Source organism: Rhyacophila brunnea, unplaced genomic scaffold (assembly GCF_057557595.1).
Source record: "Rhyacophila brunnea isolate RB1 unplaced genomic scaffold, BYU_Rbru_1.0 scaffold_18, whole genome shotgun sequence".
In the NCBI taxonomy this organism is placed as follows: domain Eukaryota; kingdom Metazoa; phylum Arthropoda; class Insecta; order Trichoptera; family Rhyacophilidae; genus Rhyacophila; species Rhyacophila brunnea.
Genome location: NW_028232837.1, coordinates 24,862,916 through 25,151,273, shown reverse-complemented (window position 1 = coordinate 25,151,273; position 288,358 = coordinate 24,862,916). Strand labels below are relative to the sequence as shown.

The 288,358-nt window shown below is 34.3% G+C and overlaps 8 protein-coding genes and 2 non-coding genes across 19 annotated transcripts; 3 read left to right on the top strand and 7 right to left on the bottom strand.

The window, feature by feature from the left end:
• Positions 1 to 47,802: 47,802 nt before the first annotated feature.
• Positions 47,803 to 68,367, bottom strand: LOC147073382 (synaptic vesicle glycoprotein 2C-like). 4 transcript variants are annotated; one of them, XM_085945180.1, is made up of 12 exons: positions 68,243 to 68,367; positions 67,932 to 68,093; positions 65,104 to 65,265; positions 61,711 to 61,873; positions 60,366 to 60,487; positions 57,913 to 58,157; positions 56,246 to 56,394; positions 53,388 to 53,526; positions 52,594 to 52,741; positions 51,043 to 51,199; positions 49,037 to 49,164; positions 47,803 to 48,593 (listed from the first exon to the last, which is right to left on the bottom strand). In XM_085945180.1, the coding sequence occupies exons 2-12, from the start codon at positions 68,041 to 68,043 to the stop codon at positions 48,511 to 48,513; spliced, it is 1,608 nt and encodes a 535-aa protein (XP_085801306.1). In that variant the 5' UTR covers positions 68,044 to 68,093; positions 68,243 to 68,367; the 3' UTR covers positions 47,803 to 48,510. The 4 variants fall into 4 exon arrangements, with proteins under 4 accessions (XP_085801306.1, XP_085801308.1, XP_085801307.1 ...); XM_085945182.1 differs by having other exon boundaries at positions 67,932 to 68,090; positions 68,243 to 68,340; XM_085945181.1 differs by having other exon boundaries at positions 67,932 to 68,115; positions 68,243 to 68,327.
• Positions 68,368 to 72,762: 4,395 nt separating this feature from the next.
• Positions 72,763 to 98,449, bottom strand: LOC147073381 (synaptic vesicle glycoprotein 2A-like). Of its 5 annotated transcripts, none has more exons than XM_085945471.1 (12): positions 98,036 to 98,449; positions 94,552 to 94,748; positions 91,821 to 91,982; positions 86,472 to 86,634; positions 85,711 to 85,832; positions 81,652 to 81,896; positions 80,131 to 80,276; positions 78,234 to 78,375; positions 77,591 to 77,735; positions 76,119 to 76,275; positions 74,833 to 74,960; positions 72,763 to 73,582 (listed from the first exon to the last, which is right to left on the bottom strand). In XM_085945471.1, exons 2-12 carry the CDS (start codon positions 94,664 to 94,666, stop codon positions 73,500 to 73,502), a joined length of 1,608 nt encoding a protein of 535 aa, XP_085801597.1. In that variant the 5' UTR covers positions 94,667 to 94,748; positions 98,036 to 98,449; the 3' UTR covers positions 72,763 to 73,499. The 5 variants fall into 5 exon arrangements, with proteins under 5 accessions (XP_085801597.1, XP_085801593.1, XP_085801595.1 ...); XM_085945467.1 differs by lacking the exon at positions 98,036 to 98,449 and adding an exon at positions 96,798 to 96,906; XM_085945469.1 differs by lacking the exon at positions 98,036 to 98,449 and adding an exon at positions 96,798 to 96,881 and having other exon boundaries at positions 94,552 to 94,744.
• A 2,394-nt stretch (positions 98,450 to 100,843) lies between these two features.
• Positions 100,844 to 105,733, top strand: LOC147073380 (uncharacterized). Its single transcript, XM_085945472.1, has one exon. It carries the CDS (start codon positions 100,883 to 100,885, stop codon positions 102,164 to 102,166), a length of 1,284 nt encoding a protein of 427 aa, XP_085801598.1. The 5' UTR covers positions 100,844 to 100,882; the 3' UTR covers positions 102,167 to 105,733.
• Positions 105,734 to 106,601: 868 nt separating this feature from the next.
• On the top strand, positions 106,602 to 133,283 carry LOC147073379 (uncharacterized). Of its 2 annotated transcripts, none has more exons than XM_085945466.1 (6): positions 106,602 to 107,286; positions 125,693 to 125,778; positions 128,397 to 128,759; positions 129,073 to 129,217; positions 129,897 to 130,756; positions 131,903 to 133,283. In XM_085945466.1, exons 3-6 carry the CDS (start codon positions 128,745 to 128,747, stop codon positions 132,428 to 132,430), a joined length of 1,548 nt encoding a protein of 515 aa, XP_085801592.1. In that variant the 5' UTR covers positions 106,602 to 107,286; positions 125,693 to 125,778; positions 128,397 to 128,744; the 3' UTR covers positions 132,431 to 133,283. The 2 variants fall into 2 exon arrangements, with proteins under 2 accessions (XP_085801592.1, XP_085801591.1); XM_085945465.1 differs by lacking the exon at positions 106,602 to 107,286 and adding an exon at positions 121,211 to 121,463.
• A 7,839-nt stretch (positions 133,284 to 141,122) lies between these two features.
• On the bottom strand, positions 141,123 to 174,200 carry LOC147073376 (uncharacterized). 2 transcript variants are annotated; one of them, XM_085945462.1, is made up of 13 exons: positions 174,169 to 174,200; positions 173,506 to 173,610; positions 171,950 to 172,131; positions 171,370 to 171,480; positions 165,772 to 165,860; positions 165,472 to 165,647; positions 157,107 to 157,308; positions 149,188 to 149,309; positions 148,514 to 148,784; positions 147,345 to 147,462; positions 145,376 to 145,427; positions 143,763 to 144,274; positions 141,123 to 143,320 (listed from the first exon to the last, which is right to left on the bottom strand). In XM_085945462.1, exons 1-13 carry the CDS (start codon positions 174,179 to 174,181, stop codon positions 143,258 to 143,260), a joined length of 2,016 nt encoding a protein of 671 aa, XP_085801588.1. In that variant the 5' UTR covers positions 174,182 to 174,200; the 3' UTR covers positions 141,123 to 143,257. The 2 variants fall into 2 exon arrangements, with proteins under 2 accessions (XP_085801588.1, XP_085801589.1); XM_085945463.1 differs by having other exon boundaries at positions 148,514 to 148,769.
• On the bottom strand, positions 164,464 to 164,904 carry LOC147073378 (Nuclear RNase P). Its single transcript, XR_015070492.1, has one exon.
• On the bottom strand, positions 172,383 to 172,687 carry LOC147073377 (Nuclear RNase P). The gene has a single exon (XR_015070491.1).
• Positions 174,201 to 176,736: 2,536 nt separating the features above from the next.
• On the bottom strand, positions 176,737 to 189,758 carry LOC147073375 (protein CREG1-like). Its single transcript, XM_085945464.1, has 6 exons — positions 189,684 to 189,758; positions 184,385 to 184,632; positions 181,785 to 181,939; positions 180,744 to 180,863; positions 178,388 to 178,469; positions 176,737 to 176,956 (listed from the first exon to the last, which is right to left on the bottom strand). Coding segments are annotated over exons 1-6 (756 nt in total). The 5' UTR covers positions 189,686 to 189,758; the 3' UTR covers positions 176,737 to 176,807.
• Positions 189,759 to 201,757: 11,999 nt separating this feature from the next.
• On the bottom strand, positions 201,758 to 204,155 carry Sur-8 (leucine-rich repeat protein shoc-2). The gene has a single exon (XM_085945461.1). It carries the CDS (start codon positions 203,741 to 203,743, stop codon positions 202,031 to 202,033), a length of 1,713 nt encoding a protein of 570 aa, XP_085801587.1. The 5' UTR covers positions 203,744 to 204,155; the 3' UTR covers positions 201,758 to 202,030.
• Positions 204,156 to 204,763: 608 nt separating this feature from the next.
• Mtl (Rac family small GTPase Mtl) lies at positions 204,764 to 222,866 on the top strand. Its single transcript, XM_085945458.1, has 6 exons — positions 204,764 to 204,888; positions 207,021 to 207,136; positions 212,798 to 212,947; positions 218,013 to 218,095; positions 219,681 to 219,841; positions 221,299 to 222,866. Exons 2-6 carry the CDS (start codon positions 207,021 to 207,023, stop codon positions 221,374 to 221,376), a joined length of 588 nt encoding a protein of 195 aa, XP_085801584.1. The 5' UTR covers positions 204,764 to 204,888; the 3' UTR covers positions 221,377 to 222,866.
• Positions 222,867 to 288,358: the final 65,492 nt, after the last annotated feature.

Genomic DNA, 288,358 nt, shown 5'->3' with positions numbered 1-288,358 from the left:
GTTTCAGGATGTGGGGGCCATGCATTGGATAGCACACAATGTGATGATAATGTATTTGAACTATAAACAAGTGGAGATACATGACGCGATGAGTACTTCGCAACAGTCCGTTATTTTTGCCAAAGAGTCAGGGGTCGACCGTGACGATGGTAGAAGAGTATAGAGCAGTGGTTCTTAACCGGTGCATCGCGGAGCGCTGATGCACCTCTAGCTTGTTTCAAGTGCACCGCGAAAAAATGATAAAAGCAGAAAATTCCACGAAATAATGAAAACCAAAAAGTCTATCGTAAAATTATGAAAGCCTTGTTGTTTTTATTTAATAAAACGCATTTTTTTTGTACTTATTCCACTTTAATTAATATATTAGGACCGGTTTCGTCCGCCTCAGTGGGACATTTTCAACTTAGAGTTGAAAATGTCCCACATTTAAATGTCCCAGTAATTAAAGTGGAATAGGTTCTATAACAAAATTGCGTTTTATTAAATAAAAATAACAATACAATGCAGTTCCACCATGAATTGACAGTTAACAAAATAAAAGAAATCATGAAAGCCGACGAAAGATCTAATATGATTGTGAATTTTCGTACCAAGAAGAATTGGTCACCTTGTCAACGGATCGTACTCTAAAAGTTAAATTTTCTGAAATAACTATGGAGAAATTTTGGATTTCTCTCCAAGACGAATATTCAGCTCTCTACATGAGATCACTGAAAATCTTGTAACAGTTTTCAACGTCATATTTGTGTGAGCTTGGTTTTACAATAATAACTAATATCATCATCAGCCAGGGTCAATCCACTGCTGGATGAAGGCCTCCCCAAGCTTCTTCCAACTCTCTCGGTCCTGTGTCGTTCGCTGCCACGTATTTCCGCCGAACTTTATCAGTTCGTCAATCCAGCGGCTTTTAGGGTGACCCTGTGGCCGTTTCATGCCCCTTGGGTACCATTGGATGACGGCATTTGTCCAACGGCTGTCCTTTCGGCGAGCAATGTGCCCCACCCGTCTCCATTTCAGCTGTTTGGCACAAAGTCACAAGACCCGAAGGATCTCCAAGGTAGAATGCAAGAACTCGCAGATGTCAGTCAAACGGTCGGCCTAAAGATAAATGTCTCAAAGACAAAAGTGATGAGGAACTGCTTTTCGGACCCTGCGATTATCTATATTAATGGCACCCAATAACTAATATAAAAACTAAAAAATGAGAAAAACATACGAATTTAAACGAAGAATAAAATTGAGGATAGCTACGACCTAATATTTCTGAAATTTGCGCAAAATCTGACAATCTCAGGTATCACATTAATTGATTTTTACATCAAATAGATTCCATTTTGTTAAGGGTGATTTTAGTTACAGTATACCATATATATCTTTTCTTTAATATTTTTTTCTTTGACTGTTATGTAATCTGTATAATTTGTAATAAAAGTTATGTCCGCATATTTTTCTTTGTTTTCTGACCGTTTGATTTTGGTGCACCGCAAATTTTTCTTATGAACAAAAGTGCACCGTGAGTTCGAAAAGATTAAGAAGCACTGTTATAGAGAGTACTTACAGCATCGTTGCTTATGCTGAATGCGACACAAGACTTTATCGTTGAAATGATGATAATGAACATTGATATTGTAGCACATAATACCTAAAAACAAAAATTATATGTAAATTCAAATTTATTTTAGATAATACAGTTAACATTACAAATTATAAAAAAATATGTATGCTAAGTAGCATACACACAACATTCCTTCAAGCAATAATGGGCTTTTTTGTTATTTTGACATATAAATTTGTTATGCAATTTCAATATCTATTCATATTCGACCTATCGACTTCCAGTGTTCCTGTGGAACAAATATTTTTTTATTATACGAGGGTGGGTCAATAATTCCTTAGAAAAAAGCATTAAAACAGTTTTTATTTTTGTATTTTTTTTTTATTTCTCAACATAATCTCCTTGGAGCTCAATACACTTGGTTAGACGTTTCTCAATTTCTTTTAAACCGTCAGAAAAATAAGTTTTCGGAAGGTCCTCAAAATAAGCATTTGTCCGATCGATGACTTCTTCATTTGAAAAAAAACGTTGTCCACTTAGCCATTTTTTTAAGTTTGGGAAAAGGAAAAAGTCACTGGGGGCTAAATCTGGCGAATACGGTGGGTGGTCGACCAATTCAAACTTCAATTCTTCAATTTTAGACATTGATCGTAAACATGTGTGAACACGGGCATTGTCCTGATGAAAGAGGATTTTTTTCCTGTTTAAATGAGGCCGTTTTTCTTCAATTTTGTTTTTTAGCTGGTCCAATAAAGATGCATAATAATCCCTTGTTATTGTTTTTCTTTTTTCCAAATAGTCAACGAAAATAATTCCACGTGCATCCCAAAATACAGTAACCATAACTTTACCAGCTGATTTTACGGTTTTCGCCTTCTTTGGACATGGTTCGTCTTTGTCTTCGTCTCGGGAGTATAGTGGTGTATCCATGTTTCATCTACAGTCACAAAGCGACGAAAAAATTCATCCGGATTGCGTTGAATGAGCGACAACAGGACTTTAGAGGCCACCACCCTATTGCGTTTATTGTCGACTGTGAGCAAACGCGGCACCCATCTTGCAGAAATTTTTTTCATGCCCAATTTGTCATGTAAAATAGAAATGACGCTACCTTTTGAGATCCCTGTAACGTCAATTATCTCACTCAACTTTAATCTTCGGTCACTTAACACCATATCGTGGATTTTATTGATCATTTCTGGTGTAGTCACCTCTACAGGACGTCCTGAGCGTGGTTCATCCTTTGTTGATGTACGACCACGTTTAAATTCATTTAACCAGTTATAAATAGTTGCAAGTGAAGGAGCAGATATGCCGTGAACTAAATCCAACTCATTTTTTATTTCCTTTGCTGTTAACCCTTTTATATTAAAATGTTTAATAACAGCTCTAAACTCAATTTTCTCCATTTTCCATTTTCCACAAGCAATTTTTTTTTTTAAATGTACGAGAAACACACAACAACCCGACCAATCTGATTGAAACTTCGCAGCATACTGAATCGGTAGTGCCGCTGCATGAAAACAAACCGCTTACAGTACTAGTCGCGCCACCTGTCGGCATTTCTAAGGACTTATTGACCCACCCTCGTATCTTGCTTTATTCAAAATAACATTAAATTGGTATTGAAAATAATCTAGTTTTTGTTTTCTCTTTTAGTAAAATTGTTAAAAAATAATTACAAGATAAAAAGAACTTTTTATATACCACGTTTTTAAATTTTCTGTGGAATCATAATAAACTTGACAATTCTATGTATTAATAAATACTTTTCTTATACTTGATAGAAATACTGAAGAAATATAGAATACTGAAATGTCATTTTGACATTTTATATTGATTTCCATAGTATCGCACGTATATATTAATAATTTAGTTGCTAGGACCCCCTTAGCAACCAATAACAGTGTTTTACATTTTACGATTTTTTTCCGTAACATACAAAACAGAATTAACTGAAAATGAATTCAATTCTACTTAAAGATGGCAAAAAGTATTAAAAGAATGCATTGTCGTCGTGTTCTGATATATTCTGAAAGTTTCAAATGTCGAGCTAGTCAGGAAGTTAGTTAAAAAATCTTCAATCGTCCAATACAAATCTTGGACAAACAAGAAAAAATTTGTACTGGACAAACAAGAATACGAGCTAATAAAAACGTGGTAAAATAGGAATACCTTATTATCAAAACTTATGATCACGCTAGATACCTACTGGTAGTTTTTGCATATACATTTATATTAATGTACTTACATATATATACATACTTTGAAGAAATATAGGCGTAGAATTGTGAAATAAGTATAGTCTGTCTCTAAGAATTATGGCCGGGAAGATTTGTGAGCAAAGAATGTGAAAGACAGTGGAAGTTCCGTCACAAATAAAGTGTTTACTCAAAAACAAAAATAATACTTATTACACAACATCACACTTACCGGTATTCCAAAGACATAGTTGATTATATTCGCGTTATCCGCTAGTCTGTCATAAACACTCATTAACCTCACTAAGTTATCATGTCCAGATTCTGTTTTTTGATTCTTTCCTTCTTTATTGGACAGTTTTTTCAAAATGGCGTCGCTATTGTTGTACATAATGCTCATTTCTGTTTCAATTATAATAGAAACTTCAAATTTTATCGCATCCAACTGGTTATTCATCTCATTAATACGCGCCGATATTATATAAATATATAATGACAGTTCTATTAAAGTTATTTCTCTTATAGATACAATAATAGTCATGAGAGAAACCCGCCATAGACCGAGCAACATCACGTACTCTAACAAATACATCAATAACACAAAAACAATCAAACAACTCATGAATATTATTACTTCTCTTCTTAATTTTTTATTAAATTCAACTAAAAACTTTGGATTTAACTGTTCGTCGACTGTTTGAAAATTCGTCAACACTCTTAGAATCTTTTTTCTGCTATAATATGCTGACATTAACAGCGAAGCTATTGAACCCACTGTTGAAGGAACTAAATATAATAGATCTGTTATTACATCTGCTAATCCTTCATTTACATGCGTATATATACATCTTTGGTAAAGTATTTGAATTTGGCCACTTAGAATGACAATACTTATTAAAAATGTGTATATTTTTGGAAATACACCAGCTGTAGAAATCTGACTGCTATTCAATGTAACTTTTTGTAAAGCAAACATCTTCAGAATCATACAATACGGTTTTATAGAGTATACAAAATCATACTCTTCATTTTGCCCTTGTATAACAATTGTATTATTATCTGAACCCTTTGGCAAAACTTCAATTAATCTTGGTAATTTATTTATTAACTCAACGTTAAACTCTTTTTCTTTCATTTTGATAATAAAATATAAGCGTATTTTATACACAAAATATTATTTAATCGATTAGATAAACGAAACTATTCAATTTAATTATTTACGTTCGCTTATAATAATGCCACACATCTAATAATCAAACATCACTATGACAATTATAATAAAACGGCCAAGTGTAGTATCTATTATAATCGTCATATTGAAAATTAGGCTTTTAAATTGATTAAAATATTCATATACGTCTAAAGCCGGTTACACATACTCCGCTTCAGTTGTCACTTATCAGGATTGACGGAGTGCAGTGTAAAACTATCGGAGTATTATAATATTATGTAGACTGTAGGTCAGAGGTTCTTAATCATGGCCCCCACAAAGGGGGGGCTGACAGGGCTCTAGCCTGGGGGCCCGGCGTGGCGAGTCGACCAGATAAAGTGATATAAATACACAACACAAATCCTCTCTAATAGTAAAAATAGGGCGCTATTTTCCTTCAATAATGTTAATATTTTAAATTATGTGTTTGTGCAATACAATTTTTATTTGTATATACTCGACAATTCCATATTTTAAATGGGTGTATTAAAATATTAAAAAAAAAAAAAAACACTAAAAATATACACATTAATTTTACCGCGTACATCATTTGGAAAAAGCTACTGTGGAGTGTCACACTGCTTTTATCCTTAGCGATAGGTAGGGGGGCGCCAAAGATCCTAGCCTGGAGGGGCCGCTTCAGGATATGGGGGCCATGTTCTTAATATATGGGCTGCTTGGCATATTGAGGAGGTCAAGGAATATTTTCAACAATAATATAATAAATTCTTAGATCGGCATTATATATTCGCTGCCTCAGTACAAAGGACTATTTGACAAAAAATCTATAAAAAGTCAATGTTTTTGAATACCAATATGAGAGCAATTAGATATTTTTATAAAGTACTTATATATTATTATTATGTAAATATCTTAAAAAAAGAATTGTATCTAAAATTATAAAGAACCACCTTATATTCCCTCTCATATTTAAATTAAATCAATTTACGTAATAAAGTGTAGTATTGCACTAAAACAATTATACTCCTTTGATATCCATATTGATATCATAAAAATGTATCTGAAATATTATTATGGCAAAATAAATTTCTACAAAAATAGTGCAGCCTTGCCCAGAAACTTCAACTGATTATATTTTGTAGTTCAATGTCAAAGCTGACATTTTTTCAATTAGTGTACCCTTGTACTGATGTAGCAATAGTATTCTAACGTGCATATAATATTATAGTGAGGTCCCGGGCTCGAATCCCGTGTCTATCAAATGTATATGCTATTTGTTAATGTGTGTCTGGGCCCATAGTATGCCCCTAATAGGTTGGGCAATTGGCTAACATCTGTTTCTCGTAATAATAAAAAACCGTTAATACTAGTGGCGAGAGGTGGAGATATGCCGTTAAGATCCGACATAAGTACACGCTAAACATTGTCAGTCATACTTATTTGTTTTCATTGAACTTAGAATACAAATTGCAGATGGTGCTGGTTAGTTTTAAAAATCATTTAAAACCCTGCCCAAACCAAATCATAATAGTTTGGGTATGCAATGGGCGATCCGACAAAAATAGTTCACACTTTTTCAGTCATACTAATTAATTGTTTTTATTGATTAATACAAATGGTAATAGATAAAAAATACTCTAAATAATTATGTTTGATTTAATGGGATAACTTTATTTATTTTATAGATAGACGAATATTTTTTGACATCTATTATGGCATGATTTTACAGAGTATAATGGAATTTTAAAACTAACCAATATCATCCGCAATTTGTATAATAAATGAAAACAAATAGGTAAGTATGACTGACAAAGTTTAGTGTGCACTATTTATGTCGGACCTTAATAGCCTACCTCCACTCTCAGCCACTGGTTAATACAACCATTATTCTGTGGAGGTCCATATTATTATCGTCTTCTTAGGATCGACTTGGTATTAATAGACCTGCACAGTCAAACCTGTCAGGTCAACCTGAGCGTGTGTAGCCAGCTTAATACAAATGAATTGCACAGGTACTTAAAATTATTATGTCATAATCGATTTTACTTTGAAATTAGTATAATATAGAATCTATATATAGATAAATATAAAAAGGAGAATTTTACTATTGAAACACTTTTTTTAATTTGATGAAACATATAAATTCTATATTATTCCATGATGATGAAAAATAGTTTATTCAGTCAAAGAATACACTTAAATAAATTAAATATGATAATTATAGGCTTATACATCTTTCTCGCTTCAATAATAGATTATCGATTTCAAACACAAAGGTATAATATACTGTTTATTGATTAAGGGTGAATATATACATAATTTTTTTAACTTTACACCTTTTAGTTATTGCCCATTTCATTTTTAAGTTAACTAGACTATTGTAATATTAAAATATCAACATGACGTGAAATATGAGGAAAGATATGAATCAGAAAATTTATATGAATACAACTTTTAAAAAAACCTCATTAAGAAAATAAATACTAATATTAATTAGGCACATATTGATGGGAAAAAAATATTTTCTTAACGTGTTGGCTTAACCTTCCCTATCCGATACTAACAAATTTCGTCCATTCCGGTGATGTCACTCTGGGTTACCATAAGATATTGACAATATTGCAGTAAGTAAAAGAGAAATGCACATTTTAGCATGATATATGATAAGTCTAATAATTTCATCATAATTGTTTGCTATTTGTTTTATCTATAAAATTATCAAAAAGCATCCAAATGTAATTATTATAATCGTACAAGTATTCATATACATTTTTACAGCCTCCAAAGAGCCGGTATACTACTTGATCGCACCGCTCTCTCTTTGCTGCATATGTTGTACTTTTTAAATCTATCTGTTTTGATTGTATTTTTTTTCTAGATGCCTTTATGGATATCTGGTATTTACTATCAAGGTTTATTTAAGGACTTTAGCATGCGCAAACTACTCTACTTGATGCTAGTAAAATGAAAATTGTGTCGGCTGAGAAAGATGCCTTATTAAGAACCAAATGGAATGCGATGCTCTATTTACAATGTACATTTATTATTGTATTGTATATATTTACTGGATAATGCTATCAATTTTGAAAATAATACCATTTTAAATAGATATGAATATGAAAAACTAAATTAATGTTTGTATTTTAATAAGCTCGATAACCTAAGGTGACATTACAGTAACGGGAGAGTTAAATAATACCTATTACTCCTTCTAGATGGATCATAGATGATGTGATGCTCAGGGGTCTTTCATTATTGGATATGAGTGAAGAGTGGTTTTGGTATACTTGGTTTACATAATTATTTTGCAGTTAAGTATAGAAAACACAGGTTGTGATATTTTATCATCTCCACAAGGAGCTAAATATATTATTATTTGATAGTTTTAACACAAAACATTTGCGTACATTTATAAACAAAAAACTGTTAATTATTAGATATACTACCCACGTGATATATAATTATTACGGATTCCTGAATCTTTCGGGGTCGTGTAGGGTCGTCAGGTAGGGTATATTTTTTCTGGGCCCAAGAGACGTGGAGAAAAACGGCGTGTTATTCTAAGCGAAGTCGGAATAGTTATTGGCTAATAAAGTTAATGGCAGTTTATGGAATAGATAATGACCAATAATTGGCTTTTTAAGTACTTTCAATTTGGTTCTGATTATGTTTAGGTTTTTAAATTCAGATATTAATTTCAGGTTATATTATAGATTTAGTATCATAGTATATTCAACTTACAGGAAATATTATTATTAGTTTTTTAAAAAATCTACTTATTAGATTAAGAGATTCGGCGTTTACTTAGTGTTTAACTTGAATTTATAAAACGCATTATGTAAAATGCATGCAACGACTGTGATCACTGATCAGTAATACATTGGACAGACGCAGTGATACTTAAATATTAGAATTAATGAACATCTAATAGTAATCTAACCATAAATTTAAAAAGAAACAACATAAACATACCCACGATAATTATTGTAAAATAATATTATCGCAAAACACATTTCGTCAGCTAGACGACGCGTAGTCGAGGGCAGGGTATTATACCTGATACGGCGGATACCTAAGTAAACGTAAAGGTCCTAAGTAAGAGTCCCGTTAGTTAGCCAAATCCTCCCCTTGCCCCGCCCCCGCATGTTTCGCACATTCGCAAGAAGGGATGCATTTTCAAAAATAAGAGATAAGAGGATAGTACGAAAACGAAAACGACCACCAAGTCGATATAAACAAACAGTTTCTGGCCCGGCAGATGTGATGCCGCGGACAATGGATTTTATAAATCCTAGCATCTCGTCCGCGGTTCGCATCGCAGTGCAAATAAAACCTCTTAATTAATAAATAACAAGTGCCCGTGAAATTTAATAAATAGTGAATATCACAAGGTACCTACCTAATTAAATCAGCCCAAAAAAATAACATCAGTGTAGTGCCTAATCTAAGATCCCTTTAAATGAAAACATTGTAATATTACCAATGCTTTTCTATGTTTTAGTGTAAATAAATCCAGCTCTGCGCGGCGCTTTCAAATAAAAAGCTGTGTTAATCCTTTTTATACTATATGTGCCTGTTATGATGTCACTCACTTCCCAAACATGAATAATGCTCCATGAAGGATTCCACCAGCCTACTCGTGAGTCCTTTTTGCGGTATTAGTACATAAAACGTAACATTTTAAAAAAAATACAAACTACGTAGATACTTAATTAAAACTTACATAATATCATACATTTATTATCATATTTTACATACCTCTTTGTCTACCACATGACATTTTAAATAACAATACTTAAAACCCAAACTACTCGCCTTACTCATAATATGTAACTTGAAAATTTTATCAGCTGTCTTGTTCTCATATTACATATCTCTTTGTCTACCCCAAAATATTATAAATAATAATATTTAAAACCAAAATTACTCGTCTTTAGCTTTACAATTGTCGACTGAAGTAGAAAGCCGATACATTCACAACGACTGATCCTACTTTTTCCGCCCCTCCCGTTGTTGTCTATGGATGACCTGTCATTGTTCTGTAGCGTGCCATACTGACGCGCAATGACATATTAAATGGACAACTCACTTCATACCCGGCGCGCACGAGAAATTGTGCATGAAAGTCATTCACAGATGTATAGGTAGGTGTCACGTGACCATACGACGTTCCGTTTCCATTGTGCGATACAAGCTTCGAGAATTTATAGTAATATCACCTTTATTGTAATGGCGTATTAGTGTCATGACTCATTGCGTTAGAAACAGATTCTCGGTTACTTACGACTTCTCGGAGATTAGACGCAAGTGAGCCCAGCGCATCACAGGCGACTGTCCAATGGTTTCTGTCATTCAATTGCATTGAATAAACATTATCTTAAAATGGCATTTTATAAATAATAAGTAATACTAACACATGAAAAGTGATATCCCATCTTTTTTGGAGTGTTTAGTAGACAATTTTTAACTAGGCACATTGGCATTTTGTAACACAATAATAACGGTGGAGTCGAAACCCGGCAGTCAGAAATTTTGTATGGGCAGACCCAGCGGTGTCGCCAGACCGCTTGCAAGCAGAATGTTCATTTGAGCGTAGGACACCGATATTAAAATATGAATTTCGCCATCCGGCAGACCCGACACAAAGTGAGTGTCATTTTATTTTCTAGATGCTTCGTCCATATTAATGTCATTGCTGACGCGTCTGTCGTGTTCACACAGGGAATAGTTTGATTTGAATAGATGAGTTACATGATAAATAATACACTAGCATTCACATACCTTTTTCAAATGTAATGCATAGATCAATGCTACATATTTTTTGGAAATCGATATTACCACCGATTTTTGTTTGAAGGACTAGTCTGACTTTAACAGTTGTTGAATAACAGGAATTAATATTATTTATAAATAACACTGATAGTTAATATGTTTGATTTGAGAATTTTATATAATTCAAATTGAAACGAGAAAGGGCGAATAAATATGTGCAAGCTGGGATCTGATTTTGACAGCTAAACAGTGGACCACTCATTGCTTGTGCAAAAAAATATGCTTAGGCTTTATTAATCTAAAGATGGCGCTGGCTCTACTCATTTTATGTAACTAGGAAATTTTTGCATCTATCTCTTTCTCAAATTACCTACATACCGCTTTTTCCACCCTAAAAACACTTAATTAATAACATTTCAAATCCCAAATTTACCCACTTCATCTACTCATTTGTAACTTGATAAAATTCTTCATATAAGTGGTACATATCATAAAATAACTTCTATAGGTGGTGAATATAGAGAGGTAAAATTTGATTTATTATACTTTTAGGTGCATTTCAATTACCTAAGCGTTCATGCCTTTGGTCTATTCTACAAAGTGCCCACTTAAATATTGAAGAATTATGTTAGGGTGTATTCTGGACAAATCGATTATCTAATGATGTATTCTAAACATTATAGTATTGATTTACTACAAAGACAATGTTATCATAGCATATATAATATTTACACGCCCATTTGCATTAATATTATTACATATGTGATTATAGTGCCAGCCATGTTGTACATATAAGTGAAATCAAGAGTGAAAAATCCACAAGCTGAGAAGAATGGCGTTCTCCGTGCCACTAAATGAGACCAACGATCCAGAATTGCCTGTTCTCCTGAAAAACAAAACAAAAGTACACTCTTACACTGAAAAACTCGTCATTAATCATACATGTTTTTCAAGATGGCGGCGTTTACGAACAGCTGATTTGAGAAGCTGTCATACTACGTTGTAAAAATATATGTTTTCAATGGCAAGTAATGTTTAAGCCGGCTCGCACATCACAACTCGCCACGTGTGCCTGACCGCCATAAATCAAAACTTCCGAGAACGGGCAGCCGGTGTTCCATGATACAACCTCGCACATCTGCCTAGCGATATCGACATTCGCCGCATCGCGGCTGCTCCGAACGCGGCGATAGTCTGAAGAGAAATGGCCGATTATGCGGTTGTGCGCATGCGCGGCGTCGATATTGGCCAGACATCGACATGCAGGCTTTGGCCAATGCAACTCGACGCATGTCGCAGCGTCGCAGAGTCGCAGTTGCATCGGCCAATTTGCGAAGCTCCATTTGATAACGTTTGTTTCTTGGTTAACGATGACGTCACATCGACGAATTCTTCGTAAGACGCATGCGGCGAGTTCTGATGTGCGAGCCCACTAAGGGCTAACTGCTACATTGTCGACGTTATGTAAACGTAACTAATAATTGTAAACCAGCGCATGATTGACACTTAAAACAATAAATATTATGACAACATCGCTTTTAGGTGATTTTCGTTTTTAAGAACGACGCCATCAGTGCAGTGAAAAAATCAAAACTTAATAATTGCGCACCCAATGGGGAGGGGTTCTCGAATCCGGACCATCATTTTTTGTTCTAAAATGTTTGTAATCTGGCGAACACTCTATTAATTGTTTATATTTTGTGTCAAATAAACAAATTATTATGAATTTACCTCCAGGGTTGTTGCAGACAATAGAGTCCATTATGAGAGACGTTCTTTTTGCTTCACTTATGACCTTTACGCAATTAAGAGTTATGCCATATAATGTTAATATATTGTAGATTGCAAATCCAATATATCCCAGAACAATGCTCAGGCTTACATCAATTTCCTAGAAGAAATAATACATTCAATACTTACAATTACATTAACAAAATATTTTGATAAAGAAGCTTGTATATTTGATGTAATTGATAATCCTGATAGATTAAGATGAAATTTATGGAAACTGCAAAGCTATTCTATACATAAGGCGGCTATCAACGGTAGTTTATCATATTTATGTATTGAGACGGTTAATTGTTACAATAAGTTGACCGTATATGCTATCAAAAAGTGCTATGTTTTAACAGCCTCTCTCTTGACTGTGTTAATTTTTGGAGCGAGATAGACAGTTTAGACGGCTTACTTAATGTAACAATTACAATACATCATACTTACATAAAAATGATAAAGTAATAATATTTATTACTTAAGCCGTCGATAGCCGCCCTGTACCTAGAGTTGGATATTTCCCGAGAAAATCTGAATCTCGAGATTCGGGATTTCCAGAAGATTTTTCTCGAGAATTCTCGAGATATCGGAGAATTTAAAAAAACCTGTAAAAATCCTAAAATCAGTGTAAAACAGACAAATTCCAAAAAATATATTTTTTTTGTTTATGTAAGAAAACAAACAAAATAGAAGTAGGAAAAAAATAATTTAAAACATTATTTATTAACGTATAATTTCAAAATACACAGACTGTCTGTCAATGGCTGCGCCTGACAATCGCGTACTCTTTTGAGACACGAAATTCCCTGATGTTGCAAAAATTGCGCTCATTTTGAGTCGACGTTGGCTTAATTATGTTTAATGCCCCGATCAGACTTTGAACGTTTTGTGTTTTCTGTCACTTTCATATATAAAATCGTTTTTTAAATTAACATTTGATAATAAAGAAATCCCGAATCCCGAGAAAAGATTCTCGAGATCCGGGATTTCCCGAAATATTAAAAATTTCAATTCTCGAGATTCGGGATGGAATATCTCGAAAATTTCTCGAGAATTCCCGTCGGGAAATTCCCGAAACCCAACTCTACTTATACCTATATAGAAAAAGACCCACTGGGCCGTTAAAAATAATTAGATTATAATGTCGCTAAAGTAAACAAAAAACTCCAAACCAAACCACCCCGTCCTACAATCGGTCTTAATGTCGGTGGCTATCACGAAGACCAACGTTTGGTGTAAAGTGTAAAGCATACTTTTAAAAAACTGAGATAATTGACTGTACGATTTCAGTGCAGTCTTATTAGATTATTATGTTCGTAATAAAAAATGATTAAATGCACTTTTTTTGTTAAAACTTACTTCGTGTGTATGACCTAACAGGATTCGAGTATTTATTTATTCAGAATCATGTTGCATATTAGAACGTTGGAAGTGACGAAGAGACAATTTTTTGACGCAGCGATACTGTCTAAGTTTGCGAATACTGCTCAAAAAACAACAAAGTGGCGTTTAGCCAATATATACATGCGATGTCATAAATCTCTTACGATAATAATAATGTATTGAGGTTATTACAACAGGATAAAGAAAGTTAGAATTTGATACTTACTCCCATTGAAAACCAATAATTCATGGCGAAATGAATCGATCGTACGATTGATAAAATTCCGTTGAACGCTAAAAGGAAATTCTGCAAAAAACATCAACATCAGATGACTTTCTTACAATTATTATTAGAGTGGCTGACATTTAGTCCTGACTAGGGAATCCAATCCCGAGCCAAAATTCTGATCCCAGGGTTTCGGGATTACAATTTGACAATCACGGGATTGACATTTTTTCCATTGTTAATATAAAATTTTTATATTTACAAATAACATTGATAAAATCGGTCAAAAATAAATCGTGTATAATTTATACTATTAATGGCATTTATTGTTAATATTGTATACGTTCAATCTTGGAAATACATAAGTTTAATGGAGTAAATAATATTGTAATATAAATAATATTGTGAATTTAATCTTTCTCATTTTTATTAATTTATGTGAAAAAATAAAATGAATCGGCAACTTACACATGGGTATAAATCAAACTTCATTCAAACTCAGTTTATTTCTAATGTAGTTATTTGTTATTAAAAGTATTTTTTTCTGTTTTATTTTCGTTTTTATTTTATTTTCCATAAAAATTGATAAAAAAATCAATCTCGAAAGTTTCGGGATTATATTTATCAATCCCGGGATTTATAGGTATCGAAAATAGCTCGGGATCCCGGGATTGGAATCCCTAGTCCTGGCTCCTGGTGTCGGGGAATTTAAGGAAAAGGCGAGTGTTCAGCAATATTCAGCTTCAGCGGGTGGGCAGGCCGTGAAAACATAATATTATGTTATTATATAATATGAATATTATTCAAATCTCTCTCACATACCCGCACTACAATTTATCTTAAAACAATAATAGTTCTGATAAAACGAATGATTAGTGGCCGAAAGCTTCTCTGTTTCCGAAAACGTACAAACACCAAGACTAATCGTACGAAATTACTATATTTTGAAAAAATGGACGGTGTAATTCACTCAAGGCATTCTATACCGCCCTGCTAAGTAAAAAGACAGTGTTTTTGGTTTTGGTGAAACAAGAACCCAAATTTAAAACAACCTACCTTTACACTATATTACCTATGTAAAATTATTGGATTGTTTTGACATAATATTTAAATAGACAGTATTTTTACTTAGCAGGGCAGTATAATAGTCAGGCCGTGACACGAAACTGTATACTTCAATAGTAGTTATAGTTATTGCTTATACTTTGAATGCAATATTGTATACTGTTTGTAGAAAATGGTCGCAAATTTCAATAAATAGTAATAATTTAAGCAATATATGCCATCGAAAATCTTTATTTATTGCGGACAGGTAGGTTACCGGATCGCATTCGAAGGAAATCAATATTTAGCTGTAAAATCATAATTCAAAATTCAGTGCCAGGGCCTGAATATAATTGGTATTGCTTTCATTGTACAAAGTATGTAATGGTAATGTGATCTACAAATTGTAATAATATTACATGATTATTAGGCGAACCCAAACACTAGATAAGGCACTTTGGACAAAAATTAATGTTATGCCATTTTTAGATATATTTTACAATTAGGGATTAGATTTTAGATGTATTATATACAAGAAATTGATATTATTCATAGATTTTGAAAAAAACCCTTCTTCAGTTACATGGAAATCACAGTTTCCATTTTGAAATCATTAAAGTAAATAGTCTTCAAAATTGGTGTAGGTGTCAATTGTCTATGCAGCATTACCCATAAACTTTTTCGGTATCAATGTTAATGTACGATATTATAAAACACTAAATGGCTTCAAATTTTTTACTTAATAATTAACTTAATAATGATGTTTATACGATATGCTAATGTATTAATTTTATATCATCGTCATTATCAACATAAGTGGCGCTACAACCCAGGGCGGGTCCTAGACTCCTTCAAGAACTTCAACCCCCCCCCCCCTCCAGTGTCCCAACCGTCCAACCACCAAATTAATTTGATAACAATATATAATACAAGTATATTTTTTGTCAGTTATCATTTTCTACTGGTGAGCTTGCATCTGCGGAAGCTTTACTTTTGGACATTCCCCGAGCGATCGACATTTCCGATTGCCCGCCCACGCACACCGAGATAAAATCGGCTGTGAAAAGGCTCAAGAACGGAAAGGCACCGGGGGGAGACGGGATTCATCCTGAGTTCCTCAAGTACAGCTTGAGCGCAATCCTGCACCCTATGTTTCATCTGATGACAAAGGTGTGGGAAGAAGAGCGCTGCCCAAGGGACTGGGTGAACGGTGAAATCATCACACTTCTTAAAAAATGTGACCCTCTAAGCTGCGACAATTACCGAGGCATTACGCTACTCAGTGTTCCGGGAAAGATTTTGGCAAACATCATTTTGATGAGAATAAGGGACCCAATAATGCACGTCTTCAGGAAAAACCAAGCCGGGTTTCTACCTGGTCGAGCGTGTGCAGACCAAATCCACAACCTTCGATGTCTTCTCCAGCAGAGCCATGAGCTGAATAGTCCGATGGCCTGCTGCTTTGTGGATTATGAGAAGGCTTTCGACAGTCCGCACCGCCCCTCCCTCTGGATGATACTGGGAGCATACGGGATCCCTCCCAAGATCATTGCCATAATCAAAAGCCTGCACGAGAACAGCGAATGCTGTGTCAGAATTGGAGATACTGTCACGGAATGGTTCGGGGTCACGACCGGAGTCAGACAGGGTTGTGTCCTTGCACCGTTTCTCTTTATCATTCTCTTCGACTTTATACTACGGAAGTCAATACCACCCGACCGAGGCATACCTGTTACCCCCACGGTGAAGCTATGCGACCTGGAATACGCCGATGATGCTCTCCTGTTCGACAACTCAATCGAGGGCATTGAAGAGACAATCGACAGGTTGCATAACAACTCCTCTCGCGTTGGTTTGAAAATCAACGCGAAGAAAACCAACGTCTTGTGCAATAGTACCTGTCCTGATCCAGATTTCCCTCTGATTAGCGATGGACAAAACATCGAGAGCGTCGACAGCTTCAAGTACACATCACGGGAGATGGTATTTTGCAGAAAGAGCTCGCTATCCGAATGGGAATGGCTGGAGCAACATTCAACTCGATGCGAAATGTCTGGGACTCACGATTGTACTCGATCAAAACTAAATGCCGCCTATTCGACGCTTGCATTCTGACAGTGCTGCTTTACGGTAGCGAATCATGGCACCTTACGAAGGCTCAGAGCAACCGTATACTGAGCTTCGAAAACGGATGTTTGCGACGAATACTGGGTATGCGGTGGTATGACTTTAGGAGCAATGAGGAGATAAGAGAACGTACGAAGCAGCCTCTCATCACGCTGAAAGTGAAGAGGCGACGTTGGACCTGGCTCGGCCACGTGCTGCGGATGCCAGAAGAGAACTTTAACCTGGCTTGCCTGTTCTTCAAGCCGACCGGATTCCGGCGTCCTGGAAGGCCGCTAAATACAATCTACAGAATGTATACGGTGGAGCTACGGGATGCTGGTTTAACCTGGAACGAAGCAAGAAGACTGGCGAGCGACAGGGATTCTTGGAGGCGCCGCGTGGTGTCCATATGCTCCAGCTAAGTGGCGGATATGGGCAAAGAAGAAGAAAGAGCTTGCATAGTGTTTGAAGATGTCGAAAGGCTAAACCCGAGAAGCAAAAATATTCAAACCTAGGAATAGTACAAGACTTCAATTCGTTCAATCAATTAGAATACACTTTCATATTAATATGTTTAGGCTCCATCTTCTTTCTATAGAACAAGGTTTTCTTCGATGGAATCTTTCATACAAAGTTATCATAAGTTATTTTCAAATATCAAAAGATAATATAATACTCGTAGTATAATAATTATAATATCGTCACCTCAATACTACAACTAGATAACTTGATATGGATATTGTTGGAAAAATGAAATTTAAACTTTACTTAAGGGGGGACATGCTCAGCGTAGGTCAAAATGGAGCTTTTGTTCTATTTTCAAAGCATGATCCTGGACATACCTTAAACGTTGTAGATAATCTATTTGTATAATTTTGAAGCCTTATTATCCTTTATATTTATTTTAAACATTTGACGTGCGTGTTTGAACATGTACCTAACCGAAAAAAAAATCTTTTTTTTTAAACGGTACATGTTCAAACACGCGCGTCAATATCATTTTACTCCCTACTTCAATTATAGTTTGTCAATTTATAGCTACGGTCGTATGTTGTAGCTTAACCACTGGGGAATGCCAAAAGAAATGGCGTATTTCAAAAAATCACTACCTTATTCTTAGGTCAATAATTATTATAAAGCAATCATTATTCGTAGGATCTTTATCACACTTGAATGGTCAAAGACATAGCTTATAATTAGTCTCTTTAAAATTACCTTCAAATGCGTTAATCTTGCCCATTTTTTGAGTAATAAAATGCCTAATTCTTGTCAAATTTGGGATCACAGAGATTATCAATATAATTTTTTATCGTAAATATTTTACTAAAATTATCTCGTCATAAATTATACTAATGGTTTTATAAATGCATTTAAAAATTAGTAAATGTTAAAAATCTTAACACCACTGCACAGTTATGTACCGAAATATGACTATATTCTAAAACATTAGAGCGAGAGGTTTAAAAGAATACTATTTTATGTAATAAAAATACTTTATGCAGTCATCAAATGTTTAAAATAAATATAAAGGATAATAAGGCTTCAAAATTATATAAATAGATTATATACAACGTTTAAGGTATGTCCAGGATCATGCTTTGAAAATATAAAAAAGGCTCCATTTTGACCCACGCTGAGCACATCCGCCCTTAAACATAAATCTAGGCTACAATAATTATTATTTAAAATACAAATGGGAAATTATGCCTGTCTAATTGGAAACACAGAACTAATACAGTTCCCATTAACTACTAATTCTGTTTTTATATTAAGTATATATTTTGATACAGAAGAAATATACAAGAAGAACTCAAATACATATTCTAATGGATTCAAGATCTGTACTATTCCATTTAAGTCGTCTTTTGCGACCCGGGTTTCGCCTTTAGGCATCTTCAGGCGCCGTGTCTCACTAAAGGTAAACACTCACTGACAACGAACACTCTTTACTCTAGCTTATATAATAAATCAATACAATAAAGTAGGTAAAAACTCCATTACCTACCTATCAAGTCAAAGGTCACAAAAAACACAATAAACAAATCATGAATAGTTGAAGTCTCAGTAAAAAACCTAATTAGTAAAAACCCTATCTTATTAATAACAATACACTCGATAGCATATTTTAATAAATCGTCAAAACATAATAATAGATCATTATTCTATATAAATACATATACCTGAAAACTGTAATACGAATTCATCAAGTCGCACAGGTCGCAAATGGTCATGTATGCCTCCATTAATTCGTTGATATCAGGTCTGTTTTCTTTAGCAGAATTTATCGCATCATCAATTTTTGCCTTCCAATCAAACATAAAATTTTCAAGCGCATTATACTTATGGTATTTCTTATGATTAAAGTCAATCCAAAGTCTTATGGAATTGTCTCCATGCGTTTTGTATTTTACTTGAAGCTGGATATTCAAAATAATAAAAAAGTAATTGAATAAAATCATTGCAGAGTAAAATTCAATCATAACTAAAGAGTTCATTAAGTAGAATAGGTAGTTTATCGAATATAAGCAAGCGCCCTCTAAGTTATAGAGAATTTTCACGGAGTAAAAATCAAAACAGCAAAGTATCACTAAAGGAATTGTCAGTATAAAAATCATCATTATAATCCAGCGTCTGCCTTCTATATAAACTTCTGGTCGGTCAGTTCCCAAAAGTTTTGCCGTTGATTTAGTCATAGTAAAAAATGCATCACTTGTCTCCGTGCAAAATAAAGTTACTATTATGTTAGACACGCTTGTACTGACCAGAGTTAAAATACACAAGATATCAACTGCAACAAATAATATATTCATTTTTGGGTGTATCTGTTCGTGTTGGTTTTTAATCATGAATACGCAAAATACACCAAGGACGGCTAATGTGACAAAACAGTGGATTTTCTTCTTCCACATATCCTTGGGAGGATATCTGCTCATTGCGAACAATTGCAGTAATTGCTCCAACGGCTTCAAGCAATATTTAATTGAACATATCTCCTCGTTGTATTTGTGTTTCCTGTTTGCAGTGGTCGTGTCGATCATTGTATGGAATTTGAAGACCGCAGGCAGATTGTTGTTGACTATTTGATTTCTTTTGTAAAAATCTCCCATTGTCAAATTAATGTGTTCAGCTCGAGTAGGTTTTTCACTATAATCGTTTTTCTTATTGTAAACATAAATAATAACCTTGGAAAATTATAATAACTTTATCTATGTATAATTGTTTGCTTTTCCTTTTTTATGATTTCCACCCAAAGTAAGTAATTATTTTAATTATATATTATGAAAGTCGATAATGGAATTCCTTAATATTTATATTTTTTTAATTTAGATATTAATCTAAAATATTAATCTACATAATTATTAATTAACTAAATTGAAATCCATTACTGATTAATTGTATAAGCTTTGTGAAAAGTAAGCATTTTATATAGGTACTTATTCAATTATGTATGAAATAACCTGTGTCATTTATGTGCGACTCTCATAATTTAGGGACAAATCTCACAGTAGGTGAAGATGGGCGCATCATTTTTTTGAACGACGCGACCACTCAACCAAAATGCAAAGTCATCTAAAACTGCAGAGTCTAAGCCCGAACACACATGCCTCGTCATAAGAATTAACTCCCAAAGATATTTCAAATTATTCATGTTCAGGGCTCAAAATGGACCAGAGCGCACGGGAGCGACGTTCCGGGTCGTAAAATCGACAGCATTGTCGTTCCGTCATTTCAGCTAGAATGGGCACATAACAAAAAATCAAATACACTTATTTTTATAAAACACACATAAAATCAGATAACTATGTTAATATTTACACGATACGTCACCTCTTAAAAATAATACTTAACAATTTCGGAGCAAATGCAGCATATGAGTGGAGATTATAGTAACACATTTTTATGATGATTATTTGTAGACACTCATCTAACTAACATATTGGATCCTTAAACTAGATCAATACATTGAAAAAACATCATGTTTTTTTCCCAACCACACAATTGAAACAGCTGCTTTGCCAACACGTGGGTATTGATGCACAGGATGGTTAAACTTTGTACAGTAATATTCTAGATATGGGATACCTAGCGATCGGTCATTTAAAAAAAATAACAAACTTGTACAATACTGGTTGGTAATTGTTTATTTCATAATGTTTTTTTTATTCATAAATATAATGCCACGTACACACTTGCGACCATCAGGCGAGTCGAACAAGGAACGAGTGCGACAACCTCAAATATTTTCTTGGCAAGCCTCTCTCTCATTTGTCGGTATTTCAAAGAATCCAAAGTGATTTGAGGCTCGTTTGATTCTCGCAGGTGTGTGCGTATTGGCGCGCACGTATTTGAATCACCGTCCACACCAAATTATTTTACTTGTTACTTGGTCGGTTCGCATGATGCTCGCAGGTAGGGATCCCAAGCTATTTTCGATACATATGAATCCCGGGATTGATAAACATAATCCCGGGATTTCGGGATTGTTTTTTTTATCATTTTTTATGGAAAATAAAATAAAAGCGAAAATATAACAGAAAAAATACTTTTAATAAAAAATAACTACATTAGAAATAAACTGAGTTTGAATGAAGTTTGATTTATACCAATGTGTAAGTTGCCGATTCATTTTTTTTTTCACATGAATTATTAAAAATGAGAAAGGTTGGAAAAAAGCAATGCTTCGCACTTTTAACAAAGTAATTCTACCATGATATCATACGTTTTACGGCAGTTTCATATTTGGCTGACTAATTAGATTTATGATGCGAAAAGGCCATAAGTACGCCATGATTATTTGCTTTACTATTTTAAATCTCGCTAATCCATTCATTATGTCTTTACTATCAGAAACAGCAATCTCATATTAAATTCACATTATTATTTATATTACAATATTATTTACTCCATTAAACTTGTGTATTTCCAAGATTGAACGTATACAATATTAACAATAAATGTCTTATATAGTATAAATTATACTAGATTTATTTTTGACCGATTTTATCAATGTTATTTGTAAATATAAAAATTTTATATTAACAATGGAAAAAAATGCCAATCCCGGGACCAGTCCCGGAATCCCGGGATTGTCAAATTGTAATCCCAAAATCCCGGGATCAGAATTTTGGCTCGGGATTGGATTCCCTACTCGCAGGTGTGTACCCGGCGTAACTTCACAAAATATGCAGTTAATTTCAAAAGCTGCTTCTAAAAGTTTAAAATAAAGCAAATATTTCAATTTACCTAGTAATATCTATTATTCCAAAGTCATATTATTATTGTGGAATGGACACTTTAAAACAAACAATATTAATTATTATCAATTTACTACAAACTCATTTCATGCTCAGCTGCATTAATATTATTGCATAAGTCAATGTCGTGCCAGCCATGTTGTACATATAAGTGAAATCAAGGTTAAAAAATCCACAAGCTGAGAAGAATGGTGTTCTCCGAGCTACTAAATTAGACCAACGATCCAGAATTGCCTGTTCTCCTGAAAAACAAAACAAAAATACCAACACTATTGAGAAGCACAATAGATTTATTTCAAGATGGCGGCGTTTAAAAACAGCTGACTTGAGTAACTGTCATTGTAGATTGTAAAAAAGATTAATTCTCACTGCTAAATAGGGCTTACTATGGCTATGACCAGGGAACTCAGAAATAATGGGAACTGAAATACATAACGGGTAAGGCTGTACCAGGTAACCGACTCGAGTAAGGAAGAATCCGGGTTAAACTTACACACGTGTCAAGAATACGTTTTACGTCTAATACTGAAAACTGCTCTCGGTTTATGCATTTACGCTCATTTAATGTTGGTGTTAACATTAAATGAGCGTAAACAAACACACACACACACTATTGCACGTGAATAATGCGTGCTTCATTTTCGTAGGACACTCACACATTCAAAACCCTGCATCAAGATGCGGCGGATTGAATATAGCCTATCGGTATTCTATTTATTATCTGTTCTGTGGCTATGACTATCAAGTACAAGAAATTAACAAGATTTCTTCTCCATTTTACCACCATATTCCAGTTGAGAATTACTATTAGCTGACCTAATGACAATAATTATGTATTATTAAATCATTTTTAATATGAGTTCATAAATAATTATTAATAAAAACTTTGTTTCTTAACCTCAAAAACCTCAAAACAATAAAAATTATACCACATAAATACAAGTTTACTTATTAAGCCTGCCTACATTCGGGCTTTTTATCGTTTGCTAGCCGGATCACTGCCAAAGACGAGATAACTCGAATATCTCGTTAGTATTGAAGTACGAGGGTTGTCCAAGAAGACCTTTATTCATTTTTGGTGACGCGGATGGCCTTTCTCAAAAGATGGCACATATACGCATCGGCGTATAGCGTAGACTTCCCTCTCCAGAACGAGTGCTGAGCCGGCTCGGTAGCTGCTTCAGTATGACCTTTGCGTCCGTTTGACATAGACGCTTCGCTGTCGAATCCCACCACCTGCGAGCTGCGTTCAATCATTCGGTTTCTCAGTCAGGATGGAGTCCACCCTGTTGAAATCCATCGTCGTCTCACATCTAATTATGGTAATGTGCTGAACCAGCGGAATGTCAGGAAGTTGTGTGCTCAGTTTTCGAGTGGTAAAACGAGTGTTCATGATGAGTAGTGGAGAGGTAGGAGGTCAGACAATCTCAAGCCGGAAAATTATGGCAATCGTGTTTTGGAATCGAAAAGGCGTTATTTTTGTCGATTTTTTTCCAACAACGCCGATCATTGTTGCCAAATGTTAAAAATCCTCCGAAGGGCTATCCAAAACGACAAGGAAAGCTGACAAAGGGCGTGTGTTTGCTGCACGACAACGCTCGGCCCCTCACAGCCAATCACACAAACAGAACAAAACAGAACAGTGACAAAACAGAATATGACAAAACAGAACATGACAAAATAGAACATGACAAAACAGAACATGATAAAACAGAACAACTAGTGGCGCACCCAAGATTTAATATTGGGGGGGGGGCCAAGGAGGAAAATGTAAATTAGTCCCATAGGCTCTTTTTCTTCTTCACAGCCTAATTTCTCGTTTATCGGCCTTTTGTCTATTGCACTCGGTGTACCCTACACCATGGTCCCCACATCCTGAAACGGGCCCTCAGACTAGGATATTTGGCGGGCCCCCTACCTACCGCTAAGATTAAAGGCAGTGTGAAACACTACATTAACGTTTTTTCAAATTGTGTTGTAGTTCAAATTAAGGGTACTTATACAGTGAATTATTGGCGATTTTTAATACATCTACTTTAATAATGGAGCTCTCGAGTATCGACGCATAATAATAGCGCCGCAGGCGACTTTTTTATTATTAAAGCTAATTTATGATGTGTGTTTATCTCACTTATCTGGTCAACCCGACACGCCGGGCCCCCCACAGCCCGGGCCCCTAGGCTAGAGCCCTGTCAGACCTCCCCAGCCATGACCTACACCACTCCGGAATTCGGGTGGACACTGAGAATTTTTTGACAGTTCCATTATGGATAGGGTTTCTAAAAAAATCTGACATTAGTGTTTCGAAATTTTTGTGTTAGAAATTAAAATCTAAGAAATTTTTCGAGAAAGGGTGCTGAAGAATTATTACAAATCATTTTTTGCGTTGTTTTTATTTGACTAAGCCCAAAGGGCCAAAGGTATAGTTTATTGGCTTTCAATTTCAATGTTTAAAATCATTCTGATAATTTTCATGTTTGGGGGGTCCCAGGGCCCCTTGCCCCCCCCCCCCTGTATGCGCCACTGAGAACAACAATAAATATAGCTATGACCTTTCAGGGAAAATATAAATTGAATATTGAAATTGTTTTATCTCTATTATGTTGATAGATTTTTAATAACACAAATTTTCAATACGCCATAATAAATCAAATTATATACCTATTTTTTCTACATTCCTAATCGCTAGAAAGCCTCAAATAAACGGGACTTTGCCGGCAAGCTTAGGATATCTTATATTAATCAATATAATATGTTCAAAATGATTGGGTGATTAGGTACAACTAAATAATGACCTAACCTAACCTAACCTAAATAGATTCCACAAAAATTTATGTTTCATTTTTCCCCTGGCTGTTCTGTTTTGTCACTGTTCTGTTTTGTCATGTTCTGTTTTGTCCGGTTACCGTTATGTATATTATTTTTGTTTATAAATTGCGTGTCGTCTTGGGGTAATCTATAATTATTTCATATAGGCATCCAGTTTGTGTAAATTAAATAAACTATTAAGAATTATTAGTTAGGTACCTCTAGGATTGTTGCAAACAATGTAGTCTAATATTTGAGATGTCCTTTTTGCTTCTCTGGTGACCTTTACGCAATGAAGAGTTAAACCATACAATGACAAGATATCGTAGATTGCAAATCCAATATACCCCAGAACAATGCCCAGGCTTACATCAAATTCCTTGAAGAAAGAATACAATAATTATAATGGTTACATGTAAATTTTATGTATTATATTTCACCGTAGCACAGTTCACCGTGATCTTTCTTGTCGGGAAGAGATGACCGTATACTATACGGTCATCTCTATAGCACCGAGATGAAAAAATTAAGCGTTGTAGCATTGCAGACAATAATATTTAAATTTAAAGCTAGCCTAACTTAACGAAGAAGAAGAAGAAGAAGGAAAACATTGGAGAAATATTTAATAAGTGCAGTTTTTAACAAAACCCCATGCACATCATGTATTTATTTATATCAGGACTTCGAACCGGAACTGAACTGAAAACCGATAAAACCGCTATTTTATGTAACAAAAATACTGTATGCAGTCATCAAATGTTTAAAATAAATATAAAGGATAATAAGGCTTTAAAATTATATAAATAGATTATCTACAACGTTTAAGGAGTGTCCAGGATCATGGTTTTAAAATATAATAAAAACTCAATTTTGACCTACGCCGAGCATGTACCCCCTTAAGGGGGGACATGCTCGTCGAAGGTCAAAATTAAGTTTTTATTGTATTTTCAAACCATGATCCTGGACACTCCTTAAACGTTGTAGATAATCTATTTATACAATTTTGAAGCTTTATTATCCTTTATAGTTATTTTAAACATTTGATGACTGCATGAAGTATTTTTGTTACATAAAATAGTATTCTTTTAAACCTCTCGCTCTAATGTTTTAGAATATAGTCATATTTCGGTACATAACTGTGCAATGTTGTTAAGATTTTTTACATTTATTAATTTTTAAACGCATTTATAAAACCATTAGCATAATTTATTACGAGATAATTTTTGTAAAATATTCACGATAAAAAAATATATTGATAATCTCTGTGATCCCAAATTTGACAAGAATTAGGCATTTTATTATTCAAAAAATCGGCAAGATTAACACATTTGAAGATGATTTTAAAGATATTTATTAAAAGCTATGTCTTTGACCATTCAAGTGTGATAAACATCTTATGAATAATGATTGCTTTATAATAATTATTGACCTAAGAATAAGGTAGTGTTTTTTTGAAATACGCCATTTCTTTTGTCATTCCCCAGTGGTTAAGCTACAACATACGGCCGTAGCCATAAATTGACAAACTATAATTGAAGTAGGGAGTCAAATGATATTGACGCGCGTGTTTGAACATGTACCGTTTAAAGAAAAATTTAAAAAAATTCAGTTAGGTACATGTTCAAACACGCGCGTTAACATAATTTTGCTCCCTACTTTAATTAGAGTTTGTCAATTTATGGCTACGGCCGTATGTTGTAGCTTAACTACTAGGGAATGACAAAAGAAATGGCGTATTTCAAAAAAACACTACCTTATTCTTAGGTCAATAATTATTATAAAGCAATCATTATTCATAAGATGTTTATCACACTTGAATGGTCAAAGACATAGCTTATAATAAGTATCTTTAGAATCATCTTCAAATGTGTTAATATTGCCGATTTTTTGAATAATAAAATGTCTAATTCTTGTCAAATTTGGGATCACAGAGATTATCAATATATTTTTTTATCGTGAATATTTTACAAAAATTATCTCGTAATAAATTATGCTAATGGTTTTATAAATGCGTTTAAAAATTAATAAATGTAAAAAATCTTAACACCACTGCACAGTTATGTACTGAAATATGACTATATTCTAAAACATTAGAGCGAGAGGTTTAAAAGAATACTATTTTATGTAACAAAAATACTTCATGCAGTCATCAAATGTTTAAAATAACTATAAAGGATAATAAGGCTTCAAAATTATATAAATAGATTATCTACAACGTTTAAGGAGTGTCCAGGATCATGGTTTGAAAATACAATAAAAACTCAATTTTGACCTTCGACGAGCACGTCCCCCCTTAAACGAAACTGAGCTCGAATAATGAAACTATGAAAAGCTAAATTATATAGATGGAGATATTATATTGGTACTTACAATGATATAAGGTTATTTATGTACTTACTTCTTTTCCTAATCCATAACTAACGGTGAAATGAATGGACCGTACGATTGAAAGAACTCCACTGAAGGATAACATTAAATTCTGCAAGAACGAAGCAAAAACACATCAATATCATCAAATGATTTTTTTAATACTAAAAAAAAATATTTTTGACCCTTATAGGATATACCTTATACCGTATACCCTCATGTCGGTCGTTAATAACCATGTTTAGATTTGAGCAATTGGTAGATTTTATAAGAAATAAATGCACCTACATGTCTTTGTGATTAATTAATTCTGATTAATTTTACTGTTTTTTTGGTGATAAACTGCTTTGCTAAACCAAAATCGATACTCATCAATGGCACTCAAATCAGACGGCTCAACAACTACGTCAATCTCGGACAACATGTGTCAATTGACGGTGGTATGTATGACGATATTGCTTGGAGAGCCACACTGGCATGGAGTGCATACGCCTGAATAGTATCTTCAAAGGTAACCTCCCATTTTGTCTTAAGTGTAGTGTTTAAACCAGCGATTTCTAAACTGGGAGGCGCGGAGTGTTGCAAAGGGAGGCGCGAAAATTTTAACACAAATGTAGCCACAGGTTTGAAGTTTGCAAATGCAAAGTTTATAAAGAGCCTGGGGGTCCGGGCATGACAGACATCACAAATTTACTCTAATAGTTTAAAAAAAGTCGCCTGCGGTGCTACTTCGTTTCAAGACTATTAAATATGTTAAATATGTGGTTGTGCGTTGTAATTTGATGTGATACCTGTGAATCGAAGTGAAGAATAATATAATACTTTGTCAATAAAAGCAATGCAGGTTGCAAGTACTGCTACCATTCGTAACATCATATTTATGCGAAACAGGATTTTCTGCATTAGCTGCAATGCAAACCAAATATCGACCTCGTTTAGTAGAAAAAGAGCACTTTGTGCTAATAAACAACCACATCCATCGCATGAAAAACAAATTAATTTAAAAATGAATATAATAAAAGTAGTAAAATCTTGTTTATTTTTATAATTAAGTTTTGTTTCATTGTTCTATTAAGTAGTACATTTTTGGCTTTTTAAAAAGGTGCCTGTATTATTGAATGAAATAAACTAAATAAAGAGTGGGGAGGCACCAAGATTAGATTTTTTCAAAGGGAGGCATAATGACATAAAGTTTGGAAACCACTGATTTAAACTTTAAACATTGTGTGCTACAAACGCTCACGTATGAGTGTGAAACATGGACTCAAAATAATTACAACTGTATTTCCAAGTAATTCATAATCAAGCAATTCTATCCAGTATTCTTTTTTTTTAATGATATAGGTTATAGTGCTAAACAATTTAAATTCACCTGAAAACTGTAAACGGAATTCATCAGGTCGCACAGGTCGCAAATAGTGATATATGCCGTCATCAAATCGTTTATATCGGGTCTATTCTGCTTGGCAGTTTTTATTGCATCATCTATTTTCGCTTTCCATCCAAATATGAGATCCTCAAGAACGTTATACGTATGATACTTTCTATAATCAGCGTCCTTTCTAAGTATTGATTCATTGTTACCGTGCATCATATACTTTACTTGAAGTTGAATATTCAAATGAATGAATATGTAATTGAAAATAAGTACCGCGGAGTAAAATTCTATCATAACCAAAGTGTTGATCAAATTGAAAAGATAATTTATTGAATACCAACAGGCGCTCTCCAAGTCGTATAGCATGTTCAGGGAGTAGAATTCAAAACAGCTAAGTATGACTATAGGAATTGTCAGAATGAACATCAGTTTAATAATCCAACTCCTGCCGTCTATGTATATCTCTGGTCTGTCAGTTCCCAAAAGCAGTGCTGTTGATTTAGTCATGGTTAAGAAATCCTCACCTGCTTCCGCATAAAATAGTGTTTCTATGATATTCCAAACACTCGTACCGACAAGAGTTAAGATACACAAAATATCAACGACAATAAACGGTAATGTCATCTTTTGATGTATCTTTTCATGCTGATTTTTTATCATGAACACGCAAAACACTCCCAAGACAATCAATGTAGCAAAACATTGGACTCTCTTCTTCTTCCACGTGTCCTTGGGAGGGTGTCTGTTCATCGCGAACAATCGCAGCAATGACTCCAACGGCTCCAAGCAATATTTGATCGAACATATTTCCTCGTTATATTTCTCCTTCCTATTTGCTGTAGACGTGTCGATGATTGTTGTAAATTTAAAGTTCACAGGCAGATTGTAGTTTACAATGTCATTTCTTTTATATAAGTCTCCCATGTTCAAACGACTACGTCTATCTGGAGCTCCTGTTAGTTTTTAACTATGGTTACTTTTTTATTGTAAAATTAAAACAACTTAATTTATAATAATATAAAATAATTGTTTCTTTTTTCACTAATTCCACTCAAAATAGTTAATTTATTTATTATAATGGTAATGGATAATGGAAGTCATTAGTATATAATTTAATAACGTTATTAGGTACTATAAATATTACCGATTAATTATATAAGCTATATGGAAAGTAATAAGTATGTTAAATATTATAAAATATGTATTGTGCCATTAATTTGTTTTTATTTTAATATATAGGTACCATACCATACCCATGATTTTTGTTCAGTTATTGGAAAAAGAGAAGTTAATTACATATTTTCAATTTTGAAACGTACATTTACAATAAGTGGACAATATTATATAATACATAAATATATATCATGTGATTACTGCCAAAAGTTGGTAAGTCTCGAAATCATGTTTTGGAGAAATTGCAAATTGAAGTTTGATATGCCCTCTAAAATCAGGCATAATGTTAATTTCTTTGTGCGTTATGTGCATATTTTGTATAAAGGATTCACTTGATTTTTTTCTCTAGCATACATATTTATATAACAGAAACATAATCCATTGTTAACTCTAAATACCTAAATTATCAACTTACCAACTTTTGGGAGTAATTATTTTTTTTAATCTAAGAATTATATATTATATAATTAAGTGTAGTATTATAGTATTCACATTACTAGTTTTAGATAGAGTCTGTAGTGAGTACAAGTATAATTACGTTCCTCCATTTTAACAGCGAGAATTAGATATTATCTTGTGTAGTGCTCTTGTGTTATTTTATTGTTTAGTATTTTTAGGTTTCGGTTTTTGAATGTTAATTTTATATTTATGTTGTTTGCACAGATCTCCGATAGCCCATCGCTTCTTTTTCAGTGTTTGGTAGTCGTTAATTATGACACCCCGACAAAACCGCCAAGACATTGCCACCAAACCAAATGCGCCCGTAAAAAATACAAAAATATATAAAACGAGTGCTTTTTTGGTTTTTTGAATTGCGTATAGATAGAAATTTACGTACTTACTTACGTATGATTTGAGATTAAATCCGTTGCAGCTGTTAGTCAGAGGTCGAAATGGAATATTTTACAAACCGGAGCGCTCAATATTTTATGAAAATGTTAACATAATTATCTAATTGCTTGTGTATTTTATAAAAATAAGTGTGTTATGCCGTGTCCACATTGGCGACCTCATTAAATTTCGATTAAAATAATTTTTGGTCAAACAAATTTTGATAATTATTGTGAAATTTATTGAGGTTACCAGTGTGGGCAAACTTTTAGATTTTTACGTTAAATGGCAAATCTAGCTTACTGTCAAATTAATATGTCCACGAGACGGAGCGATAATTTTGGTGATTTTACGAACCGGAACGGCGCTCCGGTGCATTCCGGTCCATTTCGAACTCTGCTGTTAGTAGAGTAATAACTTAAAACCATCAAGTTTTAGCACTTAGTTAATGCTTTTGTATGGCAATAATTCTAATTTAGATTATCTAAGAAGGTAACAATATTAAAATTTATATTTTTTGTATCTTTATTCGTATGTTTGTTTTATTTGCGTAACTACCTATAATATAATATTATTAAAATAAAAATTGTCTCATTTCTTAATTGTTTTGGGAGCAATGTCTGGGCGGTAATGTCCGGGCCATTTTGGTTCGGGCGGTTTTGTCGGGACCCCTTCCGTTATAGTTCTAGTGTGTCTTCGTTTCTGTCATTTTTTTTATAAATGTAGAGGAAATCGAAGAAGTTAAAATGCGGAATTTTTTTGTGAAGAAGATAAACACTGATGTTTTTAAATCAATTTTATTGACACAACATAAATGAGAACAGTTTACAATGGTTAACATTAATAACGCAACCTAAGCAGTGGCGGCTCGACGACTTTCTACGTGTAGGGGTTTAGCCATTAATTATTAAATATACATACCTACATACTTTTTTTATAATATACATTATGTACGAAGCTAATTATTATAATAATATGTTTTTATTAATGAGGAAATGATTAATTTTTCAGAATAAATAATAATATGATTATCTAAGTCGTTACTTAATCACGTCTAATAGGCGTGCTTAAAAATGATAACTTAATTAATAATAATTATTATTATTGACTTACCATTATCAGTTTTAAACAACGACATACAGCGAGCGTTTTTACTCACCTAGGGGTTATTTAATTCGCTCCCTAGTATGTGTATACTAACGCTAATGCATTCACATCCTTTGTAGAACGAGATTTTTACCACGGAGACGGGATGGGACTGAGTAATCCCCGGTCAACGAAAAATAAACGCCATAACTTTCTTAATCTGTACATAGGTGTCACCGTGAAATAAGCCGTATTTAATTTAATTATTTATCATGTAATGTTATTACATAATAAATTACAATCATTGCATTATTTATTATTTGTAAAATCATAATAGATATCTCTTTAAAATTGCGATGGGTTTAGATGGATAAAATAAATTAAATAGTTAATTTTATTCATGTAATTAAGTTGGTATATTATGACAATGATAAAAATATCGTACGTGTATTTTTGACATGGTAACGATGTGGGGATGATCCCTACGAACCCTTAAGGTAAAGCCGCCCCTGAACCTAAGAATATAATGTTTTCACAACGCAACATTTTTTAGAGAAAAAATGCAATTTTTAAGTAAAGTACCACACTATCATATCCACACCTATCATCGACGTTTAGAAAGGGGATCCACCTGAAAATTTTATTATCATCACAACAAAACGGTGGCCATGTTTCCTAAATTTCCACTATAATATTTACAATATTTTTATATTTGCAAGCTAGGTGTAAAATTACGTGTTTTTTGTGGATACTAAATCCAAAAAAGGTTCCAAATTATTTGAATTCCATGGGATGAGATATCTATAATGGCCGCCATGTATGAATTAAAATGTGATAGTGTTTTTTAATAATTTTTCGGCTGACGTTTAACGAAAATTGGCCCCCCTCTTATTTACTACCCATTAATATATATAAAAAAAGAATACATGATATTCGAAAAATGATAATAACTATTTTATTGTCTAAGCCCAGGGCTCGAAATGGAACGGAACGCACCGGAGCGCCGTTCCGGCTCGTGAAATTTGTAAAATTATCGCTCCGTCTCGTGGAAAAAATATGTTGACCGTCTGAGCTAGATAGGCCATAGAATAGAAAATCTGACACATTTATTTTCATAAAATACACATACGATTTGATGATTATGTAAATATCTTCAGAAAATTTATCGAGCGCTCCGGTTCGTAAACTTTTCCATTTCGAGCGCTGTCTAAGCCTCATAATTTAAGATGTTTATCACAAAAACTACCTACTTTAAAAGTTTAAAAATGATTTTACTTATAAGAAAATAAATATTTAAATATTTTAGAATAAATTTTATTCCATTTAATATAATCATTTTATAAGCATAAAATTATTATTATCGACTTGATCGGATTCTTGATGGTATTTGAATTTTATATTTTATTCAAGTTTTTACTTTTCCATTTGAGTCTTTTTAAACCCGGGTTTCGCGTTTTGAATCTTCTGGGACTATGCACACAGCGCTCGAAATGAACCAGAGTGCACCGGAACATAGCTCCGATTCGTGAAATCCCCGAAATTATCGCTCCGTCCCGTGGAAAAATTAAATATCGCCTCCCGGTTCGTGAATTATTAAAAATTAATGTCATAAGTTTAAAGACTGTTATGCTATATTATGATCGCTGTATTAGGGAGGTATATAACGAAAGATTAATATTAGATAAATGTGTTAATATTTTTTAACTTTCCATTTCGAACGCTATATGTACATTTTCCAAAGTCAAATCTACAACTGACACACAATATACCATTTTTTAAGTGTTGGAAATATCTTACATTAAATTACCCACTATTATTATACATTCAACAAACATATTAAAGTATCATCACTATTAAGTATCGGAACTGCACGGGTAAACTATTGAAAAGTTTAAAATATGTAAATTAATTAGAATTTTAAACTTTCGTTGTGAAAATGAACACTAAAAGTCAAATCATAATTAGTATCAATTTACTACAAACTCATATTGAAATATATTACAAGCTCAGTTGCATTAATATTATTGCATAAGTCATTATAGTGCCAGCCATGTTGTACAGATAATTAAAATCGAGAGTGAAAAATCCACAAGCAGAGAAGAATGGCATTCTCCGTGCCACTAAATGAGACCAACGATCCAGAATTGCCTGTTCTCCTAAAAAACAAAACAAAACCATTAATACTATTAAAAAGTATAACATTAATCACACGTGTATTCCAAGATGGCGGTGTTTACAAACAGCTGATTTGGCAGATGTCATTTAAGTTTTAAATAAATTTACTTTTTAGTGCTTCATTACTGTAATAATATGTTGGTTTAATATTAGTTATGTATCCCGACAGCGAAAATGGGATGCCTCCAACAAGGGCAAGCACACATACTTGTTTTTTCCCTGACGTACTGGCGATTGAAAATAACCAAGCTGACTCCTGACCATTACACCAGTCAGTTCTTGACTAGCCATGGTAGATTTACTGCCAAACTCTTCGAGCTTGTACTTGTCACCCGACCAACATGCTCATGTGACGGAGAACAACAGGATGCAAGCTACATCCACTGGGAATGTGCTCCAAGAGGGAAGAGACACTCAAGTCGTCCAACCAGATATTGGGCCCATCGGGCTGTTCAACCTAAGGCCAATTTGATAGCATTTAAAATTTTGCGGCGTCTTATTGCGGGTGTGAAGACTTCACATAGTTTTTGTATGTCTGTATTGTTTTAGGTTTGTTTTTTGTAATATATATTAAGTATATTATAATATATACCATTACGTTAATTTTCCGTGTCTTTCTCTCCCATGGTATTTTTTTATTAAATTATGTCAATCAGTAAACCCAGTCAAAGCCCACTTGAGAGAGCGTGGTCACGTCAGTCTTGGGTATCTACTCCTGAGATATTACCAGGCATAAAAAACTACTGATGCTTTACATCCAAGTGTAGGTCTTCGTGATACGCTCGATTAAAACCGAGTATGGTGCGGCCGGGTTGATTTGGAGAGCCTCTGTGTTGTATACATGTTTATGTGGAATTTAATTGAAACGCCTTCACTCTCATATATCTGCCGCAAGCTCACTTCACTACCTTAGCCTCAGGGATGCTGTCTTTCGATTCTCATTTCAATTGTAGTCTATTGAAAATTAGCCTTTTGGCCTGTCGGGTGTCTTCTATTCTTGAGACATGGCCTGCCCAACAGAGTCGTGCGAGATGACCGAGGGATCATTTTACAACTAATATTATTCACGACACGATTATACTCGTACCTTCCACAATACGTGCCATCTTCAGCGCATACTGCGGCTCAAAACCCCTACTCAATTTCGATATCTTCCTTTAATTTTGAGTAGGTTATGTTATGTATGTGTGTATATATGATTAATATTTTTATCGTAAAATGTTTATCATCTTAAGGCCCTCCACCCACGGCGCAACTGAAATCTGACGGAACTGGTTTGCGAAGGAACTCATAAACTGGCCAATATGTACTTCGCACACGGCGCTACTGAAACTCACTTTAAATAATAATTACATAACCTCAAACTGGACCATCAGCTGTTTTGTACAAAAACTGACGTACGCTGCTGCGTTTCCTCGAATACAATAAGGTTATTTCAATTTTCCGATTAATATTTAATAAATAATGTCTTCGAGCGAGTCAAGTTACGCGAGTTACTTTCGGTTACGCAGAGCTACCAATTTTGATAAGAAAATATGATTTTTCACCGAATCTAATGATGTTGGTACCACTATTTTATGGTTACTCTAAGCTTGAGAGACCGCGCGACTGGCATGTCGCGTCTCTTCGCGACCGTTTTGAAACTGAGAGATTCCAGTCTCGCCGTCAGCCAGCCGCCATTGAAATACATTAGCTAGATACTGGTTGGAATTTTAGTTTCAGTTCCGTCGGACTTCAGTTGCTCCGTGGGAGGAGGGCCTAAGGGAAGCTTAATTTCGTGTAGTTTGCATAAAATCAATAAATCATTAAGAATTATTACCTATAGGCGTGTGGCAAACAATAGAGTCTATAATGAGAGATGTCCTTTTTGCTTCTCTGGTGACCTTTACGCAATTAAGAGTTATACAATATAACGACAAGATATCGTAGATTGCAAATCCAATATACCCCGAAACAATGCAAAGGGTTAAATCCATTTCCTTGAAGAAAGAATACATTATTTAATGGTTACATGTAAATTGTACGTATTACATTTCACCGTAGCACAGTTCGCCGTGAACTTTCTTATCGGTATAGTATACGGTCATCTCTATAGCACCTAGATGAAAACATTACGCGTTGCAGCAGACTATTGCAGATTGTAGATAATGTTCAAATGTTCATTCACTGCTGACCAGATAATTACTAATTAATCTTCGACCATGTCCGATCCTAATATGATCATATTGGCCTCCACAGAGCAGAGGTTTGTATTAACAGAGTTTTGTTTTTTTTTACGAGAAATGGATGTCAGCCACTTGCTCAACCTATTAGGTCCATACCAACTCACACACATTAAAAAACAATATGCGTACTTGCCAGACCCAGGAATCGAACCTGGGACCCACGGCGTGATAGTCCAACGCTTAAGCCGCGCGGCCACCGTGTGTGTAAGTACTTAGCTAAAAACAGGATAATCCAACTTAAAATTTTTAAAGTAAATAGTTCAACGCTTAACCCGCTCGGCCACCATGGGTGTCCAATTATTAACTAATTAATTACCACATTTAAATATCATGCTAATTGTATATCATGGCCAACTAGCACGGTCAGACTTAACTTAAACGAATCTAACCTAACAAATAATCCAGTATATCGGCTATTTTCAAAATGTGATTGCCGCTGGCTTTCTGTAAACCGATAAGAAGCGCGTTTTATTTAGATATGAATTTTATCTCAGTACTATACGACTCATAGAGGTTGGATGGTCTTTAATATACGATCATATATTTCCGATACAACATTTCATCGTGAAGTGTGATACGGCGAACTGCATACATACAAATTTCCGGACACGACATTTAACACGTCGATGAGTAAATTGAGAGATATAGAATAATATTATAATATAGTGTAGGTACGTCAAAATTTTAGTACATAATTAATTATAATATGTATTTACAAAATCCTCATCTCAATCAAAAAAATACTTTCATTTTCTCGATTTCCGTGCTATAAACTAATATGGTATAAACTAGAAAAATCATTGACAACTGTTGCTATCGAACTGAGGTTTAGAGCCCTTGTCCTGCTGAGCGCCAATGCTTTGCATACTATTGTGACTACGCCTCCGGTCAATCATTTATCATTGTTATCAGTGACGTCCCGTGGGGGTAGGCAGATTGAGCGTCGCTTGGAGTCAGCAGTTACTCGAAGGGCGGCAAATCGAGGAAAATCGTTTGGAATATAATATAGAAATACCTACCTAAACTAAGTATATAATAACGAAAATATCTTCACATTCAAAAATTGAATTTTGTTAGGTTCGCGATATCTAGTTTACTTCCGTTGCCCTTCGACGTCCTTGGTGACCAGAAACGACACGTGCAGAATTGCAAATAATTAGTCTGATATTTTGTTAGTAATGTAACCATACAACACATATCTTAGATATTGGACTCATGAAAGGATGATAAAAATAATTTATAATAAAATGAAGCGGAATTTTGGCGCTGCCTAGGGGCTGATTTGTATGCTATCAAAATAGTTTATAATAAATTCAAATATGCTAATAAGGAGAAGTGTTATACTACTGTGGATTTACTGGAGGCATCTATGAACAAAATAAAAAAAACACGGAATTCTACAAATTTTTCTGATAATTTAAATATATTATACTTACAATAATTTATAAAATGTGCTTCTATTTAAAATGACCATACCGAAGATCGATTCAATATAATATTATACTTATAAAAGATTTCAAGCCATACATTTTTTATTTTTTTAGAAAAAATCGATATTTTTTTTAATTACATTTAAATAGGGTACTATTCAATATAAGTATTCAATAGGGATGTATTCAAAAATATTTATGATATAAATATCGATTAAATTTATCAATTGAACTATATTTTAATGATGATAATAACCATGAAATGTGATGTACTATAATAGTTTATTCAACGAACGCACATTTTATTTTCTCACTTTGAATTTAAAAAAATTATTTTTAGATACCTACATAATTCATTAATTACAATATTTTTGTACTTAAATAATTAGAAACTATTATCAAATGGCTTGCTCTGTATTCATTTGCTAGACGCCGATAAAAGCATTTCGCCTCCCTTAATTTATAATCATAACTAGAATAGTAGCTTATTTCAATTTCCATCGAGTGCCATATAAAAAATAACAAAGATAATTAATCAAATAACCTCAGATATGTGCATATTATAAAAATTCTATAAAAGAATATTACCCAATGATAATATAGTATAATCTATCAACATAAAATAGAACTAACGATCTCAGTCGATAATTAAGTACTTACTCGTCACTCGAACTGATCATATTCTATAATATAGATATAATAAGTACCTAGTCGATATTAAACATTTCAATCAAGCAGCTCACAAATACTCTCTCAATTAAATAATCGTTTTCGCATACCTACTGTGTTTCTCCGCAATAGACATTAAAACTACAAAAATAAAAAGTCATAGTATCATGTAATATTAAAATAAATGTGAAACAATAAACAACCATTATAACAATTATGTGTCATTAATCAAATTTGTATCCTTATAAAAACAAACTACAAATTAAATGAATAAACAACTACAAATGGTGACCCCGACGTGAAGTTGTACTTTTTTTTCTAAAATACATAATATGTTTCTGAGATTATTCAAAATTGTGTATTTAAATAAAAAATGCTATATTCTAAAATATTGTGAAACGTTGAATAAATAAATATTTTTATAGAGTTGGTAGTTAGATCAAACCACTACACAATTATTTATTACCTATATTATCTTTTTTTTAAATATTCAGATGATTTTATAGTGAGAATTCAATAACTTGCAGAAGTGAGCTTTAATGGATGAGTGAAATAGACATAATATTATGCTAAACTGATTTTTGAATTCTAAAGTAATCTTTGTAATTAGTGTAACTAAATTCGATTAAGGAAATTAACAAGTATATCATCTTGGACAGGAAATATTTATGGATATAGTAGATTGGTATTTACACTAATATGAGTATAATATCTAAGTACTTACTTTTTTTCCAAATCCGTAACTCATGGTAAAATGAATTGCCCGTACGATAGAAAGAATTCCATTGAACGATAATAAGAAATTCTGCAAAAATACGTCAGTAGGTATCAGGTGAATTCATACAAATGAAAAATATTTGAACAGTTTACCTGCTCTGCGCTGCTATGTAAAAAGATAATGTTTTTTGTTTTAGTGAAATGAGAACCCAAGTTTTAAAGTACCTACTCGTTCTCTTTTTTTTTTTGTTTCGACCATGTCCGACAGTGTAGAAATTATGACAAAATAATCCATTAATTGTACTATAAATAAAAGGTACCTAGTTTAAAACTTGGGTTTTCATTTCATTAAAATCGAAAACACTGTCTTTTTACTTAGCAGGGCAGTACTGTGTGACCAAATATTGTTTTGGTAAAGTAAAACGTCTTCATTTCGGTACACATAATAAGGTGGTTTTTTTTCAGTGATCCGCGCTTACTTCGACTAGAGCAGTGATAATATCCCCATAAAACTCCAGCATCAGCGGTTCCAAGAGACATCCACGGAAACAAAGTCCACACCATTTTAAATACAAATTTAAATTAATATTTCCTCATCGACTAAGATTATTATCATGAATAATTCGTCACCCCATTCCTAACCAGCCGTGACAGGTAAATTATAGGTTTTCGGAGATCAACTTTGAAGTTTAATGTTTCTTCAAATTATTTATATCTATACAATGAACTTTATTTTGTGTATCAAAAATATCGTCTGTGTCGCAATTATATATATACAGATAATAAAATTAATCCGTTATATTTTGTTGTATCTACGTTCTGGCCATTGGCGCCCAAATAAAAAAGGTTTACTAGTGAAAATATGACAGATATCAAAGAAAAGTTGAAACAATTATTTCATTGCCATCAAAATACATAATAAACCATAATAATTTGTTATACTTTACATATTAAATAATAACATAAAATTCTGAATTATAATCCAAAGTGTCTCAAATCGATCGATATGTGTCGATGAAACTCGAAAGCACAATTTGTAAAATAATATTCAATGGTATGGAATATTTTTTTCATATCACTTATATAATGTATTTACTTATACACATATATATATATTCTTTTATTTTTTATGTCACTTTTTTATTTTTCTTTTTTTTTCTTTTGTATATCATTTAATTATTCATTATTCTTCCTCATTTTTTCTTTTGTATATCATTTAATTATTTATTATTCTTCCTCATTTTTCTCATGTAATGTAGTTTCTTTATATTGATGTTATTCGTACTCTTTATCTTGTTAGTCTTAACTATATTATAATGTATATATGGAGACTTTGTTGGTTGCAATAACTTTTTATTATTATATTTTAAATTTCTGTAATCAATATTTAACTGTTTGTTTTCCTTAATAAATAAAATAAAAATAAAAATAAAATATAATTAATTGAATAGATAAAATTAGATTATATATTATGTTTTAATAACGTTATTAAAAATCTTTTTTTCTGAATTTTGACGCCTGGGTGTTTCGCACCCTTAACACCCGCCGATTCTGAAAAATCTGCCGCAAAAAAAATAAAAAAATACCTGAATACTGTAAAAGGAGTTCATTCGGTCACACAGGTCGCAAGTGCCCATATATACAGTCATCAATTCATTTATATCGGGTCTGTTCTGCTTGGCAGTTTTTATTGCGTCATCTATTTTCCCTTTCCAATCTAATAGAAGATTTTCAATCTCGCTATAATGATGGTACTTCTTATGATCAAAGTCCTTCCCAAGTCTTGGATCATTGTCTTCGTGCACCCTGTATTTTACTTGAAGCTGTATGTTCAAATTAATGAACATGCAATGAAAGAAAAATGTTGAAGTGTAAAACTCTACTATCACTAGAGTGTTCATTAAGTGAAACAGATAGTTTATTGAATACCAGCACGCGCTCTCTAAGTTATAAAGTGTTTTCAGAGAGTAAAAATCAAAACAGCATAATAGGACCAAAGGAATTGTTAGAATACAAATCAATACTATAACACAACGCCTGCCTTCTGTGTATATCTCTGGCCTATCAGTTCCCAAAAGTTTTACCGTTGACTTAGTCGAGGCAAAAAAATCGTCACTTGATTCAGTACAAAATAACGTCACCAATATATTCCACATGCTAGTACCGGCTAAAGTTAATATGTACAAAATATCAACGGATACAAACGGTACTGTCATCTTTTGATGTATCTGTGCATGCTGGTTTTTAAACATGAAGACGCAAAATACACCAAGGACGACTAATGTGACAAAACACTGGACTCTCTTCATCCACATATTCTTGGGAGCATATCGACTCATCGCGAACAAAAGGAGCAGTCGTTGTAACGGTTTAAAGCAATATTTAACAGATAATAACTCCTCGTTGTATTGGTGTTTCTTGTTTTCAGTAGATGAATCGATCATTTTCGGAAATTTAAAATCCACTGGTGGATTAAAGTTTACGATTTGAATTGACTTGTAAAATTCCCCCATTGCTAAATAAAATTAATGTGTACTTATAGTTGCAGTTGATTTTCCAGAATAATATTATATTTCATGCTACATCTTTGTAAAATGAAAAAATATCTACATATATTTATAATTGTTGTTCATTTATTAGCTTTCCACTAATTCACATTAAAGTAATTATTTCAATTACGTGGATATGGATAAATCCGGTGGTACTCAAACTGAGCGCTGCTAACATTTCCCAGAGGCGCCGCATGCTGATTAAGATGGTACTTCAAGGGACATTTTCAACGTATTTCAATTATAGGTACAATGCATTTCCACCATGAATAATTGACAGTTAACACAATAAAAGAAATCTCCAGTTTCCTTAAGAAGGTACTTCAGTGAAACGGCAAATAATTTTCAACTATAGGTGCGACGAAATTTTTGACTCGCTGGCAATCGGAAAAGTGAACGTCGAGCTATAAACACGTCAATTTGTTTCATGATGGCGACGGGGGTGTTAATTCTTAAATCGTGTAAAGATGACTAAAAAACGGTACCCATTTCCTTGAAAAAGAAAACATGTCAATGAATATATTATTATTGTTACTAATAGAACAATAAACAGAACATTAAAAGGACGAATGTTGGATTTATATGACGAATTATATTTCGTTCGGCACGCGTCATTTGCACAATCCGCGCATCGCCTAGCCACGATCTTTTTAGACCATGCCTCAAGTGAGGTATAGCCTTAAGAATAATCCCGTCCGTTTACATCCTAATTACAGTGATAATATTCGGTAAAAAAATGTTTTATTTTTATTGTAGACATTACGTGTGGAGACAAAATTGGATAAAACTAGTTGGTAGATTTCCAATAAACCCCCATGTTTATCATTCTTTATTCTACCTTAGATTTACAAGAGTCGGCAACCTTTACAGACTTATGGGTAGCATTTAACCATAAATAATTGGTAACAAGTAAAAAATAATAATTATGATTTTTTATTGTTTCAATCATTAAGTGAACAAAACTACCAAATAGTCCCCTCCATACCAACCCGTACCGTACCACACTCAGTCTTAATCGAGCGTATCACGAGTCCATGGCCCTTACATCCTGAAGCGGGCCCCCAGGCGAGGATTTTTGGCGGGTCTCCCTACCTATCGTTACGGATAAAGGCAGTGTGACGCTTTACTACTACTTTGTACATTTTAGTACATCCATTTGAATTATGGAGTTGTCGAATATCAATACATAATTAAAAATTGTATCGTACACCTACGTAATTTAAAATAAAACTATTGGAGGAAAATAGCGACTTTTTTTTTTACTATTAAAGCAAATTTGTGATGTGTGTTTATCTTGCTTATCTGGTAGACTCGCCTCGCCGGGCTAGAGCGCTGTCAACCCCCCCCCCCGTTGTAGGGGCCATGCACGAGTCCCTGCGTTTGGATCTGAAGAATCAGCAATTTTTTACGTCTGGGAATGTCTCAGGAGCCTATGCCCAAGACTGAAGTCGCCACAAGTGTGCTTTGACTGAGTTTACAGATACTTGCCATCGAGCTGCAAATACAAACATATTTGCAACATATAAAGCAATGTTGATTTTCTCCAACTGTTTTATTAATATGGATACACAATTATATTATAGAAATAATTATTCAACATACGGTCCGTAAGTTATATTAGTTTTAGCTTTTATGGATCGCAAACAATGTACGTTTCCTGTCGGTTGCCAATCGCTGCCATAGACAAAACGTATATACTTGATTTTTCTCTTCACCACCCGCCACGTCTCCACACCCATTATGGAGGCACACCGTGGCGTAACGAACGTTAAACGAAAATATCCCAGGAGCAACTTCTCAATACTTTGGTTGGCGTGTACTCGAGTGTGCGTGATTCCTACTTCGATATCACGTAGGTATTACGGTCAATTTTCGGTGAGAAAAGGTCTTTTCGCACGCCGTAAAATGCTGCAAAATTTTTAAAGACAGAAATTTTCCCTCGTAGATACCAAGTCGCAATGACCGACCAGTCGACCAGGCTTCCTTTTCAACCGACACATGGGAACACTCCCAGAGGATGTGATCGGCATCCTGCAATTCGTCATATAAGCATGTTGGAGATTCTGTTAGGCCAAGCTGACAAAGCTTGGAGGCAAAACCACCTTGTCTGGTTAAGAACTGAGAAGTCTACTACGTATATTTTGTGCGAAATTACTATTCAGAGACCCGTGAAACAATCATTATATATTATGAAGGGCACCATGACACGAAAAATTTTCAAACTACTGGGATAATGACATTCATTATTATTTAATTTTGCAATTTAGGTAAGAAGGAATATAATATACTCCAAAATAATTAAATAAATAAATAATATTATTCAAAAATCATTAGTGATTCATATATAGGTATTGAATAAAGATTATGAGAAGTTGTACACCAATTAAATAATATACTATAATAGCCAATGTCATTCTAGTAATCTATTTTAAGTGTTGTAACATTTTCCGCGTCAATTATGTATTGTATTATTATAATTATTAAGACCATGTCCGATTCTAATAGGATCATATGGGCCTCCACAGAGTAGAGGTTTGTAGATTTTGTTTATTTACGAGAAATGGATATCAGCCACTTGCTCAACCTATTAGGTCCATACCCTGACTCACACATAAATTAAAAAACAATATGTGTACTTGCCAGACCCAGGATTCGAACCTGGGACCTACGGCGTGATAGTCCAACGCTTAAGCCGCGTGGCCACCGTGGGTGTATTATATTATACTATTGTATTGTATAGTATCATACCACGCATAATTCCTCTGGCCCAGTGCTCACTTTTAGCCCTTGAATTCAGCATGTCTTCAAAAATGGCAGTAAATACATTACTTACCTAACCTTACGACATATTTTACTAACACTTGTTCTGCATTTTTTTACATGGCGTCCATCGTAGACCGCATAATCTGGAGACACTGGTGATTTTAGGAAGTCTTGGAGACGATGATCATCAACGCCAGGCGCGCACACATAAAAATCATTTGGGGGATCCATTTAAAAAAAATATCTATAATATTTTTTTATAGATTTTAGGGATTAGATTTAGATATTACTACTTATAGTTTCTCGTCGCTTCAATCGTAGAATACGCACTTTCCCAGATACATCTCCATACTCAGATACTCCTCATTTTAAACCTAGCTCTAAACACCTGGTCTGCAGGTATAGCTACGGGTGATCATCTACTAGTTATTGTGAGCTGTCACATTCACAAGTGGTTATCCAATGCGAAAGACTTAAAAGTCATAACAATTAAGATCGTTAGTGTCCATTTGTGTTATCCACGCTGTCTTATCTTTTAGACACGCCACGTCGGAATATTAAAGTAAAAGATAATTGCACCAATGTATGAGTGCCATGGGTCATCCAATGGCCACAGGTCTTCCGTGGCCGTAAAGGTTGATACCAGATGGAAGTCTCCCACAGGAGACCACCTCAAAGGGCGGACCGAACCATCAACTTTCCCATTACACCACAGCCTACGTCCACTCTTCGCGGTTCTCGCAACCCACGGCCGATTAGAGCCCGCCTCAAAAAAAATTCGAATTCGTCTACGCTCCCGCCAAAACACAGGCGCGGTCTACCAAAAACAGCCGCTCGAAACAGCGCCGTCGGCAAAACAGGGAGGTTCGCAACTGACACGAAAACAGGACGCCGCGAATCTATCAGTTGGATGGGCGCGAAAAGCTCTCTCTTACATCGGACGCCGAACGAGAAGCATCTCCAGATTCTCCAGCCAAGCCGCAAGCCCCGATCCTCTATCGCATTGGACGCCGAACAGCAAGCATCGCCTCGGACGTGGAGCAACAAGCATCTGCAGCCCAGCTAGCATCTGCAATTCTCCAGCCAACAAGACCGCGTCGGCGCCAAGCAAGCATCAAGCATACCAAGCCACAAGATCTCAAGCTAACAGCCAGCGACGCCGCGTCTGCAGCTCGCCAAACCGACATTACCATTGCCATGACCAACCCACCGCCAACGACTACACTGTATCTACGATATAATAAACACCAGCCTCTTCAACAAACTACATGTGCGTTTCTCTCATTCCACCCCGCTTCTGGCCTGCTAGTGATACGGCCTTCACCATTCTCCTCGACGGAGAAAGGCCGGTATCAAGGTGACAACTGAGAAGAAAGATTCATGAATTGAATCACCTTTTATTGAATAACCAACATGATTCTTTGCTAAAATCAATCTTCCAATGGAACCATTAGTGTAGTCAGAGTAGGTTGTAGCAAGTACGAGGTGCTATTAAAGCTCCTACTCCTAGCAGCGTCAGTATTTTTTTCAGTGACCATAATCCGGTGAAGATCTAGGTGACATAACGAAAAGGTTTCGAAACAGATTAACACAAGTGTTTGGAAAAACAACATTTATTGTGAATTTTGCCAAACCAGAAATTCTGTGGCAAATAGCCAAAAGCTGATTTGTCCAAAATCTCTACTTTACAGGGCGAACAATTATCAAGTTATGGCCCATATATTTTTTTAAGTAATGTGACATATCATGTATGGTCACACTGAATTAGAGATAGCACTATGTATAGTAGACATGTCAGCTTTTGACAATTTAAGAATATAATAATATTAATATTATTAACCATAACATATCAATCAAAATCCAAAAAGGCATATTTTGGACATATCAGCTTTTGGCTATTTGCCACAGAATTTAAGCTCGAGACCCTCGACATACCAAGCGCATACATTACCACTTGACCACCAAAATTGGAGTGGTATCAGTGTAAAATAATATTGAAAAATATCATTTTATTTTAAATCTTCATTATTTTTATATTATGTAAAATTATTAATTTGCTAAACATTTTTATAATACATAATATAATACAAGTACTAATCTAACTAATAATTAAGTATATTATATTACCAACTAAAACTAAATAATTACAAGATAAAAAGAACTTTTTATATACGTTTTTATATTTTCTGTTGAATCATAATATAAACTTGACCTGACTAGCTTAAACGATCAAAAAAAATTGTACTTGTTAGAAATAAATAATACTGAAATGTCATTTTGACAATATGTCATTGATTTCCATAGTAACGCACGTATATATTAATAATTTAGTTGCTAAGACCCCAGACCCCTAGCAACCAATAATGGTGTCGAAATAACTTTTCATACACAACAGAATTAACTGAAAATGAATTCAATTCTACTTAAAGATGGCTAAAATTATTAAAAAAATGCATCTGCATCGTGTTCTGATATATTCTAAAAGTTTTAGATTTTCTAATGCAGTCAATACCTTAATTATTATTGTAACACCCGATCGTTTCCGAATCCGTGTAGTCTTAACTTTAAATGGTAATTAGGATGTTGAGTATAAAAATAAATAATTACAAGATAAAAAGAACTTTTTATATACAACGTTTCTAAATTTTCTGTTGAATCATATAGACTTGACTTGACTAGAAATGTCATTTAAGATAAACAAATATAGAATACTGAAATTTCATATTGATTTCCATAGTAACGAACGTACATATTAATAATTTAGTTGCTAGGACCCCAGACCCCTAGCAACAAATAATAGTGAATTGGATTACGGATTTCTTCGGAAATAACTTTTCATAGAAAACAGAATTAACTGAAAATGAATTCAATTCTACTTAAAGATGGTTGAAAGTATTAAAAAATGCATCTGCATCGTGTTCTGATATATTCTAAAAGTTTCAAATGTCTGGCTAGTCGGGAAGTGAGTTAAAAATCGATTGCAATATTTGTACTGGACAAAGAACCACCGGACAACAAAACCACCGAATAAAATAATAATGCGAGCGGTGGCCGCGCGGCATAAGCGTTTGACTATAAAGCCGTGGGTCCCAGGTTCGAATCCTGGGTCTGGCAAGTACACATATTGTTTTTCAATTTGTGTGTGTCAGGGTATGGACCTAATAGGTTGAGCAAATGGCTGACATCCATTTCTCGTAAAAAACAAAATCTGTCAATACAACCTCCACTCTGTGGAGGCCCATATGATCCTATCAGGATCGGACATGGTCGGAAAAAAAAAAAAAAAAAAAAAAACGTTGTAACGTTGTAAAATGAAACTCTGGGTTTCTAACATTAAATTTATTTTAGAAAAAAATCTTTCGTTACAACCACTGAGTCCTGAAGTGGGGAAAAACATATCAACTACTTAATCTTCGAACCAGCTAACTGCACTTTTGACCAAAAATGAGATTTGTTATAAAGTATGTTTTCTATGCTCACACAAAATTTTAAACTTCTAAACCTATAAATAAATGCGTTATCGTTCTTCAAACAAATCCCCCAACTGCAGGTGCCAACTTTCCAATTTCTTAAATGGAACAACTCCGCTTTTTATATGAAGTTTCTTTATTATAAAAGGGAAGCTAAAATAGTGTATTAATTCATAATGCAGCTTAGCTTATTTGTAATAAAAAATCCAATTTTTGGAGTTGTTAAATTTTGCGCGATAGTTAAATTATTAAGTTTTTTATCCTTCCTGGACAATTTTCCCAAATTTCCGGTTCAGAAGCCGGTATGTAGATTAAGCAGTCGATATTGAAAATAAAATAATGTGATTGTTGCCATACATGGGATATTATAGCGTATAAGCAGTTCATGAAAACACAATTCCCTTTTTGGCAAACTTTTCTTTTATAGTTGACGGCTTAGGCCAAAGCAGTATCGTTGCGAAGCAAACTGAAATTGTAAAAAAAAACATCACGTTAATGAAATCGGTTATATAAATATTTTGAATGGACAAATATAATAAATGAGTTACAATTTATATTTCAAGAGTTAAAGCGAAAGCTCTGCTCACTAGACGCATCTAGCGGAAGAAATACTAAACTTGCAAAAACATGAAGAATAATATATTTAAAATCAAAGATAAACTTATAATTTAAAGAAATATTATATATTAATGTGCTTTCATTAAGGATATAATCATATTAATATTTTATGATTTTGTTTACGAATAAAATCAAGTTTTCTTTGAAGTGTGAAAAAATATTTGAATAATTCGAAGTTTCAGTGTATTTCATAATTAATTTAAAAAACATCGATTTTTCTATAAAAAAATAATATGTAATAACTTGAGCTTCATATTTTTTGTAACCAAGCCGAATCTATGATTTACTTACTCAGGCCTTCTACTCCAAATACGATGAAAGTATTGGAACAGCTGTTCATCAGCATGATGCCAGCGACGTTCGACCCAATCACTGCTCCAAGGCGACCGCACATCAATGATATGCACATCGCCATTCCTCTGTGAAAGAAAGAATAAGAAACAAAAACTAGTTAGAAAGACTTCATAAACTCTACAATCTCCGTTGCTAACCGTTAAAAGCCGGTTTTGGCCTAATTCTCAGAGGGAGGTCAATTTAGTTGATATTATAGCGCCAGTACACGTGCATGGATTTACTGGCAGCAACAGTGTTTTAAACTATCGTGACATTAACTGTTTCCACGTAAAAGTGCTGACTGTCTTTCCAATTTGTTCTTTAGGAGTGAGCGAGACGCGATGTTGTCATTGTATGGTACTATTTTGTACTATTTGACAGGTAGTGACAATCGGTCAACCTGAAAAATGTATAAAAGGGACGCGCACCTCGCGCCCTTTGTCTAATATTTCTAAATCATTCTCACGCGTATATCTTGTTTGCTGTATATGTACTCGAATTTCCGTTGAATAAACTTTAATGTTTTAACTTCCCTGAAAGCATATTATTTCCTGATCATCTTCTCGCCATCTAGTCCAAATACATCCTTGAAGGTAAATCACCCGACAATTACCATCAAGACGACGGTCTTTAAACGTAACAGCTGTGAATACTACTCAGGAGATGTACAGAAGTCCAGTCTTTGGTATGGAGACGAAGGAAGGATAACACCATCAAACCACATCAGGTTCCTGTCAACACAATATACCTGTTTCCTTTGCCTTCATACCTGAGGGACATAACAGTACCTAGGTCGCACTTTCTGTCTCGTTTATTACCCTTTGACATGATATATTACTAGCTGAAATATCCGGCTTCGCACGATGTCACTTCATTGATTGTTATACATTCATCTTTCTAACAAAACAATTATAATTACAATCTGCATTATTAAAATACTTGTTATACAACATGTAAACAATAAAATAATTATTCTGACAGCCAAGGCAGTCAAACAAAAGAAATTAAAATCGAATCCAAAATATTCCAAATTTTGAATTGGAATTGGGAGGAAAAGTATTTTTTACAAACATCGTATTTTTTAATATGGTAATACCCACGATGGCCGAGTGGCTTAAATGCCGGCCTATAGAGTCGAGGGTCCCAGGTTCGAATCCTGGGTCTGGCTAGTACACATATTGTTTTTCAATTTGTGTATGAGTCAGAGTATGGACCTAATAGGTTGAGCAAGTGGCTGACATCCATTTCTCGTAAAAAAAAAAACAAAAATCTGTCAATACAAACCTCCACTCTGTGGAGGCCCATATGATCCTATTAGGATCGGACATGGCCGAAAGAAAAGATACCCCGTTTACACGTGCATGGATGTATTGTGCATAGGAAGAAAATGTATGGGGAAATATATTGTATTATCCTACAGTTGGCAAGATTGCGTGCATAAATCAAACAAGATTGGAAGATTCCAAATTGTGATGATTTATTGCGCGCAAGTAAGATTATTTTCGATCTGCGCCTGCGCAGTAGAGCGATAGAGAGCGAGATAGCGATGGAGACATGCCGGTAAAAAAACGAACTACTCATTTTGAGCTCCGATTTAATTAAACAGTAGTATAAAATGACAACCTTGCGTCTCGCATACTCTTGAAGAATGAGATTAAAGAGACAATCAGCACTTTTACGTCTAAACAGTTATTGATATGACAGTTTAAAATAAGCACAATTGCCGACAGTAATTCCATGCATGTGTACAGGCGCTATAAATGTCAGTTGAGGCCAATTATAAAAACGAAATTAAGCAACAGATTTTGACGATTGTATTATATTTTGTTGATTATTATAATTATAACTGATTGACTCTCCTTTTCATTGTTTGTAGGTCGAGCATTAAATTTAGAGCACTGATAGATCCATATTACAGTATTACTTAATTCATCTGGGTCATTTATCAACGTAGAACCATTCACCTGAGCTTTGTTGGAAACAAATCTACTGATACGGCCGTTATCACTGATCCTCCACTTCCTGAACACATCAGGAGCACCAGTAATATTATGATGAGATAGTCATTCGCCGCCCAATACAGCCCAAGTGTGCAAAATGCTGGCATACCCAGTAAAAAGGCTGAAAATCGAAACATAAATCAAATCATAACATAATCGAAACATAAAAGAAAAAAAAGTAAACATATTATTAGATTTATGTAACTAACACGTTTTTAAAAAGATAGGTAGACAAATAATTACAAGATAAAAAGAACTTTTTAAATACAATGTTTTTAATTTTTCTGTTGAATCATCATGTTCAATATGCTCAAACTTGTACTTAAATTAAATAAAAAACAAACAAATATAGAATACTGAAATGTCATTTTGATTTCCATAGTAACGCACGTATATATTATTAATTTAGTTGCTAGGACCACCCAGTTAGCAACCAGTAATAGTGGATTGGATTACGGATTTCTTCCGAAATAACTTTTCATACAAAACAGAATTAACTGAAAATGAATTCAATTCTACTTAAAGATGGCTAAAAGTTTTAAAATAATGCATTGGCATCGTGTTCTGATATATTCTAAAAGTTTCAAATGTCTAGCTAGTCGGGAATTTAGTTAAAAATCGATTGCAAGATTTGTACTGGACAAACAACCACCGGACAAACAAGAATACGAGCTAATAAAAACGTTGTAAAATGTACACGAAACTGCTTTGGACAAAACGTAAAACAATCCATAAAAATGCCATTATGAAAACAAAACAAACATTTAAGAAAAACATGTTTTTGATGTGGCGTGCAATCATCGCGTGTATGCTACCTCTGGTCATGTATCAGTGACGTCCCTTGGGGACAGGCAGGTCATACGTCGCGTATGGGCAACACATTATAAACAAAGGGAGACAAGGCAAGTTACCAAGGTCCACGACTTTTCAGCGTTGGGGATATGTCCGCCGAATCCAGGTTCAGTGGCGAAGAGGCGCTGTGTTCTTAGATATGTGTTCTGAATTCCACAATAGGGTGCAATAATTACGTACCCTTGTAGTATAGCAACACGGATTCAATCGCCGTAGACGCCCCCTTCTCATTCTGTAGTTTGTAGCAATTCTTCTTCTTCTTTCATCCCGTCAACCAGCATTGGTGCACAGGGCAAGCACAAGTCCACGCCACTTCCCTCGATCCATCACCAACTCGCTTTTTATCGCTTTTGTAGCACCGCTGCAGGGTGAGGGAGGACCGGCCACGACAACGAAGCCCTTGAGGCTGTGCTACAAGGGTAATAGGTAGTACAACAATGGTTTACGCGCTGCAGGTCCCAGGTCCACATGGCGGAAGGCGCAGGATGTTGTATCGAATAAAAGAAAGTAGCGCCATCCTGTATTCCGATACTGGAGAGTGATTGGATGAAGTAGTCATATAATGTAGGAAGAAACTGTGTGCATGTACAATAATTATGGACACCGTGTACCTACAATAATTAATTTAGGATCCGACAAAAAAATGATAGTCATAAAACTTACCAAGAATCACTTTCTTCCCAATTATATTTATAATTGTCCCAATAATGGCATAGCATGCGCAAAAAATGACACCCATTACTAAACCAATTTGGAATATTAGCACTGGAGTGTGCGATTGACATGTTTCACCGGAAATCATAGTTGAATTCTGCAAAATGTAAGAGTATTGGTACTTATTTAATTGGTTATATATCCATGTTGAGAGGAATTTGATTATATTGCCAAGATTGGCATTTACTATACTGAAAAGCATGGCCTCCACATCTTGAAGCGGGCCCTCAGGCCAGGACCTTTGGTGGGCCCCCTATCTATCACTAAAGTTAACGGCAGTTTGACGGTATGTAGGTATCGTGGTTAGGTGAGGTGGGCTGTCGAGATTCGATATAAATATAGCACACTACACTTTGTCAGTTATAGTTATCTGTTTTCATTGAACTAAGAAAACGAATTGAATTTGGAATTCGTTAGTTTTTTTAAATTCAATTATAAACTGCCGAGACCAAATCGGACAAAAATAATTCACACTTATATTGGATCTTCACAGCCTACCTCCACACTTCGCTAGCATTTTCCAAAAGGTGTTGAAGATACAATTCAGTGTATTTTTGTATATTTTAATACATAGGTAGGTACATCTTCTTGTTATGGTCGCGATAATACGTACTGTCAGCAGTAAATACATGCACGTATAAACAGGGTAAGTATTACGATAAATAATTACTGTTGTAATTTATTTTATATTACTTAGTGATGTTTTATTATACACAATCCAAATATAGTAAAAAATTCTTTACCATTTCTGAATCGGTATTTTCAGTTATCGCGGTGTTAAAACCATCAGCCATTATTTCACAAACAGTAGCAGGTTCGCCGCTTGCCCTGCTTTGTAGATTATTTAGCATGGCTGGAAACCATAAGTAAAAACTATTGGATCTGAAATATACACAATAATAATATTAACTACAAAAGTTAAAGAAATAGTTTTATCGAATGAATGTTTTTTACTATAAACATAGATATTTTTTTTATTTCTAAGAGTTTATCAGCTGATGCAAACGATCTTTGGTGCAGGTTAAGGCCTGAATAAAAACGATGCATAAGTGCGAGTGAGAAAGTATTCGGCACCCTTATAATCTCTGCGATACGCGCTAGAGCAGGGGGGGCAAACTTTTTGGATGGAGGGCCAAATTCAAGAATTCAAAATGAGCGGCGGGCCGCAAGTAAAAGACCATTTTTAGATATACACTATTTATTATGACGAAAAATAAACATTAATAAAAATAATGAGAAGAATGAAACTGTTGTACATTTTTTTTTAAATTCCGGTGTTAATTTTGTAGTTGATATTCTCAAAACTGCTTGTAAATGGGCATCGGAGATATTTGATCATAAAGAATTTTTATTGAGGTTCATGATCAAAAATGTTTGTTCACATATATAGGTTGATCCAAAAATAATGAACATTTTTCTTGCATAATCTTTAAGTTGGTCGAATTTGTCTGAATTAAGGGCATTGTAAAATTTGAAGATTTCTTCACGACGATGCAATTCTCTTAAATAAGTCACACTGCAGATCAATAATCTCAAGTTGTAGCTCTGTCGGCACACTATCAATATCTATTGAAATCAATGTTCAACGTAGAAAATAGTGGTTACATAATGTGAGACGAGACGCAAGAAGGCGTCCTGAGATAATACATTTACGAAACAACAAATTCTTCAAATTTTAATCTATTAATATTTTTTTAAAAATTACAAAAAAACTTATTCGTAATCAGAAGTACAATTAATAATGGCGGGCCGCAGTTTGCCCCCCCCCCTGCGCTAGAGTAAGATAAAAGATTTACAGATGTGTGAGATGATTTGCTATGGTGTCGCCGCCAAATCTTTGTTTGTTGCTTATTAAGCGTCGATCACCTGCGAGCGTGTGTTGCTAAAATTTATATTTTTGTGTTAAACATAAAGTCAGCGGTAAATATTTTTAGTTAATTAAATATAAAAGATGGTTATGTGTGTTGTATTAAAGTGGGTAGCCGTACTGATAAGCAAGAAGGTGGTATTACGTTTCATAGGTAAGTTGATACATGTTCGTGATAATTTATTTGTATATTATTATACTTTTTAATATCAGTGACCTAGTGTTTCTGTAAAATAACTTAAATTGTGGATATCTTTACCCAATGGTTGCATTTTGACAGCTTAAAAATAGATACTATATAACGTAAAAAAAAATCGAAAATTATATTTTAATTCTGAGCGTCTAGTGCGAGCAGTAGCGAAATGGTCTATGGTTTCAAACATTTGTATACGAATGCGTTCGCCCGCCCACAAACCAAACGCATGGCACGCAACTTCATTTAGCAATGCAAAAGGTGGCGTCTAGATATATCTATAGTCTAAGGTGCTGGTTTAAAATGTAGGTATACGTCAACGAACAGCATTTGAAACCAAATACATCCTAACGTATCTCTTGTGTCTTTTATGGCATGTGCCAAATCTACGATATCTAAGTATCTCGTTGGACCAGAGCCTAACCTTCAAATCCAATTTGAATAAGATACAAGAGAAATCATTATATTAAAAAAATTTTATTCAAAAACTAGCAGAGGTTATGTGATATACCTACATAATCCTCGCAAAGCTTTGCTTGCCCTATTTTACTGGGTAACCGAATACTTTACCCAATGACGTCCCGTAGGGGTAGGCAGATTGAGCGTCGCTTTGGGGGCTGCAGTTACTCGAAGGGCGGCAAATCGAGGAGAATCATTTGGGATACATAGAAATAGCTACCTAAACGTAGTCATAACGAAAACACCTTTCCATTAAAAAAATCAGATCACTGGTTTTGTCGGCTTCGCGATATCTAGTTTACTTCCGTTCCCCTTTGACATCCTTGGTGACTAGAAACGACACGTGCAGATTTGCGAATAATTACAGTTTGATATTTTGTTAATAATGTATCCATACAACACATTTCTTAGATATTGGACTCATGAAAGGATGATAAAAATATTGTATGAAAAATGGGGTGGCATTTTGGCGCTGCCTAGAGGCGGCATTTTATCTAGGGACGTCATTGACTGTACCCCAGTTTGGACCTGTAGTGCATATTATTATGTCATCAATATGCATACATAACTCTATACGAGTACATAATAGTAAGAAATATTCTCTTTTATCCCAATATCTCAGCTGCGGATACTATCAAATCGTGTCCAGAAACTTGTACGTGTGCAGTTCGCCGTATCACACTTCACCGTGAAATGTTGTATCGGAAACATATGGCCGTATATTAAAGACCGTCCAACCCCTTTGGGTCCTATTTATAGTACTGACATAAAATTCATGTCTAGACAAAACACGGTTTACACTTTACAGGAAGCCAACAGCAAACAAAATTTTAAAATAGCCGATATACTGGATTATTTGTTAGGTTAGGTTAGGTTTTCATTCTTGAATAATTATTTATGAATTTCGCCAAAATCGGCCATGAAAATTGAATTAGCGTTCATATTGAATCTAATAAAATTGGAAACCGTATGGTATACGGTCATCTCTTTCCGATAGAAAGCTCACGGTGAAATGTTTTACGTACAATTTACATGTAACCGATATGAAAACATATGTAAATTAAAAGAATAAAACTACTTACAAGGCAAATATGTTGAAAAGGTTCAAGGCTGCTAAAGCTAAGCATGGCAGCAAAGGCATTTGAAAAAGAGGTATTATTTGCTTTAAGATAGAACTGCAGACACTTTCATCATCAACAATTATTGATGGAAGACACTTCAACTCTTTCACCTGTGAAACAATTCAATCATTATAATATCTTCTTATTCCTTCTTCGAACATGTCCCCCCCCCCTCAGTTGGAGCTTATGGACAATACACGGCGCCTCCAAAAATCCGTATCGCTCAACAGTCTTCTCTCGTCTTCCCAGGTCATGCCAGCATCTCGTAGCTCATCCGTATACACTCTGTGGATAGTATTCAGCTGACTATCAGAACGTCGGAAGGTAATCATTTTATATTTAACATAGGTACATAATTTTGAAAACACTTCTTAGAAAATATATAACCAATAGAAAAATATTGAAAAAAAAATACAACACTCAGCTGGAATCGAACCAGTATGTCTCGAGTTTCGCGCCCATGCACATAAGCCACTATGCTATAGGTACCATACTTAATTGCGAAAAAATTTAACTAATAGCTACTTTTCAAAAAAAAAAAAATTCTATTGGTTACTTATAATATATTTTCAAAAAAATACAAGTACTTATGAATTTACTAATATAGCTCTTCAATAAAGTTTAAAATATTAATATTTTATAGCACGTGACATTGCTGGTCGCCAAGGGAGTTAAAGGGTAACGGAAGTAAACCAGACACGTAAACCAGTATTGCAATCTCTACTCATACGAAATCATTTCAGGATAGCCTGTTTTATTTTACAACGTTTTTATTAGGTCGTATTCTTATTTGTCCGGTGGTTGTTTATCCAGCACAAATCTTGCAATCGATTTTTAACTAACTTCCCGACTAGCTAGACATTTGAAACTTTTAGAATATATCAGAACACGATGCCAATGCATTTTTTAATACTTTTAGCCATCTTTAAGTAGAATTGAATTCATTTTCAGTTAATTCTGTTTTGTATGAAATGTTATTTCGGAAGAAATCCGTAATCCAATCCACTATTATTGGTTGCTAAGTGGATGGTCCTTGCAACTAAATTATTAATATATACGTGTGTTACTATGGAAATCAAAATGAAATTTCAGTATTCTATATTTGTTTATCTTTAAGTAGAATTGAATTCATTTTCAGTTAATTCTGTTTTGTATGAAAAGTTATTTCGGAAGAAATCCGTAATCCAATGCACTGTTATTGGTTGGTCTGGGGTCCTAGCAACAAAATTATTAATATACACGTGCGTTACTACGGTAATCAATATGAAATGTCAAAATGACATTTCAGTATTATTTCTATCAAGTACAAATTTTTTTTATCGTTTAAGCTAGTCAAGTCAAGTTTATATGATTCAACAGAAAATGTAGAAACGTTGTATATAAAAAATTCTTTTTATCTTGTAATTATTTATTTTTATGCCCAACATCCTAAATACAATTTAAAGTTAAAACTACACGGATTCGGAAACGATCAGGTGTTACAATAATAATTAGGGTATTGACTGCATTAGAAAATCTAAAATTGTATTGAAATTGGTTAAAATATTGTGGTATTGCGGTTTTCAGTCGTCTTCTGAAACTATTACCTGGTGATAAAATGAAAGGCATGATTAGTCATAAACTCCTACCGGAAATTCCTCCATGTTCTTCCGTGTATTTGTGGCGTAAATCTGTTTGAGAATAACCAGTGCTTCGTCTACTTTGTCTGTGGCATACAAGTATTTAGGGCTCTCCGGATATTGAAGCAAGGATAATAAGAATATCAAATTAGGCAGTGCACAAATCCCAATGTATAGACGCCATGGTGAATATTTTATTCCCAAGAACGGAATCTGGAATTCCCACTCCGCGCTGAGTATGATCCATGCTATTGCTGTAAACAGTGTAAACCAAAGAATATTTATTTATTTAAAATAAAAATAAAACATTGTAGACATAAAAAAATAGTTCAGGACGTTCACAACATGATATTTAAATTGAAAGAGAACTGGTTCGAAGCGAACGAATTAAATAAAAATGCATAACAATAATTTTACCCTCAGGGGGGAGAAAAAAACATAAATATGCAACACATCACGGAAAACGTAGAGTCTCTCATGAAACGTGGTAAGTTTTAATTGCACTCCCAATTTAACGAATTTCGGAAATTACCATCCGCCACTGCCATGGAGATTTTTTTCATAATATTTTAATTATCGCATATCTAAGCTTCCTACTTATAGCTTTTTATTATAATAACATGAATTTAATCAAATCGTGTAATTCCGAGTCAACCAATTATGTAGATACCTAAGTAGTTTGCAAACATCTTTACAATATTTATACTATATGTATTGTGTAAACTTATATATCGCTTGAGCAAATATTAATTTATTTTATAACTCCCAGATAAAGCGAACCATAATATTTATATCTTTCACATTATTAAAATTATCAATATAGAGTCTGGACTATTATTTGAGGGAGCCTTATGAACTTTTTCTATTCCAACATAAATGAGAAAGAATATCATCATCATTATTATCAACCGGGGTCGACCCACTGCTGTATAAAGGCCTCCTCTAGGTCCCTTCATTCTTCTCAGTCCCTAGTTGTTCGCTGCCTCAAGCATCCACCGAACTTTATGAATCCGTCTATCCAGAATACATCATGAGATAATAAGATATTATAAATTACAAAAGGCAAAATGTTGCATTTTTTCCAAAATTACGAGTCGTTTGCAAACTCCAATAGAAAGTTTATCGAATATATTTGTTTTTCTTTCACCATCTCCGTCCCTTATATGTTGTATATTATGGACATCACATGGCGTCTCCATAAATCCATTTTAATAGGCATACACATTTTTTAATAAAATAAAAGGCGCAATACACGTATTAATAAAATAATAATTTCATATGTTACTGCAACCATAGACATCTCGTGTAGGTACCAAAATATGGTATTTTAAAATAATTTTAAATTCAAACGCCCTCTTACCGCCCATGATGACCGAGTGATTACGCATCAGACCGATAATGTCGCGGATCACGGGTTCGAATCCCGGGTCTGGCAAATTCATATAATATTATTTATCAATGTGTTTTTGGACCCAGAGTATGGACCTAATGAAATCAAAGTGGTTAATATTCATTTCTCACTTTCCCACTTTGTGAAGACCATAAATCATATTATTCTTAGGATTTGACATGATTTTTAAAAAATTCTAACGACAATACATATTTTGCCTATATGATCATGAAATATTGATTTCTTGAATAAGAAAAAATTGTTCCTAATAATGACATACATCTTTCCTACAAAGTCTACAGATTATTCAGACTAAACTCCCAAAAATACGCCAAAACAATGTTTAACCTTTGCAAGTAGAGTTGGGTTTCGGGAATTTCCCGACGGGAATTCTCGAGAAATAATAGAGATTGTCCATCCCGAATCTCGAGAATTGAAATTTTTAACATTTCGGGAAATCCCGGATCTCGAGAATCTTTTCTCGGGATTCGAGATTTCTTTATTCTCAAATATTAATTGAAAAAAAAACGATTTTCTATATAAAAACAATTAAGCCAACGTCGACTCAAAATGAGCGCACTTTTTGCAACATCAGGGAATTTTGTGTTGCAAGAGCATACGCGATTGACGGTCTGTGGTTTTTGAAATTCTATTTTAATAAGTAGTGTTTTGAATTATTTTTGTTTTCCTACTTCGGTTTTGTTTGTCTTCTTACATAAATAAAAAAAAATCATATTTTTTTGGAATTTGTCTGTTTTAACACTGATTTTAGGATTTTAACAGGTTTTTTTTAATTTCCCGATATCTCGAGAATTCTCGAGAACTGTTTTCTGGAAATCCCGAATCTCGAGAATTCAAAATTTCATAATTTCGGGAAATCCCAAATCTCTAGATTGAGATTTTCTCGGGAAATACCCAACTCTATTTGAATGGCATGTGCGCTAAGTAGGTACTCGTCTAAGCTCTACCGATTTGAAGCAGTAATCGTCTTGATGAATCGAAGTACCAGCCTCCGATAGAGGACGGTACGATTGGAAGAAAAAGAAGAAGAAAGTAAAGTCAATCAACTTACCAGGTAAAAGTATCAAGCCCAAGGCGATGAAGAATGACACTCTTGCAATCGCTTGCGATCGTCTTTCCTTTATATTCAATTCACCGGTGTATGCATATATGCACGCGCACCAAGATGACACACTGTAAAATACATCGTTAAAATATATAATCCATCATAAAGTATATAAGGTACTATGCTCGATTCTGAGCGGAGCATTTGGGTCATGGCCCCCAAAAAGAGGGGGCTGATAGAGCAATCGCAAATTTACTCTAATAGTAAAAAAAGTCGCCTGTGACGCTACTTTACGTCAGGACTATTAAATATTTTAAATATGTGGTATTATTTTGAGGTACTTTTTCCGAATTTTCACTTTGCCACCTCGATTTTTGGCTAAAAAGTTGAAAAATGATAATGAATTTTCCAATTACAAATCTTTTCTGGTGTTATACCCCATTTACTCGTGCATGGATTTACTGTTGACAGTAAGTATTATCGCAGCCATAAATGTATGGGTAAACATGTATTATCCTGCAGTTGCAAGCTTGCATGCATGAATCAATAAATTTTGGAAGCTTCTGAATTTTCATGCATCAGTAGGGCTTTTTCGATCTGCGCCTACACAGTTGAACGATAGTGGCGAGTCTGTCGACAAAAAACCGAACTATACTCATTTTGAAGTTAACCGATTTTCACTGCCTGTCAAATATTACCATAAAATGACAACATCGCGTCTCGCTTACACTTGAAGAATGAGATTGGAGAGATAGTCAGCACTTTTACGTGTAAACAGTTATTGGTCACGATAGTTTAAAATACGCACTATTGCTGCCAGTAAATCCATGCACGTGTACAAGCGCTATTATGCCGTGTCCACATTGGAAAAAAGTTGCTGGCGACCTCATTAAATTTCACGATATTTATCATACTTACTTAATTTATATGACCATCAATTATTTTAATCGAAATTTAATGAGGTTGCCACCAACTTGTTGCCAATGTGGACACCGCTTTATAATAATAAAATATTCATTTACGGCAACATGCAACATAATAATATTATGACCGTATCCGGAAAATTGTACGTATGCAGTTCACCGTAACACGATTGACCATGAGCCATTATATCGAAAACAGCGGTGAACTGAGTAATAAGAGACCGTCCACATTGGCAACAAGTTGCTGGCAACCTCATTAAATTTCGATTAAAATATTTTTTGGTCAAACAAATTTTGATAAATATCGTGAAATTTAATGAGATTACCAGCAACTTGTTGCCAGTGTGGACACGGCATAATACGGCAAACTGGATACGTGCAATTTACATAGTAACCTATTATGATAAACTAGATAATGAGATTCTTACAAAAATCCGGTTAACACGCGTAGTAATATGAACATCCAACCGTACGGTGATATGCTGGATAGCAATGAACAAATTGTGGCCAGAAATGCTCCTGGTACCATAGTTCCTCGCCTACCTTTCGTGTCAGACAGATAGCCCCATAATAGAGAACTGGAAATGATCCCTTAAATTCGACGAATAACAAAATAAATTACAACAGATAGTCAAAATGTAGGTACTTACCTAATACAATTTGTTAGAGCAGGGGTTCACAAACTTTTTCGTCACAATTTTGAAATCAAAAATATTTGGCGGGCCGCCCTTTTTTTGTAAATATTTTCTGTTTTTAAAAAGTAGAAACATAGTTGTGGGGCTATATTTTTCAACAGAAACGGTAAAATTTGACAGCTAACAACACAACAACAATGACATATTAAATGGACGACTCACTTCATACCCGGCGCGCACGAGAAATTGTGCATGAAAGTCATTCACAGATGTATAGGTAGATGTCACGTGACCATTGACGTATCCGTTTCCATTATGCGATACAAGCTTCGAGAATTTATAGTAATATAACCTTTATTGTAATGGCGTATTAGTGTCATGACTCATTGCGTTAGAAACAGATTCTCGGTTACTTACGACTTCTCGGAGATTAGACGCAAGTGAGCGCAGCGAATCACAGGCGACTGACTGTCCAATGGTTCCTGCCATTCAATTGCATTGAATAAACATTCATCAATATCTTAAAATGGCATTTTATAAATAATAAATAATACTAACACATGCAAAGTGATATCCAATTTTTCTTGGAGTGTTTAGTAGATTTTTTTACAATTTTTAACTAGGCACATTGGCATTTTGTAACACAATAATAACGGTGGAGTCGAAACCTGACAGTCAGAAATTTTGTATGGGCAGACCCAGCGGTGTCGCCAGACCGCTTGCAAGCAGAATGTTCATTTGAGCGTAGGATACCGATATTAAAATATGAATTTCGCCATCCGGCAGACCCGACACAAAGTGAGTGTCATTTTATTTTCTAGATGCTTCGTCCATATTAATGTCATTGCACAACAACTATGCCAGCGGTGCGCCCGTAACTGCGCCTGTGCCGAACCCCCCTCACTTCAGTTTCTGACCATTCATTCTTGCCGGAGGATATTTAATTATAAATGTAATTTTTAATATTCGATATGAAGAGTAATAAATAATACAGATTTAACACGAATCTCGCGGGTGACATACTCCTGGACTTCCCGTCTTCAATGGAGAGCCGGAATAAAGTTTTGTAGGCCTAACCGTGCAGCTTGGTCACATAGTCAATTAACAGAATATGAAAGGCTTATGACGTATAACTTGGCTATCTGGATAAAAAGGAATAGTTTGTAATTTTATGTAAGATTTTGCTTTTTGAATTTAAAAGAGATGGAAGCAAGAGATGTAAGCGTGAAAGAGAGTTAGCATGTAAGTCTTTTGTAGCGACTGTATCACTCACTAACTTGTCACGTGAGAGTTTTTTCTTTTATTTAAAGGAAGTCGAAAAAATACGTAATCACGAACGGACGTGGAATTGAGTTCGCGAACTCGCGCGCCAAAAATAAAACTAATGTCGGCCATTAATAACTATAATATAAGTGATATTATGATATAGTTAATTAAGGAACTAAGTTTAAGGAACTATAGAAACGATAATAATAAATATCTATGTCACTGTTTAACATAAATTTCTTTCTTGTAAAAAAAAAAATAATCATAGAAAAATACAAAGCCACGTGCTTATCAAAAAAAACAAGGACTTTTATTTAATTAATTTTTGTGAATCCTGAGTTCGACACCGTTTTGAGCTAGCCCAGAACTCAAGATATCTCACGGGACACATAAAAAAGTCACGCTGGACATAATTGGCCGGCGGGACACATTTTGTGACACCTGGGTTAGGGTAAAAAATTATTGATGCAGGGTGAGGACAACGATTCCTTTTAATCAAGCTGATTTTAGATTCCCCATCTCCATCAGTCATGTAACTCTACTCTCTTCGACCATGTCTAGTAGGATCATATGGGCATCCACAGAGTAGAGGTTTGTATTAACAGATTCTGTTTTTTTACGAGAAATGGATGTCAGCCACTTGCTCAACCTATTAGGTCCATACCCTGACTCACACACAAATTGAAAATAATATGTGTACTTGCCAGACCCAGGATTCGAACCTGGGACCTACGGCGTGATAGTCCAACACTTAAGCCGCGCGGCCACCGTGGACCATGCAACAAGCTGAGTAAATTGACTAAGGCACATCGCCAACATGACCACCAGTCGTTGCGATTTGACCCTCCCCCCCACAAATGGAATAGTAAAAAACTCAAGCCAATTAGAATTCTAATTCAAATTCCAAGTACCGACCCTCGGTCGATAGTATTAATTTTTCTTTTTATTTATTTTTCAAAATATCAATGGGATTCGTTTTTTAAAAGCTGTGATTAATAGATATTATATAATATCAAAATATTTAACGTAGGTATAATAATATGTGTATTATAATTACATCTTCTGACGTAAAAATGACTTTACGCCAAGAATAAATTATTAAAATGTTCAACATACTACATCAGCTAGTAAGTAACACTTTATAATTCTAGCAGAAAGCCTCAGAATAATCCGTACTAACTGGAATCCAATCCCGAGCCAAAATTCTGATCCCGGGATTGGCATTTTTATCCATTGTTGATATAAAATTTTTATATTTACAAATAACATTGATAAAATCGGTCAAAAATAAATCTAGTATAATTTATACTATTTATGACATTTATTGCTAATATTGTATACGTACAATGTCAGAAACACATAAATTTAATGGAGTAAATAATATTGTAACATAAATAATATTGTGAATTAAATATGAGATTGCTGTTTTTGATAGTAAAGACTTAATGAATGGGTTAGCGAGATTTAAAATAGTAAAGCAAATCATGGTGTACTTATGGCCTTTCCGCTTCATAAATCTAATTAGTCAGCCAAATACTGCCGAAAAACGTATCAGATCATGGTGGAATTACTCTGTTAATAGTGCGAAGCATTGTTTTTTTCCAGTCTTTCTCATTTTTATTAATTTATGTGAAAAAATAAAATGAATCGGCAACTTTCACATAGGTATAAATAAATCAAACTTCATTCAAACTCAGTTTATTTCTAAGGTATTCGTATGTTATTAAAAGTATTTTTTCTGTTATATTTTCGTTTTTACTTTATTTTCCATAAAAATTGATAAAAAAATCAATCCCGAAAGTTTCAGGATTATGTTTATCAATCCCGGGATTCATAGGTATCGAAAATAGCTCGGGATCCCGGGATTGGAATCCCGAGTACTAACTAGATTAATAATATTATTTTAATAGAACTGTTAACCTATAAATATTGCTGAAGACAGGAGTGACATCCCAAACTGCGTCAGATCAAATTCACACTGTGCCGCTTGTAAAATGTACCCCGCTCCCAATGACTCCATGGAAACTGCCATTAGTGAAGTTCCACAGGCAAGTACCACGCCATTATTGAATCTCCCGTGACCTAAATGGGATTTGAAAACATAATTTTAATACATAAAAAACAACTGTGAAAGTCACAAACGTCTTGGTAAATGTGCCGCAGAGGTGGACATGAGATTTTACAACTTTCTTTTTAGACCAAACCAAACCTAACCTAACCTAACATAACCTAATCTAATCTAACCTACCCCAAGCTAATATTACCTCATATAATCTTAGTCTGTGATAATGGTGTATAAAAATTTATGAAAATTTCAAATTTTCAATTAACGATTATTGGATCGAAAAGCCGATGCGCCGACAGAAAAGGGTATTTATTATAATTGTCTACATGGAATAAACTGTTTTCGTAAAAAAAATATTAAACCTCGTGTCCACCTCTGCGGCACAATTACCAACGTTTTTTGTTAAGAGCATACTTCAGTGAAACGGCAAATAATTTTCAACTATAGGTGCGACGAAATTTTGGACTCGCTGGCAATCGGAGAGCGAAAGTCGAGCTGTAACCACGTCAATTTGTTTCGTGATGGCGACGGGGGTATTATTTCTTAAATCCTGTAAAGATGACTAAAAAACGTTACCCATTTACTTGAAAAAGAAAACATGTCAATGAATATATTATTATTGTTACTAATAGAACAATAAACCGAACATTAAATGGACGCATGTTTAATTTTTATGACAAATTATATTTCGTCCGGTCCGCGTCATTTACACAATCCGCGCATCGCCTAGTCACGATCCTTTTTAGACTGTGCCCCGGCTGAGGTTTAAGCCTTAAGTCCACGATATCTGAGTAATTTATGTTGACAGCTGTTTCAGGCTATTAACCCATCTTGAAACGGTCGACTATAATAAATTGGTATGGGAGATTCGGAATCATCGAATCCGTTATGGTTTGCTGCTTCGATGCGTGATTGCAATTAAATGCGACAGAAACTCGTTAGACAAGTACTCTAGTCGAAAATAAAAAAGGGGTTGTGTGTAAGTATTATCTTTGCGACTCAATGGGTAACTCTGAAATTCATTTTTACATACCAACCCAAGAAATTTCAAGTAATATACCTCCATTACAATCAAGTAGCTATGGAACATCTGATAACCAACCAACAGGATGTGATCGAGATTTCTCGTGTCAAGAATTCTCAAGAAAAAATGTCAAAAATTTCAAGATTCGTTTCAAAATTCGAGATAGTATTTATTACTAGGAAATAATATATCGAAGGAAAATACGAGCTCAGTAGAAGCTGCCGACTATAATTTGAAATGGTATAATTCTATTAAAAGTAGGTACCTACAAGAAAAATTAATTCAGCAATAAAATATTTTTTCGGGAAGAAAACCTTTAAAAAGACAACTTTGATTCGGCAGCAAAAAAAAAATTTATAAATGAATCGTTAATCAAATGTATTGAAATCATAAATATTTGTTTAGTGATATATCTATTGAAATGTTATGCGTCAATTACACTGAGCTCCTTTACGAGCTGTTTGTTGGCGAATTTAAAAGCGGGCGATTCAGCTACTGCGATTTGATGATTACACACAAAACTTTCTATTCGCTGAGAAGCCACAAGCCATTCTTGTCTACGTTTTGACAGAACGTAGTTCGTTTTTTTACCGGGAGGTTGGTACTGCGCTCTACTACGCAGACGCAGTAGGCCCACACGCCGGCGTGTAGCGTGTAAAGTTGACCGGCTTTCAACTTTTCTCGGTAGAGTGTTTACAACCTGCTTATTAGCTTATTCGATGATTACACTGGGCGACTTTACAGGCAGATTGTAAATTCGCCAATAAACAGCTCGTAAAGGCGTAATTAAGGCTTTAATGCTGTACTCATAGTATGAAATATTAATATCCAATTTCATTAATTTAAATTTAATTGTTATTGACAAAGTATTATCGGATGGATAATTCAACGTATTGGTAGATTATTTGTGTTGCATTTTGAATTTGTTTTGATAAATGCCTGTTTTGTAAAGATTATTCAGTTGAAAATGTCCCTCTGAGGCTGACGAAACCGGTCCAGATTTATTTATTAAAAGTGGAAAAAGTACTTACTAAAATAATTGCGTTTATAATAATATAATAATAATAATAGTACAATGCATTTCCACAATGAATTGATAAGGCTATACCTCGGTTGAGGCACGGTCTAAAAAGATCGTGGCTAGGCGATGCGCGGATTGCGGGTCGCGAGTGCAAATGACGCATGTCAAACGAAATATAATTTGTCATATAAATCCAACATGTGTCCATTTAATTTTCTGTTTATTGTTCTATCAGTAACAATAATAATATATTCATTGGCATGTTTTCTTTTCAAAGTAAATGGGGAAACGTTTTTAGTCATCTTTACACGATTTAAGAATAAATACGCCCGTCGCCATCACGAAGCAAATTGACGTGTTTCCAGCTCGACGTTCTCTCTCAGAATGGCAGCGAGTCCAAAATTTCGTCGCGCCTATAGTTGAAAATTATTTGCCGTTTCACTGATGAATCACCTTAACACAATAAAAGAAATTATAAATTAAGATATTTCTCGAGAAAAATCATTTTCAAAATCGAGAATTCTCGAATCTCGAGAAATGACAAAAATCGAAAAATCACAAGCTCCACTGATAATGTCATAACGTGCATATTGTTTTGTGGCAAATTAGGAAAATATCATTTTTCAATGTATACATACCAGTAAACTCAAACGCCTCCTCGAAGTCATAGGAATGGTTTGTTTTTTCACTATTTATATTTGTAATATTTTCTGGAATATCCATTCTAGTATTATTACGATCCATCTCCATTTTGATTATTAATAATTTTATCAAATAAATTGATTTTGCACTATTACCTACTACGAGGATACAAAATGAAAACTGATAAATTATAATAATTTTCATTCATAGTTACCATTGATATACTACAAGTAGTATATCAATGATAGTTACATACAAAATTTATTAACAATATATTTTTTTAGTTGTGGTAGGTTAGCACTACTACCTTTTTAAATTATATTAAAATCACATAAAATTAATAGCTTTAACGAAAAAGACACTAATATTATCATATTAATATAACACTATAGCATTTCCTAGCTACGAGTATCTTTCCACTATCATGGCAAAAACGTATTTTACTGTTCCAACATTTCTTTATTCGTTTTCTCGTTTTGGCTATATATCTGTTATTCGTATTATATTATTTACTTTGACTTATCTGTATTAAATTTTACAACCACTCTCGGGTATAATTGGTTACTTTTAAAACGTTATAAAATAATATTATTATAGTAGTTTCTGTTTTAGGTACTTATCTTATTCCGCCTAGTACTTACCGTGCCACGTCGTTTCCACCGCTAACTACTGGTGGGGTGTAACCAGGAAACTCATAAATAACGGGAACTGAAATACTTAACGGGTGTGGAGAAGCAGGCAACCGATCTCGAGTGTGGAAGAATACGAGATAAACTTAAACACGTGTCAAGAATACGTCATACGTCGAATACTGACAACTGCTCTCGGTTTATGCAATGACGCTCATTTAATATTAGTGTATCGAAGGTTGCAACACATAATATTGCACGTCTATAATGCGTGGTTCATTTTCGTAGGACACTCACACATTCAAAACTCTGCGTCAAAATGTTGTGGATATAGCCTATCGGAATTTTATTTATTAATCTGTTCTGTGAATGCGACCCACGACTTCCTGCAAACTGTCACACCAACTAATATATTTTTGCATATATGCGTGGCCTATTCGTCTTAATTATTAAAACCATGTCCGTTTGTGTCATCCACGTCGCGCTGTGTCATCGTTTAGACACGCTGTCTGGCAATGTACCTTGTGGTAAATACTATTCCATTCAACAGCATTCAACTAAACAATCTAGTTATTTTTGTTACTTAGGGAGAGGACTCATACCCACGGAACACTCCCCCTCCCCCCTTTTAGTGCACGCCTGAAAAAAAATGTTACATATCCTAAACAACACTAATAAAGTAACTGATTACCGAAAAATTGAGTTTCTATATAGAAAATAATAGGTAATTAAACATTGAAATTTAAATTACCATTTAAGATACCCAATATTGGGCAACATTACCTATCCAATATTAGGTATTAATAGATGCATCAGTATAAGTTGTCCACTGAGTGAGGGCGCCACATGCTAGCATTATTTGACATATCATTCAACACATTTTATACTGTGATGAACTTAGTTCGAAATTCGAACATCGAACGATTTGTGATGGTAGATCTATAGTAAGGTAAGCACAAGTGTTATTCGTAAAAATAAAAACAATTTCTTTTATTTTTAATTTCTTTTATTTTGTTAACTGTCAATTCATGGTGGAACTGCATTGTATTGTTGTTTTTATTTAATAAAACGTAATTTTTTTGTAGTACTTATTCCACTTTTAATCAAGAGATTAGGACCGGTTTCGTCCGCCTCAGAGGGACATTTTCAACGTTGGAAATAAAAACAAGTTACAATATATTATCGTCAGCTGAATGCAGAACTATTCTAACTCACATTTGAAATATTTTGCAGAAGAGTTTTTTGAAACAGCCTACTTCAGTTATTTATTATTTATGTGGACAAGTGTATGCACCATTTTTTTCATCAATAATCCTACTAAAATATGATGCATCCATTTATCCATAAAGATAATAAATAATTTCAGTAAGTTGTTGCAAAAATCTCTCTCCTCAAAAATTTCCAATGTAAGTTAGAATAGTTCTGCATTCAACTGACATTATGTTTTATTGAGGATGTATCTATACAGCCACATCTCAAAAGCTTCAAGTCTCCGTGACATCTCTTGGTTTAGCGTCCATACTTCCATACCATAGAAAAGAATTGAGAGAACATACCAATGTACCATACGCAGTCTCAGACCAATTCGATCCATATTTCTAGTTCCTATTGTTAGGTAGGTACTTGAATTCATATTTGCTTTCACAGTTGATTGTAACACACTCAAAGTAGATAACAATAATTATTATGTCAATGATCTTTATCTTTATATAGGGCAGTTACGTACTGAAAAAGATTCTGTTATCTTAATTATTGTCGAAAAACTTAGGCTTATATATTTTGCACAATCATTGTACATAACAAACATGCCAAAAAAGTCAAAGACATTCAACTAATGAAGAGTGACTACAAAGAGATTGACAAAGTACTAGAACGTGTGAACGGAAATTTGTACGTATGCAGTTCGCCGTTCGCCGTCCGCCGCACCATGAAATGTTTTATCGGAAATATATGGTCGTATATTAAATACATTGAAGTTAATCCCTCCAAACCAAAACCCATTATAAACCATTATAAACCCATCATAAAATATTAAATACAGTCCAAACTCTTTGGGTCATATAGTACTGAGATAAAATTCATGTCTAAATAAAACACGGTTCTTGTCGGTTTACTGGAAGCCAGCGGCCAACAAATTTTAGCCAATATACTGAATTATTTGTTAGGTTAGGTTAGGATATGTTAGGTTAGGTTACCTTACGTTAGGCTAGGTTTTCAGTCTTGAATTTATGAATTTTGCCAAAATCAGAGATGACCGTATAGTATACGGTCATCTCTTTTCGATAAGAAAGCTCACGGCGAACGGTACAGTAAAATGTAATACGTACAATTTACATGTAACGGTACTAGAAGAGTATTAGTGTGAGACTTGCTACAAAAAACAGATGCGCTGCGTCATATTATATTTACTCAAGGGCATTCAAGGGCCTTTAATAATCCGTACGGAAATTAATCATGTTTTTGTATAAAATATCTTGACATCTACCGGAAATAAAATTATTGTAATAGATCGGCATATTTTACTAAAATTATACGCTTTTAATTATCAGCCTTCAAGAAAATATTTTAAAATTAAATCAGTTATTTAATTTAATATATTGAAAAATGATATAGCTCTTATGGTTTTTTGTTAAGGATTTAATTACATTTTAAAACTATCTATGTTCCGAATTGTACGATATTATTCTACGTTGACATTCGTGTATCTATCAGTAACGAAGACTCCATCTTATGCTATTATTTAAACCATACTTTCTTAATAAAAATAGTTGGTACAGTTCGGTTATGAGGAATACAGCGGAAAACATATTTTGAAAATACCCGATATACTGGATTATTTGTTAGTTTGGGTTAGTTTAGGTTAGGTTAGGTTGGGTTAGGTTAGATTAGGTTAGGTTAGGTAGGGTTAGGTTAGTGATACACCCCTGTTACAGGCGGGCTTCTCCCGGTGTAAAATAATCATTTAGTAGTCATAAGTCGAAACGTAACCCTGACCTCAACTACGTAATTTTATTTTTTTTTTATTCATGAGTAAAGGCCTTCGTCCGGTGCGTGAAAATCACTTACTGGGCGGAGGTGTAATTAAGATAGATTTTAAAGTATAAATGATGATGGATGAAAGAGATAATTTTAAGATTAAATATAAGTACTTATTCATATATAATAAATTTTGCCGCGCTTGCCGGCAACGTTCAAATTTCCACGCGCCTGCGCCGGGGTGGTCCTCGTGATTCGTCAAATCAAAAACATCACGCGATAAAATTTGGCCAATCACAAGAGTCCTTTTTGCTAGACAGCGTGGGTACGCGAAATTTAAAAAAAAAAAAAGTTAGTGAGCGTCCCTTTTCCAACATGTACGGACCTGCGAAACTTATTGTTAAAACAAAATATGTAAACGTGTAAAGAAAATGTAAAATATAAGATAATACTAAGTTACGCACGAGACAGACGTGGTTTCATTTAATTTCTCCTCAATTTAAAATATCTTTTTTTGTGAATCCGGGGTTCGATGGACACCTGAGCTAGCCGCTGGAACCCCGGGTATCTCATTAGGTTAATCTAACAAATAATCCAGTATATCGGGTATTTTCAAAATGTGTTTGCTGCTGTATTCCTCATAACTGAACTGTACTAAATATTTTTTTATTGCCTATTAACGTATTTCAATAATTAATTTATATTCTACAAAAAACTATAATTTGCCAGCGACATCTGTCTCTAGGTGTGTATTATGATTGTCGACTTGGTCAACCAAGCGATTCCACAAATAGGTAACGAGCTATCTTAAAGTGGACCCTATCTTAAAAACTCATAAAACAACATCCACCTAGGATCTCCCTCATGTAAGTTAAATATATCGATATCCGAAGCGATTTTATTGAACATAATTATTACCCTTCCAATTGGCAGTACTAATGGCAGGTTAGTTCTGCACCTTGAGAGGACAAACAACGGATACTCCCAATCTCCAAGATAATAATCAAAGACACACAAGTCAGTACTACCAAAAATAGCAGGCGTATAAGTCAGAAAAATATGCAGCTAAATAAAGATCTCTTCTAAACTTAAGTAAATGTAAGCATACCTAAGAGAAAGTCAGTCGGATAGTCAACGGTATAAGGCCGTAGGTACTTCAAATGATGCGTAGCCCAGACACTACAGAGAAGGGGGAAAGGGAAGACAAAAAAACTCAAGAGTTAAGGCACACTTGTTTAATTTTAAAAATCCTTAAAAGTAGATACAATATTATGCTTAATAATATATTTTCCATTTTAAAAAAAGTGATAAAACTAATTTATGTGGAAAAATCACAATAGTATATCAATACAATAATTTTATGGAAATAACGTTTTGGTATAATAAACTATTTATAAGGATTATAATTGTATTTAATCACAGACTTTTTTTTTAAATTTGGTTACCTATTTATATGCTGAAGCGGCAGTATAGTAATAGTAGTAGATATATTTCATAAACATTAAGATATAAAATCATTAATAATATATTTAACGGTTACGTGTAAATTGTACGCAGTACATTTTACCGTAACACAGTTCACGGTGAGCAATCTTACTGGAAAATATGGCCGTATAGCAGTAGAGAAAGGTGAAGGTAATCTGTGCAGATCCGGTAAAATAGCACACACTTTGTCAGGCATACTAATTTGTTTTCATTAACTGTGAACTCAATTATACCCTGCCTAAACCAAACAATATTTTAGATATTTTATTTATGGTTTGGTTACCCAAAATATTATAAAATGCATATAGTTCATGGTTTAACGTTAATCGCCATGTGCATCTAACTCACACACGTCTCCAAAAGACCTATAATAGTGATAGTTAGTATTAAACTTTGGTATTTTGTGGTCTCCTATGTACAATGTTATTAAATGATTATGAAGACCTAATAATCAGAAGTGGTAACTCCAGATAATCATGAAAAGGCCATCCCTTTCTTTTCCAGTTTCGCTTTGATGGCTTCCGGCTTCGGCCAGAGTAGTGTCGATGCCACGCACACTGAAAACAAAATTATTCATTACAATCGAAACTTCATTCATATTCACTAGGAACCCAACAATCTGCGCCGGATTCTAATATAAAAATTTACTCCAACACATCTATTCTATACAAAAGGCTGCTATGAGGGTAGTTTATCACATTTATGTATTGAGGCGGTTGTTACACTGTCAAAAAGTGCTACGTTTTAACAGCAGCTCTCTTACCTGTATTAACTTTTAGAGTGAGATAGACAGTTTTGACAGTTTAGACGGCTAACTTATTGTAACAATTATAATACCTCAATATATAAATACCTATGATAAACTGCCCTCGATAGCCGCCAATAGCAGCCTTGTGGATAGAATAGATGCGCAATTCTTCCTATTCACAGTGATATTCTCAATTAGGTACTAAAGGCATACATCATCAAGTCATCGGTGTGAGCTGCCTCCAACACAATTCACAACTGGGCTTGAGATATAGTCCGACAACACTATAACTTGAGATACGGCGACTTGGAATGCACCGACAATACTCACATCGCAACATTAGCACCAAGGTCACACTTCAAGTTATAGTTGTTGATATCTAGTAAATATATAAAGAATATTAATTTTCTATGACTTGATATCAATCTTCTCAAAAAAAAATTAAGAGACTAGGAATTTATGTGTAGAAATCTGCTGATATTATTATAATACTTTCATGGTGTGTTCAAATATTATTTAAATTCAAATAAAAAATTGGAAATTGAAAATTTTAATCACAAATAAGAAATTAAAATGTCTTCATAAATTAAAAACAAAAAAAAGTTAAATATTAAATCTTATGTAGTTTAAAAAAAATAATTGAATAAGACTGGGATTTTGTATTCAATATTATATATCTACATTAATTTATACTTTAGTCTAATATATTATGTTATATTTAGTATATCTAGTATCGTTTGGTTTTGCAAATACACAGGTGTTGAACGCACGAGCAATACCACTGGTTTGTCATTGTTTTAATATAACCCGTAGGTATAGTATAATAGACATTTTCTCAGTACCTAAGTAACCATTCCACCTAACCTAACCTAACCAAACAGTGAAGGCGAAAATAACGAAATTAAATAACAGTAGATAATTAATTATTCAGTGTCATAAATATGCCAACCCTCATTCAGCCTAATCTTGTTATTTAAAGGTAATTTCCTGTAATTATAACAAGTATTAAATATTGATTATTAAATACATCAATATAAAATAAGATATTGCTATATTTACCTAATACTTCTATTCCAAATACAAGGAAAGTGTTGGCACAACTGTTTGCCAACATAATCCCTGCAAGGTTGGCGCCAACCACTGCCCCTATCCGGCCACACATTAGCGACAGACACATCGCCATGCCCCTGTAAAATAAATAATGTTTTAGATACCTACTTATATTATAACATAAAGACTTAACAATGACTATATTATTATAGTTCTATATTTTTGAAGATCTGTCCTATTTTATACTTCGATGAATAAACCCTTTCTAAGACACAGTGCATAAATATAAATGAAAGGCCTGAAAAAAACTTCCAAGACTAATGATTAAATTAGCTGCAAGGCATTTCGCACCAATTGCAGATTGTAGCTAACTTCATGCTGTCATCACCCGCATCTATCAAAAACCGCTAGCATTTCTACACAATTTTAGAAGTCAATTCTATAATAAATTATTAAAAATACAAATATTTCCAAGATTAACACTGAAACTTAAATGGATTGTATTGGTACATTGACCATTTTGGACACGAAACATGTTCAACTTGTACTGGAATTAAAGCATTCACAATATTGTAATACTATTGTTGTTTAATTTAATAAAATGCATTTTTTTTTCTCGTAGTGCTTATTCCACTTTTAATCAATAAATTAGGACCGGTTTCGTCCGCCTCAGAGGGATATTTTCAACTTCAGTTGAAAATGTCCCTCTGAGGCGGACGAAACTGGTCCTAATACTAAGTACTACAAAAAAAAAACAAAATTGTGTTTTATTAAATTAAACAACAAAACAATGCAGTTCCACCATGAATTGACAATTAACAAAATAAAAGAAATATTGTAATCCAATTAATAAATCTAGGTACAACTCCTCGTCTTCCATAGACTGCATCATAAGTACATAGATAGGAAGCCAAATATACAGAAGTACCATTATTTAGATAAACAATTGCATAATAACGAAACGTCCAAACAGGCTACTATTTTGTTTATAGCCTGTATTTTTCAATATTATGTGCTGAATACTAATTTGTCTATGATCATCCATTCAACCACATTAAAACATTGTGGAATTGCCATCAACAAAAAGTTCACAAGATTCTAATTAGGTACAATCAAAATTTTGGCGATACATACATTGTATATTATTAACTAAAATAGAAAATACATATGTTATAATAACAGGGTATAACAAAAGGCAGAAAGTATCATATTACAGTAGAAAAACCAAACCCTGGTACGCCAATAAAATGCTTGATAGCGGAATAATTGTAGTATTGAAGAAATAGACGGGTTACCTTAATTTGGTTGGAAATAGGTCTACCGCCACCGCCGTGACGACTCCACCTGCACTGCCGGAGCACAGCAATACCACCAACAAAAAAACTATCAGATAATTATTGGATGCCCAATATAGTCCCAAGGTACAACATCCAGGTAATCCTAGTACCAAAACTGTAAATGGAAAAACATAAAATCTTTAAGCTGAACATAATAGTTTGTCGGTACTGAGACTACGGCGTACACTTGGTAGAGAGTATATCATGGGAACATCACCAATTTACCCTTGGGAAGTCTGATTTTTCGATGAATGGTGGCACTACATTTTCCAGCCCATCTGACAGTACATATGACATTATTAATTTATAATATATTTTTACATGGAATCTAATAATACGTTTATTCTGTATGAAGGTTCAATGTATATGTTCATATTTAGTCTTTATCAATAAATTTGTAGACAACTTGTACCTACATTAATCTGACAATTTTTGGCCTAATACTGTCAACTACTACTGGTACATCTACTCTAATTTTAATATATATTTTTTGTGAACTGTATAATAGCGCCTGTACACACACATTCATGGATTTACTTGCACTAATAATGTGTTTTTTAAACTATCGCGATAATAACTGCTTACACATAAAAGTCCTGACCGTCTCTCCAATCTCATTCTTCAAGCGTAAGGTAAATGCGATGTTGTCATTGTATGGTGCTATTTGACAGGTTTGGACAGGTTTATAGATAATCGGTAAACGTCAAAGTATTCTGTGCGGTATAGTTCATATTTCTTGAACTTTTTTGATCCATGCATGCAATCTTGCAACTCGCAACAAAAAGAGGAATGAGTCGATATGGAAACAGATGAGAGTTCGCTATGTGATAGAGTTCGCTAAGAACCTCAAATGGAGATGGGCAGGATACATAGCTCGAAGAAGGGATTTCTTTATTTATTATTTGACAAATTATTGGACATATCTAGTCATCAAGTGGTACCCAACAGGTACAAAACGTCTGCAAGGTAGACCTAGAGGACGCTGGATCGATGAAATGATTGTGCGGAAGTATGTGGCAACACAATTCACAGGACCAAGATAAGTGGAATCAGCTTGGAGAGGCCTTCATCCAGCAGTGGAAAGATTCGGACTGATGATGATGATAATGACACGTGCATTTTCTTGTTATGGCCGCGATGATACGTACTGCCACCAATAAATCCATGCACGTGTAAACGGGGTATAATACTATAAAATAGAAGATTCATAAGTAACTATAAGAGTGAGATTTAATGCCTCTTGTTCGGCTGGGCACCAATGTCTTTATATACTCTTGCAATGAAGTAGCTACACCACTGCTATCAGACCGAGCTGACAGACCTTGAAGGCAAAACCACTGGATCCAGTTAAGAACCGAGAACTCCAACGGTCTGGAGTCAATCTCCATACACCACTTTATTTTATAAATATTATATTTTGTTGAACTCACCTAGCAATATCTTTTTGCCAACTTTTTCAATGAATATTCCAATAAGCATATAGCACCCGGCAAATATGGCACCCATTGCCACGCCAATTTGAAATACTAACGTAGAAACAGGGATCTGGCATGCTGTATCTTCAATTATTGCTGTCTGTAAATATTTTATTAAAAAAAGTGTATAAAAATACATTGAGGTTAGGTTTAACTGTTAGCTGGCTCTCACATCAAAACTAATCTGTCGCAAACTGCAACGTGTCGAATACGCCGATGTGACGTCATCGTTATTCACAAAACACACATTGCCAAATGGAGCTCCACAGATAGGTTGAATGCAACTTTTTAGTTTGTAAAAAACATCTGGAGGCACATGCAACTATTTTCACCCGCAAGCAATATGTATATTCTCAAAATGTCGCACTTTGTCATTCATTTTGGCTTGGCGAGTGACGTCATTGTCCTTGCAAGGTCTTGCTATACGCACATAAGATAGTTGCATGTTGCGCTCAGTTTTGATTTATGACTATTATCCCGGACGAGACGATTTTCAATGTGCGACTGGGCTTACACTAATTTATATCTTTGCTGACTTTACGATAATCTTCCAAAGACAAAATAGACCTAAAATGTAATATTATAAACAGATGTTTACCATGTTTGTGACGGCGTCATGTGCCTCAATGGGAGTGTGGAATTTGCCATTCATAATAACGCAAATGGTGGCCGCATCGTCGCTACTTCTGCTCTGTAGATTATTAAGCATCACGGGAAACCATAGATAAAAACTGCTTGAACTGTAAATGATCAGTAGGTAATAATATTATCACTTCAGTATTTCAGAAAACAGTTTAAAAAATAATATTACACATTTTCACTAGATGTCTCACAAATTATTAATTAAGTTAGAGACACTATTATAATCAATCAGTGTTTTAAATAATTATTGTCAGTGTTCTATTTTGTATAATATAAGTAAATTAATGTCTATAATAAAACTTTATGGTAAAGGGTGGTGCTATTGTTTCTACTAAGGACATCTAGCGGATGAAAAACAAAGCTTACAATTAACTGAAAAAATTTACGTTTTATGTAAGTTTTCCAACCATGTCCGATCCTAATAGGATCATATGGGCCTCCACAGAGTAGAGGTTTGTATTAACAGATTTTTGTTTTTTACGAGAAATGGATGTCAGCCACTTGCTCAACCTATTAGGTCCATACCCTGACTCACACACAAATTGAAAAACAATATGTGTACTTGCCAGACCCAGGATTCGAACCAGAGACCCATGGCGTGATAGTCCAACGCTTAAGGCGGCCACCGTGTGCGTAAGTACTTAACTAAAAACAGGATAAACCAACTTAAAATTTTTAAATGTTGGTTTTTAAAGACTTTAATCTTATTATTACATTTCCCCATTTGCCAATTCTTCAGAAAAAGGGAAAAACTGATATCTTATTATTCAGGTAGCATAAAAGAATTTATATATATTGATGCTATCCGGGAGTGTGTCTAACAAGAAGAGAATAAAACAAAAAGATGATTTTTTTGTTTATTTAGGAAATATTAATTAAATAAGTATGGACATAACTTGATTTGATGCAACCATGTGGACAAAATACTCCAATCTTTGCTTAAACATCATTCTTACTTGTCCTACTTCTTTATTATATCAGTATATTGTTGCAGATTGATGATATCGGAATGCTTTTGTATTTTTTTGTACAACACGTCCAAAAACACGGTCGGCTGGTTTCTTTGACAGAACGAAAGTGAGGTTAGAAAACCCCTAAATTATAGGCAAAAATGCTGACATGAACACAATATCTATGGACAAAATTCATTTTGATGTGGATAGAACTTTGAACATTGTTTTGTAGGGGTTAGAATACGAATTGTCGCGTATCTTTTATTGAATCAATGAGAGCTTGAAATAATTAACAGAAATCTGTTTCAAACTCAATTTTGTCCTGGGGTGGACAAAATACGATTGGATAAGTTGCTCCTGAAATTATTATAATGTTCAACTGATATTTTCCCTATTAATACATTCACTGCTGAGCTACTAATTACCCTTTAATTACCCCAATTCGATAACATGCTAATGACCTCTAATGCCCTTGGGCCAGGCGCGGTGTGTCGCACTCAACGAGTTAAAAGAAAAGTTAATTAGGTTGTCCGTACAGTATTTCCATGGTTAAGGTCTGCTGCCCATTACAATTGCTAGGTGCAACCTCAAATCACAGGAAGTAGCAGTCTAAGTGAATATTTCTGAGGCAGTTCAGACATGGAGTTATTCCACAGAAGAATGCGAAGGTATTAGTCTGTGGAGCATCGAAAAGATGCACCTTTTGTTAGCCTTATATCCAAATCATCCTTCGCTGTTGCTTCCTGTGATTTGTGGTTACGTCTAGCCGTGATTATGGATGGCAGGCCTAAGAGACCTTACTCATAGATATTTTGTATCTTCAGGGGAATTTTAAATAGTTACTTCTTAGCACTGACATGATTGAGAATATATAAATAGTTTGGCATTTTATAAACATACAGAAAGAATACCGTAAACTGGTTAAAGCATGCCATTGCTGTGCACGGTAGAAGAGGCAGCTTGAAGAGAGGTATAGTTTGTTTCCACATGGAAGTTAGGACACCATCGTCATTGTCGATGTTTGGTACATGATTGATCTGTTTTACCTGAAAGCGACATTAACCAAGTCAGTCAATAATAGTTAGTTGTACACAAAGGACACCATGAGGAGGTATCAACCTTTTTCGTGTTTTGACCCCATTTTGTAATAGTCAAGTAAATTGTGACCTCTCACTTAACAGATTTATGTTTTTACGAGAAATAGATGTTAGCCACTTGCTCAACTTATTAGGTCCAAAAACACATTGAAAAAAACATGAGAATTTGCCGGGGACTTGAACCTGGGATCCACGACACTATAAGCCTGACGCGTAGCCACTCAGCCATTATGGGCATTTAAATATCAGACATTTAGGTTATATTAACAGACTTTTTTTATGAGAAATGACTGTTAACCATTCGCCGAATAGTTTAAGTCCTTGCACTAGATCAAATACACATTGAAAATACTAGATGCATTTTTTGACCAGCCACGGGTTTGAACTTGCGACTCACGGCTTCATATGTAATCCTATGCAAAGATAGCTGCTCCACCAATTACATCAACTCTATACTACAATGTATGTGTAGCAAAATAAACTTTAAAACTAGACTTTTTGCATATAAATTTAGTCAGTAGGCAGCTAAGTATATGTGGTATGGAAGGCTGGTGGTTGTACCTCACTGCTCTAGTACGTTGATACCGCCTAAACCATGGCATCCTCAGAGGATCCAAGGCCATGAGGCCTGAACCATCATTGGAATCACCATGAATCATCATACAATGTACCTAGCACCTAGAATATCTGATTTGAGATTACCTACTTTAAAAAAATATGTATTTGTACCTAGTTCAAATAATTCAAAATATGTACCTACCTAGCAAAGAAATACAGCCTTTTCAAAGCAGGTACCTAAAAAAGGTCTAGCTGACTATTTCTGTAGTGAGCGAAATTCTCAGAAATAAGCCAGGTACATAATATGCAGTGTTTTTGTCATTTTTCAGAGATAGAATTGTGAATTGTTTGTTGGGTATTATTACTACCTACTCTGCCCTACCAACCCCTAATAGGGTCATTCGGGTTTTGGTCTCTGCAGACGTCGGCTGTGGCGCCGCGCTCCCGGCGTCACTGCCATTTTAAATTTAATTATTTTTTTTTAAATATTTTTTGTTAAATATTTTGTACGCTGTACTTTATTGTATTTATATTCCGAACAATAAACGCCCTGTTTTCGCCTGTACTTCCGCGTTGTCAATCAACATAAACATGTTCCCGAAAGAAGAAGCAGACGATATCACCGTGACATTCATCATCAGGGGGGTCCAGCGCATTTACCTACCCCCCCCCCCCTTTCGGAGGTGACAACGTGTAACATTATTTTTATTCTGTTTTAATCTATCTCTAGATAAGAAAAAAATACAAAATAGTTTCATTCTCTTACCACGAAGTCATCCATGCTTTTTTGATAATTGATGGAGTATATTTTTTTAAGAACATCCAACGCTGCGTCCACTTTTTCGTTTGCATACAAAAACTTAGGACTCTCCGGATACCGAAGCAGTGTTAGAAAAAACAAGAAGTTTGGCAGGCTGCAGATCATAATATAGAAGCGCCACGGTGAATAATTGATTCCCAAAAGTGGCATGGGGAATTCCCAATCGCTGTCCAGTATCAGCCATGCCATTGCTGGAAATTAAAAAATAACTGTAATACTTTTCTATCTATATAAAATTATTATAAACCGTAAGACATCAATAAACCTATAACCGAAGATGTTTTAGAATCTAGAACACGTAGGCGTAGCCAGCTAGCCCGTAATAACACAAGCGATGAGAAAAAGAAAGTAAATTTATTCTTACAATCAAATCAGTCGATATTAAACCTTTAATAATTATTAGTTTAAATAAAATACACGCACTGATTCCACTTTTATTAAATATAACTGGACCGATTTCGTCCGCCTCTGAGGAACTTTTTCAACAGGTAGTTATATTTAATTAAAGTGGATTCAGTATGATAAAATTTGCATTTTATTTAAAATAATAATACAATGTACTTCCACCATAAATTGACACTTAACACAATACAAGAAATCAAACCTTTCAATCAAGAAGCTCACAAAAATAATATCTCAATTGAATAATCGTTCCACGTTTACAGTGTATATCTGCAATATACATAAAACAACCAAAAATATTAAAGCCATACTATCAGGGGCTGCTCTACCTTAAGGGTGCGTAAGGACTATCCCCACATCGCTATCATGTGAAAAATATACGTCCAATATTTTTATCATTGTCATAACGTCGCTGCAGGCTTGGTTTGTCGAATAGACCAAATGTCAAATGTTCAGGAGACGAAAAACAAATGTCATTATCCATTATTTAAATACATGGAGGTATTTAAATTGTTGTTTTTATAGCATATTAATGCTTTATTCATTACAAAGTAATTTAATGAAAATGATGGTTCTGGTCCATTTAGATACAAAAAATCATTCTGCATTAAAAGGTTGATTTCGACAAAAACGGATATTCGACAAACCAATCCTATAGCGATGATAATATAATGATTAATGAACTATTCGATTTATTTTATCCATCTAAGTCCAATTTTACAGAGATATTTATTATTATTATACAAATAAATAAATCAATGATTGTAAATTTTGTAATCACGTAATGATGATTACGTGATATTAAATAATTAATTTAATTAAATATGCCCTATTTCACGCTGACACCTATGTACAAATTAAGAAAGCTGTGGTGTATATTTTATTTTATTACTGCACAAACGTACAAATCTCATTCTACAAAGGATGTGAATGCATTAGCGTTAGTATACGCATACTGGGGAGCGAATCAAATAATACCTAGGTGAGTAAAAATGCCCGCTGTATAGGTATCATTGTTCAAAAGTGATAATGGTAAGTCTATAATAATAATAATTATTAATTAAGTTAATATTTTTAAGCTCACTTTTAAGACGTGATTAACTAACGACTCAGATAATTATATTATTTATTCTGAAAAATTACTCATTTCTGCATTATCATTATAAATAGCTTAGTGCATAATGTATAATATGGGAAAGTATGTAGGTATGTATATTATTTAATAATTAATGGCTAAACCCCACCACCTAGAAAGTCGTCGAGTCGTCACCGCATACTATCATGGAATATTAAAGTTTAATCCGCGAAAAGCTGTAATGGTTTTATAAGCTACGATTGCAACAAATGCAAACATGTTTGACTTTATATTGACAGGTGAAGCAGGATTGACTTATTATGCCGCACTTTCAATTATTGTATCTGATATCAATAAAAAATGCAATTCAAGAACTCAATATCGTCGAAGTCATTAAGAATTTCATTCACTTACATTTTTATGTGTTGTTTTAAAAATAATTGATTATTAATATTTACCTACTCTACAAAATAAACATGGTGTTAACATGTTAAAATTTCAGGATTTACGAAGTGTAGGATTATTTTGGGAAACCCTGTTGTAGATGGTGGAGCTTGGTGTGATGTCAAAATAAGACCACTAAGACAAATAGTTAGCTACAAGTCAATCTCTCAATTTTTCCTACAGGACAGAACTCAGACATAAAGCGTCAATGACATTGAGCTACTTTACGAGCTGCTTGTAATAAAGTCGCCCAGTGTCATCATCTTACAAGCTAACAAGCAGATTGTAAACAATCTACCGAGAAAAGTTGAAAGCCGGTCAACTTTACACGCTACACGCCGGCGTGTGGGCCTACTGCGTCTGCGCAGTAGAGCGTAGTAGCGACCTCCCGGTAAAAAAACCAGCTACGTTCTGTCAAAATAGTCGCTAGCTTGTTGACTTCTCAGCGAATGGAAAGTTTTGTGTGTCATCATCACAATCGCAGCAGCTGAATTGCCCGCTTTTAAATTCGCCAACAAACAGCTTATAAAGTAGCTCAATGTCATAGACGCATTAAACGCACATGACTTCTCAAAATTCTGCAAAAGCAAGTGATTTCCATAGTACATAACATAATATTATAATATGTTTTTAAAAAAACTAACATTCCCTTCAGCAGTTTTCGACCTAAGAAAACCTCAGAAGGCTGCATCTGTCATATTAAATTATGCATCATTTTTGATTTGGACACTATTCTTGATGAAAAGTAATATAATGTAAATATTTAAGAATGCAGAGCAATAAAAATATGAGATTTGGAGAGTTGACTAAAATTGCCAAAACAAAAAACATTATCTGTTTAGAAAACAAAACATGTTTATCACTAGAAAGGTATGTGTTTTTTATTTATCTAGTATCACTTGCTTAATAATAATCCTTTCCAGTACCTAACAGAAGTGTTGATTCTGAGTTGTAAAAAATTAATATGGCAGAGAAAACTTTACAATACCTACACCTAAATCTAAATAAATTACAAGAAAAAAAGAACTTTTTATTTAGCACGTTCTTAAATTTTCTGTTGAATCATATAAACTTGACAATTTTATGTATTAAAGCGTCAATTACATTGAGCTTCTTTACGAGCTGTTTATTGGCTTTTCTGCTTAAGGCTATACTTCAGCTGAGGCATGGTCTATAAAGATTGTGACTAGGCGATGCGCGGATTGTGCAAATGATGCAAGCCGAACGAAATATAATTTGTCATAAAAATTCAACATGCGTCCTTTTAATGTTATGTTTATTATTATATTCTTAATAATAATAATATATTCATTGACATGTTTTCTTTTTCAAGTACATGCGGAATGTTTTTTAGTCATCTTTACACGATTTAAGAATATATTCCTCCGACGACATCACAAAACAAATTGACGTGCTCACACCTCGACTGTCAGTCTCCGATTGGCGACGACTGCGAAATTTCGTTCCACATACTGTTGAAAATTATTTGCCGTTTCATTTATGTACGCTCTTAAAGATGGCCAAAAGTATTAAAAGAATGCATTTTCATCGTGTTCTGATATATTCTAAAAGTTTCAAATGTCTAGCTAGTCGGGAAGTTAGTTAAAAATCTTCAATCGTCCAATACAAATCTTGGACAAACAAGAAAAAATTTGTACTGGACACACAAGAAAAAATCTGTACCAGACAAACAAGAATACGAGCTAATAAAAACGTGGTAAAATGATAGAAATGATCACCAATCTATTTCCATTGTACTTACATCTTTTTTTTATGATTTTACTGACACTTTGACTGCGACTCGCTGTCATATCGCCTCTTCTCTTCTAGAACGCGATCCACCGATCAGGTCCTCAATCCAATTCTGTTATACAACTTTACAATTTTGCCAAAGCTCTTCCGTCTTACCCACCGCCAGGGCACCTTTCAATTCGTCGACATTCTTAAAGATATCAACAATTCGCAGCCGTCAACAGCTTAGCAACACTGTTCATTAGTAAATAAGAAGACCTCTATATAAATGTGCTGAATCTGTATCGCACCACTAATAATTTTGACATAAGACAACACTTAAATTTATCTACCTGGTAAGATAAGCAATGCCATTGAAACAAAGAATGAAGCCCTCGCTATTGCTCTAGTTCGTCTCGAATCAATGTGAAACTCTCCAATGTATGCATACACGCAAGCCGATGTTGACGAAACACTGAAACAAAACAAAAGCAGTACTTTATTTAATGAGTACATAAAATAATATTTATTGGGCCTATTATAATTTGGTTATATTCTTAAATTGCACTGGTTTTTTTTAGATAAAAGTTCCTTCAATATGTTTCGATAAAGTCACAGAAAATTCACCACCACGAATGAACGCAAACGAAAAGCAAAGTTTTTTTTAAATTCCGTGATCTTTTTACCACTTCTTTGTTTACTTTATGATTGCTATATAACAGTGGCGAAGGGTGGAGGTAAGCTGTGAAATCTGACATAAATAGTGTACACTAAACTTTGTTAGTCATACTTATTTGTTTTCATTGAACTAAGAATACTCGCAGATGGTGCTAGTTAGTTTTTAAAATTCGATTAAACCCTGCCTATTATACCAAACCTTAACACAATAAAAAAAATCTTGCCATTAAGTCATAGATAATTAAATTTTAGATATTTTATAAATAGAAGAAAAAATTTTATCTTTTATCTATTATGGTTTGGTTTGGTAGGGTTTAATTGAATTTTAAAAAATAACCAACACCATCTTCAATTTGCATTCTTAATTCAAAATAAACATAAGGTTAGCCGCTCGGCCATCGTGAGCATCTCATGTGGTTGATAATACAATACTTACAAGAACCCAGTCATGATTCGTAAGGTGATGAATATCCAAGCCACAGGAGACAGGCTTGATAACATTGAGCACAGCGTGGCGAGGAGGGCTCCTGGCAACATAATGCCGCGTCTTCCTCGCGTATCCGCCAAGTATCCCCACATATGTGAACTGCATACTATTCCTGAAACAAAACCATACAGTTTCTTCAATGAAAGATCAGTAATCAAAGAATGATAAGTATAACATTTCAACCACCAAACACATTTCCGGACATGACAATCGTGCATTGCTTTGGAACCCAATGCATGTCCTGCAAACAACACTATCAAATTTAATTAAACGTAGCTTGGAGAATCTACAACATCATTCAAATTTGGATGCTTTAATCAAAACAACACTCTACATGATCATATTTCATTACTTCTGATGAAAAAAATAAAAAAATACTGTAAAGTTTTCCACACTTGCATGTTAATCAGTGCATTTGGACATCTTTGCCTTTTGTGGCGGTATCAGTGTTGTCAACCGTACTATAATGATATTAAAATGCTATAGTAATTCAATAAGCATTTCATGCACTACTAGTTAAAATCGTCGTAATTCAGTAAGATGCCTGTAGCTTAATTGGAAAAGCATACTAGCGCGAATCCAGCAGATACAGGTTCAAGTACCGTCGGGAGTCATATTTTTTTCTACAAAATGATTTTTTCTAGTGTGTATATGCATGAGATGTTTTCAAATTATGTATATTCTAACACCATTGTTCTATAATAAAGAGCATTAACTTAAAAACATTAGAAATATTTTTATATATAGGTTTGTAGATATTTTTTATACATTTGTTTTCTGGCAGATATAATAATATTATGTCAGTCTGTACTAGGCTTTATAGAACTGTATGTAGTGTGAAAGGAGGTAAGTAGAAGGTGGGGGGCATAGAGATGTGCATAAAAATTGGAGAGGAGGGGGGAATTCAATTAAATCAAGTAGAAAAATGTGCTGACACATCAAATAAATTCTATAGATAATAATATTTTCTACATAAAAATATATTATTTATTCGTTAAACATTCTATCTTCTTTGGGTATTTACTCTACGGTTTAATTTTAATGTCACCGACAATATTATTACAATGAAAAGACAAATATTTTTTTTTTCAATGTACGTCACATAGAGATAACAGAAAATTTCAATGTCTTGTGCTAGTTTTTCTTTTATCTTCAAATGAAACTTTTTTATGGAAGGAAAGTACATGAAAATTCTTGTGATATTAAATCTCGGTGATCTGTGATTGAAAGCTTTCAAAAAATATTTACTCGACAAACTAACTAAAAACCAAAGATAGCGGTGAAATCGATCCATAGACCTTTCGATTGGGAAGTCCATACCATGCTGATTATGCCATTCTAGACATTGGATGAGTGACATTTTTTTATCTATACATACGTAGAAGATAACTGTTATTGTAGATACAAACCAATATATTATCGGTTTTTATAAAAAGTATTTATAGGAATATGTATATATTATAGGAGCCAGAATGCTGGGCACTCAGCAAACAGGATGAGAGAATTATACATATCTTTGAGAGGAGAGTTTTGAGAAGAATCTTTGGGGCTGTTCAAGAAAGTGGCATTTTTAAGTCAATTTATAATGAGGAGCTGTACACTAGAGGTGGGAAAACTGGTCGATTTTGAAGACTAAGTATACTTACAACCAGTGTAAAAAAATACTTAGTATCAAAACTTGTTCCAAAATACTTTCTAGTATTTGGAATACTATATAGAGCGTTTCGTGTGTGTATACGACATAAGTTTCATACTCAACTGGAACTAAAACTAACTCCATAATAGTATTTAAAATATTATCAGCTTCAATAGAATCGCTGGTTTTTTGAAATGTTCCATTTATTATAAAATTTTAAACACATTTTAAATTTACGAGTTGTTTTTATCTTAGGTTATAAAATATAATATTCTTGAATGAATATACAATCATTTTTTATTTCTGACATGTTTTGAGCTGTCATCATTGTAAGCCTGTGCCGTCACCATATTCCCGAGGGAATATTTGGTCCAATAATTACATAAAATTTATCACCTATTGTACATAAGCGAGTAGCGGCGATGATGTTATACGTAGCAATAGTACCAACTAGCTAGCGGACGGCGAAATCTCATAGCATGCGTCGAACTTCTAAGTATTTTGTAACAAGTATATTGGGCCACACGTACTGAGTATGGATAGTATTTGCCGAAACTTGAGTACGCAAACTGGTGACAGTATTTCTAACTCACCTCTACTGTACACACTTTATGGGGGCGAAAAAATCACATGTCAGCTGAATGCAGAACTATTTTACATTTGAAATTTTTGAGGAGAGAGAGTTTTTTGAAACAACTTAAGGCCATGCATTAGTTGAGGCACGGTCTAAAAAGATCGTTGCTAGGCGATGTGCGGATTGCGGGTCGCGGGTGCAAAAGACGCCTGTCAAACGAAATATTATTTCTCATAAAAATCCAACATACGTCCATTTTATGTTCTGTTTATTATTCTATTAGTAACAATAATAATATGTTCATTGACATGTTTTCTTTTTAAAGTAAATGGGTAACGTTTTTAGTCATCTTTACATGATTTTAGAATTAATTGGCCCGTCGCCATCACGCAGCAAAGTGACGTATGTCTGACTCGCCGTTCTCTCAATGAATGCGAAGCGAGTACAAAATTTCGTCGCGCGTACAGTTGAAAATTATTTGGCGTTTCACTGATGCGTCACCTTAATGAAATTATTTATTGTTTTTATGGATAAATGTATGCATCATATTTTAGTAGGATTATTGATGAAAAAAATGGTGCATACACTTGTCTACATAAATAATAAATAACTGAAACAAAAAACTCTTCTGCAAAATATTTCAAATGTGAGTTAGAATAGTTCTGCATTCAACTGACATATTATGTCATATAAAACCATTATGGCATATAAAAATGCAGACTGCGCTGGATCGGCCACGTGCGTAGAATGCCGCATTATATACCAGCAAGGCGGGCTATGTAAGCAAACCCCGAGGGCATAAAAAGACCTGGATAGCCGAAATTGAGATGGCTGGACTATGCCATACGAGATTTAAGAATGCTCGGTTATAGCAACTGAAGAGTGTCGGCGCTGGATCACCCAGGATGGAAGAAGTTTTTGAAATAGGCCAAGACCTGCGAAGGGTTGTAGCATGATAAATGATGATGTTGATTAGAAGTATCAGTTTGTATTAGTATTAAAAGATGACAAATTTTTAGTTTTTTTTTATATATGTACTTAAATTTCTTATAAGTAATCATTGAATAAAACTTTTTACAAATATTTGTGTATTGAAATTTAAAATTCAGTGTAAATGCGCTGACAAATAAACAAATATGGCCATGTTTGAAGGACAAATTTTACTGATTCATTGGAAATAGTGACACGTGGTCTGGCAGCATGATGTTATGATTTAATTAAAACAACATGCTTAAAGTTGTGATTATATTGAGATGCACGTCGTGTACTGTCACGCTGCCACGGTGACAAATTTAGTCTATGGATTCGTCATTTTGCAGAACAAACACGATCTCTGTTAATTCAATGACGGAGTAACCTAGTAATGAATCTCTGTAAATTCAATAATATTTTGAACGGAACCCAACCCGCAGAAAACAGACAACATTCTTATAGAAAATACACAGTGCCAAACGCTAAAAACAAAAAACACGCAATTTTGACAAGATTTGAAAATGTGTAGGCATGTAGAAAATGATAAAAAATGTTCATTGAGTCATGCAGGTGTCGATGCAGTGCAGTACAACGTGAGGTGACCTCATTGTTGTTTTGGTGATTTCGGCAGATTTTGCTGATAATGTTCGCTTACATGTTCAAAATGTAAAATGGGAGCATCAGTCTGATAACATTTTAAACACCAAGAAAAACGACATTACACACTTTTTTCCATAGTGGCAGCTTACTGTGACGTCACGTGATAGTACGCGACATGCACCATAATATATTCACGCAAATCTGTATGATACCATTTGATTTGACTGCTAAAAATTTTTATGCATTTATGTAATAGTAATAATTGATAAACCATTGTATAATTTGTTTGTGTGCCTAGGCTTCAGAGTATTAAATATCCACACAGAATTATCATAATGGTAACCATGATCTGTCCACCGTTAAAAGACATACAGAAGCGTAAATGTTTAAGAATGTTTACACGGTTTTAAAAAGATTTTATTTAAACATAAATATTACACAAACAGTAGCGAGATGTTCAGCTAGACAAATATTTGTCGAATGAAAGAAACCTATACCAATCAGCTGTGATGTTTGATAAAAAAAGTCACATTTCTGTCATCGTATATTGTAATACTTAATTAAAGAAAATCTTGCTACAACCTTATGACCGGTTGCTATGTTACAAAAATAACTTTTGCCGGTGGAAACTAGAAAGTAATCCAGCATAGGTTATGCGCAAAAAAATTAATAACAACTTTTATATGATATCTGGCTTGTATGACATATTATTTACATCATTTTAATGCCTTCTGAAATGCAATGTAAATACAAATACCTTTCGCAGCGGATATCAATAAAAGTCGGGATGGATTGCTAATGACTGAATAAACAATATAGTTATTAATGAACCTAATTGTTTTTTTATATTCAATAAATATGATTTATAATATTATAATATCATGTGTAGGTACACCTAAAAAGGAATGGCACGCGCCACGAATTAAAAAAAAACAAACAGCTTATTTTGGCACGCAGATCAATTCCTATTTGGCATCCCTAAACTATAGGTACACATTTACTAAGATCCACATAATAAATGTAGGTAGCTAATTTAGGTTGCTTTAAAATAGTGTTTTAAATCTTCACTGTTCTGGCAGAAGACACTAATTCGAAAAAATTACATATTGAGTTAGTTATACCAAAATGTTCCTTATTTCAAACTTTACCATCTGGAAACCTTCTTAATAAATAAACAGTCTTTATTTTAAAGTCATCCTTTTTACGATTACTTAATAAACTCACATGATAGACCATTTCAAACATTTTAACAACTTCAAAGTCAAATTACTCAAAACTAGTATTCTCCAGTTAGTGTGTTCTGCCAGAACAGAGACGAAATATACTTTAATAGTTATATTTATCGATAGGTACTTCTTTTTTTCTATAATGTGTTGATGAATACCGGTATTCAAAAAGAAATACCGAAATACCGGTTTTCATATATTCATTTGGTACTGCAATCCCTAAGTGTGAGTTTTGAATGATTTATAAATATTTTGCTTTATAAATTTAGTCTCAATGTCTTTATACCGACCTATGAAAATAGCAGATGACAGCAAGGCTTTTCCTTTTTGCGACAAATCGAATTCGCATTGTGCGGCCTGCAATATAAACCCTGCTCCGAGAGACTCCATTATAACGCCAACCAAGCACAAACCGCAGGCAAATAAAAGTCCAATATTAAATCTGCCATGGCCTGAAATCAATAAAAAATAACTTGTAAAATAACACGTTTACAAATAGTCATTATATCACATGCGTGACAACATGTTTTAGCTAGATTACTTACGTGAAATATGAAAAAACACGTACGATTTACAGTAGGTATTTAATGTGAAGATATTATGATTGAAATGATAAATTATGCTTTTAATACTCGTGTAAATATTTGTACATATGCATCGCTTGTTTAACAGCCTTCATTATCTTGTTATTTTCATTTTTTCCTAAATTCATCATACAAAAAAATTATCAAGTTTCTCTTGACATTTGAAATATTTTAATTTTTGTACAGTAGAACCTCGCAGGTGAGAGGCTATTCGTCAAAGCCGAAAGTCTGTTACATAATAAAAACACATACAAAATCCTATTTATTTGTCTTCGGATCCAGACATATCCATTGTCGTGTGACGTTAATGTTCGATATTGACGCGCTTGCTTTCGGTAATCCTGCATTAAAAAAAGAATCAAGTTTTGTTAACACTTTTAAAGTCAGCTGTTTTTTTATAATAAACTTTCTAAAATTACGAAAATGCGTGTAATGTAGTTGAATTTCGTTATCCGACGAATAGTCTATAAATATTATTAGATCGTCGAAATACGATCTTATCACTAATAACTTTGTTTCTCGGTGTGTTGTTTCTTCTTCCTCCCTATCTTCACTTCCATCCTCATTTTTCAAGATCATAACTTCATCTGCTATTTCACTTTCAGTCATAATGTGATACCCAGGATCACCTTCATCTACTTCTAACCACTGTAAACTTTAAAGTAATAGATGCATCCATTCACTTTGAGTAAAAAAATTAAACTGCTGTGCAGCTGTGTGAATTAGCGGCCTGCGTTGTAAACGTCAATGATACGGTCAGTCTTCAAGCAGGACAGTATTATGACTCGAATTCGAATGTGAGAGATATTATGTGATTATCATGCATAGAACATTGTTTACAAGCAGTGATACTTGGATTTAAACATGTATAGCATTATTTTTCACATTTGACCAATTATTTTGTCCATTATATCCAAAGTCCGTTATATTGAGGTCCGTTATATCGAGGTTTTACTATCGACATTTTGGTGGTAAACGAATAACAATAAACCTATTCCACATTTATAAATTTCAATGACATGAAGATTTTAAAAATATTATGCTTTCTTCTAGTTTCTGTAAAACTGAGTATAAAATATTTGACTCAGTTTCCTTGAAGTAGTCCTGTGATATGGTCATATTTGAATACATATTATAACTTTATTTTTTTTCATCAACATGTTTTTTTATACTTAGGTATTAATAATATCATTCTCCTATTCCTGAACACAAAATAATATGCTTATGAAATTATTATTTTTTTATTCAATACTGAATATACACAAGATTCGAGAAAAACAAATTCTTATCATTGAAAATATTAGACATAGGAAGACCTATAGCTCAAGAGACAAGAGCAGTCACCGGTTAAGTGATAATTTGGTCTACTTTTTTCTATAATTATGTTTAATAATTAAAGAAATTTTAATTTTTTTTAAATTTTAATAATTATAGAAAATTTAAAAGTAAAATTACATTATTTTGAAAACCATGAATATCAATGGATATCAAGTGAGAATTCACGAGAAATAATCAGTAAAGGTCAATTTCATTATTTCCTGAAATTTTAAGAATTCTTATTCCTTGAGAAATCATCAATGAAATTCTCAAGAAATCGAGAAATTATCACTAGGGTAAGCAGCCCAATAAAATATTTATATTATATTGACCAAAAGAACTTAAAAAAGGTCTCGACATTGATTGTGAATGAAAATTTCCAAATTCCTGTGTTAAAAAATTTCTTAGCCGGAAAATGTACCGACTTTCATTATGAACGGAATTTGTTAAAATTCTCGAGAACCTCAAGAATTCTTGAAAAATCAAAACACCAATCTCGAATCCTTGAAAGCTCTATGTGGGAGGAATGAGTATCTACTACTCTGTCCTATATTACATAGTTTGAGATTAATAATATGTTTGCTTGATTTCATTTTCCTACTTGGCCCCAACTGAAATTTAGAGTCTGTATTCTATAAGGTGGCGTTCACGTCACGTTGTTTGCGGACGGAAAGCATTGTGCCATCGCCTTCGACTGTTGCAAGTTTTCAATGGAAGGGAACGAGAGGGAATGCAGTGCTGAATGCTGAAGCGGGGTGGAAACCGCACGCCAGCTTATAGAAGACAGACTCTACATGCCTATTATAATATTATGTGAAAAATACAAAATTTGGTTGTTCAAATAATCACAATTCCTGCTAATTCCAATTTTGACTTTTCACAACAGGTCAAGATAAAGTTTGTATATTTTGGATTCAATTTTAATTATCTAGATGTTCTTTTGTTTGACTTAACTGTCAGAATTTTTGACATGTTGTATGCCAGATATATTATATTTTTTAGATATTGAAGAATGTAATTATTATTATTGTTTTGTTAAAAAAGATAAATGTACCGTGCAAAATCGGTGGAAGCTAGTGGATACAGTCATAAAAAAAGTAATGTTAATTCAAACACTTACCAGTTTGTTCAAAGGCTTCTTGAAAATCATACACTCCATTTTCATTATTATCATTTTGTAAGCCACCATTTTTTTGCTTTTCACTATCTTTATCAGATTTATCATTCTCCATCATCACTTCTGTTATTATATTATTCAGTCGTCTTTTACTAATCCGGAACTTCAAAAGTCTCGCACGTTCAGTAATCCGGCACTATCTGAAGATATTTTGGTTATGCATAAATTACTGGAAAAAGTTTTTAAACGAGTTTGGAGTTTGACAATGCAATAATTGCTGTTGAAAAGAGATTATTTTGGTAAATATTTTTGTTTTTGTTTTAAAGACTTTCCAATCTTCCATACATCAGTGGCAAAGGGCAGAGATAGCCTTTGGAGATCCGACATAAATAGAGCACACAAAACTTTGTCAGACATACTTATTTGTTTTCATTGAAATAAAAATACGCATTGCTTTAGTTTTTAAAATTCAATTAAACTCTGCCTCAAGGCCTGAACAAAAACGAACCATAAGTGCGAATGAGTAAGCGTTCGACATGCTTATATCTCCGCACTATTGCCGAGGAAGATACAATTTTTACAGCTGAATGAAATCTTTTTGTAAACGACGCCGGTAAATATGGATTTCACTTATTTACATTTAAAAACTGCAAGCACGTGTTGCTGAAATATATTCTTTTTATGTTAAATATAAAATTAGTGTTAATTATGTTTAGTTATTTTAGTAGAACATAATAATATGGTTAACTATATTGTTTTTAATTTTATAGCCGTGCTGAGAATCAACACGATGGTATAACGTTTCATAAGTTGATAATAACAAAATCGAGCTTCTACTGTGCATTGTACGCAAGAAACACGGCTTCATTTTGACTAACAATAAGCGCTCTCTATATATCATTACTCTGAGCTCTGCCTAAACCAATTCTTTTCGTTCAATTCATAAAGCATTCAGAAACATTTATTCTTTGGCGTATTGGTATTAAAAAGTATGCAGCAGTTGACTGAATAGTATGAACTAATTTTTAGCCAATAAAATTGTGTATCGTTATGACGCAGGTTTGCCCAAACTGAATGTGGGCAATGTATGATTTTCGTTTGTAGGATTGTCTCTACGAGCACAGCGAAAAAATCAAACCTCATTGTCATATCACATTTAATCAACCCGGAAACTGAATGTCACAATGATTTATGATGAAACAAAATATCAGTTTAGTTTTTATAAAATATTTCATTTAATTACTTGTTTAATTATGATTTTATTTTTTTAATATACAGTGGAACCTCAATTTTACTTGTTAGGAATTCATGTTTTCCTTTTATTTGCGTGTAGTTTCTGCAGTCCTGTTTTAAGTTTTTATTTCCCGCAAATTACGTCTGATATACATATTACAAATTCAATTAAAAGTAATAATTAAATTTATATTAACAGATTCAATTACGTATGTATTTTAAGTTACAGAAGCTTAACCGTATTTCTTTTTATGAATATGCCTGCCGTCTAAGTGCTGACTCATATGCGCATTTCTTTTTTATAAATACGGCTGCAGTGTACAAGGCCAAATTTATACATTGCAGTCGGTGGGCGATCATTTACTTTATTTTTACTTCAGCCAGGGTGGGCACAGGGTATTTTTTACTATTCTCCGTTTCGGCCCAATTGTTAGCGTGTTCGCTCATTTAAAACCAATAAGGTAACGCACTCGGCTGGTCGTGATCGGCCGGAAGTCTGTCACTGGACACATTTAAAAATCAACAGGTTTTGTTCATATTGTTTACATCATTGTTACGTTTTTGATGATGAAGAAACCGAATCCTTCAATTCAATTTCGTCTCTGTTCTGGCAGAACACACTAACTGGAGAATACTAGTTTTGAGTAATTTGACTTTGAAGTTTTTAAAATGGTCTATCATGTGAGTTTATTATGTAATCGTAAAAAGGATGACTTTAAAATAAAGACTGTTTATTTATTAAGAAGGTTTCCAGACTGTAAAGTTTGAAATAAGTCACAATAAGTCACACATTTTTTTGAATTAGTGTCTTCTGCCAGAACAGTGACGATTTCTAATATTTATAAGCCAAAAATATGCACTATACTAATTTAAATGTTTCTTAATAAAAAAATAATTTAATATTTTTTCCTGTTATTTAGATTGTTTTTTGCCAGTCCCTTGAAAAACATTAAATCAAGATTTCACTGTATATAATATTAGCCTTTAATTTAGATTTTAGATGAATAATGTCTTACACTAGGCACTTATTTGTAACTTTCTTCAACTGCAGTTCACGTGCAAATGATAATAAAGTCACCTGTAATATTATCCACTGAGAAATGTTATCTCAACCATTACATAAAAGTATTTCCTACACGACACCAGATTTTTACTTCCTTATTTGCTTTATTTACTTAATTACGTTCAACATTATTTACTCAGTGGAGTTTTATTACTCGTTTTTAAATCTCTATATAATACTTTATACAGTAGTCATTGTCTAATTATTAGATCAGTGATTCCCAACCGGGTTCCGCGAGCAGTGTCAGGGGCTCTGCTATCATTCGCATAAACTTTTTGGTAAATGAGTAAAAGAAGGGTTAACATGACCTATGGTCAGTACAAAGATTGCAGTTGCAGTTTAATAAATTTGCATTGAGAGACGTCGCTTGAGAGGCAAGCAATCTAATAGGACACAGAAAAAGATACAGGTAAAAAATTCGCTGGCTAGTTGAAGCTGCCAATAACTGCCGTATTTACTCTGAGTACCGAACTGGAAAGCATCTACCACGTATCTACAACTCTGTCATTCTTGATAGTATTGACATGTGTGTCCCTGATAACTATCTTAGAAATCGGGAGCATCAGTTGTTTGTTCTCCCAAGGAGCAGAACTAACCTGCCATTGGTGATGCCAATTGAGAGGGCAATAACTCTGTTCATCCAAATCGCTTCAGATGTTGATATATTCCACCTACTGTTACACCCCCGAATGGTCCCCATTTGGGGATGTTTCCTCTGGGTATCTAGAGGCTTGAACCAAAATTCCTGCCATTTCCCATACATTAATCTTAGCATATTTTATTTAAAAATAAACTAGCATCAGTAATTGATTTAACCGCATTTATCATAAGCAGTATTTAGATAAAAGTATTAAAATCATTTTTCTTATATTTATAAGTCAATTTTTAAATTTGTCCGCATGTCATTGACTAAATAATTAAATGTCCTTCAGCCTGTTTTGCGAGCGGCCATTGCTTATTTGTGGGGGGGAAGGGCATTCTTGCCTAAAAAATTTATTTTAATTATTTTAAATTTGCCATTAAATTTACACGCGATGGTTGAAATTTGCACGATATCTGTGCATGCGCAGTAAGAATATAGTGGCAAACCCGGCGGAAAAAATATGAACTACACCGTGCAGAGCATTTTGATGTTTACCGATTTTTACAACCTCTCCGAACCGAAAATATCACCACACGCGTCTCACTTACGATTGAAGAATAAGATTGGCGAGACAGTCGGCACTTTTACGTGTAAACAGTTATCATCGCAATAGTTTAATTTATACACTATTGGTGCCAGTAAATCCATGCACATGTACAGGTGCTATAACAATATATTGGTTTATTGTTACAACATAATAATTTCTATGTGAAAGTTTTGCACTATTTCATAGGAATCGGTTTTAGGAACCTAGATTTCCCATTGTCATTTTTATAAATAGATAATTCTCAACTAAGAATGCTCTCATTTTTGTGAAATATTCATGTATTTCATGTTGTATCATTAACAACAATTTACAATTAGGCAGAGACAAATATTTTTAGTTTCACTATCTCGTGTGAACAGCAAGTTTTAAAAAAAAGTAAACAAAACTCGCATGCTTGAAAAGAAATCTTATCACTGGCAACTTGCCCACCATCATAATACCTATTCTAATTTTAAAATAGATTTACTCCTTGTGTGTTGCCATGTTATTGAAATAAAAGCTTTCCCTGTTCACACACGACAGACTTTTACATTACCTACCTATGTTATTTTAAGTGCCATTGTCAACGCTTCACGATGGTGTGGACTGATACATCTCCGCATGTCTCAGTCTAAGCTGCCCTCGTTATTGACTACAATATCCAGCCACCGCTGTGAACTTCTCAGAAGGGAAATAATAACTTACTTTTGGGTTTCTTATTCCACATGTGTAGCCCCATAATATATTCCGCTTAGTAGCGAAAATGTTAATTTAGGTACCTTTTTGTTATTAAATCTCAAAATTTGTTATCTGAATAATCTTTTCTATTTCTCCTTCCTCATAATACTTCTACATTCGAAATAATAATTCTGCTTCCTCATAGCTTTATGCATTTTAATGTTAATAAAACTCAATGGGCGCAAGAAATGTAAAGCGGAGAAAGTGAATATGGAGGAAGGGTTTTAGTTCCAGAATCGACCGTGGTGACATAGAAGACTTGATATAGAAGTCGCACTGTACGTATAAGTTTGTATTACGCAAGGGGCCAATTTTTTTTACTGCTCAGGGCGCTAAAAACTTTGATACACTCCTGCATTGGATCATAGTAGATATAGTTTGAAATTTATTATGCATGTGACCACATATTGGATTGTAGATATACAAAGAAATTGGTACTGTGCAGAGAGTAATACCTACCATTTTTTTGAATTTAGAATGTGCTTGATAGAAAATTCAGGATATTTTTAGTATAGTTCGTTGAATTTGGCAACTAAAAAAAACTTTAAATTATTATTCTCTGTGTGTGTTATTTATGGGTAGTAAGATACCCGGGGTTCCAGCGGCTAGCTCAGGTGTCCATCGAACCCCGGATTCACAAAAAATAAAAAGAGTTAAACGATTGGAGTGTAAATAAAACACGGCCTTTCGTGCTCGTAACATGGTCTTCTTATATTTTCTTAATTTTTAGTTTTACAAATTATATTTGGGATTTTTACAGTTGTAGTCGTCAGGTCCGTACGATTTGAAAACCAGATGATTACTAACTTTCTTTCTCTTTTTTAAATTTCGCGTACCCACGCCGTCCAGCAAAAAGGACTCTCGTGATTGGCCAAATTTCATCGCGTGATGCTTTTGATTTGACGAATCACGAGGACCACCCCGGCGCAGGCGCGTGGAAATTTTAACGTTGCCGGCAAGCGCGGCAAAATTTATTATATAAGAATACTTATATTTAGTCTTAAAATTATCTCTCTCATCCATCATCATTTATACTTTTTTAAGTCAAATTAAATTTATCTTAATTATCCTCCGCCCAGTATATGATTTTCACACACCGGACGAAGGCCTTTACTTATGAATAAAAAAAATTACGTAGTTGAACAAGGAATCAGATTAGATGTTTTATGAAGCCGTTTCTAGAGGTCAGGGGTACGTTTCGACTTATGACTACTAAATGATTATTTTACACCGGGAGAAGCCTGCCTGTAACAGGGGTGTATCAGTAGGTAGTGGAACTTTTTTTAATCATGCTTAATAATAATATGTGCACATGCCATTTCTTCTTGAATGCGTGAATTAAGCAGGGCTAATGTGATTATTGTTAGGATTGCTATTGTTGACTGAATTGAGCTCGCTTGCTCAGACTATGTCTTGTTTCATGCTAAAAACAAATGACCGTCATGGTACTTAATGTGATATGTTTATAGGTGCATTCAATGTACTGTTTGGGAATAAAAAAGAAAATAGCAGCCTACTAACTATTGATGTCATGCTTTAGTTACATACCATTTCTTATTTACAAAAAATGTAGGTACTTACTGTTTTCCGATCTTACGTGATTGTTCATTCAAATAAGTTTGTTTACTATATAAAAACTTGTTTGTGATAGGTACCAAGATGTTTTTATCTAAAATCGCCCCTGGTAAATAAATCTAAGATTACAAATTGGTGTTAATTTGGTTATGAACTAATCTACAATATAAAATGACTTCAATCATTTTTTTAGCTTTATTTTAGACCTACAAACTTATCTGGAGAATGGCCAAAAATGGAACTACGAATAACCATAGAACGCCATATTGAAAAACGTCATTCGAATGTCAGATTTTGTCCAGTTACTAGTCTTGTTTGGGTAGTTTTCGACATTGGCTCCCTCATTTCATTCTCCAGATAAGTTTGTAGGTCTGTAATATTAAAATTTGTATTATTATAAAATATGTAAAATAATAATTACCCACATAAATTGAAATTTAGTATATAAAATCATAATACTTGAACCATTGCAGTTCTGGCAATTTTTTGCAGCTGTCAAAATCAAATGTCAACATGTTTTTAGTAATCGAACGAATTTCAAAATATCTCTTATAAAATGTCTTACTTCTATCTAAAACCGTTACAAGGAACGGTTTCATTGCATTTATTAGAAGAATGTGTTTATCAAAGATGGGGATATTTTCAAAATAACAATGGCATTCCATCTGTAAACTTTTGCCAATATGTCTGTGAAGACAGCACCTACGATAACATTGGACATTTCATGTTGAGCCTTCTCGCGAGTTTATCTGGAGACAAAAATCTAATGGACGTCGTTATAAAAAGCGAAGAGGAATTGTTTATGCGCAGAATCAATTCAGCAAAAACAAATGACCTGAGATTGTTGTCTAAATCAATTTTAAAAGCTCTGAAACCGTTATGCGTTTCAAAAACGGACCAAAGAACTTACCTAGACGCTTTAAGTATATTATGTAAGAATCTATTGATAAAACACTTGGCTGAACACATAACTGACAAAGAACATAGAGATATTTGTGAATTTTATCACATATCGGTTCATTTTACTTTATGTTTTCCATTAGTCGCTAAAAGGCTCGTCAATATTGACAATGGCATCGCAAGGATTCCATGCGGTCTGTGGAAATACTTTTTAAGATTGATATATCGGTCGCATCTTAATTCCAGATATAATTCGAAAACTGATAACAGGACAAACATTGACCCGAGGTGGAAAGAAATTATTTTTAAACTGAGACAAGATCTTACGTTTGCAACAGGAAGTTCTACTATTAAACTATTGTCTTGTAAGGAGGTTGATAAACAATCAGCCCTGTTTCCCCTGTGCATGAAAACTTTACATACAACTCTACGTAACAAACACAGATTATCACACGACGAAAGGTTCAGATACAGCCTTTATTTGAAAGACATAGGGATGCCTGTTCAACAAGCGATTTACTTTTGGCAAAACGAGTACACCAGGACAAGTAACGGAAACTCAACTTGCACTCATATATGGCCGAAAGACGGGAACAAGTACATTTACGGAATACGACACATGTACGGACTGGAAGGATCCCGTAAAAATTACTGTATGTCTGGCTGTCAGACAATACAATCTAGGAGTTCTTCGGAAGGTGGATGTCCATTTAAACACTTTGATGTCGACATTTTAAAGAGTATGATCGATCCTGTTATCACCAATGATATGTGGAAAGAAATATTGTCTAAAAGAGACTCTGGGAAAAGTACCGATGCATGTTCATTGTATAAAAATTTTCTTATATCAAATATTAGAGATAATTTTGAATTCAGCAAAACTAATAACAAACCTCTTTCTCCTGTGAATTATTATGAGGAAATGAATTCTATTGTGTAATAATATTTTTGCATAATCAAAACAACTCATCGATGAGTCAATCAATCAGACACGGCAACAATTGGATGAATAGAAACCATGTTGACCCGTAGTCAATACTAGATGTTTATTTAACATTTACCTTGACTTTTTAAAAATAATTTGCTTAGTATGGGAATTTCGGGTGATACATGAATAGTACAAGTTAATTGATTATATGAAAATCTCCACTTCGAGGTGTTAAAACTTTGTATTATGTCAAATACTGTTATTTTGTCCCTAACCCATTTTTTCGGATTTATGCGAGTTATACCCAACATGTATCTCTACATTCCGAGTTGGTCTTTAGACTATATTAATTATGTCAATCAGTTTTGTTAACTTCCTTACTAATTTAATTCTTTTTTGATTCCCGCGCATTATACTCGACATGCATCTCTCCATACCGAGTTGTCTTACTCTTAGTTTTTGATCATCTTGAATTTTAAAGTCAATGTTTTGCACCCATACATTAGGTTAGATTCGGTGCTCTTGATATTGATTATACATGCATAATATTGAATATGTACCTGATTGTTATGTTCGATTTAATATTATGTGGCGTCTATCTTGAAAAGTATGTCTTTATAATGAATTTTTTTCCAAAGCATAATATTATTTTAAGAAATATAACCATATTATATTATGATTTACTCCAATGTTTATAAAATTGTAAAATAGCATTAAGTTATCAAATAAGTCATAATAATATATTTAATTGAATTCCATTTCACAATCGGACTCTTCTATCGGCTGTATACGATTGTCCGATTAATAAGAAAAACATAAAACTTTACAATATTAATTGTAGACTGTTAACAGTCTTGTGAAATATGTGAAAAAAAATCTAGTTTTTGTAATGATTGTAAAATAATAATAACATTACAATAATGTACTATGTAAGACATATCCCAAACATTGTGGCAATATATATCCTATCTGACATTTTGCGCGAATTAGTTGCTTATCAGTGTCATACATATTTTGCAATCAGCGGCGGCTGGTCTAACATCATGCAAGTGCACCGCACTGCTTGCATTGCTATGAAGCATCGTTCAACATCGTAAATCATATTTTTTCTTCATAGGTTTTTAATATTATCGCTCACTTATTGTAATGGAAACCACAAACCGATGTGCCCACATTCCCAATCGGCGATAATACAGGCACTATGCACCGTGTACGTCATCCTCGCTGAAATCGTTTGCGCTCCGCCAATAATTTTGTTTACTTAAAATGAACCCAAAGCTTAGTATTAACTAAAGCCATTATAAAACAACTTAAACCGTGCTAATCATTTACGCCATGCGTAACTTCCAGAATATCGAGCTTTGACCGGGTAAAATGACATCATATTGTTCTGAGTAGAGAGCAATTACAGATTTGAATTATGGTTTGTTATTATAGACTTCACGCTCAAATTATGTTTAGTATCATATTTAGCAATCTCGTATGTAAAATGCCTGTTAAACTAAATACAATAGAATTCATTATTTTATAAATTTAAAATGGATAAGAAATATAATAGAATGTCGGTAAGATATTTTGATTTATGTGTACTGCAAATTAAATCAATGAAGATAAAAATAATTTTGGTACCTACCGCATTTCTGGAAAATTAATATTTCATTATCATGTGTGTTGACTAAATGCGAAATGTTGTCGGTTATTTATAATAGGTATAGAAAATTATTAATTCATGAATTCTAGTGATAAGCTAATAAATCTTAATACTATTTCACAAAGTGCAGTTTCATAATAATCATTATTCATACAGTGTACAAATTGCTAAAAATAATTTACTTATATAGAATAAGATGGCTTACGTTAAAAGTAAGAGGTATTTATCTACTATAAGAGATGCAATCGTTTCTTAAAACAAATCCAATAAAGATTTAAGTAACTCGCAACATGTTTTATTAAAAATATAAAATATACAGGTAATTTCCCAAATGTCAATAACGTTTTGTCAAATCAAAAATAACGCCGAATTGATTTCATTTTTCAATAAGGTAGGTTTCCAGCGCACCCTCAAAAATTACAATCCAAAAAATCACCGGCCGACACTGATTGCAATTGGTCGTATTTGCCCAAAGAGTGTCTTATCGGGCTTATCTGTATTGTATAAGAATTAAGATCGAATAATACATTATTTCAAATTACAAAAATTATATTTGTATAAAATGAATTATTAAATCAGTTTTTGGTAGATAAGCCGTATTGCCAGAATGAAGAATTAATTTTATTCTATTATTATCTAGGACATATCGAGGGCTCAGTGTCAAACAACACTATCTACATAAGTGCAACTTTACAGGAGAGCCAAAAATCGTTATTTTAGATTCTTGTAACTCAACAAGGGAAATGTTGATTTAAAACCTAATGTTAATATTTTATAATTTATTGTGTATTGTACATTTATCTTGCTTATGACGATGTTAAAATTTATAGGGATAGTTTTTAAAAAATATGAAAACAAGGGTAACTTATGTAGTTAGCGTTAAACTTTACTGACGATTTAATAAGAAATTAGAAAAGATTGACATAACGTTGTTTGACTATCATGTAGCCATAAATGTAAAATAACGTTATCTCAAAAAAAAAAAAAAAAAACACTTTTTTGTAGATAACGTTGTCTGACTTTAAGCACTCGATATGTAATGAATACTTGATTATTGTACCTATATTAATTAATGAATTTACTAAGATGTGTAGGTATTGTTAAGCATTTATATTATTATCAAACAGAGGCTGCCATGATGCACTTTTGACCAGTGGATCATGGACTCAAATCACATTGGTATTTGTATTCAGAACCAGGGTGAGGGGCTGACAATGAACCTTTATAGGTATATTCTTCATTACAGAGTATGCTAGAACCATCATACCTTAGCTACGATTTTATAGCGCTGTATGCAGTGTTGAGCACTATTATAGGGGTCCGTAGTTTCCCCAGATCACCGTTATAATGTCCGTAGCCAAGATATAATGGTAAGGTTATAGACATCATCGCCAATTAGGCAACAGTGAAAAATTGTTTCGAGATCTTTACTTAATGAAATTCTTGTTGAAATATTGTCATTTATAAAAAGTATTTTCTTCTGAAATAATTAATTGAAAACTACCATTTCTGCTGATAATCAACCTTAGCTTTTTTTTGAATTGGGATTTGATGATCTCTAAATCTAAATAATGATTTAGGTCTTATGGGTAATTACATATTTTGGTTTATTGTTGTATGCATAATAAATACTTTTTACAATTAATTTTAATCTTTTATACAATAATAATATTATAATCCTCACTAATTTATTGTGATACTAATCTTTTAAATCCTCACAGAAATTTTGTAAGTGAGAATGGACCATTTTATTACATCCTAATAATTACTTCCATGTTAGGTAAATGTTTTCTTTCGCATAATAATTTGATGAGTTTAATAATCTTATTTATCTACGCAAAAAAGTGGTGAATATTAAATTTGGGACCATAACTTTTTTCATAAACTTTACTGCTCAGAACACAATAGAAAAATTAGAGGGAATGTTGCCTACCTGTTACATTATTTTTGTATACTTCTACGTTTTACATTATTATTAAAATAAACAGATTATTACTGACAAATAATAAATTGTTTTATTACCATCACAAAATATCCTTCCAATGTATACATACTTGCTATTTTCAAAGCCATTGGTTGTAATAAACTACATAATATTATATTTAAATATCTATACCTAAACGACTTGAAAAAACAATTATTTTTATTACATTTTTCACAATTGATTAATATTCTTCTAGCTTCAAAAGATTACCAAAAATATATTTTTAAAAATATCATTTTAGTCTGTCGTTCTAGATTTAAATTTCGCGCGACATTCGTAGCCGGCGAAATTCTAGAACATTCCATTTCAATAAAAAGAGCTTTTTAGACATTATTGTGCAATTTATTGAATAAAATTACATTTAGACCGATGTATTAATTTATTGGGAATAATTTTACAAATTCCCAGCTCTGACAGTGGAGGAAAATGCAGGAAAAACTTATGAAAATAAAAATATATATTTCTTGAAAAGTTTCGCTAATATTGTTTTTCTCACTCATGCTAATATAATCGGTATGTAGTTGTCTCCTTTCGGTTTTCATCTGGTGGTAACTCGAGGAACTAAAAGAACACTCTTATTCAATACAATAAAAAATTTCGTTTCTTTACATACTGTGTATCTTGAAACTGTAAGTTACTGTGTCTCGTTTATACTCGTGGTATTTAGTATTGTATTTCTCTTTTTACTCACAATATTCGGGTCTCGTGACCGGTCTTGACTAAACGGATGATGCAATTTTGACGGTCATTTTCAAATGATACCACTGCTCGGAGGCAACTTCATACTACATTTTCATATACTTTCAGACGTCATTCTTTCCCAGACATTCAAGTTATAAAGTGCGTTTGATAATAAATTTATTTCCTGAATTTTCAACTATATTGACAGCTGATTTCATTGTTAGATGAATAAAGAATTCATACGTTTTCTGAAAACGGAGATAATACTCGCACAATATAATATTGGGTGTTCGATAAAAATATAACGATATCGTTAGTAAACAATATTCTGACTTTCTTTTTGTTTAAAGAAAATAATTATTGTACAGTAACAAGTGCATATTAACCTATTACATTAACAGGCTTTCAAAATAATTATAACTGATAATAATTCTGTTATCAATAGATAAACAGTTGTTACACAGAAGTCGTGTTTGATTATATTAATAATAATAAAATACTTATAATTAAAACACTTAAAATTAATAACTATTGTGAAATATTATCGATAAGTGAGTTAAATATTCTTCATCTGAATATATTAATAACACCAGAGGCGTGCACACTGGCTTTCTCAAGGGGATCGGTTGTAGTTAACATGATTGGCCAATCGCAAGTTTCCCAAACAAACAATCAAAATATTTCAATTCAAAATCTCAAAGGAAAGCACTATCACTGTTGTAAGGTCACAAAAAAGTATAGTGGGATTTTTAAACAAAATTACTTTCTTTGTAATTCTACATTTTATATGCGAGGCCTGACAACAACCAGAAAAATGTAAGTTTTTTTTATTTATTTTATTATTAGGCATAACATATTATTTTAGGTAATTGTGCCGCAGAGGTGGACACGAGGTTATATATATTGTTTTTACGAAAACAGTTTATTCCATGTAGACAATTATAATAAATTCCTTTTTCTGTCGGCGCACCGGCTTTTCGATCCAATAATCGTTAATTGAAAATTTGAAATTTTCATACTTTTTGATGTACCATTATCATAAACTATGATTATATGAGGTAATATTAGGTTGGGGTAGGTTAGGTTAGGTTTGGTTTGGTCTAAAAAAAATGTTTAAAATCTCATGTCCACCTCTGCGGCACATCTACATTATTTTATAACACCATTTTTTCATACTTCCTGATTTATCATCCAATTTGGTTTCCGAGCGGCTTACGCATCTGCCTATATTCTATATTGTGGTACCTACCCAGGTTCATATATTGGGTCTGGCAAATGCACATGTTGTTTTTTCAATGTATGTTTAGGAGTCAGAGTATGAACTTGATAGGTTGAGCAAGTGGCTAACATCAATTAAGTAGGTATCTTATAAAAACAAAAATCTGTTTTGAAATTGAAACCTCGTTTAAAAAAATGCAGCATGTAGGCATGCCGAACGTTTTATCAATTTTAGCAGTGGTCGTTTTCATTACGTGGAACCCCACCCCCACCCCTCGAAAGGAGATTTTCATGTGCGATTAGCGCCATTGTATGTTTAAACTTACTATAGAAATAATAGTTATGTTGCCAAGTTTATTTAGGATAATATTTAGATACTATTGTTAAAATACGCATAATTTATAAGATGGTACCTACTTACTTCCTCAGGGGCGGATTTACCACATAACTAAAGGGGCTATAGTCCAGGCCCTCCGGAAAACGAAAAATATATGGCCGAAAAATACGTTGTTTTATTTTAGTAGTAGGTTCTAATATTTTATTATTCAATGCTGAATATACTAATGTATAATAATGTCTTATATAAAAATGGTAGATTATTTATTGAACTTAAATGCATAATTTTGAAAGCCCCTCTACAACATTCTAGAAAAAAATAGCTATTAAACTTCGATTAAATGATTTCACAAACAAATAAGCAAGAGGAGTAAAATCAAAAATTAAAACACGTTTTAATATATTGGGTTTAATGGGGGGAGGCGCATTAGCCCGGGGCCCCTTCAAGCTTAACTTAAATCCGTCCCTGTACTTCCTACAACACAACCGCCACAGCATTTTAGTATATTACTACCTAATTATTATTATTTATTAAATTGTAATATTTTACACAGGTAGAATAGTGTCACATTCTTATAGCAGTCAGTGACGTCCCGTGGCGGTAGGCAAATTGAGCGTCGCTTGGGGGCGGCAAATCGAGGAAATTCATCTGGAATATATATAAATAGCTACCAAAACTTAGTAATAACGAAAATATCTTTCGATTATAAAATTGAACTTACTGGTTTTGTCAGGTTCACGATATCTAGTTTACTTCCGTTGCCCTTCGACGTCCTTGGTGACCAGAAACGACACGTGCAGATTTACGAATAATTAGTCTGATATTTTGTTAGTAATGTAACAATACAACACATTTATTACATATTGGACTGATGAAAGGATGATAAAAATAATGTATAAAAAAAATGAGGCGGCATTTTGGCGTGGCCTAGGGGCGGCATTTTATCTGGGGACGTCACTGATAGCAGCACATGTGACATATTTAGGTTAGGTACCTACTTTCAAATAATAATTCAAAGAGATTTCGACGTGGCCCAATGCCAGAAGAATCAGCTGTCCTCCATATACCTACCTAGCTTTATTTTCACAACTGTTTTTTTGTAAAATAATGTACCTACTTATATACATACTTGGATATAGTTGTTATCTCTAATGACTTCCTGTATTTTTAGTTAATGACCATCCGAGTAAACCTTACTAATTTATATCGTATGTGTTTGTTTAATCTAGATTCTCGAATCTAGAATATCATCACTTAGATATAAAATTATATTAAATATTGTAGAATTCAATATATTTTCACATACATATTATATACATATCACTTCGTGTCCGGAAACTTGTACGTATGCAGTTCGCCGTATCACACTTCACCTTGAAATATCACAACACAATCACTGCTGACCTGTTAATTAGTATTTAATTACCACATTTAAATATCATGTTACTTATATCTAATGGCCAGTCGCGGTATCAGCACTAAACTAAAGCACCTCTTTGGGTAGTATATTACTGACATTAAATTCATATCTAAATAAAAACACGGTTCTTGTCGGTGTACAGTTTACAGGAAGCCAACAGCAAACAAATTTTGAAAATAGCCAATAGGTATACTGGATTATTTGTTAGGTTAGGTTAGGTTTTCATTCTTGAATTCATGAATTTTGCCAAAATCAGCTATGAAAATTAAATTAATTTTCGTATTGAATCTAATAAAATAATTTTCCGATTTTCTTTCCGATAAGAAAGCTCACGGTGAAATGTTTTGCGTACAATTTACATGTAACCATATCACTTACCCTTACGTTATAATACTTATAGAATTATCTTCATACATACATACCTATTACTTACCTACCCAGTAGGAAATTCCCAGCAAGTAGAAATGTATAATTACATCAAGAAAACCAGTATAATATTGCAGTAGATTTGCTGGTAATTTAACAATAACCGGGTCGTTCATAATATGAGGTTACACCCTAAGGGGGGGTCCCATAATATAGTGTGGTAATAATTTATGCGACAAAATATAATATCATCAACAAAATGTTATACTTATAGATTCGAATGATCTTTTTTATAATCTTGTAGGTTTATGTAAAAAAACTATAAGGAACAAAGCTAGGTATAATAATATTGTATTCTTGAAAACAATTGGGCGGGTAGCAGATTTTCCTCGTTTTTTTTTGTTTGGATCGCTCAGGCCACGTCATCCGAAAATTGCAGGTCCGTCGTCGTATAGGTACAAACACGTTGGCAGAAGCCAACATTTTTATTACGCGTGGCAATCGGTTTTCTGTGATGACGTGGACCAATGTGGATGTGTTTCCTGTTTCCTCGCACCGTTAACTTCATCGACATAATAATATTATAAAACTGACGAAACAGAATAATTATTACATCTGTATTTTTGGACATTCTTATCAATTTGTATTGTTCTAAATTACGTTTGGAGATAGGTAGGTACTAAATTTATCGGAACTATTCGAATCAGTAAAGATACAATATTCGTATGTACAAGAGGGTTAAAACGAAGTACCTACTTACATCTATATAATTAGATGAACAATATAATAATAAACATATTATAATTATTTCAAATAATATGTTGAAGAAAACCTTATTAGACGATGTGGAGCCCTAAATCACCCACCAAAAAGCGACCACTAATTTCATACAATCTCTTTACTTACTTCCTTTTACACACCGTGGGGTTGCTACCGAAAGTTTATAAGTCGATAATTTAGGTTTTTAGAGTTAATGGATTATGTATATTTATATAAATATGAAAATATGTATCCACGTAAAGCACAAAGAAATTAGCGTTATGCCTGATTTTAGAGGGTAGGTACCTATGTCAAACTTTCAAATTATAATTACTCGATAGTTCATAACATGATTTCAAAACTTATCGACTTTTAACAGCACGTCTTGTCGTCAGCCATATTGAAACTTGTTTCAGCGACCTATATAGGAAATCGCAAATGATTTAATCTAAAATAATGTTTAACATACCTATTCAATTTATTTAAAGAAAGAGAAACAATAAAAAGTCTTTATATCGAAAACATTCCATGATGGGGATGAAATAGATTTAATCTACTTTCGGGATCAAATATTCGAAGTAATCAGTCCGTTACAATGCCAACTACCTCCACTGGGTTTTATTAATATCTACTTATTATCATATTGTGTTAATATATTATTAACCATTAAATAAAACTCATTATACCTAATAGCAAAATTAGGGTAAATTCTGAAATTAGTTGCAAAGTCAGTAACATCAGCTGATATTGATAATATCTTATTAGACAGCAAAATATGTTTTTAGAATGAAAATTTATAATAATTTAATATGTTTATCGGCGCAAATACCTATCCTATTAATTACAATCATTGGTAGATATTATATTATCATAACACCCGCTTTTTTATAAATAAAAGCTTGCACATATTCCTATGTAAGTGACTTTGCAAAACTAGTCCCCTCAATTTTATTATCGTTGTTTCTTGTTATCTTTGGTGATATTCGTAATGTCACTGACTGTTCTATCTCATTTTTCCAAATATAATAAATTAAAAACCACGCAATATATTTTATGATCATACCTACATACAATATTATTTTTGACGCCACTGCAAAAAAAAAAATCTTTTTTTAAAAATAAAACTCGTTGGATCGTATTATTTGAAGTAATCTGTAATCAGTAATCACATTTTCCTGTCCAATACAGTAAGCATACGTTGTACATTAATCTGTTTTGTGGCTGTGTTAGAACCAGTAACTCACCGGTCAGAAGCATACGGCGATTTGGATTAATTAACTTGTTATCATCCATTACCATCTTACGATTAGTGGCACGCTTAGTGACGTAGAGGCCCGATGCACTGGCGGATTTAGAGGCCCCATACGATAAAAAAATGGTGAATGTTTTTTAAATTTTCCAAATAATAAATACTGAAATTTATGTATGCTTTGGGTATTGTTTTACCAGAGGTTTACTGAGGTCCCCTTTAAAATTTCCTTACAAATCAGTTGCGTCATTTGCGTCAAATAAACGCGCCGCTGTGTACGATCCTCTATTTCCATCAGTGCCACAGATTAAATTCCACGACCACAGAACAGATAGTAAATATAATTCCGATAGGCTATATACCAATACAGTAAATTTTGACGCAGGATTTTGAATATATGAGTGTCCTACGAAAATAAAACACGCATTTTACACGTGCAATAGTGTGTAATATACCAATATTAAATGAGCGACAATGCATAAACCGAGAGCAGTCGTCTGTATTCGACGTATGGCGTAGTCTTGACACGTGTTTAGATTTATCCCGTATTCTTCCTTAACTCGAGATCGGTTGGCTGATTCTCCTTACTTGTTAGGTATTTTAGTTCCCATTATTTCTGAGTTCACTGTCCGCAGCCTGCCACAAGAGACGATGCCTAAGGCGCCGATTGATTTTGAGCCCCCTCACGATAAAAATAAAATAAAAACCATAAATTCCAACCACCAATGTAGTTAGGTACCTAGTGAAAATAACGATGTATATATTCCCATATTATCCAATTATTGTTGAAGATAGCAGTGATGACAGTGTTGCCAACCGTACTATAATTATAGTATTTGTACTATAATTTTGGTCCGCGTACTATGTACGATATAAAATAGGTATAGTACGCCTAAAATACTATAATTTTGAAAATCGTACTATAATTTTATATAAAAGTACTATAATTCTGCATTTGCCATTTCGCAATCGAGTGGTCTTCGAAAATTTGGAAATCTGCGGCCCGCGGCGAAATTTTTCCCAAAAAAAACAAGCCGACCACGAAAAATCGGGAACCTGCGGCCCGCGGCGAAATATTTTTCCTAATAAAAACGAGCCGACTATGAAAAATTGGGAAAATTTTCATTTTCAACAGATGACAACGCGTACTATATTTTATCTCCAAATACTATAATTTTGGAGGCTCTATACTATAATTCCACTTTTAAAATATGGCAACACTGAGTGATGATGACACATAATAATATTAGTGTTTTTTTTGTGTAAAAGTAGATACGAGTACAATACAGAGGAAAGATTAACATTGTCAAAAAACTCTGTATGTATAGGTATAACAATGTCCAAATTGTACTGTTAATCAGCTAATTTATCAACGATTTCACTCATTATTTATTAATATTCACGGCGATTCTCGGAACTGCTCTCCAATACAACAGTAAACTATTATTAATGCCTCTCAAAACCTGTTTAATATTCACAACAGTTTTCCTCTTCACTTGGCTACTGAACAGAGGCAGCCTGAATTATTAATATAGCGATACCGGAAAATACTATGGCAACACTGATAATTCGGCATACTTTTAGATCCGTAATGAAATGTATTTTTTTTTTTGAATATCGAATTACCCAGTGGCATGTTTAGGTACAGAGGTACTAACTGATTCAGAGAGCCCACGATACATACAAGAAAAACCATAAATTCAAATTACTATCAACGTAGAGTAGGTAGGTACCTATACGTTTTATAACTTTGCACTTTTTTGCACTCTTTGCTATTTATACTGATAATATCCCTCTGCCTGATTACCTCGCATAAAATTATATCAAATGTGAAATGATATTCACTTGTATTAATATTTATGTAGTGATAAATTAAAAATATTTTTAGAATAAATTAAGTAAATACATCATTTTCATCCTAGAGCCGGAGTACAAAGTTATGAAGCATATTATATTCTAGACTCGGTACAGATTTATAAGACGGTTTTGTGTAGCTTTTTGTGCTCAAAAATAATCGTTTAAACTAAAAGATTATATACAATAAAATTTAATTAAAATATAATAATACCGGCCAATGGGTAGCCATATAAAGGAAATTCTATCGGATAACAAATATTATGTTGGTGTTATTGACCGTCTTAAATATTAAATTCACCTCTACCTGGTATAATTATACCTCTTTCATGGAATCAAATCCTGTATGTAACTAATAATAATCATTATTAAAGATGGCGCACAATAATACTAGTGCTCTATGACTAGTTTTAACTGTTACGAGGCCCCTTTTAAATATTCTGACGAATCGATTGCGTCATGTGCGTCAAAGAAAATCGCCCCTTTAAATTCTTACTATAGTGGAACAACTTACTATACTGCACACGAATTACATCCCAGGGTAAGTTTACTTATTGTTACCGTAATTATTTTCGACTGCTCTTACGTGAAGCCTACTGCATCGTTTTCTCTCCCTCGGCGTCGCTCTAACCGCGTCATGTTTTCTGTCAAAACTATCGAACTTCACGCTTATGTAGCATGTATACAAATGTGGTATCACTTTGATGTTATTATGTATATATTAATAAAGACAACAAAAACTCCTATTATCTATTTGTAGAACGTCACACATTATAGGTAGGCAGGTAAAACGGATTATGCCCCCCAAAAATCATTATGTAGTTAGCTACCTATTATGAAAGTGAAGTTGAAAAATTATAGATAATTAGTGATATTCCAAGATTTATTTGACAGGATTACACTGATATAAAATACCTATTAACCGTGAGTAGTTTTCTTTCAAGTCTGAAAAAAGTTATCTTGTACAATCTATAAAAATCACAGCTTTTATATTAATTTATCAAGTCAACCAAATCACTATCAAGCAGGTATTGTATTAAAAAGTTCGTACACATTATACCCTCTATTGTAGTCATGCCTCCCGGCCCCCACATCTTGAAGCTCGCCCCCAGGCCAGAATCTTTGACGGCCCCCCTACCCATCGCTAGGATTAAAGGCAGTGGGACTCTTTACAGAATCGTTTTCTAAATGTTGTTTCAGGTAAAATTAAGGATATTCGGTGTATTTTTAGTGATTTTCTTGTATTTATGAATAAATCCATTTGAATTATGGAGTCATCAAAAATTACATCACACAACTAGACATTTAAAAAATGTTAAGACTAGAAATAAAATAGCGCCGCAGGCTACTTTTTTCCGCGTTAAGGCAAAATTGTGATGTGTGTTGATAACACTTATCAGGTCGACCCGCCACACCGGGCCCCCCAGAGCCCTGTCAGCCCCACCTTGTTGGGGTCATGATTGTAGTAGTCGGATCTCTTTGACCACAGCAGTTTCGAGGTATCTAAACAGACTTTTGCGAGGATTGGTCGTTGGCAACTGTCTCAACGGGCCGGGTCCATTTTTTTGCATACAAATTTAATAAATACCTATAAAATAGGTATTTAACAAAATCAACATGTAAATATAATTCAATTATTGGGATATAAACCCACAATCAACCAATCAGGAACATAACGAGATGGCCTTTGCTACTCGCTGGGTGACACACAATCGTGACACACAGGTGAATAGAAAATTACTTCTTCTTCATCAGGACCTCCTGACTGAAGATCGGACGTCAATCATTATCATCGTTTTATAAAAAGTTTACATTATACTATCAGGGTTGTCATGTATGCGTACCCAAATCTTTATACTGTAGGAACCTACCAATTATATTCTATATCGAGTTGTCATTTAAATTCAATTAACCGAACTCATTTTATGATCGATATTATCTATCATACAATGCATAGCTACATACTTCCCGCATGTATATAATTTTAATTATATTAAAAACAATGATTCATAAAATAATATGTATGATTGTTTTTATGACGTAATTACAGTGTTTTGATAACGCGTTTGTGAGATATTTTAATAATTAGGTACATTATGGTATAATAAATCACCTCGTTTTTAATAGGCAATGGATAGTTTTTAAATTGCAATCATTGCAATCATTTTGTGTAGTTTTGGTAAAGAAATATCTCGATTTGTTGTGGACGAGAATTGTTTATTTTTATATAAAAAGGGACAAAAGCACAGAAGAAAAATTATAAGGAAAGGTATAGAATTAGGTTACTGTCAAAGAATTTTGAACTAGATTCAATTAGTAATTAATATTTTTCTCAGTAGGTACCTACTTCCCTAGTCTCCTGGCACTTAACCCAGTAACAAATGTATTTTTTATTACAAAGTTTTTCTTAGCTCGTATTCTTATTTGTCCGGTAAAAATCCTGTAATCGTTTTAATTAACTAACTTCCCGGCTAGCTAGACATTTGAAACTTTAAAATATATCAGAACACGATGCCAATGCATTTTTTAATATTTTTAGCCATCTTTAAGTAGAATTGAATTCATTTTCATTTAATTCTGTTTTGTATGAAAAGTTATTTTGACACCATTATTGGTTGCTAAGCGGATGGTCCTAGCAACTAAATTATTAATATATACGTGCGTTACTATGGAAATCAAAATGAAATGTCAATATGACATAGTCAATATGATATAGTCAAGTCAAGTTTATATGATTCAACAGAAAAATTAAAAACGTTGTAAGTATATAAAAAGTTCTTTTTATCTTGTAAAGAAACATTTAACAAGTAAAGATAAAGTTCGCCATCGCTGGTATAATCTATGTTTATCTTAGTAATAATGCGATTATTATCATAAAAATCCCCTTGGCCATAAAAATAATCAATATGAAGAGGCATCCGTGTACCTATTTACCGAGATACGAATAAGTAGGTAGTTATACTTAATATGTTTAGGTATATGGAATTCCATCTAAACAGTACACCTGTGATTTTATTATCAGTGAACATTATCATTGATTAATTACAATCTTTGGACTAAGCGGGAAGCCCCTACTGCAGTGTTTTAAGGGTCCCCAACCTTTTTTGTTTGGGGACACTTGAAACATTTTGTAAATTCATGCGGAATCGCTACCTAGCTAACACACAAATGACTGTCCGTAAAACGGACTCTAATTGTACGTTCTCCACAAGATTTTGCGGATTTTTTTATATTATTGGTGGAACCCCAGGGTTCCACGGAGCCCTGGTTAGGAATCACTACCCTAGTCCCAAGATAATAAAAATTACACCCGCCTAACCTAATCTATTTTCATGTTTTATGCTTTGTGAGAGTGAAAGATGTTTTTTTGTTGCTTATATAGAACTTACGAAAGGGTTAATAATAATTGTCAAACCGAGCTATGATACTGCGCTCACTTTTTGAGATTTACTATCAGTACCTATCTACATCTGGCAAATAATCATGGATAAGAGCAGTGGCGCACCCAGGATTTAATATTGGGGGGGGCCCAAGGAGGAGAAAGTAAATAAGTCCCATAGGCTCTTTTTCTTCTTCACACCCTAATTTCTCGTTGTCTATTGCACTCGGTGTACCTACACCATGGTCTCCACATCCTGAAACGGGCCCTCAGGCTAGGATATTTGGCGGGCCCCCTACCTACCGCTAAGATTAAAGGCAGTGTGAAACACTACATTAACGTTTTTCAAATTGTGTTTTAGTTGAAATTAAGGGTAGTTATACAGTGAATTATTGGCGATTTTCAATACATCCACATTAATAATGAAGCTGTCGAGTATCGACACATAATAATCAAAAAATATATTGCACAATTATATAAGTAATTGAAAATGTTCATGGCTATGAAGTATAATAGCGGCGCCGCAGGCGACTTTTTTTACTATTAAAGCTAATTTGTGATGTGTGTTTATCTCACTTATCTGGTCAACCCGACACGCCGGGCCCTCCACAGCCTGGGCCCCCAGGCTAGAGCCCTGTCAGCCCTCCCTATCCATGACCTACACCACTCCGGAATTCGAGTGGACACCGAGAATTTTTTTGACAGTTCCATTAGGGATTGGGTTTCTAAAAAAACTTGACATTAGTGTTTCGAAATTTTTGTGTTAGAAATTAAAATCTAAGAAATTGTTCTAAAAAGGGTGCTGGAGAATTACAAATCATTTTTTTGCCTGTGTTTTTATTTGTTTAAGCCCAAAGGTTTATTGGTTTTCAATTTCAATGGTTAAAATCATTCTGATAATTTTCATGTTTGGGTGGTGTCAGGGCCCCTTGCCCCCCCCCCCCCCTGGGTGCGCCACTTTAACCACCTCACTTCAGTGTGAAAAATCAAACATTCGTACTTAGCTTCCATAGAAAATAAATGCAAAGTTTTTTTTAAAAATGCCTGTTTTTAAAGGTCTGGATTTGATATATTGGTCTATTACAGGTTTTAGCACTGCGGTAATAAAACTATAGATTCCCTGTGTAAATAAAACAGTGCGTAGATATTATAATGTTAGGGTTTCTTGTCTTTGCGAGGGTAACAAATCATTTTAATGAGCCTAACATTGACGGAGCACCATCCATACAAATTCCTCCATGATATTTTAGATTTTTCTAAATATGAAGAAATATAATCAAAAACATCTTGTCATGTCGTACGCTCGGTGAGTTCTTTGCAGCATAGATATTGATCCACTATTTTGTTTTCATTTATGAAACGAAAACCTGTGAGGCCAACGGTAGACGCGTGCGATCTATTCGGCAACATCGAAATCACATTAGATCTTTCATCGGCTTTCATAATTTCATGAAGGACTTTTTCGGTTTTCGCTATTTCGCGGATTTTTCTGTTTTTATCATTATTTTCGCGGTGTACTTGCAACAAGCCAGCGGTGCACCGGTTAAGAACCACTGGTCTAGAGCCACAATATTTATGCTGAATTCCACCGAAATAATGTTTTTTTTTTAATTTACACCACCACCGACTGTGGTGGGCATGGCCCCCACATCATGAATGTTTGGCGGGCCCCCTTACCCATCACCAGGGTTAAGGGGAATGTGATGTTCTACAGTAGTGTTCCCAAATGGTATTCCGTGGATTTAACTATATTGTTAAATAATTCCCTTGAATTCTTGATTTGTCGGACCTCATATCATATTATCGATCGTTATCATACTATGAACCACTGGTCGCGACCCTCTCTTGTGGTAGCCAAGTAGCATTCGACCCTTCGATATTGGATGAATAACCATTTTTATTTTTATAGAAACACTAAAAATAATTGTAATATAAAAAGATACACGTGAATTATTATCATGTAGTTACGTATATCATATTTTCATCATACTTCATATTTTTTACGTTAATTTTGATGAAGTACTGAAGTAGTATAGCGCCACATGCGATTTTTTTTATAATATAACAAATTTCTGGTGTGTGTTTATCTCACAATTAGACGAGCCGCCACGCCGGGCCCTCTTAAGCCCGGGCCCCCAGGCTGTAGCCCTGTCAGCCCATGGTGGTGGGTGTAGTCGTACTTTTCGCCGAATTTGTATCGTCGATTTTGGGTTTTTTAATAGTGAAGTTCCAAAATATTAATTGAAAATGGAAAAAAAAGTATTATTGCATTTAACTTATAGGTACACAGCCTAATTTCTCGTTTATCGCACTTTTGTCTATTGCACTCGGTGTACACCACTCCGGAATTCGGATGGACACCGATAATTTTTTGACATTTCCATTAGAGATTGAGTTTCTAAAAAAACCCGACATTAGTGTTTCGAAATTTTTGTGTTAGAAATTAAAATCTAAGAAATTTTTCTAGAGGGTGCTGGAGAATTTAAAATCATTTTTTTGCCGTGTTTTTATTTGTCTAATCTATTGGCTTTCAATTTCAATGTTTTTGGGGTGGGCCAAGGCCCCTTGGCCCCCCCCCCGGGTGCGCTACTGGATAAGAGTCACGCTTGAACAATCAAATTATTCAAATTTACCAAACAAATGAAAATCAGTCGTTGATTCGCGCAGCTGATGGACGACTTCGTGATGTTTATGACGCATAATATAGGTAGATAATCGTCCACCTGAGCAAGCCATCCATCGAACCGTGAATTAATTTCGTACCACATTGTACTCTCTAACTCCTAAATGATGCCCCAACACTAAAACGTCGAATGAATAGGTACTGGACATAATATCGCCGCTGTAAACGAAACGCTGGTCAACCAGGTACAATTTATTATTGACTCCTTGGAAGCCAACACTAAGAATTATTATATTATATAGTGCTAGAAAGTGTCAAAAAATTGGACCTCCAGAATGCACTTCGTAGAACAACCATGGTGGCCATATTCCCGAAGTCATTTTCAAACTATAATGCCATGTATTGGATCTTTCGAATAAAAAAAAATGATTAAAATTTAATTTTTCTTTCTTTACAATAATTTCTGTCGGCCTTAAAAACTACCCTTCACAAGTTTTTTTTTTATTTAGACGATTTTAATTAATATAACTACCTACTTATATTAAAAATTAATTTATTGTCTTTAAAAAAATCACCAACATCAGTCGTGGTCGATCCTCTCCTGGTCAAAGATCTTCCCTAGCGCCTTCCATTTCGTCCGTTGATCCAACCATTGAGTTCACCTTAGGCATGGCCCCCACATCCTAAAGCGGCCCCCCAGGCCACAATGTTTGGCGGCCCCCCCAACCTATCGCTAAGGTTACGACTAGTGTAATGTTCTACAGCAGGAACTCCAGGGTTCCGTATATTTTCGACGACCCACCACCGCCGGGCCTCTCCTAAGCCCGGGCCTCCAGGCTAGAGCCCTGTCTAAATTACTTTCATAATTTGTCCAGCGACTGTCCACTCGGCGAGTGACACGTTCAGCCCATCACCCTTTCACCAGCATGGCGTCCTCTAATACCTACTATTTCTTGTCTGCCACATCATTCGTTTGTTTCTTGTATGTAATCCCAACATGCACCTTTCCATATTGTAATAATGATCTTACAATGATAATAATTAAAACTATCCATGCAAACCACTCAATTGGTTTTCGAGACCTTACATATTATTATGTGGATGGCAATTCAATAAGTAAATCAATTATGTCATATACCTACCTACCATATTTAACAAATTAAGAAACAAGCATATCCAAATACAAAATAATTTATAAATAATTCCAACAAAATTTGTGCGAAGGTGTATTATAATGATTTTATGTATTTTAAAAACACCGAAAACATTGTATGAATGTAGACCGCCATTTTGTTTACAATTCACGCGATAAGAAAATGTATGCCGTACCATCCTGAAGTTTGCAATATTATTTCCTTCACTTTTCCCTGTTCACTGGATGTTTTCCTTTTAGACCACCTCGTGACCTACGTACGTCATTTTACGAACGCAATGTCGTCATTTATCGCCTCTCTGATTGGCCGGCACGGAATGAATTTAGCGAGAGTGGGGGCAGCTGATGTTTTTTATAAATTTTCTGCCATGCTGGATTGCACAACATTTAATTCGTGTTTCTGCTGGCGTTCACACGCGCCTTGTCAGAGTTCTCCCGGCTGATAAAGCATAATATAATAAAATATAAGTAATATTATTATAAAATATACCGCAGCGTATTAAAAATATATGTGTATAGAGGAAAATAATAAGATACATCGTTTCTGTGCCTATAAATCTGTTCTTTGCTATTGAAAAATCTTTGTGACTGTATATTACTTTCTAAAGTCTACAAGGAATTGCGCACAGCGAACCGTAAGTATTTTTTTCTTTTTACTAAATTATCCATTTTAAACATGTACCCACCTTACCACTGTATTATATGATGAATTATTAATAGTATTATTATCAAAATGGACCAATTTATAATAAAATACATTTGTCGTAAATAATTTATTAACCCCTACCAACTTATCTACACAGTGCCCCAGAAGTTATAATTGTCTAAAACTAAATAACATTATTTATTAATTCTAAATTACGTAAATAAGTAAATTTATTCTGACATTGTAAAAATACTGTAAAATCATAATACCTATTAATGAAAATATAACGTATGTTTGCTATAATGTATTGAGTGTGAAAAATATCACATTTAAGTAAATGACGTGTTTATAAAACTAGGTACGGTATCTACAGTAACGTCCCGAGGGCCATGGGGGTACGCAGGCTATGAGTTGCATAGGATATAATACAAATACATATTACAACTTTTTAGAACAATGACTTTCACGAAGCAGACGATACAGTCGCTTCATTATAAAGTACCTATCGACATCTTTGTTTAAAAAAAAAATTGATCTTAAATAATATTTGTACTTAATATCTGTCAGCGCCGCAGGCCTCCACGTACTTAAAACCCCCACTGTATGAGAGTAAGTTTCGTGGAAATACTCTTAATTTTCGGTAGACGGTGTCGATGTAATTTTAGAGATTAAATAAATAAATAATCGAAAATGTACTTATGTAGGTAAATGTAAAAAATGTAAAATAAATATTTAAGGAGACGGATTAAATGCGGCACTTTGCCTATGGACGTCACTAGGTACCTATTTGGATAATGTTACATTTTTTACACAGTGAAAAAAAAATTAATCTGAAATATAATATACCTAATGTATTCCCGCGTATTTTTGTATTCGTACAATTTATTGTATCACAAATTGTCCACCATGACTAACATTATACGGTAATCTTGCTATATTGTGAAGCGAAAAAACAGAAAAAGCTATTAAAAGTTCATACAGTTAGGTAAAATGTCAAAGTTCGACAAGAAACAATACCATTAAAACACCATTAACCTTGGTTTGTCCCTATATTATTATCTAACGACTACATCGTGAAAGGAAAATAGATCAATACATACGAAAATTCTATGAACCCGCTTATAACTACTGAAAAGTTATGTCGGTAAAAATGAATGCGACGATGACTTGCGTTTTCGTGAATGACGCACGCCAGAAGCTTCCAAGCGTGGGCGAAAATCAATTTCCCGCGCCGGTTCTACACTATTGTAAACAAACATTACGACTCGTGAAATTTCCAAAGGGGTGGCAAACAACACACCTATAACAAACAATTCGTAGAAATTCACATAAATATTACTCATCTCTGTTATTATTGATCATATGTTTGATGAGTCAGACTGTAATCTATCTCTACTACTGTCGATCCATAGGTACATATTATTATTAAATTTTATAACTAATCAAACTTTAAACGATTTTTAGCACATTTCTGGCTAAATTGATATATGTATTTTGGATGTTATCCAATCTGATTCTCGTCACATAATCAAAATGAATGAAGAAAAACTATTGTTTTCATCTTATACATCTTTTCTATAAACTAGATAGCTAAATTCTATGGAAGTAAAGCTAAAACTGCTCTGAAATAATAAAAAAAGTACAGTAAAATTAAGTTATATACATATATTATTAGTTATATACGTACATCATTATTTAGAATTAACAATCGCATAAAATGACAAATAAAACACTGCGTATATAAACCAAAGCATTTCTTAATAATATTAATACTATCGACCGAAGGAACTTGATGGAATTTGAATTTAAATTCTAATGGATTTAAGTTTTGTACTATTCTATTTGATTCGTTTTAGGTTTTGAGGATTTATATATGCTTATCGAGTGTATTAGTGACATGGTAGGGGTTTTTTATAAACACTTCAAATATTAATAATTTGTTTGTTAAATTTTTTATTGTGATCCTTGACTTAATAGGTGGGTGATAAAGTTTTTACCTACTTCTTGTATTAATTTGTTATATGTGTTAGAGTTAACTGTATTCGTTGTCAGTGTGTACCTATTTGCCTTTTATTTGGAGAGTGCACATTAGTGCCTGAAGATGCCGAAAGGCGAAAGCTGGGTCGCAAAAAACGACTCAAATGGAATAGTACAAAACGTAAATCCATTAGAATTAAAATAATAATACATTCAATGCTGCCAATGCAGATAATGTTAATAATTTCTCTACACAGTTATCAATTAAATGTAGGTAAGTAATACAAAAAGTTCTTCATATACTTAAGTAATTAATTTTATTAAAAATGATTACTTATTGCATCTCCAATGTTATTAACGATAGAGTTGAACATATAACTTTTGACATTTCCAGATGTCAATTTTAAGTCTATTTAATTGTTCGTAGTTTCCGAGAATACGTAATCTACCTACCAAAATGTAATTGATTTCATATTAAACGCAATCAGCAGTTCGTTCAACTCTGCTACCACGATGTTCTTCGAGTTTCTAAAACAATAATTATTATTGTTTTGGACCTGAATTTGCCTTTGAATTTCCCGGTCACTCTGTAGGTTTACGCCCAGCCGGTATAAAGTCAAAAAATTATTGCGCAATGTTTAATTTTTGACCCGAATTCAACTCGCCTTCTATTATTTGAAATATTTGGCGCCCCTTTACAGGTGTTCGCATTTCCACGAAACAAACATCGAACATCATTTTGGCAGCTAAATATTTCAAAGAAATCTTCGAATGATTTTCACGTTCTCATTTTACCCACGTGCCAAGCTAACATACCTATACTAGGTACCCCTTAAATTAGATGGAGTATGAAACAGCTAATAATTAGAAAATTATTTCATTTTGTACAATTTTTAAATAAATAATATTATAAACTATAATTTGTCAACCGGATGTGCATATTATTGTAAACAACCTTGGGAGATTTATCCTGTCATGTCAGATTATAATTAACATGTACCTACCCACTGATAATCATATAGAATGGTAATATTATTATTTTTTTAATGTACCATTGACGTCATTCTTTTTAAAATAATATGTTTTTATGCAAATTGCCAACACAATGCTGTTATATAAACAGATGTTGAATCATTTCAATATTTTTGATGCTACAAATTAATTACCTACCTCTACCAACTTATATGGACGATTTCGCCAAATGCCGGCCGCGAATCTAGCGTGAACATTTTTTAGCGTTTCGACATGCACAGACTTGCAAAGTCTGAAAGATAACATGAGTCACCTGTTTTTTTCTTTTTTTTGGCATCGGCTTGGCAACGAGCTCTATCTGGTCTCGATGTTAATCTCTGTTCGAATTTCAAAATGGTAGATAATATAATAAACAATAGAGAAAATATTGTGTAATGTTTGTTTTTGGATTCCTAATTTAAAATTTCTGCAAAAATACCATCGATATTAATCTCTGTTCGAAATTGTAAAATGAATAAATAATAATTAATAGACAAATTTTGAAAATGTTTGTTTTTGGCTTCTTATTTTAAAATATCTAGTTACAGACTTATCTGTAGAATAGCCAAAAATGGAACTACTCATAGGACGCCATTTTGAAAAAATCTTGATTGGGTAGTTTTCGACAGTGGCTCCCCCCATACCTTTCAAATTTAGAATACCTATCAATATAAAGTTGTTAGTATGAGGTACCTACCTAGGTTATAATAAATTATTATACACATTGAATTATCATTCTGTTTCAACCTTGAAAATGCTATTTCTGCAATTAAATAGTCACACACTCAAAGAATGCTATATTTTATCTTATCAAGTTATTATTTTTAATTATTTTATCAAGTAGGATCATGGATTATAAATTAATCTTTGATAATCGAGCCTCCACAGGGTAGAGGTGTGTATTAACAGATTTTTTTGTTTTTACGAGAAATGGATGTTAGCCACTTGCTCAATCTGTTGTGTCCGTTCTCTGACTCGAAACACAAATTGAAAAAAATATTATGTGTATTTACTAGAGTCGCTAGACCCAGAATTCGAACCTGGGACCTTCGACATTATAAGCCGCTCTAATAGTTAGCAACCAATCCATGATTTTGGAAGGAGTGATAATAATATGTTAAAAAAAAAACTACGGCAAGCTTCACACCACAGAAATAAAGCAACTATTTATTCATTGGCAACATTGATTTGTTCTATTAATTGATTTTTTCTATTTTTATATTGCTTCAGGTTGAGAGTCAACACAAACCGCTTGTTGGTCTCTTGGCAGGTGGCGTAAAAGGCTCGCCATTTCATTGAACCCCAACGGAAATAACGTAAGTCAAAACCCCCTTCTAATTCAATTAATAATAAATATACCTTACCATTTAATAATCTTAATTTAAAAAATAAGTGCTACATCTAAGATTTCAGTCGACAATCAAAAGATCGGACCCTGCTGCAAATTTTTTTTAAAGAATTAATCTCGGTAATCCGTTGAATTATTTCTATATTAAGATATTTTAGTTTATATCTGCCATTGCAATATTTATTGTCCAGGAGGAGGACAATTCATTTACTTAATATATATTTTATATTATAATATATTATTAACCTTTTTATGTTTTCTTGTTTCCAGAAATAATTAAATACTTATTAAATTATGGATATATTTTCATTCTAATTATTTTATCTGTAAGGTATATTATTGACATAACATAAATAGTTTATTCAATAGAATAATACATACATTTTATTTTCTTTGTTGTCTGTGATATCAAATATGTTTTTTTTTTAAATTCTTATCTGCGCTCTCTAAGATAATTCGGTTTATGCATTAATGCAGCTTTGATAAGAAAAACAATTTACTTCAAAGCAATTAAATTGGTAATAAAATATTGCCATGCTATGAACATGATGCTATTAGTCAAACGGGTGTATCCACAATAACACAGTTTTGAGTTAGTAGTTAAAAATATTTTTTCTTGCTTTCAACACCCAAAATAGCTCATTAAAATATACGATTGTAATTAAATATTTTTTATTTAAACCCTGCGTGGAATTTTAGTCTGCGACAGTAATTTGTCTCTGATTCATATTATACATATCCTTTCGATGTGCACCATTTATTCAATAACTACGTCAAAATATGATTTTAATTAATTTCGAGTATGTTCTAATACCCATCGCAATATAGATTTAATTTGTTTGGGCATGTTTAAGTGCTCACAGGTTATTAATAACTGAATGATAAGTAATTAAATGTATAGATTGATTACTATTTTTTTATTATTTCTCTGTTACATCCAACGAAAACATTTGCATCCCAGTAGCAACCTCTTAATAATTTTGGTTGATGTAAAGTCCGTGTGATGCTTATTCTAATTTAATCTATATGATCAAGACTTGCAAACCTCTAATATCCTACAATTCCCTGCATAAGCAAACGGCCTACAGATTGTAGTATTACTACAGTTATTGACAATATAATAAAAATTACTACTGTAGCTGCAGAGTCATAAAACTAACATTTTTAACTGCTATCTCAAAACTGTGTTATTGTGGATACACCCCTCCAACAATGGGGAACATGGCGAAGTGGTCTCGCCACACAAGTGAATTTTACTTGTATGAAATGGCTTTCAGCATTGTCAGGATACTGTGAACACGCACCGATAGCAAACATACAATCGACACAGAACATAGTCACTTACATATATAATCAGTAAGTAAACTATATTCTACGTCCATTGTACGTTAGCCATTGGTGAGCGTGCATAGTGTCTGAAGATGCCGAAAGGTGAAACTCAGGTCTCAAAAAAACAATTTAAATGCAAAAGTAAACTTAATAAGAAGTAAAACTTATTTTACATCTGTATAATATCAGTAATATTGAATTCCTCAAATTTAATTTTTTAGTTTATAGTTATTTCGGTTGAAACCATTATCTAGAGCAAAACTATAAGAAAAATGGTTTATTCTTGTTCATATATATAATTTACAGAAAGAGACAATACCAACTTTATTATTCATTTGTATTTATCATCATTGTATATTTGTAACTTAATATTAGCAGTATTCTGGAAAACTTATTAAAGCAGGTAATTATTTTTAAAATAAGATTTTTAGTGGGCCTATTTCTAAAAACTTATTTTAAAATCAATTACATTCATAAGATTTCTAGAATATCAATTTGAATAATTCCGTGTTGGCGTGAATATGTTGATAATTCTAAAAACATCAATTCTTAGGACAGCTAAGGTTGGTTTTCTGTGGTAAATCAGGAATGTTTTTAAATTTTAGTTTGTTGAGATTTTACAAACATTTTACTAAAATTTGAAAACATCCAAAAACATATAATCTGATTTACCACAGAACGCCAAACGTAGAAATAGCTGCCTTGAAAATTGATGTTTTTAAACTTATTAACATATTCACGCTATACACGGAATAATTCAAATTGATATTCTAGAAATCTTATGAATGCAATCGACTTTAAAATAAGTTTTTAGAAATAGGCCCACTAAAAATATTATTTTAAAAATAATTACCTGCTTTAATAAGTTTTCCAGAATACTGCTAATATTAAGTTACAAATATACAATGATGATAAATACAAATGAATAATAAAGTTGGCATTGTCTCTTTCTGTAAATTATATATATGAACAAGAATAAACCATTTTTCTTATAGTTTTGCTCTTGATAATGGTTTCAACCGAAATAACTATAGGCTAAAAAATTAAATTTGTGGAATTTGATGTTATTAATATTACATTATTGTAATTTGAAGGTCTTAAGCCATCTACAGGCATCAAATAATTGAATCGTATCGTTTATCGCTTCTCAAAATTTATTCAGATTGTTTCAGGTTTTATTTATCTTGTGATGTTACTAACGGTCAACATGTGAAAACGTGTGATCATTTATTTTACTTGTTAATTTGTTTTAAACAGTTCCGTTCAAGATGCATACTTCAATCCAAACCAGACCGCTTTCACAGCGCGAGGAAAACAATCGAAGTATTATCGCCGGAGGAATACGGAAATATACAGACTTCCGAGGATACACGACGAAGGTCAATTCAAATCAGACGGAAATCGGTATCTCTGTCGGAAGCTTTGCCACCAGCAGTTCCCTTTACTCACTGTCAATTCCAACAGCCGTTGTCTCCCTTTTCCCTTTGTGTGTCCCAAGATCCGCTGACTCACCTCGACCTTCCATCGAGCGGTCTCCTTTCTCCCCACACCGACTCCTTGAATCTGTTGGATCAAATCTTTCCAGAGTGCGATTTAGGCCTGGAAATGCTGTCAACTCAGGTAAGGATTGAAATGACCTCATCATCATTGTATTTTTTTCATGTCCTTGGATTGCGTCAAAGCAAACATTGACCCGACAGCCTGCCCCGCATCCACGCAGGCAGTTTCTTCAATACTCCCGACACATACCTCGGAGAGTCAGAAGAGCCCGGTCAGCGTCGACGACTTCCTTGGGACATCAAAAGCATACAATGATGATCGGACATGGAAAAGTGCATTACAATGCTTGAATAGCATCATTCAATCAAGAGCTCACCAGGAGAGGTCGCTCGTCGGTTGCAGCGGTGGCTGACGGATCTGTTTCTTTTTTCAGGACTTCCAGAACTACCAGGATATACCGCAAGTTGCCACAGAGGAACCGAAAGCCGCAACAGCAAATATGGATTGCGAAGGATTCCAGGATCTCGAGGATTGGTGCAGAACGCCCAGTACCGGCGCCATCACACACTCCTTAATCGGTATGCTTTTCATTCACCCATTGCAGAATAATACATATTTACACGTACGTTTTCTTGTTAAGGCTGTGATAAAGCGTACTGTCACCAGTAAATCCATGCACGTGTAAACGTTGTATATTATATGTAATACTAATTACTGTGATAAAAATGTGTTTTTATTATCGATAGTCGTTACAATTACGTAACCATGGAAATATTCAAAATGTGCCCCGGCAGATGTTCAGGGTGATGAATTTTAAAAAAACAGTGACCCAGCACTATTTTATTCAGCACCACACCATTTATGAGAAGTTAGAATCCCATTTCTTATGGGGAAATAATTGGTTGACATACACTCCTTGTTAAAAAAGACGATGACGTTCACTCTGCGGAGCCGGAGCCTCATATACATCACTTTTGACCAATGAATGATACTTAGTTTTTTGTGTTATAAGTATTAACTTTACCCCATTGTGAAAAAATGATTGAAACCATGTGTGCTTTCGACTCCTGACACATTTTGAAGGTGTAATATGCTGATAAATGAGACATATTCGTTATTTTGTAGTTTTTACGTTAAATGTTTGCACACATTTCTTGATAATTAACGAATTATAGATTAGCTTTGTAAGCGAAATGAGATCTCACATTTGGCAACAAGACAATATCATAAAACTTAATTTTTTATTTTGAATTGCAGATAAGGATTACGGATTTTACTATGAAAATACTGAAGAAAAAAACATGGATATCGTACAGGACGAAAAGCATTTCTGGGAGGAGTTTGAAGCGCCCGCAGAAGTCTATCCTACAGACTACAATGCACAATCGCAATACCAAACTCTCATCACAAATCCCGAAGACCACAAACTCACAACTCCAATCGAAAGCGTGACAGACTGCCTCGATTCCACCAATCAAGGCTTTGAAGCCAGCGGATCGCCCGTCACCTTTGAAGATTTACCCGTATACGAAGAAACCATTCAGTTCGAGTCGCAAGATAATAATATTACCATTGAGTATATAGACCACCTGTCATGTTACTCAGAAGAAAGCAGTAAATCAAAATCCCCTATTGAAGGATGCTTACAAGAGTACGATGATTATCATATTTATGGAGTGAAATCGTGCGACAACGACGTAATGTTGTCTGTAGATATAAGAGATACTTTAAAAACGCCTAGCGCTAGCCTGTATAAGAGTAATTATAGTGTAAATGATGATACAACAAAAACAAGCAACATTGATTTGCCGGCCGATTATGAGAATGCGAACTTCAATTTTGCGCTGTCATCGAATGTTAAACAGAACAATGACATCATGATTGAGAAAATCATATTGAATAGTCCGCGCTGTCAGAAAGAAATGGCCAAAGCTACCGAGCCCGCAACACATGTTCCCGGTGTCTGTGCGAAAGGTCTGAAGTTGGACCTCAACTTTGGAAGTGGTACACTGCCTAATTCCAATTTTGTCGGTGATGTCTCGACTCCCGATGTCCTGATGGCGGTCGAGCAATTGGAGAATGATTCAAAGTATAATTTCAAGCAGTTCGCCAATGATGTAAGTAGACACATAATATCAGAGTGCTTGAACCAAAGATGTTGAAGAAACCATTTTTTAAATTGGTGCCTATTTTTCTGTATTATTAATAAACAATGAATGCCTTTCTGACTGAAATTGTATAAAAATTAGTGGCCCACTTCATTTACATATATTTAGGCTCCATTTCTATGGAGGAAGGTTTTCTTAAACACCTTTGGTTTGAATTAATCATAGGATACTTACTAAACCTTTTCAATTAAAACACTTTCTAGAATAGTATGGTTGGATTGGTGCTGTAGAAAAGTAAATATTTTTTATTTTCACGCAACACTGAATACATTTTTGGAAATGAATTGCAAACAGTGGCCTGATAATCCAACACATTTTTAAATTTTTGAGGGCACCCAAGATGATTTGCGGAACCAATCCATCACATCATATTCCTACGGGTAGATCCAAGCACTTCGATATAATTGCATATTATGGTGTTATAGTGTATTTAAATTTCTCTGAAGCAGCTTGTTTACCTTGCCCACCCCATGTACAATGTTGTTTAATTATCAATAATTCTTAGATTTAACTAAGCTTAGAAAAAAACTGAATAAAAAATTATCCATAAGTAGACGGAAAAATACATTTACAAAATGACACTTTCTGATATTAGAGTATAAATTGTCACAGTGTCAATGTGACGGAAGATGGAATAGGTGTTTGTTCATTTTTCTTTTTTTAAATGTTCTGTAAAACGAGTGAATATCAGAATAATGCATTTTGAATGCAGAATGGTGGCTATATATTATAAAAAGACTTAATATCGGAAAATACCGCTTTTCCAAATTTAATATGTTAGATTGTGCCATTTGCATCTTTTGCTGGTGTGTGACAATTATTATTAAAAGATATTTTTATAATTAGGTATTAAGAAATCGAAATTTAAAAAATTACAGCACTTTTGCCAAAAGCGATGTTGCCATATTATTTATAGTTTTGCTAAACCACTTATGGATAGGGCTCATAATTTTATATCTCTTCATCAAGTCGTCGTTTTTGGTAAAATTTTATAAGCATTATTGGATTTGTTCACAAATGTATGTAGTTATTATTTTAGCAACAAGTGTTTGATGAATTAATCATTATTTTTTATTGTTTTCTATTATTTTAAAGCACCCAACGATTTCTGATCCTACAACCAGTGAAATCTGCGTTAAGGAAGAAGAGGGATCGTACTCTATCACTCCACCAGACACCCCTAAATCGCCGCCGCGTAAACGACGCCGTGATAGCTCGGAAGATTCCGACGCATCCTATGTACCTCCGAGCGTCGTGCACAAGAAGTCACGAAAAACCAGCACTCGGTCGAAAGACATACTGCAGATTATCAGCACGCCCGTCAGGAGAGGCAGACCTCCGAAGCACAGAGACAGCGTTAGCAGCAACGGAACTAATTTCGCAGACGATCAATCCGCCGCGTCTTCGCCGTGCGACAAATACAGGGAACGCAGGGACAAGAATAATGAAGCATCCCGAAGGTCTCGCTATAACCGCAAAATAAAAGACTCAAAGATGGTGAACGTCGCCGATGATCTGGAGTCCCGGAATAATCTGCTGAGAATCAGGGTTGCCGAGCTCAAGAGAAAGACGGAAATATTGCGGGATGTTTTGTTGAAATCCATTAGAAACGAACAAACTTAACACCTTCACTTCAACTATTCTAGAGTTTGGATTTTTAAAAGAATTGCACATTTTGTGATGAATTCAATTGTGTATTTAATGAAAGCACTTCTTCATTTTAAAGAAGGATTAACATTTGTTCAAGAATCCTTTTTTTTATGTTTTGACGTGTTTGTATATAATTTTTTTTCGCAGGATATGAACTGAATATTTCAATATTTTTTTGAACAATCATATTGAACAGTTCATATGTGATCAAAATAATAAGTAGAAAAATTATTGTACATTGGTAGTTTCTTGTTTTTTTTACTTTTCTATGGTTTATAAGGGTGAATTATAATAATCAAATTAATACGTAATGTATAATAAAACTAGAACGTATAGTGTATACATACATTGATTAAATATGTTTAATTTTTTTTATTTCTCATTATTGTTATCCATAATAGTGTGAAATTTATTATTGGTACTGCATACAAACATACCTTTTATATGAATATAATAACTACATTCAATAAGCATAATAATATACGACCTAATTAATTTTTATAGAAGTTGTACCATAAATTAATAGAGATGTTGAGAATTAAGAAGAATTTATAAGCGTTGAACTTTTTTAATCATAATATTTTTTTTGATACAAATATTATTTGAAATCATGTTGTCTATTGGAATAATATTATTTTAATTTGTTTTTTCATTACAATGCATTTATTATTAATTTATGGAAAAAATACCTCCAAGAACAAAAAAAACAACTTAGTTTATAATATATGCATAAAAACTATGTAATTATTATCCTAAGAACTCACAAAAAATTGAGATTGTATTTTTCGTGAAATTAAATATAAATTTATATTGCTTTTAAAACGTTTCTTATTTTTTTTTATGAACAAACTCCTTTTCCCCAGAGATTAAATATTATTTTTATTGAACATACATAATATTTAAAAAAAAATATGACGCCCAGTGGGACTCAATCCCGCAGCCACTGGATTCACGCCATTTTGATTTACTAATTGCGTCCTATCTAATTACAACTAAATTAACTAGTTGTTTTTACATTCTGAATTCAAAATTATGTAAATAGATTATCTACAATGTTTAAGGAATGTTCAGCTAATGCTTTGAAAATACCATAAAACTCCATTTTGACCTTCGTTGGGCATGTGGGCCCTTAATATCGTTTTGTAAACTGCAGAAAAAGTGATGATCTGATGGGGCCAGTTCAGTAGAATATGGTGGATGTGCCATTTAACCCGGCCGGCGCCGATGTCACACACCTTGTACAAATCGGCCAAATTCGCAATGCGCATGTGTATAAATCGATGTCACCGCGTCCATATTTATCATACGGGACTGATTTTTTCACGTAAATTTGGCCTGATTTGTCCTTCTCCTGCCACCTATGACATATTTTAAAAGCATTGGTTCTAAATATAAAATAATCACCAAAGTTTCGAACCAATTCGTACGGCCAAGTTTTGCCGGTCGACAGAAATCAGTTTGAACTGCGCGCCGCGACTGCGCAGTATACGACAGACTTTCAACCGAGCGGGCCATTGCGCGGGATTGTATTTATCGCATACAAGTTGAATATTTACCGCAATCGTTGATAAATACTTTTTTTGCTGTCTGGTGTACTTATCACATTAAAACTGGCATGATTAACTATTGAACGTATGATTTTATTTTACCGCGATTTTTAAAATACTTTTTGTACTGTCTACCGTGTCCCATTTTAGTGAATGTGAAAATTAATACTGATATCAATAACTATTGTGTGTGAGTTTAATGGTTTCTGTGATTTGGCGTTCCCTAATACTGTAGTTAAACATTTTAAAAACATTTCATAGTTTTATAGTGCGTAAATATGGAGGAAGAAAATGTGCGTACTAATGAGGAATTGGACATGCTGGAATTGGAACAGCATGAGACTGATCATGACGTCGACGATACGGACTCTGACGAGCCAATTGAATTTTTGCGGTCGTGGAGAACTGGCCCGTATATTCCAATAGTTCACGAATTCAATGATTGTCGATCTGGCGTGACATCGAACGACTTGAACGAATCCTCTCCCGAATGTCTTTTCTTTGAACATTTTTTGAATAAAAATATAATGTCGGAAATAGTGAACCAAACGAATACATTTTTTAACCATTCGTACAGTGCGGGAGACCTTGGACCGAAATCGCGATCACACAATTGGACAGACACGTCAGTGCCGGAGTTGTATACATTTTTTGCCGTATCAATGCTGATGACTCGAAATAAGCACACGTCGATAGAGGAACATTGGAGTACCGATCCTTACCTGCATGCAGACATTTTTGGGAAAATAATGGCTAGAAATCGATACCAACTTATTTTACAAATGCTTCATTTTTCTGATCCTAGTGTGACCGCCTCAAATGATAGACTAGCTAAAATTAGATTACTGTTAGAACACACAAGAACAATTTTTAGGGAAACGATGATACCGTATCAGAATCTTTGCATAGATGAGAGCATAATCGTGTTTAAGGGTAGATTAATTTTTAAACAATTCATTCCTTCCAAAAGACATCGATTTGGAATAAAAATGTTTGTGATGTGTGACGTAATGACAGGATATATTATTGACTTTATAATTTATTGTGGGGAAGGGACTGACATACAAGACAATGAAAATCTCGGTATTTCCGGTGCGGTAGTGACAACGCTAATGAAAGACTACATCGGGAAAGGTCACACCTTATGGTGTGATAACTGGTATTCGAGTCCGGCGCTTTTTAAATACCTTCACTCTCACAAAACGAATGCTTGCGGTACAGTGAGAAAAAATCGTAAAGATATGCCAGAGTTCAGCAAACTGAAAAAGGGAGATACCGAGTCTAAGTACAATAGTCCACTTTTGGCTCTGAAATGGCACGATAGGAGGGATGTTCACATGCTATCCACCCTCCACGATGCATCATTTGGACCAACGGGAAAAGTGAACTATAGAACTGGCGAAAACATCGAAAAACCAAAATGTGTTATAGATTATAACAAAAATATGGGTACGGTAGATAAGTCCGACATGATGCTTAGCAACTTGTCGTGTATGAGAAAGTCGATCAAGTGGTATAAAAAGGTCGCATTCCACATGATCGACTTATATTTATTAAATGCTTTTTATTTATATAAATTTATTAAATGTGACAAAAAAACATTGGGCGATTTTCAACTCTGTGTAATAAAACAATTAGTGAACAAATATTGTGTGAGAATTTCAAATGCACCCCTGCCCAAGCCGACAGCGTCAACTAGCGATAATCCCGTACGATTATTGCCCAAAAGTGCAACGGGACATTTGCCAGAATACATTTTACCGACACAAAATACCGATAAGCCTAGAAGGAGATGTTTCGTATGCGGGAATTCTAAAAAAAATCCGAAAAAAACAAAACTCTCTCGCTATATGTGCCCAACGTGTGATGTTGCGTTATGTCTGTCACCTTGCTTTAAAATATATCACACGTCAAAAGAATTTTAAAATAGGTTTATTATTGTATTTGTTTTTTTTTTAATATCTGAGTTCGTGTTAATTTATCAATAATATTCAATAAGTTAAGTGTTTGTGTAGTTTAAATATATTAAAAGGGTCCCCTTTATATTTGTTTACGACTCAACCCGAAGACATTAATATGTGATTTATCGATATGCACTTGAAAATTAGTAACACTTCAATTCGTGGGAACGTAATGCACAAGTGTCGAAATAGTACACACCGCGCAGAGCTCTAACTATTGGCTACAAAATGGCGTCTTACGGTGAGTTCTTTCAAATTTGGATAGCATTCGTTTGTTCGAGTGTTTCTGATATTATAACTGATTTATTACGGTTTTTTAGTGTGTCGAAATTATTTTAATGGTTTTGGGTTCTCGACTGGAGCTGTGACATATTTTTTATTGCTTTTTTTAGTATAGAACAAAGACGATAATGAAATTCATGCGTAGTTATGGTGCGTCATACGATTTTTGAGGCAGGTGCCGGGTTAAACTGCCAGGGTCAACCAAGTGATTCTAGACATTTGCTGATAATTTGGCACCACCTGTCCTAGGAAAAAAAGGATTTTATTTTTAGATACATATTCCTTCAAAATCTTCGAAAATACCTACATTTTTAGATGAATATAAATTAAAATATTGAAATTAAACATGTAATATGTTGGCTCAGTTCCATATATGAGCCAAGGAAAAGTGAAGTAGCCCAACTGACATTTTTAAAAAAAAATGAGTTAAGTGCGTTGTGGTAATTTTTTTTTTTTTTTGTCGACCATGTCCGATCCTAATAGGATCATATGGGCCTCCACAGAGTAGAGGTTTGTATTAACAGATTTTGTTTTTTTACGAGAAATGGATGTCAGCCACTTGCTCAACCTATTAGGTCCATACCCTGACTCACACACAAATTGAAAAACAATATGTGTACTTGCCAGACCCAGGATTCGAACCTGGGACCCACGGCATGATAGCCCAACGCTTATGCCGCGCGGCCACCGTGGGAGTTGTGGTATTTTACATGTCTTAAAATATCATAAAAGTGAAGTGAGCTAATTAAATACATAGTATAATAGTGTTTTATTGTTAAAATAAAAATATCCTATGAGCTAACTTATATTTGTAAGTGGTGAAATGAGCCAAATCACTCACTTCACCGTTCTCCTGTTGAATGTGTTGTTATCCTATAGAAGTGAACACGGCTAACACACTTTTTGCTATGGTAACATGCTTGTTAGCTGTGTTCACTTCTATGAATTCATGCAAGTTTCCCACGTAATAGGCTGTCAGTTTTCTGTTCGATAAGTAAATTTACAAGAAACGAGGCAAAAAGAATATTGTAAATTGGAAGTCTTCACAAAGAAAGCAGAAAATGAATTTTGGAAATGTAAGAATAAAAAACAATGTATGAGTTTTTCTGGGGGAATTGAGTCATGGGATTTAAAAACGGCATTTATTTTACAAAAAGTGGCCAAAACCGCAACATCATTGCAGTTGCTTTCACGATTTGGACAGTGTGCTCCTATAATCATTTAGTTAGATGAAAGGGAACTTCAATTGTTGGCACCTAGACACTCTTATCTATCAATCGATTCGATTTTGGTGACATAGGAAAAAGAAAGTCACTTGGCATCGAAATGCATAATCCTTCTGATTGGGAAAAAGAAATTCAAAAGGCTCGCAATACAACTTTTTTTCTATTTGTTTATTTAATAAACTTCCATTTAATATAAAAAAATTAATACAGGTTCCATACAAAAATTAATGTAAAAAGTTCATGAAACTAAAACCTTCAATAGTAAAGTTTCACCATTTTGTCACTTGGGCCACTTCACTCGTTGAGGGCTCATATGTAGTACAATAAGTCAAAAATTTTAAGTTTTGTGTTATCTTAACCATCATTATATTATTTGTATATCGCTCCTCTTCAGTTCCACAAAATTTCAACTCGACAAAATTACTAGTTGTCCTCGTAGGGCCAATGTTTTTGTGACTTCTCTATACATCAGTATAGGTGAGTCAAAACTTTGATCACCCTTTACTCAAAACTACTACTAATTCCTAGTTGTAGCACTATGGAACTGAGCCATCGATAATAATAAAAAAGTATTATTTTTTTATTCAGTACTCAAAATATATAAAGTTTTAAGAATGTTGGATTCTTCATTACAAAAAAAAAAATCAGTGTGTGTACTTATGTACGCGCATTAGAAGTTATACTTCTTTGGCGTAACAAAACAAAAACAAAACTTGTGATAAACTAAATTCTTCGACTAGCTCTTAATTATGTTGTTAAATTACACACTCAAGAAAAAGGATCGCTTATTGGAACGCCGTTGATTTATTTCGAAACACTTTAATTTATATTACTAAATTATATAATTATTTATCATTGTTTTTATTTTTAAAGTAACAACTGCTACTGTGACACTTAATAGTTTGTTTACGTAAGGAATTGCAAATGGCCGACAATAATAAATTCGCAGCCTAGGCAACGGAACAATTCTAAACTATAATATTATACTGTATAATCGTCACGATTGCAGTATCATACTGTGGCGTAAAGGTAGTGCTTTCGGCTGATAACCGAACAATCGGTGGTTCGAATCCAATCGAGTGCGTTTATTTTTGTGTGAAAAATTGTAATTTTTTTTAATCTATGTTTCCGACACGGTTTGCCACGGTTGACTGCCGGGAGGGATCGAGTCAAGCCATGCGAAAAGCTGTCAGATCGTCCCAACGAAGAAGGGTTCCACGACAAAACAGAACACGACAAAACAGAACATGACAAAACTGAAAATGACAAAACAGAACATGACAAAACAGAACAGTGACATTTAATATTGAAATTGTCCTATCTCTAGTTGATAGATTTTTAATAGCACAGATTTTCAATACACCATAATAAATCAAATTATATACCTAATTTCTGCATTACTACTCGCTAGAAAGCCTCAAATAAACTTAACTCGGTGTTGCCGGCAAGCTTAGGATAATAATGTGTTTAAAATGATTGGGTGACTAGGTATACGAAATAATCAGTTTAATAATTCTGCAGAGATAAAAAACGGATTTTTAGCTATTTGAATACGTCCACGATGGCCGCGCGGCTTAAGCGTTGGACTATCACGCCGTGGGTCTCAGGTTCGAATCCTGGGTCTGGCAAAGTACACATATATTGTTTTTCAATTTGTACGTGAGTCAGGGTATGGACCTAATAGGTTGAGCAAGTGGCTGACATCCATTTCTCGTAAAAAACAAAATATGTTAATACAAACCTCTACTCTGTGGAGGCCCATATGAACCTATTAGGATCGGACATGGTCGAAAGAAAAAGAATGTTTCCGAGGGTTTCAAATTTTTTTTTTCATTAATAAACAAGATTAAATTTGGCTGTTTGTTTATTTTTTCTTCTTTTGAATCTGTCATACCCTCCACATTATTTATGGGATGACTCAATATAATGCTTATTTCTTTACTTTATAGGGTTTCTCAATATGGGAACCGGTATCTAATGTGCCATAAACTATTGCTGATAATTATGGACAGTTGTATTCGTCTGTGTTTGCCATTTTTTTTAAATATATAGTACTAGACAATTTAATAACATACTAAAATAATTTGGCCAAAAAAATCATGTTTTGCGATCAGGTTCAAATTTGGCTGGACGGCTTTGTCAACAAGCATAGTTTTATTGTCGAATCTGGGCGAGTGAAAATCCTCAATAGATCCAAGACCATTCATTGCATTCTGAAAAAGTGACTGATGGTATCATTGGCCCGTGGGCAAGATGAGGCTGGTGCTGCACTGACCATTAATGGCGACCGATACTATTTAATGATCCGGAATTTCATTTGCCCTCAACGGAAAGGTATGTGTTTCCATCAAGACGGCCCACATGCACATCCTAGGAGACTGAATTTACTGAAGGAGCATTCAAAGATATCTGGTCTTAAATTCTAATGGATTCAAGCTCTGTACTATTCCATTTAAGTCGTTTTTTGTGACCCGGGTTTCGCCTTTCGGCATCTTCAGGCGCCGTGTACACTCACCAAAGGTAAACACACACTGACAACGAACTCTCTTTACTCTAGCTTATATAATAAATATATATTATAGTAGGTAAAAACTCCATTACCTACCTATCAAGTCAAAGGTTACAAAAAAATACAATAAACAACTTATGAATAGTTGAAGTGTCAGTAAAAAACCTAATTAGTAAAAACCCTATCTTATTAATAACAATAACCTCGATAGCATATTATAATAAATCGTCAAAACATAATAATAGATCATTATTCTTTTGAACAATAAAAATACTACATTCAAGAGGTGTAAATCGTCAATTCTAAGAAAAATAATCAATGGGGTTAATTAATGAGATATTAGTCTTTAATAATACTCTTACATGGTACCTACTTTTTTTAAAACATATTTAAAAAAAATACATATAAACTCGCCTAATATAATATATATAAACTCACCTAATATACACTTATATATACATAAATCCTCATCCATACATTCTCATACATACATATTATGATACCTCCACGTTTCTACGTGTATGGTTATAGAAAATGCCATCACAAAACCAAAAAAACATACTTATTCCATGAGAGCGTACTGAAATAAAATAGATAATTTCCAAACGGATTTAACGAATTGGTTAAAAAATGGGACAATTTTGACAGAAGGGTGGGTAAAAGATTGTGAGATGTGATGGGGGATGAGAATATTGAAAATCCTGTCATTTACAGATGACCCTTATCAGTTTTTATTGTATGTGGGCCAAAACAGTATAATTCATTTGAATTTTGATAAGTGGTGAATTTTACTTGTGCTGTTGAAAAAATGTGTACCCACAATTTGTCAAATAAGCATTATGTGTATCCACTCAGAGTTTAGTGACAAATTTAGTCTTGGAGGGCAGGTGGTTTAGTAATGTGGTGAGTACTACATAATATGTATATAGACTCCGTGTCCTATTGCAGATTAGCATGTACTAACATGAAATTGCATGACAAATAGGTAATAGGTGTTTTGTCGATTATTTCTGGGGATAATCCCACCTACAACATCTATGGACCGCATACCACTGGATTTTACATCAGCGAATTGCATTACGGCGCGCGAGGGCACCTTTGACAACCAATGTTTTAGATGTTTACAAATTAAAAGACATATTTATATTATAGAATAACCATTTATTAATTGTTTATATTCATACAATTTTAAAACTAAAATAAAAAAAAAACAACTCCACCGTTATATAACATTTGGTAGTAAATTTACCAAAGCTGATTAAATTGATAAGATGTGATTGTTAAATGTGAACAAAAAAACAAGAATGCTGATACAAAACTGATATCTACATTTAATTTACAGTGTTGCCAGTTCTGGGCAGGCGGGGGAAAGAAACTTTTCCAATAACCAAATATATAAATACATAATATTATGTAAAATGATCATTACATAATTTTTTCACCTCCATCGCTGAAAAACTATCAGAAATGATTTGAAAAATCTCCATCAACAAAAATATTTATCGATGGCAACAAAATATACATGATAATTAATTATTACAGAACAAATACGACAGAATATTGGTGAAAGAAATATACAAACGAAAAACAAAATCTTAACATTAACATCCGAATATTGCAGACGAATAGGAGACTATCATGGAAAATAATTTGCGACATTTTTATACATAGGATTAAACACACAAAAGATTGTCACTTCATATTGCCTGAAAATCATGAATCACTTTTTTTTCATTTAAATGGGAATCATGTATTGACCACATTGTCCCTGAACATAAAGTCACATGTATGGTTTTGACCCAATAATTATTTGATTATATTGTATTATGACAACAGAAATAGACTAAATACAAGTGTAGATGTAAATATAAAAATCTATTAGACCAAGATTATATTAATTACTTACAGGTAAATGCTTAAAAAAAAGTCATCCATAAAAATATAATTAAATAGTGAATCAATTAGCACATCTCAATAGGGCTGCCACAAATATAAAATTTAATTTAAATGCAGAACTGTATTTGTCTTACCATTTAATCACGGTTAATGTACCTACTGCCAGAATCTTTTTGAATTCATGAGATCGAATGAAGTCAATTATAAAAGTTATTTAGCATATTTCAACATATTATGGACATGCAGGAAATTTTTATTTTTTATAAATTATGATTTGAGAAAACATTATAGTGAAAGGTGTATTGACAAAATTGAAAGGCACATATTGCTCAAATTAACAGAGCGAGTGACAAAAAAAAATAATTTATCGATGACAATAGTTGGTACAATCTGTGTACATATGGGGAAAATGCCATCATGCCAGCTATACATTATTTAAGAAAAATATTTAAATTAAATTATATCAGTCCGGCAAAAATGTCAGATGATATCCAATTTTAAAACAGCTATAAGTAGTACGTTCAACTTTTAGTCATTTGAGAATGATCAAAAGTATACATGTGAGCATTATGATTCTTAGAGGATGACACACAGAATTGGATACCAAGAAATAATTGATTAAAACTATGCAACAAAGAAATCGGAAGGAAAATATTGCTCATAGCGGATAAAAGGGGAATTAAAACGTATAGGTACAATGGCTATTAATAAAAAAAATTATCTCATAAAATAAATATTATTATGTCTGGCATAATCTTTCACATGAAATTTTAATAATTGTAAAAAACACTAGAATAATTTAACGCGGGGGCCCCAGCCCTTCCGAAGTACGCAGACGACCAAAGAACTGGGGCGATGTCGCAATGTAGCACAATCCAGTATAAAAATACAATAATTGTTCATATTAAATACCCCTCGAAAACGTCAGCCCATTTCCTGCGCCGACCGACGGGTCACGAATGAATTTCTTTTTCGGAGTACGAAAAAGAAACACTCTTCTCTCTGTCTATTATTTATCACCCCTCTCACTTCACCGCTAGCTTATAAAAAACGTCCGGAGCGATAACTCGATACGACAGGTCATATTATTAATATAAATCGACACAAATTCATGATAATCTCACTATTATTTCATTTAGTATTAGCACTCAATGTATCTCATAATATATTATAAAAACACTTTTTAAATGTTCGGTGTAAGAATGAGCGCACGGGAAATTTTTAAACGGCGTGTAGTATTATTTATTATTCACATAGGCTGTGGCTGTCTCTAATAAGTATTTTTCAGAATAAGCGAGGCGTGACGGCGCCCGTCCGCGAATGTAGTAGAACAATGCACAAATGTTTGGATGTTTTTTAATGTCACTTTGGGGGCCCGTTTATTCTGAAGTCTCCCCGTCGGCATCTTCTAAGAAACTAAACTTATTCGACGCCACAAAACTCTGAAACAAAAAAGTCATTTAACATCAAACATACAAGCTGTGCCACATGCACAGACATTCAATGCCGTATCCATAGATAATTGGAACGCAAAAGACAATAGAAGTGTAAATAGAACACAAGAAATGTTTTGATATTTTTCATCATCACAGTTAAATTTGTTTCTTGAATGTAAAAGTAATCGCATCAACAAAGCCCAAGGGTTGAAGTCGTGTCGTGCTGTTGTATAGCGTGTCCATCAATAAAAAACTAGATCTAGTATCTAGATATTGAAAATTTAAAACAGAATTCAGACAGCGATAAATGACTGAATGCCCGATCAAGGCTGAATGAGCCTTATGCAATATCCAATAATACAAAATTGTCACAAGTGCAACTTGAGTATGACAGTCAATCGTGGAGGATTGAAAAATGAATTAGAGTTAATATGTATTGCTAACTCACGGGTGGCTCCTGTTCCTTGGCTTTGGGCAAAGGTCGATCTTCATAATCCCTCTCCTTGCGATTGTCTCTTTCCCCCCTGCCGCTTCCGTCTCCTTCTTTCCTATCGCCTTCCCGGTTTCCACTGTACTCTCTTGAGCTACGACCATCTTTAGAATCGCGGTTATCCTTTTGCGTGTCTTGAGAATTGTGTGAATCCCGAGAATCCTTATTATCGTCTCTGGAATCCCTATAATTGTCACGGCTGTCTCTGGAATCTCTATTATCTCTGCTGTCTCGCGTGTCCCTATTATCTCGTGAGTCCCGGTTGTCTCTTGAGTCCCTGTTGTCTCGTGAGTCCCTGTTATCTCGTGAGTCCCTGTTGTCCCGGGAGTCCCTATTGTCTCGAACATCTCTAGTATCCCTTGAATCCCTATTGTCCCTGTAATCTCTGCCGTCTCTCGAGTCCCGAGATCCACGATAGTCTCTGCCTGCAGGCCGCGACCCCCTCTCTTTGTCGTCACGTCTACCGGCATCTGATAAATTAAAAATATCTTAGTTTTATTTCATAATCTCAAATTCTCTTGGATTCAATTTGAAAGTAGACCAATAATAATTAATATATGTTACAATTTATAATGATCCATACAAGTCCTGTTCACATTGCCAATTCTCAAATGAAAAAAATTTAACTCCCACCCACTACACTATTGATTTATTTAATTTTTACGCAATCTCAGTTAGACATTTGAGAACATTTTTGATGTTTTATGTAAAACAATTATGTAAGTCCAAACTGTTTAATCTCCAGTAATGGCAATATAATAAAATCTATTGCTTTATTTCCCTAATTACCCAAGTTACCATGATATTACTGATTAATTCGGTAGTCATATGGCAGAAGGGACCATCTGTCATTTTTGAGAATGTTCAGGAGAGCAAAAATAAGATTTCAATTAGTAAACAAAATAATTGAGTGATATAATAAAATTGTAGTACTGTTTAACCTGGAGGGGGGTTATTTATTTAGTTTAAGGAAAAAAATAATCATATTCGGTTTAAACGAGATATTTGACAATATAATGCAAATGGCCCCTTTTGCCATGAAAATGTTATTGCAATTTTGCCAGATGTCTGATTTTGTCTTGTTCAAATTGGTAGTAAAATCATTAAATTTTTGCATTATTGTGATATTGTGTATTTAAATCAATATTTTTTAGGTTGTAGAATATATCTATACCAGTGGTTCTCATATGCGGCCACAGTAGCTGCAGAAGTCCACCAGAGGACACGCTATTTTCAATTCCAAGCTATACTAAATATTGTTCATAAGGTACATATTAATTTATTTTGATGGTCCGCATGTGATGTATAACGTCCCATTTGTAAAAATACTCAGAAGTTTCCAAGTGCCAACTGGCATCTAGTACGTTATTTTTTTACATTTTCAGATTGCTCTTTTGGCATTTTTAGTGTTTGTAGTGCGACTGCAGATGTGTCCTTTTGTCACATTGAAGATTAATGCATTTCAAAACTTTTGTAGAACAAAACTTAAAAACAGAAAAATTTGCAGATGGTCCCTTCTGCCATATGAATACCGAATTGTAAATAACCTAATGATCAAGAAAATCGCTCACCTCTCCTGGGTCCTGGTCCTCCCCTTCTGTCATCTACATCATCTCGATCAGTCTGGAAATAAACAAATTTATTTACATTGTGCTTCAGTTTATTTTAGCCTATTACGAAACACACGATTAGTAGCATACAGTACACTCTCAGTAATCCGTAGCTCGATTATCCGACAACTACTATATAATCCGCCGTTATTTTTACTAGTTGAAAGCACAAAACCAAGCTCTATAATTCACCGGTATTCGATTGTCAAATTCAGTAGTCCGCCGCGTGCAAGTGTACAACGCAGACAGGTTAATTTGGAAATTTCTCCTTCGTAAAACGTACGTTCATAGCGAAGAAAGTAATGTACCAGTGAGGAAAGTGCCCAAGGACCGCATCACAATTTTATTATGCCGTACTCCAATGCAACCGGGACACACAAAAAGAAGCTTTTGGTCATAGGGAAAGCCAGGAATCCTAAGGAATAACTACCTCACTGAACAACTGATTGTGTCAAGCGATTTACTGTTTAATATTTAGTTTTACGAAATACCTGTTAATTTTTACTATATTTTGTATGTATGCACTATAATCCGCAGTTTTCACTAATTGGACACTTGTCTGGTTTTTGGGGTGGCGGATTACTGAGAGAGTACTGTATCACAATTAAGAAGCCAATTACAAGCTTATATTATATTTTGTTGTAAAATTTCAATAAGAACACGTCAGCTACAGTATAACCTCGATAATTCGAAATCCAAGGGACCCTGAAAATTTGATTTCGAATTAGCGAAAATCGCTATAAATCGAATTTTCCGAAAAAAAAAAATTTTTTCGTAAATTTGTATGGAGACGATGCAGTATTGAAAAATAGTGTTACATGGTATTTACCAGTGAAAAAAGTAATTCAATGGTGAACTAGTTCGAAATATGTGTTTTTTACACTTTGTAATTAAGCACTAATTACTGAGTAATCAGACATCCAGTTAGATAGGTACCTACCAAGAATACAAATTCTTAAATAAGAATGTTGTTCCTTTCGAAAATCTAATCTAGATTCATACAAATTCACAGTAAAAACGGGTACCTATGTAGGTGTGTATTATATTTAAAATAAAATTCTTTAATATCCTATAAACAGTAATAAAAATGTCAAGTGAATTCATTAAGTCAATTAGTGAACTAGTCCTGTCAAACAAAGGGTCACTGTGTATTCATTATTGCCAGTTTAATCTAAACATTCAGTTGTTATCAACTCAAATTTTAAAAGATAAGAAACTCATTGTTTATTAAAATACATATTAAAAACGTAATTCTGTCAGTTATAAAAAAATGACACAAGTTAGTTACTTAATAATTACGAAATTTCGTAAATAAATGTTTTTTTTTCACTGAAAACCATTTAGTGGCCATGTGCTAAGATTACCTTGTAAAACAACATTTTTTTCACATTAATAAAATAATGGATTCTGAATTTACTTGAATGACAAGTAAATGTACCTTGATTGTCATCCCCTGCAATAATAATAATAATATTGATGCTTGGATATGTCATAGTACATTAGGAGTTTTTGGGTTTTTCCACAACTTAAACTTTGGGTTTTGCCTCCCATCTGCAAATTTGCAGGTGTTTGCCTACTTAATTGCAGTCATTAAATTTATTACGAGTACTTTCCAAGAAAATAAGTATTTTACTATCATTTATTTCGATTTATATGGATAAAAATTGCCTTTGGGACCAAATTCCATTTCGAATTACGAAATAACGAAAATTTCGATTTATAACAAACTTTTTGTATGAAAAATGATTCTTGGGGGTTAAAATTGACGAAAAATTCGAAAAACGGCGAAATTCGAATTATCGTTTTTCGAATTATCGAGGTTCTACTGTACTTAGATTTTACCCTACAATTTATGCTGTAAATTGAGTGTAAAGTTGGAAGCTATTCAATTTATGATTTAATAATTTGATTTAAAATGTATTACACATACTTTCTTGTCTCTTCCCCATGCCGCAGCCGGTTTTCTTTCTTCTCTGTCTTTGCTATGTCCGTCTCTATATTTAGGTTCACCGCCCTTTTTCATAAGCCTTTCTTCTATTTCGCGCTCTCTGCAAATACACACATAAAAATAACAATTCAACAGTGCGACATTTTCTGCTATAAACATATCGAAGTCTGCAACGGTGTGCAGATAGAATGAATGTTTGTACAAAACGACCAAAAACTATATTTAAAACAAGAAATGGTGTCAGATGCACACTTTTTTTATAGCACAGGAATTCAGAGAATTTTTATTATATCAAATTAATATAAAAAATAAGATATAATAATGAGTGCATGATATATCGTCACCGTTCTGACAGAAGACACTAATTCGAAAAAATGACATGATGAGTTAGTTATACCAAAATGTTCCTTATTTCAAACTTTACCGTCTGGAAACCTTCTTAATAAATAAACAGTCTTTATTTTAAAGACATCCTTTTTACGATTACTTAATAAACTCACATGTTAGACCATTTCAAACATTTTAACAACTTCAAAGTCAAATTACTCAAAACTAGTATTCTCCAGTTAGTGTATTCTGCCAGAACAGAGATGATATTCAAGTTGAATAAAAAAACCAAGACACGGCGATACAACAGATGTGATTTAAACACTGGAAGCAAGAGTGAACATTGGGGAAAAAACATGTCAGCCTACCTCATGTGCACAGGAAGAAATCGAATATGCGTAGTACATCAATTGTTGAGCGGTACCATTATAACAATTGCAATTTAAGAAGACTGCCAAGGAAATACAATTTGAAACCTCTTGGTTAGAGCCGTCCCGTATGTGGTTGTAGGTAGGCAATATGTTGCTTACGGCACCATATGCTCATGGGCCGGTAAATTAAAGAAGGAAAGAGAATAATACAACTATTCAAAGTAGATTTTGTAGATTACAAATTTTCAAGAGCTTCAAGATGCCAAAGTTGAAAAAGCAGTTCATCAGCTTCACTTTCATATAAAATAAATCTGTATCTAAAGTTTGTTTTCTTCATCTTCGATTTTACCATAAACAGGTGACACCTTTATAAATGAACAATTAACACATCATGTAGTCGACAACTTTTGCAAGAATCGGGACACCATCTATAAGACAGGATAATATTCCAACCTGGCAGCAGTATCAACGGGCTTAGCCGATCCGAAAATATTAGCTGCGGGAACTGGAGGTTTGGCCTTCCTCTCCTGGCGGAGCCTCTCCTCCCTCTCCTCTCTCTCCTTGTCTCTGTCCTGTCCCCCGTCACTGCTGTCCTTGTCCTTGTCGTCGCCTGACTCCTTTTCAGGAGGCGGCAGCGGAGGGAGTGGATTCTCAATGGGCAGGGTGCGCGGCTGCAGTTGGAGCTTGGTGCGCGTGCGGGTCTCTCCACCTGAAACTTCTGCATCTTCAGAATGCCAGAAGGGATTGTAACGGGGAAGTAGGGGCAGTTTAATTACAGTTTTTTTACAACCACATTTAACACCCACTTATTATGCACAATACAATATATTCGAAGACGAAGTATTACTATTCCGTGTGTGTAATTTTTGTTTCCTGGCAACCAAATGCACAATGGGATGTTGCAAAAGCCAGTGTGGACCCGTGGATCAAATCGGTACCGCATAACATAATAAATACCATCACAACAGTCTTTGCGATTCTTTGGTTATAAAATCATCACAGCAATTCCTATCGGGGATTCCTATTATTTCTTATTATCTTCATAACATAGTTTCGGAATTCAAGTCTTTGTTGGTAAAGATAATAATATATTTTTGAATTAACAGGGAAAGAGTGCATTCAATTACCTCTCTCGGAGTCTCCTTCACGGCCTTTGTCTCCACCCCACCGCTCTCTGTCCCTGTCTCCGTCCCTGTTCCTGTCTCCACCGAAACTGCGATTGAAACCACGGTCGCGATCCCCTCCATCCCTGCTCAAAACATAATAAGTCCATTCAATATTGTCTTGGATAAAGACCATAGCTTAAACAAAAATTAATACTTGCCAAAATGACGTATTGTTTATATCGTCGGTGTTTTGTAAAAAGGGCGAATCAAGCATTTTGGCGAAATCGAGATTTTAATGAAAATACAATATGTACCCCACTAGCTTTGTTGTGTAAAAACGGCGAATTTTTATCTCCACAGGAACGTACTTAAAAACAATAATCGACTAAAATTAAATTAATTAAAATTACAAAATAAAAAGCAAATATGATATATTAGGACTTTTAAAATATTATATAATAATACCTATTATAATGACAGTATTCTTTCTAAGCTTTATTATAAACTTATTAGATATTTATAATCATCTACAGGTAAAAAACAAATAAATGTCAAAAGTTAAAAATCCTCCTCCTGTAAAGTAGCATTTTGGTTAATTCGCCCTTTTTAAAAAACACTGACGATATGTAGTTGGCGTTTCGGTAATCAAATCAAATCAAATCAAATTTATTTATTTTACATATAATGAACATAACAAATTATAAATTCAAAGCGTTCACGACATGACATAAAATAAGTGTTAATAATAAAAAAAAAAAATTAAAATACAGAGAAAAAGTAATAAAATAAGAAAATAAATTAAATAAGTAACAAAATAAAAGTAGATGGAAGCACACAGAGTGAACTTCGATAAACCCTATCTTAACCCGATCGGCGCGTTAAGTTTCCATACAAAAGATGTGCTGTCCGCGGTAGGTTTTTCGAAATGTTATTCTTCGCTGTATTATAATAAATACGGCAGTTAAAAATTGTGGCTACAACTGTTATCATGCCTAGATACATAAGGATCCAAGTGCCACACTAAAACACATAATGGAGTGTTGAATTTCACTGTGTTTACTTTAACAAAACTACCGTATTGCTTTGTTCGGATAAACTCTGTAGCCATTTTCTATGACAAAGCACTCGACTTCAAAACAAGTGCGCCGATGAAGGCAATTAATCACTGACTAATTTTATTTTACTCGTGTTAAAAACACTTAAAAATGCCATAAAAATTATTGAAAATAATAGCTTTTATGTGTGACTTATGAATTATTGTTAATTAGTGTAAGTTTTATTGATGACAAATCCATTAAAATTGGATGGTAGTCACCAGTTTTATTTCGTGGCATAGATTGTGTCAGCATTTTACATGTTTTATGGGCCATTCTAATTTAAGCGTAAAGGTGAGTCCACACTGGTTGAAAATATTATAATATTTTTTTTGTTTTTTTTTTTTTAGTGAAACTTGGATTTTGTAGATTACTTTTCAGTTTTATTGAGCATTGTATTATGTTAGTGATTGTCATTTTATGTTTTGTAAAAAAAACAATATTTATTTTTTGAATTGCGTAAATTTTTCAAAGTGCTATAAAAACTTTTTTTTGGGTAAGGTTTAAAAAATTTATAAGCATTAAATTGTACGCGAAGATAATATGTAATATAGTTGAAAAGTCAATATTCCATGATTTATATTTTATATTATATTTTATACCTACCCGTGTGTTTTTTTAGCAAAAATTTATACGTTTTATATATTCCTTCATAGTAATTCGTAATTTATTGGTAAAACTTGCAATCCTCTAAAATATAATAATATATATTTTTTCATTCCGTGTGGACGCAGCTTTACTAAATATTTACGACTTGCAATAATGAGCTCGATTTATGACTTTGAAACAATTAGGGAGACACATGAGTAATAAATGACATAATCCAGAACACAAGTTCAAGTACATTTTTAGAAATATTACAACAAATTTCTTTTCGTTTTTTGGTTGTCTTTTTCGTATTCCCGCACATGATGTAAAAATCGCGGTGAATTCAACTTTACACGGTAAATACTCGGCGCACACTCAACTCGAATGAAATATATTTTGTATACCTACTGCGCAGCCGCGAAAAATACCGCGTAGATTTGAACTGATGCAATCGTACCGGCGAATCTCGATAGATCGAGGGGGTTCGAAAGATCGATGTTTATGAAATTAAAACAACATATTTTTGACAAAGTTATCGATATGGCGGTACGAACACGAATCAGAGCATTTTTCAATACAAAAATTAATACTATGCGTGAAGTATTTCCTACTTTACCGACATTTCAATTTTCGATATCAACAGTTGCGACATCCGCCCAGTATCAGAGCTTATGTAAAAAACAACATATGTCCCATCCGCGGCGATCGGGTTAAAAACTTATAAAACAACGTCCACCTAAATTCACCCTCACGTAAGTGGAATATATCAATATCCGAAGCGATTTCATTAAGCATGGTTACTGCCCTCCCAATTGGCATTACTAATGGCAGGTTAGTTCTGCACCGTGGGAGAACAAACAACGCATGCCCTCGATTCCTAAGGTAATTATCAGAGACACACAAGCCAATACCACCAAGAATGGCAGAGTTCACATTTACGCCGCGTATAAGTCTGAAAAAATATGTAGCTAAATAAAGATCCCTTCTAAATTTTAAGCTACAGTATGTAAGCATCCCTAAGAGAAAATCAGTCGGATAGAGCCACGGATAATATCCATACAACCGAAAGTAAAGGAGTCGTAGAAATTTCTTTTGGACTCTCTCCACCATAAGGCCGTACTTCAACTGATGCGGGGCCCAAACGATAGACCCACTCTCAAGTCTGCTTCTAACTAAGGAGTTATAGAGAATTTTTAATACCGTAACATCCGAAAAGACCCGGGAAGTACGCAAGACAAAGCCCAACATCTTTAGCGCCTTTTTACAAATGGTATCTATATGACCACTAAACGTCAGTTTACCGTCAAATGTAATTCCAAGATCTCTTACAGATGCTATTCGCGAGAGAACTCTGCCATGCATCGAGTACTGGAAAAACAATACTCGTGAGGCTTTAGTAAACGATAAAACATTGCATTTATCAATATTGAAGTCCAGTTTGTTACGCCTGCCCCAATCTAATATATTATCTATATCAAGTTGAAGTTGACGACAATCGTCCAAGGTGACAACTTCCATGAAGAGTTTCAAGTCGTCAGCAAACAACAAAAACATAGCACTTTTAATTACCAATGCTATGTCATTTATAAAAATCGTGAACAGCAATGGCCCTAAGTTTGAGCCCTGGGGGACACCAGAAAATGTGTAAAAGGTCTGTGACTGATAAAGGCCGTACGAAACGTATTGTTGACGGTTCCTAAAATAACTCCCGAATAGCTTTAGAAATCGATCCGACAATCCAATAAGTTGGAGTTTTTCCATTAGAATATCGTGATCGACTCTGTCAAATGCCTTCGAGAAATCATTGTAAGAACAGTCAACCTGGCTGCCTCTATCTAGTACTGACGACACATAATCAGTGAATACCATCAGGTTGGTTTCCGTTGATCGGCCTGCTCTAAATCCATGCTGTTCATTCATTATAAATGACTCAATTTTTGGAGAAATCATGCTGTGCATGATCATCTCCAGAACTTTTGCTGGTGTAGAGAGAACAGCTACCGGCCTGTAGTTTTCTACTGACGACTCTGTACCACTCTTATGAATTGGAGTCACCTTCGACATCTTCCATAATTCCGGAAAGATACCTGTCTCCATTGTAAGATTATATATATATGCAAGTGGGCCTTTGACAAAATCAACACACCCTTTTAAAAAAAATGTAGGGACGTTATCCGGTCCCAAAGAGCGCGTATTCTTAAGTTTTTTAATAAATCGAAACACGTCACCTTCATCAATTGGGAAGATGTCAACGGATTGGGCACCGCACGATCGTTTTCTTGACGTTGAGGCGACATCCAGATTCGGAATACTACTTGCGTAGACGGACCTGAAATGACCAGCAAATGCTTCTGCCATTCCATGTCCAGTCACCTCTTCGCCCTTCCAAGTCATCGAATTGGCAAATCCACCATCCTTTCTTAATGATTTTATATAATCCCAAAACGATTTAGGATTTTCGCGAATGCAATCCCTTACCGATTCCATATATGTTCGATAGGCCAGCCGAACAGCTTGTCTCACTCTCATACGATAAAGGCCAAACATTTCATAGTCATGCTGACCATGCTTAGCCTTCCAAGCTGTATGATAGTAGTGTTTGACTCTAATGTCTCTAATAATTTCCCGTGAAAACCACTTCGGATATCGTCTTCCACCTCGACATAGTGACTTCCTTGAAAAACATTTATTAAACACATTATATACAACATTATAAAAGTATTGTACCGCCTCATTCACATCAAAAATCTCACGCAACTCACTCCAATCTACTTCACTCATTAAAGAGTAAAGCAGCTTGAAATTTCCACCATCAAACTTCCATCCCCCACACCAGTTAGCTCCGTGTGAGGGAATTTCCGTTCGCAGCGGGCGAATCGTATGAAATACGTGTAAAAAAACCAATGTAGGGTGGTACACATCCTCTCGTATCAAAGGTAATGTACATCTCGAAATTGATAAAATAGCGTTACTGAAAATCCTATCCAGAAGTCCACCTTTAGAGTTAAGAATATCATTGTACTGGGAAAATCCAAAAACAGCACACAGAAATTCCAGTTCACTCTTGACCCTTTCACCGCTGCGCGCTGAGTTTAGGTTAAAATCTCCCATCACAATAACCCTCTTATCCCCAAATACGACGTTACTAGATAACATTTTTTCAACAAAAAGTTTATACGCCTCCACTTCACTTGCTGGAGGAAAATACACGACACAAACGTAGACAGTTTCTCCGTTACAGGTTAGTTTAACCCAAAGGTCCTCGTTAGAAGTCTCCAAAATACGAAAACGTTCGGCCTGCAACCCTTCCATATTTCTAACTCCCAGGAGGCAGCCTCCTCCCTGCCTGAGGCCTGTTCCGGAGTCTCGATCCCTTCTAAAGACAGCATAATCACTACCAAAATATTCACGACTGAAAACACTGCCATTAAACCACGTTTCAGTTAACGCTATGACGTCATAGTCGTCAGCTAACACGCCGTTCAAAAAATCCACAGATTTTGTCTTCAAGCCGCGAACATTCTGATAGTAAAAAAACAGTTTATCTGAACGGTGACTGTTCCGAAGTCAGCTAACCGGCAACCGTGGAGTTTCCACTCTCGACACCCATTCTTTTATGAATGAATGACGTGGCCAGTTATCCGCCTTCAAAACAGTGTCCGTGACATCAGAAGGGATACCTACCTTGAAGGATGCATAGTCCCCCCTTGATTTGATTTTCACGACTGTGAAATCAGCGGTACATAACTTATTTAAATAGGTTAAAACATCAGCCGTTGTTGTATCTCTGTGAAGCGGGCAGATGTGATACTGCTTCACAACAGTTTTTGTTCGTCCAGCGAGGTTTCCCCGAACCGCAACACGCCGCTTCCGTGCGACGGTGGCCCATCCATCAACAATCCTAGGCGTAGGTAAATCTTCAGCTGGTTTCGGTTGTGAGGCCTCAGGTGACGATGAGGAGTCCTCTTCTGGGGCGACTGCTGGGATAACCCCGAGTGCAGGATAATTTTCTTTTCCAGGACGCAATTGTTCTAACGCGGCATTTTTTGAATTTGCATCGATTTGTTGTTTCGTCGATGCTCGGCGCTTACTTTGCGCTCGCGTTTCAACAGTCGTTTTCGAACTTGCTGTACTAATTGGTTTCACCGTATTATCACTAATTACGGCGGACGTAATTGCTGGCGAAGTACACACTGTATTTACTCTATTTGAGTCACTGGGAGTTGATTTATTTAATTTAAATGAATTTATTTTGAGGAATTCCTCAATTCCCTCCACTTTATTCATAAGTTTTTCTATGAGGGCACTTTGTTTGATTATAATATTCGTTAATTCAGTAATTTCAGCCATTTTGTTTCAAAGAAATAATAAAACAAAACAAAAATTTTGTGAGACAACACTATGTATGTGTTAACTGCGCGGCGTTTGTAACGGGGCGTAATATACGGATGTGAGTGATAAGTTTGCTACAAATGAATTCGCAATGTGAAATGACTCGTAGCTAATTTAAACATTAGCCCACGAGTCCTATTTTCAATATCACTTTCATACATTTACCATCTAGTATAGTAAAAAAGGTTTTCTTCCATGTATTTGTTTATTATTTATTTTTCATAATTTTATATCCACTGCCATAAAAAGAAATTACAAAATTTAAAAATAGAATATATCAATTTACTGTTTGTACAAAACGACCATTATCTGTAAACAACAAGAAATGGTGTCAGATGAACATTATTTCATATAGCACAAGAGAATTCAGAGAATCCAATATTTCATCAATATTCAGGTAAATATGATAAAATATAGTGTGCACATATTGAAATGCCCTAATTGATTTGAATTAATCCAAGGGCAAGTCTGTTACTTTGAGAGAGTTCAGATCACATATTAGTTAAAATTTTTATGTCAATGTCGCTGTATTCGACACTGCGATTTGAATTAGTACAACTGCTCCGGTCACCATGCTAAGTAAACCAACTTTTCAAAGTTAAATATGAAATTGTACATTCTTCAATATAAATTCTGTAAATAAAGGCCTTCTTCTCAAATGACCTACCATCGTACATGTTAGACCAAAGTATTAAAATTAGAAAATTTTATACACAAGTTCAACAATCTAATGTTGGAAAGAAAATGCTTATAGCTTCTTATTCAAAGCAGTTACAGGTTTGAATCTTTGTCCATGCATATGTTACGCCAAATGTGCGAAATTGACTATTACATGAAATGGGCTAAATTTTGGCTAATTCATGCAATAGTCAAGCCTGTTGCCTTATTCATGAATAAGGTAAATTTTCTGCCGAGTACATGAAGTCGCCAGGGCATGGAATTCTTAAACTGTCAACATGACAGCAGAAAAAGTAAATTTAATACGGATGATTTTATTAGTTATAATTGGACATAATATAATATTATTAGGTTAGGTTGGGTTGGGTTAGGTTAGGTTTTGAAATTCTGAATTATTCAACTGAATGTCCATTTTGAGGTTAGCTAACAAGTGTCAACAAACTATCAAAAACGTACAATCGACCATTGCATGTACGATACCCAAGCACGAATCAAATCGCGAAAATACCTTTTAATAAAATTCATCCGTTATCATATTATAGTTCTAGTTTTTTTGCGCATAGTAAATGGATATGAACGTCATTTTAGTTATTGATTGGTATATTTTTATATTATAATCAATGACATCTGACACATTTCATTTGGTTAGTTTGATTAGTTGCAAAAAATACCACCGGAGCGCGACCACCTATTTTGACCATAGATAATATACGTATATTTTGACCAATCCACGAGCATTTCACACATTTAGTTTAGTTGCAAAAAATACCACCGTAGCGCTACTATCTAATTTGTCCAATGCATGAACAAGGCAGAAAAATTACTGCGGAATTCATGCACTCACCATTTTGTCTAATTCATGAATAAGGCAACGGGCTTGCATTTTTCATGATTTAGGCAAAATTTAGCCCATTTCATGTAATAGTCAATTTCGCACATTCGGCGTAACACATACACAGGTATGCGGCCATGTGAGAACTGCTTCATAACTCAATTTTAACTTGCAATCATTCAACCCTCAGTCTATCAATATCATTATAGTTTCATCAATTTCAAAATTATCACAAATGCAGTTTGGTTTGTAGTGTTTCAAGCCACAATAATTATTTTGAGTATTTTATTTTTCACATCATTTTTAAATAAAATAATCTATACATTTTGAATAAGAGAAATACACAGTATCATTACCTGAATCTGTCTCTATCGCCGCCCCGGAAACCTCGGTCCCCCTCTCTGTCTCCATCTCTGTCCCTGTTGAATCCTCCCCTGTCCCTATCCCTGTCTCTGTCCGAATCCCGACCACCATATGCTCTGTTTTCCCGAGGAGGGTCATCCCGGGGTGCCCGGTTACCTTCTCGCCATCCTCCGGGCGTGTTATCATTCGCCCCAGCTTTAAAAATGTACAACTGTTAATTCTGCAGTTTGGTAGGGGAAAAAAAGGGATAAGATCAGGCGATTTATTTAATCTAATTATGTCCATAAAGTAATAATTACAAGATTTCACAAATCTAAAATAAAAAATATTCTTTTAAATTACGTGTTATTTTAGATTATGTACATGGAAACCAAATACAATATTTCATCATGTAATTATAATTCCTTCTAACCGGTGAATGACATTTGTACAAATTCTTAGAACAATAAAAGGCATTCATCCCAAGGCCAACCATATACAGACCATGGCACTGATTTGCGAATTACAATGGTAGTGCTAGTTATTAATTATCTTTAAATGCAATGCAGTAACCTGATCGCAATAAATGAAGGTTTTTTTATTGCATATTTAGTTCAAATTATTAGCATTTATTTCACGTGCAACAATCATTTTCTACAAAAAGTTTACCGTATTGCATTTTTGAAGTATGAGCAATAACTAGCACTACAAAGTGTACAGTTTCCATCAAATCAAAAATCATAACTATGGCTCCAGTCCTCGAAAACATTTTTACATGGTGGAGCAAATAGATAGCAATTTATAGATTCAATAATATTATAAAACAAAATCATTAGAGCAGTAACTCCGGCAATAGTGAATGATAACAAAAACTAAAACTATATTGCAAAGTTTAAAAACGACAGTACATAAAGAACCCCAAAATTTTTAAGGCGAATTATTTGCCTCAATTTACGATCAAATGTGACTTCAACGCCATCTAAAGGCATCTACCATGAATTTCTAAAAATGTGTTACTAAAAACTTTCGTCGATCGCAACCAGATGGCAATAAAATATAAAATAAAATATTGTGTGTCGCCACATATTAAAAATCATAAGCTTGATAAAAATGCATTTAAATTTATTATATATTTACTTACCTATGTAAAAATATTTACAATTAATATTCACCCCATAAAATATTTACAATTCTAACATGTCTATTTGATTTGATTTAACCCTTTCAAAGCGTCAAGAATACCGCTTTAATACAATAGAGCGCGTCATGATTTCAAGTTGTGATAAATCACAATAAATGTCAGTCAAACATGTACAAATACAGTCATCAAAAATATTTTAAGTGTTCAACGGTGATTATGAATAGTCGTAATATTTTTAACGATCTTAAAAATAAACATTTGTGCCCTGATTATGATAAAGAATGACGAACAAGCCGCGTTATACAAAAAGCGTGTGACTTACGTTTCAGTCGCCATTTTGTTGACGTGTCGGCTCCGGACAAGTGCGTCGATGACAGAATTATGTTCAAAACTTCAGAGTTAATGCAACCGTAATCCCAGACCACTTAATAAATTATGAGAAATCCTTTTTTACACCCCACTTGATAATATTAATGGTTTATTTTGATAACATGACAATACACTATTCACTAAACAGAACACATAATCCACATAGTTTCAAATGTTATTAATTTATAAATTTCAACATCGTCTGATATGTAGGTAGGTCATTTTAGTATTTTTGAAACACTTAAATATTTTAATAGTTCACCTTTTCATGGTATTCTCTAAAGCACGGATACACGCATAATGGCACGTTACACTCGGAACACATGTATCTGGAATATTTTTTGGTTTTCGGCTTTTTTTTTGTATTCGCACAAAGATGACAAACTCTGCAAGGATTTATCCGTTTATTTGCGGGAGGAATTATGTCCGGCATATGCTTTGCCATCGCTCTAGCTGATAAGCGCAGTGGATGGTCGACGGGTTGCTGTGCGCGGGATGTGGCTGGAACTTGATATTTTTCAAATATTTGCCTGATTACTTTTAACTGAAAATTAGCTAGACCTGTTTTTTTGCCTGTGATAGTACTAAACAGAATATATGAATTTAATAAAAACAGATCTATGATATGGAAAGCCACCGTTTTGTACCATTTTATTGATTTTCGCATACAACTTAGTGTACTTAACATCATATCAGCTTTATCTACAGATCCCATACATTTATTATATTGGATAACACATGTAGGTTTCAGTATAGGCTCTCCGGTCTGCCTATTGAATTTTCCTGTGGGTGTAAATGAATCATCGGACTTCGCGCCGGTCGTGCCATTTTATAGCCAATAGCGAGCTACTATTTTTTGACTCCACTTCTCCTTTCTTGAGCTTCCTAAATGTTGGCATATTTCTTCGATTTTTTCGGACTGTTCCGCAAGCATTTGTTTTTTTTTCGTGAAGATGTTTAAATAAGTCTGGGCTTGAATACCAGTTGTCAGTCCACATAGTATGACCTTTACCGAAATATTCGTTCATTAATGTCGTTACCACAGCTCCCGAAATGCCAAGTCCCTGCTCATCGACAATATCTGTTCCTTCCCCGCAATATATTATGAAATCTAATATATAACCAGTCATCACATCGCAAAGAACGAACATTTTTATGCCGAAACGGTGGCGTTTTGAAGGAATGTACTGTTTAAACAGCAATCTACCTTTGAAAACAATTATGCTTTCGTCGATACATAAGTTCTCGTGCGGCATCATTGTTTTTTTGAATATTTCTCGGCAATGGTCGATCAGAATTTTAATTTTATGTAATTTATCTCCAGGAATTTGAGTATTGGGATCCGAAAAGTGCAACATCCTCAAAAGCAAAGTATATCTGTCTCTTGGCATTACTTTCCCGAACATTTGGCTGGATAAGAGTGGATCGGTTGACCAATGTTCCTCTATTGTGATGTGACGATTTCTAGTCATCAACATACTTACAGCAAAAAAAATGTACATTTCTGGGACGTCTGTGTTGACCCACTTATGCATTCGTGATTTCGGCGATGGTTCTTGTCTTCTAATGTCTTCTGTATAATAGTTATTTGTTTCGATTACGATTCTGTCCATTATATTTGAATTCAAAAAATGCTCAAAAAATTCTATTTCTTTAGAGCTATCTGATAAATTTGTGTGCGGGCTGACTCCAGAAAAGAAATCATCAAATTCGTGAACAACTGGTATGAAAGGTCCAGTAGTCCACGAAGACAGATCGTCAACATTACGATTTACATTTAAATTAGAGGCGGCGGCAGCAGCACTTTCTGATGGGGCACTGGAAGTATCTGAATCATCGTAGTACTCATTTTCACTCAATTCATAATCTGAATCAGGATCATGAATTGCTTCTCCCATTTCATCGCTCAAATTACCAGGGATATCCATTTTAAAATAATGACAAAATATCGACCACACACAATATGCTATCACAAAATGTTTTTAATTTTTCCGATACAGAAATTTTCAATTGTGTGAAAATGTTTATTTACTTAACATATCTTTTCTTTATAAATGACTGATAACTAAGGTAAATAAACAACTTTTGTCCGTTTTACCTATTAGTATAATCAGAAAATAGTATTTAAAAATGTTAATCAACAATAAACAAAGAGAAATATTGAATCGCGGACTCTTATATTTAAATTACACCTTGTTCAAATTATTTTCCGAAACTATTAACTCGCGGATAATATACTAGCAGGTAGACGAATGAATGCAATCTCAAAAAGCATTCCTTTTGTAAAATGTTTTGTAAATTCACTTTGATCAATGTAACTTTCTCATATTCTATATAACAGTTTATGCACCAAATAGTTTTTCAATCACTAAAAAACAATATAACATATTATATCGCGAATTCGTATCGCTACAAACGCGTCAGTCAAATATCTTCGGCGCACATGCACTAAGAAGCGATAAGACACTAATATACCCGGCAAGTTTGAATTGGCCCGATGACTGATATTTTTTTATCCAAGACACGCTCCCGAAAAATATTTATTTAAATTAGATAGAACAAAAGTTTAGGCTATTCATTGACAGATGTCAAGAGAAGGATGATTTCTGAATAAATTAAATCAATATTAGATTTTTTCGCGCCTGGCCGAAAGCAGTACTAGGCAAACGAAAATCGAAATGACTTTAGTCAGCTGACGCGCGGATGACTTGCGCGTATAGGCTGACTAAAGTCAGTTGCCGCGTTAGAAAGGTTAAAGTGTTTATGATTTTTACATTTTGTTTACCGTAGTTTTTTTTACAGTGGCAATACAAGGGTATCCTGTCCAGTCAATGAACCAGATTTTTTTACGTTGTCAATACGAATTAATATAAATATTTTTCTACAGTAAAATTCATTTATAGTAGTAAATGAACATTTAAGTACAAATGTTTATAAGATTGAGTTTAATCTTGTACAATTGACAATTACATCGAATTTCTACTAGAGGTGGAATAAAAGAATGATATGAAATGAATGGCAAAACAAATGCCATTCGAATTATTATTAAACAAAATAAGGAATATACAGTTGTACTTGGTTATTACTAGGAAGGTTGGACCGGCTGAATGTGCTCGTTATAAGCGGTACTCGTTATATCAGAGAATAGGTATTTTTATTGTCGGCGAAAACAACAATTAGACACTTAACTAGTGTCATAAACGTAATCTGTCCCCGGCGGCATCCTGTCCGATCGGATTTTATTGCTTAGGGTCGAAATGTCTTTAAACGATCAACACATTACCAGTATTTTAGCTCGGTATATCCGATAAGTATCTCGTTATAACAGTGAATAAAAATGTACGGAGAAAATCATATACCAAATGTCAACGACTGTTTCCTCATTACATCCGAGATCTCGCTATGTCCGAGATTGTAATAACCGAGTTCGACTGTAGTTATAATTATGACAATGTCGATATTATATAGACATCCCAATTCATTTCGTTTCAACCATGTCCGATCCTAATGGGTTCATATGGGCCTCCACAGAGTGGACGGTTTGTATTAACTAACTAACTATATCTGAGATAAGAATAAAGTAAGACACGCAACGAATTGAATAAAAAAGAAGTTGGAGGTAAGAAAAAACGTAAATAAACATGCGAACAAATCTTGATAAGCAAACCCAAGGACAAAATAAGTGACAAATTAAAAAAAAAATTGTAAAACGTAAGAAAAAAATTTAGAATTTGAAGTAAGTGCACCACTGATTACATAATATTCTAAGAAAAAGACAGAACGTTATTTCTTTGAAAAAATCTAATGTCGATTTTAAAGAACAGTGCAAGATAAAATAAAAGATAGTTTTATTTATTTTACCTATAAATGTGTAAGTGAAATGGATTTGGAGATATAAAAAGAAACCTTATTGGCCCAGTGGTTTCTAGGTGTGGACTTTTGTAATTCCCTGAAGATCTCGAATAAATAATTAAAAATTATCAACACCTATACCATATTCCTAGGTATCTACTATGATTGAAAAGTAGATCTTAATTTTTTGTATTTATGATTGCTTCATAAAAAAACAATATTTACGACTTTATGATGTAGCAGATAAATGAGCAACTAAATAGTGATCCAAATATTATGAAAAGTTCAACTATCAAAGCATCACGGCATAAAATTAGTAATACCACGGTTATACACAATTTATTGTACCTACCTATTGTTATAATTTTCTTAGTTCATTTAATCGTTTTTAATTTAATTTATTTTCAAATTCACCTCTTATGTGTTCATTCACTGAATTGTTTACCCTATATTTTATGGAGACTAATAATAACTTCTATTTTCTACATACTAAATTATCAACCTCCACTTTTTGACAGGACGGCATACAGTTATATAGGCACGTAGATAATAATTTTAAGGCCGTAGACAGGAATGAACGTTTGATGGCCCAAATATAGTACAATAGTATGTATGTAATTAAAGTTAGGGTACAAGTCGGTTATCCTGGAGACAGCGGCAAAGACATTTTGAAAATAGCCTATATACTGGATTATTTGTTAGGATTACCTAATCTAACTTAAACTAACCCAAACTAACAAATAATCCAGTATATCGGCTATTTTCAAAATGTGTTTGCCGCTGTATCCAGGATAAACATATAGAACAAAAGTTAGTGAAGTGGAAGTTTGTCGAGGCTGTTTTGATCGGGTTAATTTGTCTTTGAATAATATTGTGACTAGAAATTTTAACAATTCTTATTATTTTTAACATTGTATATTGTTCATAATTTTCGCGACTACCACGTGAATAGATGATTTTTTTTTTTACTTTTACTTATAACATTTTAAACACTTAACATAAATATGGATAAATTGTACAGTTACTAGACAAAGATTAAATTTGATGTGTGTCAGAAGTATCTTAGGCATTTTCGCTCGTATGCTTTCTTTATATTATTATGAAACTATATTTATTTTAAAATCGCTTTATAAAAGGTAGGTACGTCAAAACAGTAATAAATATCTGAAATAATTACACAACACTATTTCAGAAAGTGGAGGTTGATATATGTAGTCCATTGACATATGCTCCAATATCGCAAACAAAAATTATTGACAGCAGAATTAACACAGTTTTTGTCTTCATACCTGGCGAACCTTTATTTTCAATGTATGTGTGTGTGTATGTATTTTTTAATCTATGCAAGTACTGTTTCAAAAATAGTTCGATTTATTTCCGCGTTAGCAGCATATGTCGATAAAGTCTTGTCAAATATTCATTTTATTTACAATCGATTCGTTAATATACAAAAATACAAGATTAAATTTAAATAACTAGCCTAAAAATTATTAAATAATATTTTTAATAGAAACGCTAAGCGATTTTTGCGATAAACTACGTCTGAACCGAGATGTTTCGATTTTAATTGCATGCTTTCTAACCTCTAAATCAATGTTTTTTAAATTTGAAAAAAAAGATATAAGGATATAATAAATTTCAATTAACGTTTAGCGTTTCCCTAGGTAATAGATTTACGTACATTTTTATCGTAATTTTGATAATAAATCTTATGTCATTCATTCTTACCACCCGATAGAAATGTACCGAATTTGACACGTATTTTTGGTATATAGAACTCCACGATACATCTTAATTTTTTATTTTATTTTTCTCATTACTTTTGAATATATATTTACCGATTAATAAACTTTTCTAGCTATTTTTCGATAACAACTTTACCTAGAGACATCACCTTAATAGGTTCTGGTTCCAGTTTTAGGTTCTAAAGATCCAGCTTGATATAAACATAGAAAATCTGATGACGTCCCATCAGAAAGCGAAATCGTATCAATTGATGCAGCATGTTACCAGGGTGAGACTAGTCTGAATTGAGTTTTGACCTTGTGCACCCATCGTAAAGAACAAATTTGACATTGCTGCAATCATAACCATACCACAAGCAACAAAATCAAGTCGCATATTATACTAAAACAGCTAGCCACAGAGGATTTCCAATGAAGTTGAGAACGACATAACCTCAATCAAAGAGAAACTTTGACATCTCAGATTTAAAATGTTATTCGGATCAAATTTTCTGGTTCCTCTGCCCCCTCAATAGAACGGTTCCCGCCTAGAGAATGAGCAAATAGTGTGAATAATAAAAACTAGAAAAAAATTAATATTTATTCCTCCAATTTTTATAATTCATATTATGTGCAGTGCTTGTAGCTTTTCCTCAGACCTTCCCGGGACGTTAAGTTGGTAATTAATACCCAGCGTGTGCGTCTCTAAGGCAACATTCACCCTGGCAACGCTGATCTCATTGAAAGATCTATCGGTCACATTAGTTGACTTATTTGCCAATCTTGAATTATAGATTAAATGTTCAGTTTCATCATCTGGGACTAAGTATAAATCGTCAAACTATTACAAGGAAAACAATGAAACAATAAATGTTACAGTGGCGAAGGGTGGAGGTAGGCTGTTAAGATCTGACATAAATAGTGCATACTAAACTTTGTAGTCTTAGTGCAATTAAAACAAATACGTTTGACTGACAAAGTTTAGTGTGCTATATTTGTTGAATCTTAACAGCCTACCTCCACCCCTCGCACTGGAATGTTGATTTCAGCAGGACATATTTTGATATTTGACTTGATCACGATCTATATCTCAGACTGTAAGACCCTACACAAACAGAACCCCTTTACCTCCCCCCTCCCCTGCTAGTTAGCAACCGTGTCCATCTTCAAGTCGCTCAATCTTTAAAAAAGATTTGTATTGAGGCCCATATAGAGAACAGTCGTTTGTCAATGCTCAACGCATGTGACAGTGAGAAATCATTTGATGACTTATTGCAGAATTAAGTTACTTACAGTCGCCTTCTCGATTGCGTTCCCTGTCACCTCGGAATGAGTTCCCCCACTCTCCGCCTCCGCCACCGCCACCACCGCCTCCGCGGCCGCCTTCTCTGCCCTCTCTTCCTTCCGCCTCTTGCCGGGGTTGAGATCTCCAGTCGCCCGATGTCCTTTCAGGATCATAGTCGCGTTCCCTAATCATACACAATTTAAAAGATGATTATGAATGTAAACAAAAATATACGTGAAGATTACTGAATTATCAAAAAAAAAAGACATCTCAGGAATAATATAAAGATTAATTTTTTTCTGACTTACCGGTCTCTGTCATTCCTTCTACCGCCACCCTGTCTTCTGTCATTGTCAGAAGTAGATACATCAATGCGGATACGGCGACCACTCACCGTCTGTAATGAGACAAATCAGACACATCAAACTAACGTCATGTTATTAGTGACATACCGAAAGCTGTGCAGATACTACCATCCCGTGTAAAAAAAAAAAAAACTAGGCGAGGATAATTTGTAGTGTATGGTCCCTGTCACCGACAGGGACGGCTCTAGTAAAGGAGCAAAGTGTGCACTGCACTCCCATCATCGATTAAATAAAAATATATAATATACAACACCCATGTATTCCGAAAAATGCGATATCGGAAACTTATACGAAATCAATCATTTTGAATTCCGCGCGTATTCGAACATGTGATTTCGACGCGCCAACGCCTCCGTCTACCAATACACACGTAACTACACCAATGAGACGCGACCAATACACACATGCCTCCATCGGTGAGACATGCCAAGGAGCAAAATTCAAAGTGTACCTTTACGCGTCGAGATATAGTTGGAAGCCTAATTATTGATGACTAATGTCATGTCGATGCATGCAGTGCAAAAATAGAAACATATTCTCGACTTATTTATCAAACGGTTAGTTTAGTAAGTTTAGTTCAACGTAAGCCGCTCCCGGTTTCACCGATTTCGCCGATATTATTATGCTAACGTTGGTGGATTAATTTTTTTATTTTCATTTTGAGATTACCCTATTACTATTAGTGTTTCAATAGGTAGGTATCTTAAATTTGATGTACACACAGTTCAGTTCAGCTTGTTAATTTGGTACTTAGGTGCATTATGATTTTAATCAGGTGGGTATTCCACAGAAAGGCTGTTATTGAGAATAAATAGGTACTTAGGTGTAGAATTGTAGACGTAGGTGGGTGGGTAGCTTTTAACAATTAATTAGCCTAGTGTTTGCCGCATTGAAGTAGGTACCTAGTTACATAGGACTTATAATATCTATTATTACGTTTATTTTGTACAGATAGGTAGGTAGGTATCTATTCAATAAGAAGGAACATGGAGCATAGGTACTGTCGTTGAATGAGAATTTTACAAGTGAAATTATTATTGTTCATCTATTTTAATTAGCGATTCACATCGAGACGGATGACATTTTACATTGGCCGACATTATTAGCTCAGCCAAGTATTCATTCATTGAACGGTACCTACCTAGCTATTTATAATTTTTCTTATTTGAAACGATAATGGGGCCCTATTTCGTGGTCGATTTGAGATTAGGTGGTACCTATTTTGATAGGTAAGTAAGTACGATAAAAAGGCCCCATTTCTTTTGTGGTCATTTTGAAATTAGGTAAGTATCATTAACCTTATCATTAGGTAGGTAATTGTGTAGGTAGTATGTCGATAACTACCCACTGTCCTATAGTTTAATGGAAATTAATTTTCCGAGTCGAATTCATGAAGCAATTATTATTCACATCGGCGCATCATCTATTCTATAGGTGGGTAAGTATAAAGACTGCTTTTGGATCACAATAAGTGCTAATACTTCGATACAACCCTACCTTGGATAGCTGCCGTAGCAGCAGAATGTCATCAATGGGAATTTAGAGCATAAATCGACGATTCAATTCAATAACGTCATCGTAGGTATCGTGAAAATGCATTCATTAAACGAAGTTGCGATTTTATATGACAGATCACAGCACTGTCGTGTCGCGGGAACGTTCTGTGATTTGAATCTGACATGGGCTGATTTTAAAGAAAATACCGAAGATATTAATTTTTTCCACTCAATATCGACGTTTCGGCTTAAATATGTTCAATAAGCATGTCACTCATGTTAAATGTGCCGAAATTCCTTCGTTGCAAAGTTTATATCATTTTTTGCAGTTCGACGTTTAACATAAGGGCAGATTGGCAATGCGCGGAGGTGACATTTATTTTTTATAACTTTTATTATAACTATCTTATTACTCGATGGAAAACGCTAAAACTTTGGAATATGTAAATATGCATCGTCTGAAACATATCTACAATGCGGCCGCACGCAATGAATTTTTAAAAATCGGCGGTCACAGTTAGAGTTCCGTAAACAACGCGACCGAATTATGCCAAATTATCAGCTATGTTTCGCATTAATCATTTCAAAATCATACGTATATTTAAAATGTGTACCGCCTACCTAGCCGGCTGGCTTTATATTTTAGTAAATGATTTTTTTTTAAATCGGGTAATTTAATACTTAATTATAAATAATGAATAATTATTATTAACGTGACAAATTTAAACTTAAAAATTAACTAATAGTCTTATACAGTAGAGAAGATTTCTACGTTACTGTTGGAGCATTATTGATACTTCAACTTTTCATTAATAATAATTTACTGGAAGTATTTGGCAAAAGTGTTACCCTATTAAAAATAATTTGTACAATCCCGATAATTTCAGTGGGAAGTGAGCGTTGTTTCTCAACTTTAGAAAAGGTTAAGTCATTTTTGAGAAATACAATGACTCAAGACAGGCTAAATGCTCTTGCGATGTTAAGTATAGATGTTCGTCTTATCGACGTGTTTTCAAAATCGATGGAAGATGGACTTCTTGTATAAATAGGTGAGTTTTTTTTGCACTCCCTCATATTCTTGTCACCGGCCGCCACTGGTCACCGACAGTGTTTATATTGCTCTTGTTGTATTTTGTTATTTTTTGATTACCACAAATATCTTTACTTACAACATACAGTAACAAACCCTTTAGGCATATTGTCATTGGGACGTTTTTCGCATATTATAGGTAGAAAGTGGGACATGTAAAAATACGTTTTTTTATACGTTATATCGTTTACGTAAAAATATGGAATTGTATATCGGCACGAAATACCAAACTGACATGATTGAAAAAAGGATGGACTGAGTGGGTTTGAGATAGGTATATTTTTTATAATAAAGAATCCTGCGTTTTTAAATCTTATGTCTATTCCACCTTAAATGAAAAATATGTATACCTGTGTATGTAATTGTAGTGACAAGCATACATGATACAAGCATTTATATTATATAGAATACTGATTAATAATAAATACAGTAAAACCTGTGTTCAAATGTTCAAGGGACTTTTTTTCATGAAAACTTCAAATTACGGCGAATTTCGAATTATCCGTGTTCTTAATAACGAGGTTTTACTGTATATTGTGTTGATTGATGGATTCATTAGTTTTATTTTTATATAATGGTTTCCTCGAAATAGTTATCACAGGCGCAGCGAGGCACTGCGCCTACGTAAAATTATACATTTTTTTACAAGTGGGCCATAAACTTTAAAAGTTATTGGTTGTTCCGATCTTTGTGATGATAAGAAATGCATTGTAAGCAAGGCCTGAACAAAAACGATGCATGAGTGCGAGTGAGAAAGTATTCGGCACCCTTATAATCTCTGCGACACGCGCTAGAGTACGATAAAAGGTCTACATATTATGTTTGAGTTAGTTTCCAAAAATATCGCCGACAAATCATGGTGAATCGCTTCACGTAGCGTCATAGCTCGTGTTGCTAAATTGCTACTTTTTGTGTTAAACATAAAGTCAGTGGTAAATATTTTTAGTTAATTAAGTAGGAAAGATGGTTCTGTGTGTTGTATTAAAATATGGTAGCCGTACTGATAAGCAAGAAGATGGTATTACGTTTCATAGGTAAGTTGATACATGTTCGTGATAATTTATTTGTATATTATTATATATTTTAATATCAGTGACCTAGTGTTTCTTTAAAATAACTTAAATTATGGATATCTTTACCTAATGGTTGCATTTTGACCGCTTAAAAATACTATATAACGTAAAAAAATAGAAAATTATATTTTAATTCTGAGCGTCTAGTGCGAGCACTAGCGAAATGGTCTATGGTCTCGAACATTTGTAGACGAATGCGTTCGCTCGCCCACAAACCAAGCGCAAGGCACGCAGCTTCATTTAGCAATGCAACGGGTGGCGTCTAGATGTATCTATAGTCTATGATTGTAAGCATATTTGTTGTGTCACATAGTTCAAACTTCCAATGGATCTAAAAGTGTGGGACTTTGTATGTTTATCATTTATTATAGAATTATATGATATTACATGGTATTTGTGTTATTTTTTGTACATAATGAGTTGAATATTTGCATAAATTCAGATTGACAATATGCAGATTTCGATTGAACAGGGTTTTACTGTATAAATATGCCTACATGTGTAATATCTCAATTTCGGTAAAAACTGTACATACAGCTTTACACACTTAACCATCAATTAAAAGCTTTACATTTTATAATTAATTTTATTCGGTAGACATATTTTTTGTTCATGCATGCATGTTTCTATTGTCATCTTTGTGTGTTTGAGTAATATGGGATGGGCTGGTGTAATAAATAATTTCAAAAAACCTAAATCTGTGAAGATGTTTTGGTGATTTGGTAATTTGAAGTACCCCATTACCAAACAGCAACAACTTAAAACACAATATAGATTTCATATTATTGTTCTTTAACTCTTTTACTCCCAGCTGATTTAGCCTAGCATATGCGAAAACTCCCAAGCGTTTTTTGACAAAAAATCGTCGATTTAGTTTTTTTTAAATAACTAATTCTACACATGTTTTAAAAATTTGAAACTTTTTTTGTGTGTTCTCAATGGTGTATAAAGCAATAATAAGTAATAATATTGATAGTTTACATCAGTAAAACAAAAGAAAAAAATAATGTATCAATATTTATTTAGAAATGAATGGATAAAACTATGTTTGAACAACAAAACAAGTGTGACAACATTTTTTTTATTTATAATTGATTTATCAAATTTTATAATATAATCTATCCTTATGTAGTAACAGAAAAAAAAATAAACATATTATTATTTCTCTATGAAATAGAATTTTTATAAAGTAATCAAAAAAAATCGTATAGTGTCAAGGTATTCAAGAATATTATTCAATTCACGAAATCGCAAGAGAATTCGATACAGTATCGACGACTAACTGATATGGAATGAAGTCATTTCAAAAAATAAGTCTCAAAGCACTAAATCATTTTAATAATATTTATATTCATGTATTTTTTCACCATCTTACCAAAAATACAGTGGCATCCATTGTTAGTTCAAAAATTACAAAATTCATTTTGTAATGTGATGTATGAATCATAAAACAACTAAAAGAAATATCAGAATTTGAAATGTCTCATAAAAATAATGTTTTATTATTTTTATGACCCTCTTTGGTCTCAAGTTCAACAGCAGAGCAATTATGACTTGTGAGTTATTAGGGTATGGCATATTTATAAACAATGCCAACACTAAAATAAATGTTAGCACCACCGAACACACAGTGAATATAATGCTTCTATGACGGGAAAAAATTTGGAATAAATCGTAAATTTGGTTCCAAACGTTCGGCCGATGGATCGGCCCAGATGGAGTTTTCGCATAGGTATGGTGGGCCGAAATATCGGCCCCGTGGGAGTAAAAGGGTTAAACAGTAACGTTTTAAAGTTACACTCCTTTCACGGTTGTATGAAGAGGAAATCTTATTAATATGTAAATATTTTAATTATATAAGTAACATAGCTCAATTTATTACCAAATCGGGGATATTCATGGCAGCCACGAGGCTGTCCCTATCTTCGAAGTCCACATATCCGAAGCCTCTCAGCCTTCCTTCTGTCTCGCGAGGCAACCGTAGATTCGACACCTGTAAACAAATGAAAAGTAATTAAAGCCAACAACAAAGACTACAGCAACAGCAACCGATGGCTTATATGTACAACAGCAGCAAAGACTGCTTCTATCTATGCTATCTTTGTAAAACTTTAAATGTAAACAGCAAATCCCATTATAGTAAAAATTGGATTTTTATTGAATAAGATTGATATTGATTGTCTACCTCTCTCTGGGCAAGATTATATCCGTAACACATCCAATCATTTCAAAAATCAATCCACACTAACGTCATAAATATTTAATATATTAAAGCTTTACCACTACTATACAATATGGAGAAAAGACATTACTTTTAGGCTTCCAGTGGATTTCATTAGGACATAAACAGCAATAGATATAAGAAAAAACATCACTGCACCCTAGAATTTCATTCAACCAACCACCTTGGTAAAGCCATGTGTACATTATCATTATTATATTATACAAAGAAAAGTGGGTACCTTAAGTCCGGAAAATAGGTCAGCGATGCTGTCTTCCTCCACCTCATAGGGCAGATTGGAGATGTAGGCGACAAAGGGCGGGTGGCGCGGGATGGCGTCCTCATCATAGGCACCGCCGCGGGATGCGCGAGAAGCTGACGGGAGCACCACGGGTGCACGCGGACGGCTTGAGTAGCTTGACTCTGTCATACATTCAAACATAATATCACATTACAGCTATCATTAATACTAACTAATTTCTGTGTTTAAACTTACAATACTTGCGAACAAAATGATTCATGTTCATTTTTTGAAAGTATCAAACGAAATGGACATATTCAAGAATTATTTTTCATTCAATACTTCTGCAAAAGAGAATGCTTTAGCTGGTATTAATTACTAACTAAACTATAACCCTCAGAGACAATGCCGATCAGCTAATAATTAGCCGCAGTCCGTGTCAGACTAGTCTGAATTGAGTTTTGGATTTCAACTCGCATATTAGACTAAAACGGCTGGCCGCGAGGGATTCCAAAGAGGTCCGGCCGCAGCCTCGGTCATTGCAAATTTGCTTGACGTCCCAGGCGATCGCGGCAGGCTCCGAATTTCTGGTTCCCCCGCCCCTTGTCCAAAAGGGCACCCGGCGAGAGTGTTGTGCGGTGCAAACGGAGCACGGTGGCCATTCCTCAGACCTTCCCGGGGCTGAATATGGGTGATGGGACACCCGCGCGTGAGCCCCAAGTGCGAGATTGACACGGTCAGGCATTGTCGTTTCATCATTGGGTTTAAAAACTACCTATATGAAGTACAACATACCATTTCATTAAGACGCATTCTATATAGAAAATTAAGTGGTATTTATGTACCATTTGTTACACCAAATATTCTTAATTATGAAATCCATTATTTCTACTAATACTTGACAGATTTTCAAAACATTGAAAAAGGCTCACACCACATCAAATTGGCTGTCACAGGATAAATACCAGGCAGCTAGTCATTAATATTATATTACGATATATTACTCCAAACCCATCCTGAAATGAATCACATATCACTGTCGACAGGACATAATAATATTCTAGTTATGGCAGGTAGCGCACTATTGTCTATTCCACCATCCTACGGAGAGACCACTGGTGACGAAATATTTGTCCATTACAATCCTACATGGAAAAGGTGGAATATGAAAATTAGTTTTGAAAAATAAATATAAACCTTGGTAAAAAAATTTACTTGTTTTAGAACTATCATACTGATAAGATTAATTGGATGTTTCAATAAACAATAATAAATAATCTATAAATAATTATCAGTGTCTAGTCTAGTATGCCTAATGTGTGGTGTCGATATTTATTTTTACATCTTCCCGTATTATTTTGTAAATAAATATACCTACAATTTAAAAATGGAACACAGTGTGTCATCAATGTGATGTTGTAACCGTAACCACTTGATTGATATGACAGTGTTTTTTTATAATTTGAATGACAGGGCATTTTTATATACAGGGGTGTCCCATTGAGTTTGGAATTAGAATTCCCAAGTTTCGTAACAAAATGTTGATGGGTTCTTACCGAATTCCTCCTCCTCGTCCGCCCAGCTCTTGCTGGGTATCGGCGTATCTGCCAAGAATTCATTGAGACCCAAGGTCTTGCCTTTGACTTTCTTGGACTTCTTACCTGAAGGAAGGATTTAATCATTTCATTATTTAAACATTAGACATATTATTGCAACAGCTAAATCTGACGATCTTTGCACCGCGCGACGTCAGATTATCGGATAATTTTCAGCCGGCGTACATTCGTCGATGACGCACTCGTGAATTTGCGATTACCGGAAGGTCGTTTTGAAAATGTTCGCAATGGGAAATGGTCTAATAATATGGAACGGCAATCAATTGACATTAAAATTGTCCACAAGTCACCCATCGTCTCGTCTGTTAACATTATGTCGCGACTAGCGGTAAATAAATACAGTTATCCAGATTACGAACGGTTGCAAATTCCTCTGCGGTGGAGAAATGTGGCCACGCGGTACAGCCCTGCTTGTCGTATGGAAAATGCATTATTTCAAACAAAAAATACGATCACTTACGAAGCCAATGGGTTAACGAGGTATTTTTACTGTAAATTATATTTTAAAATATTACCGGATCACACTACTTTTGCGAAATAATATTGATTAAAATCAGATATAATTAGGAAATATTCACGTGATAAAAAAAACGTCGGACTGACCTGTAGAAGCCATGTTGAAGGGTCGTGGCAGTAATGCCAACTGTATATTTTTGATAAGTCTTTATGCATCAGTGTTGCCAAGTCAAAATTTTTAATTTCAGTAGAATGTGTAAAAAAATTCAGTAGATTCGACAAAATATCAGTAGATTTCTGTTTTAGGGAAAAAAAATCGGTTCCCAATTTTTCATAGTCGGCTTGTTTTTTTTAGGAGAAATATTTTGCCGCGGGCCGCAGGTTCCCAGATTTTCATAGTCGGCTTGTTTTTTTAGGAAAATTATTTCGTCGCGGGCCGCAGGTTCCCAGATTTTCATAGTTGGCTTGTTTTTTTTAGGAAAAATATATTTCGCCGCGGGCCGCAGGTTCCCTATTTTTCATGGTCGGCTTTTCGAAGTTCCCAAGTTTTCAAAGATGGCTAATTTTTTTCCCGGCTGGTGGGAATTTTGTGAAATGGAGAAATATCAGTAGATTCAGTATATTGCCAAAAATATCAGTAGATCTACTGAAATTTCAGTAGACATGGCAACGCTGATTATGCATAGCGCTATTATGTTGGCTACGTGGAATGTGCTCCGAAAATAAAATTACCTTGATCGCTAAATCCCGGCCACCCCTAAATAAACTATTTTTGGATTCCTACGTAACCCCAAATAATAAAATAATCCTGTATCAACCATATAATTCGAAGGCGAATCAATAGTATTGTGACCATTGTGACTAAATATTTTCATTTATCATTTTTATTACAAGTTTAAGTAAAACTAGGATGAATTGAAAATGAATTAATTATCAATTTAAAATTATAAATAAGGTGGCAACTCAGAAACTCAATATGAAATTATTGGAAATGGTATCTCGAATTTCAAAGTAATAATAATGCACTGTCCAACCTCCTTGAATAATAGGTAGGTAATAATATTGGGATTATTAGAAAGTTGCTTATCTACCATGCCCAAAGTGCAATAACTTAATAACAAAGAAATTAAAAATACATTGTAGGTAGGTAGGTATAAATACTAGGTACTATACAAATAATCTAAGAAAATCAACACTCATTATCTAGGTAAGTAAGTACCTACCTATTTTAATAATAATTACCATGTTCAATCCTAACCAGAGCACACAGGCCTACACACAACGGAGGTTTAACGCTTTCGCTGCTGAAGAGATAATGAGATTTTAATTGCCCCCTTTAAAATGCACGTTAATTACATCGATCGGCCGCCTGGTCATTACGCGCCGTGTGCGTCTTCCGCGTCCAAAGTATTAAAAGACTGTTTTTACGAGGAATAGTTGTAAGGCTATTTATATTTAACTGAAATAGGTAGGTATGTACCTACATAAAATACAAATGAGCTTCAATAATTATTAATAAATAAATTATGTTTTCCATTTTGAATTTAGCTCCCACTTAAAGTTTGAATCCCAGCTCTAATATACTTACTCCCATGTTGTTTTTAACTAGGTACCGCTTAATATGGCTCAATTGGTAAAGGACATTGGCACGAATCCAGATTCCAGAGGATGCTGGATCGAGTCCTGTTAATAGGGGTTGTATTTTTTTCATAAAGATTTAGGTAATTGTGCTGCAGAGGTAGCCATGAGCTTTTATATATTTAACAGTTTATTCCATGTAGACAATTATAATAAATACGTTTTTTTGTCGGCGCATCGGCTTTTCGATCCAAAAATCGTTAATTGAAAATTTCAAATTTTCATACATTTTGATACACCATTATCACAAACTAAGATTATATGAGCTAATATTAGGTTGTGGTAGGTTAAATTAGGTTCGGTTATGTTAAGCTACGTTGCCATGATCCAAGTATACTCGGAACGACATACAAATTACTCCTATCTAAGCTTTAGTATCCAAGTGTATGAAGATGTCTCGTACGAGTGCGCTCGGTCCAAGTAAACTTGGATCGTGTCAACGCGGCTTTAGTTTAGGTTAGGTTTGGTTTGGTCTAAAAAGAAAGTTGTAAAATCTCATGGCCACCTCTGCGGCACATTTACCAAGATTTTTCTAGTAGGTAGGTATAATAATATATCTGAGGTGTTTTCAAATTTTGTATGTTCAATAAAAGAATATTACGTTCACAAGTATTGTGAATTAAAAATAGCTCAAGGACCCCTCTTATGTGTATACCTGTTTGGAAATATTGGTTGGGAATAGAGCTTATGATCTCTCGACAATAATGAGAAATTTTGTGTACTAGAGAATTTGAAATTGGTTTTTTGGATTATAGTGTTTTTTCAGTGCTTCCATAAATGCTAGATGCGTTTTTTGCAAGCTAGTTGGTTATTGAAAAATGCTAAATCTGTCAGGAAAACGCTGTTGGCAATGCTGGTTGAGGCATTTTTTTTAACCGAGAAATCAAATTTCCTTGAGAAGTTATATTGATTTTTTTAAAATGCTGGTTGTTGTTGGCAGCTTAGCCTGGTGATAATTTCTCGAATTGTCAAGATTCTTGATTCGAGAGATTCAAGATTGGTGTTTTACTCGATCACAACCTGTAATTATAAGGGAGGAAGGGGTAGGTATATTGCAAAATGAAGATAACCACTAGGTACTTGTACAGATGATATATTATTCAATTAAATCTGATATAATATTGATTCATGCAATTTCGAGTAATAGATTAAGTTGTATTTTTTCGGGCATCGGGACCATATAAACTTGTACCGTTATATGCCAAATAGTCCTCGAGAGAGATGTAGATTGGTCCTCCGAACCAATCGAGCATAACAATTTGCTGAATGTCCATTTTGGCTACATAAAATCCATGATCTGCAACAATATAATTTAGGTAAACTACTAATAATAGTTATAAATTAATAACATTGATTTACGGTGTTTGGTTTAACTTGAATTTAAGTGGCGGTTGCCAGATTTGTGAAATACCAATAATATGAGATATTTTCGGTGGGGAACCGTTCTCCTAACCGTTTACCTCTCTATACAACTGTTTGTTAGCTTATGAAGCAAACTATCCGTCTAATGACTCTGGATGCGGCGTTAAAGATTTGGCAGAAAAAATGGGATGCCTCCACCAAAGGCAAGCACACATATATGTTTTTTTCCAAATATCAAATAGCACATGGAGATAACCGCTTTGACTCCAGATCATTACACCCGTCAATTCTTGACTGGACATGGTGGCTTCGCTGGCAGGCTCTTTGAGCTTGGTCTTATTACCCGTTCAACATATCCATGTGGCAGCGAAATACGGGATGCAAACCACATCCTCTGGGAATGTCCTAAAATGTGTACGGAAAGGGAAGAACTGCTCAAGTCGCCCTTCGGACCGTCCGACCTGGTCACCACAAAGGCCAATTTTATTGCATTTAGAAAATTTGCAGCGTCATACTGATACGCCCGATTAAGACCGGGTGTGGTTTGGTGGGGCCATTAACTTTGGCTCGTTACCAAAAAAAATACTTCAGACATTGCGCAAAATTCTGTACCGGATGCGGAATAATATTATATAATATATATATATATATATATAATCATCTGGCAATATGTAAGTAAAACATTTTGTCAAAAAAAAAATCATTAGGAAAAAAAATCACAGAACTGACAATAACATGTACTTAATGAATCAAACATCGTAAAATTTTATAATTTGATACGTGGCAAGAATTACTCAGCCGACAGTTAACACTGAAGAATTTATCAAAAGCTCTTTCTCATTTCCAACGAGGAATAAACAACCTACTTTAAATTGACCCCGATAATAAACATATTTATTTTTCTACTGAAAATGTAATTCTGAAATACAGAAAATGGAAATTCAACTAAAAACATTGAGATTTTCTTATTTTCGGTGATAAATTTGATTCAAAAATTCTTCACATCAATGTTATGCAATGACAGACAGTTTTTTTGCAGTTTTCTCTATTATAATAAAAACAGACAGGTCTGGGTTTGATTTAATACACCAAAATAAAATTATTGTAAAAAAATACCTAAATGTTCATGTCTCATAAAATACTTTACTCAATTTGACACACACCTACCGATCCCATACCAACCATCGGTGAGTTAGTGAAAGATAGGAAATGTTACGTTATGATATTATTATCCATATTAGAATGTTTTAGTTAAGGCTAACTTAATGTCAGATCAGTTATTCTCTGCATTTTGTCATAAGAGAACAATAACCTATGTAGAACAAAAATATTTCTCTAATATAGATAGAATAATATTTGTACATACTTTCTGGTAATTTCCTCATCGATTCATGACGTGAGAACAGAGCTTCTTTGGCGAAATTATATTCTGATGTTCCTTTTTCTACCTGAAAATCGTAAATAAATTAATTAGACATGTTCCCAGTTCTAATAGTGATTTATTAGTTTTGAGTTAAATTTAGATTCAAAATTGAATCCAAATATGATGTTAGTATCTAATACCCCGTTTACACGTGCATGGATTTTCTGTTGATAGTAAGTATTAGCGGCCATAACAAGAAAATATATGGGTAAACATGTATTATCCTGCAGTTGCAAGTTTGCATGCATGAATCAAAAAAGTTTGGGAGCCTCTGAATTTTCATGTGACGGTAGGATTTTTTCGATCTGCGCCTGCGCAGTAGAATGATAGTGGCGAACCTGCCGGTAAAAAAACGAACTACAAACAAATTTTCAGGTTGACCGATTTTGACTACCTGTCTACTACTATACTACTACTGTCCAACAAGAAGATTTAGGCACAAGCCGGAAGTCGCTGTCGTCCACTAGATAGGAGGAGTCTTAGTAGTTCACCGTTTTAACACGTGGACGACTCGTCGCTAACTGGAAGGCGCTTCTATCGAAGTGCGGTTAAAAATGGGAGGAGCTTGTAAGTTCACAGTTTTAATACTAGCCAAGAAGATCTTGTTGGACAGTAGTATGAAATACCTAGTACCATAAAATAACAACATCGCATCTCGCTCACTCTTAAAGAATGAGATTGGAGATACAGTCAGCACTTTTACGTGTAAATAATTATTGTGACAATAGTTTAAAATCCGCACTATTGCTACCAGTAAATCCATGCATGTGTACAGGCGCTATAAAACCGCATTCAGACAAAGCGAGCGAATGTTTGTTCTTCCCCACAACAGCGAAATTCTTATGCTCGCTCAACAAAAAGCGTTTACGTCAAGAGAATTTCGTTGGAGTGGGGGAAGAACAAACATTTGCTCGCTTGGTCTAAATTCTACTTAATATTATGACAGATAGAATTCCATGTAGCAAACACGTCTTAATATTATATTGATGGATCCAAATTTCCACCGAAGAGAGACCAAACCTACACAAGCACGGTTATCACAGCAGACATAATAATTTTAAAAAAAGTACCTAGTTTTTTACTTACAGCAAGTTAAAAATGAAATGATGATTTTATATGTACGAATATAGCCAAAAATGATATATCATTGACAAATATTTCAATTAATATTCAAATTCAAACAGACAAAAATATATTTTATCCAAATCCAATTGATAGAATTTTTGAATTATACACATAATTTGAATTATTATTGTGAATGTTTAAAGTTAGTCCAATATTAGGTAAAAATAATCCCTTACCTACCTAGGAATAATTCTCCTAATGGTAGGACTTAGCACATGCATATTGTCAGTGCCCAGTAATAACATACCAAAAATGAATACACGGACATGCTATACTATGGCCACCATCTTGGAAAATGGCGGGCAATTTTTAGTTTTTCAACCATATTTAATTAACATTTGACAATATCGAAAAATGTTACAAATAATAGTTAAAAATACATTTGTATCGTATCAGCAACTGAGCAGTAGGGTAAAATAAATTTTTGAATGTCTTCAAGTAATGGTTGTGTTAAGACACTAAATTTAATATGTATCTCATGCATTATTTCCAGGGAACTCAGAAATAATGGGAACTGAATTACCTAATGGGTAAGGAGTAGCAGGAAACCGATCTCAAGTAAGGAACAATCCGGTATAAACTTAAACACGTGTCACGAATATGTCATACGTCGAATACTGACAACTGCTCTCGGTTTAAGCATTGACGCTTATTTAATATTGGTGTATTACACACACTATTGCATGTCGTAGGACACTGACACATTCAAAACCCTGCATCAAAATGTAGTGTATTGAATAAAGCCTATCGGAATTCTATTTATTATCTGTTCTGTGATTATTTCTTTCAAATGGCTGAACATTTTAAATCAGCTGATGTTTTCCAAAAAGGCAGAGTAGCACTGACTGGAAACTATTGCTATGCACATGACGTAAAGCTTTCCCTTTAGGAGGATTACTTACGGGTAAAAAATTTGTCATAAAAATCAACATTTCATGGCACATTAGTTTAAAAATATTAACAATTAAAAATACAACTGAAAAATTTACAAGTGCACGAATGTTAATTTTTGGTATGTTTTTATTGGCTACTAGCATTATGTATAATATGCAAAATCTCCTCTTTAGGATAATTATTTCTAGGTAAAATTCTAATATAACTACTAATTATGGAGGTTTTCCTTAAATATTGTTTATTAGGTAATAAAAGAAAAATGAATGAACTTTTATTTTACCTTGACAACTTTTCCAGTAATCATGACTCGAGCACAGCGTGGATCGTCGGGTACAAGAGTCTGAGAACGGCAATATCCTGTCTGTTCTAACGATACTGAAATGGTACATCTGCTATCTTTCTGCAAACAAAGAATAATTAATAATTATTGAAATAATGAAATTGTTTACACCACAGGCTACCGGCAAGTGCATTCAGTGACGTCCCGTGGGGGTATGCAGATTGAACGTCGCTTGGGGGCGGCAGTTACCCAAAGGGCGGCAAATCGAGGAGAATCATTAGGTATATAATATATATATAGCCACCTAAACATAGCAACAACGCAAATATCTTTCCATTAAAAAAATCAGCTCACTGATTGGAAACAAAATGTATTAATTAGGAAGGACTATAAAAGTTTTAACAGGACTTTATTTTTTTGTCGGGTTCGCGATGTCTATTTTACTTCCGTTGTCGTTGGACGTCACGTTCTTGGTGAATAGCAATGACACGTGCATGCTTAATTTAAAATTTATCCAAATATGTTTGCCAGTATTTTTAACTGTAGACTATCTGAAATCGTAGACTCGCAATATTGTCTATTGAAGCAGAGATATATTACCTTGTTAGTAATGTATCCATACAATATATTGCTTAGATATTTGAGTCATGAATGAAATAATGATAAAAAGTACTGTATAAAAAAATGTCCCGGCATTTTGGCACTGCCTAGGGGCGGCATTTTGTCTAGGGACGTCACTGAGTGCATTTAGGTCTGCATAATATAGAATGATTAATATAGAGTGATGACATTAAAAATATTAGAAAACCTTATTTGAAATTGGTCAAAAAATATTAAAAATGGTGGTTGATTTTCCAACTTCGGTTTAATTGGAGCTGGAGATGTATCAATGACTATTTCAGAAAGCGGAATGCTTCCAATGACATGCAGAAGATATCAAGTGACAATCAACATGTCATGGCGTCAGAATTTGCTTTATTTTTCAGGACTGCCCACCGCAGTTGTGTAAGATTCTCTGTACCTTCCAAGAGTGGTACTTACCGCTATATCTATTGCAGGAAAGTCGAGAGGGGTTAAATAAAAGTAGGGGATGCCAACAGACTTCTCCACAGTTCCATCACTCATGGATACCACACTTGTAAATGGATAATTCAAAATTTTTGGTATTCTGGATAAAGTAGCAATAGACGTCCAATCTGAAATTCAAACAATAATTTCTCTAGCCAAAAAGTTCGATCTCATTAAATTGAAGGTCAGGGAGGACGTTCATTCGAGATGACATGGGTTTTTCACTACTACAGGCTCTGCATTGTCTTGTAATCCTGTGATTGCTTAGTGGATAGGTAACATTTTAGTTAACATGCCAGAGATGCTTATCTCATATTTGTTGGCACCCTTTGTGTATACGGTGATATCCACTGTATTGATTCCCTTTCGGGGATTACTCTGGAACCGACTTTGGGTGATTTAAAAACTGGAGTTAGGTTAAATTTAATACCTATGTAATAATATCTTATCTTATGGTGTTAACTGTCAATTCTTGGGGGAAATTCATTGTATTGATTAAAATAAAACACAATATGTTGTAGTCCTTGGTTCTGATTATTTTAATATTAGTCAGAACTGGTTCCGTCCATTTGTTTCAGCCGATAAACTCTTAAATGTAATAAATATAGGCAAAATAAAATTGGACGTAGCGCTACTTGTACCTCACTTAAAAAAAATTTCCATATAAAGCACATATTTCCGTGGCACTGTCATGAATTTATCAGATGCTACAGCATGGGAGACACCATTTTTAATATTGAACGTTGCCTTATTGGTCGACTTAAACACGCGTGAAATCAACCAAGCATTAAATAATATAAAACACGGACGTGGCGCTTTTTGTAATAAATTGAGACATAAAATATTATTTTTCGTAGGTTTTTGTCGCGTTTTTCAATTTATAGATCAATAGGTACATATTGTGTAAAATTACACAAAGAATACGTGTGTATTTTTTTCTCGATTTTGACCAAATGTGGACTTATAGCTTTTTGGAATTAGACGCCTTATATATGAGACGCCCAGTAGGTATCAAAGTGGGCCAAAGGTATTTTTCAGCGTTTTTTACATTTTAATGCCAACAAATTCTTTATATCAATATCTACCACTCCTATAATCAAGCATCAAAAACAGCCAGAACCTATGCTAAATCAACTTTTTAAATGTGCATGAATATCAAAAACGGCCAAAGTATTGATGAGCCAATCACAGGCCTAAAAATATACAAAATCTAATATGGCCGCCATAACACATCTTTCGTCTGCAAGACCTGTCATGTATTACAAAAGATTCACTTATTATCAAAAATGACCACACTGAATAGTCATTATCAAAAGTGGCTGAGAGCATATTTTAGATGTCAAATTGAGCTTTGTTAATAAAGTTACACTTAAATTTACTATTTAAATGTATTCAGGAAAGGTTATATATTATATTAAGAAAAATATAATACTTAAATATACATTGTTGAAAGTATAACTACAGTTTTTCGCCCTTCCTATAAAAACATCAAGGTACCTTTAGCCCACTTTGATACTGGTTTTAGTATTTAGTCAAAAAAGTGCATAATGTTTTAATAATCGAGGAATAGCTGTATACGACATATATTATTATGAATCAATCTAGGTATGTCTGTAGTTAGCCTAATATCATTGACATGGAGCTCTACAACCTTCTTCATGAAGAATTATCTTCACATTCATTAAACTAGGTAGGCTCCAATCGGCTTATCAACTAGCAAGAGTGGCCGGTACCCAGCCACAGAGGTCAATGATTGTAGGTTGACTGACAGATCAAAACTTATGTGGTCGGACGGTGTCAACAGGAATACTAAAGCGGTTGGTCCAGGCACACAGAGAATGATGGCTCAGTATATGGGGAAATAAATAAAGTTCTAGGAGGAAACAGTGACGTAAAAAACTTTCTAAACGTTGATGACTGGAGAGAAGCCACAAAGGAACGCACCAGCTGGAAGAAAATAGTGGATGATGCCAAGGCTCCAGTTGAGTTAAAGCGTCATCGGAAAAAGATAAAGATAATGTATGGATCATTCTGTTTCGGAACAGAAATGGTGATTTACCTGTTTTATTATAAAATATAATATAGGGAAATTATGTGGGAAGTGGGTTGCCTTCTGGTTAAGACTGTAACAAGATTTAAATCTTGAATATGGAGCCTCCCTGAGTGCTGCTACAAAAGCGATCTACGCGCTGTAGGTTTGGCATGGTGGCTTTGGACCGATGGAAAACTTGTGCTTGCTCTATGCCCCAATGCTGATGCGTGACAAGGTGAACTAGTACCTAGTAATAGTTGAAGTAAAGAATAATAATATATGTTATTTTCAATAGTTCGTCTGTAAAAATGTATAAACACATATTCAATTATTTAGGCAATATTTAAGGACATTTAAGATGCATAAAATGATAAACCGAATCCGGCTTGAAAACCTTGGGCCATGGCAACTGGCCTTCACGTTTCTTATCTTATTAATCTGTTCTGTGATTACCATAGTCGCCTAGTAGAAAATAATTTTGTCAAAAAATCTGAATATGGCATCTGATAAAAGGTCTTAAAAAATAATCAATTTCCCTTACCTGTTTTGTGCATTACATATCTTGCCATCGCTACATAGCTTTTATGATCTGGCGGAGTGTCTTCCACAGGGATCTCTATCGAAGGTTCGTCTTTGTGATCTTTTGGCATCAAATGTTTGACAGTTTGAAATGCTGAATGAATGATATTCCGTTTATTAATTAAATGGCTGCCAGTGTCATCTTTGGCCAAAGCACTTGTCACATAATATAATATGACAAAAATGAAGAAAGCCCGCTTGATTGAATACCTGCAAAATAGAATATATTATCAATTCTATTGAATTGTTACAATTTCAATTTATTTTGTTTTTACATAATGTGGACATTACAAATTATAAGTTATTACGTAGTTTAGTCTGGAGTCTGGCCTTCTGAATGTTGCCTGATACCACCTCAGGCTGCTAGGTCTAGCAAAACAGCTGGAAATCACCGATTGCGACCACTGACATTTTGATACAATATGTGTATAGGTATATGAATGTTTCGTTAAATCACGTGCATTTAAATATGATAAATTATACATCTCAACCGTTCGAATACAAAGCAATATGTGATTATCATGAAAATAGCGATCCAATATAACGTGAATATTAATCTCCCGCGGGGCCCATTTAGAATAGAAGAAGGTACATAAGCAATCTAAAAAATAAATTTTAACATTATTTTGTTTCAATGTCGGTGCGGGACATTCATATCGAAACAAATGTTGATAAATAATGAAGCAATGTATACATCTGAGAGGAATAAACCAATTCTGATTAGAATAGGAATTTATAAGACCCAAAGGTGTGGAATCAGCTCAGAAAGACCTTCATCCAGCAGTGGATTAATCCAGATGATGATGATGATGATGATGATGATGATGATGATGATGATGATGATGATGATGATGATGATGATGATGATGATGATGATAATGACGATAATATTATGAATGGGTAAATATAATATCAGCAATTTTGATAAATATAGCAATTCATATGACCGACAGAAATACAAATAACTTAAAGAGGCCTTCATCCACCAGTGGATTGATTCAGGCTCATGATGATAATGGCATTATAAATAGATATAATATAATATCACCGATGTTGATAAATACACCAATTCAAATGACAGAAAGGAGTAGAATCAGGCTAAAGAGGCCTTTATCCAGCAGTGGATGGATTCAGGTCGATGATGATAAGGACGATAGAAATAGGTATAATATCACAAATTCGTTAAACCGATAGTAGTAGAATCAGGATGCGGAAACCTTCATCCAGAAGTGGATTGATCCTGGTTGATGATGATGATGATGACGATATGAATATGTAGATAAATATAATATCACCGATTTTGATAAATACAGCAATTCATATGACAGAAAGGAGTATAATCAGGCTAGGGAGGCCTTTATCCAGCAGTGGATGGGTTTAGGCCGATGATGATAAAGACGATAGAAATAGGTATAATATCACAAATTCGTTAAACCGATAGTAGTGGATTCAGGTTGCGGAACCCTTCATCCAGCAGTGGATTATCCTGGTTGATGATGATGATGACAATATGAATATGTAGATAAATATAATATGACCGACTTTGATAAATACACCAATTCTAATGACAGAACGGAGTAGAATCAGGCTAGGGAGTCCTTTATCCAGCAATGGATTGGTTCAGGTCGGTGATGATAAAGACGATAGAAATAGGTATAATATCACAAATTCGTTAAACCGATAGTAGAAGAATAGGTTGCGGAACCCTTCATCCAGCAGTGGATTGATCCTGGTTGATGATGATGACGATATGAATATGTAGATAAATATAATATCACTGATTTTGATAAATACAGCAATTCAAATGACAGAAAGGAGTAATCAGACTATGGGAGGCGTTTATCCAGTAGTGGATTGATTCAGGTTGATCAGGATTAATACTGGTTGATGATGATGATGATGACGATGTGAATATGTAGATATGATAAGTATAATATCACCGATTTTGATAAATACAGCAATTCATATGACCAACAGGGATACAATCAGCTTAGAGAAGCCTTCATCCAGCAGTGGATTGATACTGGTTGATGACGATAATAACGATAATGATGATATAAATGGGTAGGTATATAGAAACACGATTTTTAAAAAATATAGCAATTTCTATGACCAAGAAAAGTAGAATCAAGTTGGGATAACCTTCATCCAACAGTGGATTAATCCAGATGATGATGATAATGACGATATGAATAGTAGATAATTATCAAAAATTTTGATAAACATAATATATTGGTTCAAAAAAATAGTATTACATACATTTTATGATGACGTTACATTTATTTTGAGGTTATGGGTACCTATTTAATTTTTGAGACGATGTTATGAATTAATTCGCATTTAATATCAGCTCTCGGGAACATGATTAAATCAAATAAAGTATGTGTATCAGTCGATCCGATGTTAGTCAAAAATGAATTTTAATTTTAAATTCTATTTATATCCAGGCTTTAAATAATTTTCATTGGTTCAAAAAAATAGTATTTATAGCCATACTAAAATAAGATACATAAAAAAAAGAACAATATGTGTGTATACATTTTATGATGACGTTACATTTATTTTGAGGTTATGGGTACCTATTTAAATTTTGAGGCGATGTTATGAATTAATTCGCATTTAATATCTCTCGGGAACATGATTAAATTAAATAAAGTATGTGTATCAGTCGATCCGATTAGGAATAGTCTGTCAAAATGCATTTTAATATAAATATCGTACTCAAAAGTCTATTAGTACTACATTGCGGCAAACGTGTAAACGTGACAGCCATAAAAAAGTATTTAAAAAGAATCAAATTTGGAACAGCAGTGGCGGACGCTGGTTTTAAATTTAATTTACGTAGTAAATTGTACCAAGATTATGGCTTTCTACGATATTTGAATAAAAATAATCGATTCCGTTTGTCAATAAAGGATTAGAAGGTCTTAAGCGACAAAGACGTCATTCTGCTGAACGTTAAAAGAAATATGGCAAATCCTATACGTAAATGAGGAAATATCGGATATAAACGTCACGTTTCTGGAAAATCATCGGATATTTCTCAAATTCGGTCAATTCAATCGGTAGATAATTCGGCAGCGCACATATCGAAGTGAAGATGTAAAAATAACAATAAAATGTCGCTTAAATGAGCCGTTGGTGCATTTTCCAAAATCTCTTAGGATAATAATATATAGGAGATAATAATATATAGGAGATTATAAAGAAGAAAGAAAAACAAAAGTAATAAAAAGGATAAAAATGAAAATATAAAAAGAGAACACAATATAAAGATACAAAAGCAGTGAAAATACAATTATACATAATATATATAAATTCAAAGTACACTGAGTTTGTTAAGGAGACCCCATTTTAAGAATTTATAAAATAGGATCCACCTAAACTCACTCTCACGCATGTGGAATATATCAACACCCGGAGCAATTTGGTTGAACATAGTTACGCCCTCCCAATTGGCATTACCAATGGCAGGTTGGTTCTGCACCTTGGGAGAATAAACAACAGATGCTCTCTATTTCTAAGATAGTTATCAGGGACACACAGGTCAACACCGCCCAGAATGGCAGAGTTCTCATTTATACCTCGTATAAGTGTAAAAAATACGTAGCTAAATAAAGATCTCTTCTAAATTGTCGACTGCAGTATGTAAGCATACCTAAGAGAAAGTCAGTTGGATAAAGCCATGGATAGTATCCATACAACCTCAAGTAAAGGAGCCTCAAGAATTTCTTCTGAATCCTCTCTACCATAAGGCCATACTTCAACTGATGCGGTGCCCAAACAATAGATCCACTCTCAAGCTTGCTTTGAACTAAAGAATTAAGACGGTACTTCAGTGAAATGGCAAATAATTTTCAACTATAGGTGCGACGAAATTTTGGACTGGCTGGCAATCGCAGAGCAAAAGTCGAGCTGTGATCACATCAGTTTGTTTTGTGATGGCGATGGGGGAATTAATTCTTAAATCGTGTAAAGATGACTAACAAACGTTACCCATTTACTTGAAAAAGAAAACATGTCAATAAATATATTATTATTATTAGTAATAAAACAATAAACATAACATTAAATGGACACATGTTGACTTTTTATGACTAATTATGTTTTGTTCTGCATGCGTCATTTGTACAATCTTCGCGTCGGGTAGTCACGATCGTTTTAGACGGTGCCCCAGCTGAAATTAGCCCCTTAAATAAAAGTTTTAATACCGTAACATCTGAAAAGACCCGAGAAGTACGCATGACGAAGCCCAACATCTTAAGCGCCTTGTTACAAATGGTAACTATATGGCTAGTAAATGTCAGTTTACTCTCAAACGTAATGCCAAGATCCCTTACAGATGATATTCATGACATAACTGGTTTTTTCAGTCAGTGTCAGTGCTGAAAACTCGATACTCAATACGCCTCTTTAACATAATATGTTGACTTGTAAAAACTAATTTAATTAGGAATTTGGCGGTATAATGAGGTGGTGGTAGATAGAAGGGTCGTTGTTGCTTGGTTGTTGAGATACGAGTTTATTGGTTGATAAAAGAATACACTGAATACAATAATAAGGATGATGACATGAGGTTATAATCGTGAGGTAATGATGTATTGATGAGATCGATATGATTAAGAGATTAATTGCACTGAGAGCCTTGAATGGAGTGGAATAACGGATGTACTATATCGAGTGAAGAACTTGTGACCATAGCAGCAAGTCTCATGACGGACTCGATGAGTTGAGTGAGTATTCATAGATTGTACTTCTTATTTATATTAATACAGTACATATTATATTACCATCGGATATTGTCGTAATTCTCAATCAAAACAAACACTACTGGTCAAGTTATGATTGAGGAAACGCTGACAATTATTATTATTGCTAATGTTTTGTTTTAATAACTAAACCTACATATTAAAGTGTGTGACTAATTTAATGCAGAGTAGCATGATCGCTACTTAGTGTGTAATTGCCACAAATAGTACAAATTGATTTATATTTTAGCTAATGGTGTGTTTTAAAATATAAAGCCTAATCCAGACCAAGAACATCTGTATATTATGAACAATGTCTTTCATCTGCAGCGGAAAAAAAATACATTAACATCAATTGTATCACTTTTAGAATATTTTGTATACAATGTTCATTTGTTCACCGAACTGACGTATCTGGAAATATCTCACTTGTATGATATATTGATTTTTTTTATGAAAATTTAAATTTAAATATTGATTAATTTCAAAGTAATAACATTCAGAATCACTTACATGGTAAAAATACAAGTTCCTTTGCTATTAATAAAAACGTTTGCCTCTATTACTTACGTCAAACATTCAATGACTGAATATCGTCACTAAATATCACTATTCAAAAGTGACATTATAGATTTGTAAAATGTCAGGGGTTATCAAGTCATTTCATTACTCGTGTGGGGTTTACTGCCAAAAGTTGGTAAGTCTCGAAATCATGTTATGGAGTATTTCCAATTTGAAGTTTGACATGCCCTCTAAAATAAGGCATAATGCTTATTTATTTGTGCTTTATCGGATGACCTTGAATATTTTTCCAGCAAACATATTTATAAATATACACATATCCGTTGCTGGATGGCTGCCAATGACGTCTTAAGATGCGAACTTTTCCGTGAACGGAACGCCGCTCATACAAAAATGATGTCTTTGGACGTCCCGCTTTAAACGGGATTTCACTAATGTAAATCAATTTTAAACTTACAAATGTGTTGGAACACACAACAAGATATATTGGGAATATCGTCACATACTACAACAGAATTCATTTTTACCACTTGAAACGTAAATTGATTTTAATTTTTTATTTTTGCAATAAAATTCGCGGCGTGCAAGGTACCGCCATACATACACCTACCTACAGTAAAAAGGTTAACTCTAAATACCTAAATTATTGACTTACCAACTTTTGGCAGCAATCCCAGGAATTTAGTGGATCATCATTTTTTCAGTGTGGAGGTATCTTTTGATAAAAAAATGCGATAATTGCCTGCAAGCCATTCACACAACCCATTCGGGTTCATGCGTTCGATGCAAACACACATCATTTTTGGAAAAAAACAACATATAAGTTTGACATGCAGGATTTGAACCTTCGACATACTCGAAGACTTGGATCGGTAATGTGGCATCCTCAGAGCCTGCAGCTATAACCATTGGTGGAATGCTCAACTACAAGTTGTTGTAACATGTCGCAACGACAAGCAATCGCTACGATTAACTTTGTATGTGCGTTACTTTATTAATTCCAACAGGGAAAAAAATCCAAACATTTGTTAAAACCAGTGATATCCTTGAACAACTTGAATGCTGTCTCCTTTCATTTTTAGTTACAAATTGCCTGGCACTTCATGACACTCACCATAGTGAGAATTAGCACATTTTCACGAAACGCATTCTCAAACAGTGGTCATTTTAGGTACTGACAGGTTTGGAGACACTCAGAGAATTCAGAAATAATGGGAACTACCTAACGGGTAAGGAGTAGCAGGTAACCGATCTCGAGAAAGGAATAATCCAGGATAAACTTAAACACGTGTCAAGAATACGTCATACGTCGAATACTGACAACTGCTCTCGGTTTATGCATTGAGGCTCATTTAATATTGGTGTATTACACACAGTATTGCACTTGCATAATGTGTGTTTCATTTCTGTAGGACACTCACACATTCAAAACCCTGCATCAAAACGTAGTTTATTGAATATTGCCTATCGGAATTCTATTTATTATCTCTGTTCTGTGGAGACACCCTTGTGAAAAATTTGCCTGTGCGATAAACCGCAATTGCAATGTGTATTATAATAGAATAATAATTATGCTGTCAACATTTTTTAAACTAAGATGTCGATACTGAAACGCCCGCATCGTCTGCTTCATGGAAAACTGCCACTGCTCTCATTTAGTTGTAAAAATTGTATTCATTCCTTCTTTTGCCGCCCTTTATAATGTATCGCACTTATGCAACACATGACCTGCCATCCCAGATAGTACATCATTAACTAAAATATTCAGCCCATGTGTTGAATCCGCATCTTGAAGAATAGAAAGCGAGCATTATACCATTTAACACACGGCAAACGCTATAAAAAATGTGGCTCTCTTGTAATAACGATTTTTTACACATGTATATAGATAGCTATTGAATTCACCGTTGCTTCTTTTTGTACATCAAGGATACGATTATCAAATTTGCTTTATCAACAAAAACAGGTCATCGTTTTAAATTTGATAGATAACCTTTAAAATTCCCATTAATAGATTTCTTAATTAAAGCATCAATTAATTATTATTAACAGTATCTTAGCGTTTTTCATAAAAAATTAGCAAAAAACATTCTAAATTAAACTCATATTTAGCAGAATAAATTAGTCACACGTGCAAGCAACGTTTTTTAGAGGAAAATTGCACTATTTAAGCCGGCTCTCACATCAAAACTCGTCTTGCCTACAACGTGTCGAAGCGTTGAGATTAAGAGCTCCGCAGATTGGACGAATGCGACTGTATCGTTTGAAAAAAACATCTTCTGTTGCAAACGACAAGTTGGATGCTTCTCGGGCTCCAAGTCGAAGACGCCAGGTCGTATACAAACACCCACGAATTGGTCATTCCTATACCGGTTCGCTGATCGCAGTATTCAAAAATCTATACATTTCGAAAGGCTACGCGCGACTGTCGTTCGGTAGATGTTCGCGGTCCACAAACAACACTGGATCGCCGTTCTCGGAAGTTTTGATTTATGGCTGTGCGGCACACGAGGCGAGTTTAGATGTGAGAACCGACTAAGAAGAGCACCAAACTTGGTATACCCAAGGGGGGCAATTTGGGAAACATGACCGCTATTTTATGGGGGGGATAAATTTCAGGTGGCTCCCCTTCTTAAACATCGACAATGGGTGTGGATATGATATATGCTAAGTTTGGTGGTCTCCTAAAAATGTACAGTGTTTTTTCCTTACTAGTGTGAGTATTTATGTACCTACTGAGTTAAAATGTTTTAATACATTTAATAGATTATTAAGTATTACTCTTTTGATTTATTGATGTTTTATAACATGTCTACCAAAATAATTAACAAAGATTGTTCCAGATTTTGGGTTCTATTTATAAGGGTACAGACAGAGCGCAAGTGAATTATTTTGATTCTAGTAACCACCGCGTCTTATCGTCGCTATAGGATTGGTTTGCCGAATATCCGTTTTTGTCGAAATCGACCTTTTAATGCAGAATGTTTTTTTGTATCTAATTGGACTAGAACCATCCCTTTCTTTAAATTACTTTGTAATGGTAATGAATACATCATTCATATGCTGTAAAAATAACACTTTAAATATCTCCATGTATTTAAATATAGGATTATGAAATTTGTTTTTCGTCTCCTGAACATTTGGTCTATTCGGGAAACCAATCCTACAGCGACGTTATATCAGCGCGAGTTTGGTTGGTAGTGGTCAGGGTGGAAGCAGTTTACGTCGAGACTGCAGGTCACTTACAATCATGGAGTTGTTTAGTGAACAAGCAGCATAGTAATGAAAATTTGCATATGAGTACAGGTCGGACTTTGCACTGGTTCAGTTGAAAGTAGACATGCACCGTTCATGAATGATTTAATCATAATAATTCATACAGCAGTTTCAATATTAATCATTCAATTGCCATCTAGTGCTTGAATAGGGTAAGGTCCCAGAGAATGCAGGTGGTTGGGTCAGAGTCAGCTCAAGTTATCTATTTGAAATGGTTGATCTGAAGTCAGATGATGGTACTGTACGATAATATGGCTTCAGAGGGTGTGGACAGGTATATTATGACGTAAGCATTACAATATGCCCTAAAATTGATATGACTCTAGGACTAAAAAAACTTCATTTTAGGTCATATAATAAATTAAAATTTATATACATAGAGTACCCTCTCAGTAATTCGCCGCTCGATTATCCGACAACTACTATAATCTGCCGTTATTTTTACTAGTTAAAACCACAAAATCAAGCTCTATAATTCGCCGGTATTTGATTGTCAAATTCAGTAGTCCGCCGCGTACAAGTATACAACGCAGATGAGATAGGTTTATTTTGGAAACTTCTCCTTCGTAAAACGTACGTTCATCGCGAAGAAAGTAATGTACCAGGGAGGAAAGTGCCCAAGGACCGCATCACAATTATGTCGTGCTCCAATGCAACCGGGACACAAAAACTGAAGCTTTTGATCATAGGGAAAGCCAGGAATCCTAAGCCATTCAAGAATATCTGCCTCACTGAACAACTGGTTGTGTCAACTGATTTACTGTTTAATATTTAGTTGATAAACTTAGTTTATAAATATGTAGGTATAATAATTTAGGAAATACTTGATTTTGATTATAAATAAAACAGTAATTTGCTAGTACAAATTTCTCAAAACAGATATTTTTACGAAATACCTGTTTTAATTTTTACCACATTTTGTATATATGCACTATAATCCGCCGCTTTCATTAATTGGACACTTGTCTGGTTTATGGGGTAGCGGATTACTGAGAGGGTACTGTACATATTGATTTTATATTTTTTGTCTACAATTAATAAATACTGATACCGAGAAGAATGGGTGGGGAACTCACATGTACGCTGGCAGCATTCTTTACGAGTATCACCTTGATTGAGGGTTGTGTGGACATCAGGACATATAATTCAAGATAAAACACGTCTTTGATTTGACAATTTCCCTGCGCAGGGACGTTTAATTACATTAACTTTCCAGACATTGGTTGGATTACATTATTAATTACACTTAAAGGAGTCTTAGATTTAGCTATCGCACAGTCACTATGTGGGAGCACATGTTTGAACACATTGGCCAAACTGGCGCGAAACCGTTTTATCGCGGACGCGACGCGTGGTTTTGAGGTGGTTATAGGGATTATTATTAACACAATAACGGGGAAAGAGATTCACTAATTTATCATATTGGGGCAAGCGTAACTTTGCACTTCGCGTTGAGGAGGGCCGGCCAGACCACGCTGAGCGCGTGGTCCTAGACACCTATCACTCTCCCGGGAGAATTTGTACTGCCAGCAATTATCTACGACGGATCTATGGGTGATGAGACAGGAGGGAGGGGCAAAGGGATGAAACAAAATTACGGTAAATTTTTGTTTGTCTCTCGGCAAGTTACCATTTCCTAGTAGCTGGGCTTAGGTACTCGCCCTTTTTTGCCGCTGTTGAAATGTGCCGTGACGATGTTATTTCGTAAATCAGGGGTGGTGAACCCTAATTCAAAGGCGTTTGATTAGGTTGTGGATGTGTGATTTGAAACTGCGGACCACGGGTTTTTTCGTCTGGTGACAAAACCACCCTACCGTCTTTTGTTTCAAATCTCATATCGGCAACCACGTTATGTGAATGGAGCGTGTATTGATAAAACAAAGAAAATTTCACTAATAAATGGCGGGGGTTTTGAATGGTTCACGTTGGTAACACATTGATATGTTTTCATTAGGTATGTTTGTTCGACCCGCGAGCGGGATGCTCAGCGGGTTACGGGCCTCGTGCCGTCGGAGATGCCATTTCGTTTTGCGAGATTTTTCTCGGCAAGTGCCAACGATTCTGGAGGGGTAGCCGGTTTCGGTAGGGTGTCGTCACATGAACGGCTTCTTCGGACTGCTGCAGTGGTCGGGGCTGGGTCGCCTTTACAGGGATAGGCGGAGGGTTGCGGAGATCAGGTGTCGTTCGGCGGGAGGTGCAATTTGGACGTGTGCTCGAGTCCGGCGACGCCGTCCCAAGATTGACGCGGGGATGCGAAGACAGGGCTGAGTTCTCGTGCTAGGGGTTGTCGGGCAGAGGGGGGCGACCTTGACAGGCAGGTTATACCCTGGACTTTTCCAGGACCTCCGGTGTCGGTGGTCCCCGGCAGCTGCCAGTAGACGGGGGGGTGGCTGCGGCATCGTAGGAACGTCCGTTCTGTGAGAACCCACGTTCGTGGCACTTTCAGGTTTCGTTGCACTAGATTTCTTTTCACGGACTATAACATCGTTTTAATTTTTGGCGGCTCGCAATAATTTTTTTTTTAAACACTATTAGGTTGAACGCCCCTGGTTTTGATTTTTATCTTGTTTGGTTTACGCGCGAATTTGTTGTTACTGGGTTTGTCTCGTAATTTTCACATTGTTTTAACGGTAGCGTGGGCGAAATATATTTTTGTTTAGGGTTTTTTTTAATAGGGCGCCAGAGAATTTATTTTTATTTTTAAAATTCACAAAACTATAGGTTTGATGTCACACATTTGGGTATCTCAGGGGGTAGGTTCGCGGAACCCATCGATTCCTGTCGCCCCACGTTCGGAAGCCAGAATGATACCGAGAAGAATGGGTGGGGAACTCACATGTACGCTGGCAGCATTCTTTACGAGTATCACCTTGATTGAGGGTTGTGTGGACATCAGGACATATAATTCAAGATAAAACACGTCTTTGATTTGACAATTTCCCTGCGCAGGGACGTTTAATTACATTAACTTTCCAGACATTGGTTGGATTACATTATTAATTACACTTAAAGGAGTCTTAGATTTAGCTATCGCACAGTCACTATGTGGGAGCACGTGTTTGAACACATTGACCAAACTGGCGCGAAACCGTTTTATCGAGGACGCGACGCGTGGTTTTGAGGTGGTTATAGGGATTATTATTAACACAATAACGGGGAAAGAGATTCACTAATTTATCATATTGGGGCAAGCGTAACTTTGCACTTCGCGTTGAGGAGGGCCGGCCAGACCACGCTGAGCGCGTGGTCCTAGACACCTATCACTCTCCCGGGAGAATTTGTACTGCCAGCAATTATCTACGACGGATCTATGGGTGATGAGACAGGAGGGAGGGGCAAAGGGATGAAACAAAATTACGGTAAATTTTTGTTTGTCTCTCGGCAAGTTACCATTTCCTAGTAGCTGGGCTTAGGTACTCGCCCTTTTTTGCCGCTGTTGAAATGTGCCGTGACGATGTTATTTCGTAAATCAGGGGTGGTGAACCCTAATTCGAAGGCGTTTGATTAGGTTGTGGATGTGTGATTTGAAACTGCGGACCAGGGGTTTTTTCGTCTGGTGACAATACATACTATTATAATGAGCGACAGGGATTCTTGGAGACGCCTCGCGGTGTCCATATGCTCCAACTAAGGGGCGGATATGGCCTACGAAGAAGATTATACTAAAACTTATAAAATAATAATTATTTGTTTTAAGGACACAATTTGCAGATGGTGTTGGTAAACCCTGCCTAAACTAAGACAAAGTAGATAATAGTAAAAAAATATTCGTTCATATATAAAATATCTAAAACTATGCCATTAAACCATACATGATTCCGTCTCTGTTCTGGCAGAACACACTAACTGGAGAATACTAGTTTTGAGTAATTTGACTTTGAAGTTGCTAAAATGTTTGAAATCGTCAATCATGTGAGTTTATTAAGTAATCGTAAAAAGGATGACTTTGAAATAAAGAAGGTTTATTTATTAAGAAGTTTTCCAGACGGTAAAGTTTGAAATAAGGAACATTTTGGTATAACTAACTCAATATGTCATTTTTTCGAATTAGTGTCTTCTGCCAGAACAGTGACGATTTAAAGCTATACCCATCACCCGTGTACCAAATTTCAAGTCATGTACGGGAAGTAGTCGAAAATTGAGCATGACGATGATGATTTTAGCTTATCTTTTTACCTTTTGGTGCTGGTTAGTTTTTAAAAACCAATTAAACCCTGCCTAAGCCAAACCATAATAGTTAACCGGTTCTACGCCTTCAGCGAATTTTCTCGTTCTGAGGCCATGATCGACAGGCCCCACATTTCATAAATTATCTTGTCCGACTTTAAACTCAAATTACTAGCCACTGTCGATAGATTTGTTTAATCTAAAAAATTAAACACACGGTGACATCTGTTTGAATAATGATAAAAAATACTAACCTACAATTCATCGATATTACAGCGATTTTAGTAAGAGCTTCGCTCTACATTCAACATGTGTCGTAAAAAATCTGAGACTCGTCAGATACTGTCATAGTAATATTGTGAGGCATAGAAAAGGTTATTAAGCGGTTGAGGTATGCTATGTTCGATCTGCCCACCTCCACCCTTGATTTGGTTTAGGCATGGTTTGCTTAAATTTTAAAAACTAACCAGTATTATCTGTAATTTGTATTCTTAGTTCAATGAAAACAAATATGTAAGTGTGACTAACAAAGTTTAATATGCACTATTTATGTCGGATCTTAACAGCCTACCTCCACCCTTCGAAAGTTGATTGACTGATTGTTTTCTTTTAGATTGTGAGAATGCCAATTCTCTTATCTATATTTTATTGTATAATCAGAAAAAATAACTAGAATAATATAGTAAATAATATGATTTCGTAATTTTATTATATAGATATCGCTAACTTTAAAAGATAATATTGAAAAAAGGAAGTTTTTGATAGATAACATTTGATTTATCAAAATATATAATATTATTATGTTTATCTCTCGCACGTTTTGTATAATATAATATATTAAATATCAATCCTTTCTTTAGTTAAGTTATTGTACTATATAATATCATTATGACAGAACAGTAATTCCCAACCTATCACATTTGGCAGTAACCTTGACACATTTAATCATGGCCCCCACATCCTGAAGCGGGCCCCCAGGCCAGGATCTTTGGCGGACCCCCTACCTATCACGAAGGTTAAAGGCAGTCTGACGCTCTACAGTGGCGTTTTTTAAATGGTGTTCGAGATCAATAAAAATTCAGTGTATTTTTAACAAATCTAATTATGGAGTTGTCGAGTATCAACACACAATAACCAAAAATTGCATCGCACAACCATACTTATATTTTAAAATGGTAATAACCACGAAGTAAAATAGCGGCGCAGTCGACATTTTTTACTATTAGGGCATATTTAAGATGTGTGTTTATCTCAATTATGTGGTCGACCCGCCACTCTGGGCCCCTAGGCTAGAGCCCTGTCAGCTCCCCCCCTTATGGGGGCCATGCATTTAATGACCCGTGTGCTGTGTGAAGGTCAAAAATTTAGAATTTTATTGTCCTTGCGAGAAAAGCCCAAATAATCTGTGGACTTTTTAGTAGAGTATTTTTCGACTAACTGTCTTCAAGGCATGCTCGCCTTTCGGAGCTCGTATGTTACTTCAGCTGCTTTTAAATCATTTTTCCCTGTTCTCACGTAGTATAGTTTACAATCCTGATATTCTGGTAAATTAAAATTTATATGCACTCGTGGTCGCAGCCCATGACCTCGTTTGGATGAAAAGTGTTTCCTCATGACCGACTTATCAGGCACCAACAGCGAGGGCTATCGGCTAGTCAATGCACTCCCTAGAGATATTTTTTATTGATGCGCTAAACTAACTTGTTTTACCTGTTCTTTTCATTTTAAATGTCATGTTGTGAACTAATAATTCGTTATATAATCATGTTTTTTTAAAGAAAATAAATATACAAAGTTATGACTCCCTGTCTTTTCTCATCTTAGAAATTAACATTTGATCTTCTTATGTAATATATTGTTACCTCCGAAAGGGGGGGGGGGTGTAGGTAAATGCGCTGGACCCCCCTGATGATGAATGTCACGGTGATATCGTCTGCTTCTTCTTTCGGGAACATGTTTATGTGTATTGACAACGCGGAAGTACAGGCGAAAACAGGGCGTTTATTGTTCGGAATATAAATACAATAAAGTACAGCGTACAAAAATATTTAAAAAAAAAAAAAAAAAATTTAAAATGGCGGTGACGCCGGCGAGCGCGGCGCCACAGCCGACGTCACGCTCGAGAGTCCGAAAACCGAATGGGGATGAATAATCCCTTTTTGGAGAGCAGGTCAACTCTAGGCAAGAATAAAATAAAACAAATTCTGTCACTCAAAAATGACAAAAACACTCTGCATATTATGTACCTGGCTTATTTCTGAGAATTTCGCTCACAACAGAAATAGTCAGTCAGACCCTTTTTAGGTACCTGCTTTGAAAGGGACTGCATTTCTTTGCTAGGTAGGTACATGTTTGAAATATTTGAACTAGGTACAAATACATATTTTTTCAAAGTAATCTCAAATCAGATATTCTAGGTGTTAGGTACATTGTATGGCCGGGAACTTTGCTTTCAATATTTATGTAGGTAAGTGTACGAATTTAATACCTATTGGTCAAAATTGGATGAAGGCTAATGTAGGTAATAATATTAAAAAATGATATTAATAATTACTATTTGCTTACGGGCTAGAAATTTGCCTCGCAGTCGATCTGTTCATGTTTGCATGAATCAGCCCAATGATGATTCAGGCCTCATGGCCTTGGATCCTCTGAGGATGCCATGGTTTAGACGGTATCAATATTATCATAAAATAGTGTTAACGTAATGTAAACGTCGTCGTGTTAAAATTGAGAATAACGCCATATTTAGTACATCAGTCTGTGGTTACACAACTTTTTCAATTTATTATTTTGTAAACACCGGCATTATCTTCAATTTTAATATTAATATTAGCATTAGCAAAATTTTCATTGGCATTTGTAATTCAGTGAAACGGCAAATAATTTTCAACTATAGGCGCGACGAAATTTTGGACTCGCTGGCACTCGGAGACCGAACGTCGAGGTGTGAATACGTCAATTTGCTTCGCAATGGCGACGGGGGTATTAATTCTTAAATCGTGTAAAGATGACTAAAAACGTTACCCATTTACTTTAAAAAGAAAACATGTCAATGAATATATTACTATTATTACTAATAGAACAATAAACAGAACATTAAATGAACGCATGTTGGCAAATGACAAATTATATTTCGTTCGGCATGCGTCATTTACACCCGCGACCCGCAATCCGCGCATCGCCTAGCCACGATCTTTTTAGACCATGCCTCAACTGAGGTATAGCCTTAACACGTAATTGCAACATTTTGAATATTTGCCATATTATAATGTATTTTTAAATTAAATTAAACCTTCTTTTATAGAGGGATTATTTAGGATCCCCATATGTGAAAGTAGGTAAACCAAAAAAAGACCTAATGAAACCGTGAAGAGAAAGAAGGGTTTGTGATTGATATTGCAGACTTGTTTGCAAGTTATTTTGATAGGGAAACCATAGAAATCTCCGTCTGACAGAAGGGTTTTTTTTACTTTGGTTTGTCTAAATTAAAACATTAGGTGGAAATACCTCTTATTGTCGTGGGAGAAGCTTTTCGTTTTAGTATTTATAAAATACCTAATATTGGTCATTGATTTACCATTATAGGATAGGCCTTTAGCTAAATTCACATAGATTTGATATTTGGCAAAACATTCTGATGCATTCATTGGTCAGTGTATTGGTATTAAATGGTATGAAGCCAATGAGATATCAACTGATTAGTACCGCTAAAATGTGTAACCATGAACAGAATGTAAATTTAAGAAATAGTTTCCAAAAAGCATTTCTCCTATCAGAAAAATGTATTCTCAGCTCGATACTCCATTACTCCATCCATAGTTCCATTTTTGACCATGTCCGATCCTAATAAGATCATATGGGCCTCCACAGAGTGGAGGTTGGTATTAACAGATTTTGTTTTTACGAGAAATGGATGTATCCACTTGCTCAACCTATTAGGTCCATACTCTGATTCATTCACAAATTAAAAAACAATGTGTACTTGCCAGACCCAGGATTCGAACCTGGGACCCACAATGCTATAGGCCACGCGGCCATCATGGGTTTACTAATTATTACTGTTTACGTAATGATAAATGTGTATTTCCAGTGCGATGTAAAATGGGATATTTTTCTCAATTTGCGAACAGATGATATAAAAAACATCATTTGACACACAATCATCAATACTTATTGTAGTATGTAAATGACATTCTTGTGTTTCATGCGTAAATAATTGATTTTTACATTTCTTTTTTCCATCATATTTATATTTGTATTTTCAAATTAGTAAGTACAATATGTCCATTTTCATTGAAACAATGAACCCTCGATTGGAATTGGACGTATCGGTTTATATCATTGAATTTTAGACACATTTCGGAAGTTATAATATGTAGTACATTACATAAATAACTTGTTATAATTATACTTGTTAGAATTTGACCATATGTGGACATATCAGTTTATGGAAATAGACATCTGATTTAAGCTGTCTTGTGTATAGTAATAAATTTGTAGATAGGACTTACTGTGTCTAAAAATCGTATGATGGAAACGGCTCGTAAAAATGATATGATTTTGTAAATAATAAGAGATAAAATAATAAAGAGAAGAAAGTGAACAAAAACCGGGTTAAGTGTTTACTAAATGCAAATGTAATTAAAAAAATAAATAAAGAATAATTTACAGGTTACAAAATTATAAACCTAAAATTAATAATTAACGATATGTAAATATTACATCGAATTCAAAAAAATATATAAACAGAGTTATATGCGTTTTTATTAACATTATAATCTTCTCACAGGTATACAATTCATACTATAGTAATCCATAATGCGCCAGTGCGCCATCTTCATTTTTAAAATACAATCGCATCAAAACGACAGACATCCGATGCAGGGGAGCCTTCACATGGCGCGGTACGGCCCCTGCGATTTGAGGTACTGAATGACCAGGGAGGGCCCAGACGACACCACCTCGGGGGGTATCGCCGTCAGCGGGCAGTTCTCTATGCTCATTATCTGCAGGCCCACGCACAGCGCCAGCTCGAACGGCAGATTGCACAGGTTAGGATTGTCGTTCAGGTACAGCGATTCCAGGTTCTCCAGAGTGCCGATTTCCTCTGGCAGGTACTGCAGGTTGTTTTCGCCGACGCCCAGGTATATAAGATTAGTGAGATGACCGATGGTGCGCGGTAAGGTGCTCAGCTGGTTGGACTGGATTATCAGGCGCTGCAGCTCGTGCAGGAAACCAATCTCGCTCGGCAGGTTCTCCAGCTTGTTCTCTTCTAAATCCAGGACCCGCAGCTTGCGTAGGTTACCGATGCTGGGCGGGATCCGCCGTAGCAAATTGTTGGACAGAATCAAGACTTCCAGGTTATACAAGCAGTGAATGTCGTCAGAGAGCTTCGTCAATTGGTTGGTACCGAGATTTAACTCGACCATCTGCTCCCATGTTCCTATGTCCAGCGGAAGAGAGGTCAAAAGGTTCTCTTTCATATTCAGTTTTGTCAGTTTTTCAGCTCTCGAAAAGATACCATACGGTATTTTGTCAATCTGGTTGTGCTCCAAGTTGATGGAGTACGCGTTGGTGAACTGACCGGGGCCCCCGATGGGATAGCTAACGAAGGCGTTGCGCGATAGAGTGATGCTCGACAACTGCTTGAGGCTCGACAGAAGCCCGTCTGGCAGCTGGCAGATGGCGTTGCCCTCCACGTTAAACTCGTCCATGTTCTTGCAGTTGCTGAGCGAGGGCGGAAGCGTCGTCAGGCGGTTGTACCGCAATCCCAGCCGCGTAAGGGCCTGCAGGTTTCCGATGGTCTCCGGAATATCTAAAAGCTCATTGTGCTGCAAGTCGAGCGTCAGTAGATTGACGCAGAAGCCGATTTCTTCAGGCAAATGCTCGAGATGATTGTGAGAGACGTCGCAGGTGACCAGGTTGACTAATTTACCGATACCCGAAGACAGTTCCTTAATTTTATTCTCCCTCAAACTGAGCATGGTCAGATTTGTCAAACTTCCAATTCCGTCTCCGACCATTCTGACTCTGTTGAAGCGTAAGAAAAGAGTTGACAGAGAAGTGAGTTTGTAGACGACTTCAGGGATATCACTCAACTTGTTGTGCCTCAAGTCGAGCACTTTTAAGGACGTTAAATTCACCAAGGAGTCGGGCAGACTCGTCAATGAGTTTTCGCTCAACGCCAGCGTCTGCAGTTCCGTGAGACACCCGATCTCCGGAGGCAAAGAAACAATTTTGTTTCCATATAAATACAGTTCGGACACGTTCCTCAGCTCTCGTATGTTGGCGGGCAGGGTCGTGATGGACGATTTACTCAGATCCAGACGGTGGCTGGACTTCTCTTTGCATTTGCTCAATTCTTTGATTATATCCAAATCGGCCTGAATAGGCTTGTATTTTTTGGTGGTGGGCTTCGGTTTGTTTGACTCGGGGTGCTTGACGGTGACGACTTTCGGTTTGGCGCCGTCCGCCCCCGTCAGGGACGCCGTGGACAATTTCTTCTCCTTCATGCTGTTCTGTCGTTCCCGCGGGCTCACGGCTCCGGCCGGTTCAGCCTCGTCTGCGGCATCTTTCGATATATCATCTAAATTTTCTTGGCTCATCCCGCCGACGTGTCGCGGTCCGCAAACCGCGCGCAGACTAATAGGGCGGGAGGCTTATTCCATTTTTAAATCGAAACGATTCGCGATTATCCAGACGTCATATAATCGATATCAAATAATATGAGTAATGCGAAATCCGCCAGTCTACGGAGCGCGGATCAATTTTTACACTCGCGCGCGGCGATTTTGGCGTTCATGTTGATCTGCGGAGTCATTTCGACGGCCATATATAATAAACACTGTGAAAAACGACAAAATTCACATTCGTCGAGACGAACAATATGACAGATATGCGCGCATAGGGTGGATGCAGCGTTGCCGTTGCCGTTGCCGTAGTGTTCCCACCCCCAAATTTCGTAAAGCTCCGAATTTATTCCCGGGCTTGTACTGCCAAGGTGAAGTTCAAACGATGAAAAATAACATATTATTTAACCCCTAAATATCGCGTGCCAACACGTCAAAACGATACCAAAAGTTTGAATAATAAATAGTGCAAATATTATCGCAATGATTAATGGTATTATAAAGAAAAATAAATATTTTTTTTGGTAAATAATTTGAAGAAATTAAATTAATGTCGTTTTAATTTTAAATACCAAACATGATTAATTGTGGATACCTATCGTCAAAATCCTTAAAAAGGGTTATAATATTATCTTCGTACGAAAGTTCAATCAACAGATGAATGAAAACGCAATTTTTGGCTCAGTACTTTTCATTGATTGATAACTTAGGTAACACCGCAGATTTTAAAACTGATTAGATGGCTCGTGAAGTATAAAAATATCCGGTAAAGGTATGTACGAATAGTATTTATCATTAACCTTTGCTTCTAAGCACAATAATTTCGTTTTTCAATACCTACCTACCATGTATTTTTTTTGAAAAGTTTCGAAATATAAAAATAATGGCTGAAATCGCTGTAAAAATGTTGCAATCGTAACTTTTATATTCAACCAGGAAAGTGAAAAATCATCCAAAATTCTTGTCTATGTCATCCCAAATCTGCCAAATTAAATTGTCTCTGCTTGTTGTGTCTTGCTACTTGCTGTCGGCCTTTGTATTATTGCCGATTTTTTCGGTGTAAATATTAATTGATATCCTTATTTCTTGCGGCGGAAAATCATCATTAAATATTTACAAAGGTAAACTATCAAAATAATACAATTGCAGCGCAAACGTGCACAGGAAATAGCCTACATTACTTAAGGCATGACCCAGCCCTCTTTACTGTATTATTAGACTGTTTGTTTTGATTGAATAATTTATGTGGTATTAATCACTCTGCCTGCGAAATTACAAAAGAGTAGTCATGCACATATTGTCATTTTTTTGTACATTTTCTCTGTGTTATACAAATATAAGTTATAAGTAGTCCACGATTCATAACAATGTCATTTATTAAAATATAATATGGAGTAAATGGAGAAAATATATAATTAGCGAGTATTTGTTTTCACAAAGAAATGTCGGCTAGAATATTGATGCCGATTTGCTGAACATAGGCATGATAGGTTCCTCTTTCTCATTTTAATGACGAAAAGTTTTTAAAATAGCTTATCCCCTTTTTGTATGTCAAATGTTATACTTACCTATACGAAATTGGGGGCTATTTGAATTCTGGGCACGACTCAGTGACATTCTCCTCTCATTCTTAAAACTAGGAGTTGTATGGACGGTTAACAACCAAGCCTCGATAATAAAATCAACCCCGTTACAAATTATAGTTACAACAGAGGGGGGCAACTTATATGAAAGTATGATTAGGTACATACAAAAATTCTTTATGAAGTCTAAAGTGTGGTTGAATCCTGTAAAATCAGTACGAGCCACACAGCACCGCCATCATGACTGAATTTAAAATATACTTAATTATTATTTGACTTTACAGTGATCGTGCAGTAAAAAAATGTCAAACAATCTGTAACTATTTTCGGTAAAAATACATGCCATATCGTTTTTGTGGTCATTGTTTATGAGACCTAAAAACACCCAAAAATAAGTAGGTTGTATTATGTTTTGGAAACTAATGATCAACTTCGAAAAAGGCATGTAATATTATGGAGTTATATGTTTACCCTTCTTACCATGGCCCCCACATCCTTAAGCGGGCCCCCAGGCTATAAAATGCCTAAAGCCCTAAAGGCCTAAAGATAAAGGTAGTGTGACGCTCTACAATAGGTGTACCAAATGGTGTACGTGATAAAACTAATGTGTATATTTAGTGTTATTTGTGTATTTTAATACATCCATTTGAATTATGGAGTTGTCGATTATCGATACACAGTTAAAAATTAAATCGTACAACCACATAATTTTAAATAATAACAATATTGAAGAACAATAGCGCCGCAGGCGACTTTTTTACTATTATAGAGGGTTTGTGATGTATATTTATATCACTTATCTGGTTGACTCGCCACACCGGGCCTTTCCTGAGCCCGGGCCCCCAGGCTAGAGCCCTCCCAGCCCCTCCTTTGTGGGGGTCATGCTTCTTACCCTTAACCTTACCACATTCGCGGACATGACGTCTATAAACGTCGTATTTTGTGAAATGTGATATGACAGGACGTCCTGTACTGTGGAATGAAATACGACACGATGTTTATAGAAGTCGTATTTTGGATTAAAACAATATGTTCCCTGCTACTTGTGTCACGGTGCGAACATATTTCCATTAGATAGTGTCGTATCTTAAGACTTAACTCATTTCTATATATCTAAACTGAAAATTAAAAATTTTTTTTTTGATATGTGTCATATCACTAACATGTATTTGCTAACATGTGTCCGTGATTGTGTTAAAAAACCTTGACAATCAATCCACACGAGGCTGTTAGTTTCAAAGTTGGTAACCTCCGTATTCTGCCGGAAATTTAAGATAATCGCAAGAAACCAAGTACATTTAGGACTGCAAATAAAATATTTTCTTTTTGCAAACATTAGAAAATAATTTGAAAAAACAAATAGGTAGCGATAGTTTTAAGATAATTTGTAAAATATTGTAAATGGTGGCTAATGAATTTAAACGACATTGCAATCAACCTCTTGTTTAATTCTATTTAACTAACAAACAGAGGTGGATTTGATAATTTGTGAATATGCTTACGATTGCATAGTATGTACTTATAGAATAAAAATCAAAAAAAGTAAAAATGAAGGTAACTTACTTTGAAACCAATAGTCTTACAAAAAATATTATCGTGATATTTCCACACTGTGGTGTTTAAATGTTATAAATAATGCATTTGTTATTATTTGATTTGACTTTCCACAGATGTCATCCGGACGGCCAATCAAATGTGTCGTAGTCGGCGACGGTACCGTTGGAAAAACCTGTAAATTGATTTCGTATACCACTGATAGTTTCCCCGGAGAATATGTGCCTACAGTGTAAGTTTATTTACATTTTGATCCATCAGATTTTTACAAACATAAATACCCATTGTGCAATAAATGACAACACCTCTCTTAGTAAATTGATTTAGTATTTATTTGATAGAATTCAATTTTAGAATAGTTCATTACATAATTTATCGACGTTATCCACTTCTGTTGCTGTGGGTCACGGTTTCAGATTGACTGTATAGCAAATTTGCTAGAATGGAAAAAAATTTTTTTTAAATTCACCAAGTAAAATCAAATATGGGATTGACTATATTTTACTTTGGCACCAAGCAGTTGAGAGAGTAATGGCTCGTTCAGGATGTGGAGAAAGTTTTTAGAAGAGTCCGAGAACAACCAGCGGTTGTAGTTGGAAAATTGATGACACCAGTTGAGTACATGTGTTTTAAACTTTTGCAAAATTAGATTTTTTTAAAATTTCTTTCTTTATATTTCAATAAAATTATGGCATGGGATTCACCTCATGATGTTCGAGTGGTAGATTGTCCACTTCTGAAGCCGTGGGTCGCGGGTTAGAATCCCGCGTCTGAAATTCATATATTATTTATAAACAATGTTTTTGGATTCAAAGCAATGGACCTGGTATATTGTGAGTGGCTACAAACTATCCTCATTTAAAAAAGTCTCAAGAAACCTTTTTTGAGGTGGCCAAGATCCATATCGAGTTATAGAGCCAATAAAAACAATCATGATAATCTTTTCTACCTCACCTATTTTCAATTTTTGCTTGTAGAAAATAGTATAAACCTCGCTCAAAGGATTTGGACCATAAAGGATTCTTATAACAATATTTCTATTATTACATTTGTACGTCTTTACTGAATGAGATGGTAAACTGCACAGATATTATAATGGACAATTTTACGTTGAACTTGCGCAGATTTCAAATTACACAGGAAATTTAATTATTGTTACTGATAATATTTCCGACTGCTCTTACATGAAGCCAATTGTATCGTCTTCTCTTGCTTGGCATGGCTCCAACTACGTCAGATTTTCTGTCAAAACTATCAAACTTCACGCTTATGTGGTATGTTCATATCATCTCTGTTGGCATTTTCGTTTTTCTTACTCCATCCAGCAAGGGCTACCACTTTTTGATATTCAACATTTTTACAGTATTTACTGCAGTTTTTCAATTAAATAATAAATTTGAATCGGTTACTTATCTACTCATCGTGACTTATTGTCTTCATACGCCTTGCAAATTGGCAAAAAAATTTCAAAGTAAAAGTGTGAAGTTCTCTTCAAATGCAGCTGCATTATGAAGTCACTTGTAGCTAACCCAATCTGTACACGTGGGGTGATTTTTTTGCTTCACTTTCTTATGCTTAGTCTCCATCTACATCAGAGGTCGGCACCATGCCCAGAATTCATACCTATTTATGAAATGAGAGGTGAAATAGAGTATTTTAAATAAAATTGTCCTATATGGTATGTCACAATTATACACGTCGGTCCTTTTCTAACGCATGTTACAGTATTGCATAAGTCAATGAAGGAATAAGACAGAGATACGTATCAATGAAGAAATTTTCAAAGTCGAGTGTGAACACATGACGCATGACAGATAAGACGGGGTAACAAAAAAAGTATTCAAACCACAAAATTTATTCGTGTCTATCAATATAATATATTAAACTGCAAAATTCTTCAAGTAAAAAAATTAATTTGTCTGAACAAAAATTTATGTCAACAGCACTGGATCCGAGAGTATAGGTGTGGAAAACGTAACTTTTTCTGTCAAAAAAGCGAAATCATCTTATTTAAAACATATTCGCAAGTATTTGATATTGAATATACGTATTTGTTGTACCATAAAACTTATGTAGTTGCACTAAAAGCCGGCTGACAAGAACATGTTCAACTCGAAATTTGACGTAAATGAAAAATATTTGTCAAAATAATTGCTTATACTTAAGATTTAATATATAATTTTATTAAAATTGTAATTCTGACTTCCAACATTTGGCACAGAGGTGCGGAAGAAGTTTCCCAAGCTGGTCCAACTGGTAAGAAATAACTTCACATCGATTCGATATCTATTCATCATACAATCAACTCAAAATAAATTTTGAAGTGAATTAAAGATGTATAGCGAACAGTATATTATACTTGATACTCCTATATTAAAATTTGATACAACCTGTTCTATAATAATCGCTGTGCTTGATCGTACTTTGGTATATAGAGATTGTACACAATCTATTTTTGAATCAAAATCTTTGTCCACCTTGTCTTTTAAGGTGGTGCAATAAATCAACTACAAAAACTGTCAGACGTACACACGGCAATAGACCATATTTTGCTACCATCTTTAAGTAAAGGTTCACAGATCCCTGTAAAGTGAACAACCTTCTACAATACTGACACACTTTGCATTTACCTCAGGAACATCATTGTATGTTTTCTTCAACAAATAATGCACAAGAATTAAGAATGTAGTAATCTTTATTGAAAGCACAACATTGCGGGTGGGTTCATTTCCCACCCAGTATAAGTATTTTGTAAAAATCGTATGTTTCTAATTCTAACTCAAATTACGAAATTTTCAATCTAGAAAAGAACATAGGTAAGTAACAATGCCGTTAATACTTTTCGTTTTTATACTGCGTACTCTTGACTAAAAAAGCTGCAGCAGTAGCTCATTGAACATTAAATTTGATGAAACAACTTTACGAGCTCAAATAGTTACGCTAATCTAGAAATTGTCCACAGAATTTTCAGTAAACAAAATCATTCCGCTTGCAAGTGTTTAGTGGAGAGGGAAAACTGAAGTTGACAGTATTAGATGATTAGTGAGGTATCGAAACACAAACTTCTTTTAGATTCAATTAAAATTGTCATTATTCACATTTATAGCATCACGTTAATATGATTGTAATTACTTATTCCGTGTGATTCCTTTATAATGTTTTATTTCTGAGGAAAATTATAGTATTTAATTATAATAGATAGGTATACTAAAATAATTATAACAAGTATACGAAATACCGTAATTAAACATCATAAAATAGTTACCAAACAAAATAAATATGTATTTATTAGTTAGCACATTTTTTTTGTATATCGTCGCCACGCATATTCATTTTTTATGAGTAAGACATAAAATTTAAGTTAGGCTAAGAACAATAGAAGTATTGTGTATTGAAATAGGCCAAATAGGGTAACCCCCCAGTGCAAAAATATATTGTTTGTGAGCAGTTCTGTTAAAAGTTAATTTCAGTTTATTTATACCGCATGTTACATAATCGGTATGCACTAATCCAGTGTTTCCCAACGTGGGGTGTACGCCCCACCGGGGGGCAATGTGCAAATCATTAAATATTTGGTACATTTTTTTTTGTTAAAAATGCATTTTCGAAAATATTTTTTTTATATTGCAACCATGACTTCTCGCAAAAATTACTGTTGCCATTCCCATCATAATATTTAGTTGAATGCGGCGCTTTAGCGCTGTAAATCATATGTTACCGAAAAAAATCGTTTTTTTCACAAACTGTGGAGATTTAAGGGGGGACATGCTCGTCGAAGGTCAAAATTGAGTTTTTATTGTATTTTCAAACCATGATCCTGGACACTCCTTAAACGTTGTAGATAATCTATTTATATAATTTTGAAGCCTTATTATCCTTTATAGTTATTTTAAACATTTTATGACTGCATAAAGTATTTTTGTTACATAAAATAGTATTCTTTTAAACCTCTCGCTCTAATGTTTTAGAATATGGTCATATTTCGGTACATAACTGTGCAGTGGTGTTAAGATTTTTTACATTTATTAATTTTTAAACGCATTTATAAAACCATTAGTATAATTTATTACGAGATAATTTTTGTAAAATATTCACGATAAAAAATTATATTGATAATCTCTGTGATCCCAAATTTGACAAGAATTAGGCATTTTATTATTCAAAAAATCGGCAAGATTAACACATTTGAAGATGATTCTAAAGATAATTATTATAAGCTATGTCTTTGACCATTCAAGTGTGATAAACATCTTATGAATAATGATTGCTTTATAATAATTATTGACCTAAGAATAAGGTAGTGTTTTTTTGAAATACGCCATTTCTTTTGTCATTCCCCAGTGGTTAAACTACAACATACGGCCGTAGCCATAAATTAATAAACTATAATTGAAGTAGGGAACCGAATTTTTTTTTATTTTTTTTTAAACGGTACATGTTCAAACACGCGCGTCAATATCATTTTACTCCCTACTTCAATTATAGTTTATTAATTTATGGCTACGGCCGTATGTTGTAGTTTAACCACTGGGGAATGACAAAAGAAATGGCGTATTTCAAAAAAACACTACCTTATTCTTAGGTCAATAATTATTATAAAGCAATCATTATTCATAAGATGTTTATCGCACTTGAATGGTCAAGGACATAGCTTATAATAAATATCTTTAGAATCATCTTCAAATGTGTTAATCTTGCCGATTTTTTGAATAATAAAATGCCTATTTCTTGTCAAATTTGGGATCACAGAGATTATCAATATAATTTTTTATCGTGAATATTTTACAAAAATTATCTCGTAATAAATTATACTAATGGTTTTATAAATGCGTTTAAAAATTAATAAATGTAAAAAATCTTAACACCACTGCACAGTTATGTACCGAAATATGACTATATTCTAAAACATTAGAGCGAGAGGTTTAAAAGAATACTATTTTATGTAACAAAAATACTTTATGCAGTCACCAAATGTTTAAAATAACTATAAAGGATAATAAGGCTTCAAAATTATATAAATAGATTATCTACAACGTTTAAGGAGTGTCCAGGATCATGGTTTGAAAATACAATAAAAACTCAATTTTGACCTACGACGAGCACGTGGGCCGTTAAGATTAAAATTGACCAAATTAGTCCTCACATAAAAACTCTTTGCAGCTCACATCAAGCATAAGGATCGCACTATTTTTTTTCCGAGTTGTACATCTAATATAATATTTATTATACATAGGTAGGTACTTACTTACGAAAGTAAAATTGTAAATAGTATTTATTACCTATGTGCATTTTTTTATTTTAAGCAATTCATTTTTTTCAGAATTTATTAGTTAACTATGAAATTTTGATAGGGGGAGCATGGAGATTTTTCGTATTTCTGCATTGAACGCGAAAACAATATAATATGTTTAAAATGTACATTAACAGTTATTTTAGGCTTTTAGGGAGTGCGTCCTAATAAATCATTACACAAAAAGGCACCCAGAATACAATCAAATTTACGCATAGGCACAACAAACATTCCAGTACAATTTGAAACTTTAGGTTAGGTTAAATTGTATTGGTCTTAGTTAAGTGCATCTTTAAGAATTAATGACAGTGAATGAAATAGGTGTGGGGTTAAAGTGGTTAGACTCTTGTTAGATTGTTCGAAAAATTGGGATCGCAATTATGTAAGATATTATTGTGTCATGTTGTTTAATTTCGTGTGGTCACCAGAGTAATTATTATGTCCTGTATAGATTGCTCTGTTTGAAGACGGAGCGTTAAAAATACTCTCTTCTATATTTTAGAAGTCGAAATCTTGGGCATGATGCCGACCCTTGATCAACATGAACGAAGGTTTTCTTCAACATTTTTGGTTTCGTCAATCTAATGTTTTATTGTTTTTCAGATTTGACAACTACTCCGCCCCGATGGTAGTGGACGGAGTGGCAGTCTCTTTAGGCCTGTGGGATACGGCGGGCCAGGAGGATTACGACCGTCTGCGGCCGCTGAGCTATCCACAAACCGATATTTTTCTTATTTGCTTCAGTGTTACTAGGTAATAACCAAAGAAAAGCAGTTGCATTAACCCATAAATGAAAGATTTTTTCAATTAAAAAAATATATGGATTGATAGAACTCAGCATTAGAAATTATGGAAGAAAAATTGTACTTTTTCATCTCTCTTTCATCTTTCAGTCTCATCTGAGACTTATTTAACTTTACGTTTACAATTACAATAATAATTTATCTTGTACTATTACAATTTAAATTTACAAAAAAAAAAATTACAATTTACACTTGAAGGCCACACTCTATCAGAAACACTTGGACACCTTGATATTCGGCCGAGCAAAAAATATTGTAAGATCCAGTGGCAATTGGTACTTTTGTTTATTTAGATCATCAAGAAGGCTCCGTCTCTGGGTATCATACAGAGGACATTGCCAAACAATGTGATTAATGTCTTTAATCTCACTTCCGCACTAGTACCTAGTGTCGTTTATTATACTCAACTGAGCCAGGGATGCGGCAAGATTATAATGATCCGCTCTACAGCGATTAATTATTACAATTGTTTCCCTATTGAGCATTTTATTAGTACACATTGTTTTGGTTTCAGAACTGTAATGTAATTATTGAAAGTACATTTTTCCTTTTGTCAGTCTTTGTTTTTTTAATGTATTATCTGTTTCGGTTTTAGCAATTCTCTTGAATGTTTCCAAAAAGTCTGTATAAGGTATGGGGAGTTTATCTATGCTCCTCTCAAGAGTTGCTGTTTTTGCTAGACTATCTACTTTTTCGTTCCCCAAAATTCCAATATGTGAAGACATCCAGTAGAATGTAAATGTGCAAATTGTACTATTTGTATTGTAGGTTTAATGACTAACTGTAGTGTCTGCCATGAACTGGATATAAAATTTATAAAGATCCAAAGTCTCCGCTGTGTGGGACATATAGAAAGAATGAACAAAACATCAGCTTCGAAGCGCTTGACATCGACAAATCCAGAGGAGCGACGACGTGCTGGAAAACGATGTGGATGGGTGGAATAGAAAAGGACCTCCAGACTCTCGGCACGCCCAACTGCCCTTCCAGAGCTGAAGAGAGGAGATGGTGGGGAGTAATGTTGGAGGTGGCACCGGGCCCACTTAGTCTGATAATAATTATAACATTACATTAAAATATCTGTGTAATACAATATGGCAATATGAAAATAATTCTAATAGGAGTAAAGGTCAAACAAAAAAACACTAAATTAAAATCGAATCCAAAATATGCAAACGTAATTAATAGTATTCATCATCATCAGCCGGGGTCAATCTACTGCTGGATGAAGGCCTCCCCAAGCTTTCTCCAACTCTCTCGGTCCTGTGTCGTTCGCTGCCACGTATTTCCGCCGAACTTTACCAGTTCGTCAATCCAGCGGCTTTTAGGGCGACCCTGTGGCCGTTTCGTACCCCTTGTGTACCACTGGATGACGGCATTTGTCCAGTGGCCGTCCTTTCGGCGAGCAATGTACCCCGCCCATCTCCATTTCAGCTGTTTGGCAACGTCTATTACATCGCGTACTCTTGTCTGCTTCCTAACCCACTCGTTCCTCTTACGGTCCTTTCGCGTGATGCCCAACATGCACCTCTCCATGCCTCGCTGTGTGACTCTTAGCCTTTGGACATCTCTCGTGTTGAGGGTCCACGTCTCACAGCCATACGTGAGCACGGGTAGCACACATTGGTTGAACACCCTACGCTTAAGACATAATGGTAGGTCACTCTTGAAGATAATATTCAGATGTCCGAAAGCACTCCATCCCAGCTTTGTTCTTCGAGCAATTTCATCGTGCATGCTTCCGTCTATGGACACCTGCTGTCCGAGATAGACGTAGCTGCTGACTTGCTCGAGTTGGGTGCCAGAAATACAGATAATCTCAGGGTCCGAAAAACAGTTCCTCATCACTTTTGTCTTTGAGACATTTATCTTTAGACCGATCGTTTGACTGACATTCGCGAGTTCTTGCATTCTACCTTGGAGGTCTTTCGGGTCTTGTGAGAGTATAACAATATCATTTGCAAAGCGCAGGTGACTGAGGTGCTCCCCATTAATTGGAACACCTTTTTCCTCCCAATCAAGTTTCCTAAATAAGTCCTCAAGAGTAGCGGTGAATAGTTTAGGTGAAATGGTATCACCTTGCCGGACACCTTTGTTAATGGGGAATTTACACGACCGTTTGTGGAGTTTCACGCATGCTGTGGCATCACTGTATATACTGTTCAATATGTTTATGTAGCGTCTGGAAATTCCTTGGTTGCTAAGGGCTTCTATAATTGAGAAATTTTTGATGGAATCAAACGCCTTTTCATAGTCTATAAAACCAAGATATAATGGCAGTTTGTATTCCTGGTAGCGCTCTATGATTTCCCTGACGACCTGTATATGATCCATAGTACTGTAGCCTCTTCTGAATCCGGCTTGCTCTCTTGGTTGGTTCTCGTCTAGAACTGTTTCGAGACGGTTTGAGAGTATTTTCGTGAAAACTTTATACAGAATTGGCAGTAGACTAATTGGTCGATAGTTTTTCAGATCTTCAGTGTCTCCTTTCTTATGGAGAATAATAATGGAGGCATTTTTCCATGACTCTGGGATGTTCTCTTCGTGCAGACAAGACGTGAACAGACGTGCGAGCACATCGCTCACCGTCCTCCCGGCCCGTTTGAGAACATCGATAGTCAGCCCATCTTCTCCTGGGGCTTTCCCACTCTTCATGCACATTATAGCATATTCCACCTCTGTGGTAGTAACCTCGGGAAGAGGATCTGCATATTCTCCGTTCACCGGAAAATCTGATGAGTTGATGTCAGTGTCATCTTTGTATAGAGCGCTGTAAAACTCTACAACAATGTCCAGTAGATGATCCCAGTTACGCACAATACTTCCATCTTGCGCTTTTAGTGTCATGATCTGTCGTCTCCCTATTGACAGATGCTGCTTGTTCTTATGTAAGCTCCTTCCTGACGCAACAATTGATTCTACAAGGTTCATATTGAACTTACGAAGATCTTCTCGTATGTTTTTACGTAGAGTTTTGCACAGCGTGGAGTATTCGAGATCATTTGCAACTTGTTGCTCGCTTTTCGTACTCCTACGCAGCTTCATAAGATCCAACGTTTCCTTTGAAAGTTTGCTTACTCGTTCAACCACAGCAGCAACTGTCTCTTCCGAAGATTCTATAATGATTTTTGTTACTGCCTCGGTGTTTTGTAGGGAGATGGGGTCATTTTCAGCTTGGAAAGCCGCTAGCCTGTTCTCCAGCTCTTGTTGGAATTCGACTCTGCTTCTCAAGCCTCTGTGGACTCTGGGCTTCTGCATCAGTTTGGATCTCTCACGTTTGATGTTAAATCGTACTTTACACCTTACCATTCGGTGGTCGCTGCCAGTATTAAATTTGTTAATGACTGTGCAGTCTAGAAAAATATCCTTCTTGTCGGTGAGGATGTAGTCGATTTCGCTGGTTCGTTTTGCTGGGCTTCGCCATGTCCATTTTCGAGAAGGCTTCTTTTTGAAGAATGAGTTCATGATGTAGAGATTGTGGTTTTCCGCAAACTCCACTAACATGTCTCCTCAGCCATCCCTGGTGCCATGTCCGAAGTGCCCGACCGCTACATCATCCTGGTGTTGAGATCCGATTCGTGCATTAAAGTCTCCCATGATGATAGTGAAGTGACATTTCCGTTTATTTTTCAACGTACTGATTTTTTCATATAGCTCCTCCACTTTTTCATCAGGTGAGTTTTGAGTGGGCGCATAAACTTGCAAAAGCAGAATCTGGTATCTTTTGCTGAGCTGAAGTGTTAAACTTGCTACTCTATCTGAGGAGAAATCAAATTCAACTATGCGATCTTTCCAGAGTCTGTGGATTAAAAATCCGACACCGCTTGTGCGTCCGGTCTTAGTCCCATTATAACAGAGTACATGTCTGCTGTGGAGATTGACGATATCGTCTCCTTGTCGTCTTACCTCGCTGAGCCCGACAACATCCCAATGGATTTTTTCGAGTTCTTCTTCGAGCTCTAGAAGTTTGGCGTTGCTGGATAATGTTCTCGCGTTATAGGTGGCAATGGTCATCAGTAGGCAGCCGTTACCGTCTTTCCGGGGATTCTTAGCACCCTCTGCCTTCCCTTGCTGATTGCTGCCGTGATCAGTGTCAGGTTGGCCTCTGGAGAATGAGGGCCGAGATTTTTGTTTATGTTCCATGGGGGTATTTGGACATAACAGACATAACATAACATAGAATAGTATTAATAAGTAGTAAAAATTCAAAATTGGATGGAACAAACAAACAACAAACTTTAAATACTAATTTAGAAACCTTCGCAGGTGTGCGCACAACTGACAAAAGTTTCATCGCAATCGGATGAATGGTATAGGAACGCATACGAATAGAAGAAGAAGAAGAAGATGGTTGTACTAATTCAGAAACCTTCACGAGCGTGCGTACAACAACTGATCAAAATTTCATCGCAATCGGATGAATGATATAAGAACGCATACAAATAGAAGATGATAGAATAAAAGAAAAAGTAGAAGAAAATGGTTGTACCAATTCAGAAACCTTTGCGGGCGTGAGCACAACACTTGATCAAAATTTCATTTCAATCGGATGAATGGTATAGGAACGCATACGAATAGAAGAAGATAGAATAGAAGAAAAAGAAGAAGATGGTTGTACTAATTCAGAAACCTTCGCGGGTGTTGGCACAACAACTGACGAAAGTTTCATTGCAATTGGATGAATGGTTTAGGAACCATACGAATAAAAGAAGAAGACGAAGAAGATGATTTTTCTAATTCAGAAACCTTCGCGGGTGTGCACACAACAACTCACCAAAGTTTCATCGGAATTTGATGAATAGTATAGGAACGCATTCGGGACAGACAGACAGACAGACATTTATTTTTATATATAACATAATATAGCCTATAACCTTCGCGCAAGTGCAAGCAATAAGTTGACAAAGTTTTATAGCAATCGGATGAACGGTATGGCAGTGCATAAAATACAAATAAACAAACAAATATTGATTTTTATATATTAGATATTAAGCAATTTCTATTTTGTTTTCCAGTCCATCATCATTTGAAAATGTCACATCTAAATGGTATCCCGAGATAAAACACCATTGTCCTGACACCCCTATGATATTAGTCGGTGAGTGTCTTAATTATCATATTTTTTGTGTTTCACTTTGATTGTTTCATCTTGTGTATCATTCGTTGGATAAAAAAAAAGTTCATTATATATTGCTCCTTTTGCGATGTCTATTCTCTATAGTGCAAGGTGATAAGATAAACAAAATTATCAACTGTCTCTAGTCCTGGGAAGTGCGCTATTATTGTGCAACTGAGTACTTTGATATATGAAAATGAACATGATTTTGGTTTTGAATTCATTTGTCTCATAACGAAGGACTCTGCTTTCTACCTCTATGCGCTAACATTTATTTAGACACCTCCGTCCCAGGGACATATTGATTGATCAATAACCCCCTCTACATTCGGGCGTTTTTTCATTCGCTGGATGAACGCATCGCAGTGCATGCGTAGCCTGCGCAATGCCTGCCTCAAACTTCTGTTCTATGTTAGTGTTTCCAACCGAATGATTCCGTGATAAATGTATAATAGTAAATTATACTATTTTTTTTTGGCATAATAATATAATTTTGAAAGACTCGAAACGAAAAATGTTCTGTGTAGTATAGTTTTTTCAAAATACTTTTTACATCTTTCTATTAAAATCAGCATTATAAAAAGATGACAACACTGCTACCCGTGAAAAATTGAAAACTATTTGACGTACAAGTGTAGACAGTTGACACGGTGCGTTAACACACTTTCAACCTAAGACATGCGCAAAACTACACAGTGTTAAAACCAGAATTAAAAAATTAGAGTGAAGTAGAAAATGAAGTGACCAAATGTATACGTAGCTAATATCTATTTTTGCTCATCATTCGATGGACACAGGTCACAAATTTGACTTTGAGACCAAGATATTGGGTTAGAATGAGGGATATTTTTCACGCATGATAAAGGAGGCCATCAAAACACACCAAAGTCTGACAATGTTAATAAAGATGATAGTCTACTGACTCTTTCAATAAAATGCAATATCCGATCTGGTATCTTTGGTCATTGCAAGTGATACAGTACACCATCAACTCCCCTTTTTTTAACTCTACGCCTAAAATGTTAAGATAAAACAGATGAAGAACACACAGTGACCCAAAAACCTAATACATACGATGACCTATGCTTTATATTATAGATATCGAAAATTAAAGTCGACATTATGAATCTTTGCGAAACACCTTGTAATATTTTTTGATACATGGTACAGTAAAACCTTGTTAGTAAGAACACTGATAATTCGAAATTCGCTGTAATTCGAAATTTTCCTGAAAAAAAACTCCCTTGAACATTATTTTCATATAAAACCATACCTTTAATTCGAATTTCGTAATTCAAAATGATTTCAGAGTCCCTGGCATATAAAAATATTCAATAAATCGTAATAAAGTACATTATTTGATGAGAATTTTTTTTTTTTTTCAAAATTTTAATATTTTACCCCATATATTTCATAATTCATAATTCGAATTTTTTTTTCGATTTTCGGTCCCATGGAATTCGTATTAACGAGGTTTTACTGTATCATTCACTTGTGCCGGTGCAGAATTTTAATCGAATCGACTTTCCATAAGATAAAGGTGGGGTTATTTTTGATTCTGTTTCAGGTACAAAAATAGATTTGCGGGACGACAGAGAAACCCTTAGTTTACTTTCTGAACAAGGTCTGTCGCCGCTTAAGAGAGAACAGGGACAAAAATTAGCAAACAAAATCAGAGCGATTAAGTATATGGAATGTTCTGCCTTAACACAACGCGGCTTAAAACAGGTATATATACCCATTTTTCACATCTGTGAAAAATAACATAGTTTAATCCATACCATGTTCGATCCTAAAAAGATTTTAATATGGATCTCCACAGAGTGTATCAACAGGTTTTTTTTTTTTTACTTAGAAATGGATTTTGGCCACTTGCTCAACCTATTGGGTCCAAACACACATTGAAAAATAACATGTGACTTGCCAGACACAAGATTTGAACACGGGACCCTCGACATTATAAGCCGACGCTGTAGCCACTTGGCTATCGCGGGCGTCAGTTTAATCTTAGTTAATTTTAAATAATATTACATTGTATATACACTCACTTTAAAGGTGTTATCTGTCAATTCTTGGTGGAAAGATATTTAGTATACAACAGAGGAAGAAATTCTAAACATAACTACAGAACTGTGCGTGTTTCATCCACTTACACGGTGACTTGCAGCGCCGTGTGTCTTGGCTCAAAGAAGGGCATTGCCAATAGTTTTACAGTGCAACCGAAACAGTTGAATTGTTAATGTAGCCTATACATATTACATTAACAATCGCAGCGCACACAAAGTAGGGGGTTTTGGGTCCGGACCCCCCAAGGAATGGAAAAAATACAAATTATTTAGGTGAATGGAATATTACTTCTTCTTTGTCAATACCTTATGACTTTGGGATCGTGATCTGGATAATTTCTTTTGGGATTGGTCCCACTACTCTCAGCGTTCTACGACATGCCTGTGACCACTTTAAGACCAGTGGCACTTATGAATTTATATCACCTGAGGCATTCAATGTTTGGTTTTATATTCTTATGCGGCATGTTTAAAAGTCAACAGTGCGGACGACACAAACGGACACTAATGATCCTAATAATAATAACCACTTATGGATAACGATAAATCGTCGGTGAGCAGTTAGTTATACCTGTAGGCCGGGTGTTTACCGCTAGACTCAAAGTGAGGAGTGTCTGGGTATGGGGAATGTACCAAGCAAAGTGCAGAGGTCCACGATTGAAGCACCTGCTAGATTTTGTTAACTCCGTCCCCTCCCCTCCTACTGCCTTTAAAATCAATAATAAATTAATATGGTTATTTCTTTAGAAATGGACCACCCCCATACTATATTACCATATTTTTGTGTGCGCGCCTGAATATGTAGTAACATTACAAAAACTTTCTGGAAAATCGCTCTTCTATATTCGTGACTATGAAATGTGTTGACATGCCTGTGCCCGATTTAATACGATTTCTTATATTTATTTGCGCTGGCGTGATATTACGGATCATTTCATGATTTTACGTAACTGTCTTTACTGCAAGTTTCCGTTCCGTAAATTGAATGTTAGGATGGTCTATGTCTGATTCTTTGTTGTTACCGTGTCAACTGCCTAATTGTTATGTTTAAAAAATCTGTAAATCGAATTTTTATTCCCTACATTGAATTTGTCGAATAATTTTTCAATCCATTTGCAGGTGTTCGACGAAGCAGTGAGAGCCGTCCTTAGGCCGGAGCCCCAGAAGCGACACCAAAGACGGTGCGAGATCATGTAAGAGCTGCCCGACCACACGATCGATCGCCTCTCAAGTGCTGCCGCCCGATGGCATCTAAATTTCAAATTACAATTCATCCGTCGCACGACGAAACGTGCGGTGCTCGAATCATACGGATTTAATACAATTACACCCGGTTCCGCCGACCGGAGTTCTGGCGTGACTCATTGCAAAATTAAATGAACCATTCTTGAATCCTTCCACCTATGAATATTTGCCATATTACTGTTTTTCTACATTTTTTCAAGTACCAAAATTTAGCTACTTTCTTTAATAAAATTTAAAATTTAAATCTGAAGTTAGTCGCAAGTCAGTAACACTCATTGGTTTATATTCATTCGTATATCATTTAACCTGACGTATAAACTTGGTACTGCATTGAAATTTCAAATCTACATATTAATAACGTGGGTAAATCAACAGTTGAAAAATAATTATGTACACTAAGATCTCGTTTTACGGTCGAAAATATTCCATAAAGTAAATTGGCATATAACTAATTGATTTCCATACAATTTCCATAAATTTGGTCCGAAAATGTCAGAAAAGTTTTTAGTTGAACTTTCATTTTATTTATTTCAAAATCACAAAAACAAATGCTTTTCTCAACGGGATCACTTTGAAGTATGATATTCATTCCTTATTTAAAATGAGATGGCATTTTTGACAAATCCTTCAAGGTCAACTATTTGCCTACGTAGTTCATTCTACATGTCATATATCATTTTTGTCAAAATTTTATAATGCGTTTACGCACCGCCATCTTTAGATTAATAAAGCTTGAGCATAACTTTTTGAACAAGCAACGAGTGTTCCGCTTTTCAGCTGTCAAAATCAGATTCCAGATTGCTTGACATATTGATTCGCCCTTTCTCGTTTCAAATTGAATTTGATTTGAATTGAAAATTCTCACATCACATATATTAACTATCAGTGTTATTTATTAATAATATACATTCCTGTTATTCATCACCTGTCAAAGTCAGACTTCACACAAAAATCGGTGGTAATATCGATTTCCAAAAAATATGTAGGATTGATCTATGCATTACATTTGTAGAAAGTGTATTAATGCTAGTGTATTATTTATCATTTAACTCATCTATAAGTGAACACGAAAGACTTGTCAGTATGAGCACTCTATAGACAATGACAGGCAATGACAGGTCATCCATAGACAACGGGAGGGGCGGAAATGTAGGACCAATCGTGAATGTATCGGCTTTCTCTTCAGTCGGCAATGGTTTATGTCGTTCATAGAATCCAAATATTTCCATCATCTCCAATTGTTTATTTGCTCATATTTTCTACATATATCCCATATACATATATTATAGTATGTATCAGTGGCGAAATGTAGAGGTGGATTGTGGAGATCTGACATAAGTAGGGTACACTAAACATTGACAGTCATAATAATTTGTTTACATTGAACTAAGAATACAAATTGCAGATGGTGTTGGTTAGTTTTTAAGATTCATTTATGTAATTGGAAGAATAATATTTTTTATCTATTTAGGCAGGGTTTAATTGAATTTTATAGACTAACCAACACCATCTGCAATTTGGATTCTTACTCTAATGAAAACAAATAAGTATGACTGTCAAAGTTTGGTGTGTACTATTTATGTCGGATCTCTACAGCCTACCTCTTCACTGACACATATACGTATTCCGAAATTAAAAGTATAGCCGGCCGTATAGTGAGGTATAAGTGTATTGTCTTCTTATGTGAAGTATAAATAAGAAGAAGACGGAAGGTGCAAGTACGTTTTTTATTTTTAATATTTTAACAGTGAGTCACACCAAACGTCAGGTTGGCAAATTTCCTGTACAATATTATTGAGTGAGCATTTCCACAATTGTTGCATTTATTTTTTACCTCCCGGCTCTACAATATGTTGTAATAAGATTTACATATATGTTATTTATTCAAACATTTCTTTAAATATTTATCTACGTATGTGTATTGAAAAAATGTTTGAAAACTAGTTTTTAATGCTATTCTGTTGTATTATTATCGCTTGCCATACAAAACTGGTATTTTTTAAATTGTTCTGGCAAAATTGATTAAAATGTCACTATACAAGAAAGTTATTTCAATAATGAATTAATTCAAAGCGTTGTGGAGTCTTATACGTATTAGGAATTTCGAAGGCAATTCGATTTTCGAATCAAATGATTTATTTGTGGTCATATTGGTAACAAGTTTATTATAGTCTTCTATTGGCAACCCCAAAAATAAAATGACAGCTTGCGTTCTGGTTTCTGTTGCTTTGTTTACATGACTTACACAAACAATGGGTAATGTATTGCAATTGGCTGCCGACATAAAATTGACGAGAGAGTATCTTTCCACAGTATAAATTTTATATACACATGTATGGTTTAATACGGCAGTATCTGAGATGCGTGAAATATCAAATTGAAGTCAAATTTAATTATATGCCATGATCCTATGAATGAATGATATGGAATGTCTTATGTCAAATGAACCAGCAATGTGAAGTCACTTGTAGCTAACTTAATCAGTAGACCAGAAGTTGTTTTTGCTCCATCTCTATATATTTTAAATATTTGTAGCAAATCAATTTTTTTATTGCCCTACCCTGACATCAAAATACTTACTTCAGCTCCACTATGTGCCGCTTCAAAAATTACTTTGGATGGTTGGCAACCCTTTTTGTAAGGGAGTGGCGCAATTTGACAGTTTTGCAGAATAAATATGACAATGCCAGTGTTTGTTATGTGAGCATAATATTGCAGTGTTGGCAACTTATGTCAGTTTGTTTATAATTTATTACATAATTTTAATATAAAGGTAATTTGATTGATTGGCAATTTAGTGTATTGCCGGAGTATTGTAGAGCTGTCTGGAAGACGTGTGTAAACATTTTGGTGCTGTTATTTTTATATAAAATAATAATATATTACCTATAAGGCCTAATAGTACGTTCGCATTTTGACTACAACAGCACCGGTGACTTAAAAAAGGAATCAAGAATTCTAAAACCACTCATAGCAGCACGTTACAACTATTCGCTCCTCTTCTAGCCAGCTCTTCAATTACAACTTGAAAGTTTCGAATTCAAGTTGCATAATACTTGACTGGGTTTACCTCGACATCACGTAGTACGTACCGTGTTTCGATGAATACAGAAAAATTATATTGAAAATAAAATATACTATGGCCTAAATTTAATCACTTCTCGCTGTAGATTATGCCAATTTGAAACAGATATTTTTTCTTGATTAAATTTAAAATTAAAAAAATAAAAACTATATAATAATGGTGTGTTCGACCAAGGCTGACTTGTAATATATTAAAAATTAAAATTAGACCATTTTTAATCAAAGAATGGATTTTGACAGCCAACGATAAAATACGAATCTCACGTTTTCCTTCCTTTATAATTATTGCATTGTGAAGAAAGCTACTAGCAGATTTTGTTTTTTAAACTAAAAATATCTGTGGTCTTTGATCAATTTTTGTTTAAGATTGTTGATTTCGCGATAGGTTTCTATAGGCTCTTTTGTTAGGTCAATGCAAATTGTTGAAGTATTGACAGTGTTTGATTGTTGGTTTCCTTACTTGGGATATAGGGACAAATTATATGTAGTTTCAAACCAAATAATTTGGACCATAAGTAGAACGAGTCTTATACATTATTTCTGTTATGACATTTGAAATTATTTTACAAGTGCATGAAGCATGGTTAAGTTGATTAACTCTACAATTATTAAGATCATTCAGTTGCCATTCCGGCTTCTTTACTTAGGCAATGACTGCCAATTTTTAAGTTCGTTTTGATTACCTACTTACTCAAGTGCAGTTATAAACGGTTTTACACAAATATTACATGATTTTTCAACTAAATAATAATGTCGAAGTGTAATATTATTGGCTGCTTATGTGTTCATCGTGACGGATTGTCATTTTATATGCCTTGGAAATTGGCAATATGTCATACCTAGCAGTAGTGTGATGTTCTCTACAAATGAACCTGCAATGGGAAGCCGTTTATAGCTAACTTAATCAGTGGACCAGAGGTCCATTTTTGCTTTAATGTCATAAATAAATTTTAACATACAAGAATTTACCTATTTTGCACTCATAAATTGTCAAAAGACCACAGATATATTGCTATATTATGTAGAAAGAAGTATTTTAAAAATACTCATTTTTTAGTTAACCCGGTGCATGTAAAATGCTGCAAAAAAATATAAAGAAATAATAATTTCTAATTTTCGAATTTTTTGAAAAATTTCAGCCAAATTTGGGTAGATTTAGGTAGATTTGGGCAGGCCGGTAAAAATTTGATAAGTATAAAAAAATTCCACTTTATATAGTCTTGCCAACGAATGTTTAATAATTTCATTATAGCTCTACCTAAAAGCAATATTTCTTTCTTGAGTAACAAAGGATAACAATGTCTACCATTTTTTTTTTATGATTTTACCGAGGCTTTGACTGCGACTCGCTGTCATATCGCCTCTTCTCTTTCAGAAGGGGATCCACCGATCAGGTCCTCACTCCAATTCTGTTAAACAACTTTACAATTTTGCCAAGCTCTTTCGTCTTACCCACCGCCGGGGCATCTTTCAATTCGTTGACATTCTCAAAGGTATCCGCAATTGGCAGCTGTACTCTGTGTCATGCATATTTAGGGTATGGTACTGCCATATGTACAATGTTCTCCAAAACATCACATTCATCGCAGTGCTGCAAATCGCTTCTTTCCACGAGGAATGTCTACCATTTATACATTGAATATCAGTATAAACAAGATGTGCAAACCGTTATTATGAGCACATGAATGTCTTGTTCACTAAAAGGATGTATGATAATTCTGCCATGCGAAGTGAAGTGTGAAGTGCGTTGTCTATATAGAGATTATGTCAAAACAATCAAATAATTTTACATAATATAAGAGAAAAAGTAGTTTAAAACTTGGGTTCTCATTTCAATAAAACCAAAAACACTGTCTTTTTACTTAGCAGGGCAGAATTATACCGTCCTAAAGGCAGGTGTCTGCAATCTTAAGGTTTAATGCATAGTAGGTTCAGTAAAACTCTGTTAACATCATGAGTAATTGAAAATTTGTGTACATCGAAATAATCACAAATTCATAAAATTTCGATAAATGAACCATAATAGTCGCCACTGATATTAATTTTAAAGAAATTGTATCGGAAACGAACCAGTGTTACAAAATTGCAGCAAAAAAAAAAATTAGTGGGCTGATACATTAGTTAACCGATTTGCAGATAAATAAGAAAACGCACGGCGAAATTGAAACAAACGTAACTATTGCTGTCAACTGATTGAATAGTTAAGTAATATTAATGATTAGTGTGTTATCATTTTGGTAATAAAAAAATATATGGTAGGAATTATTTTATCCGCGGTGAATGCATTTATTCAATTAACCACTGATGAAGCAACCGTTAAATTATTAATTTATATTGTGCAATTTAAGTGTTGCAAATGCAAACATTTGCATATTGCAAATGTTTTAATATCGAAACTTCGACATCAGACCTTTAGACAGACATTACATGCTTGGAGATTGTGTGAATTAGGAACATCCCTTGGTAAGACTATAATTATCTACTGTCAAACCTTCGTTACTCAGTCAATACAAAAGATATTATTACTCAGTATTGTCATTGGATAAATGACTTTCGAATCATCAGATGTGATTGGTTCACGACTATTCTACAGTATATAATATGTGTTATATATATTATTTCCGCTTTTGCATGCACGTGTGTCATATAATTTACCTATATTTTGTGCCATTTTTGTATACCTAATTTAAGACAATATTATAAAATGTGTAATATCTGGCCTAAAATCGCTCAATCTACTATTATGATAAGTTTGTAATAAATATCACAAATTATATCGCCGGTCTATCTTGTAAACATCGTAAAAAACCGTGTAATTTTCGTTTTAAATAGAATTGCAAAATTTAAAAAAATATAAGAAACGGTGATTCCCGCTATGTATTTGTGACATTTGCAAATTATTCCGTTCTCGTACGATTAATAACAAGGTTTTTGTGAAATGATTAGGTGTGTTATGAATGCAAGAATCTTACATAGAGGTAGATATTCGATAATTCTAGCGTAATATTAACCGGTTCTATGCCTCTAGCAAGTTTTCTTGCTCTATGAGGCCATGATCGACAGGAGGCACACACAAATTTTGCGAATTATCTTGTCAGACTTTAAATTCAAATTACTAGCCACTGTCGATTGATTTCCATAATCTAAAAAATTAAACACTAATTATGAAATACTAAACTACAGAACGTATTACAAAATACAGCGGATTTAGTAAAGTTTTGCTTTACATTCAACGTGTGTCATTAAAAATCTGCGGCCTGTCAGATACTGCCATAGCAATATCGTGAGGCATAGAAAAGGTTAATAAATATCTCGTTTTTGACCAAAATAGAATTTGTGAGTTTTGCAAGACAGACCGACAATATTATTTTAGTTAAATGTTATTCTGAACGCGGACTATTAATATTTTTATATTTTATATTGACGTACACGGCGAATATCATTTCAGCGAACACCGGACAATTTATGTTGGCGAATCTATAGTTAATATTTTAATAATAAATTACTAGCTCCCTATTTGAGAAAATGTTGTGTGGGACTTGCTATTTAGTAGTGAATTTAATATGGTATGAAAGTGGGATATTATACATCACAGCACTTATCGTGGTGCCATCCCCTAGCAGAGGTCGGCCACCATCAGAGCAATTTAGTCTTACCATCTGCTACCTGGGACAGTTTGGTGGAGCTGCACTTGGAAATTCTTAAGCCACGAAATGCTGCGTCGTCCTCTGCTATGTGTACTGTTGATTTTCCTTGGATGACAAGTTAAGGAATGCTGTACTTATGTCTTCTCATAATGTTGCCGGGGTACTGCAGTTTTCTGGTTTTTTGATACTACGCAGAACTTCTTGGTCCTTTCCCATTCGATTGAGAAAATTGATCACTATTAGTAATTAATTTAGAAATAATCTAATAAAATTTTGCTTGTTCTGTACCACACGCACGCTTATTATGCTCAAAATTTTCAGTTATATGCTTAGCAAAAATCAAATGAAAATTAATCGTAAATAATCTGTAATTGCAAATATTCAATAGAAAATAATGTATACATCTCTAAATACATACTTCTAATGATTTTAATCTATATATATAAAACAAAGTCGGGTTAGTTACACCATTTATAACTCAAGAACGGCTGGACCGATTTTTATGATCTTTAATTTATTGGATTTGTCTCCGCCCCGAATAGCAGAATAACCATTAAAACATTGGATAAATCACGGAAAAAATAAATTATGAAGAAAATTCATTTTCTCATACATTTTGTAAGGAACGGCTTTTGACTGATATCGATGAATTTAAACGACCTCGCGCATTCGAAAACAAAAGAAAATCACACAAAAAAATTCAATCCGTATACAACGCCATCTCTGATACATGACAGAAACAATAAACAAGAAACAAACAAACAAAAGAAAGAATAATAGTCGAAATGTCTATCTGTCAATGGTGTAGTGTGCCCAACATTTCGTGCTTCACGTCAACAGCTCAATTTGCTTGAAAACGATACTCATTGGGATATGACAATCGCTGAAGCAATTGTTTTTGCATCTCCAAGTCAGATACGCACTTTATTTGATATCATTATTTCGACATGCTTCCCATCGAATCCACCTGAACTATGGAACAAGTGAAAGGATGACATGTCAAAAGACATTTTACATCGAATTTGTGTCAGTTCAGGGAATCGCGATCTCGAGGTGAATGAGGAGATACATAACCAGGCTTTGCTTTTGATCGAATACATGTGTTACCTCATGTGCGGCAGTTTTTTAGTCAAGTTAGGAATGCCAACGCCACATCGTGGAATGAACGACGCTTTCAATCGAGAATTGGAACGTGATCGTGAATATGATCAAGATGCATTGAACCAATCAGTTCGAACGAATGTACCACTGTTGAACCCTCAACAAAGAAGTGTACGATACGTTAATGAAGGCAATTGATGATGGAAATGGTGGCTTATTTTTCCTCGACGCGCCCGATGGAACTGGGAAGACATTCCTCATGTCATTGATTTTGGCTACTGTTCGTGCGAGATCCGAAAATGCTGTAGTAGTTGCTTCTTCTGGGATAGCGACCACGTTGTTAGAAGGATGCCGAATGCCTCATTCAACGTTGAAATTGCCGACTGAAAAACCGACATGCAACATTGCGAAATACTCAGCAATGGCCAAAGTTTTGTTAGCAAGTAAAATCATCACCTGGGATGGATGCACAATGGCGCACAAACGCGCATTGAAAGCACTCAATCGAACTATGAAAGATCTGCGCAATGACTCAAGAAGTTTTGGAGGCGCAATGATTCTACTATCTGGCGATTTTCGCCAAACACTACCAGTCATTCCAAGATCGACCGCTGCTGATAAAATAAATGCTTGCCTCAAATCATCGACTCTGTGGTACTATGTGAAGACACTTCAGCTGACGACAAACATGCGAGTTGCATTGCTAAACGATCCATCTGCCGAACATTTCTCCAAGCAATTGCTGACTATCGGTAACGGCCGTGTTCCTGTCGATGAATTGAGCGGATTGATTTCGTTTCCGCTGAATTTTTCCAATTTCGTCTCAACTAAGGACGAACTCATCAACAAAGTGTTACCGAACATCATTGCTAATCACAAACATGACAATTGGTTGAGTGAACGAGCATTCATGCGGTAAAGAACAAAGATGTGGATCACTTAAACTTCACAATTCAAAATCAAATCGTTGGTCCACTGCATTCCTTCAAATCTATCGACTGTGTAACAAACGAAGACGAAGCAACCAACTATCCAACTGAATTTTTAAACTCATTGGATCTGCCTGGCTTGCCACCGCACAATTTACGACTGAAGGTTGGCTCGGTAGTCATCATTGAATTGAAATTGAATTACAATATGTGAACTTACCAGACCCAGGATTCGAACATGGGACCCTCGACACTATAGACCGGCGCTTAATCCACGCGGTCATCGTGTGTGTACAGTGTATACAGTTCAATATAATTAAAATACTTTTCATTTTGATTTGATTTTTGCACATTTATTGAACTTATTCATTTTAAGTATTCATTTTAACTTAATAAAAAACTGAATTTAATTCAGCTAATAAGTTAACACAAGATTATTGATTCTGAGGCGGTACGAAGTTCGCCGGGTCAGCTAGTATAATATAATCATAATATTGATGTGCCAAATACATCATTAAGAATGTTGATTTCATTTGTTTTCGATAATTTTGCAAAATGTGTTATGTACCTTACAATGATATTCGCTGGGATCGTCCAAATGAATAGATTCTCTTTAAAACTGTCCGTAAAAAAATTTATCTTTGAATGTCTCCTGCACATCTAATCTTTAGGATTCCATAACCTATGGGTATTTGTGCCAATCTTAATGTAAATGTGTCGTAATTAATAAGAAAATGCGGCAACACTGATTATTAATTAATAGCGACTGACGATGTCTGCCATGTAATTCAAAATGGCGACATTTGGTAAACAGCCAACTGAAACTGCAAAAACTCTAACAAGAACATGAAAGTGGTGTATAAGAACATAATAATATTATTGTGTTAAAATCAATTCATTGATCTGACAAGAAAATTCATTTCGTTTGTTTCGATTTGTTCTATATTTAAAATTTGTCTTTATGTTGCATTCTAAATTAATCAAACATCTCCTTGTACATCATGCTGGCCTGATACTTAATGAAAATTCGTGACAAACTTTGGTCTCGCATTTTATGTTGCCGCAGCTAAAGAAGTCTTGGAAAAGGGGAATGTTGAATATAAAACATCTTTGTACCAACGACATTTGCCACTTTATGTTTTGCCGTTGTTGAATTGCAATACCGCCATCGTCAAATTTAATTGCTTACCAATACAGTGTTGCCGAAAATACATTTACAATAGCATAATCAAAGACTGTAATATTTTTGTGTACTCAATAATAATTGTTTTTCGTAAAATGTAACGTTTCTCATAATCTGTATTACCTTTTACACCTGACATTTTTATTTTTTACAAGATTTACTATAAACTCGTCGGATGGACGAAGACAATGGCATGTATTTAATAAGGCCGTTTTGTTGCATTGTATAATTAAATATTATTAAGGTACCCTTTTTGTAACAATAATTTAATTATATTATGAAGTGATTTATTTATTTTATTTGAAAACAAACTGCCGAGATTCGCAGCTTCCGGGTTTTATGTTCCCATCCATAACAAATTTTGATAGTAAACCATTTTTTTTCAAGTAGTTGATCTGTTACCATTTGACAACCTTCTATGGACATGACTGAAGCGATGACCAGTATACTGGGCTACCCGCAACTGTCACTTCATCACTCTAGTTCTAACTTGTTGTAAGTTCAGTGTGATTCATTCATTTTAAATCAATCGAATCGTGTATAGCACACTGAATATGGAAATAGATTGCGTCTCAAGAAACATCAAGTGTTCAGGATGCAAGAAAAAGGATTACATTTTTTTTTCTATTTGGCATTCCGCACACAGAGATACTCAAAGAAGACGCACCTGAAATTTTAATTGCCAACCAGTATTTTCTGTGTCACCAGTAATATTATATCTCAATGGAAGTTTGTTCGGGGTGCGAATAGTTTCTAAACATTTTGTATGATTTATCGCTAGAAAAGCGACATGCTAGTTGCCATAGAACTGAGAGCCACGTCAAAACAAACGTAAAAATGAATAAATCATTACCATTAATAAAATTTGCCGCAGAAGTTGAGAAATACCCCATGCTTGCATAATTTCTGAATATTTGCACGGAATGTTCCAATGTTCCAATTTGACAGTAGCACCGTGTGCGAAATATCTGTTACTGACCAACCTGTGAATTCAATAACCAACTAATAATATCTTTGATTGTTTGCAAGAGTGTTTAATTACTGCTCTTTAGTGCACCATGTTGGCCCAGTCGGCTGTCTTTGTATAAATATGAAGCTGCAGCTGTTCAAAAAGGCATCATATTTTTTTAATGTTCATTTAAACCAGTGCAAGAACCTAATGGGTTAGGCAGATAGTTAAAAATTATAAATTCCTCATGACAATTGTCATGACATCTATGAGAATTGTCTAAGTATACACTTGATTTTTCCTGAAACCAAGAATATGAGAGTTGCCCAGATCCTTCAAATCTTGGAAGTAAAATCTTAAACCGGTTGGTAAGATAGGACATTGTCTACTGAAGAGACCAAAACTACACAGATTTGAGATAGTTGAACTATACAACAAGTTAGAAGCTGAGTGTTTTACTACTCGACTTGTCCCCTGAATATAACAGTCATTACATGAACAGTGATCATGCACCAGAGCCACGTTGAGTTTAGTGAGTAAAATCTATGACCAAACTAATTAGTTCATTGTGTATTAATTCAATTTAAAGTCATATTCTATTGAGTGGCTATTTAAATAACTTTTTTTTGTTAAATTTAATATAAATTTTGGTGTACTTATCGAAGTAATTTAAATGTGCAACCAAACGACATTTTATATTGTTAGAATAAGCTTCTCGTAATGTTTTATCGAGATAATCGGTTTCATCGAGTGAGAATTTAATATTTTGTAAGTCAATATCATTTCGTGAACGATTTTATAACTCAAGGCAGCTGTGGTAGTTTCATTTTATTAATATTAGATTTGTTTTTGATAAATCTGTTTGCACTTCAAGATGTATTTTTTATTCATTCAATTCTGAATTTGAATGGCATAACACGGTTATAAATTATGCGTTGCTTTTTTCACAATGGTGCTTTATTCAAAACTGTCGCAAAATAACACGGATCAACATGCCATAAGTAAACTACTATTTTATCTGCATTTTTATATCGATGTTCGAAACAAATTAGCTGTTTCCCTATCGATTGATGTCAGTGACAGGTTAGTTCTTCATCTAGGGGTACAAATAGTAATGCTCCTGGTTTCTTGCACATTTTTCCGAGACAGCATTAGTAAAAATAACTTTGATTCTCATTGTACATTCTCTCTGATTATTCTATTGTGTTAAAAAACAAACTTAGCTAAGCAGTTAATTTTGTAGCAAAAAAAATCTGCATAAATTATATTCAATTGTTTACGTAGACAAATAAACTCGTCAAATCATTACGCTGCGAAAGATAGGACCCACCTAACAATTTGTTGGGTGTAATAGAATATCGTTTAAACTAAAAGTCTGGTGTCACATAGTACTATATCGTCACTGCTCTGGCAGAAGACACTAATTCGAAAAAATTACATATTGAGTTAGTTATACCAAAATGTTCCTTATTTCAAACTTTACCGTCTGGAAACCTTCTTAATAAATAAACAGTCTTTATTTCAAAGTCATCCTTTTTACGATTACTTAATAAACTCACATGATAGACCATTTCAAACATTTTAACAACTTCAAAGTCAAATTACTCAAAACTAGTATTCTCCAGTTAGTGTGTTCTGCCAGAACAGAGACGATATACAAAGTTTCTATCTGTAGAAACACTATTTTTACAGGGACAAGATTCTTATTTTCACAATGCATACTATGTTTGAAAGCCCAACTAGTGCTCGAAGTTTTACAAACCAGAACGCTCGATAATTTACTGAAAATATTAGCAAATCTTTATATATAATTTAGGTAGCTCATAAACGTGTCATTATGTATGTCGTAAATATTATTTTTTACCATGAGTCCAACAAGTTTACGTATTTAATTTATAAATATATATATAAAGTAAGTGAAAACTTAATTAGGTACGTTTTAAAAATCCATGAACTGGAAGGTAACATTTATTGGTAACTTGTTATTGGTAAACACGTAAACAATAGAATGTCAATTGGATAAAACCATAGATAATAATGAGTGTCATCTACATGAACTGAAGGTTTAGAGAGTATGTAGATGAGATAGTGAACATTTTTCATCTAAGCTCTTTCAATATTTGCAGATAGAGTAATTTACATGGTCTGGTGATCATTTACTGTTATAATTTTTCAGTTTATCAAGAGATGGCGTCATTTAAAACGCATGCTTTTTTATATAGCCAATTTATGCCAAGAAAGAAAAATTATTTAGTACATACATAGACAAGCCTTCAAAATTGAATGTGTTGGAATTAATTTAATAATAATTATTACAAGTTGTTTCGTAATACATAAATTTCTTAATGTTCAGTATGCGGTGCACCTAACGTGTTGATTTTTAACCGTTCTAGGTGCACGCGAAGAAAACAAATTGACAGTTTTACACCAAATATTTTTGAAAAGGTTCATGTAAATTTCTTTAAATATATAATATGTACAGAAACTAATAATGTATAGAATATAATATTATGAATAATGGTACTAACTATTTCTCGTAGACACAGTGAATTTGTCAGAATTATTTATAATAAATTTAATGTAAATTTAAAAAAAAAACAAATGCATGTCTAGATTTTCAAATACATACTAGGATAAACATAATGATGTGAAAATATTTTCTACCAAATTACATCTTTTTATATTTTTTATAATAATAATAAATTGTAGCGTAGTGGAGCATTGTATTTTTATGCAATCGCAATTTTTTCAAGCACTTTTTTTTAATTAGTATGCTAAACTTGCATTTTCGAAAATTTATTCTTGACATCTATACAATAATTATTTATTTTTTATTTGTATCCATAAGGCATCTCTAATACTCAAAATTCCTGGAACATTCTATTTAAAATCGATTATCATGAATCTCGTGTATCCATTTTATTTACAAAAATTTATCCACACTGAAGAATTTGTATGATAGATAAAAAAATGATCTTATATATTTTGTCATTAGATTTGTTGAAACCGTAAAAAAACTATATGAAATTTGTTTACTATTTCCAAATATTTTTTTAATCTTAGCTTTTATTCTCTAGTCAAGTATCTTTTTTTTATGTTATCTGGTTTTGTATTAAAATGTCACCATGGCCATTTTTGGATATTATACATTGTAAGTGAATAAATTATGCTTTTGAAAAACAATTGTTTTTTTTTTAAATTTTTTCCCTCCAGTTCTTCCCAACTTAAATTTACTTCAAATACAGAATTCAAATTGCTTCACTACCAAGAGTATAAAGTTTTAAGAGAAAATCAGGCATTATCATGTCGTCGGTGTTTTGTAAAAAGGGCGAATTAACCAAAATGCTATTTTACATGAGGAGAATTTTTAACTATTCACATTTATTTGTTTATGACCTGTGGATGATTATAAATATCTAACAAATTTATAATAAAGCGTAGAAAGAATACTGTCATTACAATAGGCATTATTATAAAATATTTTAAAAGGCATATGTCACATTCACTTTTTATTCGTAATTTTAATTAATTTAATTTTAGTCGATTATCGTTTTTAAGTACTTTCCTGTGGGATACAAATTCGCCGTTTTTACACAACAAAGCTGGTTTATATTGTATTTTCATTAAAATCTCGATTTCGCCAAAATGGTTGATTCGCCCTTTTTACAAAACACCGGCGATGTGTCCTAAGCAGTGGCGGCAGCTCTAACACCATACAAGTGCATTGCACCCCCTATGAATTTCTAAAAGCTAACTCTTGCGTGTATTTTTATTTATAAGCCGCGTTAACATGATCTGAGTACACTTGTATGAGACAGCTTCATACTAACTACTCCTATACGAGCTAGGTTGGAAGAATAGAACGCGGTCTGAGTTCACTAAGATCGAATGCCACGATACAAGTGGCGTCTGAGTAGGTACCCGAGTGTACTCGGATCGTGTCAGCGCAGCTTGAGCCATCGCTTACATATCGCAGAGCAAGCGCACCATCATTATCGAATAGGTATGCAAATATTGAATTTTATTAATTTAAAAATAAAAATACGGATGCATGTTTATAGTAAGACTAAAGATGAACTACGGTCATACTATGTGTAGGAAAAAAGGCAACCATGTCTGCTACCACTCTTCTTTCTTCCTAACTCGTGCCGCCTATAAAATGAGCCAATTGTTGCTTAACTATAATTTTCATCAGCGTTTTTTTCTCATTTGACACCAGCAAATTACGCCACCATTATAATGCTATTATATTCAATTAAAATATAGAGTAAATGTTGTTTATGCGGAATGTCTGGGACTCACAGTCAAAACCATATGCCGCCTATTCGACGCTTGCATTCTGACGGTGCTGCGTTACGGTAGCGAATCATGGCACCTTACGAAGGCTCAGAGCAACCGTATACTGAGCTTCGAAAACAGATGTTTGTGACGAATACTGGGTGTGCGGTGGTATGACTTTAGGAGCAACGAGGAGATAAGAGAACGCACCAAGCAGCCTCTCATCACGCTGAAAGTTAAGAGGCGACGTTGGACCTGGCTCGGCCACGTGTTGCGGATGCCAGAAGAGAACTTCAACCTGGCTTGCCTGTTCTTCAAGCCGACCGGATTCCGCCGTCCTGGAAGGCCGCTAAATACAATCTACAGAGTGTATATGGCGGAGCTACAGGATGCTGGTTTGACCTGGAACGAAGCAAAAAGACTGGCGAGCGACAGGGATTCTTGGAGGCGCCGCGTGGTGTCCATATGCTCCAGTTAAGGGGCGGATATGGCAAAAGAAAGAAGAAGTTGTTTGTATCATACTTACACATTGTAAAAAATCCCATTGGCTTTTGATTTTGATTTTACAGTTTCTCGGAGTTTTTATTATATTGAAAGCACACTGTGAGTACTGGCTGAGTGTAACATCAGCGACTGACCGATTGCTGGTGACTAATAGTGACTCCTACATAAATGTACAAACTGGCATACTAAACAATCTCTCGATTAAAATCGGCCGTGTTCCCTGCTTTAGATTATTCATTCATATCTCATCTTTATCAGTGTTATAAATTTCGCCGCGGATTCATTGATCTAAATATGTATACAGACAGCTACAGGTAGGTATCTTATTGATGATATATTATGTTATCTTTGCATTTATTCAATATTTAAAAAATCAACAACGATATCAGAAAACACAAAAATAAGTCGGTTACCTTCAGGGTGAGGCTGTAAGGAGGTATAATTCTTGAGTGTGGAGAAATATGGGATAAACTTAAACACGTTATGTCTGTCATAATATGCATTAAAGGTTGTTATGTAGATGAATAATATTTCAAGACATTCCGGAGGCTTTGTATTTCTAGTGATTTATGGCCTGACCGTCATTAAGTCATAGACCAAATCTGGCTTCAAAGTCTTGGTCTGTGTCTTCTTATTAATCTTTGGGAGAAATTAACCAATTTTATTCTTACAGCTATTCCACAAAGCAAAGAAATCAAATTTCAATTCACGACCCGTTGTGATTTAATATTATCAATTTTCGTTACTTGAGTTTATTATGTCTTCCACGTTTTGTGTTTTAACACCACTAGGTACTATCACGTGGTGATTTAAGACTAATGTTAGATAACATCGCCAAGAGTGCGACAACCCATTGTGATTCCTGACCGCAGCCGACATTGATATCAGACGAATACAACCAGTGTCTGAAATTTTAAAAATTAAAACGCTCAACAATTTTCCGAAGTTATTAAAGTTTGTTTGTTTTTTTTTGTTATACACTTATCATGGGCGGACAAATGCAACAGCATTGTTTAAATTTCTGACATGCATATCTACAGAAGATTAGGCTGGCAAAATTTGTTGGTGCCACAGGTGAAAATTTTAATTTCTGCTTTGTGCTTATAAATGTTGTATTCTTTACGATCATTTAATTAGTTAATAATATAATAATAATAAACATAAAATGTAAAATAAAGTTGTATTTTTTTAATAATTCATGAATCGGAACGTATTCGTTTTATTTTTCTACAAAACAATCGTCTCGAGGCAAGGAATACAAAATTAATGGGAACTGGCTCTTTCTAAACTTAAAACTCTAAAGGGTGTGGTAAAATAGGTTGCGGATGTCGAGTATGAAAAATTATTGTGAGATACATTTAAACTCGTGTTAATGAATATGTAACTTTCAAAAGTTATGTCTGTATGATAATAACATGTATTAAAGTTTGTCACATAAATATAACGTGCATTTAATATTCAGGGAAGTCAGCGTGCTTTGTTATATTTAGGTTTTATGGCCTGACCATCTTAAAGTAACCTTCTTCAAAACATTGGTCCATGGCGATGGTTTTTACATTTCCATTTATTAATCTGTTTCTAGAAATGTCTATGTTGACATAAGCGATTAGATGCTTGTGATTTATTAGATGTTTGTGATTGCATATTCGAAACATTTTATTTACTTATTTGGATTAGTTATAATTGAGGCATCTAATTCCAAAAAGCGATTTCCGCGAAAAGCGAAGTGAAGAAGCGAAAGCCAAAAGTCCACATTTAGTCAAAATCGAGAAAAAAATACGCACGTATTCTTTGTATAATTTTACACAATATGTATTGATCTATAAATTCCAAACCGCGACATAACCCTACGAAAAAAAATATTTTAAGTCTCGATTTATTACAAAAAGCGCCAAGTCCGCGTTTCATATTATTTAAAGCTTGGTTGATTTCGCACGTGTTTAAGTCAACTAATAAGGGAACGTTCAATATTGAGAAGGGCGTCTCCCATGCTGTGGCATCTAGTAAACTCATGACAGTCCCATGGAAATATGTGACTTATGTGGAATAAATTAAAAAGTGAGGTACAAGTAGCGCTATGTCCAATTTTATTTTGCCTATATTTATTACATTTGACAGTTTATCGGCTGAAACAAATTGCCATTTGGTTATAATTTAGACATAGAATACAACGGAAAAAATAATCTCACGTTAAAACAAATAATTGAAGGTTGAAACATAAAAACGTTGTTTCCAGAAAATATTGAATTGTGGACTCATCGCTTTTTGTAATTAGACGCCTCAATTGATGGATTACACATGTTATCAGATACTGAATACAATAATACCAAATATTTTTTGGAAAGGATTAATTGATTAGAATATTATTCAAGATATGATAAAAAGTTTTTAGTCAAAAAATTAAATGTCTCATAAATAATTTACTACAGCGTGTCTATTCTATACACAAGACTGCTTTCGGCCGCTACAACGGCTAACTAGGGCAGGTTTGTATCAAAGTAACTATCACTTTAGCGGTCGATAGTCGCCTTGTGTATAGAATAGACCCGCAGAACTAATAATGTTCACCCTAGACCCGCCCCTGTTATGTGATGATACAGATTACAGGCATAAATATAACGTTCATTTAATATTCAGGGAAGTCAGCGTATTTTGTTATACTTAGGTTTTATGGCCTGACTGTCATAAAGTAACCTGCTTCAAAACATTCGTCCATGGCGATGGTTTTTACATTTCTATTTACTAATCTGTTCTGTGTCTCAAGGATTTCATGAACCATTTCGAACCCCAAATACGACAGTTAATTTTTCTATTTAAATATTGATTTTTTGGAGTGTCTCTTCCTGAGATGTCGATTCACAAAAGTAAATGAAACTGTCAACTCTATCAATCTTGTACATACCGATGAATATACTCAACACACATACATAATATATAAAAATAATCTTGATCGTCCAAATTTTCAGACAATACGTTGCAATAAGAAAGGGCCACCAAAGTACGACTTCAAGAGAGATTCTGTACACCATTTCTAAATTGTTAAAAAAGTTGAACAAAATATTATAGCTATAAAACATAGTATTATCAATGAATTTGCATCATTTATATCGCATTGACTCTATTTTGCACCCACATTGGTCCATTGCACTAATGCGTAGAATGGCGGTACTTACCCTATAGATCTACCATCATAAATTGGCTTTTCAGCGAGGGCGCTAGTATGACATTGAGAATATTACCATAACTAACAAAAAAATGGTAATTTATAATTTTTTATTGGTAGTAGATTTCTGTACAAATATTATGCAATCCATAATTCGAGAAACATGTTGTAAAATTAAATGGCATTTGTAACAAATTTATCCTCGATAGACAATTTTAGTTTCAAATTCGACCGGCTGCCAACTTACGATGGTAGATCTTTAGTAAGGTCACCGAAGAGTAGGTACTAAAGATCAGTTTCTAGAAACATGATGGTAGAAAGAAAAAGGTTTGGAAACCACTGGAATAATCGTATATTGATATAAAAAATATTACTGCAAATTAATTCATATCAGTATCTTTATGTGTTAGGTGTGGTTAAGTGATGTGAATTGGATTATCAAAGTATACATAAGTATACTAAAATGTGTTCTATATTCGACTTGTGTAGTAAGTGATATATAATATGATTATTCCATGATAATAAGGTTTTCAATAGAAAAAAATGGAGTCACATAATTTTATTTTATTTTTATTTATTTATAAAAATGTAATTATCAATCAGCTTTGATGTGACTCATAGCCAACATGACTAATTATAATGGCCCTAACTGCTGGGAATGTGTATGAGTTTTAATAATGAAAAAAATGAATAATTGAACCACAATCATTGATATACTACTGGATGAATCATATGCTTCTTAAAATGACGCCCGATTTCGAGCGGACTTAACTCGATATAAGCTCACTTAATATTTGTCTCGAAAACGACCTGGCAATAATTATGAGTAAGCCCGATCTAGTTTGCATCTTACTCTAACTAATAGTCAGCGCATGACGACTTGCTCTGTCCGCTCAGACATGAATTTTTGGTAGCTTGCAAGCTTTGGGTTGCAGACACCCTTAGGGTCACTATTCCAAGAATGCAAATTTAGTTTTACAGCCAGGGCAATAATAATAATAACGGTCTTAACGCATTATACCTACAAGGAAATATTATAAGACGATATTCGTATCTTCTTTTGTGGTACATTTTTAAAATGACACTTGTATGGGAACCCTCATCTAGTAGTATATAATATCAATGACAACAATACAATTATGAAATTATGTTAATTATTATTTTGTTTTTGACTATCAAGAAAATAATCAATAAAAAATATTCGATATTATTAGGATATGAAAGAAATCTATTTTTGGTTTTTAGCAATTATTACAGTGATTCTTTTTTATTGATATTACCAATAATGTTTTCGGCCGTTGTATATCTGAAAATTAATATATTATGGAATATTTAATTTCACATATTTCTTTCTCTCCATGACACAATAATAAACATTATCATTATATATAATTTTATTGACAAGTTCTTATTGTATGTGGAAAATATTTATTTCTTTAATAAAAATCTCAAATCTCCAACAATCTATCAATCCTATGATATTCAATTAATTAATTAGTATGAAATACAGTTAACATAGCAGGAGTCCGGGACAAGTTTGAAAACGAGGCAGTATTTTTTGTTGAATTATGTATTATTATTAAATTAAATAATTACTTGCCTTAATAATAACATGGTTATCATTTTTATGGCTCTCGAATTATAAATATTATTATAACTTCCTTGGTTATGTTATTATCATAAAAATGACTAAGTAAGAAACAAAGATTTCGAATAATAGATAAGTGGATAGGGTTTTTCTTATCTATATATATAAAAATGAATGTCTGTCTGTTTGTCTCGTATGCGTTCCTATACCATTCCTATGATTGCGATGAAACTTTGGTGAGTTCTCGTGTGCACACCTGCGAAGGTTTTTGAATTAGAAAAACCATCTTCTTCTTCTTTTTTATGTTATCTTCTTTTATTCGTATGGTTCCTATACCATTCATCCGATTGCGATGAAACTTTCGTCAGTTGCTGTGCGCATACCCGCAAAGGTTTCTGAATTAGTAGGTACAACCATCTTCTTCTTCTATTCGTATGCGTTCCTATACCATTCATCTGATTGCAATGAAACTTTGGCGAGTTATTGTGCGCACGCCTGCGAAGGTTTCTAAATTAGTACAACCATCTTCTTCTTCTATTCGTGTACGTTCTTATACCATTCATCCGATTGTAACGAAACTTTGGTCAGTTTGTGTACGCACGCCCGCGAAGGTTTCTGAATTAGTACAACTATCTTTTTCTTCTTCTATTATATCTTCTTCTATTCGTATGCGTATGCCTATACCAAATTTTGAAAATCCACGCTTCTCACATGGATACCTGTATGTGGCCTGCTCACGCATTGGAAAACCTTCTGATTTATTCATGTACGCACCAGACGGAAAAACAAAAAATATTGTGTATCCAAAAGCACTTCAATAAACAGAGTTAAAACACAAACAGTTTCTTTCTTTGAGTGGCATTGCAACGCATGCCAGGTACTCGCTAGTTATCTATAAAAAACATTAAAGCAAAACATTATTATTGATTGCAAAGGAGGTCCTAGCAACTAAATTATTACTATGGAAATTAATATGAAATGTCAAAGTGACTTCAGATTTATTTATGAAAATTTGTGGCAGGCCCTAACTTAGATTTACTGATGATGTCAATTTATTAAAACTTTTTATAATAATTAATAATAAAATTTAATTTAAACACATTATGATTTCTTTAGCATATTTAACCTATTTTTAGATTTTTAAGATTTATCGCCTTTTCCCATTCACTCACAGAATTTATCGTAATATTTAAGTAATTTTCTAAGTAATCTAAGTAAGTTTAAAAAATATGAATACAAAATAAGATTTTTCAGATATTGCTACTGACATAATATTTGCCCTAACTGAAGGTTTATCTTCCCACTTACGCAAGTAAAAAAAAACAAGATATACCTATTAGAAAATAAGGTTTTTCTTCTTTCTTCTACTTCCATAAAGATTGGTTTCAGTGACCAAGGACTTGGCTTTCGGTATCTTCAGGCCGTACATATATTTATGCACCACAGATAGGTATAATACTCTAAGGAGCCGAAACGCGAAATTCAGTTCAAAGAAAGCAATATTATTAATGAAAAACATTATTGTTCACAAATTTAATTACCATCAAAAATACCACATACTGAATCACATTGTTGTGATGTTATTTTTTGTTACAAATTCTAATTAATTCTGTTTATAAATCTTCACCTTATTTATTGGATACCTATAAAAATCCTGGTGTCAATTTGTGCGTAAAGAACCAAACTAATTTTATTTCTTCTCACAAAAAAATGACTGTACCAAATAAGAAACAAAAACTTGGTGAAGAAGTTAGTAGTAGTAATTCTGGCAGACAGTATCAAAATTGGTGAACCGAAATTATGGCGCAATTGAAAAAAGTGATAAAACTGGATGTGTGCTATGTTCTGTGACTGGTCTCTAGAATATGATCATTTTTTTTAATAGGATTTTTAAAAACTATTTTTTCCCCATGAAAAACTGCCTGGCACGTCAGACAGTTGAAAAATATCTAATATTTGGAAAATTTTGGCACGTGTACGTCAAAAGGTTCACCAACCCTGGCCTATAGTGTAGTGGGTCCCAGGTTCGAATACTGAGTCTGGCAAAAGTACACATATTGTTTTTCAATTTGTGCATGAGTCAGAGTATGGACCTAATTGGCTGAGCAAGTGGCTGACATCCATTTCTCGTAAAAACAAAATCTGTTATTACAAACCTCTACTCTGTGGAGGCATATACGATCTTATTAGGATCGGACATGGTCAAGAGAGAAGAGATTTCCAATTTACTTACTGATCTATTTTCTTCTGTATTTCGCTTGTATTCAGGTTGTTTTTATTACGTACTAGCTGAAGTACCTGGCTTCGCACAGGGTCGCTTCGTGGTTATATTTATCTTAGATATTTAAAAAATAATAAGGGGTTATTATTTTTTTAATATTAAAATATCTGTGTAATACAATATGGCAATATGAAAATAATTCTAATGTATAAAGGTCAAACAAAAGACACTAAATTAAAATCGAATCCAAAATATGCAAACGTTATAAATGTTATTAATATGTAGTAAAAAAAAAATCAAAATTGGATGGAACAAACAAACGACAAACTTTGTATTTTATATAATACTAATTTAGAAACCTTCGCAGGTGTGCCCACAACAACTGACAAAAGCTTCATCGCAATCGGGTGAATGGTATAGGAACGCATACGAATAGAAGAAGATGATTTTCTAATTCAGAAATCTTCGTGGGCATGCGCACGACAACTTACCAAGGTTTCATTGCAATCGGATTAATGGTATAGGAACGCATACGAATAGAAGAAGAAAAAGATGGTTGTACTAATTCAGAAACCTTCGCGGGCGTGCACACAGCAACTGGTCAAAATTTCATTGCAATCGGATGAATGGTATAAGAACGCATACAAATAGAAGAAAAATAAAACGAAAATGATTGTACCAATTCAGGAACCCTCGCGGGTGTTGGCACAATTACTGACGACAGTTTTATTGCAATCCGATGAATGGAATAGGAACGCATACGAATAGAAGAATATAGAATAGAAGAAGAAGATGGTTGTACTAATTCAGAAACCTTTGCGGGTGTTACCACAACAACTGACAAAGGTTTCATCGCAATCGGATGAATGGTATAGGAACCATGCGAATAAAAGAAGATATAATGAGGAAGAAGAAGAAGAAGATGGTTTTTCTAATTCAGAAACCTTTGCGGGTGTGCGTACAACAACTGACGAAAGTTTTGTGGCAATTGGATAAATGCTATAGGAACCATACGAATAAAAGAAAATATAATGAAGAAGAAGAAAAAGATGATGATTTTTCTAATTCTGAAACCTTTGCAGGTGTGCATACAACCACTTACCAAAATTTCATCGCAATCGGATGAATGGTATAGGAACGCATACGGGACAGACAGGCAGACATTCATTTTTATATATATAAGATAAAGCCTATACTCTTCGCGAAAGTGCAAGCAATAAGTTGACAAAGTTTTATCACAATCGGATAAACGGTATGGCAGCGAATAAATACGAACAAACAAACAAACAAACAAATATTGATTTTTATATTATAGATTTTGAAGTGTTTTATTGAAAAATGAATTTGATTTCAATGCTATACGCCCATCTGTTTCTGATATTCATGAGTTCATGAGTTGTTACTCACGGTAAACTGTGATACGGCCAACTGCATTTTTTCGGACACTGATATGTTAAACACATCTTGCAATCACTACAGGAAGATTATTAGTCTTAATGGATCAAGTTCTTTGAATATCTAATGATTGTAAAGATGTTGAAAACCTTCTTCTATAGACATGGAGCTTAAATGAATGAAATTGGAGCCAAGAAGAACCCCACTGGTCCACTGATTAAGTTAAACTACAAATGATTCCGAATTGCAGGTTAATTTGCAAAGACTTCATACTACTCCTATGCCATTTATTTGTCAATTTGAAAAAAAATTGTCAAAAAGACAACCCGTCATAATGAGTAGGTAGATAAGCAGCCAGTAATAATTATTTTGTTGAAAAATTTTGTAAAATTTGTGTAAAACCATTTTTATAATTGCATTCGAGTAAATGATTACAATGAATACAAAAATTAACGCCATTTTATGTGAATAAGAAATTCGGAATGGCAACTGAGCCGATGTTATTATGTGTGGTGTTTACCAACTTGATCATGCTTCACGTGTAAATAATTTCAAATGTCATAACAGAAAATAACGTATATGGCACCTTTTATTATTTATTGTCTATTGCTTGTATTAAATAGGTAAAGGAATATGTAAATTTTGGAAGACTTTATCATGCAGCTGCGTAAAGACTGGTGGTACAAAGGGTCTCAAAGTGAAAATAGGCGAGGAAGACGATGCAGACAAATCCAAAGAAGACGGTGAGACAAACTATTTACTTATATACTTATATATTTTATAGGGTTACGGTTTAACTTAATATAGTGATGGTTACTGAGTAGAAAAATAATGAAGACGAATAATGATATTGTACAAGTGAAAGACAAAAAATCGAAATGTTATGAGACACTTAAGCAACACATAAGCATCGCGCCCATGCACATTGTTAGGGAGGGGGTACATTTCGAAAAAAATATCCTTGATATTTGCTAAGGTGGAGATTCGATATAATTAATACCAAACTTTATCCGACATGCTTATTTGTTTTTATTGAACAAACGCTCGCGATGGCTGAGCGGCTTATGCATCCGCTTATAATGTCGTGGGTCTAGGCTCGAAATCTGGGTCTGTCAAATACACATATCTGTATACCAGAGGTAAACTACGGTAAATCCAAAATGACAACTTCACAGGAGAGACGAATTTGTGATTTTTGGAAATTTCAACTTGTGGCATTCGTGAATGGAAAAAGATAAAATTTATCTATTTATCAAAACCATTTTGTTTGTTTACCACTGTAGTTCGATTATAAGCTTCGTCAAAAGAATTGTATGTTTTCTTACTGTTGTTTACCTCTAATAGTTATGGAGTTGCAATGACATTTTTAATTTTTTATAATAAGAGTAATATGAGTTACAGCTGTTTACCACGTATGCAGGATAAGTTAAGTAATGAAGTAACAATATAACAATAACTCCATTTCACGATTTTTGGAGTTACAATAGTTTACCTCTGGTATATAGATATTGTTTTTCAATTTTGATTTTAGTCAGAGTATGGACCAAATAGATTGAGCAAGTGGCTAACATCCACCTATCGCAAAGGCCCATACTATTATCCTATTGGATCGGACATGATCAAAAGAAAAGAAAGAATTCAAATTATAATAGATGATGTTGGTAAGTTTTTAAATTCAATTATACCCTGCCTAAACCAAACCATAGTAGATAAAAGATAAAAAATATTCTTCTATCTACAGTCGGAAGCCAACAGCGGTGGAGGGAGGTTGTACAACTTCGCTTGCGTATTCGGGACGCTATTCGCCTGGTTACTCGCGAACGGTTATAAATACGGGATACAACAAAAATAATATTGTTTGTAAATGAATTTGACAATAAACTCAAAATGTGTGGTCCCATGTGATTTTGACAATCAGTGCCAGTGCTTGAGAAAAAGTGAAAAATATTTATTGTTGCACGGATAGTGCACTTTGTGCGGGGAGTGCGTCAAACGCTGTGAAGCGAGGGGTTGTCCACACTGTTTTTTGTTCACACTGTTGCGCGAATTCCAAGACCGCGTGAACGGCAAAAGCAATAAAATGGAAAACACCACGATGGAAGTGAATGAAACCAAAAAAACGAAGAAGAAAAGAAACGATGATGAAGAGGAAGTGGTTGGAGAAAAAGAAGAAGAATGGCAGACGGTGACCTCTGGAAAAAAACCCAGAAGAGACTCTGGGGTCACTCCAAAGGGAAACCAAAACATCGTCATGATAGCGACGGGAAGTAAAATTCCATTAAAATTGAAAATAGCGCAGATGCTGCATAAGGCAGGAGTAAAAGTACAGAAAATTTACAATAAAAATTTAAAGACGTACATCCAAGTAGAAGACGAAAAAGAAGCAGATAAAGTGAAACAAGCTGGAGAACTCAAAGATCTCGGTTTTGTGACCAAAGAGAATGACTCCTGCTCTTATGGAGTAATAAGAAAAGTCGATATTGATATGGACCTCCAAGAACTGCAAATGGAAATCAAAAGTGATGCAAAAGTAATCAACCTTAAGAGGTTGACAAGAAAAGGTGATACAGGAGAGCTGACAAAGACCTCGTCAGTCAGTATTAAATTTGGGGAGAAAATATTGCCGAGAACAATTTACATATATGGAGTCTCTTTTGCTGTAGAACCGTATGTATTCAGGGTTATGCAATGCTACAAATGCTGGCGATATGGGCATATCGCGAACAATTGCGGACGTACAGTAGAAACGTGCCCTAAGTGTGGTGAAAACCACAAAACCTGCGAAAAAAATGAGGAAATTACGTGCATCAATTGCAAAGGTAACCACGCGGCAAACAGCCAAAAATGCCCAAAGTGGCAAGAGGAAAAGAATTGCAAAGAAGCAATGAAAAAAATGAACATACCTTTCAAGGAAGCAAAAAAAAATATGTTAAATAATAGCTATGCTGACATATTAAAACAAAAAAAAATCGTAGGAAGAGATGAAAGCGAAACAATTCAAAAAACTAAGGAAAACAAAAAGAAAGAAGAAGCGGTGGTAGAAGCTTCAGGCTCAACAATAATATCTACAGGTAGTAGCGTAAAGCCTACAAAAAATAAGAAAAATTCAAAGGGGAAGACAGAGGTTAACGCGATGGGAGAAATTATGAAAGTCTTGCTGAAAGGGGGAGACTGGCAGCAGATCATTAAACAACTAATAATTAAAGCAGTGGACTGGGTATGCAAACAATTCAAAGAAGGACACTTAAAGGAAATTCTAGGGGAGGTTCTGGAGCAAAATGGATAATAAAAAACAAATTAGGATTTTACAATGGAATGCCAGAAGCATGAAGCAAAAAAAGGATGATATAGAACTCTACTTAATAAGACAAAAAATTTCAATAGCATTAATCTCAGAGACTTGGCTGAGGTCTGAATTAGACTATCTGAAATTCAATGATTACACGATGTATCGAAAATACAGAAGGGATGGATACGGAGGAGAGCGATTCTGGTGCATAAAACACTGGCGTCTAAAGAAGAAAGAAAGAAAGACGGAAGAGCTAGACAAAATAATTATAAAGCCATTTAACAGAATAGGAGTGAGGACCTGATCGAAGGATCCCCTTCTAGAAGAGAAGAGGCGATATGACAGCGAGTCGCAGTCAAAGCCTCGGTAAAATCACAAAAAATAAAAAAAATTCTTCTATCTAAAATTATGAATGATTTAATAACATAGAATATTTTAATATGTTTGATTGACGTTAGTCAGGGTTTAATTGAATTTCAAAAAAAACGGTGTATGTACGCGAATAAGAAGTTATACTTCTTTGGTGTAACAAAACAAAAATTGTGATAAACTAGATTATTCGACTAGCTCTTAATTATCTTGTTAAATTACACACTCAAGAAAAAGGACCGCTTATTGGAACGCTGTTGGTTTATTTCTATACACTTTAACTTAATATATTACTAAATTATATAATTATTTATCGTTGTTTTTATTTTTAAAGTAACAACTGCTACTATGACGTTTAATAGTTTGTTTACGTATGGAATTGCAAATGGCCGACAATAATAAATTCGCTGCCTAGGCAACGGAACAATTCTAAACTATAATATTATACTGTATAATCATCACAATTGCAGTATCATACTGTGGCGTAAAGGTGGTGCGTTCGGCTGATAACTGAACAATTGGTAGTTCGAATATAATCGAATGCGTTTATTTTTGTGTGAAAAAATAAATTATGTGTTACATGTCACACGCCAAAAATACACTCTGATCTAATTTTCCAAACGCCCCTAAAGAAGTAAAAACTTGCATGCCTGAGTTCACTGATATGAGTCTTTCATGGCGTAGAATGCCAAGAGAAGAGGGGTTAACCCAATGATACTCAACCTTTTTTTTCTTCGGGCCAAATACATATATTTGTAAAGTAACGCGGGCCGCATCACTACTGGTGTGACGAAAAAAATCATGAAACCCCTCCTTTTTTACAAAACATTTTTGAGATTTTAAAAATTTTAAAAATTATGCGTGTTTTTTAAATTATTTGTGTGCAATAGTAACACTCATATACCAGATCTGATGTGGACCATAATGAAAATCCTCTTCGGGTGTCACTATCTGTGCGTCAAAGTCGAAACGAATCTCAAGATAGACAAAATTCCTGATAATAAATGTGTTTCGGGCCGCACATAAAAGCTTAAAGGGTCGCATGCGGCCCGCGGGCAGCAGGTTGAGTATTGCTGGGTTAACCCGTTGAGAAAGCTTTTCGACAATCAAATCATCTGGGCCACGATCTTCAGTCACAAGGTCCTGACGAAGAAGAAGCAATATTCCATTCACATTAATAATTTGTGTTCATTTTATCATCATTTCATTTTTTTGTCTTACTAACTGTTTATTTTAATTGAAGTTTATGAGGCCATAATAATATGTAATAAGTCAACTTATATTTTACCCAATACTGAATAGGTATATACAAGATTTCGGAATGTAGATCATTTTAATTGAAAATACTTGTATAATTCTGAAACATCGCAGAAACATACCAATTAGAGCACTAATTCCTAATCTTTTTTGTTATGCGGAACCCTTTAATGATTATTTATTTTCCCTTTGTTTTTTAAATGTAATTCACTTTACAGATGACAAGAAGAGCAGTACTGCTGATAAACCATCCACAGAATCTACTGAACCGGTAAATAAAATTATTGAATGATTATTTTCATTTGAAATTTATTTAACTAAGAGAAATCGTTTTGCTGGTAGCAAATAATTATTAATGTGAGTGTGTTTGGGGGTTTTTTTTATCATTTATATTATGTAAGTAGGGTATTCATTATAATATTATTATTTACTTCAATATGAAATAAAATACTATATTATGCAGAAAATTTATGTAAATGCAGACAATGCAATCCACATGTGGCATAGAAAATTTAAAAAGGTACAGATGTAATAGTTTATGTTTATAACCTACTCAAAATGATTGAAAAAAATGCATCTTTGTAAGTGTCGCCTCACAGTGGCAAAGTACTACCAATTATTGTCGATTAATGAAAATATTAAATTGTTTTTAGACATGTTACCACTCTAATTGATTCTTTGAAATCAGAATAGTATGAAAACAAGTTTCGCAATTAATTTATCGTTTTGAATAGATAATGAGGCAATTAGATTTTCCACGCTACATGTACCGTTAAAATTAATTGAACTTCTCTTTCTCGCTCTATCATACTGACGATCACGTGTGCGAGCGAAACGAACTATCGAGTTTTGATTTTTAACAGCTATTGGAAACAATCGGTTACTTCAAAATATTATTTTAATTTTATTTTAATATTTTGATTTGTGAAAAAGATCTTGATGGTGTTTGTTTATCGGAACATTTAAAATATTGCAAATGATTTTTATTTCATTATTTTTTTTATCAATGAAATTGTTTTTATATAGTACAAATCCACTTTAATTTAATATAAAATCTACGGTCCTTCAGGGAGTCACGATCCGTGTATCTGGGAAACACTGCTCTAAAATACTTATTCCACTGTTTCAAATGTATGAAATAAAATAAAACAATGTCCTTCCACCAAGAATTTTACTGTAAACAAATCAAAAATGAAATACGTTTATATTGTAAACTGAAATTTGTATTTGGAACTAATGTTTTTGAAATAAAATTCATTATTTTCTAAATTTAAAATGGGTAAGAAATATAATTCAATGTCGGTAAGATATATTAATTTATGTGTACTGCAAATTAAATCAGTGAAGATAAAAATAATTTTGGTACCTACCGCATTTCTGGAAAATTAATATTTCATTATCCTGTGTGTTGACTAAACGCGAAATGATGTCGGTTATTTATAATAGGTATAGAAAATTATTAATTCATGAATTCTAGTGATAAGCTAATAAAACTTAATACTATTTCACAAAGTGCAGTTTCATAATATTCATTATTCATACAGTGTACAAATTGCTAAAGATAAATGTACTAAAAGATGCAGATGCGATGAAAAAAAATACAATAGTTTTCATTTTTAAACCTAGTCACAAAACATAATATATCAATCAGGGTATAATATTATTACACAACAATAAAACTAAATAGATAGAATGACTATCATAATAGTCACATACTATATAACTGAGGCAGTAGTATGTTCCCAAATTAGCAAAAGCAAAACGACGATCGTTGTTAGCATTCCTCGCCATTATCAAAAACAACGATATATCGTTGCGTAGCATTCTAAGTATTATCTAATAGCTATCAATATAAAATGAATTTGATTTGAATTCAGAATAATAAATTCACCGACGATAATAAAATTTTATTATCTACAATTTTACAATCAAGAGAATAATATGATGAATGACGATATTCTTGGAATTACAGGAAACTACCACATTCGGAAAACAAAGGAACGGGAAAAGCTAAGGAAATACTATGTAACCTATATTTTTAAAGGAATATACCTACTGACTTTGTTAAAAAGTACACACTTTCACATACACACATACATTTTATCTCATTTTATCTTTCTGGAAACGTGGAAGATTTCAAAAGTTACTCCAATTCATAATAATAAGAGCGGTACCTACCTATATACCTACTCGTAATAGAGCCATTATTATAACAATAAGTAATATGGATAATCGTTCAATGTAACAAGAAATAACTTGCGAAATGAATGGTTCACAAACCGTCAATTTAATAAATTTAATGATAATCCAAAAACCTACTGGCAGATTAGAATAATTTAAAAAAAGATTGTGTGTGGTAAACGCTGAATGTTTCAGACAGAAACATGTAATCTAATCTAGCAAATGCACAATCAAAACCTTATAAAGTCTTGACATTCTGAGAACTCCAACACGTTAATTTTATTATTCTGTTTTTCTTATTAATCTTCTTCATGGCCCACACATCCTGAAACGGCCCCCCAGGCTAGAATATTTGGCGGGCCCCCTACCTATCGCTAAAGTTAAAGGCAATGTGACACTATACAAGCATTTTCCAAATGGTGTTTGGCTAACCTAACCTAACTTTGGAATTGTACACAGTGACAAGGATTTGTGTGTATACGAAACCGTACAATTGTATTAGTAAATGCCAGGCACTTGATTGGTTTACTCACGTTTTTATTTAAAAAAATCTATTCCAAATTTAAGTGCCGGGCACTCTAAAATTATGGGTATTCCTAAGTGTAATTTTAGTGATTTTTGTATTTTTGAAAACATCCACTTATGGAGTTGTCGAGTACATATTGACATACAATAATCAAAAATTATATCGAATAACCACATATTTTAAAATGTTAATATCGTCGCAGGCGACTTTTTTACTATTATAGAACAAATTTTTAATGTGCGTTTATCTCACTTATCTGGTCGACCCATCACGGGCCCCTCCTAAGCCCGGGCCCCCAGGCCAGAACCCTGTTAGCCCCCCCCTTGTGGGGGCCATAATCTTCTTAGTCGCTCTGTAAAATGGCTAAGGATTGTGAGATTGTGACTACATTGCACTGCTTGCATTGCTATGAAACACCGTTCAACATCGTAAATCATATTTTTTCTTCATAGGTTTTTAATATTATCTCTCACTTACTGTAATGGAAACCATAAACCGATGTGCCCATATTGCCAATCGGCGATAATAAAGGCACTATGCACCGTATACGTCATTTTCACTGAAATCGTTTGCACCCCGGCAATATATTTTGTTTACTTAAAATGAACCCAAAGCTTAGTATTAACTTAAACTGTGCTAATCGTTTACGCCATGGGTAAGTTCCAGAATATCGTGCGCCGACGACCGGGTAAAATGACATCATATTGTTCTGAGTAGAGAGCAATTACAGATTTGAATTATGGTTTGTTATTATCGACGCTGCGACTTACTGTTCACGCTCAAATTATGCTTAGTATCATATTTAGCAATCTCGTATGTAAAATGCCTGTTAAACTAAATACAATAAAATTCATTATTTTCTAAATTTAAAATGGGTAAGAAATATAATTCAATGTCGGTAAGATATATTAATTTATGTGTACTGCAAATTAAATCAGTGAAGATAAAAATAATTTTGGTACCTACCGCATTTCTGGAAAATTAATATTTCATTATCCTGTGTGTTGACTAAACGCGAAATGATGTCGGTTATTTATAATAGGTATAGAAAATTATTAATTCATGAATTCTAGTGATAAGCTAATAAATCTTAATACTATTTCACAAAGTGCAGTTTCATAATATTCATTATTCATACAGTGTACAAATTGCTAAAGATAATGTACTTATATAGAATAAGATGGCTTACGTTAAAAGTAAGAGGTATTTATCTACTATGAGTTTTTTAAGATTCAAGTAACTCGCAACATGTTTTATTAAAAATATAAAATATAAAGGTACGAGAGTGGGTCAATAATTCCTTAGAAAAAAGCATTAAAACAGTTTTTATTTTTGTATTTTTTTTTATTTCTCAACATAATCTCCTTGGAGCTCAATACACTTGGTTAGACGTTTCTCAATTTTTTTTAAACCGTCAGAAAAATAAGTTTTCGGAAGGTCCTCAAAATAAGCATTAAATTTGTCAGATCGATGACTTCTTCATTTGAAAAAAAACGTTGTCCACTTAAGCCATTTTTTTAAGTTTGGGAAAAGGAAAAAGTCACTGGGGGCTAAATCTGGCGAATACGGTGGGTGGTCGACCAATTCGAACTTCAATTCTTCAATTTTAGCCATTGATCGTAAACATGTGTGAACACGGGCATTGTCCTGATGAAAGAGGATTTTTTTCCTGTTTCAATGAGGCCGTTTTTCTTCAATTTTGTTTTTTAGCTGGTCCAATAAAGATGCATAATAATCCCCTGTTATTGTTTTTCCTTTTTCCAAATAGTCAACGAAAATAATTCCACGTGCATCCCAAAATACAGTAGCCATAACCTTACCAGCTGATTTTACGGTTTTCGCCTTCTTTGGACATGGTTCGCCTTTCGCAATCCACTGCTTTCACTGTTCTTTCGTCTCGGGAGTATAGTGGTGTATCCATGTTTCATCTACAGTCACAAAGCGACGAAAAAATTCATCCGGATTGCGTTGCATGAGCGACAACAGGGCTTTAGAGGCCACCACCCTATTGCGTTTATTGTCGACTGTGAGCAAACGCGGCACCCATCTTGCAGAAATTTTTTTCATGCCCAATTTGTCATGTAAAATAGAAATGACGCTACCTTTTGAGATCCCTGTAACCTCAATTATCTCACTCAACTTTAATCTTTGGTCACTTAACACCATATCGTGGATTTTATTGATCATTTCTGGTGTAGTCACCTCTACAGGACGTCCTGAGCGTGGTTCATCCTTTGTTGATGTACGACCACGTTTAAATTCATTTAACCAGTTATAAATAGTTGCAAGTGAAGGAGCAGATATGCCGTGAACTAAATCCAACTCATTTTTTATTTCCTTTGCTGTTAACCCTTTTATATTAAAATGTTTAATAACAGCTCTAAACTCAATTTTCTCCATTTTTGTAAACAAGCAAATTTTTTTTTTTAAATGTACGAGAAACACACAACAACCAGACCAATCTGATTGAAACTTCGCAGCATACTGAATCGGTAGTGCCGCTGCATGAAAACAAACCGCTTACAGTACTAGTCGCGCCACGTGTCGGCTTTTCTAAGGACTTATTGACCCACCCTCGTAGTATCCCAAATGTCATTTGTCAAAAATAACACCGAATTGATTTCATTTTTTAATAAGGTAAGTTTGCAGCGCACCCTCAAAAGTTATAATCCAAAAAATTACCGGCCGCCACTGATCGTACTAGGTTCCATGTGTTTTGTTAAGATATCACATCGACATATTCGACATGTTGCAGTCGAGCGCTGCATACTACCCCATTTTAATGATAAATATTTTCTTATTCCAACAGAAAATTAGTACATCATCAGTTGTTCACGTACATAATCACTTTGACTTTAACCCTTTTACTTGGCCTTCAAAACCAACCGAAACAGCTAAATTGCTGGATGAACTCGCAGTATCTACAACCGGCGGTAAGTGCAATCAAAAGAATATATTATTATTATTTTTTTTTTTTTACTATTTAGTAGACCAGTGGCGTTCAAACTGTGCGGCGCAGTCCCCCAAAGGCCGAATTACACCAGCAGATTCGCAGACCCAACCAGATTCAACAATCGTCGACTTTAAATAATAATTACATATAACGATTCAGCTACCAACTCGATTGTGTTGCCACTTGATTTGATTGCTCAGTTGCTAGTGTTCTGTATTAAAAATTTTTAGTAAACCAAAAAAAAATCTATTGTTCAGCTTAGTGGCAACACTAAACAGTCTTCCTGTATATGTTGTTACTTTAAATGTGGAAAAATAGGAATTTTTGAAGGTCGTGACTTCTATATTACATTAGCTTCCCACCACCACCCGTCATGTATGTACAGGCGTGGATATGCACAGCCGCCTTCCGGGACGCTATAAACGTGTCTGAAAGAAGCGATTTTAAGTGCACATTCCGTTCCGAGACGGAGCCGCACGGGACTGATGCTGCAACCACGCACCGTAATGCTTAAGGTGAAGCCTTTACTGAGCCTTTTTTAAAGAGGCACCTAGCGGAAAAATACGAAGCTTGCAATTTGAGATTTTTTATCAAATTTTATTTAGGTATGGTCCCAATATTCAAGCTTGATTTGATATAAATAAAAAGGATTTCAAGTTATACACATTTATATTTTTTATAAAAATCAATGTTTTTTAAAATAGATATAAAAAATATTAAAACTATGAATTAGTCAAAAATCTCTTAAGCGATGCTTAGAAAACTTAATAAACTAAATTTTAATAATAAATATGACCATAAAATATATGTAATAATAAGATGCGCTCCGATTCAATATATTCACATTTTATTAATTTTTTTACAATTTTATTGTAAGTTTATCTTTGACTTAATTTTTTTTTCTTTTTAATGTTTTCAGATACATATGTATTAATAAATACAGTTGAAATTGAAAATTATTAAAAAAAAATCTCAAATTGCAAGCTTCGTATTTTTCCGCTAGGTGCCTCTTTAAAAAAGGCTCAGTAAAGGCTTCACCTTAAAAGAGGAAGTTACGAATGATTTTTTTTGGACTGGCTCTGCTATTTGCTAACGTTAAGCGCCCTGTTCATCCGCATACTGCGTGTCACGAGTTGAAATGGATGAGGCTACAGAGGAGTTGGGACTAACCCGCTCCCCATACGAGACTGCAAATTTCTCGAATGCCGCAAAGTTGGCCTAAGTTGCTATCAGATCTGCGTGTCCAATTGGGCCCGTGTGAGGACGGGCCCTGGAAAACAGTTCCGCTCGTTCAAATTCCATAAGCGGTCAATCCCAGAGGACATGTTCAATGTCTTGCCCGCAGGTACAACCCGGCCTATCTTACTATCAAGCCAAATTCGTGGAGTCTGGCGGCGAAGTTACCGTGGCCGGTGAGGAACTGGCTAATCCAATTTGAAGGTTGGAGTCTTCTAGTTCACCTGCCATGCTAGTCAGAGTTTGTCTGTTTTTTAAATCATTATGTTGCAATGTACCTACTGATATACCTAATAAATAGTATTTAAAAAATCTTTTGACAGGTACCGCTAACGTCAAGGAATCCAGTAACGATGAAGGACAGATTCTTCCACCGGGGAGAGTCTCACAAAAACCATCTCGAATATCGGTAAATTACATTCACTATGCACACTCTACATCTCATTAGTGCGTAGCATTCTTGAATATGGGTCAATTATCTGAAGTCCTTATGAGGTTTCCTACAAGCTTATTTTAGAACGAATCCTGAAGAAATTTCTTCGATGTCTTTATTTTAAGACATTCACCTATTTTCCATTCAATAATTTGTCAAATGATTCTTTTCCGACTGCCTTTCTACAATGCATGCTTACTTTTCACTCTCTTGAATCTCGTAGGTCTCTTCTGCTTTTGAAACACTTTTGCCTGTTAGCGCGAGGAATGGTTTCCAATCCTGGTGTCCTAATGAATTTGAATTTACATGCACCTGTCAATTACCTACGTGGTCGCAGCCATGATTTATTCTACATAGGAACCGTTTCCTCATATCAGGCACCATCAGCGAGGGGTGCAAGAATAGTCAATGCGCTCCCCAGAGACGTAGGTATTTTCGGTGACCTATGTATTTTGTTTTCGAAATTGTATTTATCTGTATAAAATCGTACTTTGTTTTTTTTTTAATTATTGTTATTATACAGTATATTTTCTTCTTCTTTTTGTGAGGGTAATAATATTTGTTATAATGTAAATGTCATGTTGTGAAGTCATGAATTTAGATTTGTTATGTCCACAATGTTTTGTATTATTAAATAAATAAATAAATACATCTATATGAAGAAAAAGATTTAGTTTTAGTTCCAAAATATTGTGTTTGGTCTAGAGCAAGAACCCTATTAAATGCATTACGTAGAAGACTAACAACCATCAACTCGTAAAAAGTGTGTTAATATTATCTCCCAATTAGAAATTCTGCTCTGCCACTTGGAGCAAATATGGTATTTTTTAGCCGCGCACACAAGGGGTAGGTAAAACCAGAAACCCTCCCCAGAAACGAATAAAATACAAATTATTAAAGCAATTAATGGAATATTACTTCTTCATCATCAGGACCTAATGACTGGACCGTAACCCAAGTGATTTGGCTGTCAAACAGCTTTCTCAACGTTGGCCCCAATTCTCTCGGCATTCTACGACTGTGACCCGTGGCACTCGTAAATTGGTGCAACCATCTGGTGTAACTAATGTCTGTTTAAATATTCTGATGCGGCATGTCAAAAGTCAAAATAGTGCGGACGACACAAACGGACACTAACGATCCTAATAATTATGACTGTTAGGCCATGCACATTCGATAACTACTTTTGAATGCGACAGCTTGCAATAATTTGTTGGTGAGCACTCTAAGATAAAGCTTCAGTCGAAGTGTATATCGTTAAGTTGTATTTATATTGTTATGCACGTCGCGTACTATCACGTGACATCACAGTAAGCTGCCGCTACGGGAAAAAAGTGTGTAATGTCGTTTTTCTTGGTGTTAAAATGTTATCAGATTGATGCTCCCATCCCGTAGCACATTTTGAACCTTTAAACGAACATTGTCAGTTGGCAAAATCTGCCGAAATCACAAAAACAACAATAAGATCACCTCACGTTCTACCGCACTGTATCGACACTGCATGACTCAATAAACGTTTTTTATCATTTTCTACAATGCCTACACATTTTTGACTCGTGTCAAAATCGCGTGTTTTTTGTTTTTAGCGGTTGGCACTATTTATTTTCTATAAGAATGTTGTCTATTATCTATGGTCTGCAGGTTGGGTTCTGTTCAAAATATTATGTATATATGTAATATTGAAAGTAATTTTAACGTACGCACATGCAGCGCTCGAAATGGAAAATTTTACGAACCGGAGCGCTCGATAATTTTACGAAAATATCAACTATATTATACTATACTACATTAATGTAAATGTGATTTATAAAAATAAGTGTTATTTTTTTTATTTTATGAAATATCTAGCTCAGACGGTTTTATGAACGATTTTATGAACCGGAACGGCGCTCCGGTGCGTTCCGGTCCATTTCGAGCTCTGCGCACATGTAGAAACTGTCAACATTAATTGAAATTAGCATGAATAATTAATATTATTTCAAAATAATGATACATTAGAGTTGGCACCCTCCATCATTGAATTTAGAAAGATGGTGATCGTTCAAAATATTCTGCAAAATGACGAAACCATAGACTAAATTTGTCGCCGTGACAGCGTGACAGTACGCGACGTGTATCTCAATATAATCACAATTTAAACTCAAAGTGCGGTGTGTCTGAGTATGAATAATGCATCCAGATAAATGCGAGGGTCCGCTAAGCTAAAAGTAGAAACACTTGCTAGTTTTTGTTAACTTTGTCTCCTGCCGCGCTAAAATCAATAATAGATAATGGATATTTTTCTAAATGGACCCCCAACCTTTTTTCCGTGTTTCTGGACTATATACATTGTTCTACAATAATTACGAATTTTTTTTGCAGAAATTTAAGAAAACCTGGAACCAAGCTAAACCGACAAGTACACGTAAACAACCCCCTCCGTCTCTGCCGTCTACACGGGAAAGTCAAAAAGACAATAGCGAAACCAGTGCAGCCTGCAATTTTCGTAGTTAGTATATTAGATTTGGATTTACCTTTACTTCAATCCAGGGCCGACTCGTGACAGTGCCGCATGGGGCAGCAGTTATTCCAAGGGCGGCAGAATCAAGAAAGAATGAATCGACAACTATTTTTTTGTTTATTAAATTCAGCTAACATAATATCGTATTCATCGTTAATGATCTGGGGCCAACTTATTACTGAGAGACATTCCCAACACAATCCAGCGCTCAATATGGAAACTTGTATGTATATTAATTTTATAAAAATAAATGTGTTACATTTTTTGTTATATTGTGACCTATCTACCTCAAATGGTCAAATTAATTTTTCCACGAGACGGAGCGATAATTTTGGGGATTTCATCAACCGGAACGGCGCTCTGGTGCGTTCCGGTCCATTTCGAGACCTGAAAAAATCTTCAAAAGATGCGTATTTCTCATAAATTGAATATCAGATATTATAGCAAAAATCCCTTCAACGAACATCAAACGGGCCCATAACATCCACTTAAGGCGAGGTCTTTATTAAGTCTTTCTACCAGACGCACCTAGCGGAAAAATACGAAGCTTGCAATTTGAGACATTTTTTTTGATAATTTACAATTTCAACCAGGGCTCGAAATGGAACGGAACGCACCGGAGCGCCGTTCCGGCTCCTGAAATTCGTAAAATTATCGCTCCATCTCGTGGAAAAAATATGTTGAGCGTCTGAGCTAGATAGGCCATTGGATAGAAAATCTGACACAATTATTTTCATAAAATATTCATACGATTTGATGACTATGTAAATATCTTCAGAAAATTTGTCGAGCGCTCCGGTTCCTAAACTTTTCCATTTCGAGCACTGATTTCAACTGTATTAATTAATACATAATATGTATCTGAAAACATTAAAAAGAAAAATATTTTTTATTTAAAGATAAACCTACAATATAAGAAAAATGTTATAAAATATGAATTTGGTGCAGGGTACCATGTTATTATAACATATTATTTTATAGTCATATTTATTTTTAAAATTTAGTTTATTAAGTTTTCTATTTTTTGTAGAGGTATCTGGCCAATTCATATTTTTATTTTTTTTATATTAATTATAAAAAACATCGATTTTCATAAAAATGTAAATGTGTATTACGTGAAATTCTTTTTATTTATTTCAAATCGAGCTTCAATATTGTAACCATACCTAAATGAGCACCAAAATAGCAAATAGTATATTATATGGTATAGGTAAGAGTATCTAATAATCGTTGTTTTTTTTTCTTTTCACGCAGACACCATCAATGAAGACGTTGCTAACAGAACCGCCTATCGACCGATGCCCTCAAGCCCGTTACCAAAATTGGTAAATTCATATTTTAACATACATTTGTGTACGTTGTTATGAAATCTATGTTAATTTTGTATTAATTACTAGTTAATATTTTTTTTATATCTTACTTAACAACTGTACATTATTCTAAACATCTAGTATTAGAATTATTATAAAACGCTGTATTAATCTTAAAACCACCCATATTATTATTAATCACATTTTAATCATTAGCAATGTTATGGATGTCATTGTTTTCGAAGAATAGTTATGTATCTACTTAGTGCACGCCAAAAGTTCTGGAATATTCTCAATTCACTCAGTACCAAAAATTATTATATTTGCGCTCGAACCTAATTGCACACGCCTAGTCGCCAATTTTTCGAGAACATGCACTCCATATTAATAAATAAGCCGCAATTCAAGTATTGTAAATCACATCACATTGTTCTAAGTAAGGGATCCAATCCCGAGCGAAAATTTTGATCCCGAGATTTCGGGATTGCAGTTTGACGATCCCGGGATTGGCATTTTTCTATAGTTAATATTAAATTTCGGATAACATTGATAAAATTAGTCAAAAATGTCTAGTACCTATAATTATTTATACTATTTAAGACATTTATTGTTAATGTTGCTTTCACTCAATCTTGTAAATACATACCTAGGTTTAATGGAGTAAATGATAATGTGAAAGTAAAACAGTTTTATTTATTTATTTAAGAAAATGTAACAAATACATACAAGTTCATTCAAAATAAAAAATAACATATTGTGCTGATAATAAATACAAGAATTACCTATTATAAAATAAAATAAAATAAACAGTTAAACAATTAAAACATTATAGTAGCAAATTTCAAGAAGACCATCATATTGTGACTATACATGTAGAGTGTAGACCATTTACACAGAGATTTATGTGAAATTTTATGAGCCCTCACAGTCAGTGATCTTATAAACAAAAACTCTTGTGTATGTGTTCGTGTGTTATAGTTATATTGCTTTTCAATTATTCTCTTTCACCCTGAACTCTTATGCATTGAGTGACATTTAGGAGAATTATTGGGGTAACCCTGATTAGCTATGGTTATGCGACCGTTATAAAATGGAGACCGTTCAACATTCATAGATTCTAACAATTTCTATTCATTCGCGGATGTGTAAGTTCAATAAAAAAAAAAAAAAATACATTCATAAAATTTGGCGTAGAAACAAGTGCGTGCCTGCACTTTCGTGGCACTGGCGGTTAGACGCCTTTCACATGGCAGCACGTCAGTGGCGTCTAACCGGTTAAATAAATAAATGGATTTGTTATTTTTCTGATGTTGTTACGATTGCGTATGGCAGCAATTATCCATGAGCATCCAGCGATTAGGTTGCTATAAAATAGTGTCATAAATAGCTTTTAATACCTAGTTATATATATTGATGAGGACTTATTTGTTTCTATAATATGTTTTGACGAATACCGGTATTAATACCGGTATTCAATAAGAAATGCCGAAATACCGGTATTGATATATTCATTCGGTATTGCAATCCCAACCTATGGTGAACGTTATTACAGCTCAAAAGATTATGATTAGCTATTAGCTTCCTCACAAATTTAATCTTCTTTTTCTTATGGTGCCATCCCATAATGTTGGTCAAGTTTATAATTGGGTTTATTTGGGTTACGTGAGGGTTTGAGCCAAGTCTCATTAACAAGTAATATGTCAATGTCGTGGCTATGAAGAAATAGTTTGACTTCATTTAAATCGTTTACTAGTTTGCCATTGGCATTCCAGTAAGCAATCTGCAGAGATGTAGGCTGTGTGGTGTTAATAACCATATTGGTTATGAGGAATAAGGCGAATATTGTTTGCAGTATATTATTAGTCATTGTGATTTGATTACCAAAAAGTATGCTGTTGATTTGTGGAGCATTTGAGGTCAAGGAAGCCTACCACCTCGCGATAGTCCGATATGTCAAATTTAAACGAATCCTTTCCTTAAGATCAGTAGCAGTACCTATACTGATTCCAGCTAATTTTAGGTTTTTTATAAAGTTAGTGTAATCTTTTTTTTTGAGTGAAGTACGATGGGAGGAATTTTCTTGTGGATCGAAAGAGCACCGATGGTGGGCTTAAGTGGACTACCAGAAAGTACTGGACTATTTCGACGGGTTTTTTGGGCGATGGGGTTTTAAATAGGTCAGGGGAAGAGGTTTTTCTCATTCGTTTCCTAAATGCAGTGGTTATTTCCATGTCTTCTATGGGATACAGTGATTGGGTGAGTTGGTTTGGAGGATTATTCTCAGTATCGCTTGGAGTTGGCATTTCTTCCTCATCAGCGCTACTATCTTGTATGGTTTTACCGCTATCTGGAAACAGTGTTTGTGAAAACCGACTGGGTTTTTTCAATTTTTTTTTGGAAATACTCAAGCATTTTACGGTCGAAAGGAAGATAATTTAATATTATCTTGAAAAGTGTTGGCCCGCTTGGACCGCCAGCCTTCAAAATCTCTGTGATCGTTACAATGTCTTTTAAGCCTTTGTGTCAGACAATACAGAAATACAAACAGAGGTGAAAGATTGAAATAGCTTTGTAGGATAGTTGTACTAATTTAAATGTAGATAAAAAAGTTAGTAAAGAGAGAGGATGATTTTAGGTTTTTAGGACAAATTTAGGTTTTAAAAAATGGAAATAGCTGTAGATATTATAAAAATGGCTAAAGTAAAATATCAATAAAATAATAATAATAATAAAAGAGTAGGTATGTTTATAAATATATGTGGGTTTAGCTGCTCGGTCGCTCGCTTCGTGAAGATCTCCGAAGATGCACAAGACCAGAACACAAGCACACACGTTTCACGAAACACCAAAAATTTAGAAAAGACTTAATGCGCGTATCTATGCAAGATATCTATGGAACCTATAATATGTTCAGTCGGCGAATTGTCGGTTATTTTGAAAAAAAACTTAACAACAATTTGAAGACAAATTCATAAAATGACGCACTAGCTTGAACAGAGATGAGCAAAAAAGTTAAATCAACAAATTAGTCGGTAAGTCGGTAATAGTCAAAACTTATCGTAAGAGATGTTATCGTTTTGGGGTGTGAGTAGGGAATGGCCGATAGATATTTCGGTTGTATCACCATTATCAAAACTATTCAGATAAACTTGACTTGACTTTTTATAGTCCTCGGTTATGGGGTACCTAATCCCGCATCCCTTCATCTGTGGTTTTATCTGTAGTGGAGGTTGGTAGGAATTTACGTGTGTGATTTTATTGTTTTTTTCCCGGTTCTTGAGGAGGGCCGGGAGAGGTGTTTTGCCTCCAAATTGCAAGGGTGTTGTTATACGTTCAGTGCGATTAAAACGTCATTCTTCATTTCTCATTATTGTGTGATTCTAAGTTATTCTTAAGTTAAATTAATTTCTCGTTCTCGAACCACCCTCGCGAGAGGCACCGCATTGATCGTGTCGCCATGTTCGCGCACCCATCACGACAATCCTGTCTCCCGCGCGAGCCCTTTGTGATTCATCTGGGTCCTTTTGTCTTCGCCATGAGGGTTGGGAGGGTTGTTGCGAGTTTCGGAATTTGGGCGTACACCAGTCCATTCAGCTCCAAGTAAAGAAGAAAGAAGAAAAATATGACAATTTTGTCTATCAGGGAACTTCAAAACCTGTTTGTTCATCAAAATTTGAATCACGGTGGGATGAAAAACTCCCAGAGTGGGGTGTGTAATACTCTCGGCCAAAAACCCTTACCGCTGTGATTATCATCTGGAAAAGAAGTGGCATTAGTAGTTCGTGGGTGAGTTGTTCGTCACGGTCATTAGCTTCAATATTGGGACCATACATAAATAAAATTTGATATAAATAAAAAGGATTTCAAGTTATACGTATTTATATTTTTTATAAAAATCGATGATTTAAAAATAGATATAAAATATATTAAAACTATGAATTAGTCAAAAATCTCTTAGGTGATGCTTAGAACACTTAATAAACTAAATTTTAATAATAAATATAACCATAAAATGTATGTAATAATAAGGGCCCGGATTTGTATGCAACAAAAACATGGTTATATGCATGCACGTATGCACTTAAAATCAATAAAATATGCACTAAAACCGAAGAAATATGCAGTTAAAAATTTACATTTTTTGTGGGAAAAAATTGTAAATACCCACTTTACCCAATATTACTGACAAAAACTAGTTTATAATTTTTCAACATAATACGATATCAGAACAAAAAACACAAACAAAGAATATAAAGTTAATCACTTACAAGTTTCAAAATAGTTTTTTCATAAGTAACTACAAATAATTGAATAATAAATGCAATGTAAACCAAACATAACTTAAAAAACAAAAACGACACACTTAACTATTCCTAAATACTATTTTATGTTTTTTGCCAGAAAAAAAAATTACATTATTTTTTTCAATTTTTGTCAGTATTTTGTTTATATGCAGAAAACTACCTTTCAACGTCCACTTGGGCAAACTTTAAATAATAGTGCCCGAGTTGACTTCACTTTTTCCACTGATAAATCCACAGCTCGGAGATGGCATTAAAAATGCAAGTGCATCTAAACTATCTTCCTTCCTAACTTAGTTATATTTCGATAAAATAATTAAAAAAAACTAAAATTATACATTCAAAAGCTCTAAAATATACATTTATTTATGAAATATGCACTAATGTCTCAAATGTGCTCTAACGTCTCAAATATGCATTTATATGCAAAATAAAATTTTATTTTTGGATTCTGTGTCTTTTAAAACAGATTTCTGTGCAACTCTCATAGCTGTGCATACACCCTAACAAAACATGCACTAGCATATAAATCCGGGCCCTAGTAATAATAGAGTGCGGTCCGATTCAACAAATTCACATTTTATTACATTTTTTTCAATTGTAAGTTTATCTTTGACTTAAATAAAAAATTTTTTTTTTAATGTTTTCAGATACATATTTATTCATTAATACAGTTGAAATTGTAAATTATCAAAAAAAATCTCAAATTGCAAGCTTCGTATGTTTCCGCTAGGTGCCTCTTTAAAAAAGGCTCAGTAAAGACTTCATCTTAAATTATACTTAATGGTGGCGACGAATGCATTACCAATTTTTCATTAATTATGTGATAACTACAAAGTGACATGCATATTTTTCACTATTTTGTCAGTTTATTTGTATTACCTACGTGTAAAATACTCAAATAAAAATAAGCGAATAAATACAATCAACAATTAAGGCAGTGCCGTTGCAATGACATTTTTGAGACATTTATTTTATTGACTTCAGGCTTCCAGCTATCTTTGAGACAATACCGAGATAATCCATGTCCCATGCTGGATTGCATGAAGCCGAAATCTCCAGGTAATGTCGTTTTTAATCAATAAAATAATTGAACCGTTTACGTGGTATACTCCATTATAATTGTTTTGAAACAATTTAATTTTTTACTGAGTTTACTTTAATTGAGTTTTTACGTTCACAGCTGTTTCAGGCTATAAACCCACCTTCAGAACGGTCGACTATATCTTAATATCTTATAGTAGACCTTTCCGAAGTAAGGTTTATTGGAACGTAGAAACCGCACAAGATAGCGTCACTTCCTTCGATCTATCGCCGCATCTCACGTCTCCTGCCATGATAGACCTGCAACACGTAGATCGCTTTTGTAGTACTTACCGCTTCATGGTGAGGAAGGGTTGGTCACGGCGACTGAATTCTTGATGCCTTCTCACAAGGCTACGGAAAGTCGTACTCTCTGGAGGTATCTGGAGCACTTGTCCAAGCGACGTGAATCGTCTCTTCGTGACTAGGTACTTCAATCAACGAGGGGTAACGTGTTCGCTCACGAAATCGAGTGTTTGTGACGCGATCGTACCAATGTACTCCTAAAATTTGGCCAAACATCGATTCTTAAAGCTAAAAAGCCTAGACTTTTGGAGTCTGGTAAGATGCCATGTCTCACAGCTATATGAGAAGGAGCATATTAGTAGCACGCACGCGTTGAACAAATAACATTGTAACTTATTACTACCACGCCTGGACGGTAACACACTTACCATTAATTATAATATGCTCCCTGGTTGTGGGTTAGGGGGAGGTGGCGGGACTTGATCCGCTACTGGAATGTCACACATAAAAACAAGGTGGTGAATGTACATAAAAGTTTTGGAATCGCTGGATTTGATGGTACGCTGAGGCTGAAATATAATATCGATAGGTATAAAAAGCCATCCCCTTTCCATTTCACTCACTGCATCGTAATCATTCCATTAGTTAGTTAATTTTGATAAGTGTGTGAAGGTTTCCTATAATGGGTAAGTTATAGTCACACCACTATAGGCACACCAAACGTAAAATAAGTTATACACCAAAACATGGACATCCACATCCTGGAGGCGGACCCCAGGCCTGGATATTTGCTATCGCTAATGTTAAAGAAAGTGTTGATACCGCCTAACCCATGGCATCCTCAGAGGATCCAAGGCCACGAGGCCTGAATCATCCATTGGGCTGATTCATGCAAACATGAACAGATCGACTGCGAGGCAAATTTCTAGCCCGTAAGCAAATAGTAATTATTAATATCATTTTTTTAATATTATTACCTACATTTCATCCAATTTTGACCAATATTGGAAGCAAAGTTCCCAGCCATACAATGTACCTAGCACCTAGAATATCTGATTTGAGATTACTTTGAAAAAATATGTATTTGTAGTTTGTACCTAGTTCAAATATTTCAAAATATGTAGCTAACAAGCAAATAAATGCAGAAGGTAGTAATAATTCCAAGAAATTCACAGCCCCTTTCCAAAGCATGTACCTAGAAAAGGTCTGAAATATGAGACCTGAGGTACCTACTTACAAGCCAGGTACATATGCCAGAGGCTGTTTTTGTCATTTTTCAGAGATAGAATAATTGTGAATTGTTTGTTGGGTATTATTACTACCTACTCTGCCCTACCAGCCCCTATTAGGGTCATTCGGTTTTTGGTCTCTACTCTCTGCGGACGCCGGCTGTGGCGCCGCGCTCCCGGCGTCACCGCCATTTTAAATTTATTATTTTTTTATAAAATTTTTTTTTTTTTTTTTGTTAAATATTTTTGAATATTTCCTACGCTGTACGTTACTGTATTTATATTCCGAACAATAAACGCCCTGTTTTTGCCTGTACTTCCGCGTTGTCAATCAACATAAACATGTCCCCGAAAGAAGAAGCAGACGATACCACCGTGACTTGAAATGTCATCATCATCAGGGGGGTCCAGAGCACTCATCCATCACCCCCCCCCCCCTTTCGGAGGTGACAGTGTGATACTCCAAAATAGCGTTTTTCAAATTGTGTTCGAGGTAAAATTATTGGTATTGATTGCACTGGCGGCTCCCTCTATAGGTCATTCGGTCATTGACCTGCCAAAATAAATACCTTACAATCGACATAATAATATTAATAATATGTGCAATGTCATATATAATAATATTAATAATAATCGGTGGATTTGAAATTATAGGGCGCGCGATATTGTGTCAACCCAGTCTATTGGGCTTTTTTTGTTTGGGCGATAATTCCCCGAACAAAAATATTGTGTTCGCCGGCAGTCTGAAAATTGACCCAAATTGAATATTTTTATAAAATTTTCTCTCTCGTTTCTCATACATAAGACAGAGATCGATATAACACAAAATACGAAATCGAAGCTTGTAACGGTGCGTGAATTACTGTAATATCGGCAATGCCCGAGTGTGAGACAAAAGATTTTTTCACCTAATTAAATGAAACAGAATGATAACACTGACTAGATAATTGGTCTCAAGACGCAACTGTGTATGCGGTTCGGATTCGTTGACAGGTTTTGACGAATGCCTTTGGTTATTTTAATAATATATAAGGAGTTTTTGGTGATTTATAACATTTTTGTGAAGCAGTTAGTACGCACGCAGTAGCAATTGAAGTCTGTGATACAATTATAATGGAAATGGAAGCACGATTTGCATCCAACGATCATCTCATTATATCCGATTTGTTCAATAAAGAAAATTACACTGATTTTAAAAATAATTTTCCCACACGTCAAGTAAATTTGGTAAAACTGTTAGAAGAAATAAACATAATCAAGTTAAAAAATGAATTATTGGTGTTTTATCAACGAGATGATTTGCATGGCGCTATTAATGCAGTTTCTCTTCTACATTTTTTACTCAGCAATAATTTCAACGAAACATTTTCCGAGTCGATCAAAGTTCTCCAATTTATTTGCGTCATACCAATGACAACAGTTGAAAGTGAAAGATGTTTTTCCACTCTCAAAAGAATAAAAACCTTTCTACGCAATAGGGCCAGGATAGACTGACCGCTCTTGCAATGCTCAGTATTGAAAAAAAATATGTGGGAAAAATAGACAATTTTTATAATCGTGTGATTGATGATTTTTCAAAAAGCAAAGAAAGAAAAGTGGACCTGATTTACAAAAAATTATAACGCGTTGTGTGCAATTTCGGTTAACGATGGGTTGGCGTTATGAAAAACGGACATTTTTTGAAGGGTTAGTAGGTACCGACCTATAACAATTTCTAGCACTTATTCTATAATGTATAAAAAGTCAATTTGCAATACGTCTTTTCAGTATACAACGAAAAGGCAAATTAAAATAATATATTCAAAATTGACCTGCTAGGTTTTTCCGGATTAAGCCGCCAATGATTGATTGTATGTTTAGCGATTTTGCACTCGAATTATGGTTAATTGTCGGGTTGAGGAAAATTATTTGTCGACAAAATAATAATAAATTATATTCTACAATCGCATATTTAGAGAAAATTTGTAATTTGTCTTTATCTCACATATATGGTTGACCTGCCACGCCGGGCCCCCAGGCTAGAGCCCTGTCAGTCCCCCCTTGTGGGGACCATGCACCAAAATTAGGTACTTACATTAATTTATGTTTTTTATTCGATAAATAATTAAATATACATAACAAACGACGAAGAACTAAATGTACATATTATTTCAATGTATTTGTATTATTGATTGTGACTTCAACACAGAAAAGCGATGATAAACACTTGGTGTTATGTCCGGGCTGTAGAATATGTGACGTTATCCCACCAAAATTGGTTGATGAGGTCGGTTGTTGCACTTCAACTCGTTGCCGTTGGTGATCTTCGGTGAGCATTTTGCCCACATTGACCCATCTTGCACACACCTTGTGATAATGCTGTCGAATCTGTCAAAATCTTGTCAATAGTAGTCTTACTGACATCAGGGATCAATTTGTACAGCTCCCGAATCGTCACCCGTCGATCTTCAAGCATTACCCTCTCCACTTTTGCAATCGTTTCGTCCGAACCGATGGCCGTCCGGCACGCTGTTCATCATCTACGTCTGTACGTCCGTTTTTAAACTCTTTGTACCATTTTTGCACGTTTTTCTTGTCCATATACTTCACATAACTGTCAATAAATTTCTATAGGTGTAGTGTCCTTAGCACACAAAAAATGAATAACAGAACGTAACTCACACCTGACGGTAGCGGCGACTGGAAGCTCCATCGCGAACGGCTACCAAACCAAGGCTAAGCGCTTGGCCGTAGTCATGGGGCGTCTTCGACGCGAAATAGGCGCGGGGACGGGCACGGGTAGAGTGTCCGTAGTAGCCCGCGCGCGTCCAGTCGTGTTCAGCGTCAAATCAGGGATAGGAAACCATAAACACAGAAAAGCTTTTACCTACTGGAAAACTCCTATTTGAAATGGCAAAACTTTGCAGCAAAATATGGGGCCAATGAAATCAATATGGAAAGCACTAATTTAACAGAAGAATTTTATAACTTATACAAGAAACTGCGGGAACAACCAGACAAGTTTTTCGAAAAAGAGTAACATGAGAAAATATTTGATTAAGTATATTCTAATTGATCTAAGTTTTTTCTATTCCTTTTGAGTCATTTTTTGCGATCCGACTATCGCCTTTTGGCATCTTCAAATACCACCAATGGTGAATACACACTGTCATCTGATACAGTTAATTCCTGTTTATTTGGTAAATTTATATAATATATGAATTTAAATTCAAATTCCATCAAGTACGCTTGGTCGATTTTATATTTTGATTATATATTGGATAATATGTAAGTTAAAGTTTAAAAAAGACTTTTCGGTTCATATGGTGTGAATGTAGGTGTGGAATGTACACTTCATAACTTTGCACCCCGGCTCTAGGATGGAAATGATGTACCTACTTAATATATTTTATTTTTATTATGTTTATATTTTTTTATTAAGGAAAACAAACAGTTACATAGACTAAAAATATGTATAAAATAGACTAGAAAAAGATATTGCAACAAGCAAAGTTTCCATATAAATTATAATAATTATAGTTAATCATACGAGTATTATAATTTAAATACAGAGAAATTAGATAAAGAGATAAATGAGAAAGAATATTGAATAATTAAAGAAAAAAAAAACATTTTTTTATGTACCTACTTTTATAACTATAAGTAAGATAAGTATACAATATTATATGTGCGTTAAGAATTATTGAAATTTAAAGATATTATTTTTACATAATATATATTTATTTAGTACTACATATTATATTGATACAAGTGAATATCATTTGATATAATTTTATGCGACGTAATAAGGCAAAGAGGCGTATCAGTGTAGTAAAAAGTGCAACGTTATAAAACGTATACCTACTACATCACTTCGCACTATCTATGCTTTGTGAAAATAATACCATAAATACACCAGACGCGCGCGGTAAGCTCATGATGGTTTGAGACACCCGCTACTCGCTCGTTTTCCGCGTCGGCGCCCGTCTATTGCGCGGGGACGGGTGTTCGCGCGTGTTGTTTTGGCGCGTCTAGCTCGACGCAGGCAAGATCGTACATGCGTCGGGCTCTTCCCATAAGGCGGCTATTATTCGGCTGTTATAGGCGGGATTCACCGAAACAATATTATACACATTCGTGTAAATATAAAATGTAATCTTTTCTTTTGAATAAATTATTCCCTTTAATGGACAGTATTAATTAAGTAAGAAAATGGTAATATTTATAAAGGTATTGATTTTATATACAATAAATTTAAACATGCCACAAAATTATATTTACATCAATCATCAGTATTATATAATTACTATGATATTATTAAAATATATAGGTACTTAAATTTTATTTAGATTTAGCGACATTGTCATTCACAATTAGGTATATTAATTTATGTTGTGAACGTCTTAAACTAATAATTTTTAATATTCACTAAATACAATAAATAAAATTTGAGTACTGAGTTATTAGTCTATATTTTCACAATAACTTTCATTTTAACATTTATATTATATTGTATAAAATAATATGTTTACATAAATAACTATTACTTTGTTTTACTCTCGTAAAAATAAATAAAATATAATATTTGCGATCTCCGCGTACATAATATTATTACATTTTTAATGTATTATAAAATATATTATAAAATGCAATAACAAGCAACACCAGCCGAAGTTGTATCGCGCGGTATATTCTACTTTACGTTACCAACATCTAACGTCACCCGAAAACTTTCGGCTAGTTGAAATTCCAACAGTTTTACAAAAACACGGGAGTAGGGGGTCGCTGGCAGTTTGAACATGGCAAACATCTGAAAGGTCGAAAAGTGTCCGTCTATGGGCGCAGCAGATTATCTACCAAAGATAACTGTATAGTTATTAACTGGCATGTTCAACCTGTTACGAGAACTGTCCGTCTGTGGCCGGCAATAGTCTACGGACACGTCGAGACGTGTTCATACGTTTGAGTTGCCCGCCCCGCCGCCGCCCCGCGCCGCCAAACCACCACGGACGAGCACTAAGCGTCATAGACAGCTCGGAATGGTGGGGATTTGTAGGCGGGAAACCAAGCTAAATGCCAGTGTTGCCGGATCTTGCGTTAAAGTATTCCTCGCGACTTCAGTGCCTTGGAGACCTTATTTTACGGACAATCCTCTTATTACCTAAGTAATATGATACATCAGCTTGTTTCGATGAACGTAAAAGTTTTATATATTTTGACTTGATATTCGAAAGAGCAACCCGAAATTCTTGGTCAAGATCGTACAAACAAGACTCCATATTATTTTCAATTCCAACTTGAGTTGGAAAACTTTGCTCATCGAGATACCTATGTCCTAGAAAATGGGAGCTGAACTGCGATAGCCTTGTCAGAAATCTGAGGAATTTCTTTATTAACCGAAATCAAGAAAATAGCGAATTTAACATCGGCGAAATTCAGTTATAGCAACCCGTCGTTTCTCAATTCAATAAACTCCTTTAGAATTTATAGGGCTATTTATAGGGAATAGCTTCCATAAAATTTTCGGCATTGGTTGCAAAAGGGTTTCGAATCCAGTCTATGAATTGTATGAAAGTAATGATGAAATTTCTTTTGCAGCATAGTTAAATAAACGTAATATAATGGCGGATCCAAAATTAATTGCTTGTTTTCAATGGTAGTCTGGTAGGTCCTTTGGTACATTTGTAGATATCCTTGTCTTAGCTCCTTCTAATTTATCAGAGCACGTTAATATATTTTCATTCTGAAATTAATAATTTCATACAGGTGCTCAATTATATTACCAGCAATGTACGCAAATTTCGCTATTTAGTAAGTATTGTATCATTATTTACAAAATTATTTGTTTTTTTTTTGGAAGCAATGCACCGCGGCAGACCTAGCATCGTCTCGCGGCACACCGGTTGCGGAGCACTGGTCTATAGTACAATTATTATATAAAATTCAAATAATTATGTTTGTTTTTTTTTCTTCCGATTTTTAATTTTTAGGACATTTTACGGTACAGTTTGCATATTATTTTGGACTCGTTTTAGATTGCTGTCAAAGTTATTATTTTCATTTGACATATTATTGTATTCAGTTAGCTTGATGTTGAAATTTTAATTAAGTACTATTTTAAGCATTTAATTAAAAGTAAGGTAAATTAATATATCAACCACCGAAGCGACCTCGTGTGGAGCCGGGTACTTCAGCCAGTATTGGTTATATACGAGCAAAATAAAGACACTGTTTTCTGCATTAACGTAACAGGTGCTCATGCAAACAATAACTATTAATCAATAATTAACTTAGAATAAATTAATATACATATGCACATTGCTCGAAGTCCAATAAAAAGGAGAAATTTTGCCTTACACAACAGCTCGATGCTAAATAATCGTTTTAATTAGGTACACTCTTGATTATTCAGAATGAATTCTGAGCAGCGCTGCCAACTTAGCGTTTTCCTTGCCTGATCTAGCATTTTTGAATGTGTATCTACAGTGACGTCCCTAAAAAAAATGCCGCCCCTAGGCAGCGCCAGAATACAGTATTTTTTATCATCCTTTCATGACTCCAATATCTGAGAAAGGTGTTGTATGGATACATTACTAAAAAAATATATCACTAAATCTAATTTAAATACCATCTCTACTTAAATAGACAATATTGAGAGGCCACGGATTCAGATACATTTAATAATACTACACCTGACAACTTGCATGTGTCATTGCTACTCACCAAGGACGTGTCGTCCAAGGACAATGGAAGTAAACTAGACATCACGACCCCGACAAAAAAATACCGTTCTGTTAAACCTATTATGTTAATTAATACATTTTATTTCCAACCAATGAGCTGAATTTTAGCTAAGCTACAGTACCTACCTATTTCTATATATACCTAATAATTCTCCTCAATTTGCCGCCTTTCGAGTAACTGCCGCCCCTAAGCGACGCTCATTCTGCCTACCCCCACGGGACGTCACTGAGCACAGATCGCGACGCTCTTTTGTGATAGCCAAGTAACATGCGACCCTTCGCCATATTGGATAAATAATCATTTTTATTAGGAAACACACAAAAAATAATCCGTGTGTGTACTTGTACGCGCGTTAGAAGTTATACTTCTTTGGCGTAACAAAACAAAAACAATACTTGTGATAAACTAGATTCTTTGACTAGCTCTTAATTTAACTTTAACTTATATGAGTAAATTATTTAATGGTTTCCCGTTGTTTTTATTTTTAAAGTACCAACTGTCACTCTGACGTTTTATAGTTTGTTAACGTAAGGAATTGCAAATGGCAAAAATAATAAATTCAATTCTAAACTATAATATTATACTGTATAATCACGATCGCAGTACCATACCGTGGCGTAAAGGTAGTGCGTTCGGCTGATAACCGAACAATCCGAATGTTCCGGTGGTTCGAATCCAATCGAGTGCGTTTTTTTTCGGGTGAAAAAATAAATTATGTGTTAAATGTCACACGCCAAAAATACACTCTTTTATCTGGCTTACAGAGTTTTAGCAAGATAATACAATGTTTAATGCAATCACGATCAAACGATGTATTTGGCGAGAGTACATATTATTGTAGTTGAAAGCCATGCAGTCGATGTGATCTGAATTTCACTTGGCACTCACGAGCAATATCTATAATATTATTATATTGGGGTATGAAAACCATTAAAGAAAGTTTTTAAATTAAAAATTTTAATATTATTCCTCGACCAAAGAGTTGCAAATGTGATATCGAAATCTCCACGTAGTTATTTGAAAATGGAAAACGATTTTGACAGCCGCTCCGAGAAAAATCGAAAACAAAAGACATTCTATAAAAAAAATGGTCACCCAAAAAATCCGCGCACGCGCATTTCCTCACTATAAAATATCGTATGGGTATAACCGGAGCCAAAAATCCTATAAAGGAAAAATTACTGTTTGTGACATCCCCTGTTCATTCAGTAACACTGTGAAATACCTCGGGGTATACCTTCACCATAGATTGAACTGGACACCTCACCTATTAGAAGCCAGGCGAAAAGCCTTTATGGCGATGGGGGTTCTTAGACCCATCTTCAACCGTAGAAGTTGCCTCTCAGAAGAAAACAAAAAGGCACTATATAGCATGGTTATTAAACCAACCATGTTGTATGCATCCCGAATTTGGACTACTGACATCACCAAATCCAATTTAAAGATGCTGCAAACAATAGAGAACAGATGCCTTCGAATCGTCTACGAACTCAAGCCTCACCATAGCATCAAACACATCAATGCAAAACACGATGGAATCGACATTGCTGAAACCATAACTAAATACAGTGAGACCTTCTTGAATAGACTGACAGTAGGGCCTCATAAGAAACCTATACTATTTGCCAACAAAATTCAAAATTTTAAGCACAAGCGCAAGGAAGCTAGGCTCCGTCATAACATGATGCCCCCTGACTCTCCAAATCCTGATGATCCACCCCCTTCTCACTCAATTGCAGGTACCTCTTCCACAGCGGATGCGGCCGGCAGTACTCTGACCCCGCCGGATCCCTTCCAGGGTCTATCGGTAGAGGTAAAAGAATGTTTGGAAGCCCTAAGAGTTAAACTAGGTAGCTTTAAAATGTACATCAGAATGAGACTCGGGCTCAAATCCCAGGTGAGAGCTAAACTTGTAGAAAACAGAAAACGGGGTATACCCCCTAGGGACTGGGCGAACATCTTTGAAGTTATAAAATGATCCACACAAGATCATAATTTCAAGCTGAACATCCCGCTAAAGGATGAACTTTTTGTTTGTTGGACCCATAAGGACAATATTCGGAAGAGGGTTTTTCTTAACTGTTTGCCCTCGAAAGACTTGTTTGAAAAGCGAAGGTAAATGTGAATTCAACAGCTCAATACTTAGCCAGATTACATGCGAGAAAGGGCATTAATGTACTTACAAGACCCAACCCTAGAAAAATTAGTCAGGAAACCGAGGTCTGCCTCTCAGACCTCACAAGGTTTCAGTTAGAAGAAAAGGTAGGAAAACCCCCCCCCCCCCTCGCCAGCGGATCCGGCTCATTTAAAATTTGCACGTCGAAGTCACCGGAACTCTGACAACTGTTTTGATTTTCTTTTGAAATAATTTGCTAGAAAAGTAGAATTTCCTTCACAATACGTACATTATAGTAACTTTATTATATATTTGGGTATTTTTTTTTTACTAAAAAAAAGTTTTTTCCTCGATAATTACAGCATTTCGTCCACGTACCTTGAACAATATTTTGTTTTGTTACGTAATAATATTAATAATATTATCTTAGTATTACGTAACAACATGTATTAAATGCAATAATAAAATTACCACTTCTCTTATAGGCGGAGCATATAGGCACCACAATAAACATAGTTTTTCCACAACGAATAATTTTCTTATTAACACAGTCAATTAAAAGGAAAACGATTAAATCTGGAAAACTATTAAAAATAATCCATACTCCTTATTCTATGAGCACTATGGTCGGGTATGATCAAGTCATGTTTCAGATTTGTCAAATAATAAAGTATGATATAAGATAGAATTGACGTTTTAATAGCCCCATATCAATAAAAACTAGAGTAAAGGAGGACCGTTTATTGGAATGCCGGTGGTTTATTCTAGACACTTAAAGATAACTTCAATTAATTCTCGTTGTTTTTATTTTATTTTGGCCAACAATAATAAATTCGTTTCTTAGGCAACGGAACAATTCTTCGTACATATAATAATAAATTTGCTGCTTAGGGAACGGAACAATTCTAAAGTATAATATTATACTGTATAATCGTCACGACTGCATTATCATACTGTGGCGTAAAGGCAGTGGGTTCGGCTGATAACCGAACAATCGTGGTTCGAATCAAATCGAATGCAATTTTTTTCGTGTGAAAAAATAAATTTTGTGTTACATGTCACACGCCAAAAATACACTCTGATCTGATTTTCTAAACGCGCATAAAGAAGTATAACTTCAAAAATAATTATAAAATAAAATTCTGCTCGACTTTTTTGTGAGGGTTTATCTCACTTAAATGTTCGACCTGCCTCGCCAGCCCCCCAGGCTAGAGCCCGGTTAGCCCCTCGTTGAGGGGGTCATGATGTGGATCCAGTGACGTCCCTAGACAAAATGCCGCCCCATTTCTATACAGTATTTTTTATCATCCTTTCATGACTCCAATATCTAAGAAATGTGTTATATGGATACATTACTAGCAAAACATATACCCACTAAAACATAAAAAATTAAATTTAAAATATTTTCCCCTAAACGTGGGGATTTTTTTGATGTTGGTTATTCTTACATGTCATTTTTGAAATACATTAATTTACTCTGTTTTGAGGAATTAAGGGCGATCCTTGTCGCTTTTGGTCTTAAACTTGGAAACATTTGTAATGATATTAGTTTTTAGCCTGAGATCGCTAAGGTTTAAGATGTACCTAATAGCGGCGCGACACTTCGACATAGACTCAAATCGTTGACATCTTTAGTTTTGAGGGCTAACTCAACTTCCATGCGCCATGGTTAATTAGTCAGACTGTAATTATTCGAAAATCTGCACGTGGCGTTTCTGGTCACCAAAGACGTCGAAGGGCAACGGAAGTAAACTAGACATTGCGAATCCGACAAAACACCACAGTCACATTAAATCTATTGTATTAGTAAATATATTTTGTTTCCAACCAGTGAGCTGATTTTTTTAATGGGTAGATATTTTCGTTTTTACTAAATTTGGTAGCTATTTCTATATAATATACCAAATGATTCTCCTTGATTTGCCGCCCTTCGAGCAACCGCCGCCCCCATCGACGCTCAATCTACCTACCCCCACGGGATGTCACTGGGTATCTAGCTTGTAAAATTTCCATCTGGCGTATGGCGTTAAGTCTAGTGTTTTTCGACACCACACACAGCTTAAATTTTTTCATAATTGAGCTAGAATATTACACCAGATTTGCTTAAAAATCAAGCTGGCCTTACGTGCTTTATATATTACCAGGAAAAACAATTTAGGTAAATTATTTTGTAATTGTTAAGGGGGGACATGCTCGTCGAAGGTCAAAATTGAGTTTTTATTGTATTTTCAAACGATGATCCTGGACACTCCTTAAACGTTGTAGATAATCTATTTATATAATTTTGAAGCCTTATTATCCTGTATAGTTATTTTAAACATTTGATGACTGCATAAAGTATTTTTGTTACATAAAATAGTATTCTTTTAAACCTCTCGCTCTAATGTTTTAGAATATAGTCATATTTCGGTACATAACTGTGCAGTGGTGTTAAGATTTTTTACATTTATTAATTTTTAAACGCATTTATAAAACCATTAGCATAATTTATTACGAGATAATTTTTGTAAAATATTCACGATAAAAAATTATATTGATAATCTCTGTGATCCCAAATTTTACAAGAATTAGGCATTTTATTATTCAAAAAATCGCCAAGATTAACACATTTGAAGATAATTCTAAAGATATTTATTATAAGCTATGTCTTTGACCATTCAATTATGATAAACATCTTATGAATAATGATTGCTTTATAATAATTATTGACCTAAGAATAAGGTAGTGTTTTTTTGAAATACGCCATTTCTTTTGTCATTCCCCAGTGGTTAAGCTACAACATAAGGCCGTAGCCATAAATTGACAAAATATAATTGAAGTAGTGAGTAAAATGATATTGACGCGCGTGTTTGAACATGTACCGTTTAAAAAAAAATAAAAAAAAATTCGGTTAGGTACATGTTCAAACACGCGCGTTAACATAATTTTACTCCCTACTTTAATTATAGTTTGTCAATTTATGGCTACGGCTGTATGTTGTAGCTTAACCACTAGGGAATGACAAAAGAAATGGCGTATTTCAAAAAAACACTACCTTATTCTTAGGTCAATAATTATTATAAAGCAATCATTATTCATAAGATGTTTATCACACTTAAATGGTCAAAGACATAGCTTATAATAAGTATCTTTAGAATCATCTTCGAATGTGTTAATCTTGCCGATTTTTTGAATAATAAAATGCCTAATTCTTGTCAAATTTGGGATCACAGAGATTATCAATATAATTTTTTATCGTCAATATTTTACAAAAATTATCTCATAATAAATTATACTAATGGTTTTATAAATGTGTTTAAAAATTAATAAATGTAAAAAATCTTAACACCACTGCACAGTTATGTACCGAAATATGACTATATTCTAAAACATTAGAGCGAGAGGTTTAAAAGAATACTATTTTATGTAACAAAAATACTTTATGCAGTCATTAAATGTTTAAAATAACTATAAAGGATAATAAGGCTTCAAAATTATATAATTAGATTATCTACAACGTTTAAGGAGTGTCCAGGATCATCGTTTGAAAATACAATAAAAACTAAATTTTGACCTTCGACGAGCATGTCCCCCCTTAAACGATGACAAAAATATGAAAACTATACAAAATAAATTCAATAACTATAAATACACAATTAATATTTAATTAAAATGATTTGATGTTTCCGCAATTAGTGAATAATATAAGTTATTTTTTGACCCGTGTTTTTTCCAATACTTGCCCTATGGCCATACTTTGGTCGGTAACACTACGTATGTAGAGATAGAGTGTAGATGTAACAAAAATGGACCACTACTGTTTTCATACACACCTTACTGTATAATGGCACTTACGTTCCTACGTTACGCATGTACTAAATCACATCTCCATCTGGAAAATTCTTTCAACATCTTAAGGTTTAGCATAATTAAAATACCTACATGATAAAATTAAATCTATAATAATAGTCAAAGAAGTCTTGCAACAATATGTCAAGTTTGGCTTGAAGTTTGTAATATAATAATTATTATTAGGTAGATACCATTGGCACATACAATATATAAAGATACCTACTTGAATAATTGGGTCATTAAATGAGTGCCAACATATCATTGATCACCCAAAATGAAGAAAATGTGAAATTAAAAACTAAAAAAAAATAAACTAAAAAAAAGCAGCAACAATAGTCACACTGATTATCTTTCTGTTACTTACCTCTTTTTAATTTTTTTAAAATTCTTTTTTAATATTTTTTTTTGCATTTTTTGTAATGAATATCTGTGTTTATACTTCAGTTTATTTATTACAATTCTTTTATCATTGTATTGAAATATCGAATTTTTAACAAGTGTGGAAAAATACATGGTAGTGGTCCGCGGGATTTAATATTTTGAGTTTCATGGCCCGCGAAGTCCAAACGGTTGAGGACCGTTGGTATACCCTGTAATAGTTACATAAAAATTGCACTTTTAGTTTACTATTTAGTACCGTGGGCTGGGAACACATTCTATGAGAGTACAAAGTAAACCAAAATGTCAATGTCATATAAACTGTACTAAGTAAGTACTTATATAATTTACAAAGAAGGATGTTCACACGTACATGGTCATTTACATTATATACTGCATCGATGGTATGTTATAATAGTTATACAATTTATTACTTTATTAAATTGAAAATATATTACATTACAAAAAAATAATTATATCCCTAGTCTTCATTTATAGTGAATACACAAAATAATATTAATAAAACGTTTATTTTATACTTTTAGCTTTGATATCTTCAAACATTGAGTGCCATCTCTTGAGATAAGAACTCAACGATATTTTTCCTGATTCCAATGGATGTAATAAATAATTAATTAATGTTGTGTCTACTTTATAAAAACAACATTATTAAATAATACAAATTTACATAGCATAAAGAAAAATATATAACACTTTTAAGTATGAATAATATAAATCATTCATCTTTATCATATTATTAGCATAGGTAACACCAAATACATTTTTGTTTCTAAAAAAACTCGTTCTCATTGATTTTACATTTCTCCCACTATCTTCATCTTATAAGTATTCTAATATTTTGTTGTGGAAATTGAACTAATGTAAACTCTTCGCTGTGCTAATAGTATTCAACTTCACTATAATCGGTGTCGCCATGATAGTCGAGCGAATCTTGAGACTAGCTGCTACTTGTATTATCACTGGAAAATGAATGTTCAACACTGGATAATGAAGGTTCATCAATGTATAATGAATGTTCATCAATGGATAATGAATGTTCATAAATGGATAATGAATGTTCATCAATGGATAATGAATGTTCATTACGGGATAATGAAGGTTCATCAATGGATAACACATGTTTGTCACTAGATAATGAAGGTTCATCAATAGATAATAAAGGTTCATCAATGGATAATGAATGTTAATCAATGTATAATGAAAGTTCATCACTGGATAATGAAGGTTCATCTCTGAATAATGAAGGTTCCCGTTTGGCGTCGTTACGTCTCAGTTTCACTGTAGCATCTCCCGGAGTCAATGAAAACGACTCCTCCAACATTCCATTCACCAGACCACCAGTCCCACTACAACCCTGTAATAAAATAATCACCGATTAATCAAACAAGCTCTAGTAAAATTTAAAAATGAACTTCCATCATTTCACGGCACACTTTTTGTTAAAAACTAAATGTATATTTATACGAAAATAGTATGTAAGTAATTAAATATTATTTGTTCAAATTTCCGTTTAGTTACAAATATTCAGGGATTTTTAAAAAAATGAAAATTAAACAAACTATCACTTCCATGGAAAATTTAAGCATCATATTTTTAACCAAACTCAATTCCTTTAATTAGGCATCTTTAATCTTTTCTTCCAAATAAATTCTCTCACTTTTATGAGAACCCTGAGTGACTTATACGTACTTTAATTTTTATTGTTTTGCCACGATTAACGAATATCTAGTGAGTTTATAATATTATGGGAAACCCTTTTCCGATATTCAAAATTATAGTATTTTGTGTGTACTAAACCTTTTTAATATCGTACGTAGTACGCCGATCATAATAAAATTATAGTACAAATACTATAATTTTGGTGCGGTCGGCAACTCTGGGTTTGACAGAAATTTTGCAGGAACGTTTTTTTCAGAGAATAAAGAATTGGTGGGAACTGAAAACCGATATAATATTTAATACAAATTCATCAGTATCTATATGGTTTCCAAATAAAGCAATACGTGAGACACGGTGTCTGCACACGCGCCAAGGTATTTGACTCATTGCACGCTTTCAGACTACAATAATTGAATCTTTCGTTACAATGTTATTAACATACTTAAAGAAACTATGGTTTTACAATGTATGGTTACTTAAATAGATAAACGAGATTCATGATGTGAGCTTACATAATATTATATTAGTTGATTATGATTATTAATATTAAGACATTGACTGCTGACCAGATAATTCCTTTTTAATTAGCACATTTAAATATCATGTTAATTATATCTAATGGCGGTTAACACCGAATGAGTAATCATTAAGTAATATTAACTGGGATTCACGTAAATGTACATATACCAATAATTACTTATGTTATTACAAGGGAAGGTAAGGTTTTGGTTATCATGATTTGGTGTAACAGACTTTATTTTCTTTATGAAAAACACCCTATTAAAAAAACAGTATAATTGCTGAAGGCAGACATTAAATATACTTAAACTAAAATCTTTTTTTTTGTAGCAAACTAACACACAGCCTCATTACTTATTGTTTGAAAAATAAAAGTGTACGACATCATAAAATATTATTTTTTACCGTGCCTCCAACAAGTTTTGTTTTAAAATTCAGATGAGAATAGGTATGTAAAAAAAAAAAAAATAATAGTGCACGTAACGCAATTTTCCATTTTTCCACCAGCCGGAGCGATAGTCTCGAAGATTTGATGAACCGGAGCTATGCTCCGGTGCGTTCTGCTCAATTCCAAGCGCTGGTTAAAAGTTATCGAACAAAATCGCGCCGAAAATCCAAGTTTTCTCTACTTGCCTCAACTACCAACCGATCATTCTTCAAACGCTACTCGAATGTTGTTATTGATAGTCACAAATAGAAATACTCATGTTTCGAATGCCAATCTTTGAAGTCAGGTGGTCGACATAAATCTAATCTCCGTCGGCATTTTAACATAGCCATGAATCTTTTTATCATTCCAAATACCTTATTTTGGATAGCCATTTCGACCTTTACTTCGACGTACTTTATTTTGAAGTCATTAAAGGTTTCAATTATGAAATGTTAAGCCTAGTACCCACGCACGTTCTTGCTCGACAGTTTTGCTAGATCGAGCATGTTGATTTGGAAGCATGCTCGTCGTAGCGTCCACACGTTCTGCCGGCGCTCCATTGGCACGAAAGTCAGACGATTAACAGTCTTCGGACTTTTTTTTCGCGTGGAGCACCCCAGATCTGCAGACTTTTTAATCCGCAGACCAGGCTCGTTGGATTTCAAACATGTTTGACATTTTACTCTCCGAGTTGCCAGACTTCGTCCGTCGATCACTACGTAAATTTGATTTGAAATTAAATACGCGATCATTCTGACCGAAAAAAAATCTGTAATTGTTTTAAAAATTTTTATTGATTAATTTGTTAATTGACACATTCGAAAATGAGAGATTTAAAGTAGTAAAATATTACCATAAAAGATAATGGACCGCTATTTTCAGACTTAGAACGGTTTTCTAGGGCCCGACGATATATTATAATACCTAATTTAATTGATTCACAATTGCTATTCACTATTAACAATAATTAATTGTTATACAAAATTATAAAAATAACAAATACCTATATACTTAAAATAAATACATTTTCTAAGCCATAAACCATTACAATAATCATCCTACTGCTTTCATTTTTACCATTGAATATAGAAATGTAGTCATTGATTTTTACATACTAACCATAAAACTATAACTACGAATATCCACTCTAAAAATACAAAAACATATTCTTAAAATGAAAATAATAAGAATAGGTACGAAAGCCAAACATTAAACTAAAAAAAATGCGCCAAGTATCTTTGGGCAAAGAACAACATGCGCATCAGACTGAAGGGCAACTGACATGTTCTAAAAGATTTCAAAGCAGTGTTGCCATATTTTGAAAGTGGAACTATAGTACAAAGCCTCCAAAACTATAGTATTTGAGGATAAAATATAGTACGCGTTGTCATCTGTTGAAAATGTATAGGTTTTTTTGTTTCTCAGAAAGAAAAATAACGGAGAATTTAATAGGATTTATAAATATTTCACCGCGGGCCGCAGGTTCCCAATTTTTCATAGTCGGCTCGTTTTTTTTTGTTCCCCATTTTTCATGGTCGACTCGTTTTTTTTTAGATACAATATTTCGCCGCGGGCCGCAGGTTCCCTATTTTTCATGGTCAGCTCGTTTTTTTGGAGAAAAAAATTTTGCCACGGCCCGCAGATTTCCGAATTTTCAGAAACGACTCGATTGCGAAATGGCAAATGCAAAATTATAGTACTTTTATATTAAATTATAGTACGATATTCAAAATTATAGTATTTTGGGCGTACTATACTTATTTTATATCGTGCATAGTACGGTTGGCAACACTGCTTCAAAGCGTTGTCTACACGTTGCGACATGCTCGAGAGAATTTTTGTCGGCCATCGAGCAAGAATTACGGACCTTGAATCTTTTTCCGATCGAGCATTTCGCTCGATCTCAAACAAAAAACTGAGGCATGTATGGCATGTAGGCATGCATATTATATTATTAAATATACATTATTATAATTGCGATAAATGTTATGTTCAATATTACACGTCATTGTACGTAAATATTGGTGCACTTATAGACATTGTTATTAATTATAATCATAAATATTATGTCATGTATGAGTTTGATAGGATTTTTATAATTTTATTATTATACTTTTTATTTTGTATAATTAGGTATCTCTTTATATTATTATCCCATTACACATTTCTCATTTAAATGCAGTTTTTTTGATTTTTAAACGATTTCATTTCAATTTTTAGAGTCCCAAACTTACTTCGATTTTAATCCTGCACAATCTTCTTCTTCTTCTTATATATAAAAATCAATGTTTGTTTGTTCGTATTTTATGCGCTGCCATACCGTTCATCCAATTGCGATGAAACTTTCGTCAGTTGTTGTTCCCACAGCCGCGACGATTTATGAATTAGTACAACCATCTTCTTCTTCATTCCATCTTCTTTTATTCGTATGGTTCCTATACCATTCATCCGATTTCGATGAAACTTTCGTCTGTTGTTGTGCGGACACCTGCAAAGTTTTCTAAATTAGAAACACCATCTTCTTATTCTTCATTATATCTTCTTTTATTCGTATAGTTCATATACCATTCATCCGATTGCAATGAAACTTTCGTCAGATGCTGTGCGCATACCCGCAAAAGTTTCTGAATTAGTACAACCATCTTCTTCTTCTATTCGTATGCATTCCTATATCATTCATCCGATTGCAATGAAACTTTTATCAATTGTTGTGCGCACACCCACGAAGGTTTCGAAAAGAGTATTGTATAAAATACAAAGTTTGTTTGTTTGTTTGTTCCATCAGAGATAAATGTATCCACGAAGCGACCCTATGCAAAGTCGGGTAATTCAGCTGGTATATTATAAAACTCGACATAAACACACATAATATCACTTTTAAAAACGTGTTTTCTATCCGTCACCATACTTTTTCGCGTCTTATAGTCCATCTACCGGAAATTAAATATAATGTCGTTTGATACTTTTTATAGGTATAATCGTAATAATAATAATAATAAATCACAATAATTTTATTATTATTCTACAAAACTATTTAAAACTGAAATCGACTCATTGGTGTACCTACGTCTGAAACAAGAATGAAATACATATTTCCTCACTAATTACTACGAGAGTATAATCTAAAAACACGACACTAGAACTGATCAGCTGTCACACTAATAGGTGACTAATTGTCATTTGTTTTTTTTTCGCGAACTGATTATAAACTTTGACGTGTCAGTATGTTTTCAAATTTAGAATTTGCGGAAATTGGAGAAAACAGTGAAAAATGATGTGACTATTAGTATCAGTATTGCCAACTGTACTATAACTACAGTAGGTACAATACTAAATTTTTGAATGAAATATACCATAATTTTACGAAAATATGCCAAAAATACTGTAATTTTATTTATTTAATAATACAAAACATTGTGGACATAACAACTCTAAATTCGAGGTGTTCACAACATGACATTTACAATATAACAAATATTACCCTCACAAAAGAAGAAGAAACTATACTAAGTATATAATAATAATAAAAAAAAACATAAGTACAATTTTATACAGAAAAATAAAATTTTGAAAACAAAATATATATATATATATATAAGTAATAAAAAATACAATTTTGAAAACAAAATACATAGCACGTCACCAAAAATGTCTACGTCTCTGGGGAGGGCATTGACTAATCTTGCACTCCTCGCTAATGGTGCCTGATAGGCTTGACATGAGGAAGCGGTTCCTATCCAGAATAAATCATGGCTGCGACTTGATCGAGTAGATCGAAAACCATGTTGAGCGTCAGTCAGCTGACCCTCCACATGTTTATATATTATATTTATGTAAAATGGACTCGAATAGTTTGACCGGTGCAGATAGAACAGCCACTGGACGAAAGTTAGTTATTTCAGAAATAGAGCCATTTTTATGCACCGGTTTTATACAAGTTAAGCTCCAACGATCAGGAAAAGTAGATTTACTTAAACATCTGGACCATCTGGACCTACTGAGTATTTCGGATATAGGCTAGAGAAAGCATATTTCATATATTCTGACTCATCCAGAGGACCAATATTTAGTATGGGCTAAGAAGACGTAAAGTATTCTGGTTGAGGTTGAGATAGTTTTGGTAGAATCGAGGAATAAACAGACCTAAAATATTCAGCAAAACCATCCGCGATGGATTTATTACCATTCAATATACTACCCCTAAAAGACATAGACGATAGCTGTGCAGAAGAGTTACATATGTCCAAAAAGTTTTCGGGTCTGAGGTTAAATTCAAAGAAATTTTCTCAATGTACGGTTTGT

Excerpts from the sequence above, each read along its gene's own strand:
- LOC147073376 (XM_085945462.1), bottom strand. Across the intron at positions 148,785-149,187 it reads TGAAGGAGACTCCGAGAGAG|ATGCAGAAGTTTCAGGTGGA; the intron begins GTAATTGAATGC and ends GGCATTCTGAAG. Across the intron at positions 144,275-145,375 it reads AGGACCAGGACCCAGGAGAG|ATGCCGGTAGACGTGACGAC; the intron begins GTGAGCGATTTT and ends TTAATTTATCAG.
- LOC147073375 (XM_085945464.1), bottom strand. Across the intron at positions 181,940-184,384 it reads ATATGTAATGCACAAAACAG|ATTGGACGTCTATTGCTACT; the intron begins GTAAGGGAAATT and ends TTTGAATTTCAG. Across the intron at positions 176,957-178,387 it reads GATGAGGAAATTACCAGAAA|ATCATGGATTTTATGTAGCC; the intron begins GTATGTACAAAT and ends ATATTGTTGCAG.
- LOC147073382 (XM_085945179.1), bottom strand. The coding sequence starts at position 68,139 with ATGAAAATTATTATAATTTATCAGTTTTCATTTTGTATCCTCGTAGTA. Across the intron at positions 61,874-65,103 it reads GTCTTCAGCAATATTTATAG|GGATCATTTCCAGTTCTCTA; the intron begins GTTAACAGTTCT and ends GTCGAATTTAAG. Across the intron at positions 51,200-52,593 it reads TGGGAAGAAAGTGATTCTTG|CCTTTTTACTGGGTATGCCA; the intron begins GTAAGTTTTATG and ends TTCGATTTTCAG.
- LOC147073379 (XM_085945466.1), top strand. Across the intron at positions 129,218-129,896 it reads CATCACACACTCCTTAATCG|ATAAGGATTACGGATTTTAC; the intron begins GTATGCTTTTCA and ends TTTGAATTGCAG. Across the intron at positions 130,757-131,902 it reads TCAAGCAGTTCGCCAATGAT|CACCCAACGATTTCTGATCC; the intron begins GTAAGTAGACAC and ends ATTATTTTAAAG.
- Sur-8 (XM_085945461.1), bottom strand. The coding sequence starts at position 203,743 with ATGAGCCAAGAAAATTTAGATGATATATCGAAAGATGCCGCAGACGAG.
- LOC147073381 (XM_085945471.1), bottom strand. The coding sequence starts at position 94,666 with ATGATGGAGAATGATAAATCTGATAAAGATAGTGAAAAGCAAAAAAAT. Across the intron at positions 76,276-77,590 it reads TGGCAAAAAGATATTGCTAG|TTTTGGTACTAGGATTACCT; the intron begins GTGAGTTCAACA and ends TTCCATTTACAG. Across the intron at positions 73,583-74,832 it reads ATTTGGAATAGAAGTATTAG|TGTGCGTGGCATCGACACTA; the intron begins GTAAATATAGCA and ends TTTTGTTTTCAG.
- Mtl (XM_085945458.1), top strand. The coding sequence starts at position 207,021 with ATGTCATCCGGACGGCCAATCAAATGTGTCGTAGTCGGCGACGGTACC. Across the intron at positions 212,948-218,012 it reads ATTTGCTTCAGTGTTACTAG|TCCATCATCATTTGAAAATG; the intron begins GTAATAACCAAA and ends TTTGTTTTCCAG. Across the intron at positions 218,096-219,680 it reads CACCCCTATGATATTAGTCG|GTACAAAAATAGATTTGCGG; the intron begins GTGAGTGTCTTA and ends ATTCTGTTTCAG.
- LOC147073380 (XM_085945472.1), top strand. The coding sequence starts at position 100,883 with ATGTCTTACTTCTATCTAAAACCGTTACAAGGAACGGTTTCATTGCAT.